Raw genomic sequence first — 288,358 nt, 5'->3', positions numbered from 1 at the left:
CATCTTGCAAGACCTTGAAATCCCACAGGGCAATGTGGTTAGAAATAAAACAGAAGGCTGAGGCTTTTAATGAGTTTCCTATCCACAGATGCCATCAAGCTTTTATACTATTCATTTTATTTCTACAGCTTCAACAAAGGAATCCAAAGTTGTGGGCAATACTCTGACAAGCGCAGTTCACAAACTCGGCAGAAATCTAGACTTTAGACAACAAAAGATCATTGAAAGAAGTAAAAGAAAAAGCAAAATAATTAAAAAAATGAACTTAAATATGGGATACTTTACTCTCAAAAAGTGAACATAGTGCAATTCAGACAAGTTAAACTGCTTGGAGCATAGAATGGCTGCAGGTTTCCATGATGTTTACAGAGGTTATGATGACAAAGAAAAGTATACTGAATAGGGCCAACGAGAGGTCAGTGTACATTTTGGGGATAACCTTAAAGCCACAGTAAATTGACAATTCTCTTCACTTATCATTCATTCAAATCTGAATTTTTTTAAGTCTTCCATACAGTCAGAGAAAATGAAAAATTTTAATGAAGAAGTAGTGTATCTGTTATGAGAAGATGAGGAGAAAAGTGTCTGTACCTACATACAAGAATGTAGAATATGCATATGTGGGTTTGGGGGACATTACATTTTATAATAATTTTTCCTCATTTTACCTGAGAAAATAATAATTTTTAGGCCCTTTGTTACAGGAAGATCATTGCCTGGAACAAATGTGGAATAAAGAAATACAAGGTCTATGGCCTCCAGTCCAAATTGAATAATATCATGCTGATTGCCCTTGATTCATCCCTAATAAAATATGGAAGATTTTCTGACTGTAAGATAAACAAACTCGACAAGTTGGAAAATGTGCCTTTCACTTTAACCTCTCAGCCTCTGTTCAGATACAAATGAAAATTCTTGTTGATAAGCACATAAATATTTTGTTCTCAGTATTTTTTCCCTGCAGTTGTCATGAACAAGTCTGTGTTGAATGCTTTTATGAAGTCCAAACCAGATCAAATGCCACAAAATGCTTTCATTGTAACATGGAAAGGTTTATTGTTCTAAGATTCCCAGCACAATTTTGCAGTCTTTGGAATTTTCACAGAAAGATAGAAATCCACTATAAACCAAACATCCATCAAGAAGAGTTTTTCTTTTTGAGTTGTGCATGTCAATGGTTTTGAGATGATGAAACTATTGATGACATATAAAAAATAGACATTTCTGAAAACAGTAACAGTAGGGACTCCCTATATATGTGCAATGCGCTGTTATCTATATTTCAAGATTTGTCTTTGTTTTAGCTTTCATTGATACAAGAAAACATGTAATAGGTAAAAAATCTCTACGAGTTGTGGAGAGCTATCAGAACAGATTATAAGTATCAGAATCTTTTCCTGTTCAGCACTGAATTCGGAAAATGGTATTTACTTCATATCTAGATTTATATGTCTGTAATTTCAGCTGTGGACTGCAAACATTGACTCAGCCTCAGCCTTTTGACTCATGACCAAGTAGGTTGAAATGAGGAGATGAGCTTGAATGTCTCAAACTTCTGTGTGCGTTCATTCTAAGAATTTTCCAGGGCTCTCAGAAACACTCAGACAATCAGGATTTACAGCTCCACATTTTGGCACTTCTCTTGTCTGAACATCTCTCGTTCTGTCTTCTGTTAGTCTCTTACACTAATTATCTGTAAAATGTTTAAATTTTACTATTTATTATTGAAAAGACACTGTCATTCCATCTTCACGTTCTCTTTGAAATGTCTCTCTTTTTTCTAATATCATGTGTTTAAATTTAAATAAATCATGTGTTATTCATCATGTTGTCATAAAGACAGCAATGGAAGAATTGGCTTTTGAAGAATATTTGTTTTATATATGCTGTATAATCATATATACATGCATAGACATACGTACATATATTATACATTACTATACTATACATCTATTATACTATTACTATTACCAAACCTCATTTGTACAGAGCAAAATAGTGCAGTATTGTAGTGTTTTACCTTTTTCAATAAAAAATTTCCAGCTGTTTACAAATGAAACAGCACCTAACATATAATGCTGCCAGTAATGACTAACCAGATGTCTGCAGATAATTCCCAATATTCATTTAGTATTACAGATTTTAAAATAGATTGAAGTTACTTAAAAATCAATGTGCATATTAAATGTATAACTTTCAGCTACACATTCTTACCACTTTCCATAAATTCTTACTCCCATATTTCTGTTTGCAAAGCTTAATTCAACACTTTTTGAAATCAATTGGCCCTTTCAAATGAAATTTTGGCATTTCTCAAATCTGAACATCTCTCTGTTAATATTTTACTAACAATGAGCAAATCATGCAAATCATTGATTGTAGCCTCTAGTATTTAAAGAAGTATAAAATTAAATTCCAGACCTATAGCTGAATTTACAGCAGCTAAATTGTCTGCTCAGCACTCCAGCTCCTTCAGGTAGGCTCTAGTTTGGTATGGGAACCTTGAGCACAACATTTGGTTTTGACACTGGTGTTTGGCACTCAGACCAATTTTCTAGAAATGTCCATACTGCCTACTATAATTTGATAATATCCTGGAAAAGTTACTTGATATTTAGTAATATGAATGAAGGAAAATTAGTATTAAAGCAATCATGTTTAAAAAATGTTATGATTTAAGCTTATGTGGCTGTTTGTAGTAAAGCCATAAAATTCCTTCTTTGTCTTTCAGTGAACTTCACACTGAAAAAAACCAAAATAAAATATTAAAGAAGGTAGATAACTGGTTTGAGAAAAAAATGTTGCAAATTATGTTTTTTTCTAGTTGAGTACAAGTTTAAGTGCTAACTAGTATTTCAAACACTTACCATGAGATATCAAACAGCATGTGCTTTCTATTTATATTGGTTACCAATCTCAATATTCAGAGGAAGAGTGTATAAAGTTAACAAGCAATTATTTGGCAAATTAGTACTCAACAACCCTGAGTAAATAGGAAGTTTGAAACCTATCTGTTATACAGCTACTTTAATTTGCATAGCACACTGGTGTGTTTGCTTTGCAAATACTTTGCAATGAATCATCATTTGTACTATACAGTCCAAAGAAAAGCAATCAAAATTCACAGCAAGACAATGAAATTAATTATAACTGTTGAATTCTGTGGTGGTAATTCCTCCTCATGCAGGAAGATTAATTGCATTGCACTTTCCTTGCACTCCACTAAATGATCTGATGAATGTATAATCATTTACAGATTTTTCAAATGCTGAAAATTGATTACCTTTGATTAGCTCTGATCTGCACAAAGAGCTCTGACAGAGTATCAGTGAAACATTACAACATTACAGACAAAGTAACAAATGATTTAATTACCAGTGTGCTTATTAATGTTAGATTCCCTGCAGTGATCCTGGCAAATCAGGGACCTGTAATAGACCTGTGGGTTTCGCTGAATTCCATTAGGGTTTAAATAATATTTCTCACTATTTCTCAAATCCTTCTTTTCATGGCTTCTTAATAACTCTAATTAATTCTAATTTGCACAAAAATCCACTGCATCTCCATAAACTTTTAATTAGATGTAAAGTAAAATAAGTCACTGCTTTCAGAGACTGGGGAAAATGCAAACTGTGGCTTTATGTGCTTCCAAATAAGTTTTTCATTAACAAAAGATATTTCTCTGCAAAGCTTTTTATTGAAAGTTCAGAACTAATTTTGAATTAGGCATGTGTTTCAGCTCTACACTTTCAGCAGCAAACATAATAATAGTTGCTTATAGATGAAGCGAGAGGAAAAAACAGGATGGTAAAATGTTTAGCTGACAAAATGGTAAACATAAATTTAATACTTTTTTATGTATTGCCAATATATACATTCACTCATTTTGTTAATTGTGGTAGATAAAACACTCTGATTAAGCAGCTACACTGTACACTGAAAGACTATTTGAAAATTAAATAGCAAAGGAACACTAGCCCAGTTACAGACCACGCTGAATGTTGTTGGCACAAACAAATCAGGCTTTTCTATGCTTATACTAGTGAACACTTAGATCAGTTCAGATTGGCAGCTTCTGTGGTTTTCTCTGGTTTTATGTCATTATATATGACATTAAATTATTATGAAGCAATGACAATGAAAACCCAGATGATCAGAGAAGTCAAACAGAGCTAAAATTAAGCTCTGCGTCTGCAAGTGTTTCTTAGAGAAAAAAAAACAAATGTAGGTAATTAAAAGCTTATTTAGCACTGAAGTATTAATACATAGACAACTTATAATAATATTTTTGTATTTCTGTTTTGTAGGAAAGGAGGGACTGTAATAGTGCAGGTGTTACTTTGTCATTCGTAATGCACAAGATGGAAAACTTAAAAAATAGAAATATTCAGCCCCCAGTGTGGATGATTACATTTATTACATTCACTGCTGTCAGCAGCTGAAAAGCTATCCATCACACTGAAACAGCGACGAGAGTCAGAAGTCTCTTTTTGTGGAGAAATATTGAAGTCAGATTGTTGATGTCAAAAGTCAAACTCTAGTTCAGCTATCTGTTTTATGAATCTGACTGAGACACATTGTGCCTGTGTTCAAACTGATATCTAGCAGAGCTCATTTTAGCAAATGTGTGATATAGAAGTCAGAAAAACATTCATACCAGCAAAATATTAAGAGGAAACTGATAGGGCACTCAACTGCTTTTATATTTAAATATCACATCATTCAGTAATAATGCATTTATTTTTCAGTGGTGGTTATAAAACTTGATGGATATAATACAATGATGTTATTGTACTTTCATACAGTAACTACAAAAATATTTTATGTGCACAAAAGCATTTAAAATGTGACTGGTTTTACCGCACTAGCCTGGTTGACATGGGTATAATTTTTTTCAGTTTATTTTGGATACACATATGCACACATACATACACACATCCATACACGTGTGTGTATATATATGAGGGATGATGCATTCAAGTACTTTCAAAAGGCAAGCAGAACACTTACATGGAGATATACTGACAAAAGGATGAAGCAGTGCACATACAATAGCTGAGTGAGAAAATCCAGTGTGGTCATGATGAGGAAAAAAAAGAATGCATTAAGCCCTTAAAGACTGATTACACGTTCCCCGTTGGAATGATATGTATTTACTGACCGCAGCTACCATTCACTGTACTTTGCTAGAATAAGAGAGATTCTTAGAAAAGCAATTCTGAATAAAAATGTCTAAATGTATTTTCAACTCTCTATTCAGGTCTGACTTCTGGAAAAGTGAATAAATCAACTGCTCTGTTTCATTTCATCAGAATTTTTAAAAAAATATTTTACAAATAATTGGGAGGCAAAGAGGTTCCAGATAATAAATTGTATTCCATTAAAAAACACTAAAAATAAAACAAGAAATGTACTCACAGCTTGGGGAGTACTACTTAATATGAGTATCTTCAGTAGTTTACATTGAATATTTTAAAAGCGTTTCTTAAGGAAGGTGCTTTCTAGCTGAGAGAAAAACGTATGCGCTACACGTTATTGAACTTGCTACCGTCACCGCAGATTTTGTTCTGTTTAACAAAAACAAGCACAGTTTGTGAATTCAAGTCAGGGAGTTCCTTTTATTTTTGCTAATTTCACCATCCTTTCTCTTTTTAAGCACAGCCCTCAGGGTACATGATGTAATGGTCACCATTATAGTACGGAACAGGAAAAAAGGGTATCATGAAATGCAGAATTGAATGGTATTCTTAGAAAAAAAATGTATGCCAGATTTTTTCCAAGGGAGCTCTACTCAAAAACAAACAAATATGCAGATACTGTAGAAAGCTTCTTGAATCATCATTAGTGGTTAGAAAAAAAATTGGCAGAAAGAAAGTGGACGGTTTAAAAAAAAAAAGCAAGCCAAAATGGAAGGACTAATTCAATGATACCAGATGTAACACATGACTGTGGGGATTGAAGGGTCATGAGTTTGAGTCAAAACTCAACTTCGAGTTAATTGGCTGGCAGTGGGGCTGCACAAATTGCAGAGATAGAGTACTTGTTTCCTAGTGCAGGAGGTCAGCCTTCTTATGCATTTGCACTCTTTGCATGGCATCCAAGAACTAACACTTTTATTTGCTAGAAAAGAGTTTGCTTGCTTGTCATCTTTTTAAGGAGAAGAAAAAGAACTGGCTGAGCATAAAACAGAATGACACATTTAAAAAGATTCAAAAGCTGCTCTGTCTTGAACTACATGTATTTCCTTCTTCGTTTTTTTGTCTCTACAAACAATCCAGAAAACAAATGGTACACAATAGTTTCAGGGAATATTTTAACCCAGTGTTATGAATTCATTGATATGAAAACCATACATAAAATATGTAATCTTAACATATTTTCCCTTTGAAAAGACCAATATAGTTTTTTCCACCTTATCCAAGTTGAAATGTTATTATGCTTAAAAGAGAAAAATAATTGCCTCTACCGACTTTGCTGGGGGAAAGAAAATATAATGTTCCTTAAAACATTTAAATGGGCAAGTGGGAAGAATTAAAAAAAAAAAAAAGCTTCTAGCTGTGTGCGTGGAAACTCTGGCTATGTGCCTGAGACATACAGCAAAAAACAACATATGGAACTCACCAGTTCCTAAAATCCCTTTCCACAAAATTCATGCCACTCCTCACCACAATAAAATGACTCACAGAGGGGTGTGTTTTATGCCTCCCAGGCAGAACTCCCTAGTCCACAATTAGTCTATCCATTGAAAGGCCAAAATACCTTATTGTTTTACTTGCTGTATAATTATCTGTTATGATGAACTGTGATTCTAAGGACTATTGTCCCTAGGCTTGGATCTGTGTGTGGAGCAGTTCCCTGGCTGAGACCCAGGAGTGGACCTTCCATTTAGAATCCATGCCTGAGTGATTTCTCCAGCCTCTCCCTGGCTGGCTGAAACAGGGACTGTTTCTGCATGATTTCTTGGGTTGATGAGAAGCAATTATGCCTTAAATGAAGTCATTCATGTCTGCCATTTTGTTTGCATATTTTTCAGCATTCACCTGTTATTAGACCTGTTTTTAAACTGTAAACTAGTTTCAAGTAGACTTTTGTGTCTAATGTGGTTTGGTAATCAGAAAAAATATATATGTAATGTTTTCTTCACAAATCACTCAAGCAGGAAATCTAATAGAGTGATTTAGAAGTAAAATAGCATTTAAGAATGTCCCAGACATTTCATTTCTGAAGTGATAATGTACAAAGATAATAATCTTGAGATATTAAGTAGGATTTTTAATGTGCATTATTTAAATAACCTTATCTGGTAGAGAAGATTGCCAAAACAGCTACTTTACTCCATTTAAATTTGGTAATACTGGTAGTGTAAACAAAATACTACTTTAATATTTAAGAATATATTTATATGTACGACAAGAGGATATTGTGTGCCATTTTTCAGAATTCCTTTAATCTCTTTAAACAGCCAGATTTTCTTTTGCAAAGCATTTACTTCTGAATGCTCCTAAATTATTATAAAAATTCCTTCACTATGTATAGAATCTTCTAAGTAGTTAACAAATAATTTTCTGCTTTCATTCTCAGTGTCTGGTAAAGCTTTTCCACAAAGCAGTTTCCAAGGTGATGTTAGGTACAACGCTGATAAAAGGTAGCCATGCCATGAAAACAAATACTGTAGAAAGAGCTTTGTCAATTTGTATTAAGCTGGATATATTTTATGCTAATTTACCAAATCTTTTGTTGATTTGTCAGGCTTCTGAATGCCTTTTTTTTTTTTTTTAATGAAGATGAGTGAATTTTGATAGATGCAATTTATGTCTGAGTATCTCCTCCCAAGAAACAAATTACTTTGTCACATTTTTCCCCATGGTAAATATAAAAGACAAAAAAATATGTAGTCCTGACAGATCTTTATGTAATTGTAAAGCTTAAAACACAAACCAATTTTCAGATATTTGAATGAATTGTATGTGTAGATCGCTGATTAAAACTGTAAATGTGCTTAGAAAAAATTCTTCTTTTCATATTGAATAATCCCTATAGCAAAATATAATGAAATTAAACTGACAATATAATCTTGGTTTTTTTTAAAGTTTATATAAAACATTGGAAGGAAGTTGTGAGTACTTCTAAGTGCATAATTTATCAGGGTAGAAAAGGGTTTTTTATTGTTGTTGTGGGCTGTTTTTTTAGAAGAGACTTGTACTAAGGTGACCTCTACTGTTTAAAAAAAAGGCTTGCAAAAGCAGCCCTCTCTTAAATCATCCAACAATCCTAAATTGCCAAGACAGACATGGATACTGCCGTGCTTTAAGCTATTTATTTAATTCACTGCCGTTTGGATGACTACAAATGATTTTAAGGTTTCTTTCTCATACACTGGAAAGTTCCCCTGCCATTTACTTCCTAGCCATTTGCGTGCAAATTCTGCCTGTACTGGGATCTCTGCCATTAAATTTTCTTCACACTGAAGGGTTTTCTCTGCTCCTGGTGGGGCGAAGTCATGACCCAGAAAAAAATTGATTCATGAATTCTCAGGGTGCAACTAAAGAAGAGAGGAAATATGCCTTGGCTGAGCTCCTACTAGTGACAATTTAAAACCTGTAATTAGTTTGGATTCAAGCTGCAAAAGGAATCTGAATTTAAAATGCATTAATTCAAACTGATATATTAACTTTAACAAAGTAGATCAATTATTATGTAGAATCATTATTACAGTCTGTTTTGCTAACTGTTGGATTCCAGACTTTATTAACTTAGATTTTATTAGAAAATGCAAGTAATTGCTTGCGAACACTTTATCTATGTGATGGTTTTCTTGGTGAAAAAGAACTTTTTATTGAGGTTAGTTAGCTTTAACACCTCAGTTATGGATTCTATTTTTGTAAATTCCCATCATCCGCCTGCTGCACAATGGTTGAGGCCACTTACCCCCTGCTGGTATCAGGACCCCACATCCCCTTTAGCTAACTCCCTGACATTTCTATGAACTACACAGCTGAAATGTTATACAGTAATTAATGTTGATCCTAGCACACACACAGCCTCCAGTACAAATTAGGATAGAAAAGGTTATCATAATATTTTGCTAGACTGTTTGGTAGACTTGAATTGCTCCCTGTGGGGGACAAACAAGAAAAGGTATTTTTAAGATTTGCATGCTGGAGGAGCATCCAGGTATTTTTATTCAGATAAAGCAGAAACTGTTTTGAACATTTGGTCTGGGAAATGTTAGTCTTCCTATTGGCATGTTTTGATACCTGTGCAGTTGGAGTCCCTTAGGAGCAGTTAGCTTTAGGTATGTGTTTTCAAAGATGAAACAATGTATGGTGACTAAAACTCTTAACCAAAGCTCTGTTATCTTCTGGAGTTCAAATCCAGGTACAACCAGCAGCTGGATCCTCTCGGACTGTCAGTGGTGTCTGAAAAACACTCAGAGACTAAATAATTTAGATTACACCATTCTGACCTGTATAATTGTTTAAATGAGTAATGCAGCCACTAACTGAAAGAGGTCAACCATCTGTAGAGGAAACATAGAATTTGGTTTCATTTCCAAACAAACTTTTGAAGCGCCATACTGTGGGAGGTAGGGAAAAGTCTGCTGACAGATCAATGGCTTATCTGCTACACCAAGGTTAAAACTTCTATCACTTGTAGAAAGCAATGTTAATAGAAAATGCTCCTGAGAGAGTAGGCTTAGCACAAATAAAACTTGATCCACTCAATGTGCCATTAATTGTCTTTTTTTAAATTTTTGTGCTTTACAATGAATGTGCTTTAAACAGTTGTGATTAGTATTGATGGATTCTCATTAATCATTAAGGAAGAACACAACCTTATTTAAATATTTTTGAAAAATTAGATTCAACATGGAATCATGGAATTGCTGGATAGTATATGGCCTGCCAGTTTTCTTTTTCTTAGGAAAGGAAAAACCCTACAAAAATTGCTGTTACATTATGAATTCCAATTTCACATCTCTTCTGAAAATGTGAAGAGAACAGGTTCCTCATCTAGGAGCAGGCTTTTGTGTATTTGTGCCCTGAATCTTTTTATTTAGAACATATAAGTATATATATTTGCCTTTCCACTCATGCCTTGAAATGCCTGTTTTCATGAGTAAAAAAAAAATTTTGCATGTGAAAGGATTTTTTTTTTTTATTTAAACCCCAAAGTACAATTTGCCCTACCAGTTTATGCACAGCAAGCACAAGGTAAAACAATATTCCCAATGACTACTGTCATCTTTGTAATTTCGATAGTGTCTGTAGTGGCATCAAAGATTTTCCCTGTCATTTCCTGTCTTGTTTTATTTGGTTTTATTTTTTTAATTTTTTTTATTAGAGAATATATTTTATATGCAGGCTGAACCTCACTTAACACTGCACAAGATTGCAACTCGACAAACATATATTATTGAATGACGCCATTCATCACATTCAGAAACAGAAGTGAAGGCCAATTTCATTTAACAGACAGTGTGAGGACTGCTGCAGAATGAACAAATGGTACTTTGTAAATGTTGCCCCACTCATTTATTAAAGCTCTCTTAAAAGATAACTGCTCTTTGGAGATACTAGACAGAATATAAGTTTTCATACTGAAATTAAAAGTATATTTTCCCCTGAAAACATGCTCAAAATCGTATAAACTCACAGAAACCAATACAAATTGATGAGCTGGAGAAATCCATTATGATTTCTCACCCAGTGGTGAACTTCATCCTTTTATATGGGGAACAGAGTGAATTTGGAATTATCCCAAAACAATGGTTACAAATCCTCCTGCAAAATTCTTACATACTTGGAGGCTAGAACAAATTGAGAAGAATGTTCTCAAAACACAATACAATAATGATGAAAAAGGACCATGTCTGTGTCTGAAAAAATATTCAACCTTTTCAGGTTAGGACTGAGTTACCCAGACTATTCTACTGGGAAAATATTCATCACAGGTCTGAGATTTAATGTGTCCCTTTGTCTTTATCTCTGAATTCTTTGCAGCTCAGTGCCCAAACCTGAAGCAGTAAGGACTAAATTATGTCCCTCCCAGGACTGCTTTGTTGCCAGATACAGGTTTGAATATAGGAACCCATAACCTATATTCTCTATCTGGCTAAACATATTGGCCATTATAACATAATGTATCAGATATATGTTGGCCTCTAGAGATACAGTGAGACAAAGCAGAAAGGGATGATTTGAGAGTCAGTCAAGGATGAGAGCATGAGCTGTAAATCTCAGTCTTTCGTAGGCACCTGTGTCAAGACTTTAGAGAATCTTGACAGGTGTGCCAAAGGCATTGACTGGGAATAGGTATGCTCCAGAGATGGACATACAATCCTTGTTTTTGTAAAGGAAGGATGTCTTGTTAATCTTGACAATTTAAACTCTGAACCTGAAACGTGTTGAGGGATTTCAGCAATAGCTTCTATAAGGAAACTTCAAATAGATATCTTTTTATTCCCAGATATAGGTCATATTTCTGGAGTTACAAGTTTGAATATAAAAATATAAAATATTGCTTTATTAGCACAATTATGATATTATTTTTGCTGCCATAAATATTCTGTACTACAACACACATTGAAAACTATGTAAATAATCACGTTCTGCTAATTACATTATCTTAAGTTAGAGTCAGTTGAGATAGTTGGATTCTAAATAATGTGACTGAAAAAAATTTCTCTTCTTGAATAGAAAGCTTTTGTAGGTAAGCAGGAATAGTCATCTGTATAAAAGATGAAATAGGGGCTAAGCGTTTCAGGGAATTTGCAAAATTGCTGCCACATACTCTGAGCACTTGACAGCTTGAACCACCCAAGCAAATGAGGTCTAAGGAATGGATATCCAGCAAGTATAAAAAGGCAGCATGATCTTCAAAATGGGCCATGTAAGTGAAGCAAGGAATGACAGATAATGACATTCAAGCAACAGATCTTCACTGCCTGTTCTTCATTCTTTCCTAAATTAACATGTTTCAATAGAGTAGACAGATAGATTCATAGAGGTACAAATTAGGATTGAAATTTACAGTCCTCATAATGACATCTGTGAACATGAAGTTCTTCAAGAGTTCCAAATATGGCATTTAAATATGGTGATCTGGCTTTGCCAAAAGCAGGTAGATAAATGGTAGATTTTATGGTAAAGGGGCTTTTTATGGGGTTTTTCATCTTTTTTTTTTTGGTAATGGTGAACATAAAAATGTTGCTACTATTAATCTGGTAACTAGTAATCACAAATTAAATTCACCAAAATTCACTCTTAGAATACGAATATGCTTTCTGATCTAACTAAGGGGATCTGCTGTAACTTCCAAACAGATAGCAGATTATTTCAAAGAATATATGCATCTTTTAGTTCTAGTAGCAGAAATACATGAGCTGGAAAAAAAGTTTATTCTATTTTGTGGTACGTTAATCTCTGCTAGTTTACACAGTTTCTGCCAGTTCCTGAATATGTGCATTCCTAAACTAAGGTTTATGAACATCATGAGGAACACATGCAGTGCAGCTGATGTTTGTCATTATCTGCTCTATACATCATCAAAATCATGATGTAGGAGTGTCATGTTATGGTACTGTACTGCCACATTTAAAAGATGGGTATTTTAAATGATGGATCTTATAGGATCCTTTAAAATATTTTAATAGACTTCTCATCTGTTAATTGATAAGCCAGTTTTCCACATCCTGTTTAGATGGAAAATTTCAGGATATCGATGTAACACGATACACTCAGTTTCACATCCCACCCAGTACAACTGCTTTTTATTCCTATAAGCTTACCAGTCAGGTCCCATCACACGAGATGCAGATTGATATTTCAGGCTATTCACCAGTGTAGTACCCACTTCATGGTTAGTTAGGGCATTGGCTATCTATTTTGTATTTTGAAAAAGATAACTTTCTTTGAAAATGATGTGCAGAAATGCAAATTAAAATAGACTCACATAGTTGTGATGACACTTTTTCCATTTGTTACAGTCTTCGCAATATTTTGTATTTTTCTTCAAGCATAATTTTGGAGACATTTAAATATAAGAGACACTAAACTGTCATTTAAAAAAAAGTGTTTTGGTGAAGTGCTGGAAGCCCTAAAAGACTCAGTCGAGAGTAGGCAAATGAAAGGAACCAAAACTTTCTAGTTTCACACAAAATATTTTTATATAATTTTAATTTAATGTAATCATAGTACTGGATTATTGACAGTGTGTACTAAGGGTACAAAGTCCTGGAAAATGAAGATTGCACAATCTGCTGCATAGCTCACATTGGTAAGACACCATTTATTTCCACAGTGTCTTATGCTGCAAAGATAAAAATGAGTAATGATCTGGAGATTCTGTAAGATAGAATTTCTTTAAAATCAATACAACATGAAGGACAGAAATAATATTTTATTTCTAATGGGAAGAAATGTTGGTTTATAATTGCAGTATACATTTGTATTTACTGCAGACAACATGCCTTCTCCTTTAAAGTATTTTAAGAACTGTTTAAGCCTCTTTTAAGTTACCAAACCTGGGACCTCTTGTACAAATCTGTGCCATCACATCAGCATGTAAGTGCACTCTGCATAAAAAAGGATGAGGATTGATTTAGGCCGCACTACGGAGCCAACCCCAGGCTGAGAGTAGCTTTATTCTCTGCTTGTTTTCTCAGCTTTTTATTCATTTGCAATGAGGGAGTGTGGTGCTTTTTTGAAAATGACTCTCTTGATGAGGCCTCTGATTGTAAAGTACTTTCAAACTGGGAACTTCACCACCTTTGTTGCTGAGTGGATAACTTTTCCATTAAAAAAATATGAACCTGCTTTCCACCAGTCCCTTTCCTCCTTTTCATTATTGTTCATGTGCATCAGAAGCAACTTTTCATAGCAGACCACTTACAGGAATCTAGCAAAAAAGGATACCCACGTTCCAGTGCAATTGCATGATAGCAACCAATATTTTCATTGCCAGGTGGTACTAATAGCAGTTCTCTAAATGCAACTAGTATTTATCTAATCCACTTTATCTCTGCAGATCTCCTCTAGGCTTCCCATCCCAATTTCATCTCCTTACAGTACCTGCACACCCAGTTGGTAGATACGAAACAATTCAATGAAGTTAAGTTACAAAAGTAACTGATTTAATGACAGAGTTTCAGTGAGAATTTGTCCCTGGAAATGCTATAGTTTCTGCAGACTACTGCTCACTACCCACCCTACTTCCTTCCGCTCCTCGGATGCTTCTGCCTAGACTGAGCCCACATTACCTTACTCCCTTGCTCTCAGAAATCTCTGCTTCCTCATGAAAATTGGATGGGTTTTTTTCTCATCAGTATTTGGAATTTACCTCTTCTATACACTAACTGTTCTTCCTACTATACTATGGCTGTAGCTGTCAGATCTTGAAATCAATGGTAATTTACCAGTGAAAAAAAAGATAGATACTTAACATTTTAGCAAAAGTTTGGGCAATATTTAGCACTTGAGTGTTAAAAGAAGTGAGAATTCAAATTGTCAGCACTTAGCACTTTCATTCATATTCACTAATCTCAGGAAATTATGTCCTGAGAAACCGGCACATACTTAAAATTAAAACAGGCTGTTTAAAAAGGAGTCTGCATGGCATCATATTTGTCAGTATTCAAAGTAGAGACGATTATTTTTCTTTTTCTTATTAGGTTAGTAGCTGCATCTCTTAATAATTTATTGCCTCTTTCTTTGTGGCATCCCAGGACAGAATCTCTCACAACCCGTTATTGGAAGACATTACCAAACTCTGTCAAATTTGGATGTCAGATTATGTTATACATTATAAATTACAGCAGCAGATGTTCTTTTAAAAAGTTGTGGTTTCTTTAAATGATCTAGCTGATGCAACTCTTTGAGTCACTGTGGTGAGAGACAAAATTGATGACAGGCTGATTTAGTGGTGCACTTTTTAACCAACAGTTTGGAGAGATTAGGAGGTTGTCAGAAAGATATCAAGAGAGGTAAAGGGACTAATTTGAAAGGTAGTTTTAAATTAAAAAACAAAGAGTTTCTTGGAAAACTCTTTTAGAGGTGGGAGCACATCATGGAAAATGGGCCATGAAGAAAATGTTTCATTTGGTACTTTTTTTCCTTAGGCAGATGATTTCTAGATGCCCAGTACCTTGCTAATTTTCTTGGAAAAATGTAATGTGAACATTTCTTGGCAAACACATTAATCTGTTAATTTTCTTAAATATTTCTTCATCCCTGGAATGTTTGAGCCTTAACAACAAAAAAAGATATCAATCAAGTCAATAGACAGGAAAGTGTTTGGTTTGACAGTTAAATATTTTAAATAAAAAGTGTAATTGTCATTAAAGTAAAAGAAATGAAGACAGAAAATTACAATTAAAATATTTTTTTTATATCTGTTGCAAAGTAAACTAATGTGCAAGAAATTTTAATTAAAATGTGTTTATAATTTTGAAATAATTTAACAGAAAATGCTGGCATTGAAGATGGGATATAGATAGACTGATAACCTGTAATGCAAGACAGTGAAGTTTCCAATGTTATAAACAAGCCTTAAAAATAATATCTTAAAAATAATATCTGCAGGTCCACTGTTATTTTTTGCAAGGAGAAGGCTACTCAAGAATACAAAGGGACTCTGAGAATTTTACTCCTGGAATTTCCATGTAGTGGTTAAATTGTATGATTCATTGTCCCAGGTACTACTCCCAGAAATAAAGTTGTTCAATTCTTTCCCATTAAAAGAGCTACTTTGCCAAAGTTTAGCAAATTTACCTGAACCCCACCCAGATTTCTACCTGAAATTTGACATTTCAGTATTTTACTTCAAGCTAATTATATTTAATTATTTGTGTGTGCATACATGCACATGTAGATACATTAAAAAACCATAGAGCTGCTGTCTCTAAAAAACCACCACAAGCCAAACACAACCCTAAAGAATTTGTTTCATATTATAAAATTACTGAATCACTGTAGTTCATTTGTTTAGATGCTCCAATACATAGCACCTCATGTACATTTAAGGTACTTACTGAAGTTTGTTTAAAATTCATACTGTTACAAGACCATGAAAAAAATCTGAGTTCACATGTAATCAGCATCATTCTCTCCAGGCAATCCATCTCCAACATCAGAAAAGAAGCTGGCCTTCCAGATATCCACATATCCCTTTTGGCTGGCATGCAATGTGGGCAGAGGGGGGTATGGCCTGACCAAAGTAAACATTTGCTCAAAATATGCAGAAATATGGCCAAAAAACAGGAAGTAGCAGAAGCTTGGGCAACATATTTATGGATGGGAATGGGATCCATATGATGACACCAGATAATTGTAGTGGCAGATCTGAAGGGGGAAATGGATTGGGCATGACCAGGAAAAAGCAAGGACATAGAAAGCAAAGGCAGAGTCAATTGATCATTATGTTCTACAATCAGGGTTAGAAACAGATGTGCAGTGAGATTTGCTTTTCTCCGTTAAAAGTAGTGACGTTAATAATTTCATACATGGACCATACAGGGTTGGTTCACAGAAAAAGTAGCTACTGTGTTAATGTTTGATACCAGAAATTTCAAAGATTCAGAAATCTTTTTTTTTACAAAAAAGTCATTTTTTTGAAGTTAGAAACTCTTCTAGACATGAGATGTTTATTTTCTCAGTTAATGAATCAAAACAACTAAAGTCGGTCTATTTCCTACATGTTGCAATAAATACTTTGGTATAAATGCATGATGATGCAGACATTCACTAGATAATCCTATTCAATTTCTTCCAGAGAAGCCACATCTTTTTCAGTTAAACCAGTAATTGTTTATACCTAGGTTGTCACTTACAGAGCAGGGATAACAACATCATCTATCTTCACAGAACTTTGTGAAGATAAATTAATTAGATTTTTTTTATAGCATTCAGATGCTGCAGTAGGTGTATCAAGATACAGAAGAACAAATCTGTGGTGAATACCAAAAAAAAAAAAACAAAAAGGGAGCTAACACTTTGAATAACTAGTCAAATATTTGAATAACTAATCTTTTATCAAAAGATTCAGAGATTGTACAAAAATATATAGGCTGAAATAAAGAACCATGATAATGATACATGCATAAAGGGGCCAAAACAAAAGTGCTGCAGCTATTAGAGTTTTAGCATTGCAACATTTTGATTTCCTTTTTATAACCTCTTTTTAAAACCTCAAGGCTATTATTCTATATCTCAGTCTCTGTATGAAGAACAAATATGACCCACTGTAGTAGAAGAAATGTTTTGAAATCTTCCTTTTGTATGGATTTACATCACATTCCTATGAGTTCAGAAGGACTGTTTCTTTGATTTTACTTGGTTAAAGTTTCATGTAAATATTCTATAAAGCACAAAAATTAGTATCATCTTCCTTTTCCAGCTTTCATTTAATCCATCACATTACTCATTTTCTCCCTGTTTTAAAGGAGTGAAAACAAATAATCTGTGAAAGAAAACAGAGGGTTGAAGGGCGAAGTATTAATATCAAGCCAGGAACAGTCATTTAGGAATTGTAAAGTATTCCCTGTGCATTACCTAGGAAGTGAGGTAATGCCTTGTGTTCCAGTCCGTGCATGCAGGTAGCACATTTAACAGCAAAGAAAAGGGAGAGGGAGAGGTAGGCTTATTTGCCTATATGCCATCGCCCTATGCTTAAACAAAAAAGATAATAAAGGGCACCATTAAGTATGTTTGAAATGATGCAGCTGTAAGCAGAGCAATGATCTTTCTAATAATATATCTCTATTCTTAAAATTATAATCTTAGCCTACTCCTACTGCCATGCAGCAGCTACAGCAACTCTTTGAAATTTTTGTTAATGCAGGATTTAACAATCTTATTTGCTATAAATTCTACTGCTCTTTATTTTTGCTTGCATAATGCAACCTTTGCATCCTGCCACAATTGCTCACAAAGATAATGTAAATGACTGCAGTGTGAAAACCAATTTATTCTTTTGGTTCACTAATCAATAGATTATTTGAATCTCAACCTTACTTAATCACATTCAGATTACCGCAGAGTGGACTTTCAAATATTTTGGCAGGACACATACTCTCCCATGCATTATACCTCCCAGAGTGCTCCTGTCTGGCTGTCCCGTCTCCTGTGTTGATAACCACACCAAAGCAGAGGTTGTGCTGCCTCCAGGAACGCGCTCAGAACCGTGAGCCAGTCCGGGGCCCCTAAGCCTGTGCTGTGCCATCGCCCCACCGCCACCGCCACTACTATCGCTGCCACTTTCTGTTCTTGATGTTTCCCTGCCACCTGACTTCACACACTGCTCAGTATTTTTTAGCACTCATCACCCAAATGCTGTAAAACCCACCATCCAAGTGCTTCAAAATATACGTGCAATATACATATATATACCCCCACGCTACCCACAGAGGAGTAGCAGAGCTGTAGACAAGCAAAACTGAGACAGCCAAGACAGAGTGACTGAGCGGAAGGCTGGGATGCAGAGTAAGAATCCAGAACATTCTTTTTGAATGCCATAGCCATAGGTAAATCCTTGGCCAGGACAGTCTGTGCTAGGAGCATTCTTTCTCCTGTACTTGCTAGAAATCTGTCCAGTATTGCTGAATAGGGCTGAAACCTTCATTCCATGCCTGGTAATAAGACTTAGAAATCTATCTCCAACTGTTTGGTTAAAGTTTCAAGTACTATAGGTTGTCCTAAATCAACAGGCTTGTTATAAAGTCCAGATATTTGAAATAATATCAGCAGTGACTTGGAAGACTATTTGAGGTATAATTTGGTCAGACTGTTCTGTTGAATATTTTTCATGGAAATTTAATGTATGTGTCCACTACTTGAGGTAGTCTAATCTAAGCTCTAATGGACATACATAAAATATAATGTGATAAATTTGTCCAGAATAGCTGGTATACTGCTAACTTTTGGGGTTAAGAGGCACAAAAGGGTTGAGTGTGTATATTTTTGTAAGACCTAACACTTTGGATCAACCACAAAATCTCAGGACCCACGACTCAAGGAATCTGCATTTAAATTGAAACTGCTTACTAAGGGTTTTGGCTAAAACATCTGTGGCAACTGGCAGTTTCTAGGGATATCACATCACAGTTTCATAGGTGATACAACCTTTATTTCATTAGGAATTTAGCAAAGGTATCCCAGAATAGAAATAAAATACTAATAAAAATATTTGCCTTCTTAAAATTACAGTGCTGCTTAAAGGACAACATAAACTGCTTTTTTTTTTTTTTTTTAATTGGTGTATAACTGGCATCTAGTGCTACTTAAAACTTCCCCCAATTCAGGTATAGGCACCTTTTTCATTCCTTTTTAAATTTAATTGAGGATAGGAGTGTTGGGGGGTTTTAATTTGTTTGTTATATTCAAAATAAGTGCAAGAGAGAAAAAAGAAACTTCTTGTAGAGTTATCTAGTCATGTTCAGTACAAACTTTTTCTTAGAATTTTCAGTACTCTTAGATTAAGTTAAATTCTCATGTAACTAAGAAACATGACATGGTTTAACTCCTGAGAAGTCAGTAAGCATCAGGGGTTAGTTCTGAAATCTTAGTAGCTACCTTTCTATAATTCAAGTGAACCTTGTTGTCCCTGCTACACTTCTCTGCTGGGAATGTTATCCCATAATCAATATGCCAAGCAACAAGAGTAGATGATATTAACTGGGGATCTCCTTCTGGGGTCACAGTCTCACTTGTGGAAAACAGTTGTTGGAAAACAAAGGATACCAAGTACAAGGCGACAAGAAATAAGATTCTGATCAGATTCTGCATCCAAAGCAAGGACTTTGTCTTGACCACCTTTCTAGCCAAGAAATCAGTTTCAGGGGAGTCAGCAACAGCAGTTTTGTAAGTGTACAGTAAAACAGGATGCTACTGCATGTTTTCTGTTCAGAAACAGTAAGTCTGTTTCAATTGGGTTTTAAATGTCTTCCTAGTCCTGACATAATCCTAGCTGCAGGCTTTGTTGAACCAACTGGTGTTTATTTTGAAACTGACATCTTAATTCCCATAATCTGACTGCTCGTTGTAGGTCATTATCTCACCAGCAATGCGCTGACCACCATACAAAAAGGTGGAAAGAGTAAAGAACCTTTAAATGATATGTTAAAAGTCATGCAGTTTTGTTTGAATTACTGTGAAAGTTGTATTCATGTTTCTGTTTTCAGCTCCACTCATCAGTTGTTTGTAACTATGCTAGAAAAGATTCTCTCCTGGCTGGAGCCCAGCAGATTGGTGCTCAGCTTGAGAGGAACAGTATTATTTAACTTTGAAAATATTTATTGATTCATGTTTTAATTAGCAGTAAAAAGCAATTTGTTTATTTTCAGAACACTTTCCCCCTCACATTTAAGGGCAAATTCTACTCGTTTTGTGTTTCACTTGCATAAAGGTGACATTTTCATAGATGCTTGCTTGGCACAAGGCAGAATCATGTACTTGGTATCCTGCCCTTGCTTTTTGAAAGATCCAGAATTGGCAGCTTTGGTTATGCGTAGGGGGTTTTTGCTCTCTCTATAATTTGCTACCCAGATCAAATATGGAAATTTTTAACCCATATTTTGTGGCTTTTTTGCATTTTTGCATTTGTAGGTGTTTTTCCTGTAATATGCTTTGTTCTGACATTTAAACACAGAACAGATATGTTTAAAATGCTTATGCCTAAAATACTATTCATCATGTTTCTAAGTTTGTACAGTGCATTCCAATGAATAGTTAACATTTTGGGTCCCAAAATAATCTCGACAAAGCACCATTTAATGCAGAAGCCAGGAAAAATGGTGGCAAGTAAATCCAGGTTTAAATGATACTGCATTATTATCCAAAATCATGCATTTCATCTATCCCAGCAGCATTCAGATGAGGAACTTTTAACAATGTCACTAATGTTACTGGTACTTGCAATGAATATAAAGTACTGATAGAAAGTATTAATTATTATCATTGCAGGCTTGAAAGTTGAAGCAGTGTTATTTTATATGACAAATGCTTTGAGCATCCAACACTGCTTCTGAAACATTAGAACTGGGCAAAATACTCATGAGAAAGGTATTATTTGTTTTCAACAACAGCAAAAAAAAATCTATTTTCTATTCTGCAGTTGATTCAGAAGGAAATAATGGCATTTTTAAAATTATGGAATTTCATTATTCATTTTTTAATGCTTGAAAAATATGTCCTTTTATACCCATATTAGGACTCATGAGTACTTTAAAATCCTAATGAATTATATGGAGAGTGGGATCTAGCAAGTTTTTTCACATTAGAGTCATTCTTACCGGACAAATATTTTTAACCATTCTTTATGCATTGGAAAGCAGACGCTCAGACAAGTGAAGGCACAGGCTTTGTACAGCATAAGTACAGGTGCTGTGATATTTTGTGTTGTGTTGTTGCAGTCCACAGCTATCTTGCTCCTGCGCTGATTGTTTCCAGTGTGGAAGAGATGGAAGAGAAGCTAATACATATGCCCACTGCCCAAACCACAGGGTGCTGCCCTGGCTCCCTGGTGGCTGGTGAAGTACTTGTGCTGGGATGCAGAGTACAAAGCTCTGTTTCACTGAGCAGCTCCCCTGATGGGGTGGCAATCTCTAGCAGAGAAACACAGCAGCTAGCTGGGGCAATAGGGTCTCTTTCTTTCTCCACTGCTATGAAAGAGAATGCAGACAACAGCACAAGGCTTTCTGGACAGCTGTTTACAGAGCAGATGTTGGGTCAGTTGAATGCCACACTCAGAGTGACTGCAAAGTTCCAGCAACCATGGGAGGGTGAGAAATTGCTGTCCACAAAGGCCATTTTTACAAGGGAGGATCATCTCAACAGCAACAATGTCAGAATGTCTGGTTTTTCTTCTCAAACAACACCGCAAATTCTGCAAAAGAATACAGAACAAAAGCCTCAGTGCTGGATGACAATTTTCAGAGGTCCTGTACTCATAAACAGTGGTCTAACTGTCAATAATTGCTTTTAGATCATGCAATTAGTAACAGGTATTTAGTGCTTTGCTGAAAAAAGTTTGAGCTTGAATTCATTCATGGATATATTGCTCTCATTTTGACTCACTGGATGAGAATCCCTGTGAAACAAATCAGTGCACTCAAAATTCTTTAGATTCAATTTTTATTCACTTTTCATAGACAGGAGGAAAAAAAAAGAAAAAAATACTGTTATTTTCCTTATCTGTAAGGACAATAAGTCCTCCTAAAGCTTTCAATTGCTCATCTCTCCACTTCAACCTCAGATATTTCTAGCATTCTGCTGCTACCTTTGTCTAGCAGAGAGGTTCCAAAGCTGCCATTCAAAGTGTTTCTCTCCCCACAGATGGGAACAGATCTATTATCCATAGCATCATCAGTCTTTGTCAGCCAATCTGTCAGCTATGAAGTCATAAATTACAGCATCCAAAAATTCTTTCTGTTCATGCTTCCTCACTATTATTTAAAAAAATATTTTAAAAATATTTATTTCAATCAATATAAATAAAAATCTGCATTTAGCACTTCTTACAGTAAAATACCTCTTATTCCACCATAAATCTCTAATGGTGGTGATGGAATGCCATAATCATGGGGATTAGAGCATGTCTGACTGGAAACAAATGCCATGGCTTACAGTTTACAGTTTCCTCTAAGTGAAGAGCTTAGATGAGAAAAAGGGTTATTTTGCATCCGAACGCTGTATGTTTTAGCCATGCTGCATAATTCCATGCAGTTGCACATCTAGTAAACACAAAAAGAACAAACAATTTCCTACCTACAGGCCTATACAGGCTCCGTCTCCATTTGTGCCAAAGTTTACATTCAGTTCTGCTGCCATTCCTGGAGAGGAGCTTCAGAATCACTTTGTCCATCACAATGCCACCACACAGACAAGCAATATACACATGCACATTTACCAAGCCCTTAAAGGTGGCTAAGCAGCTTGCCTGCACTGGGTATTCACACATGTTCCTGAACTCTTTGGGACATCTCTCTGCGCTTCATCTACCTATACTAACCAAGGCAATCTCTAGTAATCCCTTCCTGTAAAATCCACCTCAAATCGTTCCAGTAGTTCTCTTCACCAGCTTCAGTATGAGCGTATCTCCAGTGACTATGGATGACCACAGCTATATATACAATAGTAAAATGATCCTACTAGTTTCTTGTGCCTTAGCAGGTACATGGCTTTTCTGGAAATTCTTGATTAATCCAAAGTTGGTAAAGTGGAGGTTCGTCTCTGCTTTTTTATCTATCCCTTGGCAATGAACACAAATCAGTTAAATATAAGAAGGGTTTGTCTTCCTCTGATTTTTCCAGATGATTTATCATATAGGTTTCCTCACATTTCTCTAATTTTACTCCTTAGTATCTTGATGCTGTCCTGTGGAACACTTTGATTATGAATCTCTCTCTCTCGTGTCATTAGAAAATTTCAAAACATTTTTTTTGGTCAGTGTTAATGAAAATGCTAAGTAGCATCAGATCCTGCTCAAATCCCAGGAGAAATGGGTAATCTGTTAGTTTAACAATTTGTTTCCAGTCCAAGTAATTCTTGTCTCTCTTAGTAATCCTACATCACTTTTATTCATTGTCCTCTAATGTCTGTCCAGTTAATGACTAGTTAGGATAGACTAAGATTGTTTATACAATATGCAACATTTCCACATGAAAATGAGTGTGATGATTACTTTGTTGAAATGCAGTGGCTTGAAGAAATTCTGCACCGTCCTTGTGTCTCACTAACCTTGTTTTCTCAGTCCTAGAGGCCATTGATTCTTTGTTTTCTTTCCTCTACATTCTCTTTTTCCACTGTCCTCCATATAATTCTCATTAGGTCTCTCTCATTTTTCTCTCTCATACTCATTTCAGAGTATGAAATTCTGTCTTCTCAATCCCTTCTTTCTGATTGTAGTCACATTTCTTTTTCATGGCAAGCTCCAGACTCTGTCTTTTCTTTCTGAACACAGTAGCCTGGTTAAAAGCTTTTTTATGCCACAGAGAAACAAATTATTTACCAAGTTTCTCCTCTGGCATTGTAGATACCTGAATTTTGTTCATGAAATGAGATACCTGAAGACTGCATGTGTTTAAGGTCCTTTAGGAGTGTGATTAGCTCCTTGTGGCACAAGTATTCTAGGACTATGATAACTTCATATAAATGAAGTCATTTATAAAGAATAATAAATGCTATTAAAATTCTGAAAAAAATATTCTCTCAGCTATTTCTAAAGTCTTGGATATACATAATAAAGAAGGAAAAAATGCAAATTGACCATTGTCAACATATATTTATATAGAGACAATGCTTCCATGCATGGTCATATATATATATATATATATATATATATCTGCACATACATGTACATATGAATATTTATGTAGATAAATCTATAATATTCCTGAACTAGTTACTCCAAAGTAGTTAGCATGTATAATGCAGATTTCCATGCAGTGTCACACTGCTTTCAGAGAACTAGGTAAGAGACCACTATAGAATTCACAGCTCTGAAAGATTATGTAGCCAAAGAAAGAAGACATCAACTTTAACATGCCTTTTTAATTTTAATTTATTAATCTATTGTATATAGTTGCATTATCAAAGACCCAGCCTCTGGGAGGATACTTTTAATAAGAGTAAATTAAATATAGTTCAAATTAAATCTTTACCACTGAAATGCATGGTCAAGAAGACATCTCACAAATCATATCTCTTTTCTGCTGCCAGTAATGTCATTGTAATAATCAGTGAATTGGTCTGTTTTGTGAAATACAGCAGGTATCCTTTTACCACGTAATTCATTATTCCAGCTTAAATGAAGTTCTGTTGATGACCTGGTCTATAGTTAACTTGGAGTTAAACACCAAGGTAGCAACTCACCTCCCTCTAGCTACTGTAAACATAATTGAAACACCTGAACCTTCAGGGTGACATAGAAGAACAAGGCATTGCCAGCAGTAACCCTTTATTTGGAGATATTTCATGCAATGCAGCAACAGGAGGATTCTCCTGAAATTTAAGTCATTAAATGAGTTAACGCAAAACTTCTCTGAGACATACAAATGAAGGTTCCGGCTGCAGCTACAATATTTCAAATATATTATTTGGGTTATTTTGCATTTCTATCACATAGTCAATATATTTATTGTGTTGTTTGTGTTTTGGTTTTTTTTTTTTTTTTTTTTTACTTGGAAATATCTGATTTACACTATTTAAGTTAAAACGTTTAGTCAGGGTAGACCCTTTGGAGGAATATCTGTATTCAGTCTCAGGGGATGAAAAGTGACAGAAAACATGGTGCAATGGGCATGGGCTACTCCAGTGTGATTCTACAATACAAATGGAGAGCATGGAAATGTTTTGAACTTGCTCTGAGTTACATTCTGAAAGCATTGGCTGACAAATACATATGAAAATGCTGCTTGGAAATAAGCAACATATAAACAATGTATAGCCTTTCACAAAGGGAAAAACAGTGTGGAAAAGTAAGAGCATGCAATATACCCACATTACCAAAAAAAGCAGGATTTGTTTGTTACTAAATATATGGCAATTCTCTGCAAAAGGTTTCAGACTCAAATTTATTTTTACCAATGTCTATGATCTCTTTAGAAAAAATGTTGGATGATAAAGCTAGAAAAACAATGTGAAATTTAAAACAGGTGTTTTCTAAAATAATGTTCACTGAATCCTACTAACTTTGAACTCAGGAGAGTACACATATCTACAAAAAAGTGAACATTTTTTTTTTAATTGATCTTTAGGACTTTTCTCTTAATTTTGAAAATATTTTTTCGCCCTGCATTTTCTTTCCATTTCCTTCTCAATTGAAAAATAAGACGTGAGTTTCCACGGTATTTAGTTCCACTATCAAAGCTGAGCTTTACTTTTTATATGGTTTCCTGTCTATGAACATCTCTCAAGGATTTCAGTTCTATTTTATACAGTCCATACTGACAAGACCTCTGTTTTGGGAGAACTGGGACAAAAAGACATTCTTTTTGATATAGAAGGTATTTTAAAGATATTATTTCATCATGAAATGTAGCCATGCACAAAATACAGAGTTTTATATATTCACAGAAGCTGATAGTCAAAATTGGTTAATAATGAATTTATCATTATTTAAGCAAATTTATATTCTGGACCTGCCCCTATATTTTGAATATCACAGATATTTTTAATATTTGATCCCTAACTATTTCCTCAAAGTTGTCATCATTTTATTAGACTATTTATTATTATATTCACTGAAAGGCAGCTATTTTATAATAATTAGCACATCTTCTAACGTAAAAGATGGAACTGTCTCTTAAAAAAACAACAATGTTCTACTTCAATTCCATTGTAGTAGTCTTAAAAAGAACTACCTTCTTCCTCCAACTACATATTTTTAAAATGATGAAAGAAAGAAAACGTTGTTTGCTACCTTTTTGTCCTTTTCCTGTTACATTTTTTTCCCATTGTGGTGTGAATATTCATGCCATCTGGCATCTATAACGCAGTCAAATAATTTTACAGAAGCCAAAAATTATATTGGTCATCTCTCTTTCTTTCCTCTTTGTAATTAAGATCTCATTTTAAATCAAATCTTTCCATTTATAAAAGTAGTGATTTAGTTTTGATAGCAATAAGGTGTCATTCAGAGCACTTCTCAGCATTCCCACAGTGAATGCAGAAATTTATCTTGACTTAGTCCATAAATGCCCTCTGGTGACTATCTCAAAAAATGCAAGCAGTTTTTCCTTTGATATTGCTTTTTCAATCACCTGCAGGGTAGTTCAGCCAACTAATATTGAGATCATAACAGAAAGTAAGGAAACAGAAATTTTACAGATTAAACTTCTGTGTATAGAAGGCTTTCTTCAATTTCTGTTTGGCTTGTTAAGCCTGAGATTTTAAGGGAAGAAATAGCAATACTGACATGATGCAACTCTCATTCCCATGGATTTAAAATGCTGTTCACAAGAAAAGTATGATAGAAAACCTTAACTTATTTAGATAACAATTTGAAAAACAGAGATGCAGCCAACAGATCAAAGAGAAAGCAATGCTGAGAATTTAGAAATCAGAAAAACTGTCCATAAAAAGCCATCAATACATTTTTTTAGCTATAAAAAGATCTATATAAAGATCAGACCAGTAAATTGAACTGAAAGTGCTTTCCTCAAAATTCCAGATAAATTAAAAAATTTAATTTTTTTACACATATTGGAACCTATTAGTTATCACTTTATCTAATAAATCTCCCTATGTATTCTAGATAGCTTTTCTCTAGCTTGTGACAAAATTGCTGAATTTTATACCACTTCATCACCTGTGCATTGAGAGCACTTATCATTTATTCTTACAGAGTGTCCATTTTTCATCTCCTGGATTTTATCAAGGTAACACAAATAAATAAATAAATAAATATTTAAAATTTTCTCTTGTAAAGGTTATAGGAACAGTAGAAAACTGTCCAGCTTATAAATACGCACTGCATGCTATTTAGTTTGCTCACTCAATTGAAAATTTTCCTCAGAAGGGTTCCTCTATTTGACAGCTCATCCAAGCCAGTTCTGGAAATATTTCTAAGAGAAGGTCAAGGTAATCTTTCCCGGTTAGTGTGAAAATGCAGAAGGCAGCATGAAGGCAGTAGCTCAGAACTGTCAAGAGTTAAGAAAACTAAGAATTTTAGACATTGGAAAAGTAAGGAAAATATGCTATTACCCACCTGATGGCCTGGTAAGAAAAAAAATTTCTGTGTCAATTCCCACCACTCCCTTGGACATTCAGTAGAACAGATCAGGTTAATAAATACACAGGTTTTATGCTTGCATTAGAAACATTTTAACCAAACACTGCATGCCCTAATAGAAACTAAGAAAAAAATCAGGTTAGTCTATCTTTGTTTAATATTTTTCCCAATAAGCATTACACATGTAATTTAAAGCAATATAAAATGAGTTGATTTTGCTGATACTAAAACAAGATAGCCTGAGGACATCCAGAAACATTCCAGCAATGAGTTAGTGGAATGCTTTTGCAGTAGTTGGTTTGATCCAAAATATCTGTATTGAAAAATAATTTCAAATTTATGATAGACTTAACCCCATTACAATAATACCTTCTAACATGATAGAACAAATGTATAAACAAAGAAAAAGTCATACCTTGCAATTCAATTCTCTTTGGGGAATCTGGCCAAGAACAAAAAACCCATTGTTATTCCATGAGTTAGCAAAGAAATGCTCTTCATTTACAATGCTCTGATAATATACCTAAAGAATAACAGCACTCAACAGTCACAGTGAGTACAGATTTGATTTGCTACATTATTTCAAATGCATCATTAAACAGTGAAAATCATGTCTTATAAAGATATCTTAGCTGTGTCAACAAGTTAATCTTAAGAAAAAGGTTTGATTTTTCCTGTGTGTGACAATATGCCAAATCATGATGTTTCCTAAAATACAGGATTTACTATACTCAGTGTTCCTAAATCTAAATATGTCCCAAAAACTAGTTTGCTTCACAAGCATAAGCACCCTCAGGAGAGACAAAAAGGAACCCAATACAAAACAAACTCCCACACAAAATAAAAAAAAAGACCCAAATCCCTAAAACTGTGCCTATACTACTGTAAGTACAAGTGGTAACATAGATCGTGCATGTTAATTTTCACTATTTTAGAAGTTAGCTAATGCACCAGAAAGGCTCAGTAAGTCTTAGTATTGACTGAAAAAAAAGAAAAAGGATTGTTTAAGTGCCCCAAGGCTGTTCCTTTCCCTAAGAAATAAAAATAATTTCCTTTAGGACTCTCTGCGTTATTTAGTGTCAGGGCTTGGGACATTGAGATAGGTAGAACTGGATGATCTTTAAGGTCCTTCCAACCCAAACCATTCTAGGATTCTATGATTCAGTGATTGTGCCGGAGAAAGTTGTAATAGGCAGGCAGGCAGGTAGGTAGGTAGATGGGTAGGTAGAGAGCTCTCTAAATTTTTTAACTGCATATAAAAGTAACTCCTTTAGCCATGAATTTTACCACTTTCATCTTCATCTTTCTCTAGTTTCTCATTTTTAGGTAAATTCAAAAGCCATAGGAATTTCTTTATAAGATATTTGCAGGTTCTATTGTCTCTTCCTATGTTTTTGTCACATATTTACCTTAGTGTGATGCTCACAAATAATACTGCTTATTAGATATGACAGGTGGAATAAAAATATTCCATGTAGACTGTACCCCTGGAAATTATCAATAGCTTTATTTTTACATTGCATGTATTTTTGGTGTGTCATTGTTATAGACAAAGGAACCCTGCCCAGTATGAATACCATACTTTTATCAAGATGAATCTGGAATGCTTCCTAGGTTATACATCTGCTTGATCCATCTAATTTACATATCAGAAGATATGCTGACCAGGGGATATGGAGAGTAATTATATGTATTACAAGTTGTTAGGCTACTATTTCTACAACTGGCAAAGACTCATCACCACCACCCCCTAAATCTAAATAAGCTTCTGGTGATCTGGCTGTCAGAAGCAAGTTAGAATGTTTGTGTGCCAGATACAACCAGCTCTAGTGTGCTTACATGCTATCATGGACATATTGCAAGGTTGTCACAAGCTAAACATTTTGCCACTGACTAGAGGACGATAACTTTTAAATATTCTAACATTATATGCTGCACTTAAGATTCTTTATCCTTTCTGACAGCTTCCCATTTCTTTACTAATTGTTTCTCATAAGCTGTGTTTATCTAGTTGATGAGGTCTGGACAAAAGCAGTGGTAGAGCCAGACTGAAAAAAAATGAGTTGCTTCTAAGGAGCAGAGTGTCTTCTTACAGTAGCTGCTATAGCTGGTTGCCCTGTCCCTCCAGCATGCAGGGACAGTGTCAAGACAGCAGAACACCACTGTTTGTTCACAATGTGCTTTATAAGTGAAATGGCCTATTATAGTGAGGCCAACACTGCAGGAAGCCACCTAAGTTTTGCTGCTGTGAATGCTGCTTGAGACATGTCCAACAATTAAGACAGTAATTATTGGGTACTATAATAGCTTGTACCTTAGTTTTAAAGAATTTTAAATAATTTGTTTGAGTTTCAGCTGTCAAATGGTATTTTTCAGTAGTCAGGTCAGTTACTGGAGAAGAACTAGGTTTTGCATGTTTCCCCTGAGAATCCAACACAAAACTTGGCTTTTCTTTGTTTTTCCTGGCTGTTCTTTGTGCCCCATCAGGAATGCTGAAACATTAGCCCAAGTCTTTTATACACACGTAGAGTAAGTGTATAGTGTCATACACAGTGTCAGGTCCAGAATTCTTGAAAAAAGATTAGCAGAGAACATGTAGCCTAAAGTAAGCAGATATATTGGTTAGCAGTGACTGTGTCTAAGGGGCAGACTGTCATTTTGGAGAGAACACCTTAGGGCCACCACCATGAATCTGAATTCGCTCTGCATTCCACAGGTCAAAATTCTGCTTGCTACTGACTAAATGAAAAACATAAAATTAAAATTCTGACCGAGATTTTCAAAAGTACCCAATATTTTGAAATTAATTTAAATGCTGATTTAGCATCAGCAACTCAGCAGAAGGCATTGCTCCGTCTACTTACCCAGCCACATGTTTCCTTCAAAGAAGTAGGACACTGAAATTGTCCTTAACTTGCCTTTGAAGGACTGGTAAGCAATGTGAGATGTCCAGCAGAAATGCAAGAGATCTTTCACATCCATGATTTTGAAATCAGGGCAAAGTTTACCCCAGGTCTGGGTTCAGATAAGAGTCTAATATTCAGTTAAATATAGACACACTTGGATCTCTTTGCTTGTTAAAAGTGCATGCTCAGAAAAGCACATTTCTTGAGAATAGGTTTCCTCAATGATGTGCTAATACACACTTGTGTTCTAAACTTCAGTGGCCACTTTTGAAAAATAGTCTTTATCTTTAGAACCATTTGTATAAATGTTCCAATGTTGGTTGGTTTGGCTCTTTACAAAGAGAATGGCAATAATAACTGTCACAGAAAGTCCTATATGCTTTTTATGAAATAGTAATCAATATTGAAACCTTGCATAAGTGGTGATATGGTGTATCTAGAAAACTTTCAATTTAAGCTTTCATATACATTAACAAAATAACTTCTGCAGAGAAAGCTTATGGTAGTGGTTAAGTGTAATATGTATTTAGTACATATATTTCTAGTAACAGTTAATTATCTTATTTCTCCATAACAGTTTGGAACATGCAAAATCATCTAAAGAGAGAATACACCATTCTGTCTGATAATGAAAAATATCTTCAATACTTAGGTCAAAAGAAAAACACAATAAATTAGGTATATTGAGTTTTCTTTATTACCTTAAATAGACAGAAATCAGTCTGAACTAAAGTATTCCGAAAGTTCAGAGTCCTGAGAACTTTAGAAAGTAATTGATATTTCACTCTACAAGAGGTAAAGGTTTTATTTATTAATTTATTCTGTAAGTCACCACTCTTTATTTCATACTTGCTGTATATACACGAAGAGATTATGGATTTGATTCTCCTGTCATACCAGTGGTGGGATGTCTGATCATGAGGTGAAAGAAAATTTGAGTGCACTACACAGTCTTAGGATCAAATGTGCTGCATAGCTCCCACAAAAGTTCTTCAATCCTCATGCTCACAAGCTTTTCTCCTTTTTTCTCCTTCTTGTTTTCCTTATTAGATATGGTCTTTAGAAATATGAAGTGTTCAGTGTTACCATGTGATCTTATATCAGTACAACATCTAGTTTCCAGCATGGAATTTCATTTTAGAAGCTAAGAAAATGTAACATTTGATTTCCTCAGCCAAGTTAACCACATGCTGGATGTTAGCAGACATCTATAAAAAGCTACCAGTAATGCAGAACTGGGCTTGTAGTATTGCATCTAGCAAGACCTTTTAGCTAATCTATTAGCTCTTCATAATTATAGCTGGTTTATTTGCAATATCTGGAGATTATTAAATATGCTACCTATACTGTTTGAGAACCATCCAATATGAGCAATCATATCCCTTAATCTTTGAATTGCACAATATTAATTGAAAAAATATTAAGATCTTAGACTAGAAATGGAATTTGGTTGTACAGGTGACAAATGTATGTTAATGGCTATAGTACCTTCAATTAAAAGAAGTCTTATTTCAGACTTATAAGATTTCTTTTTATTCTTCAATAAATAAAACAAATTATTAAGTAGCTGCAAAAATTAGATGTAGTATTCAAATGCTGTTTTCTATAATTCTGAGTCTTTCTGTGTTGGTATTCCAGAGGCAAATTGTTGCGCATTATATTGCCATAAGTTTTTCCTTTCAACTTTTCCAAAGTTGTTCAGAAGACTTGACAAGGTTTGAAGGAAATAATTTGCAAGCTACATTACAAAGTTCCATAATTGTGTTTACCTAAATCCTCTTGAAAAACAAAAACAAAATAAAAATCCCCACATCATTACAGAGTTGCTAGGTATGGTCCAAAAGCATTTTAATAATTATTTCTTCTTTATTTTTGAGAAAGTGAATTGCCCCACTGTCTAAACTGTGACAAGAAATTCAATTGTACTGAACCTTTATAGGATATGTGCATTACTCCAAGTAACTAAAGAGCTGTAAACATTGATGACTTATTAACTGCTTCTTTGTGATGTGCCTCTGAGAGAGGTCACATTAGAAAAAGACTTTATTCACAACAGTGGTATCTAAAATATAATGCTGTTTATTTTAGTATAAGTTTCTCAGTGTGCATTCTAGATGTAAGAGGTTTGTTGTTGAAAACATGCATTTACAGATCTACAGTGATCTAAGAACAAGCGGGGCCTGAACATGACCATTCTGAAGGTTCAGACTATAATGAGAGGAGTAACCTTTCCTCCTTCTGCATTTCTTTTCCCTTATCAAATACTTGCAGTCCCTAAATCCACATAAAGTGTCATTTATGTCTGCAGACACACACACATGTATATATATATTCATATATACTTATGTCTTAAATGAATAATATGTAAGATATGATCACTTAAGAGAACAGGATACTTTAATTACAGCATTTCAGCGGTGTTAAAATTCTAAGAAACATCTGGAAGACCAGATAAAAGAGAGAAATGTTTAGCTTTGTTATGAATAACACACTAACATACAATTAGGTTTTAATGGTTGTAACTTAACAGAACTGTTGCATGAAATATTTTGTTTAGCATTCATTAAAAACTGCTAATGTACTTGTGGCTTTTCATGGACTATATTTTTATGCATATTAATAGTGGAATACAAATATGCAAAAAACCAAACAGTTTGGTGCTATAATGTGAAAAGAAATTTACACCAATCTTATTTTTAATTTGTATGGGAACATTTTTACCACAAATTCCATATTTTAATAATACTACCCCAACTCTATTTTTTAAACTCATTTTGTCACTGTTTTGTAACAGAAACACTGTAAATATTATAGATGTGGTAAACTATTATACTTGTTTTCTTATAAATGAAATGATCTGTGCCAACACTGACAAAATGAATTAATGTGTTACTAAGGCAACAGTCACATTATATGCTTTCTCTTTCACAGTATGCGGTAGAGCATATGGTTTACTCTTAATGGAACACTAGCTTCTCATTAACATACCAGTAGCAATGTCAGAACTTACAAACCAGCACAACAGAGAAATGGAAAAACTTATAAATTAGACCCTTTCAGTATTATTGAGTAGAAAATGACTGATGTTCCAAGGTACAATATTTAGCTAATACAGTGCCCTTTTCTGCATCTTTCTTCTCAAAGGAAAAAAAAACCCTCAAAAAAAACAAAGCAAGAAACCCATAACTTTTTCTTGCTACAAATGCAAATATTGGTCCTTTTCTAATTTAAAATGATTGATATTCTCATAATTTTTAAAAACATGTTTCAGTATTTCTCTTTCTCATGCCATGTTTTACATAAGCTTTGTCTTCTCTGGTATGTATTAATATCAGCATCATCATGGGGAAATAGAAGTGCTCACTCCTATAGTGGAGTATCCCTACACTAGATACAGTAAAACAAACAGGAATTGAAAGATGAACAATGACGCTTCTTTGACTATTCAGGGTCATGCAAAAGAAGTGGATACACCAGTTTGTTGGATCATCCTGTATGGAACAAAACAATCCATCCTATTTTCATCAGAGTGGTTGGGTGTTGGCTGCCATATTAAAGCCAGTTTCCCTAACTGAAGAAGTTACTAGTTTATGCCCACTGAAGTATTTTATCTTTTTTGCCTTATGTCTTGGAAGAGTCTATGGCAGGACAGCACTAGGTGGTAAGTGTATGCTGTAAGGAGAGAGAGTCTAAATTTTTCTTATTTTATGCCTTTACAGAGAGATCAAGTGTGAATTCTGAGTGCAACTGCCTATGGCAACAGCAGAATTAAAACTCTTCCATCTGACTAGTATTTCCAGTTTAAAAATTCATAACAACTAATCTTTCCCTCTGAAAGGTTTAAAAATCCTCTAATAATAAATAAAATATATAATTATGCTGCATTTCTTTTGCTTCAGCACTCTTATCTTTACATCTCAATACAGCACTGATACAGATGGACACTGGCCTGGTCATAAGTGGTTGTCTGCTATCTAAGTCACTGCAGGGGTAAGAACTGTCTAAGATTGGGTCAGTTCAGGGTTCCATGAGAACTGAAATCCAAAGCTGAAATTCCAAATATTTGATGCCACAAACTATTGAATCTCTAGTCCCTTGGTAGGCTGTAAAACATACCAAGGAAAAGAAGTTGCCACATCCCACTGGATTCAGCATGAATGCCCTACTTTTACTCACCATGAAATGATTATTTCAGCAGTAGCTGTTCCAGTGGATCAGAGAAATTACATAAAATAACACTAGGAGGATCACCACAACCTTATCCTTTATGTTATATTAGTTTAAAATCCTAGCTATAGGTGGGCGTTAGAAGTTTGTTACACTGTGTTGAGGGCACAAGAAAATCTTGATTAAAAATTTGTCACAAACTATAAATTCATGCAATTTCAGACTTAGACATTTAAAGTAATGAAAGACCAAAAGTTTGCTCATCTTAGTCCACTGAGAATTTTCTTCTTATCATCAGTGAAGTTTTGAATCTCCCTTTCCATTCTTATTCTGTCATTTGCGTATTTCTTTTAACTCTACAGCATGCTCTTTTGTTGTTGGTGATGTTTCTACAAATAATATTTAATGGCTCTAAGCTCCTTAGAGTCAGCAAAAGTAACCATAGGCTGAGGCCAAAGCAAGCAAAGGCTTCACAGTCTGAAAGCAAGAACTGTTTATATCCAGGTGCTTGTGGGGGGTGTGTCTGTGTGTGTGGGTAAATAAACACAGTAAGGCATACTTCATTTGTGGAATCCTAATCTTCCATTGAGAGGAAGTCATCAACAAAAAAAAGTGTAATTATCAGACTAGCCTAGCTTCTCTTTTTTTCAACTGTATTGTGTATCTGCACCTGAGTGAACCCTTATCTCACCTCATCGAGGATACCTAAGCTGAGTATCAGTTTAACTTCAATAACACAAACTGTTACTGCAATTAGTTCTACACTAATTCGGCAGCGATGTCTGTCCTGTATATATTTTTACTGACAGAAGGAGTACATCCATATCATTTGTAGAATAGAAACAGGTTAAGGAGGAGGAAGCTTTGCAAACTACTTTAACTTTACAAAACAAAAAGATAATATCCCTAAGTACAAATTGCTTGTTAACTCTATTCTTTCACAATCAACCTCCACTAAAGAAGCATTCATTTTTAGCATTCAGCTTTGCACTTCAGCATTATAGGATGTATATTACCATTGAACACTATTGATGCTAACTCCTTCCACTTCAATAAAAATAAAGTGCAAAGGGTTGTTTATTATTTCAGTGTATACTCATTACTTGATCTGGTCACTCCCTCACTGGACTATACCACTTCTACAGGGAGAAATCAGTGTTTGTGAAGAGGTTGCACAATTATTTGTAATTGCTTTACAATGCAGTACATGATAATAAATGTCTCTGAATGAAGTTACTGATTCAAAGAGATAATTAAAATGTATGTCTATCTGACTCCAGTTCCTGCCAGCTTTATGTAGCCACTGTGCTGCCAGCATCTTTGTTATGTTTAGACAAAGAAACTCTGTGTGGCATTAACAATGAAACTCTATGTTGTTTTAACAATACTTAAGACAATTGCTGAAATAAACATTTGGTCCAAGCTGGAGAATTACAATACTCTTGTAATTCTGCTGAGGTGCATATGCTCCACAATGGTTTATTTTCCTAGAAAAGCATTATTTCATTGACTTTCAGCTGGTGTTAAGACTTAAAGACTTAGCTTAGGCATCATGCAATGCTAGGTATTCTCTTCAAGAGAGAAAATTAATTAGAGAGCAAAGGAAGCCAGCATGCTTATCATTTGATCAGGTCATTGACATAAGTGCTTCACACTTTTTAAAGCCAAAAGCTGTCTTGTACACCTGCTCAGAGGTCTCATCAATTTTATTTGAGCAAGGCAGTTCTTTTAAGCCTGTCCAAGGAAAAAGGTGGCAATTTTGATGGAGAGGGAAAAAGAGAGAAAGATGTGTTGCAAGCTCTTTATCTTGATCTCATTGTTTGTTTCTCCACTGATGTATGTAATGAAACAAAGAGGATTTAATCATGGCAAACAGAGGACTATTGGCACCCAGAGGGATCTCATTTTCTCTCTTACAAGTCTATTTCGTTTCAGGTTGCAACATCTTCTTTTCAGCCTATCCAGAAGGCCGAGTTTCTTACCTGGGGCTTAAACTTGTGAGGCGTGAAGCTCTTTTGTTTTGACAGGTGCTCTTTGCTACTCCTCAGCCTAGCATTGGTGCTGCTAATACACAGAACAAACTCAGATATGCTAATGAGTGTAGTTATCAAAATTCTGTCTGTAATGAGTTTTATTAATTTACTTCACTTTTAATTCCTGGGGTAAAGTGATAAAAAACAAATTGTGCTGATACAACAGTGAGAGAGATGGTTGTTTGTTATGCATTGCCATTGGATTCTCCATCCTTGGATTTCTCCAGTTTCTATAAAATCTCTGGAGTAATGGAAATATCATGAACTAGTGAGAATAAGACCATAACCTCTGTCACAGAACAGCTGCATACAAAGTGTTTCAAATATGAAGAAAATGTGACGAGGGAAAACTAAAATGGTCCTGTGGGTTCCAAATTCTTCCAGAAAAAAATTCTTTTTCTGCTGACCAGCTGCCCTGAGGTTAAGGTATTATTTGCACATTTTGATCCTTAACTGGTGGGCTAAAAGGTGATAATACAATATTCACATAATATCAATAATAAATAATAATACAACTTTAAGAATAAAAGGTGGGCATTCAGACCTTAAAGTTGTGAATGCATATCCTTGCCTTGCCTTGCCTTTCCATGCCTTCCTCCACTTACCTTACCCCACCTTGCCCTCCTTTCCCAGAACTGTGCATCACTCATATACTCTTACAGATATCTTAGGTACAGTTTGATGATTAAAGTCTGAATATTCATTTTACTGTTCTCCATTAAATTATGTGGAAGTGAGGTATGCATGGCTCCTTTTTGGTTTAGAAGGAGCTTTTAGGCCTCACACTGTGGGATAAAAAGCTGGAGAAGAAAGAAATACTGGGTATGGACAAAACATAGGGAAAAATAAAAGAGAGAGCTCTCTATGTAGAGAATAGAAATTAAATTCAAGGTACAATATAGCAAAATTATTGGTAAACACTGATTCAATTACAATTTGTTTGATTGCTTTAGTGATTTTAGTCCAGTTTTAGAAGAATGATTATCCCAGTGGTTTGGCTTTTCTTTTCTATGCTTTTCTTTGTACTTTGGAAAAAAAAATACAGCTGTGGAACCTTGTAAAAACAAGACTGCGTCACTTCTCTGGAAGTTATTCAGATCTCAGTGTATCTGAACTGTCTATAAGTGCTAAACAATTCTGATAACTTGGATTTGATATTATCAAAGGTTTGTATTTTTCCTACTTCTAATTTTATCTTATTGGTAAACTTTGGGGAAAAAATGACATTTTATTGTACCACTACAACACTGGCTAGAAGGTGTGTCTTGTCATCCCCATTTCAAATAAGTATGAAAGATTATGTCATAGAATCTTTAAGGGTGGAAATGATGTCCAAGATCATCAAGCCCAACCACTGCCGGCTGTACCACAAAACCAAGGCTTTTAGTGACACATCTACATGGTTTTTGGATACTTTCAGGGATAGTAACTCCACCACTTCCCTGGGTAGCCTATTTAGAGCACTAGGCCATGCTTTCAGTGAAGAATTTTTTTCCTAATAATTTATTTGTTTATACTTAAGAAATTTATCAGATATACAATATATGCCTTTCATGATCATGCCCCTTTTGATGAACTGGCTTGCCTACTGTGATTAAAGCAATCAGAGAAAATCTAACTAAACCTATAAGCAGCGTGAAATACTGCTTGTCAAAAACTGTAGGGTTGCAGGCCTCAACTTTTTCTTGGAAAAGAAAACTGATTTTTTTTTTAAATCTGTCTGAAAATGTAAGTTTCTTACATTCTCATAGAGTTCCTGTTTATTTCTTTTGGTGGGTTTTTTGTTTGTGGTTTAGCTATTTTATTTTTTCTGGATGGGTGCTCTTGACACTTGAAAACAAAATTCTGCACAAAAAACTTCGGATGTTGAATATTTGACCACTTTTATTTACAGCTTCAAAGACTACATTCATACAGACTCCTACAAGGGAGAAGGGCCTTTATCAAGAATGTGAAATTTGAAGGGAAATTTTGCTCAGGACCACCAGCAGAGTACCTGGCTATGGCTGACCTGTTAGGAGATATTTTAACTTAGTGCTGGAAGGTGCTCCTCTCTCAAGGTTTCATCCTGAGGCCCCATGTTTACTTCCATTAGGTACTTTGTAAGGATGAAGAGTTGAGTGAACACTCAGATATTTGACCTGTGATTCCAGAGTTCTAGATGTTGGTGATCTGCTTTCCAAAATAGTCATCAGTTTCTCAGTGAACTGGGCAGGAAGGAGAGAGGAAAGTCTCTCAACATTACCCCAGTTCTGTTATTTTTAGGCAACTCTGTTTAAAGTCATAGGGTTTTGTAATTTTGCATGGGCAGATGGACCTAAAGTTTTGCGATCCAGACTAAAATTTGCATAAACACATAAGCAAGGAGCAGCACTAGTAAATGTGCTGCTAAAATTCACTAAAACTAGAGAGAAACTGAGCTTAGTAGGCTTGTTGGTAAATATCTGGAGTACAAGGAAACGTGCCTCAGAGTGTTGCTATGTTAAGCCTGGAACCAAAGTGTGCCTCAAAGGCTTTCAGGTACAACTTGCACTGCTGTTGGTGAGCCTTTCATGACTCTTACATTGGTCTCCAAATCAGGTTTTGGCCAGGACTGCAGAGACTAAGAACTAATTGAAAAATAGTCCACTGTTAACCAATCAATGTTTTGTGTGTTTGCCTGTTGATCATCTGATTTCTTACACTGAAGCTCTTGGATGTAAGTGCTTTCAGCTTGGGGGATGATTGAGGGCATAGCTGATTCTTTGTCAGACCAGAAGATCAGGGTCAGCAGAAGTGCAGTCCTACTCCAGCACGTGGAATATTTATCTTTTTCTTTTTCTCCTCAAATGAACTCTAAAACAGAAACATGAGAAAAGAAAAACAGGCCAGACAAAAGTTAATGCCTGAAGTTTGTGGAAAAGAGTTTTCCATAGGTACTGTACCAAACAACTTCCAGCCTCCCAGTGAGGATGGGGGCTTGAAATTCTTTGCACAATATTCAATCAAAAGGTTTTGCACTTGATAGGGAAGATAACTAGGATGAGATTCTACATCTATCATGTGGAAGAAATTAGAGTGGCTATATGTAACATTTTTTCTTGAGTTAAAAAACCCCAGTCGTCTCTATGAGCATCATCCTTGTTCTTCTGTCCTGTTGTTTTCTGGATTTCTCATTGAGAATCTACTTCCTTGCTTTTGCACACTAATGTCTCTCTGTTTCATCTTAACTCAGGCCAACACAGTGAAGTCTCCTCACAGCAAGGTTGCCCTTGTTGTTTCACAAGCCGTATACCAGCTTTTTTAGTATGCAACACAACATTCAATTTGACTTGTCTAGTTATAATTATTTGCTGCTTTGATGGAGTGTTTTATTAATTCTATATTCTCCTTGGAAAAATGCACATAATGTGTGAATCTATCAATGCATAGTTTCCAGAACGTAAACATAATCACATTAGATTGCAAAATCCACCTTGTTTTCAAGTCTAGGATGTGTTTCCCTATTTTGCTCCTCTACTTTTATTCTAGGGACTGCAGACCTACAGCTATAAGCTGTAGTTGCTCCAGCAGTGAAATCCCTTCTGGATAGCAGTGTGCTTGCAAACTGCAGCAGGTAGAGTGAGAGGCGTGGAGCTGATGGGGAATTCTGCTGAGGGAAGACACAGAGTCTTTCCCCATCTTTCTGAAGACAGATGAATTTCCAAGATTTTCATATATAGGGACAGATAAAAAAAGGCATTACATATAGGATATTTGTTCTTTTTTCCAGAACTTTATAATCTCCTCCATTGTATTAAGTAAAAACCAAACTGATTTTAAAAGAGGACAAAACTTTTGCTCCAGTGGAAATTGATTGCAACACTGATTAGGTGCTTGAAGAGTTAAATTGTAAAGCAGAGAGCTCACTTTTCAGAGCGATTCTAGGACTTTAGGTAACAATGGAGTTTGAGTTTACTGCTGGGATAGGAAGTTGAACAGCAAGGTTCAGCTTTTCTGAGGGAATCTAAGAGTAAGCCAAGAGGCCAGAAGGTTAAAGGGCAGTGCTCAGGCTTCCCATCAGTTCCAGATACTCCAAACATTCAGGCATTCAGTGGCTGGATTCCCTCATGACATTCAGATGAATGGCCAGTAGAAACGAAGAACTAAAGCTGGTCCTGCTTTCAACTCTGTAACTTGTACCCTCCCTTATTCATTTAAATTGATGTAATAATCAAAGAATAATTCCACTAAAAGTAATAGGCAAGGAAAAAACCCCAAACATATTTTCTCAAATGTCTTTGAGTATTATTTCCTATATGTTGAAGTGCAAGCAGAAGTGCAGATAAACCCAGTGCAGGTACAGAGAGCTCTGACTCCATCATCTTCTGCCATGAATGTGTGCTGTAAGGTATATTTTGCACTAAATATGGCTTTTTAGAGGGCATAGCTTCTCAAAACATGTAGTTTAGAGAGTTTGCTGAAGCTCAGAGAACAAGGTTTAATAAGCTACAGCAGTGAGACTATAAGTTAGGAAAGACAAGGGCTGTTGCAGCTCATCATTGTGCAGTAGAAAGACTGATTAATACTATAACTTTTATTAATGACTCCAAGCAGCCAGGGAGCATTCTGTGTGCTGCTTTTGTCTATGACAAAAAATGCATTCTGAATTATGGTTGATTACAAAGACACGCATAATTTTTTACTTCTGTTTTCACTGTAGATAACAAAAAGTTGAGAACATATTTGCTCACATCTCCATTTGCTAATCCAGCTGTTGAATTTTGCCTCCTGGACTCCTGATGACTCTACATTAATTTTCTTTCAGTGCCTAGTGTTTATTTTCAATTACTATGCTCCTTTTATTATACCCTCTGATTGATTTTTTTGTGCTTTGAGCAATGGCTTCTATACTTTCTGATTTTACAGACTCATAGCATGGTTGGGGCTGAAAGGAAGCTCTGGAGGTCATCTAGTCCAATCCTTCTGCTAGAGAAGATTCACACAGAACAGGTTGCACAGGACCATCTCCAGGCAGATTTTGAGTATGTCCAGAGAAGAAGGCTCCACAACACCTCTGGACAACCTGTTCCAGGGCTCTGTCACCCTCAATGTAGAGAAGATTTTCCTCGTGTTCAGACAGAACTTCCCGTGTTTCAGTTTGTGCCTATTGTGCCTTGTTCTGTTGCTGGGCACCACTGAAAAGGCTCTGCTCCCATTCTTTTGCCTTCTGCTCTTGAAATATTCCTATGCATTGATCTTTTCTCAGCATTCTCATCTTCAGGCTGAGCAGGCCCAGCCTCCTCAGCCTTTCTTCATAACAAAGATGCTCTAGTCCCTTAATAGTTGTTTGTAGCCTCTGCTGTACCTTCTGCAGGAACTCCATGTCTTTTTTGATCAGGGTGGCCCAGAACTGGACAAAGTTCTCCAGACATGGCCTCACCAGGGCTGGGGAGAAGGGGAGAATCACCTCCCTTTCTGTTTAAGCAGGGAAGTTTTTTGTACCTAGATTTTACAGGGGCACTTGCATGCTCCAAGGGAATTGTATCTAGTCTTTTCATCACAATTTTTAATGCAGAGAAATTGATTACCCCCACATGTTTTCATGACCTGGCTTCTCTACAGTGAAATGTACACACAGCTCCTAACCCCATTAAAAAGTCAAATTTTGAGCCCTCACTTTCTTTTCTTTATTCAGCCCCCTTAAAGTCCAGCTTACTGGAATGCTTATAAAAATTGATTTTTGATGGCTTCTGGTTGTACTTGCAGAAGACAAAAGATTTATTCATTATCTCATATGGTGTGGCATATGAAAAACACAAGTTTGACAATAGATATTGGTAAAATTTTTTTTTAGTTCATTGTTTTTTTGGCAGAAAGTGATGGGGGACACATGAAGAAAAAAAAAAAAAGGAAAAAAAAAAGTGTAAACACCAGATCTATATAATGAATTTTTTAAACCAAAGTACATGAAATTTAGCTCCCTGGATGCTAAGACTAGTTACTATGATTCACAGAGAGCCATCTTACTGCTTAAGTGCACTTTCAGCTTCAGCAGCTGTTTTGATTCATAATCTGTGCTGTAGCAAGGTTTATTTTAAAATACCAAGCAGGAGACAGGGCATTCAAACATCAATTACTTAACCAAGAGGATTCAAAACCTGAAGTGCTTAAAACTGAAATGAAACACATGGCAAATATTTTGCTTCCTGTCACACTGGGGATTTGATCCTGCAAGCTGTGTGAGTGCAAAGCTCCAGTTTGTCTGCAGTTAACAGGTGAAATTCTGACATTGTTTTTACCAGCCAAAATCTTTCTTTCACCTTTCACAGAGCCAATTCGACCACAAGGATGCTCTCAGAGCAGGGTAGGGCAAGGTCTCAGAGCCTTTAAATTCTTGTCATTTTAAGTTGGATTCCCTGCAGGCTTGCAAATATAAAATCATTTAATCCTATTCTTTAAAGACATTGGAAGGATGACAATGTCATACCTTCAGCCTCTAGCAAAGAGTGTTTAAATATTTGCATGTGGCTCTTGCAGCTGTGATTGGAGCTAGTCCACATCAGCCCTTCTCTGACACTGCATTCGGGTCTTCATGTGAATTAGTGGCCTATGGCTGAATAAAATAAAATTCAAAAATAAATAAATAAATAAATAAACAAATAAACAAAGCCCCCAACCTATTACCTATGGATATATTATACCCCTATATCCCCTCAGTTCTATTTCCAAATCAGTTTATCCTTATCAGAGAGGAAAACATTGCCCAGAATCTCCTAGCTTCTTCCTGTGTGTGCTAAGTCCTGATCTCCCAACAGGAGCAAAAGAGTCACCAGTGATGGCAGGATGCTCTCACCATTCCTGGGACTGCTGGCATGTGAGGATTGCCTGGATGAATGATATGCAGGATCACACTCAGACAACACCTGGAATTGCCAAAGCATTCAGACACAGAGCTGGTCGAGAGGAACTTATATGTGGCATTCAAATTATTTTGTTAATGGTGCCATCTCCTGGTAGCAATTTGCTAAGCTAATCCTTGTCCCCACAAATTTCTTATGCTTTCTATTTTAATGCCATACCCCTGAAGAGAGGTAAACAAAGTAACTTAGATCGCTTTGTCTGGTAATGTCTATTTTCTTGTTTAATAAGGAATATTCAAGTAGGAAACAAGCTTTTATTAAACAACAGTGTGTTTTAGAACTGAACTTTCAGGATATAAATCGAGTGCTTCTGGAAAAGATTCTTTTTCTCTGCTCAAGTTGCTTTAATTTATTTCTTCCATAAGAATCAAACAATATAAAATCAAGTTAGATGATGCTGACAGAGAGCAATGAGTCTGCATACCAATGAAGGCCCTAAGCCCCCACATTTTGGGGAAGCAATAGTGCAATTCAGAGTGGGTTAATTTGACAAATAAAGGAACTGTACACAGGTAGAGACTGATGGCATGCCTAAGTCAATAAGAAATATGTATTCAGATTTCGAGTGGGACTAGTAATATTTGAATGCTGTGTCCAGAGCCTTATAAGGACTCACTTTTCAGATCTAAGAAATAAAGTGTGGTGGAACTCAGAAATACTAAGACATCACAGCAGAATAAGTGAAATATACAAGTAATGTATCTAATTCCATTATACTAACCCGGGGAAAACTGTTTTCCTGTACTTAATCAGTAATTTCTTTCACTGATACAGAAGGATTAGTACAGTTGCATTGTGGCAAAGATACTGTAAATTTGTTTTCTATAGTGCTCTTTCTGTTCTGGCTCTGCCAGACCAGGCTGTTACTGTGAAAAAAGATGCTTAACTGGGATGCATCTCAATGCTTTGAACAAACAGAAAGAATATGTAACAGGAATTATGGCAGTTTGATCTTCACATGACTTCTGTAAAGATCAATGAAATAAAGTTTGCAAAGGGCTTATATACTACTAAGTTCAGAATCACACAGTAGGCAACTTATAATACAGTGTCTGTAAACTGGAAAATTTCTTAGTGAAGGTGAATTTGGCTTTTACTGTCCTTAGATTTCATACACAAATTTCTATAGGATGACATTTTAGCTACCTTTGCAGAAACATAGCCTTCTGAATGTGTGGGTAACCTCCACTTACACGCAGGAATTAATATGCATTCTGTGTAAGGACTTCACTGTTGCAGATTCCATTTTGATACAATATTTGTTTTTCTTCACATTTCTAAGCTCAGAAGCCAGCAGTAAATTTACTCTATCCTGTACTTGAACAGTGTTATCATACTCCACATTTTAATCAGCCAAAACCTCTGTCTTTTTGATTGGAGGAAAGCAGTCTTGAATTTTAACTTGCCACCTATTTTGTCAGGTTTTTTTCCAGGCTTCCATCCCATTGCCTTTGTCTCAATCTTCCCCAAAAAAGAGCAGAAGGAGATTCAAAGGTAATCCAGAACCAAACCACTTCCAGCTTCCCCTGACAAGTGTAAAGACTCTTCAGAAGAAAAGCTTTGCAGGAGGTAGGTCTCATTCAATAAATTCATAAAGGACCCAACCATGGCCAGTTTTGGGAGCACTCCCACGACAATCATGCTGGAAGACATTCCAGAAGAAGAGACTATTTCTACTACCATGTGATGCCTAATGTGCAGACAAGCTGAAATAGTAGTGAAAGAAATAGGGAAAATATTGTCACAAATAGTGTGTGGATTACAACAGAACAATTTGCAAGGGAATGGAGAAGTGAATTGCACATCTACTGGGAAAGGTCAAATTATGTAAGCTGCAGAGTTTTTACTTGGGGAACTCTAATGACAGACAGATGTGAGCTACACATTAAAGTACTTGACACTGTTGGGTATCTAGTTGTGCAAAAAACAGCTGAAGACTTCAGAACATACTTAGGGAGACAATACAATCAGAATGGTAAATAGCAAAGTAAACTGTCACCATTTTCAATATATATTAGATGCCAGATACTGGAGAGTGTGAAGGCAAAAGAGACGCAGGACCAAACAGGAAGAATATCAAGAAGTAAAAAAATAAGCAGGTAAAAGCAATAATCAGCTGCCATCTACTTGTAGGTAGTTGAATATCCTATTTCTTTTTTATATTTCCAAGCGTATCTCATCACAGTTTAGCTGTGATTTTTAACTTGCCTTTCCAAACACACTTCTTTATTTCAAAGGAAAATCACTTTGATCTAGAGATAAAAATATTGTGTTTGCCTTCTCTGGATGGAATTAAACCAGAATAATTTTTACTCATGAATACATTTTTTTTTCTTTGCCCAACTTTTCTAAGGAGATTTCAGGGTCCTATTTATATTCAAATTGTTTAAATATTTTTTCATGCAAGCTAAGCTTTTAACTTCACAGCCACTTTTTGCCCAACATTAATTATCAATTAAACCGCTAATCATTTCAATGAATGTCTCTTACTATTGTCTTATGTATTCATGCTTTTGAACTGAAAGTGGGACATTCAGCAGTCTTCCTATGCAGCATTATTTTATAATTTAGTTGGAAGTGGCTGCCTGCAAGTTGCTTGGCAGCGCTGCTCCGTGACCTCCGCTGACTAGAAGCTGCCAGAAGCACCATATCAATTTCTAGCTGTTGGCGTTCGCTTCTATATTTAAAAAGAACTTACAGCTTTTTTTTTTAATGCAAATGAAAGGCAGGGGGAACCTTATTGTTCTGATACACAGAGTAATTAACAGCAGTGGAGACTCCGAAGCGTTCTGGCATCAGTCAGAAGGAGACTTAGTGCCTATCACTGCGTTTTCACGTTAAAATCCCCCGGCAGGCCGCACTCCGCCATGGACGGGCGGCGCTGGGCGGAGCGGCCGCGGCAGTGCCGGGCCCGGCCAGCAGGGGGCGAGGCGCGCCCGGCGTCGCGGCGGCCGCGGGCTCCGGCCAGACCCCGCGCTGCCCCGTTCTGTGAGCGCGGCTCCGAACCGGGTATTGCAGCTTAGTTAAAGTCTGCAGGGGGGTGGGAATAGGAAGTTGGTAATATGTATCTACTAAAAAACAAACAAACAAACAAAAACCCACAAAAACAAAAACAAACAAACAAACAAAAAACAGAACAAAACAAAAAAAAAAAAAAACACCACAAAAGAAACCACACCTCAAAAACTTCCGAGTACGACAATATATTGGTAATGGAGTAAAATCACGCAGCCTCTTATTTTGCAATTATCATGCAAATCAGACAGCATAAGCTAATAGTTACTGGATGGCTCAGAAAACTGGCAATGCCCTGGCGTTTTTTGTCTTTGATCACTGGTTTGAGCTCAATCTAGAATTGTGGTATTACCCTCGGCTCAAAAGAGATTGCTTTGGTGGTTTCAGGCAAATGCATGGTTGTTTGCATCATAAAATGATGACAGCTACTTGGCAAAGTGATTTGAAAGAGGAGGCTGAGGCTTTGTCTGAACAGTAAAGTTGGACTACTTATGAAAATTTAGTTCAAGTGATAATGTCTGGACCTAGTAATCTATTTTTGTATGAGTAGGGATTTAAGCGCTACAGATATAAGATACTTTTGTGATCATTTAAATATATCTACTTTAGAAGCTGTGCCAATATAATTTTACTGGTAAAAGCCCCAGCTTAGCCAACAAAAGAGTACAAACATTGAGAGAGGATTATTGAGAGTAATGAATTAATTTCATCACCCTTAAGGCTATGAATACATGAATAAGTCTGCTCAAAACCAATTAGACAGGGAACATGTGAATCAAGATTTTAAATGGGTGTGATAGGAGAGTTATTAAGCATGCAGAATATTGCAGCGTTTATAATACTAGTCCTGCATCCTCTGCAGTACCTTGCCTACACACTGTTGTCTCCTCCTCAGAATCATGGAGTTATTATCTTCATATGCTATAAGAGTGGAAGAGCTGGAAGACAGCCTCCTTCCTTTGGTCCAAAAGCTGCCTGAGCCTCCTCACAAGCAAAAGCAGATCTACAGTAAATGGGGAAACAGTGGGTCTGTGAGATGATAAAGGCACAACAAGGGCTTGAGCAAGGGCAAAGCCCTGAGGCCTTTAAAGGAAGGGCAGGGAGTGCCCCCTGCCCCAGGAACTGGAGACCAGTCACAAGATGCTTCCAAGGACAAACAGGATCAGTTCTGACTGCAAGGCTGGGAAACAAGACACAGAAGAAATTCTATTTCTGGTACAGTCACTGTCACCTCCGTCCTCTTGATCAAAAGAGTAAGTTATGTCATGCAAACAGCTTCTTTTCCATGTAGCACTGTGAAGGATTTTACTGCTGTCACCAATCATGGACAGACAAGGCTCTTTGTGTGTGTGTTCTTTACTACCTCAAGCTCCACATTTTGCACAGTGACAGGATACCCACAGGAGAAGTTTAATCTAACATACTATGACACTATATTCTACTTTGTCACGGTACTTTGTTAGCAATGTGCTGAGAGATTTGTGCTGAACAAGGCTGGAATTACATGGATGTGCCATGACTAACAAGTGCCTGTCATTAGGACTGCAAGGGCTGTGCATTGTTCAGCAGCCTACAGACCCTGTGACCTCTGAGGCACCCGTGGCTGTACTTACAGGGAGTCTGTGTATTTACAAGCACTTCAAATGTGTGACAAAGAGATTTTTGTAAATGAAATATAATTCACATTTTATGGACACAGTATACCCCTTTCCTCCCACAGAACATCTCATCTAAGGGTCTTTGCATGCATCTAAGCTAACTGGAAATGTGAGAATATATCACTTAGTGTGCCTGCCTTTTATTGGCTTTGGGTTCAAGGTGACTGCTCTCTCTGCTCAAGTCATTCATTTACTTTTTTTGTCAGTTTGCCATTTACAAATGTAGTTAAATATAGAAACATAATGAGGAGCTGACTGAGAATATTGTACATTCCTGCATATTTTTGAATATTGCATTTTCCAAGTGTCAGTAATCCATAAGAAGACTAAGATATGCCAGGATAATATCTCTGTAGGTACCCTTGTACGGAGGCTTGTACCTTGTACTGATTTTTTATTAGTGTGAGCTTGTTTAGAGCAAGCCAGTTCATGCATGCAAACCTGTGTCACCCCAGCTTTGAAGCTCAGTTGTATTCTTCTTCACAGGCAAGGGGCTAATAGTCATAAATTTTAGAATATGTAGAAAAAAAATATTGTGCATTTCAGTTGTTGCAAAGAGGGGTACAGGTATACTGGATACCTAGCAGTTTTGCTTGAATGTTTGCATTCAGCTTCCTAATCAAAAAACCTTCTCTGAATTTCCTGAAGTGTAGTGATCTTGAAAGCAACAGTGTGTGGAATTTTTCCTTCACGTTTCACTGAGCTCTGGGAACAAGAAGGAATATTTGAGCTTTAAATAAATACTTTCTGATGACTCTGTTTGTTTAGTAAGAACTTTCCTAAATGTAATGTTAGTGTATATGCATATACATACATCTGCATTTTTTAGCCAGGAGAGGTTGTTTTCAGACCACAATGAATATGAAAAGGCCATTATCAGAGTGAAATCGGGTAATCTTGAACTGGCCCATGTTCCAGATGGAACTTTGATGTGCAAAATTTCCCATTAGGATAAAGGTGAAGTCAAGTTCAACCCAGAAACATTAAAAGTGTTCCTTATTTAGATCTCCTTATTTCCCTAAGAAAAACTACAGCCACTATGTTTTACAAGTAGGTCTCATTTGGCATATTAGAGGTTTTCCAGTGTGGATCTGTGAGCCAAATGCCTACTCTACCTTTTCACCTCTTAGTGCCATGCATATTCTTGCATATTCTTGATTGTACTTCCATTTGGCAGATGACAGAGTAATGCCTGTGAACACATACATTTTACACGAGCATGGGCTTTTAAAATCACCTAAGTCATTGTTTTTATTAAGATTCCTATTCATAACACATAGTGGTCATCTGTGGTGAGCATAGAGTGCAATGCCAGGAGCAAAAGTGGCAAGCTTAGAAACCACAACAGTGCCTAATTAGTTTCTGAAGACCTTAAATCCTACTTCAGAAGAAATCAGGAAGCCTGACACACCTAGAAACCCTCAGGGATTCATGCTTGCAAGCATATTTCACTTTTGAGAAATACAGTTAAGCACTCTGACCTGTGACTTCTGGCAAACTCAACTACAGCAGCAGAATGCCCTCACCCTCCTTCCTGCCCCTTTTGCAGATGGCAGAGATGGCAGAATGAAGCATCCCAGCTCTAATTCACAATTGGAAAAATTAACTTAAACATCAAAATAAAAACTGTGCTTAGATTCTTCTGAGTGTCAGCCAGAAGAGTTGAAATATTCTATTTCTGCTCTGTTATAAGGCCAGTAACAAACAGCTGGAGGCTGAGACAGTAACATCTTAAAATGCTGCAGCTGTTTACTTGGTAAATGTGAGCCAGGTCCCTGAAGTCAATTTTTATTGTTTTAAGAATATGTCAGTTAAGTTTCCATGTATTAAATTCAGTGACCTAACTGCTCAAATAACTTATGTTTTTATATGCCTAAGTCAGCAGAGGAACCATAACATCTACTTGCTTTTCACAGGGTAGTTATTAGGACTCTCTGAAAAAACAGTCCCCATTAAAAGTGTCAGAGGTCATTACCAATAAGTCACTATTCATTTTGGAAGTTATACAGAAAACTATTTAAGTTATAGTTGGCAAATGTATAATAAATTTATATTGAAAAATAGTTTGTCTTGATAGAAATACTCAACAGAATCTGCCAATTTTTGTCAAACTTTGGCAGCACACACATGCTTACAGATTTTGGCATTTGCCTTAAAGGCACATTTTCATCATGCCTGTTTTCCTTTAGCTCCCCTGGTTGGCACCCTGCCTGGCAGACTTCTGCAGAGTGAGGCCTCAGGTTCTCCAGACTCACACAAGAGATAGACTCCCTTAGTTTAGGACCTTAGTGCTTGGATGCCCATGCAAAACATTTCATTTCATAGAGCCTTACAAAAGAGCAAGTTTTCAGTCTGAAACTGAAGAAGACTTTTATTAAGTTCTTATTTGTGAACAGGTGATGCTCAAGCTTGTAGATGCGCTTAGTAGGGCAGCAAAATAGTTTACACTTCTTATGTGTGCTCCCTGTTCTTCACTGAAATGATGCATCAAGAAGCACGGACAAATATTAGCTCACTCAGTAGACTCCAGTTTCAACATTGACTCCTTCCAGTTGCTAGAAACAAGGTAAGCAAAAAGCAGAGTGAAATTACATTCCACTTACACATCAAATTTGTCACCACTGGAAAGTGCTTGATCTACCAAGAGAGTTCCTCTGGTTTACATTTGATTTGGTTATTTCCCACCTGGCATATGCATGGAAAACCCCAGTAATATGAGTTTTTAGTTCAGATGCCACAGGAATGGTGAGGCAGAAGATGGCCAGTGCAGCATGTGCCTGACTTCCTTTGCTGAATACATTTTGGTCTATTTTTCTAGGGGGAAAAAAAAACTTACCAGTTTCTCCATCAAAGTGGTAAGTTTAGCTAAGTTTGGGGTGCTAAGCTACTACAGGCACTAGTCTCTGGAGTATCTGCATGAAGTAGAGCTTTTCCAGGATGCCAATATTTTAGTACACCCAGCTGAATAATACTGCACCATAATTCATCATTATCCAACTCCAATCTTTTGCCCAGTCTTACAGACTGAAGAATATATATATTAACCTGCCTAGTGATTAATTCTAAACATTTGCTTAGTAGGTTTCTTTTCCTTTTCCTTTCTCCCTTATTTGAAAGAATGCCAAATATTTGTATCAGCTTAGCATTTTCCCTATCATGTCTCTGACTTCATTGTCCAGGAAAAATTCAGGTGCGCGGAAGAGATGTTGGTTTATCTAATAATGTGAAAAAAATAATCTTTCAAACAAAAAACCCCTGCTGTTTTAAAGACAAAAAATAGCTACTGCCTTGACATGAGAACAGGATTTGCTGTTTATTAACTCCTGGAGAGATGAGACTCTAGGAAGGCTTTTCAGGAGTGAGGTGAAGAAAGGTAAGAGTAGGGAGGGTGAAAAACACAGAAAGTAGAGTATCCAACTGTTTTTGAAGAGATCTTGCTAAGATGAGAATGAGGAGGTCTGATACATATCTGAGACAACGGGAGAGAAAGGCATACTGATGGGAATTCCTTTCCATCCTGTGATGTGAAGATGTGGATGGATGGATGGATGGATGGATGGATGGATGGATGGATGGATGGATGGATGGATGGATGGTGACACTTGGCTGAGCAGCTGCATGACACTTGAGCTGTACAAATTGCACAAGGGCATGCTTTTGCTCCCTTTGTTTTAGTTAAACTGGACAAGACACTGGATAAACTGTTCCCGAATTACCAAAGATTGTAGAAATGGAAGTGGCTTCTCCACATAAATCAGAAATTCTGATTTCCAAGTATCTGTTGGATACTTGTCTGCACTCCACAGCTAAGTTTTGACACAATAAATGTGTCTTCAGATGTATGATTACCTGTACACATGTGCTTGATATGCATAGGATATGGTGTAGCAGAAAAGGAAATACCATCAACAGGTCAACACTTCTATGCAGCATAACCACTGTTGGTCTTGCTTCCATGATGCATGTGCAGGAACTGCTGGCCTAATGGAAAATGGTACAGGCCATGGAAATATTGCCACAGAGTAGCTCACCATTCCTTTTTCCTGAGTAAAAAACAAAAAAACAAAAAAACCCAAAAAACCCAAAAAAAACAAACAAAAAAACCCCAACCAAACAAACAAAAAAACCCAAAAAAAAACCCAACCAAAAAAAATACACAAAGGAAAATTATACAGAACAACACAACCCCAGATTTGCTTCAGTACCCTTTGATGCTGATGTGTCTGTTCCATTTAGGCTACAAGTTAGGAATCAGTGAATTCATCTGTCTGGCTCAAATGCAAAGAACTCAAATTTCACAGTGTAATATTTTTGAACAACAGCAGGGAAAAAATTAATGTATTATATTGGCTAAAGGCAGATTATTTTTGAAAAGCAATGAATATTGCACAAGTTTCTTAAAGTGATGAAGCAAGCTTCAGCACTTAAAAACCTTAACAAAAACAAAATAGGCATGGAGAGGAAAAAAGTGAAATGTGCCCCTAGTAATAAGAGTTTCTTGGAAGCCATGTTTAGTGACTACTCAGAGTTTCTTAGGAAAGAAATTTATTTATACTTTTGTCTCTGCTCCACTGGCAAACAGTTTATTGAAAATGCTCCATGAGACTGAAAAAGTTGATTAACATAGGTCTGTGCTGAGCAAAGTCATGTGCAAGACGACCTTTGTTATGAAAGAAATCAGCAGACACTGGGATTTAGTGGAAGTACTCAATGTTCTTCATTTTTCACTGAAAGTTGCAGTTTTTGTCACCCATCTTGTTAGACATGCTGTTGAAAGTTACAGTGTTTTGCTTTCCCACCTAATTTCTACACTACTATCCATGATTAAGAACAGAGCGCCAGTATGTTATTTCATATTTCTGAGACTATTTTGTTGGAAACCACCTTTGCTCAAGAGTTAGTACATTAATTGTAAATGAAACCAAGTCAACTACTAAAATCCCAATTCATCTAAATTGAGCAATATGAAAGCAGAACTTTAAATCTGTTGCTGGTTAATACCAAGGGAATGACACAAGACAATTAATGCACTTCTGTGATATCCGGGCTCCTTATGAGCAATCATAATAACAGCATCTGAAAAAAGTTTATATGACTCTGGTAATTGTCCTGATTTCCTCTTAGAAAAGTTAGTTTCTTTGTCTTGACCCCTGGAGTACTCATAGAATGGAACAGATATAATCTTCCTACATCCATGAGTCCATCAGTGCACCTGTAAGTGGACTTACTTTTAAATATACTCAAGCACGTGCACTTTTACTAACAGAAAATTTGATACTCAGCCCAACTCTATTTTCATGTTTACTTTACTGTCAATTGACGATTAAGGTTAAGGCTGAAAGAAAAATAAACAATGGCCAACGATTAGCCAATACTTAGCCTTGTAGGAACATCCTGACAGAAAATATAGATATGGAAGAAAAATGCAGCATGGCAGAATAGTCGACACATTTGACCTTGCCCAACAAGAACTTCTTCAGAACATGTCAAAAGGCCATGATTATGAGAGACCTTAAGCAGAAAAGGATTTTGGTTTTTTTGGAAGTGGAAGTAGCAAAAGAAAGTGGGGAGGAAGGAAAATAGATTTATAAATATTTTTTCACAGTACTTTTTAATTTTCTAGAATATATTTTTTTCTGTTTGAATAGAGGTGCCTTTTCTTCATTTTCGCTATGGTACATAATAAACGTCCAGCAGAGGTGTAAAATACAGAGGAAAAATTCTTCTGGTTTTAATGATGTTGTGTATCTGGCAAAAATTTTCTCAGGACAAAGCTCTTCTTCAATGAAAGAATGAATTTATCTAATGAAGAGCTCATGACTCTAACATAAAGCCAATATTTGAGCAGTGGAGCTTTACCATATGTGGCTATTAGCTCTTATCTTTGCGTACTTCCACCTCTAGCCCAACGCATCTTTACATTTTTAACCTCAGTCTTACATTACAACCTATACATTAACTGGTTTTTTTTCCAAGACAGAAAACGGCGTAGAATAAATTTCAGCCTTTTAGTGAATTCCTCTGTCATGTGTTTTTATAGTGCAGCAAGAATATCTCTCACTGTTAAAACTAAATAGCTTAGCATTGGTAGTCTAAGTAATAGTAAGAAATGAAAATTAGCATCTTTAAAGTTTTCAGGGGAAGAAGAGCAAGAAAGATATGCAGTTCAGTGGAACTCAGTGGAAAAGCAGAAGCAGAGCATTTCTCAAAAAACTAAAATTCTTTTAATGCATCAACTTCCCCACTCCCTCAGTGTGTTTCAAAACTGAACAAAATCAGATCCATTAGGTTCTCATAAAATATGTGTGAAAGGAACAGAGGTTGTCCAGCAGCATTTTCCCACCTACCTCCACGCTGTCTTCTTATTGATGAGTTAATTTATTCTATATACTTCTGATGCCACTCCAGGGTTATTTTAAACAAAAAGTTTCATCAATGAACCTATTTTAACAAGACTTTTATTGAAAACATACACAAAGTCAACACGTTATTTAGTTTTTGAATGTACATGTTAGAGAATATTCATAATAGAGAAGAATATTTTAAGAAAAGGGGAAATACAACTGACATGCTGCAGCTTATATTTTACTAAGGCATTTAGGCTTAAGAGCAAGTTATACTGGGTGCATGTGTATCTATATACATGAACATACAAATACACAGGTTATCTGAAACTGTACAATTCTATGCAATTCATTATTTTTTGCCTTTTCTATTTTTAGAACACTAAATAAAGCTTTTATCCAAATGGTAGAAGTTGTTCACAGAACAGCAGTTATAATCTACTCTTCAAGAGTTTGCTTACAATTACAATACTAACGATGCACAAAATACCCCCGAGATCTTCCCGGGAAAGTTCTCTCTTACCAAAATGAGGCTCAAGTAAGAAAACCACTAGTTTGCAAAGGCACCGTGGAGACAGGTTTTAATACATTAAATACAACATGAATCATTCACAATAACAAGTTTAGTGTTTCTGGGAACTTTTGTAAATACAACACAGTTGGTCACACAAAAATGTTTCTGTTGATTTGTCTTGGCAACTCAGATATATCAACAGTGTAACAGCATAACAGCTTTGTTCCCATCTGACAGAAAATAATGGCAGTTCTGCAAGGCAAACGTTAAACCTGACCGTATGTATTTATTAATTCCACAGTGTTTTGACAGATTATAGGGGATGTAACTTAAAGGATGCTGACACGCTCACTGAGGGCTTTCATTTCTGTTTCTTCTAGCTTGGTGTTTTCGTTATGGTTAGCACTTGGACTGATAAGGTGTGCTGGATACTGCAATCCATGTTCTTCTGAATACTGTTCCCACCGGGAGTCATCACTTTCATGGGTGATGTAACGTTCCCCCATTTTACATTCCAGTTCCCTTAAATCTAACCAGGTTTGGTAGTCCTGGAAAAGAATAACAGTATTACTTTTAAATTTCCTGAAATAAAGTATACTCCCTTTGCTATCAATAACACTCAAAGTGCTATTAACTCAGTTATCAAAGGATCATCCCTATTGCTCTACAACGGAAAAAATCTTATATAAATGTGAAATCTGCCTAAAGATATAAATTTCATCTCTAGAGATTTTTTAATAAATTAATTTAATTGAATTGTCACAATTATAGTATTGAGCTTTACAGGTTGTTTTGCAAAATGTACAGATATGTATAGATTGCCATAATATCTAACTGAGGCATGGTGGTAAAGCAATTCCTCCTTCTAGTCACAAGATGAATAAGGAAGAAGAAACATCTTTAAATCATACAAATACATTCTAGTGATCTGTATCAGTCAAGACAGCTAAGTCTGTATCTCAGTATAATAATGCAGAACACAAATTCAGCTTGGGATAGAAAAATCTCCTTTTCTGAACTTGGGCAATTACTGGTTTCCTCAAAGAAATGCATACATCTAAACATTAAGGTAGTTTGGAACTCCATGTTGACAGTCAAATTTAAGGATGGAAGTTAGTTTGAGTCTCATGCTGTTTAGACCATTATGCACTGCAGCCACTCATCTGCCCAAAATATGCAAGTTTAATAATTTCTTTTCTTATTCCCACCCAAAGAACACATGAAGCTGCAGTAATAGAGCCAATCCTAGCCCCATGCAGACTAACCCTCTCCTCATGATCCTGTATCCAGTTTTCTTTTTTCTCCTTCCCCTTGTCTCAGCCTAAGACACAGCCCTAACCACATAGCCAAAGCACCAGAAAGCCTAAACAAAGTAAACGCATAAAGCTTTCATCTGTAGTATCACATATACTTTGGCTTATTTCTTAGAGTCATCCTCTCAGAGAACACCACTAAGTCTCACTGCCCTGTAAGGAAAAATAACCACTCTTATCTTTCCTTAGCCTGCAAGGCAGGACTCTTCTAGACAGAGGACTCATCCCATCCCTGGGGCTAGAGCTGCTGCTGAACTGCCTCATCTTAGTTCACCTCCACTCACTAGTACACAAGCAATAAAAGTGGATCTAGAGGAGAAGGACCCTGTCCTGTCACATGAGACAGCCAGCATCCTTGCTGTAGACCTCAGCCCAGACACTTCTGGTCCCCACAGACTCAAGCAAATGCGTTCTGCGATGGCTGCCAGGCAGAAGAGTGGTCTTGGAGGAAAAGAACTAGTGAGGGACAGGAAATCTAAGGGTAAGAGAGCAAGCTCCAGATAAACATCCCTGAGAAAGGTGGGATGCAGCATGAGCAGTTACAGCCCTTTTCCTCCTATACAAGAAGGTCACCATCTACTTTGAGAGACAGTACCAGCTATAACACACTGAAGTAGGACTCAGTTTTCTGGTTTGATAAAGATTCCTTTGGGATTGGGGATTATGCATCTGGTCTATGCCATGCCTGTGCCATGATTACTTTCCTAGATGTAAACAGAGCTCCTCTGGGAGATGCGACAGGCTGATGCATCTGTCTGGCCTCAGCCTGTCCTCATCTCCAGGGAGGGACGCAGTGCCCTGGCCTGGGCTGCCCCCAGGCCTCCCTGCTCCTCGGCTGGGGATGCTGGAACAGACCCTGGCTCCTCACTGCTTTGTCTTGGGCCTTGAACTTGCAGTGATTTGGCTGCTGCCAGGATAAAAAAAAAGATTACCATATCATATGGTGAGCACAAGACAGAGACTGCTAGCATCTTAAAAATTCCTTATATCTCAGTTTTCACTTGAAGAATTCAGTTGAATGTGGTTAATGTATTTTCTTGGCAAGCACACAATTTCATTAGTTTTTGTGATGACTGTAAAGTGAAAAATCGTTGAATAATTTTAATAAGAAGTGAATCAGAGTAAACCGCAGGCAATGAAATAATGTAAGTCAAATGACTACAAGGAATTTTTTAATATATGTAATTTTCTAAGTAGACAAAAATGATAAAATATTTTTTAATGTATTCTGACAGCATGAGGCTGTTTAGTATTGGAATCTAATATTTCAGAAATTAATGAGAAACCATAGGTAAATTGGTGAACAAGCATGAGCTTCTAAGGACCTAAAATAATATTCAGGTTAGTAGATTTTTTTCGATTCTACTTAAAGATGAAGATTTTTTTTATATGTTTGGAGTCCAAATGCAAAAGTAAAAACATGGAATTTGGAGAAGTACCTGTAACCATGGGTGGCTTAACGTCTTGTCCACACTGTAGCGCTTTCTCATTTTCACTTGCAATAAATTATTTATGAGATCAATAGCTGAAAAGAAATAATATTGGAAAATGTTAGTTCAAATGTATTTGTTTCAGCTAAGACATGCAAACAGAGAGCTACACAGACATGGTGCTTGTAAAAAGAGGGCAGTTATCCCTTCTCACTCCAGCTTTTTACAAATTGCAGTCAATGCTGATGTACCTGCAGGCACCCATGCAACCCTTCCTAATGGCATTAAAACTATTTTACTGAACAGTTGCTTGAAAGTAATTCTCATGCGTATCCTGCTCAAGAGAAAAAAAACCTCATGTGAGGTCTACAGTTGTGTGATTTGACACATGGAAGCAACCAAGGCAACCACCAAGCCACAGGTGAAATGCAAGGAGGAGGTTTATTCCATTGCACAGGCACCGGGACACCAGCTCTGCTCTGCTGGGCTCAGCTCATCCTGGCAGAAGGGGGGCACTGCCAGCCCCGATATATCACAGGGCTGTGGCACCCCCAGTTCCTCTCAAGGCTGTGCTTCTGTGATCTCTCTCCAGCACGAGGCTCAAGCCTGTCTGTGAGAGTCTGCTGTCTCTACAAGTGAATTCTACTTCTCAAAAGAGGCAGAGGATGAGCAACACTCAGCATAATAAATGGAGCTTTCCTACACCAACATTTTTAGCAGCAAGGTGCAAGGTCACTTCAAGTAAAAATACTCCCTCATTGCCAAATCTTCCAGCTTTAACACTTTCCTCCCAAGAACAGCATTCTTCAGGTACCACAGTAAACAATATATATGTATATATTTTTCTGAGACTTTCAATGTCACAACTGACAGCAGCACCTTCCCAGTCCCTGAGTGGAGAAATTAGGTTTTGTAAGTCATCAAGTCTTGCAATACTATTCTTTTGAACTGAGCATTGCTTCTACTTGCTAGTCAACAGTAGGCAGTGTCAGAAAAGTGAGAAGGGCATCTTTAACACTTTCATGACTTCTGTGGTTTTAGAGTCAATGATTCACTGAGGTTCACAGAATCACAGAATAGTTTAGGTTGAAAAGGTCCTTAAAGATCCAACTCTACTACCATGGGTAGGGAGACCTTCTACTAGATTGGATTGCTCAATTGATCTTGAACACTTCCACAGATGGGGCATGCACAACCTCTCTGAGCAACCTGTCCCACTGTATCATCACCGTCAGAGTCAAGAAATTTCTCCTAATAAGCAACCTAAACCTGCCCTCTTTCAGTTAAAAGCAATTACCCCATCACAACATGCTCTTGTAAAAGGTCTCTTGTAGCCTCCTTTAGGTAGTTCAAGGTGCTATATGGACTCCCCTGGAAAATATCTTTTCCAGGCTGAACAAAGCCAACTCTTTCACCCTGTAGGTATGTGGGCTGTGGTGCCTGAAGGGATGAGACCTGAGACCCATGAGCCAATGACCAATGCATGGAACTGCAATGAGTGACCCATTTGGAAAAATCTCTGTAATGAGACTGCTGAGCTTTGAATGCAATTACAGAAAAACATTAAAAAAAAAAAAAAAGAGGCTATAATGAAAGGAGGTTAAATCATATTAGGTGGTGCTAAATGTTCAGCACGAGTTCTGGTGGAAAGTTATTGCTATTCCAGAATAACTGACTAGCCACAAGGAATGATAATATTCCTGCAATTTTTCCATTTCATCACATTATCCCTTGGCTTGTCCAAAGTATGCTGGTTTATATCTTTATTTCTCTGTTTATATCATGGTGACAGGGCAAGTTGGTCTCGAAAGTAACACAGACCCATGGCACCACTGAGGGGCACCGGGTCTGAAACACGTCAGATGAATGTTGTTGCCAGCTGGGTATTAAAGGAGCTGAATAATCATCTTGTCTGTTTTAAGAGTATGAGATGAGACAGAATTCTTTAAACCAATTATCTCTGAGGTTGTATTTTGTACAACAATATGGAAAAGCTTTTCTTTTTTAACAGAGGCTTCCTCTCTGCAGGCTCGATTTGCCATCTAGGGCTTTATGTGTGCTTCTGTCATGGGGCAGAAAACAATGAAAACAATATCCAGGAAAATGGGAATGCACATGGCAGTCTATCTGAATTTATGCAGTTAATTTGATAGACAAACCTATTCTTGGCAATGGGAGACTATCACTAAAGCAGCCCTGACTTCCTGGTGATGAATACTGTCTTGGAAATCAGAGCAATCACGGGAATGACAGAAAATAAATCTCAGGACTTTTGACAAAGAAAGCATTGCCAGAGGCTCTGAGCCATTCTTTTCCTGGAACAGATGGTCCTAATTTTACTTTTCTATTGTAGACAAACAGATTGTTATCTACTGACTCTTTTAGCATCAAGTACAGTTAATGCTAAATTTTCTAACTTGTGTTTATTTTGCTCCCTCTCAAAATGCTGGTGAACTATATGTAGGATAAGAAAGTCAGTGGATATCCAGTAGGACCATTACTGACAGACGGCATCATTCTTAAAACTCATTTCTTTTCCAAAATACTGGGGTAACCCTCTTCCTCTTTATTCATATGAGACATTCTCAGGTTCCAAGCTGTGGGGAAGAGATTGGGAAGTCAGTCATACACAACGGCTTTGATGCCACCTATCAAAAAGTAGTGATAGTTGTTTTTATCTGATGTTTCAAAGAGGAAAACATAGTCCCTTACCCACTGCAGAAGATCTGGGTATCAACAAACATCAGCATCTTCTGCAACAACTGTCCAACTTACTTTAATACTGCTGAATTTAAGGGTAAGACTTCAGTCTGTCTTTTGGTATATAAGCCAGTGCTGAATGTGAATTTAGTAGGGCTACCATTTCTTTATTATTTTCAGTGGTATTTGGGTGTGCATGATCTTCAGAGTTCATTTTTCAATCATTTACTATGAATCTCAGTTTGGAAAACAGGTCAAGAACTTGATGAGAGGTTGATTGTCCTGGTAACTGCTGTGATGTAGGTGCACATATCCCAGCATGTGCCTCGGTAACTGTCAAGCACCCATTGAGGGTTGATAATGTCTCTATTACATTCCTTCTGTGCAACCCACTGGAAGCAGATATGGCTGTGAGCCTCACAAGTGAGGATATCATATTTAGCTATTCAACTTCCCGCAAGTTACAACAGGACAAGGGGCCCCTCTGCCCCTTTTTTCACTTCAGGACAAGGATGTATTAAGTGTAATAACAAATTTCTTTGTATTCTTCGGGGAAATTACAAATGGCTTGTTGAACAGACCAGAAAGGCACTGGTCTAGAAAAAAATCACTAGAGAAGGTGCACAAAAAAAGACAGGGAAGAAAACTATGATGAGGGGGAAAAGGCAGTTTCCCTGGATGGTTACAATTGTCAGCACCAAGCACTTGAAAACAGTTTACACAGACAGGCTGCTTGTTTCACCACTGCAATATTGCTGTCTCTGTGACCAGTTTTGCTGTTTGTTTCGTTTTTTATCTAGAGTTCTTTTTGCCAGGAAAGTTTTGTCTATCCCTTGCCTCTTAAGAAATAAGCACAAATAAATAAATAAGCAGAAATTAAACATGACTACTAGAAGTACACCTGAAGTAGAAACTCAAACTATCTGATACAATTTTATTTGCTTTATTACTCAAAGTTTTCAAACTTAGGTGAAAGAAGAAAATATGAGCTTCAACAGCTAAGAGTCTTTGCCACTTTTTATTAGGAAATCATGCAATTCAAGAAATGCCACTTGTAGAACCTGTAAGAGTTCTGTCTGAGTAACAGTAGCCAAGATGCAAGTGATAGATACAGGCAAGGCAACAAAAGAACAGGGTAAAGCAAAGAAGAATCTAGGAAGTTTAGTAACAATATTGTAAGTGCTGGAATTAAAATGCTTAAAAGATCTGTGAAAAGTTCACTGTTTTTCTCTGTGTTTAAATTCACAAAACTCCCATCCAGTTCTGACAGCATCCTGACAGCCACTATCTTACAAAGTTTAGTCTGGCTTCAATTCATGTAAAATGAACAGTAAGATTCATGTTCACTCAATTTCTGAATTAAAAATAAATAATTGTTTGACAATTAAATTTTGAGTTGTACTGCTTAAAAACACTGAAGATAAAAATTTGGAAGGCATAAAGATTTATTTTAGACATACAACTTCAGGGGGCGAAATTTGGGCATCATCTGTTACAAAATTAAATATTCTGTCTAAGAAGATGAAGCAGTTTTGAGGAGAGGGTAGTAATTAAATAGTATTTTTAAGTATTTTCATGAATTTTCACTGATTTTTTATTTTAAATCAGGTTTCAAAGTAATCCTTACCAGACATTTTAGGAGCTTTATAAAATTTTATAAAATTTTATAGTATTCCTCTGTAAAATCTATAATTAAGTAAATTGAGAGCATTAAGAAAGACCACCTCTGCTCTGCACACAATCTAGGGGAATGCACCAGGTTATCACCAAGAAGGCAACCTGAGTGAAAGTTCTGAGAGGATTATGGAAGTGCTTTTTCTAACACTTTTATGGACTCCTGTTTACCTTTTTATGGGCACCTGGCTTACCTTTCATGATAGTGTAAACAGTCAGTTGAAGACTTATAAAGTTCTAGGAGCTGGAGACTTTGTTAAAGGGAATAAACTAGCCAACTTCTCCAGCAGAATGAGTACTGGCCTTTTAGATAGGGGATCATTCAGCAGAATCCCCGACAGAAAAATTCAAATGCAAACTTCAGAAAGTTCTGTATCCCTTTGATTTTAGCAAAGATAGCTCTTTCAATTCACTGGAAAGAACCTCCACAGTCAGGAGGTTCATGACTCTGTACTGCTTATGCAAGTTTATTAATATGCCAAATAAATAATTGTAGTACGGACAAAGTCACAATTTTCACTCTAAGTATCAAAATAACAGAATAATTGGTTTTCACAGGAATGACTGCTTTAACTCAGCTAGGACGTACCCTGCATATAAATGCAAAAGTTTACAAAATATCTTAAAAACCCTGTTACAAACATATCATTAATTTAGTCATTCCCTACAGATTTAAACTTATGTAAAAAGTTATAAACCAGAAATCACCTGAAGGATATTAAAAAGAAGCAGTCCTAAATTAATGATAAATTTATAATTGATTAAGAATTTTAAAATACACCTAGAATACTACCTACTCTTACTGCCATCATTTGTACAAATTTAAGTTGCTTCAACTAATACAGGATGTCCAGGACTTCCTAGACCCTGGATTTTTCTAAGAATAGGTTAATTGATTAGAGGTCATCATTATTATAATTTTTTCATACACACACACCCCCTTCCTGGTGCTAGTCAATACAGCTTTGTTGACAAATGCTCCAGTGTACATGCAGTTATTTTAGCATAAAATGATCTTCAGTTGGCTGAGATTTTCAGGCACACAGATTCAGCTGTACTCTCAAAAGAAATCCTTATCAATTCTAAGCTGTACCCTACAAGTGAGGTTTCCCAATACTACTTTATCCAAGCAAATGTGTAAGAAGAGCCAAGACCTTCTTTTCAACTAGCTAAACATTTACAGAGGCAGAGAGCATCTTTGAGCTATAACATGCATTGACCTCCTGACACCCAATGCTCATTCATTCATGTGACTTTCTCATTAATGTGTGAAGCACTCAGAGTTTTCTATTCACATTATCTGGAAGAAGTATAAATAAATACTGACTCAAAGGCAGCCATGGCATTTATATATAACTACAAAGCATTGTAACAGGGACACCATGACCAAATTTAAAGCATTATAGGAATGGCATTGTTTCTTCCCAAGTTATTCTAATAATATTAAGTTATGTGAAGCACCTAATTCACAATGTGTGATGTACATCACACAGCCCATCAGGTTGGTAGCAATAGCTGTGTTGGTGGTAGCTGATGAAAAAAGAGTTATGAATGCAATGTTTTATGAAAATAGGACAGTACAATGAAACACACTATGAATAATTCCAATCTTGATAGAGCACATTTTAGGACGATACAGTTCAAAAGAATAGCTACCACAGTGAAGTCATAGTACATAAAATATACTAACAGACAGAGAGAAAAAATCCATAATGGAGTTCTATCTTTATATTTAGCAATATTTATTTCTTGTGTCATGTAGTGAAGTAAAAATAAATCTCTTGAGATGATGCAAGTTTGGTAGACTGGAAGGTTAAAACTGGAAACAAACAGCAAAGCTGTTGAAAACAGGTTCCATGTTTGAGACATGTGAAATTTCAAGTTATAAAATAGACAGGAATTCTGCAAGTAGATTCCTCTACATCAGTATCTAGCAAAATGCCACAATGAGGACTGAATTAAGTTCAAATTGTCATACAGCAATTCAGAATTTGGAAATGCGGCCTGGCTTAACAAACATTGAAGAGAGAGCAGAAATAGACTGGGCAATGAATTGCTGAATGGCTCTAACAAAACCTGGTTTTCTAAAACATACCAAACATCTACCACAAAAACTACCTATCTACAGCAAGGTGTTACAATCTTATTTAGACATCTCAAAACAGAATCAGATCTTGGGATGTGGCCTTTTGAAAGAGTGAAGTTACTGGAAAAATATGGAAAAATGCAGCCACTTAGGTAAAAATCAGAACTCCCTAAGGAGAAACCTACAAAACTGGAAAGTCTTCGTTTTCTTACGTTGGATAAAAGGATATCTTAAATGGATAAATGGAAGGACAAAGCACTACACAGAAAAGCTAAATTTCTCATCAGGAAGAGTTGATGAAATTAATCTAGGGGTTATGACATCGGACACACACATTATGGAAAGAGAGGACTCAGTGAATGACTAGACCATATAAATGACTGGCAGAGAAGACAACTGTGGATGGTGACTTAAAAATATTAAGCATATTTTCTGAATGCTTAATATTTTTAAGTCACCATCACCATCAACTTATCTTCAAATAAGTTCTGTCTTTTTTCTTGGCTTGTGACTGCAGATTTTGAGAATTGCTACAAAATGCTACAGAAAAAGTTACTATCAAGAAAATCAACGCTCACCAGAATATTACCCAATATGGCACACTTTTCCTCCAAAACACAACTTATCTCCATGTGCTTTTCCTCCGAATCCATTAGACATTAAATATATTATTTATATTACCATGCAGTTTAAATTATTATGAGTCATGTGGTTTTTATTAATCTGTCACCTCATCAGTGCAATTTAAAATTTGAAAAGCCAATTTTACTTAAAGACCAGTAATTGACTAAGTAACATATATTGGGAATATTAATGCTACTTTACCATTGCTGTTACTTTTCCAGATACATTGTTTACATATGATCCGTCTCTTTTTTTTGTTCTTTTAAAGTTTCACTACCCTCTGCCTTCCAGCTCACAAACTAATATGCTGCTGTTTAGGAAGTATCAGGAAGAGCATGTGGTGTGCACTAAAGCCAAAGTGGTGCTAAACACAGCATAATTCACTCTAACTGCTGTGCTATCTTTTGAATTCAAAGAAATAAATGTTTTTCCCTCTCTGATTACAATAAAAATAGAAGATGGGAATAACAAAGTTTAGCCATTCTTAAACTTTTTACATGAGCAGTGGTCTGAAGAGAGCACTGGAACAGCTACAGTTGCAAGAGGTTATAGACCTCTCTCTGAGTCACAGTAATAATCATGGACATGACACAAAAGATTCAACTGCTGTTCGCCTTTCCTTAGCACCAATCTCTGCAATAGGCATGCAGAAGTTCCTTCATAAAACCTTTAAAATAATCTGTGTTTGTCCCCTAAATGACACAATCATTTATGGCATTAATTAACATGGCACTGTTCAGAACTGCAATCCGGATCAGACGCATTAGGACACCAGGACAGGTTTGCATTTTAACCATGCTGCCCTGTCAGAGGTAACAGACACTGGATGGAGCCAGCAGGTCCACAGGGGCAGCTCCTGCCCACTCACAATCTGTGCAGGAGAGTGAAGCAGGACTTGAGAAAAACATTCCTTTATTTTCCCTAAGTAATATGGAATCTGAGTTCAAAATTGAGCTCTAAAAATCAGCCTTATCGAGACTTCAACTCCCTCTGTTAGACATAATGGAATCTCTTCAGGCATTTTCCAGGTTTTCATTTAGAGTAAATAGAGTGGTTCATCACTGAGCAATCCAAAATATGTAATAAAATCACAATGTATAAGCAGATTTTAATTTAGTAATTAGTTAGTGTGTTTCCCTCCCTTCTGCATGCTTGCAGCCTGCTATCCATCAACCCTTAATGAAGGCTGTGATTCTACAAATGGAGAGATAACACCCAAGTAGGTGAGTTTTCTGTAGGTGCTCTACTGAATCTTCACCTCTGAGTGCAAAAATTGATCTTCTGTCTACCACAGCAGAAACTTGTGGGAGACAATTTCTTGCAGCTTCCCCTGTGTTGATTGCTGTTTGCTTATCTCTAGCGACAGATAAAGCATTGCTGCCAACAGATTCTGTCAGCTTACATATCAAAGTGTGTGGAGGTTCAGGAGAACTTCAGTGTGTAATTGTGCAGATTTATAGCTTTTTTTTTTTTTCAACAGATTTCAAACTTCATCTGCCACTGAGATAAAATAACAAACAATGCTCTCAGAGCATTTTCAGAAGAGAATCTCACATGGCTGCAATATTTAGTAAGCATTAGGCACACTACTCTAAACTATGCTTAACCAGTATGTTAAACACATCACCTGAAAAGCAGAAAAACGGTACTGTAAATACCAGAAATTATAAAGGCTAGTATTGTAATTCAGTTTAGCACATATTACAGTTCAGAAAAGGATATAAGATCAGGTGCTTATAATGTTTCTTTGCTTTAAGACTTACAATCCTGTAGAACTCTGGACTAAAAAAAAAAAAAAAATCGCAAAGAAAATCAAATTGCCTGAAAATGCTACGTACGTGAAAATGTTAGTGAAACCAGAAGTGCCTGTTTTTTTAAATGGCCTACTTAGTTGTGTTTAGACACGTTTTTAATAGAACTAATTTACCTTCTTTAAAGATGTTCCTAGTGAATTAGTCACATTGTTCTTTCGTTTTTTATCAAAAGTCTTTGATGCCATTGACCAGAACTCGAGTTTCAAAGGTCTCACAGTTATCTCCAAGCCTTTTCCCCCTGCATAAAGTCTCTTGTATGACATTTTCTCACACTGTTCCTGAAATCTCGTCTACAGAATTGTTCACTTTTATCTTCCCCACACAAAGATATCAGAGTACAGCATCCAATTGAAACCAAACTCAATTACTGGAACAAGTAGAACAAGAAACAGACTGCAGATGCAATAGAGCTGAATGATGAGGTACATAAATGAATATACACAAGACCAATTACAGCAGCTTAAGCTCCCCACAGATTCTATAGCAATCTCATCTGTAGGTGGTTATGTGCCTCCTTCAACACCTCCTGGAGCGATCCCATGCTAGGAGATTATGCCATATGCAGTCTACACGTGCTCTGCAGGAAATGCCTATAGCAGTTGATAGCACAAAACAGACACATTACATTACTGGAATTTTTTTTTTTTCTTTTTTAAATTCTATTATGAAAAGGAAAAAATATAAAAGTAAAATACATCTACTCTTTTGAGCACTTAAATAAGAGCAACCACAAACAGGTATTACCTTCAAGAGAAATTTCCTTCCATGGATTAGGTGGATACATGAAAGCAGCATTCTGGATTTGGTCATGTATGTCTTCATCTTCGTTGAATGGAAAGGTACCACTGAGGCTTACATAAATGATGACACCCACTGACCACATATCCAGAGATCTGTTATAGCCTTTGTTTCTCAGAACCTCTGGAGCAAGGTAGGCTGGTGTTCCCACAACTGAACGCCTAAATGATTTCTCTCCAATGATTCGGGCAAAGCCAAAGTCACAAAGTTTTACCTGTTTAATGAAAAATCCTATAGTAAGACATACATTAATTTTATTATCAAATACACAGTTGGGGAATCATCAGTTAGTTGCAAGACACATCTCTACTGCTCCTTCAAGGCTACTTTTTTTTAAACTCCTCTTTGAGAGGAATATTCTTATTCCACTGAAACAGTAGACTGGAATACCACTCCATTGTATCTCTTCTGTTCCTTCATTCCATGAGTAAAACACTGTTGTGGATAGGCTCAACAGCTCAGGTTTGTGATAAAAGTAGTAATAAATAGTAATACTTTTCATTCACAGCATAAGAACACAGCAAACAGAAAAAATGTTTTACCTACGGCTTTCTCTTAAAACAAGCAACAAAAGTTAGTTCTTAAACTTCCACTTTTCTTTTATTATGGATCTAGCTATACTCTAGCTATACAAACTTCCTTGTCTGAGTTCTACAAAGTAACAGATTAAGCAGCTTCAAAATTCTCGCTTAAAACAGCTCAGTACAGATCCTTCCCTTCCAATTACTGATACTGATATTATCTAAAAATTATCAATAGTACTCATTTTGAAAATGGGTGATTGAGGGAAATTATAGATGGATTCTGTAGACTGAAGGTAACAGAAGCTGATAAAAACACCTTTTAATGAGAAATATAACCAGTCAGAATGTGTATTTAAATATCCTGCGATCTACATGGCATTTAAACGTATAGAATTAAAGAAGAAGCTCTTGTTCTTCATGAGCCCTATTCAAATTTTCAGAAAAATAACTTTCTTTCTGGAGCAAATCAACCAGCCAAGTAATTTGTGCTTAATGGTGAGCAAATTAGAAATGATCACACAAGTAGCTATGTCACACTTGAAAATCTAGTTCAATATTTTAATTATATCTAGTTAAACAAATGACAAGAATCAAGGATTTTCAAACATAACTTCTTTATGAAGTAGCTTGAATAAGTGATCAATTTTTCTTACCTAAAAATTCTGTGCAGACAGGTTACATAAATACTTATTAGGTACAACAATTTATCTTAAGAAAGGGTATTTTCTACTTGCCTGTGGGAAAGGATCAGCTGATGCCAATAACACATTTTCTGGTTTGAGGTCACAGTGAACAATATTTTTGAAATGAAGATGTCTTAAAGCAACAAGGATCTGTGAATAAAGAAATCAAATGATGGTTGTTTTATATTGTTTGAACAGTATCAGTGAGCAGAGAAGCAAGGACTGGTGTGAAGAAAAACAATTCAACAAGAAGGTACCTTTTACAAGAATTTCAACAATGAAAAAAAAAAAACCAAAAAACTTAACAAAAACCAAAATGCTGTGCCTCAAGTTTTCTTCATGTTTCACTGCATCAAATATTTTTCCCTCTCCAAGAGTTTACACTATAAACATCTTTTAGAAACTGGGTTCTAAGTATTTGTTTACTTTTTTGTGCATGAAATCTTTAAATGTAGCAACATTTGCAGAATGACCTTTCATATCTAGATTCAACCAAAAACATTTCACAGAAATATTATATGATCCAATTGAAGTGTTTTTGATGGCAGAAAGAATGCAGAGTGTTGTATGTATTTCTGTTCTGTTACAAACACATAAATATAGTGATAGTGTGACATATCCATCCTTTTTGTGTGGCTTTAATTCAACTTCTGTTTGGTCAGGGGGTGACAGAATTTGCAACTGCATTAGAGCAGTGAACAGCGAGGAGGCTGAATGAACCTGTGAACAGAAGAAATCAAATTCTAAAGCTGGTGGCAGCTTTGCCCATTACAGCCTGGAAAGTAGGAAACCTGTTAAGTTCTACAACAAATAAGGAATTTATAATGTTAAACGCTATAGTACATTTGCTCCTGCTACTTTCCTTTTTCCTGACTGCTGAAACATGGGCTTCTCTGACTGTGAGGTGGCTCACTACCAATGTGTGTATCTAAATTTAAACCAGTATTTTGGGCAGCCAAAGAAACAGTATGATAATATTACAGGAATATAATAACAGGAAGCTCAAATAAATCCCATAACAAATTGTTAACAGAAGTAATAATGGAATCCAGACTCAGACACAGGTAGCACTGAGATCCAATCTCAGCACAGAAAATAGGTTTAACAGTGTATAGTATGAACTGCAGTGGTTTGATATCAGGCAGTTCAAGAGGCTCAAATTTCTTTTTGTAGTTTTCAAACGGTTTGCTTTTAGTGCTTTCCTTTCTTGTGCTTAATTCTTCCATCATATGAGAAACTGTAGGTTGATGTCCCCTCCATCCAGCAGCCAACAGCACTATATGTGTCCAGTTTTAAGTCCTCTTAATGGGTTACTATCTATAATGTAGATAGTAACATAGAGTCATGTAAAGAAAGCTGTTTTATCACCCCTGTTTTACTCAGATTTTTATCAACCAGTCAGGTAAATTATGTCAAAAGGAAAACAGAAGAAACATAATGTTGGTAGTGATAATAATTGACCTCAAATGTCCTTCCAGGTCTATAATTAATTTCTTACCTGAGTAATTAAAAACTTAGTTATTCTCTCTGGCAATCTGCCCTTTTCACTTGACAAGATCATCTCCAGCATGTCTCCATGGAGTTTTTCCATAACAACAAAGACTCTCTCTGGTGTCTCAAACATACACTCCAGATTTACCACCCCAGGATGATGAAGATTCTATTAAAGACAAATACAGTTCTGGATTTCTCAATATGATCAGTAGCTTTTATCATTGCATATTCAGACTTCACACTGCCACCTAAACCAGACAATGTTTCAGTATTCAGTAATTTAAACTGTGTGCCTAACCTGTAGGCCACAGGGACAAAATTCCTACAGGAAGTACAGGAGAATATATGAATTTCAAATTAGTTTAACATACATTTTCCTTATTGCATCTGGTGCTTAAAACTGCAGAAATTTTAACTCCTCGTGTGACATTGCTCACCCATTTGGCTTTTTATGGAAAATATACAGCAAAAATACTAATATTTTTACAAAGGTAGTAGTGATTATAAATTAAAATCATTATATTATCATCTGGTATTTACAGAAATAAATAATGGAGCTAATACAGTAAAAAACAACAGAAAAGTACCTGTAAAATGGCAACTTCATTACGAAGTTGACTTTCCTGTTTAGTTGGAAATCTTAGTTTATCAATTATTTTAATGGCAACATCTCTTCCAGTTTTGCGATGCTTTCCTGCATTAATAAAAGAAAAGTCCTCTATCAATTAACATGATTATGAAAAGCGTTTCCTTTTCATGGGTTGTACAAATGGCCATAACCAAGTAATCCTCAGACCTGTTTTGCAGATAAGACACAAAGTTTTCTGTCATTTTTCTTCTTTCTACCCTTTGACAACAGAACTTGCTATCACCTGACAAAGCCATTTAAACATGTAAGAAACAAACATATGAGAAAGTTAGCTCTACATTTCAACAGTATAGATGCAAAGTTAATTTTCTCATATATGTGTAAGCTGCAGCTGCATTCTGTGCAACTGGCTGGTTGTAGGCTTAGTCCTTCACTGGTAGCTCCACACTAGCAAAAAATGAAATATGTGATAGCCTTCAGGCATGTTAGTGCCTGTCCCAGGTTTACCAGAGAGTCAGAGATACCTCAGTGAGAAATTTGTTGTTAGTTCTCACTTCACACTGTCTCAAACAACAGCTGTAACTAAATACATCCCCCAAAAAACTGCAGAAAAAAGGAGACAAGAGAGAGGAAAAATTAATAAGAAAATAAAAAGGTAAACAATTCTAACAAGCTACTGAAGAAACAAAAAAATGCCTCACTGGAATATGTAAAGGAACACAGAGGGAGAGTAATGTTTTTTTTCATGCATTACATTTCTCAAAAAGAACAGCTTTATTAGAACTTACAGAGAATATGAAGCTATTATAGACATTGACCCACCACTGGGCAGAAAACGTCAATCTACAAAATTACTTCATCAACACAAAATATAAACATATAAAATATAAACATGTATGCAATTTCTGCAGTATATCTAAACATATATTTTGTTGAACATATATGTCTTGAATGAAACAACAGACAGCTAATTTCTGCAACAAAAAATTTCAGAGTCCAAATATTTTCCCCGTTCAAGAAAATTTTTATCTTAAGCACAATTGTACAACACACCAAAACCTTACCTCCATAAACAATTCCAAACTGTCCTGATCCCAAAACTTCATCTGGGAAGATCTGGTATACAGTGCTAATATCCTGTTTATACAAACAACAGATATTAAGCCCTAAGAATATGGAAAGAAAATTTGCATTTCATTTGCTTTTTCTAGTGGGAAGTAGCATCCTTTTAGTATAGTACATTTAAAATATATTATCTGCCAAAAATTTCCGGTGTGTTTTCTTACAAGCCACAGTAACTGTAACTGCTGTAAAAGCTGATGAATCTTCAACAGGTTCACTGAGAGGGGTAAAATATTCCATTTGTGCCAGAGAGGCAGTCTCATGTCTCACTATTTCTCAGTGCTGTAACACAGGCTAAAGCACAAGCTGTTAGCAGATTCATTTGGGAGACTCAAACAAACATCAAATCTTGCAGCTCAGCTTTATTTTCCTGATATTTAACCAGCAGCATATACAACAGAGTAAAAGAGGGTCTAGTTCATAATAAAGGCTGTCTTATTTTTTAGGAAACAAATGGACACATCCCTAGCGGGCAATCTTTTTGCAATCTTTTTCTGACAATTACCAGAGCTGTCCCAAAGCTTTAGCTGGCTGCAGGGAGAATCTATTTTTTCCATCTGCCATGAGATAGAAAGCAAGCAGTGTGACTGCTTAACTTGACTACATGACCTATGTCTAACTGTCCTAGAGTAAAAGAAACCCAGAATTCTCTGTGTTTTGATATTTGTATGCAACTCTTCCTTTGCATACATAGAGTTTCATCTTTGTACAACACAGAATATCTGATCTCTCAGTTATGACAGGAAATGGTATATTTATCAAGTTTTGTGGTCAGTTTTACAAAGTTCAGTTGACAAATTCCATGAACCAGTATTTCTACACCTCGCTTTTCCATTTGGTAATTAACATCCTACACAGACCCACAGTTAAAGCCTGTGAAATTACCCACACATAATTCTTGCATCTCGAGAAAAGGTGCTGTGAAGATGGTTTTTGTCAAAAGTTAAAAAAGCTAATTGTTTGTTAATTTCTTCAAAGTAAATGAGAAATGGCTGATGGGAACTCCCCTAACACTCCTCTTGAAAATCAGATCAATGACTTTGCCAGCTTAATAATAGCATGTCTAGCACCAGCATCAAGAGAACACTCACCACGTTTTCTTGGACTTGGCAGTTTGACACAGAAATACTGATGGATATATCCCCTGGGGAAGAAAGCAAAGTATACTTTAGATTGCTGTGCTTTTAGTTCAAACATGTAGTAATAGGAAATGACATTCATATTACATCAGTATCTACTGACAGCTCTAGAAATTGGACCAATTAGGTCAGCTCATTTGTCTACCAGCTAATATAAAATTATACCAGCCCACAAACACATGAATTTAACAACAGCTTTGCAGTGTGGGGAAAAACCAGAATTATACAATCCATTAATAATTTTTTTAGTAGTCCAGTCTTATAATAAACTTCTTACTGCTTTTTCCCATTTTATTTTGAGGCTTTATTTTGAGGCTGCACCCAAGTAACAACTGCAACTAAACTGGTTTCATTTAGTGATTTAATTTAGGCATTTAATAACAGTTTTAATTTATTTAGTCACCTACAACGTATTTGATGATATTCAGATGAAGGCAAATACACATTCAAATTAGCCTGCACACTGTTACAAGTAATACACATTTCAACTGGCTTAACAGACATTATTAAAACTTAAAAATTAAAACAGACATAATGGAAACAAAACCTTGCACCTGCATTGTAATAAAAGAAACACCAGATCCAACTTCTATCAATGTGGAGCTTAGGATGTTATAAGCATGTCATAAGCATTTGAACTGCAAACTTACTGAGGCAAAATTCAGCATATGCCTACTGCTAACTGCATTACACAAAGACAATACTTTGGGAAGGAAAGCATGGTTCTGTGGAGCACGGTCACTTCTGTCTCCTACTTCTGTGTAGAATCCCATTCATGCTGAATTTCCATTTGTTTAAGTAAAAATTTCAAAACAGTGTCCCCTACTATAAGGCCTACACTACACACTGAAGACACTTGCTACTACCCATCAGCACTAATCCTAGTTGCTGTAAGTAACATGAGTAACATGGCTTATTCCCTTTCCTTAAGGAGTGCTTTTGGCATAGAAGGTTTCAGTTATGGAGAGGCTTTTAATCATTGCCAATCTGTCTTCAAATATATGTACTGCTGTGTTTACATGAAAAAAAGCATGGACAAAGACAAGTCTTAGAGTTTGAGCAAAAGAAAGATAGTTGCTATCATTCTCATTGTCCACAAGAAATTGCTCTAAAGGTCTCAAACAACCTTAATTTTTGCACATATAACCCAAGGACAGCTACTAACTTGTAAAGAAATTTTTCAAACTTCCCAAGAGGGAGATAAGACAGCTGTCATGCCCAGTACAGCATTTTTGGTGATTTGTTTAGCTACGGTGGACTCAAACCAGGGGCACTAGGCAACTAGTCTGACAGAAATGACATCCAGAATTTGACACTATTTTATACAAGATCCCATTTCAGAAAGCAAAGGACATTGCTGATCTAATCTGATGTGTGAGCTTTTGTGCCTGGAGAAGCAATGCCACAGCCTGTTGTATTACTTGATTCCTGAAGGGCTTGTGGTCTCATTAGCATTTGTGCTGCATTAACAGCATCCAGATGTCAAGTGCTAAAGTGGGTGCATATTGCAACAAAAGGTCTAATCCAAATTATGTAGACATATCCAAATTCTCTTTACACTCAATAGGCTGAACAGAAATATAGAGCAACCACAGCAGCACATGGCTAGTGGTGAGGAATTGTTTGCTCTGTGCTACTTTATTATCAGTACCCAAGACAGATTTAAACAGGTCTCATATTTGGTTTACATAAACTGTCACCATTGCTAGAGAATTACACAAAGGTATGTAAATTGGAAGCTAAGATTCATTCAGTTCTTTTGGTCCTGGATAACACACATGCCTTGTGCCTAGAATAGCTGTTCTTCGCACTTGAGCTGTTTTCATCTCAGCCTGGGACAATGTTTGAGGCAGCTGTACAGCCAAATATGATGAAAGGGAGCATATAATCTGTGCTGCAGTGACCTAAAGACTGAAGAGCTGCTTCTGCAGACGGCTAGAAACATAAATTACAGTCAGGATGAGAAAAAAATTTATCAGCTCTGAAGTGGAGCTCAGAAAATTTCATCCCTCTGCACAAGGAGGCTATTCCTCACACCAACAACATAAACTTGAATTAGAAGCCTTACTAATTACATAACTATTTGCTTACTAGAATATCTACATCTTGTATATCAATACAGATGTCCTACTGAAAACACATGGATGAGAAACCATGGCGTTTAAAATATGGAAGACAGGTGACAACCCATGACAGAATAGCCTTTACCAGCTGTGCAATGCATCCTTTCAAGGTGTGCAGAGGACTGACCAATGCCATTCAAGAGGTGATTCTCCTTATGAGAAAGGGAGGAAAGGAGCAGACTTACTGTGCAGGCTGGCTCCTGATCCAGAGGACGCCCCTTTGGGGATGACGGGCATCAGGGCGTGCTGTATGGCCATCTCCCACATCCGCGCCACATCGACGCCCACACCGCTGCTGATCACGCTGTTATTCAGCGGAACGCTTGAGAGGTTGTCTACGTTTTCTCCAACGTAATAGACTATATTTGCTGTGCTTATTTCAAAACAATGAGGATTGGCTCCTTGAGGCAGCAAAGTGAAAGTTTTTGCAGGATCCAGAGACAAAATTTCAGACAATGGGATTTCCTAAAATGAAAAAAATATTTTACTTTCTGTGCAAAGATTATCAACATAAAGAACTTCAGCATGAGCTTTATTTGATTAGCTTATGATATCGGTTGTTGCCTTTCACCACATGCTTCTTGTACAAACAAAAAGCCTCTTGTAACCTGAAACTCTGTGACACAGACAACTGTTGATGGTAAAATCCTAAATGTTTCTTTCCAAGACTAAATAGAACTTTAATTATTTAACTGAACTTATCAAAGAGAGTAGAGAGGTACCTTCAGAGAAAAAGCAGGGCCATCCATATATTAAGAAAACTCCTTTAGAAAATAAAACCTTATTGACTTCTCAAACAAAAACTTTTCATTTCCACAACACACATCTTATAGGTCCTTGTGAGCTGATACCTTTCTGATCAGACTTGTTTTGAAAAGCAAAACACACGCACACAGCTTAAATAATAAAAAAAAAAACGCAAAGAACCAAAACCTAGATAGAAGTTACACTATTATTGTACTTTTAGCAAGCATCAATTTAGTAATTTAGTCCTGATATTCTGCTGGTATGAAAAGAGGTGGAAAAGTATTTCTTACTTTGTAATATTTGCTTCCAGTATCATTTTGAAAGAGTGTAATGCATTTGCTGTCCAGCCTCCAGTAGTGTCGCTTTCTCTGCAGTGAAAAACAAGTAAATTAATGAAATGTTCATTTTGCAAAAGCACCGCTGCCAAAATGTTTCCTTAGTTTGAAGAGATGTACTGTGAATGATAAAAGACCCAATTACTATTACAAGATTTTAATGAAAACTTTCTAATTGAATTTAGAATTAATACCTCTTTTTATGCTCTGCTGTTTCAGGAATAGCTGTGTTAAAATTGTACAAGTTTTAAAAATTTAAAATGTCATTCTGTTGTCTGCGTTACATTCAGCACAATTTGCTGATATGCATGATCCTAATGCAATTGAAATTTCTTCTTTTATCCCTTCTAACACCCTAGTTCAATTTTGAAGGTCACATACTGAAGTCTTTATTCATTTTTTAGCAGGTTAGGATGAAAATAGCCTTTTTCTACACTAAACCTACTTTACAAAAGTCTCGATTCAACTGGCAGTAAGGTATCAGAGAAACAGCAGCTGGAAAGTAAAGTTACTTTACAAAACCCCTTAACATTAGGTTTCACTTCCTTAAGAATGATTTTACATTTGGCTGCCTATGATAATGCAACAGATTTATTTAGATGGTTTTTGCATGTTTTAACTGTCTCCTGTTCTTACAAGCAGTGCCAGTCCCAGTTATGGTACGTATTGGGACTTTAGAAAACATAAAAATTGCAAAAACTGCCTTACATGAGTGACTGTAAATTGTCTGAGTATTGTTAGAATTTGATTCCATACTACAACATAACATTTACTGGAAGACAGGTGTTCTGTAACATTTCTTACCAGTGTGTCCTTGCTTGTATAGTGAACCATCCAACCCTCCTTCATTACTGTGCTACTTCTCCTTTTTGTGTGCTTCACAGACTGTACCACTCTCATTAATGGAATATTGTTGCTGGTTGAAGGGCTTAAGAATAAATCATTAAAGGCTTTTAAAAAGAAGATAACTTTGGACAGAAAGAAAAAAAAACCTTTAAAATCAGAATACATGTATACATGTACACACAGAAAATATCCACATTTATTTTTATCATTGTTAGCCAACCTGGCTTGTACACTATTTTGTTTTGTCATTCAAATTATCTTGAGATTATAAAGAAAAAAGGCTGTAATGCTACACCAAGGGAACGTCAGAGACCTTCTGAAGGCTTACATACACTATTCCAAAATATTTCTGAAGATGAGCTAAGAAAATGGGCAAATGACTAAGGGCCTTAGCTAGGCTGCAGGAGCACTGCTCAAGCTTGTGCTATGCATGATTCAGAGCAGTACTTGATCTTGAATCTCTCATAACCTACACAGACACTGTCCGTCATATTACTGTCCTGTGATCTTGCCTGGGCTCAAACACACAATGGAGTGATGCCACCTTACAGAGTAGAAAACATGTCAGCTGCCCAGCTGCACACACCCTGGCCAGGCACAGCACAGAATCTGCTGGAACCTCTCAGAGAAAGAGATTTAAGCTTCTCTACGGTCAAAGACTAAAGGTGAAACCCTACTGCTTGGTAGAGTTTGCACACTGCAACTTTCCACCATTCAGCCAACACACAGCAAGCTGGGAAGCCATGGGAATGTGACAGCAAGCCTGACAGCACCAGCAGATAAAATCTGGTAGCAACCAGAGGCAACCTAGCCCATCATCCTTGCTGTTAGAGTTAGCAACTCCTAAAGCAGATTCTGTGTAATGGAATATGGACTCAATCTGCTCAGTCCTAGACATGAATACTTGGCTGTTTCTGGCAGAAATTTAAACAGTGATGCTGCATGGTGAAAACAGAGCACAGCACTGCTTCTGTATTATGCCCTGCTAGCAAAGCTATTGGTGCAACAACTCCAACAAAAAAGGGTTCATAGTGGTTATGAAAAGAATAATATGTTAAGTTCCCAAAGTTGTTGTGACTGTAGATGTCTGCAGGTGGCCCTGCTTCGCTGTAATGCATCCTGGAAATAAGCTTTATGAATTGGTAGTTTCCCATCAAAATGCAGAAAGCACTGTCTGAAAGTTTAATTAAGTATATAACATATACTTAATATCTCTTTTCTGCCTAAAAATGATTTAACCATCTGCAGTTTCTATTCAGCTATTCTTGTCTGTACTGACAAGAGGTTTATTTTTTATTTGCCTTATATAGATCACTTAAAAAATATCCATGGATACAGAAATTACCCTTAGAAATAAGTGCAGAGAGGTATTGCTGGAAGAATCTCTCTTACATGTACCTTAGTCATAAATGCTTTATTAGCACAATTGGGTATTTTAATTTTGAAAACTTGCAATGCTGTCTGCTTCATAAAACTTGCAAATTTACAATGTTCTGTGACAATGATTTAGTGATCTAAGCACAGGCTCATATTCCAATGCTACAAGGTGTCTATACATCATACATATATCATACCTATCTATGCAGATAAATATGGAAATAGTTTACTGCTGCATGAAGTAAAACTGCATATTGTTGAAATGGATTGCCTTCTATTAGGGCAACAGGTGTATGACAGCAACACAGAAATAAGGGAACATAAATAAGAAATAAGAACATATTACTAAGAGAGACTCCCAACAAGCAAAATAAAAGAGGAAATTGCAAGTCAAACAGACATGTTAAAGAAAAATGTTTTATAAGTTATAGATCCCTTGAATCAAGGAAATTACAGTTGAAATTTCCTTAATTCATTTTAGGTTCACTAAATTTCCTCATTTATGTTCCTCATTTAGGTGCCTCATTAATTATAAGGAATAATCCCTATTTTTTCCATATTATTTGGACAGTTCCAATAAGTCAATGTTTCTTCTTAATTCACTTCTGAGGTACATTGCACAACTCAGTTCCTGTTTTCTTTCCTGAACAGTCATTTCAAAGCACTGATCTATTTTTTAACTTGCTTCAAATTACTACATTAAGTTTGTCAAACTTTCCTTTTTAATAAAGGCATCTAAAAATACAAAAATCTAGATCCAATTATACCATAGCCACTTAATTTAAATGTCAAGGCATTGCACTGTTAAACCAGGGAAAAAATGCCTTGGAAATTAAGTATTCAATAAATAAATATTTTACTAGTAATTATGCACAAATAGTTTCACATCATTTTCATATGTGAACAGACCTGTAAGAACTATTTTTGCATAAGTTTTAAAATGCCACTTCAACTTGACAATAAAGCTTCTCTTAAAATACAAATGCATATAATCAGTGAAGCAGTCTCACTACATTTCACCAGCATTCCCATTCTAAATGAGTGAGAACAGTGACTTTGTACATTCCCCCTTGAGCCCTAGACATGATTTGTACAAATAAATACAAAAGAAGATGGAAGGAACACTCACTGCCCAGCTCACCTGATCATCCTGTTAGATTCATCGTGATCCAGATCAGCATCCTGCATTTCTCCATTGTCACTATGGCATCCTGTCATTGACATCTCTGAATCATGAGCCATAGATTCTTCCATGTCATCTATAAAGCCACTGTTTCTTTCACTGTCATTGTCATCACTCCCTTCTTCCATGACCACATCAGACTCAGCCCCAGGACTAAGAAGGTCTGGAATACCATTTCTCAAGTTATTATCTAAAAGCATGTGATACTCCAACATCCTGGCACATTTTGAGCTTCCAAAAAACTCAAGTTCTCTTTGGAAGTCTATTGCCTGCATCTAGACAATATAGGTAGACAATTAATTATCACGTGAACTGTATATTCCTTTGCACAGGAACAGAGTTTTCTGTGAAGCCTGCACAAAAAGCACAATTATCAATATCACTGAAATGGTGCTCCCTGCCATTAGAAAAGAAATACTAAACAAGCACCAAAACTAAAGTATTAGGGTTTAGCTGATTTGACTATGGCATAGCATTAATAGCACCATCCATCTTACATTTAAATTATATTTAACTTTCCTTTTTCCAAATTAAATATGCCCAAGCAAGATCAGAGTAAGAAACATTTTTTTGTTGCATTGTTGCTTGTGAATGGATTTATTTGGAACATAAAATCATTAGTCCAGTCAGAAGGTAAAGACAGCACTGCTTTCTTTGGGATGTTGCAATGTTTCAGAAATTTGAATTTAGGTTAAAATCACATGGAACACATCAAATAGTTTCTCCTAGCAACTTTTGCCAAATTGTGTGGAGGAAGGTTCTTGACAGCCAGTGTAGGCAATGTAACACAGGAAGAAGCACATTGAATTGTCTGACAGAAAAATGATTGGAATTGATAGCATTTCATTGAAATTAGAAGGGCACATCAGAAAAGTTTGTTTTCATGTGCTAGTATTAAGATATTTGGAAATAAACTACTGATGTGTGATTAAGAGACACACACTTCATCTCTAGCAAAACCAGTCATTCAGTCATAAATGATACTCCACAGTGCAAAGCGCTCTCTCTCTTTGTTATTCCTACAACACTTTTAAAATATCTATTTTTAATAAACCTACAATCAGTTAAAAATAACTCCTTACATTTTGTATATAATGCATTTACTAAAGAGACCACACTTGAAATTTCATTACTCAACTCTTCTTTCACTTACTATTTTAGGGAAGATGCATCACACAGCAGATGGACAAAATGACAGATACTGTATTTTGTTTATTAAGTTTGAAAATAATGTGAACCCAATTACTGAGGAAATACTAATGGGATACAAGATAAAATTGCCTTTGCTAATCACAGGGACCCTCTATCAATCATTCAGGACACACAATTCAGAGTTCTATGAGGATTCTATGTATACCATACTAAGAATATTATTTGGTGTATAAAAGTCAAGTTCTATAAATTTTAAGATTGCAGTCTTCAAGGAATATACTTGGAATAATCCCAGAATATGTGTTCTCACCCCAAGTGACTCTGCACAAGCTGTCCTGAGACAAACTATCACTTCCCATCAGCTCAGCATCAGATTCATGTGTCAGGAGGAAACAAAACAAAAGTAGCGTGCTGCTTGTGAAGCAAAGGTGGGGAGAGGGCAGAGGGGGTGTGTTGTAGGGACGAAATACACCTCTCTCAAATGGAAAGGGGGAATTTGGAGGATTAATTCAGAAACAAATGCAAATTTTGTTCATTTAGTTATATTGTGCAGAAACAAAATTTATGGTCCTTCCTGTCTTTTCACAGCACTTTAGTTTATCATTTATGAGCAGATTTAGTTACTTTCTCTGACTACAAATCTCAGGGCAAACTTCAAACTCCTATCAATGGAATTAACATTTCATAGTGTATATTTTAGTTTTTGAAAACCAAACCACAAATTTCCATTAGCAACATTACTTGCGCTCCTGAACAAATAGTTGTGTTGTGGGATGGTTGATGGTTAAGTGAGGTATAAATGGTGCAAGACTAAAAACAAGAAAAAAAAACAGTGACTCCAGAAATCCAATGAGAGGTGCATCAGAAATGACATTCAACAGGAAGACATCATCTGCTTTCCATAAAATCATGTACTTTGTCACATTTCAAGTGGAATACTTAGTACCTGTAGGAATTTTCCTATTAAACATAAAAACTTCATAGTGATACAGTAACACTACTATGAGAAATACTGTGAAAAATATTAGTTAATGTTCCTAATTTTGGAATTTCTTGATATGTCTTCAATAAAGTAGACCACTGATTTAAAGGAAAAAGAAGGCATCATAAGGTAACAGTTAACCTCAGAAGCAGTTCAGGCTGACATTACAGTAATATACATTAGAAAGTGAGCACTTCACCACACTTCTCATTCCCTCATCACACAGGAAAGTGACATTTTCAAGGCAGTCAAAAACTCATCTACAGCCACTCCTTTTTCTCCAGTACTGTCTGTCAAGCCTACCTATACACCCTTATACATAACTCAAACACCAGCAGCACATGCATGGGAAAATCAGCAGATAGTCAAGACCTGATTTGTGGCAACTGGTATTATTAGTTTTATGCCACCAGTGAATGGTGGATTTTTTTTTCTGAAGGGCATTCCTAGTTCTTCTAGGTATGTTTTTCCTTCTCAGGAAGATCATCCATAACCACTTTTTTCTCCACTCCCAATAAAAGAAAATGTTGTGCTTCTAGCGAACAGATGAGCGCCAACTTTTCACATGCTTGGCTTTCCTCTGGCATTCTGCATTTACCAGGTGTTATCACGGGGCCATTTTGCTGCTGACATCACCTCTGTGGCAGAGCTTAGCCTGTCTGCCAGTGCCACTTATTTGCAAGAAACCCTCCTAAAGGATGGTGTATGAGCTACTCGCAGCATTCCTCCCACACTTCATCTTCGACATACAACAGAAATATTGCAGAGGAAAGGCCACTCCCAAGCAAGGGAAAAATTTGTGTTTGTACACATCACAGTTTTACATTTCTTTTGTTTAACTGATGGTTTAAACAATGACAGGAACAACTGTCAATGCAACTTACCTCCATTAATGGCAACTTCCCCCAGGCAGTTATTTGGCACTTTCGGAGCACAGCGTTTGTGACAGTTGAATCTACAGTCTGATAAGTGAAAAAGGGAAACAGCCAAATTATTTCTTTTTCTGTGACACAATTATATTTCCCCTGCTACCCAGCCTATAGCTATTAGGCCCTATCATTTCACTAATACGAGTCTTATGTTCAGAGAGTGTGCACTAGCCCGGCTCCATGCTATCTGGCAGTGGAAGGGGCAGGATGAAGATGCTAGAAACACATTTCTGAGGGAAAAAAATGTCTTTCCAAGGGTAGCTGGGTGCTGCAGCACTACAGCAGCCAAAGTGGTGCTCAGTTCATCTAGGCAAGTGATGAGGAGACACAAGTGCCTGGCTCCAAAGCCAGAGCTGCCTTTCCAGTGAAAGAAGCAGAGTGGGCTGCAGTGTATCAGCTGCAGTTTAAGGAACTGACTACATAGGAAATACTGATGACTGAAAATTGAAACAGGAGAACCCTAGCCAACAATTTTAAGTGAGAAAATATTTGTTTTTTACATCACAAGGCAGCTTCTGGACACCTTCCAACTATGGGTTCCTTCATTCCCTTCCTTATTTTTCAATATTTTTTTTTTTTTACTTCTTTCATACGTGTAAGTAGCACTTCATTATATGTCATGGGAATTGTTTTCTTTCATCGTATGAACACATTTTACTTAAACTAAGAGCTGTAAGTTACTAACAGGAAAATGAAAGACAGAAAGAAAAAAATATTCTAAGGCTGTCCATACCTTGCAATTATTTAAGATTGATCCAAACACCAACTAGAGGTACAGGAGTGCCAAACTACAGATAAATATTAATTTTTTTTAAATTAGGTTAATATTTGCTTAGATCACCAGGATTCAAAATGAACTGAAATAGGTGATGCTTTGATAGATATTTTATTTTAGTTAAATTGCATCAGAATCACACCTTAAGTTGAATTAATGCAACTTTGAATTTTGCAGGGTTTAAAGAAGTAGCACAAAGTATACTGATTAATTTTATGATAGTTATTATTTATTGTAATAGAAGGAAGGTGATTTTAAGCCTCCATTAGCCACCATTCCGACCCCATAACATGCACAATGCTTTGTATTTACAGGCTAAGGCTGGCCAAGGTGAGCCAGCAATCCAAGGGGCCTGACTCACTTCAGCACCTACTAAGGTATACAATGTCATGACACTTGAGAGCACGTTAGTCACACTGAAAAAATGTGGGTTTAAATTCTCATATAACCCCATCGTATTTTACTTCCATTACAACTTCCCTGAAGCACTGAGCTGCTGAGGCTCAGGCTTATGCTTCTTCAATTTACACACAGGACTTGGTAGATCAACAACAATGAAGATAAGAATATAGTCCATTATGTTAACTATTCTGCTGTAAGCACAGCTTCCCCTATGCCAAATACAAGATCATTTACACCTGAATGAAAAATGTGAGCTACTGCACATACATCAAAGGGTAAGAATGAACAGCCACGCAGCCAGCTCCTACAGAACACCAATTACTGTAATTTTGACTGCAGCTTAATCCAGTGTAATTGTACATGTGCCTACACGCAGACAGTTTAGTGAGGAAATCATGAATAACGCGATATAGTAACCACTCAAACACTAATTCATTAACTTTATTATGCTTAGCTTTTATGTTCCTAAAGGACATTTACTTACCTTTGCACTGCAAACCCTGTCTAAAAAGCCCTTTGAGAAGCTTCTTGCAGTACTGGCAAACTGTTGGACGTGTGTAGGAGTGGATGACAAAAGTATGAGGCACTTTAACTTTAGACAGTAAAATCTTGTCTAGTTGAATAGGCCGTCCAATGTAGGACTGTGAATTCGACCTCTTCTCTCGCCCCATGTATGATTCTGATGGTGTCTTTTGCTGTAAAATACATAAAAAGGAGTTTTGTATTCATTTTGTAAAGAATATCATATTCATATATTCTCTCTCTTCAATAACACTGTCATATGTCATAAAAAGTCATCTAAGTGCCTTTAAACACTAATAAAACATGCATCACGCCTCTCTCAAACTGCTTTTGAAAAATTTGGATGCTATTGAACACCTTTGCCAACACTACTATCATATACTTTGTGTTGTGAGTGAAACAGATTTTTTTAAAAAAAATTAATCAAAATTAAAATGCTCACCAAAATTTCTTAGGAAAGCATTTTACATTGATAAAAAATATTTTAACCTCTTATTTTCTATTTTACATCAAAAGAAACTTTTGAAGGCTGTATTTTTTGTATAAACATTAAAAAATTATTACGTTATTCAGTATGCATGTAGGTTAATGACAGAAAAACTATTTATGATTTTTGCTACTGCTAACCTTACTACATTTAGATTTTGCACAATAGATCACAACAGGTATTTAAAGGCGTGTGTGTGTATATATACACACACACCCTTTTAAATACCTATTATGTATATGTGTATATATATGTGTATCTGTGTGTGTGTGTATATATATATATATATATAATTTGTGAGACACACAGTTTAAGGCATGAAATACAAAGAATTTCTGGAATAAATGAGTTACCATATTTTTCCTATTAAACTTAGATGTACTTATGATAATTAACCCAGAAAACAACTTGCCTAGAAAACTGCTTTCTTCTAATACATGCTGTTGAGAAACAACCAAACTACACCCACAATTAACACTGAAAGGAGAAAAAAAAAAAAGAGAAAATACAGCTTGATTATTTAAAACACCTTCTCATTATCACCCACAAATAATCAGATAACTGAACACCAGAAAAAAAATCACTCAGGGTGAGCCTGCACTGTTCAAATACTGTAGTAGATGAAGCTTCACGTAGACATTAACTTGAAACACTGCTCAGATTCAAACACATAATGCTATAGAAATTCCTCCATCTGATTACTATTTCCCAGTCACGAAAATATAGAGAAATACATTTTTGTATGCTTCTATCTTTTGGAGTAGAGAGGAATTCAGAAGCCATTTTAATGGTAGAACCACATAAGGAGTTAGTTTCCGGCTTTGCCTTCACAGTGTATTTGCCATGGGGAAAAAAAAAATTTCTTCCTTACAAAGTTCATAAAGATTTCTTGCTGCAAAGATGAATTCTTTGATTATACTGTAGAATTAGGTGTCTTTTCCAAGAGGCATAAAGATCCGCTGTACTAACACAGCCCTTTCAAATAAAGGAAAAATATGCAAAATCCATTGTATGAGCCAGGTACATATGGCCACCACAAAGAAACTAGATTGAAAGAAAGCATCTGTCTTTTCTTTATCACAAATAAAATTGGGAAAACTCTGAGTACATACTCTGATATTATGGGTTTATTACTTCCTGAGGTTTAAATCTTCATGCTCTGCAAAGCACTTGTGCATATTTTAAAAATCCAAACGATTAATTAGTCTCAATTTGAGATAAAATTTCTTCCATATTTATTACCTACTAATAAAATTTGCCTAATATTTCTAAGGCAGATTGCACTAAGTTTTATGAAGTCAGCATGGACAGGCTGCAAAATGGAAGGCAGAAGACCATCAGGACAGAAGAAAGAGCCACATATTCTGCACAAACTGCATTGCTCAGCTAGTAGCAGCTGCCTGGAAATTACAGCCCTCAGTGTCTGTGGATGGGGCAAAGCTCACAAGGAGCAGTGAGAAACAGAAATGCAGTTCTCAGAGTTTTACACCTGTGTAGAATAGAAACAATTTTGGTCCAGACTGATGCTACGTCATAGCTCTAGTTCAGTGCCTTACAAGTTACAGCCTCAACCCTACCCTATGACCAGAAAGTTAGCCCTGAGTTTGCTCTTCAGTGTCCACAAGAAGAGTTTTACTTGTGACATACTACAATTTAATGTAGATATTTTCTTTTTGAATAAAAAAATCCTAAAGGGTTCTTACTTCTAATCACTACTTCCAATGGACATTTGGTGGACACGTAGCGATGCTAGTTTCTTAAAATGAAGTTTAATTGAAAAGGAGTGAGACTATGTAAGGAAAAGAGTTCTAATGATTGCTTTCATCATGCCACTGCAACAAACTAATATTTCAGTTTACCATTCTTATGACTAGAGCGGTTTCTTGACAAACTTACCCTTCCCTGCAGTAAAAGTAATCCAAATATCTCCTAATCCTATAATCTCTCTTAGAATCCCGACTAATATAATCTAAATTAAACCTATTTTCTAGGATCACTCTTTGTCTTCATTTTCCAAATTACTGCCTAATTAAAAATTATTTTGGCAATCGAATACTGCAAAGTCCAAATTATTTATACCTAGGTGCCTTCATGTTTAAAGGATTTTAGAAAATTGGTTTGGCTGTTTTCCTCACCAAATGCCTTGCAGATTTTAGAAACTTCAGCAGTGTTGCTGAAATGTACTGAGAATAATCTTGGGCAGTTGTGATTAACAGAGAGAGACAGAGAGAGACGGTCTTCCCTACAGCTTAGGCTCTGACCTAGATGTCTGATCAAATCTCAGGTGTGGTACAGTACAAGTATGGGACAAACTATTTGCTTTTTCTTGCTCAGATTGATGGCAAATTTTTCAGTTTTAATGTGCTAGTATATGTTTCTGAGAAAATATCAGGTTGAACAAAAAGTGAATTCTAGATGCTCTACATTGAGTTGATTGTTTCTGAGATTACTCTGAAACAGTTACTCATCATACCATCAGGCTTGATCAAATAGTTATGATTAATAAAGCTTTTGTTGTGCTGTTTGCTAGGGGTTTTTTTCTCAAAATTTGTATTAGTCAATGCACAGTTATAAATTCTGAAGTAATTACTTCAAGTCTCATTTCACATGGCTGCGAAGTTGTGTTCCTGAACAGACAAATAACTAAGCTTTTGTTAGTAATTCATAAGAGTTCTCTACAGCTCAAGCAGTAATGGATACTAAACAAAACATAAAACTCTGGAAAACCTACTGCTAGATGTCAGTCTTCAAGTCAAATTTATAGAGAAAAGTATTTCAGCTTTCCTTTGCCATTCCACAAGTGCTGGGCTGCTACATGGCAGCACCGTAGCACACCTTGTAAGGCACCAGCAATTCTCAACTTACAGTGACTTAAGGTCAAGAGGTAAAGCCAAGTTTCACCTTCTCCCATGCTAGAAGAGACATCAGAATTCACGGATCTGGTCTCACTCCTGTATGCCCAGTCCTGATATGCCTGACTCCATTCCCTCCCTCTTGCAGCCAGAGGCAATGTGCCCCTGGGTCCCACTCAAAGGTAGCAGGGGAAGGGAAGCTGCTGACAGATAACTCATGGCAGCAGCAGCTGGAGCATCTCCCACACCCTCTGATGACTGATTGATTAGGTGGAGCACCTCCTCTCTCTTGCCAGATAAGCTTCTCCTCCCAACACGGTCTGAAAGTCCTGTCAAGATCTCTCAACTCTAACTTCCAGCACTCCCAGCATCAGATGCCACAATGTTAAGCCCCTGAAAGCATAGGAAACCAGGAAGTATACTATTTTCACTGGAAAAGCAAGAATCTCCTCCACAAAGCACCTCCTTCTTCAGCTGGTGTGCCTGGTTTGTTAGAAAGATAAATGAGTTTTTCCTGGTAGCCAGCCAGACTACTGACTCAGCAAGTCTGGAAACTTCCCAGGAAATGATTGCTTAACCAGATTACACCATGGAAACTAACAGCCTGCACAGTTCCAAATGCTAAATAGTCCTTTAGAACAATCATCCCAGCAAGGTAATCTATACTTTAAGAGCTCAAGAGTATGATTTTTCAAGTGACAACAAACACCAAGAAATGTGTGCATATACTGAATACCGGATTGTCCAACTAACCCAGTGACACTGATCACATCCAGACACTTCAGTAATGTTTTAACTGTGACAATATCTAATAGAATCCAGTTTGCTTACTCTTACTTTGGGGGGAAAAAATAGAAAACGTTTATGTTTTTTTTTGGTTTTTTAATTCCAAGAAGGCAGATGTGCCAATCTTTTCCCCAACATGGGGCATTCTCCATGACTTTTATTTAACTGATGGCTTACTTCTTCATCTTCTTGTTCAATTTCTTTGAATTTTTGGAATATATTGAAACCCCTCATGTGAGTTCTGGTGAGCTTTGTTGAAAGCTACTAGAAGGCACAACAATTTGTCTACATTAGCCAGCCAGAATTTGTCTACATTAGCCAAAATCATTGTACAGTCATTGCAGAAAGAAGACAGTCCCCCAAAGGTAAAAATAGCTCAGCAGATCTTTCCTGTCTTTTCTACCTTGTCCAAATACACTGCAAAATTACACTGCAATTAAGAAACTGAAATAAGTACTGACTTATATATGGATTAAGCTGTTCCTATTACCTGGATGAGTTTGACCATCATGCAGCATTCACATGGATTCCTTCCAGGCACAGAAGAGAAAGAAACTGTAGGGAGATGCTGAAGAGACTAATGGGAAGCAATAAAAGCTGACTGCTTGGACCCAGTGGGCTCTTGGGAACAAAGACAAAGACAACTCTGCAATCCAGCTGCATGGACTAGTCTAAAACGTAAGAGAGACTGCTGTTTGCCTCACCCCTTTTAAAAGGTTTTGACAGTCCCACTAAATACATCCCAGGGATTGTGAAAAGCTTTACCAAAACCTTCATGTTCTGTAAGAGTCAGAAAGCAACTGCTTCCATTTTGGCAATCGTGCTTGTGGAAACATGCTCAAGTCAGTAACCTTCACTCAGAAGAGATCAGGCCACACAACCTATACTCTACTAAATATTTGTTTTTTTAACAAAACTTACACAAAGAAGTGCTAACCTTTTGCAGGCTCAACATCTAAGAGGTGTTGCAACATTATTCCTGTAGTTGACACTGAGATATTCAATCAAAAATAACAAAAGTATTCCTACAATATTGAAATGTTTGCCTCAACAGAAGAATAAATTTTTACAATCTAGGGATTTTTATTTACTTGGACAACAGAGAAAACTGATGTCTATTTAAAAAAAAACAAACAGCAGTAACTGTTTGGATGAAGTTTCATTTTTAGTGTTGAAACAGACTTGTTGAAACATGCATTTCCTTCCCATATTAAAGGCAGAGGATAAAGCCTTAATATGTTCACACACAATTTCCTCACAGGAAGCTACTGTCAAGTGAGATGCTAGATATCTATGTAACCACAGGAACTCTGTTTTTAATGCAATGCAAATGTTGACTTTCTTTTACAAATTAAACTATGTGACTGCAATTAAGTGAATTCAAAGAAACAAATCTTCAGTTAAATATACTGAAATACCACACTTAGACTGCAATCAACTGTGTTGTCTTTCAAGGCTTCTTGCACTCCTCTCCAAGTCAAGTGTATGATTTAATCCCACAAGCACCACAGTTAGATAGCTATGGTCTGAAAAACATTTCACTTTCCCATGTGTAAACACATCAAAGAACTGACTTCAGTACAAGCTGTTTAATATTAAACTATCCACAGATGGCTATTATTATACACACCGTTCTTCTACTCAGACATCAATAGCAGCAGACAGTGGTTTGAATGCTCTCTCTGTAACCTGCCTTATTTTGGAAAGTACCAATAGAAGATTACTGGGTTTCAGGAGGCATTGTAGGACTGTGCTGACTCCTCAGAACCAGGGGGTTCCCAAAATAAAAGCCCTTTCTTTTTGGATTTGCTAGTACCAGCACCCACAGTAAGACTTACATAGCACAAAGCTTTTTGTCCAGCATCTTACAGACACAAGTTCATTAAAAAATATTAGGTTTAGTTTGATCTTGTATCATGTACTTCATAATTTTAAGTATATTAATTAATAAGTTATTTCCATGGAAGTATCATGCAGTATTAGAAGGCCCACATCAGAAGCCAGACCTGGCAGCTTCGTTATGCTTGCTGAACAAAGCTTATAAAAAGGGGAGAAAAAGCACACATGATGACTCAAAGGTATCACAGCCAAATTACAGTTCAATACAAAACCCTTAAGATAGTCTTTGCACTATTCTGATTTATCCTACCATATAAAATCTTTGGGTTTTCCCTCCCCCAACGCCTGTATAAATGTGTCCCATCTGTCACTGTCTACTTACCATCCTTACCAAATCAGGGATAACTGACATAACAACTGTCTTTAGGCTTAACCATAGACACTGGTTTGGAAAGTTTTGGGTCTGGACAAAGGAGATTTAGAAAAACCTACTAGGTGAGGCCTGCAATAGGTTTGGGGGCAATACTATGTCACCAAAACAAAATAACAAGATAATATATTAGAAGGGAGGGCAAGCACCATTGAACACACCTAGACCAGGTAATGGGAGATAAAAGGTTGTGCTGATTCCCATTATTCCTCAAAATGATGTTTTGGGATCTTTTACCAATCCACAATAACCCAAATAATCATGAATGATGTCTCAGAGATACAACAGGGAAGTAGAATGTGTGCTGCAGCATTTGGCAATTTTCAATATTGCTAGTACTTAGAAACTACAAGAACCTAGCTCCTAATTTTCCTTAGATGTACCATTTTGAATATCATCGATATGCACCACTTCAAGAGAATTACATTTGAAATACTTCTTGATTTTGACTTTTAATGTAACTATCTAAAGTTATTGTAAGAAGGCAAGAAAATTTAAAAATACATAAAAGATTGTGGAATCAATCAAAATTCCTATATTCAATTTTCAGTGTCCGATTCACTGAAAGTGTCGAGAGTTCTCGATTCTTAGTTCTGTTTAGTGCATGACCCTGTATTCACCTGATGCATCTGGCAATTATCAGTTTAATTACTCAAAGCCTCTATTTCACCTTCTATTATTTTAAAATAAACTCTAGATTTTGGAGCAAACTCCAGGAGCTCTATCTTTAGGGGGTTTTATTAAACATATGGGCACTATGAAAGCAAATTCCCTTTCAGACAGAGAGGAATGTGCAGTGTGTATCACTGGAGCATGGAAAGATAACTTGAGGGTGACAAGAATAAACATAACAGAACAGTATTAATTCACAGTTAACTCAAGTGCCTTCAAAAGAAAATATTAATTTTGCCTTTGAGGATCTTTGGTCTAATGAACTCTACTTCAGCCATTAGAAAAGGACTTGTAATTAGAAGTGGTTTAAGGCACCGAGATGCCCTCAGCTGCAACATCCCAGCCCTTTCTCATTCCCCCCTCAAGGGCCTTTTTTCCAGTTCAGTGAGCTGGGGAGGGAGTCCCTGCACAAGACTGTAGGGACTGAACTTGGAAAAGGAGATGCATCTTCTGTAGGAGAGTGGAAAACAAAGGCTTGTTAGAGTGGCTATTTCTGAGTCACTGGAAACAAGGACTCCTTATTTCAGTGGGCCAAGACAAAAGGGCATCTCTATTGAGTGTTGGGTGTGAGGGAAGAAAGAGAAAATGGCCACCCACAACTCAAGGCAATTCCCTCCCAGAGCATCTACTGTCCTAGTTCTGCAGAATCACTCTTCTATATATAGCCAAAAAGCCTCAAGCCAGCTCTGCTTATAACAAATCTACAGAGGCAAGCAACACCTGGTGCTTTGTATTCTGTCAGTGATACAAAAGTAGTCTTTTCAACTAAAACTATATACATTTTAAATTTTAAATTATTTAGCAAAAAAGAACTGTAAATCCTGATTCTTCATCAAAAAGCGAAGATAATATGTAACATTCCACTTACCTATGCCCCATGAGGCACATCACTCCTATTTTAAAAACAAAGCTCAGCTAGACTTTTTCTGAAAAATCCCTTCAAGTGTGTTTATAAAATGACCTTACTATATTTGTTACTTCTAGAACACAAAACTTCCCAAAATAATGGAAACATATATTAAAAAAGAGAAATAAAATACTATTGTGTCATATAAATATAGTTTGAAGCAAAACCATAGATAGCTAACATCTTTTCACAAGAAGAATACAATTTTGTTTTTCCTCCAAATACCTTTTTTTTTCACACCTATCTTTAATTACTGCTACTTTAGGGTAAACCACCATCATCCAGATTGGTGGACTCATCATTTATCAGACTGCATTTAGAACACAATTATCTTAGATGTTACAAAAACTGGTTTATATATACATGCTTGTATTGCTTTATGGATATTCTGTGGAGCTGGAATTCTGGGCCACACAGTAAGAACGTATGTGTTTTAGGAAGAAATATAAACCTCATCCCTGCAAGTGTTCAGTGGGACTTTGAACAACTGCTCTAGTGGAAGATGATCCTAACCATTGTAGAGAGTTAGAAACAGGATCTGTAAAGTCCCTTCCAACCTAAGCCATCCTATGATTACAGGAAATAAAGCTATTTATTTCAAAGAAATAGTTGTTTGGCCATGGAAATCTTCATTTTAGCACAACAAAATATTCCTCAGACTAACTATGTTGTATTTCTAAAATGTAGTATTTTTAACATGTGTATCCCAAATACATGCTGCAAGGGAAAGATGCCAACACTTCTTAGTTTCAAAAGCTTTTGAAACTTTAAACAAACCAAACTTCTTTAAAAAATCCAAACTGAAAGTCAAAGAGAGCAACCTTTGAAATAAATCACCCACTTAAATTTGTTTTTTTTTAATTTAGACGTGATACTCTTTTTTATATAGAGCTGTAACTTATTTGTACAATGTTCATCGCTATTTCCACAGAAATATAGAATCCTGCACTATTCGGGTTTTTTTTTTAATAAAAAAAAATTTAATTCCACCACAGTCTGAAAGAAAGAGCTGGCCCAGTGGTAGTATGGTGTATGCTGGTGAGCATTTGAATGTGAGGTTTGTTTCAGCTTAAAAATAAAATGTTTATTTTCTACTCCAGCAAATTACCAAGTCCTGAAAGTGAAGGCAATTTTTTTCCCCATGTGTTACTACAATATAAAATAAGGCTTCAGTCTAACCAATGACCTCTTTGATGCCAACCAAATGCAAAAGTCACTTTTGTATTGAAATATTTTAATGTTTACTAATTTTACTGTTTAGCATAAGAATTACGATCTTCACTTTGGAATCAGGACTTAAGAAATCTGATTTAATTCCTGCATGCCTTCAAATTTATACTGATAATCATAAAAGAGGATGCTGCTAATAGCATGGTAGGGAGTAAATTCAGTACATACCTCATAGCCAGGGCTGACAGGAGACTGACAGGTAGTTGGAAAGAAGAAAAAAAACAGAACAAAGAAATAAGTGGGAGAAAAAGACAGAAAATATTGTTATTTTAGAAGCAAGCATGAATGTGGGAACATATTATACTCTCATTCTTTTTTATAGAATAAATGCTTAAAACGGCATTTGAGCTGAGGCATAAAAATCTGGGTTGCATTGTATCCTCCTAGTTCTACTTTGTTTTTAGTATTTCTGTTGATGAGTTTTACACTACTAAGTTAAGAATCAAAAGAAGATTTTATTCTTTGGAGGTAGATTTTTAAAGCTGTACTCAAATACAGTCCCCATTCAATTTTCAGCTCAAATGAAACAATTTTTGGCTAATGAAAAAATTTATACCCAAACTTAAACTGTTTCTGTGGTTCCCTATGGAAGTATAGGTACATTTTGCATTATTCCACACTACCCTGCCTCAAAGATTTTTAGATTAGAAAATTTCAAAAGACAGGACATATCTTATTCACTTTATACATGCTATTTTTCCAGAAGGCAGGTTTACATGCTGTGTCTCCTATAAGGTGCACACAGCACGAACAAAAAAATAAGAAACAATTCAGTTTGATAATTATATCTTTATCAAAGATCTCCAGAAATTATTCTTTCTCAACTGCTCTGACTCTACGTGGTAATTAAGGGTAAAAATACATTTTAGTCCTATCTGAAGAACTGACAGCTATAACAGAGATTATATTTTGTTAGCAGTGATTCAAGTAACACATCAATATTATTAATGAATGGTACACTTTTATGAACAAAGTTGATATTTTTCAGTATATTCACACAGACTGCAGAAAAATGAAAGACATTCCAAAGTGCATGGTTTGTTTGGCATCACCATATGAACTGCCATAAAACTTATCTCATAAGCACTGGAGAAGAAATGAGTCCAAAGGACAGACCTGGTACATGAGAACTGACAAAGCTTATGCCAATTAAAAAAAGCAGGGTGGGAGGACGGGAATGGAAATACATTTAAAGGAAAAAAAAAACTAAACAGAAAAGAAGAAGCCATGGGTTAGAGCATTTCCAAAAACCTGGTAAATGATACCAGGATTTCATGAAATAAAAGTGAGATAAGAAAACTACTTGATTTCTCCAGGCCCATCCCTTTACCTACTGCAAATATATTTCCTTTGGGCATGCACGTGTGTGAGCACGTGTGATGTTCTGAATCATCAACACAGGGACTCCAACGTTTACAAGGTTTCAGAGAAGTATAGCCTGCAGTATGGACAATACTTACTGCATCTCTTCACTGGCAATTTTAATGCTGTCAAACATTTTGAAATATACAGCTTTGCAAAACAGGTGTTTTGTATAAGAATGGGTCAGCAAACAAAACAGTCATACAATTTAAAATGTTTTCAAATTGAAAAATTTCTGCTACATTTTAACTGTACAGTGAAGTGAATATTTATAGACGGTATACCAGGATGCTCACTCATACAATATTGCTAAGAATTTTTTTTTAAAGATGAGATCAGAATTAGGGCCAGTCTTCCTCAAAATTTTCTGTCTTGACCTAAGTAATTTCTGACACAACCTGCTGAGAATTATGATTAATCTGTAAACATTTGTTGCTGTAGTTTGCAGAACTTAAGCACCTTACTCATTTATGCAGCTTTTCAATTAAAAATAAAGATTCATAATGTTAACCTTAATTTCCAAGTAGCTTTAGACTAATGATAATCAGTAGCATAAGTACATAATTATGGTTCATAGATGGTACTGCATCTAACACCATGTCTACATAATTTGCAATAGTGTCCTTTTAGTATGTCAAGTTTAATAAGTTTAATATTCTAATTGAGAGGAAAACATGATAATTGTTGTGTGTACTTATAAATTCTTTCCTCTCTTTTAAACCTTAAGGTTTTCAAAACCTTCACTTAGCAGTGGATTCATTTATACATTGTATAAAATCTTAACTATTCAAGTGTATTATGACCATGAGTGCTAAAAAGAACAAACATGCTAAAAATAAAAATAGGTTATTTACTCCAATCGACATTTTGCTTTCCTTTCAGAAAACTAATACATAAATGAATATACAAGTACACCATATATTTATGTGCTTTTGTGTATACTGCATACCTATATATACCTCTACACATCTAAATACGGACATATAAATACATTCACCACAAAGAGCCATTTAATGGAGATTTCTGCCACTTTCTTCTGAACAGCCAGAAATATGCGAAATACACAGGCTCCAACTAATTAATGACAGACCTGACTGTGACAGACACCCAGTTTAGTGCTGTGGTGTCTGGGTCACAGTGCTCTAATGAGGCAAACCTTTCCTATTCAATAAGCCAAGGGAAATAATGGCCCGAAACAGAAGAAATTCAACATCTAGTTCCAGAAGAGATTCTTCAAGATCCAGCTACTTATTTAGCACATGTGGCAGCTTTAGGCCTTTAAAAATAACCTAATTCTTGACAAGTGAGGAGTCTCCTGGGAGTATCAGAAGTGACACATACCTTAAACCCACATACCTTAAGCTGGTGACCTCCCTTTTACGTCAAGATGCCTTCCCTTAATTTATAATTTACATACCACCCTCCTCTGTAGCCTGTAACAGGCAAAACCAGATTCTACAGCACCAAATATCATTGTTTCTCAGCTCCTCCCATGGCCTTTACAGCTAGGGAATGCCATACCAGAAGGGCTTCATCTGAGGCGCTGAGTGAGGGCTCTGCAGACACTGTCCGAATGGTGCTGGCTCCTGTCAGGGATACATTCGACAGGCGTCTTTTCCGTACACCACTGCAGTTGTTGGGGATTTTAAATGCACATCTCTTATGGTAGTTCAGACCACATCCTGAAAAGAGAAATTTAAAATCATCCCATTATGGTTTACTAGTCAAAAAAGCAAGTAATTTTTGATTTTTCAAAAACAACACAAATTCAAAACCATTAGCCTCAAATTTGATGAAACTTTTCCCTCTACCCTGCTCTTTTATTCTAGCAAATTTTTTGAGTGACAATGTTATCAGCTCCAAATAAATAGATACATCTACAACCAGTGGTTTTTCTCTGATTTTTCAAAATTTATGGTCTCAAAGTGCAGGAAATTTCCATGACCAGCACTTGGAAGGTAAGGAAGTCTCACTGCAAATGGTATATTCTATTGGATTTAGTCTACCAGAAGTCAAACAGGTGTGGCAAAGTGAGAAAACTTAGCTATTACAACTTCATATGGATTGACAGTAATTTCAGTTAAATAATCTGAATTACTGCGAGACACAGGCTCATTAAAAATTGTAAGGAAAGAGTAAGACATGCAGCCTTTTCTTAAAACTACATATCAAGCAAAGTTTTTTACACTGAAGGTTACAAAGCCATATCTGAGATGCCTCAGAGCAGTCAAAAAGATAAGTTCTTTAATCAGTTAAGTCCTTTGACAGGTCTTACTGTCTCCAACTAATTTAAAAGCAGCATTAGACACAACACACAGAAGTAGAATGGAAAAGTCTCTTCTTTAGACTGAAAAATTACATCTCACTGCAGCTTACCTTCACATTTGAGTCCCTGACGCACCAGCCCCCAGAGCATCTCTCCACAATGGTCACAGAAGGCTGGAGCCCGGTAGGAATGAACAAACAGAGCATGGGGCCGGATTTGGAAGTCTTCAAATGTAGCAGAAGCTAAAGCAGTAAGATCATACACAAAATTAACATAAATAAAAGGTAACATAACTACTCTTCTTCACTTATTAGGTACTTCACCACAGAACAATGCAAAACTCCTTTTGGCCACTATGATGCTGAACCTTGGATTTGGAATTGCTCACTGCATAATATTTTGAAGACAAAAAGAGTGATGATATGCCTTCATACTACAATGACCACTGGAAAAAGCTTAAAGCTGCATTTACAAACCTGCAGCAATGACATCTCTGACAACATTTTTCCAATCAAACACAGGAGTATAACAGCATATCAACATTTACCAAAATTGTCACAGTTCAATCAAACGTCAGAAATTTTTCAAAATACTCTTTTACAGGCTTTACTCACTACACTTTCAAGGTGCATGTACATAAAATATACTGAACACATCCAATAAAGAAATACTGCAAAAAATAGGTTTTTTTGACAAATGGAAGTGCATCTAAAATAGCCTGTTTCTGCTGATCACTTGGTATAATTAATTCAGCAGCCTATGTTGGTATCAGTGAATTGATCACACAAGTTAAAAACATACATTAGAGCTTAAGAACAAAACATGTAATGATATACCCAAATTTCAATAGAGAAAAAAACCTTGCAGGGCAACCTGGAAGATGGTTGTGCCTTTCTTACAAAGTGACATGAGCCTGCAGCTGGTGTAACAGCTGCAAAAGTTAGAGGGGCTAGTTAAAGGCACTAGCGCAAACTTTAAAAATAACTAACTAAAATGTTTTTTAAACTATCTATAACACAGAGACAGTACCACAACACTTTTAAAAACAGATTTAAATGAAATATTTTCCTTTTCTTATTGTCGTAAACATATGTTAGTCTAAAGAAATATCTGTCAAATGTTGTAAATACTACTCACATATGCAAACATTTGATCTCATTTAGATTGCCATTTAAACAAGTTATTTGTGTGCTTACTCTTCACTGATATCAGAGAGAATGCAATAGGCATGTAGGCATTTAACAGAAATACTTACTCTTTCAACAGAAATATATTCCTGATTTGCAATTGACAGAAAGAAAGAGAGAAAAAACCCCAACCAAACTAACAAAAAACAACAACAAAAAAAACTCCACCCAAAAACCAAAACAACCCATCCCCCATGCAGCCCTGGTTTTTAATGGTTCAATTAAGAGGAATTCCTAAAAGATCCAAATACCCTGGCTTCCTACTTTATCAACTAATGAAAAGAGAACCAAAAATCTGCATACTGATCAAGAAAACATTTTTAATTAACAAGAGGGTATCAATAAAGACTTATGTCCTGGTCTCAGTTGCTTCTCTGCAAAAACCTGCAACTCTTTTCCAAAAGTGTCCACAGAAAAATAAGTTTCTAGTCACAACCAGTCTTGAGATCTATTAATAAAAGTACTTAGAATACCACCCCAAACTAGGATCCAATCATTCTAATAATATCAAATTTCACTTTTCCAAAATGTTTTTACTAGAACAATGCAAATCATTTAACAGTTTGTTTATTTCAGGATCTCCCTTTCTTCTCTCAGCGTTATATCATAAAAAGCTATATTACAAAATTTTACCTAATTCATAACACCAGGACCTCATAAAATAGTCCAACATATTTAAAATATCCTGAAACTAAATTAAATAGTTTTGTATTTATCTAAAAATGTTAGGTAAGGCATATTTTCCACTCAAGGGCTTTCAAACATTTGTTCAAATATATTATTTTTCCTTTTTTTTTCCCATATACTAGAAAACACAGCTCATCACAGAATGGGTTGGGTCTGGAATACACCACAGTGGGTATTCTGGTCCAACTTCCCTGCTCAAGCAGGGTCATCCTAGAGCACATGGCACAGGATTGCTCCAGATGGTTCTTGAACATCTCTGGGGTGGGAGACTCCTCAGTCTCTCTGGGCAATCTGTTCCAGTGTTCAGTCACCTGCACAGTAAAGAAATTCCTCCTTATATTCAAGTGGAACTTCCCATGCATTGGTTTTTGTGCATCACCTCTTGTCCTAATGCTTGGCACCACCAAAAAGAGCCTGGCTCCAGCTTCTTGACACCCTCCCTTCAGAACACATTTTAGATGTTGAACAGATTTCTTGTGATTTGACTTTGGGACTTAGAGTGAATCATCTTTTTGTGGACACTGACAGATGTTTTTCTGCACTTCCAACCAAATCAAAGAATATGTTGGAAGGGTCAAGCACTCAAAGCTTCAAAATATATTTTGATGTTATTAAAATACAAATATACATTTGTATATTTCACTTGTACAAAGAAAACAAAATACAGGCATATTAACTTCCTTCTTTAATTTCATATTGAAGATAGGAATTCAGACAACACCTTCCCAGTAGATCACTGATCTGTGAAGTTCAACAAGGATTTTTTTTTCGGGCCTCTATTATCACCAGCATGCAGCCACAGGAGGAAAAGTTGTCCCAGTCAGGCAGCGGACACCTCTCTGGTCCTACCACATGTGGGTACCAACTGAGCTGTGATAGGTCAGCACGTGGGTAAGATCAAATTATAGATGCAAATCATACTGACCCTTGATAATTCACTTCCTCTTCTCTAGTCTGGTCTATGAAATCATGATATATATGAGATGATAACATGGTCTTCAACATTTTGGAAACTCCTGTCACACAACACACTACAACATGCTACGACATCTGCTCAGGAACTCAACTATAAATATACCACTAAGCCTTCCCATCTCTCCACTTATCTCCTTCGGACTTTCCATCTGGAGTTTCGAGCCTCATCTCTTCTGTTCCAGGCTTTTGTTCACGGATTTTGCATAGCGTATTTACCTACAGCTTTATCAAGAATATTGTGATTTACATCTCTGATTCTTTGCAAATGAAATGATCATGGAAAAGATATGTATACATGTATGTAGGAGCCCTTTCAAGGATACAGACCAAAACTGGAACACAATGCACTACCACCTTCCAACAGAACTGCAATGCACCCTTCTTTGCTACTGTGTCTCTACCTTAAATTTACATGTGGAAATATAAATTCAAGAAGCTGATGGAAACAAGATACTCAGTGAGTATGCACTGCTCTCCTAGGAGAAGACAAAGAAGACTCTACTATTAACACTCTCAAGACATGATAGCCATGAATTTTGATAACATTTATGTGCATTTTAGAGATGTGAACTTTTTGCTTATAAAAATAGATTTTCCTGAGGTTGTTTCTATAAACATACAAGTAACAACCAAACCACCCTTAAAACAAGGGATATGTACAATGAAAATAGTCCACGTTTCAATCTAGCACAGGATTTATGTATCTAAGTTCATGACAATTGCATTGAATAACCTAACATTATGCCTGTATTCAAGTTCTATTTTGAATCAACAGTGCTTACTAAATTGGAAGACTGGAGAGGAATTGTACATTGATTTACTGGGTAGTTTTACAAATAGTATGAATAGTGCACCAAAACCACAAAAAGCCTGATAAAAATCAGTAACTCAAGTTAACTTCAATTAGTTTAATAATTTAGATAATGGATTAAAAAACTGGGGATTGTGAGGAGTATATATTCTTTCCCCTGTAGAAGCAAACCTGAAATCAAAATCTCCCATGAGTAGTTTTGCCCTAGGAAGTGATTTATAAATTAGGTCCTCCTTTCAAACTTCTTCCTATCATCTAGTCAGTCAACTTTTTTTAAATTACGTATCTAGGAAACCTTTCATATAGCCATTAATGTTCAAAGCTTTAAACTTCAGAATATTCCTGTTATTCACTGAAAAAAACCTTAAAACAAAAGCCGTGCTGATGAAGAGAAAGATATGGGGGTTTTTTTGCAAATTAAATTGAGGCTTTTATTGGTAAAAACCTTCTGTAATCAGGCTACCCTTTTGCTTTGACAGTGTATAGATGGGGTGAAGACAATATTGTGGCTGTATGTAAAATTGTGCTGTAAAAAATGGGAGGCCTCCAAATATGGCTATAAGCACATCCTAAAAAACTTAATTACTCTGCAGAAAAGTTTGCAATTCTATGTCCTTAATATGACACTGTTGCACTGTTAACTCTCAGATTACCTTATCATCATCGATTTAAGCTTTCCTAGTATCACCAAAACACAGGCATTGAAACTGCAGCAGTTCTGACAAGACTATTTCATCAGGTCTATTAATGACTTGGCTGTTAATGGCTAGTACTCCTTGTTCTGGGCTCAGTAGCAGACCCATCATTCAGCACAGCTGGAAAGTAAAACATTGCAAGTCAGAGAGGCAAGGCCTTGCATTCAGAAAGAGGCAAATTATTTACTTCGCCATTCTGTGCTCCAAGTCCAAAAGCACTCTGAACTATAAGCAGAGGTGAGATCCTGCTATTATCAGTAACAGAGCGTCACATAATGGCCACTGTCATCTTGCATCCCTGCCTCTCATGGCAGAAGAAACCATCAATCACAGGACTACCAATATCTTGCAGCTAGAAAAAGCAGGCATTCTCCTGCTACCTTCTCCCATTTGGAATGCATTTAAGAGTAATGTATTCTGTTGAGTTCCTGCAGGCATTTGTAACTTGAGTCCTTACTTACAAGAAGTGCTGGCATCCATCACTTAAAAAATTAATATAACTCACAACTATACACTACTAAACTTCAGGCACTGGTTAAACAATAACAAGTAATGACTGAGTATACAGCTCAGCTGGACTAAGAGAAAGGAAGCCATTTATTTTTTTCAATGTTCCAATCCTGGCAATCAAATACAGTTTGAGTTTCCAGCACCTCATTTAAGTTAGCAGAGTTCTGGCAGTTCATACAGACCAAAGACTCCATATCTGATCTCCATCCTAAAATGTGAATTAAAAACTAAACTAACTACTTCCTAAATTATATACATGTGTACATTTATAATCATTCTGTTTCTTCATTTGCTCTGCTTTGAAGTAGGGTAACTTTAATATGGAAAATTTGAATCCTTTCTGGATACAAATGTGAGGTTTTTACCACTCTAGATTTTACATACAGGGAAAATCCTTCTAATTCAATAAATTTCATTTTGTTTTCTTTATCTATTATTGCTTTATCCCAATGCTTTAGGTAAAAACAGTTCTAATTAGGAATGGTAAATTGAGATTCAGGTAGGAAGTGGGGACAGAGAGAGGTACATTTTCAGAACTGAACTCTTGAGCAGAAGCCTGCTACTTTCTACATGCAACTGGTACAGGCTACCTGCAATTTTTTTATAATACCCAGACTAACAAAAATCTGCATGTCCTCAATCCTCCAGTGAAGAGATAGAAGAAACAGAATCACCTGCTACAAGGCTGACAACATGCTGTGCTGCTGCACCTGGACCATTTAAGTTGGAAACATGAGCCTGGGTGTCCAGAAAGCCACGGAAAAGAAAGGACCCAAAAAGAAACAGTAATGACAGAAAGAAGGGAAAGATGCTGGAAATAGGGGAAGATCCCAGAGATCAGAGAGAGATGGAAGCCAGAGAACCTCCACAACAGTTCTGATCAATGATGCCCAAGGTTGGTAGCTGCAAGTGGTGGCTCAGCACGAACAATCAGGACTTTGTGCCCAGCCTTCCCTGGCCAGCAGCTACCTCCTTACTGAGGGGCAGTGGGAAGCTGGCAAATATAGGGCTGAGAAGGGAGCAAATGAGCCAGCATAGGAGGCATCCAAGTAAGGCTCTCATCTCCTTCCTTCTTAAGTCCCAGTATCCAGATTCACTATGGGCTGTTGTTTACACTGTCTCATCAGTAACGTGAGATTTAACCAATAAACTGAAGGGAACAATAAACAATTGTCGGATCTCAGGATCTCAGTCCTGAGGTGCTGAGCCACCGAGACCACCTTGGGGGGCTCGGGAGTCCTGGAATGTTGCCAGAAGTGTCTGGTGGCTGGACTTTGGTCCTACACAGGAGACGACAAGGATGAGGGCTTCACCGGGGTGAATGGTGAAGGGATTAGTTAATTAGAGGGTGAGACACAGGGTTTAGGATTTATGTACAGGGGGGTTTAGAGAAGTAAGATGGAGGAATTGGGGCGTGTCCTGTCCTCCTTCTGTTCTTCTTCTCTCTCCATCTTCTTTGGTGATGGTGGCATTTTTGGATTGGTTATTACTGAGAGTGCACCGAGTAATAAGAATAAATGGTATTGGGGAAAAATGATAAATATTGTACACGTAACAATGGGTATAAAGATACGTGGCTGCCCCGGAGGGCAGACAGTGTGCTCATGGCTGACTGCTGAGCAGATCTCTGTTCGGCTGAAAGAACATCTTTTAGATAAACAATTAATAAACATAAAAACCGAAAGAAGAACTGAAGCCTCTTCTCGTCCTTCGATACGCGGGCTGCCCCAAGGCCACCTCGGGCCTTTCCAGGCCCCTCAAACAGCCGAGATAACCGGACAAACAATTTGCAAGCATTGGTCCAGTGCTAGCTCAGAATTTAAAGGAATGATAATAAAAGATTAACATTTATGAGTCAATGTGATTCATCTGTACACTCTGAATTTTTAAAGTTCAATTTTTATGTACTTCTATTTGTTTGTGAATGATTTCACAGTTTCAAATCTACAAACTATATAGCTCACTAGGTTTAAGTTCATTTGAAATCTCATCACACAATTCTTTCATTATGGATTTACCCATTTCTCACCCAAGTGGAAAAAACAGCAATACCTTACTTCACAGCTTCAGGCCCTGTTAATCACAAAACACTGCAAAGGTATCAATTTAGCACAGGAAACAAAATTAAATACTCTGCAGGTTTACTGGAGCTATTGATGCAGTGTTAAAAATTGATTCTGACTACTGGCATTAAGGAGCAACCCCAAATGAAAAAAAAAAAAAAAAAGCCTCTTGCTCCTTTTCCATGCTCTGACTAATCTATTATCTTAAAGTAAATGCTGTGAGTCTCTAACATTTTTATTTCCTCTGACTTTTTTTTAATGATCTTCACAGTTATTTTCCAAGGATTCTGAAAAAAAAGCTCAAAAAGAAGAGGTGCTCAAAAAGAATTAATAGCACTTGTAAAACATATTTAATTCCCACAAGTTTCTTTCATAAAAGGTTACGATTTTTTTTTTTTTGTTGTTATATGGTGAATAAATGCTTCTGGCTAAAAGTATAATGGAATTTAAAGTACAATCTTGTGTTGAATTCAGTAAGGAATGAAAGAACCACCTCTGCATACATTAAATTATTTTCAACTATACTGTTACCTATCTGCAAATGTTTAGATATCTTTTAGAATTACCCCAACATTTTCTAAACATATACCATTACAGAACAAATACAAGTGGGTTGTTTTGGGTTGGTTTTTTTTTTTTGCATAGTTCTATTGGATGTCCTGATGGGATGCACCCAGCAGTACTGAGGGAACTGGCTGATGTCCTTGTGAGGCCAATCTCAACAACCTTTGAATGATCATGGAGATTGGGAGAAATGCCCGAATCCTGGAGGAAAACAAATGTCATTTCCACCTTCAAGAAGGGTGAGAAAGAAGACCCAAGGGAACTAAATACCAGACAGCCTCACCTGAAGCCTCTGAAAGGTGATGAAACAACAAATCCTAGTATGACCACTTCTGGAATATGCTTTAGTGTCTGTCTGATTAATAATGCTTTCTCAAGGTCTCAGATCTTTGATGAGACCATGAGAGATATGGAACAGAAGCATGACTGTATATAACCATCCAGTTTTCTCAGCCCCACTTGAATTTTTCTAGGATAACACTAGAAAAGGAAAAAGGGAAATTAAAAATTATAAAGAAATGCATAAGACAACATAACCTGGAAGAAATAAATTAATTATTGTTCTGAATTGTAGTTGATTTTTTAAAATTGTTTACAAAACTTCAATAATGAGTCATCCTAGAAACACCTCCAGTGTCTAGTCAGGTAGATCACAAGGTCAAAATTACATAAGTAAAACGTTTAGTTCCTCACTAAAGACAACAGAAGTGTTCTACTCACAACATGTTTACCCAATATTTCACCCATGCACATAAATAACTAGAAATTAACACTAGGAAATGGTGATACTAATATTCCCCATATGACATTCTGTGTTCAGTTGCTTTAAACAGCTGTGACAGATGAGGAAAACCTCTAGAGGCATGGAAGAGACTTACACATAAAGGGAGATTAAAAGACTGGAAGACTGGAATTGTTTTGTTTGGAGAGGAAATGAGTAAGAGTTTACTGGACTAAAGAAGCAGAGGAAGCAAAAAAAAAAAAAACAAAACCCAAAAAAACCCTCTAAACGAAAAACCCCAAAACAAAACAAATAACAACAAGCCAGGAAACAAACATAACTGCTGCAGAATAACCTTCTGCACTACCAAACTACAGTGAGAGGAGTCTTCGTGTCCTAAGAAGCAGGAAAGACTTCCAATATTCTTTTTGGCAACAAGTCACATCTTAGCTATGTTAACCGAAACATTCTTGGGGCCTCTTTAAAAGTCAGAGCGAGCCAGATTTCAGCTGGAATGACAATATCTCCAGGCTTGAGTCACAGCTACCATCGAGATATAAAAACCAGAAGACTGCAATCTGTGGCAGTTCCTGAGTTCCCACTCCTTGGTTGCCATTTCAAATTGTTCTATTCCCCAAGGGAAGGAGGATTGGTCGTTTGTACTCAGGCCACTTTTAGCTACAAACCTCAAGCACTTCCTAGAAGATGTGTATCTTAGCACAAAGTGCTGCAAACACAATTTTTTGGAAACTACTATGAGACTGTATATTTCTATTTTCTCTTTCAAAATCAAAGCCAGCAGTCAGCCAAAGGAAATAAATTCAATGAGTTTAATAGTGATATTGAAAGATATACTTTTTACATAAGCCATATTTGATTTGAAGCCTAGTGAAGTACTGAGTTAGTGAGACAACAACTTCATAAAAACTAAAAAAAGCAGAGAGATCCTCCAAACACTAGATATTTTTCCTGACGTACATCTGAGCAGTGTAGAATATACTGTTGACCATGTATATAAGTTGTCTGATGCTATTCCAAGAGGGCAAGTTATTCCAAGTGGGTTACCCATTATTTTTCAATATGCTGAATCATTTATAGCTACTTTCTCTTCAGGACCACTGCTGTCATTTAACAAACACACTGATACAAATGTTTCACCAAGCACATCCTGGTCAAACAAACTATTGAACAAATCAATCTAACAAAGCCCTTTATGATAAATCAAAGAGTTTTCTGCTTAGCTGAGGCAAAGCTTGCTCCCCATTAAATTAGTAGCTAGCAAGAATTACCTACTGGGGAGATAATTATTTGATGAAAGGGGATGGCGGCTGGTGAGGAAAAGAGAATTCGTAGAATAGTGGCAGTTTTATAATTAAAATCTGTGTAAGTAGCAAAAACAACTGGCAGAATATGAAAAACTGTGAAAAGGAGAAAAAAAAAAACTAATTGAAGGTTTCTTACCCACATAGTTAAAAAAATTTCAAAAAGAGATTAATTTTTTTTTCCTTATATAAAACTTCAACTGAACATATAGCAGTGGTCTCCAAAGCAAGGGACACACACCTCTGGGTGTGCAAAAGACAACCCATTAGGGTACAGAAAGAAAATCTTATAACTTCAGCTACATATATAAACTTTAAATAAATAAACACATACATATTGAAGGTATATGCTTGAAGATTTTTAGTGATGACGTGCACAAAAAGAAATTTGGACTTTGCCACTGTATCTTTAAGAAAAGTTCAAATGTTATTAAAGACATATCCAGCAAAATAATTTATAGCTATCGGCAAGTTTCACATACCATAGATGTGACAAAAGACTAAATAGTAAATAAATTTATAAAACAATAAACAGAAAATATGAAAATATGGTTTTTATTATCATGCACTTTTTTCCACAATGCCTTTTTAATTATAAGCCTTCCATTTGATTCCAAATGCTAATCAGATTATAGGATTGCATTGTAAATCTAAATGAGCACACAAATATCCATTAAAACACTGGACAACTTTTGCAGAGTCCAGGTTTCATTCATCACCTCAAGTCTTTTGAGAAAGGATCAGCTGACATGGGGGCTGCTGAAGTATTAATCATGAATAACATATTGAGCTACTGTTACTAAGTGGATTGTGCTAAACTCAGTCAAAATTATAGTATCTAAAATCTTTTTTAAAAGGGTAAATGTGATATATATCATATTAAGAAAACTGAGAAAAAATTAATAATAAAGGTAAAAAAATTGCCTCACTGAACTAAGAATACTTTAAGGAGAATAAAGGGGTTTTTAAACTCCAGAGGCTTTGAAATAAAGATAATATAAAAATAAAATCAAGATTTAATTTGGTCCACTTTGGAAGTTGACAGGCATTTTTTAAGACATTAAGTGCAATTAATGTAGCTGATCAGCTTCAATTCCTCCTTTTTTGAAAAGCCAGCTGTACAACTTATTGAGGTGAGGCCTGTTAAAGTGGGGTGACATGAATTATGTCTCTTTTCAGTGAAATCACATGCTAGGAATACAAAAGGATAAGAATTACTGGATCAGAAAAAAATCCAGTAGGCCTGGAATCCTGTTTTGAAAGGGGAGTTCTCAAAGCAACATCAGCATTCTCTGAAGCAGAGAAGGTGACAAAGGTAGATGACACAAGGGCAGTGACATTACAAGCCATTTTCTGTTCCATTGCTACACCTGACACTTTACTAGTAATGCTTTCCAGATCATTCATTAATGTATTTAACAGCACAGACTTAAGTGCCTTGCTGGTAACCTACTTCCACTGTGAAAACAGCATGCACTTCTACCCTTTGCTTCCTAAGTCATAAACAGTTATTTATCCATTTGAGCATTCACCCTGTTCTCTCATGAAAACATCATTTCTTTATGAGCATTTGGACTGAAAGTGTTTGCATTAAATCTGGAAAACCAAGTGAAATATCTCAAATGAACTGACAATTTCATTAAAGACCACGCAAACCAAAAATGTATTCTCTCAAAAGACCAGACAATTAGAGATGTATGAGGTTGGATGTTTGATCTATTAGGTAGCAGTGGAACAGTGACCTCTCATTGTCCAGAAACTAACAATTAACACAGTTATATATGGAAAAAAAGACAATGACACCAACATAAACAAAAAAAGGAAAGAATCTTTCAGTTCTGACAACTTCAAACAGTCATCTATCAGAAATTCATGACCCAAGAACAGTATTAGACTAACGAACAGTGAGGGATGCAAAATCAATCAACTTTAACCTAATCACAAATGAGCCTTACCTCTACAAAAATAAGAAAAATTACATATAGAGAAAATTGAAAGGACACAAAGGCAGAATAATTGCTAAAGATTTCATCTCAGACAGAATAAAGATATTTGTATTTCTCAAGACACAAAAAACTGCATGCTAAGATAGCCATGAAGGCACCAAGAGAAGGATGCTCTTCAATCACAACAAAGCAAAATCACAAACTGTGACCAGCTATATAAGTACTATAACATTATGTTCAGAGATACAATATCACAGTGTTTCATCTCAAGTTGAACTAACACTACTATCAACACCATGTGTTGATAAATGGCATTTACTGTAATTCTACAGCTATCCACAGCTTTTATTCAGCCCAGTATATTTTATCGTAGACAGTATATCCTGTACTGAATCAAAATAAAAGGTCCACATCTAACAACCAGGTGATCTATCATCTGTGTGGTATTAAAATAGAAACAGCTTCTTAACAAAAGCACTGGATCAATTCCTGCCCTCATCAGCTCAGCAAGGGAACGTAAAATAGCTGCTATTTGACTTTCTTGCTTCAGGAATCCTGCCAAGTTGAGCACAACTGGTCACAGCAAGCAGATGAAGTACATTCCACTAATTCACACAAGATGCTAACGTTTCCCTGTCTGCTTCCCAGCAGCAGACAAAAGCCTCTTACATCTCAATGGAACTTGGCGCAGTAAAAACAAGATAGAATCTTTATAAACAAACCCATATTAAAACTGTAAATATACAATTTTTCCCTCTATATCATGAATACACTTGGCAAATTTACACAGCAGTTTTTAATAAACTTCATGAACAAGGTACAGAAGAGGACAAAGTATGCTGATAAAAACAAGTCTAAAGACATCTAAAGTAATTGTGTCCTTGAAGCCCTCAAAATCAGAACTCAAAAAGAGAATACAGATGTACAGAAGCACAGCAAATCTCATCTGTCAGCTTCTACAGAGTCTGTGCCTCCATTTAAAAAAACAACAAATACAGTTATTCTGAAAAAAGTCACAGATACACAGATGGAGGGTGGCAATTGCATCTACAAGCAGCTTTAAATAATATCTTCAACACATCATTCATTTAAGAAAGGGGCTAACTGATCTACTTTCCAGATCTCATGTAACGAATTGAAAACTTGTTAACTATTTACCTTCTCTGCAAATAAAGGGTACACAGGGCAGCACCTATCATTAATATCAATTCATTGGCATCAACAAATTGCAGTTGAAATAAGTCATTTTTATAAGCTAGTCAAAACAACACTGAAGATCTCCAAAAACCTAGGAGTTAACTTAAAGAAGTGAGTTTATCACAGCAAAAATAATGTTCTGTTCAAATTTATTGTGAATTTTACATTATGCTATTTTGGTAATTAATGTTTGCATCCTTTATTTCATGAGTGGAACATGAAAGTTAACCTCTCAGAGGTCCAGCTGAAGATTTCAGCCAATACTACTTGATCACATCAAGACTGAAGGACATTTTTCAGCTTCAATTCACTTCACATAAATATGTTTTCTTCTCTTGAGCAAACAGGAAAACTACATTTGAGAGAGAGATCTAAAAAGATGTAACTTCTGGTTTCTATTCCTTTAAGTGTTTTTGAATGACTGACAACTCATTTCCAGCCATCTTTTGACTCTAACTTAAACTGCCACTTCTGTACCTTGCTTCCTGATTCTGGGCTGCCTACTAATTTTTGATGGTATTCTAATAAAAGGAACCCTTCCTACAAATACACCTGGATAAAATCCTTTCTCCAAAGATTCAGACCCTTTTCAGTCTGAAATGCGGAGAACTAAGTATATATTGGATTCAATGAAGCGGAGATTTCCACAGAAGTAGTAAAGAATTTTCTGCCTTTGGGCATTCTGAAGACAAGATGAATGTTCCAATATTTTGAAGAAAAAATAATACAGAAAACACACAGCTAAGAAAACAGAAACATGGTGAGTTATATGTTACAGCCAGAAGGGTATTAGTGACACTGTTCAATGAATGCCCAGGAGTGCAGCCTAATAAACCAAATATATTCAACATTTCTGGTTCTAATACATTTCTGAAGTGTTCCCATAGTCCTATACAAACTATCAGAATCCCATAATAAAGTGTTCAAACAGATATTTTTAAAAATACATAAAATTAAATGAAAAAATAAGAGAAGTAAAACTATTTATTTATTAAGGTTACTACATTCATAATAAAATTTCCATTTTCCTCTTTTAGTGTGCAGCTAACCAAATCTCATACACTCAACATACACGTTTTGCTTCACCCTTATAATAACGTTTGACCTTTCAGTTCCAAAATGCCAGAATCTATATTGGCACTGAACCACAATTCATCTGGCTGACTGCAACAGCCTGTGCTTATCTCCTCTGGAGGAGTCAGCAGACAGACACACAACATTTGTTCAGCACATTACATGATTCCTGCAGTCCATTAAAATACTACATTGTATGGCACCAATGCAAAATGCAAATAATAATTTTCATTAAGAATAAAAAAGCACAGCAGGTGCTGCAATATGAGCTGAGTAAATTTCTTGTGTTTCACCAGAAATTTTTTGCTCTAACACAAAATTTTTCAGTTACAATGCATGACATCTACAGGTACAATTTCCTAAACTAAAACAGACTAAGGTGCTTCAGCTACAGTGAGCAACACCTCTAAGTTTCTATAGATAAATTTCAGCTTTTACAAGAACTTGTAATATAAGCTCTAAACCAGCAAACAATCATGCTTACTAATCCTTAAACTGCCAAGAACATATGCAGTAGGAAAAAAGTCATGGGTGGTCCAGCTTTATTAATACAGTTTTAAGTAAACTACAATGAAAAAAAGAAAATGCATACTAATGAATGTATAATCCTGAATACAAGGACTGACAGTTCAGCTTTCTGTACTCTGAACAGTATTGACCTGAGCAATAAAAAATGAATGCAGTGGATCAGCACAGCTTTTGACATCAGATACCAGTGCCCCAGGGGATGCTGACCCAAAGCACAAGGAGTTTTAAGCAGCAAAGCCATAGCAGCAACCATGTGTACTACTGCCTCTTTTGGACATGACACTCAAAAACAATTACCATACTATACCTTGAATTGACAGAACTTTAGAACGTATATTCTGTTTAGTTCTCTATAATGAAGGCTAGAAATAAAACACTTCGATCAGTTCAGCATATGCATCTGTACACATATTGTATTTCATTTGTCCTTCCATCACACAAGCACTCAATATCAAACACTGCAGTGCTGAAGGCCAATCTCTTCTGTTTCCAGAAGGTTTTTTTAATCCCTTCAAAATACATTTTCAGTGCATATTATTAAGCATCCTGAAAAAGACGTCTTATTGCCCTGTATTTAGATAGACTTTGTCATTTAATTAAAAAGGAGATAAACCATCTACAGCTACTTTGATATGCACTATTGTCAAAATCCACAATAATTTTAAACTATTTTAACTGAGTATTTTTTAATAAAAAAGTGTCTGCATTAGTTTGAATAATTCCTTAAACATTATAGATTGTTTGTACATTTCTTTCTCATTTTCAGTGTTGCAGAACTGGGAATACTTCGTCCAGTTTACATGACACAGGAATTGTCTGCAAAAATGAATTGCTGCATTTAGTTTAAGCTCATTCGAGGGAAGACACTAATGCTTTCAAGTGTTTATTGAGGAAATGTGTTTAATTTGAGACATCTAACTGACGGTTTTAATTTGTAATAGTGCCATCAGTCAGGTCATGACATATTAGAAGTTTAATTTGCTCTCCTTTGCTCCTAAAGATTTAAACACTTACTTGCTTGATTTTGGCAGACTAGAAGGTGTGTGATCTACACTTCATATAAACAATATATCAAATAAAGCACTAAAGCCCTTGTTAACTTTTTTCACTGCATCACAATTACTGATGTGGAGTGGTTATGTTCTGTGGAAAATACTAAGTTCAAATTACTGGTATCTTTTTGAAAGTGAAAAGCTTATTTCCTGATATGGAAAAGGTAAATGATGACTTACAGGAATGACATGCATTATTCCTTATTTCACTCTTTCCTATTCTAAACAAAGAATGTGGAATAGGGTCCTACACAAGAAATCTATGTTTAAAAGCTCAGTTGGCTTAGATTATATGACCTAACTTCCACTCTTTTGAGTATCCATTAGGACTTGGCCTTTCTCTTCACTATCCTACACCCTTCTACAGTTGCAATTTTTACTTTTATATGGCATACATGTCTCTGTACTTAAGCATCTTGCCAGATGCTCTAACTGCATGTTCCAACTGCAAAAATTCAGCCCTTAAACCATCTTCCAAGTTTTACTTGCCAAATAGCAGCTTTACATCTTTAAGGTTCCAGCATTCACTCTACTGCACACCCATGCAAACTCTGCACCATTCCAAGTCACAAAGCTCATATCTTGCATCTAAGCTTTCGACAAGTCCTATTGACACCTAATGACATCCTCAGACTTCTTCTGTATTTGAGTCACATTATTGTACTCTCCCCTTCCTCTCATAATTCCAAAAAATAGATCATGTAAAGAGTCAGAGCAGTCTTGGCAAGCAAAACTATGCAGGGCTTTGAAAAAGCAATTACTCTATTTCCAGTGGACAATTTCATAGCACTCTAGCAAAAAGCTTATTAATGTTAATATTAACTAGTTTACTAGCTTATTAACACTATTAACTAGTTAACCCGTTGCTTAACTAGTAATAAGGATGAAAGGAGTCGTTACAAAATACACAGGGCAACAGAAAAAAAAGTAAAAGGCATAATATGTCTAATATACATCTGAGAAAGGAATCAAGAAAAAGGAAATTTTGGTTGTATGGACTCTCACCCATGCTGGGTTAAAATCCAATTGGGAGAAAACTACTCTGGATATTTTCATTTGCAAAAGAATGACAGTAATTTTCATTGTTTTTTAGTTACCTGATAAGACAACTTCAACTAGGTCTCCTTCTTGGATATCTGCAGCTGATTTCACCAACTGGAGAATGTTTTCAGAGGTAGGGTCATGGCGGAAGAGCAAGATTTTGTCGTACATTCCATAAAAACCACATTCGGGAAACTGCAAACACAAACCCATGAGAATTCACTATGCTGTAAAACACATAACTGTAAAATACAAAACTGCAAAACACAATGAATGTATAATGAAATTTTGAGGGCAGACCGGATCACTTCTCAGACTAGTATCAAATAGGATATTTATTTTTTCATCTATGAAAATATTTATCATTATATTCTGAAATGTTTTTACCACCAAGCAAGTAAGCTCATTTGCCTTTTTCTTCCTGTGAACAATGCAGTATCCACTAGGAAATGAGAGAGAAGTGACTGTATCTTGCAGCCACTACTGGTAACTTTTTCCTCACTCGAGTTCCTGAGTAAGATGATTTAATTAGACCTGGAGCAGCTGTTTGGACTAGACGTTCTTTGGAGTGCCCTATATTATATTATTCCATGATTCTATGATCTCTCCCCAGATGTCTGCCCAAAAGATGCCTTGAAGCCAAAATAAATATATTTTAGCTCTGCTTAAGATGCAATGCTTAAACAACAACTCAATATGAAATATCTGGTTTTTGAGACTGAAGTTACCAGGCACATAAAACAATGTTTCAAAACAATATTTCAAAATGTAATCATAATCTTTTGTTTCGATGCAGAGAAACTGGAGCTTCACAATCGTATTAAATCCTATTTAAACTAAAAAAGGTTTTTTTAAAACTTCTGAGATTATACACTGGAGATTATCATCTAGGTAACTGTTTTCCTTTTCTTTTTTTGTTTTCTGAAGCAAAAAAAAATATGCTTTTTTCATACTCCCAGCCTAAAGAACTAAGACTTTGTTCTGAAAACACAACCAAGAGACCCTTTCTATGTTACAAGAGAATCCACTCAATTTTACATCAATGCACTACTCCATGTTTTGGCAACATGCAATGAAAAAAACACAATGACAAGTACAGCCAGAGAAATAAACTGGTATGTTTTGAGGTTACACACAAACACAGTGTGTTCCTAAGAAGTTTCCTAAGAATTTTCTTTATAGAGGCAGTGAAATATTATTCTTCAAAATGGGAACTGCTGATCCTTTTCAAAAAAATATTTGCAATATTACACATTCTACGTATGTATGTAGAAATATGTGTATCATGAGGTACAAGTTATTATATTCTGTATAAAAAAGTAAATTCAACCACAGCATTTTTTGATAAATTACATGCAAGAAATCTTCTGTTTGAATTAGTTTTCCCCAGACACACTAATCTCACGTCAAAACAGTCATTTCGATGGTGTGATTCTCAAGCACTGTAAAAGGACCAACTGTTGCAACAGTGACAAGAATTCCTTCAGCTAAACTTATTCTTGCCAACAATAATGCTGATATGCACAGACCAAAGTAAACACAAAGAAGCCACGATGCTTGGTATTACACCACCACAAACAGCACTCAGTTCTGCTAAACAGGAGACGAGGCAGGGAATTTATGGTATTGGAGCTAAACTCCCCAGTACCAAGAGAAGGCCTTCTTTCAGTGTAACAGCTGCTTAAAGCAGAATTACCAGAGTTAAATAGTCATTATAATGGCCATAGTGAGGAAATACAGTACATGTATAAGAATCAGAAGTGGAAGACTTGCTTACAGGTTCAGAAACAGGATGTATTTCTGGCTGCTTAACAAGTCATCAGTAGCAATTAAGACATCAAAGCTGTCCATAAACGCCTTGTTTGCCTACTCCAAGTGAGAAGCAAAATGAATCACTTTAATGGCCTTTCAGTGTGCTTCAGTTTACAAGTGGAACTGGGGAAATGACCTTTACAGCATAATAACTTGCTTAACTGCCACAGTTTAGCTGTGTATTTCAAACATCTCCTGCCTCCCCCTTTTTAGAAACAGAAATATTAGATTTTTAACGTGATCACTTACCAGAAATTCTAGATTCCAGATTTAAAATTTAGCAAAATTTCTAAGTCAACTCAAGTCTATCCACAGTGTTATTTATTAGATACCCTCCTGTCTTGGTTTGAGAAAATGTGAAGGGAAACACTCTAAAATGAGTTCTCCCCCCTTGCTTTAACCAATCCCTTTCCACCAATAAGCAGAAACAAAATATGAACAGATACAAGTGAAAAAATAAATTTACTAACAAGTAAAACTACAACAGGCAAATAACAGACTTCTATTCCAACCATTGAGCATTAAAATGAATGCTGTCTAAACACCTGCATAGAACATATCTTACATGATATTGTAGTAGCTGTTATGGTAAAAAGAGGAAGTGCTACTATCATTTGAAGTCACCTGTATGTAGTAAGCACACAAACTGTGTGCTTCTTCCATTTTCTAAAAATATTACATCACTATTATCTACCCATAAGACTTTAAAAGAAATACAAAATAAAATTATGTTTTTCAGATGAAAAAGACTACTGATCAGGATCTCAAGTTACTATAAGTCAATTTTTTATTGCCCAGATTGTGGGCACTCTGGCAGCAGATCATCCATAAAACAGGGTAAAAGGAGCCTCAGCACTAATCCTTCCTCAGCAGATACAAGCAATGAATCAAGTAATGAAGTGTTTTTACCCTTAGCAACTGTAAATCTCGAGAAAATCCACCAAAATATTTTACCAATAACCAAGTAGAAGACAAGTGATTATGTAAATTCTGGATTTTCAATTAAAAACCTTCAAGTGTTACAACAAAAAAACAAAAAGTACACTCAAATTTCAATAACTAGAATATCTAATTTTAAAGATTCAATAATTCATTTAATCCACTATCTATCACATCAGTCAGTAATTTCAATGGCATTGGTCCCTCCACATGCAAATATGAGCTGAATTATGTACAGGCATAACTGTGCTGTTATTAACAGTTTTCCTCAAAATAAGGATCAAAGAGGGGCTGACAGAAGAAAATGCTAGTTATATTTAAAATTCTATTTATTGTGACAATCAAATGGTTTTATTATTAGAGACAGAAACTTTACAAGACCTGATATATGTAAATGCTAACATATTTCCAAATTGAACTGTGAAGCTTTCAAAAATTATTAATAATAACCAATCATATACACGGTTATCTGAATGGAAACCTACTCTGCCTCCTTTTCTGGTAAACCACAATTTAGAATGGAAATTAACTTCAGAGAAAGATAAGACTCTCTAAGGTGAGACAACACTTCACCAGTTTGGTTTAATAAATATGTATTAGAAAGATCAGCATAGTAGCTATGTCAAATGAAAACCACATGAAAAATAAATTTCTTGCACTGAAGAACTTAACCTAGAAGAACTGGAAAACATATACTCTAAACAATGATGATGCTTCATTTCAATTAATAATGTGGTCCAATAGTCAAAAAAGTCTGTTGCTGTGATAATTTTGCAAAAATACTTCTTTTGACATAATAAAATTGAAACATACAGGCAGACAGATTCTCACTGCTAAGAGTGAAAAAAAGTCATCTTCCTGTTTTTGTCTTTTTATATGTTACTACAATTTTACACATCTTCTGTGAGGGTTAGTTTCTGTTGCTTTATTCTAGGAAGTCGTGACAGTTGTTTATTTACTATTTCCAGTCACCACTGAACTTTTCCTTAAAATTAAATTTAACTGTCTCTTTTAGTGATGACTGTTTTTTTTCTTCTAGATTAGTTAGATTTTTAGAAGCCCTTAGTGATTTTCATATCAGCACCTGCAACAAAAACTTTGATAAAACCTGGAAGACTTTTACAGCACCAAGATATTGATCCAGCACACATAAGGGCTGTGGGCTGAACAATGTCTTCACAGCATGTGGAGAAGCTGAGTCACACTGAATGTTTGTTAACTTAACTGGCTAAAACACAAGTAACCTTGATCTAACTTGAGCAAGAGTGTTGATCTGACCCTAACATACATAAATAAATAAGTAAATAAATAGTCTTACATCAACATTCCTGTTTTAGTATAAAGATACACACATACAAAACTTCAACAATCATATCAACCAAACTGAAACATTTTTCTTTTATATTCTTAAAATAAGAGTGCATTTGATTTTTAGAAGTCAGAATTTCCTTTCTATACAGAGGTCAGAACATAGCAAAATCATGACACTGAAAAGCCAATGTTTCATTAAGAGGACTGCCTAAATTTTCACTTGGTTGTGGCAGTCATCATTAACTCTCTAGCAAAACTCAAGAGATTTTTAAAAGGCTCTATTTACCAATGCTATCATGAAAATATTAGTCTTATGCATAAAGAAATACCACAAGACTTTATGGTTTTGTTGCAAGAAACATCAGTTAGTGTTCAAAGAGTTTACACCACTACAGTTGCTACAAAGGAACACAAACTCTGGAGTCTATACAGAAGTTTACAGGACGTTATACAGAATATATGTAGCAACATCTGAGTACAAACAGGAGGTGGAGCTTGTTCCAGCAGCAGTGGCATCTCCACCTCAATCCAGGATGTCACATTCCATGCTTAAGACATCTCAGAAATGGTGACTCACCCTAGACCTTTCCAGTAACTTCATTCGCACTTGCCAGGCAGACAAACAGCAAGGACAGGCAACAAACTATTTCCTTATATTTTTTTCCTTCTTTTTTTATTTTTCCCAGGCAATCAGTCTTCAGTTATATAGGGAGGAAAAGGAAAATATAAAGAGTAGTACCAATCAACTTGATGCTGCCTATGTTGCAGTATTACCCAAGACAGGTTCAGGTCAAACCCATTTGTCACAGGTTCAGAAAGACAAATGATACATCTACCCCTATGCCTTTCCAAATCAAGAACAAGTATCTTGATTTGGAAAGGCAAAGGGGCAACTGAAGAAATCTGGAAAGGTGAGGAAGAGATGACCAGAGCAAAGAAAATACACTTAGAAGAGAGAAACAGGAAAGACCTTGATTGTCTCATGGCCCTTGAGGATTGCCAAGATTCTCCAGGGTTAAAGTGGTAAATGGGAACAGCAATATAGGTCTTTGATACCTTTTTGCCTTTGCATTTCTAAAAATGCATTAGCAATTTCCTTCCAATCTAACTGCTAAGTGAAACAGACGAGTTACTAAGAATATACCGACTATACCAGCCAGGAACCATTCTCCAGATGCACAGCTAAGTGGCATGGAAGTGGCTCACTGCCACACAGATGACCTCTTTCCCCAGAAGCGGGGAGATGACAATGCCACTCCCTATTTTCAACAGTCTCTTACACATGCTAGGACCCAAACTGTCTGAGCATCATCTGAAGGAATGCGATTTGGCACAGATCAAACCGTATCAGGAAGCATGCAATTAAACAACTGAAAAGTTTACGTGATTTTGGGCCAATGCTTGAGCCTGCATCCTCATTTCAGTTTATTTATAAATATATTTTTAGATATAACCTCAGAGAGCTATCACCATGTGGTACATTCCAAACATTAGTTAAGCTTCCTAATGCTTTACTGTGGGCAGCATCATTCCTTACTTACAGTATTCATTATTCCTTTCATATTTTTACTACAATGATTGATGTACAAACATGTTTTATAAAGGACTTATCACCTGCAGAACACCAGTTAGTAAGCAGCTTCCAAATGGGCCATCTGAAAACACCAAACTTCTTATTGACTACTTTATAGTGTAAACAGTATTTTAGATAATAAATACATACATACAACCATTTTTCTATCTCTGCAGCAGTGATCTGCTGCAGAAATCAGATTCTTTCATCTCTCTTACAGCAGGAACAGAGTATCTTGCCCACACACACTGACTGGGACTGGTGGTGGAACAATGAAGATCCACAGAGTTAAAACACAGCTGAGCTCCTTCACAGAACTACTCACGAAAAAGAAAAATATGGCCACGGTGAAACATAAAAATATGGCTTTTCTGGAGAGAGCCTGAACTCTGAACAATCTATTCGTCAGCCTTTTTTAGTACAGGTTGTTTCCTACCCTGCCCATTCAGGGTAGGAGTTGTTCCCTTTGCTTTTCTTCAAACAAACAGGTTCTCTTGCTACCTATGCTTCCTGTCACTGTATGTCAGTTTGCCTTCTGCCATGCAAATTGCTCACTGCCAAAATTACAGAGTATACACCACATTACTCATGCTACTTCCGTGCAGATTTAAGAACTACCAGTTCAGGGCAACCAGACCTGAGTCTCTTCTCACTGCTCCTGAACTGTGTCTGGCAAGTGGCTGCTGGCTGGGGTCAATCCACCATGGCAACTGAGCATGAAAAATCTAAAATAATAACACTTGTCCCTCAAACAGAGAACTTTAGCATAATTAGTGTTACTCTATTTGTTCTATCACAAAATACAAATACATCTCTATTTCCATTGAAAATACTGGATACATTTTTCGCTCTAACTTCTATGGAAGTACTTTATTCTGAATTACCACATGCAGTAGATTACCAAAAATATGTTGATTATTGTCAGAAGTTGATTTTCATTGATAGCATACAAAGGCTACCTTAATTTAAAATAGCCTTTGTCTCTCAGATACAATGTGTCTTCTCTAAGACTAATCTTTTTTACTGTTATTTCCTCAGCATTTTGTGAATATTCTATTAAAACTTGCAATGCAATGGAGACAATGCAGAGTCAAGAAGCTGTAAAGAAAGAATAAGTTCAATAACTCAGAAATTGAGAAAACACTCAATTTTGTCACATAAAAATCCTGTAAGTCAATGAGCCCTGCAAATCAAAACACACTTGCATAGCTGACTGCTCTGTCATGTAGATTAAGAAGGTAATTCAATAGAAATATTTAGTGAAATAATAGTAACTAAATCACAAAGAGACTCAGAATATAAACTGGTCTTTGCATCCTGTTGGTGGCAAAAATATTATCACATCTACCACACCTGCATATACAGCATTATTGAATTGAAAAATTTCATGGGCAGAAGCACTGAGGGAGACCACTTTGAGTTTCTGTCTTCTCAGTTGTTTCGTGCTGAGAGTTTGAGATCTACGCTGATCCATTAATCCACGTTTCTCTAAGACAACAGGGGGACCTCAGCAGAAAGGCTCCCACAGCTCCTGTACACATTCTCTGTGCAGCTCAACACTGTCCACCCCAGTGTAGAATCATGGAGCTTCCTGTGAAATGTTTAGGAGAAGAACGTGACAACAAGTGCCAGATTGTTGACAGGCATCCATTTATGTAGACACTTCACGAACAGATTGCATTTCTCACCAAGGAGGTTGAGAAATGGAGCAGAAACTTTCATGCCCTTCAGCAAACAGGCAGAAAAAGGATGATGAATCACTAAAAAAATCAAGTGTTTTTTTTTCTAGTTCCATTAACATGAAAACATCTAAAGAGCCCCTTGCTCACAAGTAGTGACTGCTTCTGAACCTGTAGTCTTACTAGTTCTATGCTGCCATACACTACATCTGGGATTCGTAATTTAAGAAAGATTAAGAAAACAATTCAAGAGCCAATTCCATACACTATTAATAAAATAACCAAAACAAAACAAAACAAACCCCAAACCCCCCATTTCTGTGAGAGTCTACCACCAGATGTGTTCCAGCATCATTGACGCATTACATCAATTCAGGAGACTCGGACACCAGTCACGTACCACACTCAACAGACTACACAGATGCAGAACAAGTGTCTTTGATCTTTCTACAGACTGCACAACACAAACTGCTTACATGCAGTCAAAGCTTCTGTTCCTGAGGTAAGAGATCTCAAAAGATCTAATGAAGGTAAGAGACCTTTCACTTCCTTATACCTCTGCTGTACTTTCAAAATCAACTGCATTTCCTTCCAGATAGATGCCAGTCTACATAACTGCTTAAAAATAATTTTTTGTTTTGCACAGTAACAGAAAATAAAATATCTCTGATCAAGAGTACTATTTAAAATAAAGTATTCCCAAGTATGTGGTTTACCCCTGAAAAAGCAGAATTCCCACACACTTTAAGTAAAATATTGAGAGAATCTGAAAATTAGTTACTCTTTCATCCACTCCCAATATTAATTCTATATTTCAGGGAATACACTAAGAGTCATTTGAAAAATACTTGTAAAGGGTACTCTCATACTGAATGTGACAGAAACATGAATGTTTAATGATCATATTGGTTCAGTTTTTAATACTAATAATTTGTTTGCTCCTTAGTTGTCAGTTTGGCTTCCATTTATTACTAATAATTAGGATCCTTATTAATAAAGGACAAAACTTCCATTTATCAGTAACTGGTATCCTTTTTAATAAAGCATAAAGTGACATCACCAAGTAACAGGATTACTGGGCTCCCTAATTCTGTAAGGACTATAGTCAGGAGGGAATTGTAGCAGAAAAAATGGCTGAGGGCACTCATGTTGGACACCAGTTTAAGCATGAGCACACACACCTAGAACCAGGTCTGTATTGGTCATCACATGACTAACTTAGAAAAAACAACTCCTAATGCCAGGTTATACACACTGATTCCCCATTCCAAAACATTACAAGGAAGCTGTCCATAAGAGCTAGTAAAAAACATTAGGACAAAAGGGCCTGTAAATTATTGTTTTATGCAGATTTAGCATTGCTTTGCAGCTCTGAGTAAGCCATGTCATAGGAAGTTTGAGTTTCATTGTCTCCAACACCCAAAAGGATCTCCCTTGCCAAACACCTGTTCAGAGATAGGAAAACAACATGAAGTTTTTTTCTTTTTTTAACATGACAAGAAATGGCAGCTTTTATATAGTAATACAAAATCTATATAAAGGCTTCTAGAGAGTGAATCACTTGGGAAGAGAACATTTGGGTTCCACACCTTCCTACCTTAACGTTTCAAAGGTGGAGTGTAAAACTTTTTGAATGGACTCCTAATCACGATACTAGGACACTGTCAGTAAAGAAATGGAAATCACTGAAAGGAGAATGGATCACAAGCAGATCACAATGAAGTTTCTGTCTCTGTAATGGGACCATTCACACCCAGTGCTTCCTTTAGTTGTATGTATTCATTGCAGGAACACACAGCACAAAGAGGCATAAAGATTCAACAGCTTTCTCTTAATCTAGAAACACACAAAAGTATATGAATAAACCTTAAGGATAATTTTCCCTTTTTTTTTTATTGCTTTCAAAAAAATAACTGTGCATTAAACACAGAAACTGCCAGGTCACAAAAAGGAGCTTTTAAGGTATGTCCTCCATATATCTATATACATATATAGAACTATAATGTTCAAAACAGAAACTTGATAGCAACAGATATAGATAGAAAATGTTAAGAGTTGTAGAAAACCAAGGAAGAGGCCCAAAGTAATGTGGAAATATCACTGTCAGCACACTTAAAGCACACTAAAAATTTTGCTAATACTTTAGGAACAAAAAAACTTTTAACAATTCTACCACCCACATAGATTTATCAATCACTTTCCCATTTGGGGAAAAGATATTACTGAATATTAATGATTAAACACTTTGTACCCTAACATCAGTTGATATGGATGCTGAAGAGGACTCACAAAAGCTGCACACATATTTTCAAGTCCAAAAAGGCAAAACTGAAATAGCTGAAAGCTCAGTGATTGGGTTCTAGAGTAATCAAGATGAAGAAAACTTATTTGCTCCTCTTCATAAAGGGGCACAGAGCTGTAGGCTCCTCAAAATAATAGACCAAATGAAAACGTGACAAACTATTTACTATTTAACTACCTTTGCTTTTGCAGAACTAGATAACTTGGTTATGTAATGAGGAAAATGCAAGCACAGCTTTACACTGACACAGATTCAGTCTTCACAAAATATTATTTCAGACACATGGAAACATGGAATATAAACTGCTTTGATGTGAAAAGGAATCTATTCTAAAACGCAACAATGAAATTTAGTCAGTGTAATAGATCATTAGGTGAACATGCACTTGAACACACGTAGTGAACATAGTTTTTGCCATAAATTGGGGAATATCAAAAGTATATGGATTTACTAACTCTGTTTTGGCAGTGATATAAATGCAATCAGAAATCTTCTCACACCTAGCATTTAAAATTTAAAAAACCAGGCCATTGGCAAAAGGATTCAGGAAGGATTAATAGAATAATTAAGGAACTGAAAGACATGCTCTCCTGTCCATGGCAGTAGGGAAGCTGTTTAATTTCTAAAGGCAGGTCAGGATTTGATCATATTTGATAAGCATCAGTCCTAGAAAGTGAAATCTGATTTTCTATTGATTCATCTGCCTAGCAGATAAAGAAACTGCAAGTTCCAATTTCTAGCAGCTGAGGCTATGTAGAATTACATTACACAACAATTATTTTGCTGGTCCAACTTCTTTTCTTGCTTAATTTAAGTATCTAAAACAAATGCTCACTGAAAACAAATATGGCTGTGCTATTTCCACATTATAGGATTATTGTTTCTAATAGAGACATTCTATTTAAAATGGAGTTAATTTAGATAACTCCTATGGCTTTGTTATACAAAAAGGTATTGGAACAAATTACTATAATGTCATATTCTGCAACAACACTCAGTGTAAGGCTAAATTGGAGAGATTGGCTAACAGATTTCTTGGGACTCTTCTCAGAACATCCTTTGCTTTCAGTCTCGGGGCATAAAAAGAGGTATTTAATACCACAGGTACCTGAAATTATCCTGACACTCATTTTGGTATTGATGACACCTCAAATGTTATCAGTCTAGTTCTGTGTGTCCAAAGACAGTCCAAGGATCAGCAGAAAAAAAATTTGCAGAATGTGCTACAAAAGGCAAGATGTAAAGATGAGGTGAAAGAAGACAGAAGGAAACTTTGACAGTCCTTACTTCTGCCTCTAGATAGGCAGTAATACAGGCACATAAAGTGAATTAAAGTTCAATATTAAGAGAAAAGGATAGTTTAAACACCAGCAATATCTTTTGGAGGGTGCATGTGATATTTCCATCATTGGATGTTCCCAGAACAGGTTAGACAAAGACAGGTGCAGACAGAGCTCATTCTGACTTGAAATAGGAAGAAATCCTTCTGGGTCTTGGAAAGTCTATATCTCTCCTGTAAGACATAAAAAAACTCCCAACTTTCAGTGCAAAGTAAGGAAACAATGTAATATACATTCCTACGGTTTAATGTTCCTTTCTGCAAATCACATTCCTGTGACTTTCCTTTCTGATTATCTAAAATTCCCATTGTAAGTTCAACTGGATAAATACTTCCCCATGTTTTACTCTGAACGGTTGTGCAGAGCTCCTAAATAGCTGCCACATTTCACGGGAAGTATTTGCATCTCAGCGTGGGTGAATACATGTCCACCCCCATCCACTAGTACTGACAGATTATTTGACAGTTTAGTTTCAGTCAGACCTATCTGCCTCAAGAATATTTTTAAACATCAAGACAAAAGTTGTCTTGGAGTTTAATGTGTCTGGGATGTGCATCTTTGAAAACATGTATCTAACACATGAAATGAGCACACTGTCAACCCTAAACTCCTGCATGGGTTTGGTTGCTCAAATATCCACTTCCATATTGCCCTACTTAAGTACTTAATTTTTCCAGTACAGAATTTCACAGTGATTAAATTTCACTTCTTTTGCTACCATAAAGAAGATACTTGACACTATTGTTCGCAGGCACAACAGGGGACTGGAACTTCTCTCGTGGCTCTTTCCCTCTAATTTTAGACTTTAGGGAGCTTCCTCCCTATTGTTTCTGAAGAGATGGAAGTTCTTCTGCTGCTAAAAAAATTATAAATGCCTTTGTGAAAAGACATTGACTTAATCATGTCTCTGAATATTTAACTTCAACTGTTGGCTCCTCCCTTCCTGAAAACTCTATTTTAAAAAAAGTCTTTTTTAATGCACTATCCATTCATTGAGCAGTGTTACAGTTTTCAGTTGTGGAACTGCTCCACAACTGATGCTAGAACTTTTTAAGAAGGCTTCTTTTTTCTTCTTTTAGAGTCATCTTCCTAACAATTTTTTAAACAAGGCCATGCAATAAATTTTTTTTTTCTTACTTAAAATCAGAACAGCTAACTTAAAAATTATGCAGAGAAGAAATTTACATTGAGAACAAAAAGGTGAATCAGCTCCCTGAAGCATCTTGTTCACAGGGTATTTTTATACATTAAAAATATATCACTTAGAGAAAGGAAACTATGGCTTCCTTCCTTTCATAGAGAAATTGAAGTCTTTGGCATTAACCACAATATTTGAAGAGCACTACAAGCAAAGTCAAAATTCTATTCCTGCCAGGGAAAAAGCAGCTGTCACAAAATAAGAAAACTTTTTAGACCTTCATTTAACATATAAAGAAACCCTTCTAAGTTCTAAAAACAAATGAGTCATTGTAAAATAATCTTATTTGCTTGAAGTCCCGGCCATTTGGCACCCAGCCAGCCAGGGTGAAAAGACAGACACTTAATATACAAAGATCCTAGCAACTAGCAGTCTGCAGGGAGCAGGGGATTGTATTGCCAGCAGCTGAGTGATCAAGATCTCATACACTTAGAGGGAATAGACAAAATTATGTGTTCATGGGCCAACTTGTCTTTTGGAATAGATCAGAGGCAGGAGGATGGGCAGTAAAGTTCATAGTCAAAGGGGGCAGACACCCGTATGTCCCATAAGCTGTGTGACCCTAGAAATGTGAGTAAAAACATTAGGAGTTTAACTTCTGATGAAAGGAAAACAGAGGGACCAACACAGCTAGCCTCCTTCACCACCATTTTAAAATCTAGTAACTCAGTTAAGCTGCTAGAATTTTCCTCTCATAGCTGAGACACACATCTTTCCTGGCAAGACAAAAAAAAAACATTGAGAAGGGGCAACAAGTAAAGTGACAAGTTAAAAAAAAAGTAATGCCATTTTTTAATTCAAAAACAGTGGTGGTTAATCCATTTAGTACTGACCACATGCATTTAACTTGAGTGGCAGCAAGCCACAAATTCTCAGTGCCCCTCACAAGGAGACTCCTGGCCCACAGATTCTGACAATATGCCAGAGTCCAAACCAAGCCAGCCTGGCTGCAGCTGGGTGCTTCTGCTCTACACTCTGTCTGTGTGAAACCCAGCAGTGTTTCCCAAAACTGAATCCAAGGTGCTCCATACAAAAACGCCTACTGCCACATGCTACCTAGCACCCTCCATGCCAACCAGCTCCAACACTTTACTCTCTCCACAAGCACTGAAAAGGTCACTATTATCATAAAAACATTTTAATAATCATTTGGAACTATAAAGCTACGTAGTTTCCCATTGCTTGTTCAACAGTTCTGATTCTCTGTAAGTGGCAGTAATCTTACTATGCACAATCAAAGCATGAAATAATGGATGGATGTGTTATTATAACAAACAGATGTGTTTAACTGCATCAGATCCTCTGTACCTGAATAAACAAAATTTGGGGGGTGTGGGGGGCTTTGTCCTTGCAATGTTTACCAAAGTACTGTAGAGTTAATATTTGTGCTTCGTGAATGGCTTCTCTTTTTTTCCCCTCACACCAACAAGTACTTTTACTCAACTAATAACATATTATCAGCAGGCAATTTTGCCTCAATTATTTTTTGCCTTTAAACCCAGCAAGTGCACAACTGTGTGAGAACAAAGCTATAAACATTTCAAATAAGCACTGATCTGACTGCAGTGATCCAGCACGCTGAGCTGAACTGCCAACATGTATAGCTGCAGCAACAACAAATGACATTTCAAAACCCCAAAGCAGTCACTGAAGAATGCTTCATGGGCTATGTCACCTTTGATTCACTTTATGCAGTGTACCATTAGAAACATACAGTGGTCATTAATTACTATGCTCCAATAAGGTAAACGAGCAGTTGAAACTGGATACAATGCACTGACATACCAATTTGAATTTCTGGATTTTTCGGTAAGGTAAAATAACAGCTGAGGCCATGATTTTTTAAAGCATCTGGTCATTGCTCCTATGTATGTAAGTGAAAATTGACCTTTAGGAACTAGATTAATTTGGTTTACATTTATTTCTTATTGCTGTGCTGAGCATTTGTAACCTGTACCACACTAAAACTTAAAATGTATAAGAAAGCTAAAAAAAGTCAAACCTGTCCATTAAATGGATGCATATAAGCAAAGGTTCTATGTATATTGCATCACATTTTCCACACCAAAAGATTCACCAGCATCCTCATTTCTACCATTGATAATTATGCATGGAAGGAGAAAGGGATTTTAATTATTCACATTCAAAACCCAGTAAAAAATGAACAAAAATTAACAAGTAGCAAAAATAAGTCACGTAAAGTCAAAGCTGAATATACACCAATTTCTAGGGCCAGGAACAATTTTGCATGCACAGACGTGGCACCATGGGCAGGTGCATATTTAAATTACAGGCACATGAACATTGTGCTTCTTGTTTTCTGACCACTCCCTCCCTTCCTGCCCACTGCTCCCTCTTTGGACTGATCTGATTAGAGACTGAAGATCATCTCAGCCCACAGCCACAAACCTGGCTGCAGCAAAAAGTTCTGTTTACAGCCTACGAAAGTCTGTGCAGATAATCTCCCTCAACATGCAGAAAATACACCACAGAAAAAGGAAAATTACAGAGAAAACTGTAATAACTGGATGCTTACAATGATACAGCTGAAAATATAGATATAAAAAGGTTTGAGTAGTCTAGAAATAATCTAGAAATATTCTTTGCAACTGTGTATTTTTATTTACTTTTAAAAGGAAGAAGATAAAATGTTCTTTAGTGTTATAATACATCTGGTCATACCTCACCACCACTCAGAATGTTTCCAATTTGCAAACTTACCTATATTTTGCTAAATCCTACCTGAAATACAGTCTCCAATTTCTTTTTTGTTCTAAAGCTTTTATAACCATGTAAGCGGAGGAAAGTGACCACTTTGCAGTGGTTGTCTCATGAAAAAAAAAAAGCTGGCCAAATCACTCATAGCTACTCTGCCCACTCAGTATAACAACCAAAGAGTCCATGCCAACTTCCCCACATCACATCAGCCTCCTCCTCCCTTCCCCTGAACTACAGCTGGATCCAAGAGAAAAGCATTTAATTTCACCCAAAAGCCCACACAACCAAAACAATGGAATCATCCAATCCTGAATGGAACTGGTTGTGTTTATGAAAAAGCAGAAGTTAAAAAAAAATAAAAAATCTCTATGCTGTTAAGATTAATTATGAAACAGAAAGAGAAGTCTTCACACGGGTATATGAAAAAGTAAAAAAAAATAAAATAAAATTTGCCAATGATTACTTCTGCCAAGCTAGAAAAAAAATCCTTTTTGTTTAAAATGAAATATGCATAAATATACAGGAGTGACAAAAGACTATTTTTTTTGCTTTCAGAGCACTATAATTTTACTTAAATGGTAGGTGTTCTTTCAAAACAGAATGGCATTTCAAAGAGACACCCAATCCTGCATTTTAAATGCAGCAGTCATCTCTGAAACAGGTTCTTGAAGAAAATTTCAAAATAGCAAGAAGCAAATTAGTAAAAAAACAAAACTTATCGACTCTTTTTGAATAAAAACATAATCATAAGGAAACAAATGAACCTTTCCCTTCCCCCCTTCTCCTTCCTCCAAAGTCTGTGCCTGCACAAAGATATAAGAAGCCACTAAACCACAGGGTGCCATGCCTGCCAACCACAATGGCTGAATAGCTTGCCATGTATCAGCAGCATTTTACACAAATGTATTCCCCTGAGATTTTGAAATAAAAAAAAATGCACACAGCAAAATGATCACTGAAATTATATGAGAAAATTTTAAATTCTTTTAACAATGAATTGTTCCTTACTAAAAAAGGTGAGTTGGTGTCGTCATACAAGCATACAATGCATCTCTTTACAGTGGCTTGAGTAGGTAATCAGCTCAAAAAGCTTCTTCCCTAATAAAAAAAGCAAAATTGCTATAGATTAATTTCACTAATTGATTCTGACGTCTTACCTCTACAACTATGATTAGAGGAAGAAGAAAAACAAAGGAATATTGAAGATTCATTTAAACAACAAGCACATTAGGTTTGGTCAATGCCAGTGAATGAGTGTGATATAAGGAGAACAGGGCACAAAATTCCTTGACCACAGATTTCAGAATTACAATGAAGAAAGATCTTAAGCTCATATTCTACAACTATCCCTCTCCTACCCCTAAAGAAAAGTAGAAAGAAACATTTCATATGACTGGGGTTCTTTGCAGGGCCTGACAATGTAAAACAGCATGTATTTCACATTTCTATCCACAATTATATTCTATCAAAGGCCACTGATAGTTCAAATTCAAAAACTTCTAAGGTTGATACTTTTGTTTAGCTGTTCCATTTATGCCATGCTTACTCTTTTTAATATATTAGTGATACCCTTTACACTTCGCTACCTACTATATGAGCCAGTCTATCCTTTTCAGCAATAAGACACAAAAATGTTCTTTGACTGTTTGTTAATAAGACTGATAAAATCCCAGCGCACCAGACCTGACGAGGCAGTGGCATCTTTTGTATGGCTACTAGCAGCTACAAGGCATAGCAAATAATCTAGGAATGAAGAAGACACAAAAAGTACATAAAATGAGACATAAAAGTACAAAACAATCTAGTGCTGTTATAGACTGCTCAAAAGGAAGTAAAATGCTAGGCTAGAAACTAGGACAGACATACATATGGACTATGTAAATCCAAAGACTTCCAGCACTCGTACCCTGACTTCTGACACATGCCATATATAATTTTTATTTCTACCATTAGGGTTTTGTAAGTTTCATAATTTGTATAATTTGTGAAATGCATTGGAAAGCTCTGCTTCACCATATTCTTGTTGTCATCTCATTTATTCCACATGGTACCAGTATATTGCAGAGACACTGTTGCCTCCACTATCAGGAAAAACAGAAGTGATAAAATTCTGATTTAGACTGGCAAATCAAAAAAGAGTCAGGTCATGTCAAGTAACCGCTTTAACTCCCTTTTGAACACATCATAAACTCCTTCAGAAACAACTTCTGTGTTCACAATCTCTTACTAAATTAGACATCATCATTCGGCCTAGTATCCAGCAGAAATTTATTGTAAAACAATGGCCAGCTGACCTCTCCTTCAACAGAAGCTAACTATGAGAATGGAGAAGTGCCTCTAGACATGAAAATCTGCACCTTTGACTATAAGTATATTCAGGAGAAGTCTGTTCATGCTTTAGTAAAAAGCACTGGTAGAATTCAATGTAGGTATGATGCATCATCCCTAAACTCCTCTGCCAATAAATAAATAAATAAAAATCCAATAGATTATTTGGAAATAAGGTAAAATTAACAGAATTAACGAAATACTAATGTATCTTATGGGGTGAGAAAAAGTTTTGCTTGGTTAATCTGTCTGAATGAACTTGAAAAGAAAGTCAGACAAGCTTCCAGAGGTAGCGATCTAGAATAGAAGAAAAATAACAACAAAACCCAAGATACAGCCAACAAAAGTGACTATCAGGTGACCAGGAAGAGAATCATGCTGCACATTTAAAAATAATTGCATAGCTCCAAAGAAATTTATCTTTCGGACAATTTTTCCAAGTAAAGCCCCAGGATAGAAATCCAAATCTTCTTAAAAGTCAAGTTTGACAATTTTATGACAAAGTTAAATGCTACAACTGTCTGCAATGGCAGACACTAACACAGGAGATCCTTGCCAGTTCTAGAATCCTATTTAGAGTTTAAGAAGGAGAAAAACCCAAAAAACTTCCAAGACATCCACGTTGCCATTAATCTTACCAAAATACTAAATTATTACTAATCTGTTAATCAGTTTTATCCTCTTAGAAGTAGGCATAAAGAATAAGCTGCTGAAGCAAGGTAAAATCTTTTGAACCATGCCAATACTAAAGCTGAAATCTCCCAGAGCTAAATTTTCACGTTTTATACTGGCTTATGACAAAGAAATAATATAGAAACCATTAACTTTTGCTAAGTTTTAATATGTATGATAATAAATCAAATAATGCAGCTTTCATCCAGAAAGTTCTTGAAGATTAACAGAAATATAAAACCAAACTCACTAATTCTACTTTCATCAGTCCAGAGACTCTTTCCTACTGACCTGAGAACTTTTGTAACCTTTTTCTATATACCTAGCTGCATTACATCATAGTAATATATAATATATATAAAATATGTCTATTATATTCTCTCTGTTGTTTCACTGCCTAGATACTAAATAAAAAATCTGCTTAGGTATTTTTACAGCAAGCTACTTCTTTTAATAGTAATGCTCAAGTGAGTTTTTTGTACACAAATAATTTATTTCTGAGGCGCCATCTCACCAGATAAACTGGAATCCCAAACTGGACTGACTTATCAGTCAGCTGGCAAATGAGCTACCGACAGAAAGAAGTGAAGAAACATAAATTAGTGCTGCAGTTGTGATGATGTAGAACTTCAAACAGTTCTTAGTGTTGTACAAGCAATAATTACTTGTCTTGCTCCCTTTTTTTACACGGGCTGACAAACTTACTGCCACTCCCTTTGCTAATATTTCTCTCCGTCCACAGGTTCCAAGCTTCTTTTCACTTAAAACTGGATTAACATAACTAACAAAAGTTCAGAGCAGATGTTGTCAGTTCTACTTAGCTGTACAGCCACTCAGACATAACATCATGCCACCCCTAATGAAGTTACCAAATATATCAATTAATGCACGCAAAAAAATGTTACCACTTCCTACCACAGAAGTCAAAGATCATAGTTTTCTGTCCTTTTCTTAATTTCATAATGAAACAACATAAATCTTCTCTGGTTTACAACAGAGGTGCTATCTTCACCAGGCTTAAGTACTTACTTTCAATAAAGCTCCATTGCTACCACTGACATCCATTCCTTCTGTGGTATTTCAAGTATCATTCAAATTGTCATTACTTCCTGCTTTAAGTTTTATTCTCTTCTGGTGTGATAGTATGGCATTTTCAATGGGCTGGATATTGCAATTTCCCATACCAATGGGCAACTGTTACAAAATTCTGATTAATGTTTTCTGCATTCTTCATATGAGAATTATTAAATCTGCTGATACAATTTTCATGGTTTTATAGTTTCTTTTGATTTTATTATAATTGTAGTAATTTTAAATTCTATAGCATGCATTTATTTAGTATTTTAAAATAATTCATTCCTATCTAATTTTTCATAACCTCATATCTTTCATCTCCATCAAGTCTACTGACAACTCCCCCCGCATGCTTATCAATTTTAATCTAAAGAGACTCAAAGTAAATACGAAGCAAATTAATTGGGACTGAGAGTTGACAGAGCTGCATCATTGCATTTAATTTCATGTATCTGGTCTTAACTTTTTTCAAGTATAAAGTATACAGTGCTAAAGAATGATCTACTGTTTACTTTTTTAAAGGCAGTTTTCTGCATTAACGCCATCTTAGTCATACCTCTGAAAACAGTCAAATCAAACTTAAAGAAAGAAGCTACAGTAGCACAACCACATCCTGTATTTATACCATAACGAATGCAGACATGCTTAGCAATACCACAGCACAGAAACAACAAGCAGCATTTTGTCACAGCTTGAGAAACAATAAGGGGTTTCAATCAATCTTTGAGGGGTTTACACTTCTCTATAGGAATTCAGTTAATACTTCTGCGTTTTAAGCACCTCAAGCTAAAGAGGCTACAGTAACATCACACAACTTTTGATTGCCCTCTGAATAAACAGTGTATTCCTTTGCCTTCTAAAGCTACCTGACACAATACCTAATCACTTACTGCCAGAAATTCCTCCCTGTGGGAACTTCAGCCTGGATGCAAACAAAAGGCAAAGCAATGTTGCATTTCAGTCTAAGAGACTAAAACCAAAATCGAGTTTGAATTTCTATAAAGTCAAATTCCCATTTCTCTTTTAAATGAATATGATCCCTAAAACATCCATGGTAGTTCAAGGAATATTCATTTTGCTCTGGCATTTGTACATAGTCAGCATCACAAGGAAACCATGGTTATACAAAGTTCTCCCTGTTCATTCTCCTGCTCCTCAGAACAGCAACAAGTGAACATCTGTCCAGCAGCTAACACCATCAGTGGATGTGCACCATTGCAGAGCAGAGTTCGCTGACACTACATCAAATACTTTAAGTACCATCAGACACCAAGAGTTACAGGAAAAGTAAAAATAATTTAGTAAGAACTTTACCTGATTGACTACATGATTTTACCCAAGAGACTTTCCAACAGCAATCATTCCCAGCGGCATATATGTGACCAGTTTTACCATCATTCTCCCCAGCCCTCTCTAGGGGATGACAAAAGTTTAAACATTGTTATATGCACATACAGACACATATGTATGTATGCATGTTCGTATACACAAAATAAATTATGTTTAGGCTTAGTACTTGTAAGCATGAAGAGAGGGATGAAAGAGATACCATTAGCAGAGGACTAGAATTTTCCTTTGGCAAACCACTACAAACCAGAACACAATGCACAGTCCAACCTCCCCAAGACACTGACGTCTTTCTGGTATGCCAACACTTAGGTTTTACTTCACACACCAACATAAAAATTTACAGTGAATAGAAATATAAATGCCAAGAAGTCCAATCCAGAAAGCTCAAACAAGTTTCCTTAAGAGCAGAAGGATGGAGCAGTAGCAGAGTCCTGTCTAGGAGACGGGCTGCAGCCTGCAGCTGAAGCTTGAGAAAAAGGAAATGTAAAGCTTCTTTAGCCACAGAATACTGCAGGAAAGTACCAACTCTGGTCATTCTGTCTCTGCTGTATAAAAACACCACAATGAAGGCACTTTCTGATGTCTCTTGCTTGACACATCTTAGTAACGAAAATGGACAAGCACTCGCACACCTCATCAAAGACTGGAGGAAGGAGAAGGGTGAAGTTCATGGGAAAGCACTTGTGTTACCTGGGCAGAATATTTTGCTGATGACCAGTCTACCAGCTTCGGAGAGACCACAGCACTAGTCAGTATGCATCTTGGTAGTCCAGTCCTTTCTCTCCCGTCCCACCCACGCAGTGCACACCACAAAGACCCACTGAAGTTATGCTTTACGCACAATGATAAATACTTGGACAGTCAGATCACCTGTTTTGCAAGTTATTACATGAAAATAGATTGTCCTTCCAATCTATTACATGAAAATACAGAGTCTTTCAAATCTAAAGCCATACAAGAGCTCATGATCCCAGCTTATAATGCCCACAACCTCACATCATAACCTTCTGTAATATATCTAAGTCTCCACGGAGGATTATCAGACACTTATCCACAGGCACTTTTCAGAGGCATCTTTTAACGGCATGACTGAGATACAAAAAGAGAACACTAAGCATGATGGAATGGACAAACAAATTTAATTACCCATTGGACCACCTGGTCCAAAACCAGTGCAGCACAATTTTCAAGTAAAAATCTATCACTATCACCTTTTTAAGATTCATTCTCCTAAGACAAGAAAAAGACATTTTTGCACAATACTAGATTTCACTGTAAGTCATCATTGCACTATAACATTTCTGTTTGTATTGGTAGCTGGGGAAAGCAATAATCTCGCATTTTTTGTGTCAAAGACACAAGTTACACACCTCACCTGTAAAACAGATTTTGAGTCTACAACAGTATGAAATAGCTTGGAAGAATAAAGTCAGTTCTACTAGACAAGAGCAGAAAACAGACTGTCAAAGCACAACATTTTAAAGCTGAATACATAGACAACACAATGTAATTACTCTGGAGGAGGAAAAGAAAAATTCTTATTTCCTTTACTTACCAAAGTTCCCTCTCAATGGTCTGACAAACACTAAAGTATTATCTTTTTGTTTCCAAAAACACAGTCCAAGATAAATTATGCATTATATTGACTACTTCTCCTGTAAGCTCTTCCTCTGTATTCCTTGCTTACAAGTTTTAACCTAGTATTCTTGCAAAATCAAGTGCCTAAAGGTATCAGAAAGATGTTTACTCCAAAGTAATGGACAGAAATCAAAACATATATTTTCTCTGTAGAAGTCTTGGAAAAAATTATAGTATATTAGTGATTACATTACATTACCAAATCTAGAACTTACCTAAATTTTCAGGTTTATTAAATTTAAGGGGGCCATTAAACAGGAACGTTTTATGATCAATCATCCCCCTTATTAGATATCTCTTATTGAAAAATTAGAAGCAATTTTTGAGTACTTTTATGCAAAGACAGGATACACCTGAAGAACATACAATCAAAATCCCCATGAGTATATGCCATTAAATGTCTCTTGTAATGAAAAGTACTGGAAATTGAAAGGTTAAATACTACTAACTTGAAGGTGTGAACACATGATGTGTTATCCAGCTATATAACAGAAAAACCCAGATGCTTTCAAGGCACGTGATCTGACATCTACTAAAAAAACTATGCATGTAATCTATAAACATTAAAATAAATCAAAGCAAACAAAAAACTCAAGTGCATAACTTCACTTTGTTTTCTCAAGGTGGACAAGGAATAAACTTTTTGCTCAATTTCAGTATCTCAACAAAAATCTCTTCTTGCATTCCTGCTTTAAAACTGATATGGGAAAAACAAACGGCTAAAAGAAGCCCTAATAAAGAAGCACTGTGTAAAATGTTAAAAAAAAATTGAAAAGTTATGATAAATATTCATGTTGGACTATCCCTTGCCACAACAAAAAGAAAAAATATAAATATGCTTTCAGCATAAAACAATCATTAATTTCAAGTGGTACTTAATTAGTGAGTCTGGAACAAATCTACATGAATTCTCATTACAATATAAAGCACATGTATTTCCACCTTCTAAGTAAAGCTAACTGTGAGTAAATTAAGGGTTTGACCTTCCTATGTCAGCATGGTGGTTAATGCTTCATCTCCTGTTTTCCAAAGTTTCAGTTTCCTGACACTCCACTTTCTGCAACAACTCACAATTTTATCTAGCAAAACCAGCTACATTTTGACAAAAAAAAGTGTCACTGAATTCCATATCTTTTAATAGAAACAGTAATTTTAGAAACTAATGATGATTCTATTAGTTACAATTTTCACAAGTTTGCATTTAAAAAGCTACGTGATGCTATGCAATTCCATGTTACTCCTCCATCCAGGATAATTTAACACAATAGATGTGTATTTATAGTCCCACCATGCAACATTCATTTTTCACTTGCTAATGTTACCAGACAGAGGATTCACAGACATGCCTTGTATTTTAATATCTGAAGCATTTTATTGCACAATTTTAACAATTTTACATCTTTGATAGGCAACTTGTGCCTCGCCTTGCATTGTCCAAACTGCAGCTTCAGGATACTACTTTATTCCCCAACATTTTCATTCTTATTACTCCATTACCAATTCATTAGCAATTAGAGCTGCTCCTTCCGAGTGTAATGACAGAGTTTACCAGAACAGCATTCCTCTACACAGCTTCCATCACATGTTCAGCATTGGCTGCATCTGTCTCCCCACTGGGATGGGCCAGGACTGTGCTGCCATGTGCCCTGACCCACCAGCTGCTCTGTCAAAGCTCCTACCACACTATATTCCAGTAACAGCATAGACCCTGTATATACACATAAAATAATGTTTCATTTCTTGGTTTCCTGAGGTTTAAATTTCAGTTATCTCCATGGCATCAACCCATATTGTGAGTATCACTGGGATATTTCAGGATATAAACTAATATTAAAGGGTAGCATCTTCCCAAATGCAAGAGGAGAAGGAGCACTAAAATCCAGAGCGTGGCTCTTCCATCTTTGCTGATCCTCGTGGGGCAAATTACAGCTGGAAAGGGAACACACTGCCTGTGATTTGGCATATCATGGAAGTTGCCCTTTAACTCCTCTACTGCAAAGAGGGATGCAACATTTCAGATGTCCTCAACTTTTTTGTCCTGATGTATTATTTTACAAAAGAAACTTATATACAAGTAAGCACAAAGATATCATAGCACTAAACTTTATTTTGAGGTACATGTGTTGCTAATAGACTCATTTATCTGTGCATGTGACAGAAATCCAAATTTCATCTTTAGAGAAAGTATCTCAAAACAGAAAAAAAAATCCACCAAAAAACTCACAAAACTAAAAACCAAACATCAAAACAAAAATCAACGCCATTAGTCTGATCCTCATGTTACATAGAATTGTTCGGGATTTCTCACTTGCTTTATTTTTATCTTCTTTGAGCATTTCAACAACTATATCAAGATATCAAACCCTAAAATAAAGTCAAAGCTTTGAAGGAAAGCATGGTCACCTTGAAAAATAGCTGGCCTCTGAAAGAGAATTATAAATAAGCAACACGTTCTAGGCAGTGATTAATATCTGTGTACTGTGTGCTTTCAATACTTGAGTGGCTAGTTTACTGTTTGTACTTTGGCCTATAATAAACCAATACAAAATTTTGTCATTTGTTTCCTCATAAAATTTTCCATTTCTCATCCGGCACCAAGGACAGCTCAAAATTTGATAAACTGTTTTGCCAGATTTTGTACACAAAATCCCATCCTCACTGACACAGGTTTATATCGACTGATTTTCACCTCCTGTACAGCTATGCAGATTCTGCTATATATGTAAATGCATCTTGTGACAGTTTTACACTTTGGCAGATTGCAAATGCTGTCAGATTAGAGTTGGTGTCTTTGATAAAGTAAATAAGTTACAGGGAATTACTACAGCAAGGGGCAGTGGGAATGAATACCCACATTAGTACCTAGTGCTGAAGCTCTCAGCAGCTGAACATTCATGCCTAAAGGCTAGGTGTTGCTGTTCATCATACTAAAACTCTGGTTTACATAAAGCACCAACATATTTGACACTTGCTTTTATCACTTTTTTAATCCCTGTACAAAGGTTCCAGTAGTCCCCCAGAAGGTATATAAAACAGAGAAGAAAAAAAAAAAACAACCCACAGTATAAAAAAAACCCATGCATGCATGCAAGGGTAGGAAGTGATACTAGATCACAAACAAGCTATTTCTGGAGCTCATTCTTTATTCTTTTAATACCAAACTCATTGTTAGCCCATAAATGTAGCTCTGAGAATACTTTTGCAAACTGGCAAATTTTGTATCATTACAGATTGTTGTTAAGATTATGACAGAAATATTTATAGCAACAGACAGGAGACAAAGCAAGCTCCTGTGACAGCTCTAAGCATTAGATCTTCAATGGGTTAAAGGCAATAAAAACACAAAGAGAAAAACTATATATATATGTATATTTATGCACGTGTGTATGAAACTAAACATATTAGGTGACAGTTTTCTCCTAAAATTTCAGGAAATGCATCTAGCAATTTCAAATACTGCTTAAAGGTGGCTGCTATGAACACATTCCATGCAGCTGTCACTGACACACACTAACATTTACCTTCAGCAAATGCTGAGGAAAACCCCTAAAACCCACTGGGAGTAAGCAAAGCTGCAGACTTAGAATATGGACAGATGGATTGGTGTAGAAAGAAATTAGTTTTCTGGACTTTTGAATACCAGAAATGGTTCTACTAACACACAGAAGGGCCTGAGGAGAGATCTGCATATAAACAACTTTGGACTAGCAATTATACAAGAAGGCCACGTTGGGGAAGAAGAGTTGTGAGCATGTGCAGTATGAAGTAATGGTGACAACTCAGTATTCTCAAATGGTCTGTCTTCATGCCTCTTATCTCCCTCTACTTCTGGGGTTCCTTTGTGGGCTTTGTCTCTTCTTCTCCACAATACCTAATATGGCTTGTTTCATAGACAAAAATAAAACATTTCAGAGCTCAGTTTTTGTACTTCCTGTAGCTGTACACCAGCTTAACATTCCTTACCATCTTATTCTCATCTTACATGACTCTTCCTTTCTGCTTCTACTTCTCCTCTCAGATTTCTTTCAAACAGTTGGCTCCCTGACCTGGACCCTATCATTTTACCTCACTTAAATGTCTCTTAAGATCAACTTTCTTCTATTCTCCACAAAAAAACCCATTTCAGGTAGAAACACCAAGCTCCAGATTTAGGTAGACCCTCAGGTTATCAGTAGGTTCTTTAATTCCACCATCATTTCACCCAAGAGCCACAGCAACACCACAGCTTCCACAGCTTCCTGTATTTCTACTTTGCAGAAGTAACATTTACAAGAAAACCTTGCTGACAGCGAGGTTGAAGATGTTTCAAACCAGTCACTAAAGTTCTTCTCATAGGAGAATTCTGCTGTAATTAACACCAGTAAAGGATCTATGGAAATTTTATAGTGTTGCAGAAATACAGTTCTACTGCTCACATTGTCTTCTTATCCATCAACAGTTAGGATATGAGCCAAAAACATCATCAGATTAATCTGTCCAAGAAGCACAATGGAAGTTACAAAACTCTCTGTAATAGAACATAATTGCAAACCATGGGGTTTTTATAGAGCTCCCCAAAAAGCAACACCCTCCACTGAAACACAGCAATATTCATAAAAGGCCAGCAAACCCTAACCTGCAAATACACCTCCCTAATAACTGCAACGCTTTTCTATATTACAAACACCTGGTTACTAATGTTCTTAAGCAATGAACTGTAAACTGTTGATTTTCAACCAAGAAAATTTAAATTTAGTTTTAAAATATACAATTTAATGTTCTGAGAAAATTCAAGTGGAAATTACACCAAATTGGAGAAATCTATTTTTGGTCCTGACACTAGTTTTGAAATGGAACACCTAAGGAAAACAAGATGTGCCCTGTATGAAAATAAGAACTTTCTAAGAATACATTAATTTTAATGCCAGTGTTCAAGCAGAGCTACAATTACCATTTTCTCACTCCAAGTAAATAACTGGACAGGAGGGAAGAACTGGGTGAAGTCACTTTAACAGTCGACTTTGTCACTACTTTAGCAAAATGAGCCTGCCAAGGAACTAGAAACAAATCAGTTTTCATTTTATCCAGCTTTATAAATTCTCAAGTAGTTTTTCTTCTCTGCAGGAAAATAAATTTCAGATGTTGGAGAGTTTTACAGAAAGAAAAAAAATATATTTCAAACTAGAACACCAGGCTATTCACCAGAACTTTTAGGAAGGTTCAGAGTGCATTTCAGCCTTTGTGCTCCCCAGCTCAAATAACAAATTCCAATTTGTTACTATATGCCCCCAATTTTTTTACAGTGCAATTCCTTCTTGCTGAGTACCATTAATTCGGGGGGTTCGAGTCTGCTGCATTAGGGGGAAAAAGAACAAAACAAAAAAAAATATACCCTCCCACAACAAAAACAAAACAAAACCAACAAAAACCAACACACAAAAACACACAAAACCCCCACAACCAGCAACACAACTCTGCCTAAATCAGTGTAAAAATATCCTTAAAAACAGATATTAGAGTGCAAAACCATCTGTCAATTATGGCAAAATAACAGTTTGTATTGATAACTGCAAATAACAGCTCTGCATTTGGGTCACTTCTCACACATTTTGATGCCTTCTATCACACACACTGGCAGGCTCGAAAGTTGAAAGGTACGACAGCAAAGCTTCAGTGAAATAAGAGCCATCTTTCATTCTGCAGTTTCAGGCCTACTGGAGACAGTACTAAATGGTGATCTCCAAAAAGTTCATCTACCAATAAGGAAACTGCAAGCAATTTTTTGAACTGCTGCTAGTCTCAAACCCATTTTTAAGTATGTGAATTTTAAGTCCTATATGATCATTACAGGAGAAATCTGGGGCTTCAATTTCATTACTAACTTTACTTGAAATCTAATTTCCTTAAGAACTAATAAAGAAAGTGGAACTATTACTGCCAGCCATTTGCTAGCAAGAGGGTTGGCTAAACAGTTCTTGAATATAACATTAATTTTAACTACTTTAACTTCAATGTTACATTCACATAGAAGTAAAAATAAAGTCATGGAACAGTTATCAGATTTTAGATTGTAAGTTTACTATTCATTCAGCATTAACACTGAGAAGCTTATTTAAGTGAAAAATCCAACCCAGTGTTGGTGAGAAATCGTTCACATTTCAAAACCATGACTCTAGCCAATAGCTAGATTTTCTAAAAGAAAAAAGCCTATTTAGTTTGCATAAAATTTCTTTCTTTATGGGGCAATATCTGAAATATGTCTATACTATAAAAAATAAGCCAGAAAATTCTTAGCTGGAACCAAACCACATGTACAAACAAAAAAAAACTATACCATAAAATAAAGGACTAGCCTTAGCTTTCTTCACTCACATCTCACACCAATTTATTGTCAGAATCAGTACTTACACAAGTACATACTTGTAATCAATTACTGTGAACTAGTGCTGAGAACTCAGTGAACCCAATTCTCTGTATATTTAAGGATATTTATTCCTTGCCTCTGCTTCTAATATCTAGCTCATGGATTACACTCACAGTCACTCTTCTCCCATCAGCCCAGAAAATGATCCAGTTTTCTGGATGAAAGATTTGAATAAATAATACATAGTTGTTTCATGCTAAGCATTCATTACGTTCAAGATGAAGAGCTCAATCGCCAACAGATCAAATTTAGAAACTCCAACAATTACCACAATGGCTTCACTACAGTCTTTTTGATCTCCTAAGTCTCACAATGGGATGATCTGGTATCACTGGCAGTCACCTGCCCATCTTAAATACCAGCAACATAGTTTGCACCTTAATAATAAAATATGATAATCTATAACAGGATTCCTTCTGTAATTTCCAATTTCATAGTAATGATTAATACTAAAAAATAACTAATATTCCTCCTTCAGAAACTGCTGTCATGTTGCCTTCAGTATTTATCAGTAAACAAGAACGCAAATAAGATCAGTCCAGTAAAAATAAAAAAAAAAATCTCACAAGATCTTACAAAAAATTAGCCTTGATAGGCAAATTAAGGAAAAATTCCACTATGACAACAGGATTCAGTAAACCATCTAGTCTGTGCTCTAAGTTATACAGCTAGCATTTATATATAGAAAGTACATGAAAATTCAACATCTCCACACTGATTTATGTGGTAATGTCAGGTTTTTCCTTTTCTTTCAGAAGGCCCTTCACACCTGAGGACATGAAGCCCATTTTTCCCCATTCCCAGTTTTATTACACAGTGAGTATTGAGCAGGGTTATGCCAAATGCCTGCCAGCTCTCCATGAGCAGGGCTCCCAGCACACACCGTGAGCAGCAATCAGAACGAGCACAGCTGGGAGTCGGCGCTCAGGGCACTTCAGCATTTTAATCAATCCACGCGCATTTCAAGTGAGTTATCTGCAGCAAGAGCAGTCCTATAGTCCCAGCAGTACTTGCAGTGATATTCTGAGCAAACAACAGAGAGCAAAAAATGTTTTCATATTAGAGAATGGCAGGTATGGAAAAAATTACACAATCCTTTTTTTTAAAATACTCTTCAGATGGTTATCAGTACTCCACTGATAGCTGACACTTCGATGCCTCCAACTCCTCTGTGCATTTAACCCATGGTCAGTACCGGATGTGAGATACAGCTGGTAATAAGACCAGCTTACAGGTTCACAACTATTTGAACTATTGTTTTCAGCAACTGCAGCTGGACTGCTCAACAAACACCGAAGCTTAGCTTTCAGCATGCTGATATTACATAATCTTAAATTCAGAACTGCAAAAAATGTCTTAATTATCATCCTCTTTTTTGCTTGGAGACACATTTTTTAATTTCTATTTTGCAGTGTCCCTACTTGGGCTTGGGAATGCAGTTTTCTACTTAGGCGAAAATTCCCCAATAGAGGCAAAAAACATCAACAGTACTAACCCACTCATACCCATACTTGAGTACTTAAAGGGTGGGTACAATGAGGATACAAACTCCCGTCTTCACAAGGAGCCATGCAGAAAAATATGGGCAACAGGCAGCAGCTGCATGAGGAAACGTTCTGCCTCAATCTAAGTGTTCTCATGGTCTGCTTTTTGGAGCTGGGGGGCTACAGTGGTGGCGTCTGTGAGAAGCTGCCAGAAGCTCCCTTTGTGTCTGGCAGAGCCAATCCCCGAGGGCTCCGAAGATGGACACGCCGCTGGCCAAGGCTGGCCAGCCAGAGATGGTGGTGACGCCTCTGTGATAACACACTTAGGAAGAAATCATAACAAATGTTGCACCGTTTTAATTCCAGTCAGAGAAAAGTAGAGTGAGAGAGAATATGTGAGCAGAACAACATGCAGACACCCAGATCAGTGGAGGAGGAGCAGAGATTCATTCCTCTGCAGCCTGTAGTGCAGACCACAGTGAAGCTGGCTGTTCCCACAGAGGTCCACACTGATGCAGGGATCAGCCTGCAGCCTGTGGAGGAGAAGCCCATGCTGGAGTGAGTGGATGCTTGGGAGGAAGCTGTCACCCCATGAGATTTTTTCAATCTAAATATTTTAAGAAGAAGAGCTTCAAACTTGATTTGCCTTAAGTTGACTAAATCAGGTAGCCCAGCAAGACACAGATCCAGCAAGTATGGTTTGTTAGTAAGAAAAACATTTAAAGCAAATTATCTTAAATTAAACATATGTTATCATTAATTTTAAGGATTAAAAATTACACGCTACAAACTATTCAATGAAAAGATATTTTTGCAAGAGTTACAATTACTAAATTAATGCAAATTAAAAGTACTGTATTTCACTGTTCAGTAAAATAACCTATCTGCCAAAACTGTAAAATTCTGAGCATCTAAACAAACAGAAAGAAGCTCTACTTAAAATTTAACTATGTTCATTATTGTCCAAAATTTGCTAATCAGTCCTTGCTGATCACAACTTGTACTGCCCTCCCAGTGAAATAAACAAACAAAACCGGCCTCTCATTTGGATACTCTTTGTTGTTGACAGAATACACATAAAGGTTTTATTTATAGATACACACATATGTATGTAAAATATTAATGAAGTACCAGTGTTACATGCAGACACAGCCTACTTTGTCTCTTTCCCTGATAAATACATTTTAAATGAGCTAATGGAGACAACACATTTGCAACTGCAACTGCTGTTGCTTTTTCTCAGCTTTTAGTCACAATTCAAATCTTAAAATAGCTAATCTACAGCATTCTGGGGATAATCTATGGATACTGTACTTAAGAGTGCATTGTTTGAGCATCTGGAAAGCTAAAAATCTGCTAAATAGCCAACCCCCTAAACATATGATTAGAGAATAAAAATCTGTCTTAGTCTGTTCATAGAAATTGTTTGAAACAGTATTTTTGTTGCAAACTGCACTTATTTCTGCTGAACACATTTTTTTTAAAGTATTGATTTTACTTAGTCTTATTTGAAATGTGGTCTGGAAAAGGCATTCACCTCATCAAATCTACTTATTAAAGGTTACCAAATTATTCCTGTTAAGAAACTATTTAAAGTACGTGATTTTTAAATATTAACTTAGCTCCAAGAGATTGTATGGTATCAGTCTGCCTTTGTAATCTTTTTGCAACAAGGGGCACCAATTATTAATTTAAGGGGCACCAAAATATCCATTTCCAGACATCAGCCTATAGTCAAGGTTCAACTAGTTATTACTAAAATACTAACAGTGCTTAATACATATTATAGATAGATTGTTTAAAGGCTGGAGTACATTTTAAAGAAAAAGCATATAATTAATGTTTTATTCCTTTGAAACAACAATGTTACTGGAATTGCTATGGTGAATTGGGTTAACACTGAAACACAGCTGAAGAGAAAAACCTCTTCATAGAGATCATAATGACAAGACAACATACATTTTATTTAAATTTTTCTTATTGGGATAGCCTCATGAGATGCATATCTCATTTAAATGAGGACATTTGAATGACGATTGTAAAATTTGACTACGAAATGCAATGAATAAGCTCTAAACTGCATGAATTTACAGACATAATTATTCAGCATTTACCATACAGTATAAGAATATTAAGTCGGGAGACATATTAATCAAGTTTAAATACAATGATAATGTGGCACAAATGATATCCAGCAAGTTAGTAATAATATTCTGCAAGCAGTTCAAATTAAACTGTTCTGTGATCTAATATTATTGAAAAAATTCTCAATATACTTAAAAGAGCTCCCAGTCATTTGATAGGACTCGGTCCCACCACTGCCAGCTGCCCAGAAGGGTGACTCTGCTAGAGGTGATGCAGGACATCAGTGCAAATCCTAACAGAGGTACTCTAAACAGTTTTCTGAAACTTACTTCCCCCCATCACTAGGCAGAAGAGCCCAATGTATTTTAGGTATATCTCAAATATCCTCCCAACCCTACAGCGGCCCTGCTTACAGGCCTTTGCTACCAGGACAGCAAACCTGTTAATTGTACCACTATTTTAATGTATTTTACCTTATTGCACCTTAACATTACAGTCTTATCTCTGCCAACATGGAAGGGATTAACTTCATGCTAAGCAAAAAATTCAGTTAGCCTCATAAGAGAAGCTTTGAAAGTCTTACCAAAACCTTTTTAGTTTTCCCAATGTATATTAATTCTAAAACATTGCTTCTTGGCTTTCATCGTGCTAACTCCATTTTACAACAGACAAAAGCACTGAAGTCCTTATCCATCTAATCACAACTGAATGTAAAGAAGCTACCTATATTTACTATGTGTACAAACATATTTTTGAAGAACACACACAAAAAAGACTGGAAGACTTGTTGACTGACTTGCTGACTGAACATTTACTTAACTGTTTACATAAACCATAGCTACAAGACAGAGGAATCAGCCCAAACCTTACAGTTAACTTCAGCTTCAGTGATAGCTGGTTCTAGTCCCTATGGAGACAAGGTCCCTGCAGCAGTCACAATATTCAGATTGACCTGCAGCATAATTTTATGAAGCAATGTTGGCAGTTTACCTCATTTCTTTTTAGACATACAAATAAATATCTTCATGATTAAGGAATCTGCTAAGAAGCTGTGAAATTAGCATATTTAGTCTCCACTGAAAACATTAACATGCAAATTGATGAATACCAAATGAGAAGAATAATGGAGTTCACCTTTGTATAATCAAACATTCTGGGAAAGACATTCCTTTTCTCCTCAAAAATTGGAAAAATAAAAGGAAAGGCAAATAGGAACAAGGCTACCAGTCTTCCAATAAAAGTAGAAACTGTAAATCAAATAAGTATACTAGTGATCACCTTCAGCTATATGTTACATGCAAATGATAGTATCAAATATGTGCAAGATTTCAGTTCTGGAAGATAATTTTAATGGCAAAATCTGCGAAAGCAGTTCAGATTTTGAATACCAGATTTGAAATCCAGTACAGTTACAAAGCAAGCCATCAGTAAACAACATACTCAACTGTTCCTAGTCCAAGCAGGACAAGAAATGACAGCTCATATTCAGAAATTCTGAAACTGTTCCCTCTAGAAAACCAGGAAAAACAAGACAAGGTAGTCAGAACACACCACCACATAAAAACCTAGCAATACATAAGCAGAGAAGTCCATACAGTGGGGGGAAATCTCAGACATTCTTTTCACTATGCAAGTAAAATTAATACTGAAAAATAAAGTTATTGCTCAGAAAATAAAAATGAAATTCATCAAACATCTTTGAATATATCCCCTTCCTGAGTTTTGCCTTTAGTGATAGCTCAGGCAAGAAAACACGCCCTTTACTTCCAATTTTTCTCAGCTCTGTTGACTATGAGTTGTTTTTCAATTCAGTTGACTATTGAGGTTTCCCTCCTCAATTCTCTCACCAGAATCTAATTTGCTATATATGAATGTAAAATGTCATACACCATAAGCTCTAGTTATAGGAAATCCTGTCTCTCTCTTTACACACACACACACACACACACATTTGTATCATGTTCTACCGTTTACACTTCAGGAATCTAGAAAAGCACAATAAAATGTCTTCAGCAATATCAAAAATAAACACATCTATAATTTACCCATACCTTGTACAGGTACAATATAACAGGTGTGTACATGAGAACAACAGTATTCCAAAACTATTTTCCCCAGTGAACATGGCTGAGAATGTGTAAAAATATCCTAATGAGTCATTGATTCCAGAAGAAAAAAAGAAAAAAGGTGATTGCAAGGAAAATAAAGTAATTGCTGGGAATGTGATCAATATTTAAGTAGTGAAACTGAAGAGCATCCAACATCCAAAATCCTCACTACCTACTGCATCTTTCATTTCTCACAGACTACAAACTAAAACTACTGTTTTGCCTGACAAGGTAATACATACCTTTCAAACTTGTATCAGTATTTAGTGAAGTGGGGGGCAGAAGGGGGACAGTGAAAAGATAAACTGAAAGCAAAGACTGTTGTTTGTACACATGTTGCTTAGCAATACACCATGGGAAACAAGCAAAAACTGTGACATTGGCCCCCATATTTTTACATAAATGCTCAATTGTGCGTCACTGAAAGAGGTGTGAATACAAGGAGCCACGTACATGACCTAGGACAAAAAGAGACACCATAGCACAAAGACACATGTTAGCATTCCAAAATCCTAACAGAAATGTCACTTCTTTATAGTAAAGCCTAAAGCATCAGTCTTTATCTTTTATGATTTCAGAACCGATATGACTAAAATTCAAAGCTTTTTTCTTGATATGCACTATAACAAATTAATTGTATTCCTATAAGAATGATTAAACATACACCTTTAAAACACTCATATTCCACATACAAACTTTGTCTTCATAGCACTAGTTGTTTCTATACCCTTTATTAATCACCCATTCTTATTCTGAATATAAATAATTTTTAAAACTAATTACTAGTACTATTACCAGTAATGCTCCAGAGTAAGCTTTGCTCATTGATCTCAAAATGCACAACTGAAAAAAGACAGAAATATAATTGTCCTTTCCCAACAAGGCACAGAGTAATGTAATGACTCTGTCACTTACATGAAAGCATCAAAGAGTAAAATTTTCACAACAGAGACAAAATATTGAAAGTAATAGTAAGTTAATGTCAGCACTTTCATGCCACATTTGACATCACAGTCCATATGCAAGGCCAGTTCTATCTACAGCAGTATGTCAAAACAGAGAGATCAAAGACTTAGGGAAGAAAGGCTTATGTTTTAAAATTTTTACAGTTTTTAGACACACTTTGAAACACATTAGCCAGATACATGTAAAACAAGTGTATGTACATTCTCTTGTTTGTTTAAGTGCAATCTTTACAAGACAGTTAAGGATATTTCCTAAGGAGTGTTGTAAAACACAGTATATGAAATAAATCTTTTTTACCAAAAGAGAGAAGACATAAAGAATCAGAAACCAAAACATTTTTAAGAGATTTGACATAAAATAGTAACTGTTTTGACCTCATTTAGGTGCAACAGCCAAAAAAACCCACAAAAAAACAACCAAAAAATACAGTCATTTTATATTGAAATGCCTTGTTGCTACATAGCCAAACTTCTTAGGAATAATTATTTTTCAAGCAAGTAATGATGACCTTTCCATTTTTGAATCACGTGCCAATAATTCCACTTTAAATATACAAAGAAAGAATGTAATCTACACCATGAAAAAAAATACTACTCTATCAGTAGGTAAAATCTTTTTTGTTGTTGTTGTTTTTTCTAAAAAACAATGTTTGATTAGGGGCTTTCATTTCAGGATAATGAAAACTCATATGTTGTACTTCTATTTCCACTTACTGTTTTTTTACATACATAGCAATTAGTCAAACAGCTGAAAACCAAAAAACCTGCCAGATTGTCTTTTTCAGCTGTGGAACCATATCTGTACAGCACATGCCACAAAGTATTCAGTCTGATGAGACAGATGTCAAAATTCATTGGTGGCCTTTTTTGAGAGATGAGGGGAAAGAAAAATGCATAAAAATCTTGATAGCCTGTCCATTGACACTTAGAGTGTACAGTCATCCTACCACCTTGTGAGCACCATATATCCTCCCTGGGCTTCAGAAGGCAAATCTCTGCATGACTGCAGTGCAGACATTCCCTCTATGTCCTCATCTGGAAAAGCTGTAATTGTCCAATTGTCCACTGGTCTTTTAACAGCAGATCATCTGAGTTGCAAAACTAATGCAAACCTCAAATACATCAGGACACAAAAAATGCTGCAGATCATTGCTTCATCCAGAAACTTTTCTATCTGAACTATTCAGTCTCCATTCTTTACCTACATTAATAACTATAATTTTAAAGCAAGCATGTTTGCTAGTGTATACATTCAGTTATATCTCTTTCTACATCTTTTTCTGAATTAGAATGCCTTAGATATGCATAAGCAAGCTCCAAAATTTAAAGAAACATTTAATATACATGCCAGGAGAAATGCAAATTAAAAGGAAGAACAAACCTTAGAAAAAAAGGCATGACAAATTTCAAATTGGAAACTGTTGTTTTCCTGTATGATACCCTCACCTAGCCAAAAACCTAAGGTGACTTGTCATAATTTGTTCAGAAGCAACAATTATGGTAAATATACAGGAGGCTTCTATATACATTATCACAGTGAGGCATTACATGTATTGAGTTTTTCATGCTTCCTGGGATAGAAAAAAAACCAAAGCACTTAAAAATCTATTATTTTTGCAATATTCAATTCAGGACCAAAGAACTCAAATCATGATGAATTTTGATTGATGGACAAAGAAATGATTGATGTTTACATTATGGCTAAAACATGTTTTACTTTGAAACTGAAATGAGCCAAAAAGAAACAGTTACAGCAACAAATGTGGCTGTAAGATAATTTAGCCATGCTTCATTAACTCTCCAGTCAGCTCATACCAAATGAACCTAAACAGATTACCCATCACAAGGCAGAGGATGACTGCTCTTTTCCCACGTTAAAATGGTACACACAACTCTTGAATACCTGCAAGGAACTCATGAAACAGGGTGCAAGGCACACTTGTGACACAATAGACCAACTGATTTGGCTGCATCGATCATTCACTTTATTCGGGCCCATAGCTCCAAAGCCTTCTACTGTATTCCCAGAGTACAGTGCAAAATACTTAAGAGGAATATGAGATATGAGAAAATGAGAGGAAAAGGTTTACACACACTGCTCTCAGAACGTTCCATCTAACAAGTATGGACATCTCTTTCCCTCCAACTGGAAATACCCCTCTAGCAAGAAAGGTTCAGTTCCTCACACAGAGAGCACACAAGACTTAGAGAAAATTTCTAAGCTCTTTTTTTACAGATCATATAGGGATCTTCTGGAAATTATATGAAAAAAGTGTGGAAGCAGAAGTATCAACAGAATCAAGAACACATTACACAAATAAATGGACCACAGGTCCAAAGCTGAAATAAACATGCATATGCTCCTTAAAATCCTTAATAAATGACAGGAACCTTGGGGGCAGCATGAGAAATAACCTTATAAGACGGGGCCAGGCATGAGACACCTCTTTAACAACCTAACTATTACTGCTGGGAACCAATGTACTGGGGTAGACAAACAGCCAGACTGACTCCTGAGATCTTTGATGTACTGAAAAACTTAGATCCAAGAGGCAAATTGGTGCAGCATGGAGACCAGAAGGAAAACAAAGTATCATTTAATAAAATTTAAAAACCCACAAGAAACATTTTAACTGTTCACCACAAGAGCTACATATGCAATGGTCACTTCAATCCATTTCCTGTGCTCCTCCCTTGAGCAAAAATAAACTGAGGAGAAAGGAAGCAGAATTCCTGCTGCAGATGTTCTAAGTAGAAGAATGTCAGAAATAGCATCCACACTTAACGTCCTTCACAAGGCAGGCAATTCTTTAAACCTTATTCCTAGTACAGAAAGTAGTTGCCTCAGGGTATCCATTCTGAAGGACCCTTGAAGGCCTGCACAGATTTGCAGAAGGGACAGCAGACACATCTAATCTCCTAGAAGAAGCAAAGTTAACTGCACCATGTAGTTCCAAGTCATTGGAATGAGTGATGGGTGGACTTGACCCAAGATGATGAGACTGGATTCATTTACTATGCCACTCATCAGCACTGGATACCATATACAGGGAGAAAATTCTATATAAAATACATTCATTTAAGATACTAGTGCTCTTAAACCAAATGCATACAATATACTTTTTTATTAGAGAACCTAAGTACAAATTAGAATTGTTTCCGAGTATGAATCTGACTAATGTACAAATAGTGCAATTCATAAGAACCACGTGACTTGATCAAAGAGTCTTTTTTCTAGCACTGATTTTCTTCTGCTATACTGTTCAACAAGTGACACAGTAAAAGAGAAACAAAGTTTGACCACCTGAACTACTTACCCAAAACCAATTTGGCAAGTGTTTAACTACAACACTATCTCAGAATTTCTCTAAATGTGAAGCATTTACAGATATTTTCTAAACATAGAATATTTCATCACTGAATGTGATGATATGACCAGCTGCAGGATGAAAACAAAAACATTACGCATATTTCTCTGGATTATTAGGTCAATTGGCAAACTGTAAGAAGCATTTCAGTTTTTCAAACCCAGTGATAAAGCACATGAACATTGGTACAAATAAATTCCATTCTCTTTGTATGTTTCTGAATCAGTATAACAGTATATGTATCTGAATTTACACAAAAAGATGTTTAAGTTTGCAAAGCCAGACATTTAAAAACTCAAAGTGCCAAAATTAAGGCTGTCTATGAAAACTCCATCTGCTCTGCAGGACCATACTACTGAGTCACTACACTTATAATTATACTACTTGTGATGCCTCCATCAATCCATGCCTGGAATTAATTGGTTTGTTTTCCCTTTACTGTTTGGATACAGTATGGAGCAACTTATTTGAAGATGCTGATCATTTTTGTAAATAACAATTGAGAAAAATTTTCTTAATTGCTTTTGTGTGATACTGTTTGCTAGAGTATATCAATATTTTTTTAAAATATTGTTGTGTTAACAGGCACATGAAATGAGAAATATGATTATTGTGAATTGTCAGGAACTTAGCCCAAGGAAGAGTAAGCCAAAAGTAGCTGCCTGTGCCCAGTTTGATCTTGCATGTTTTGTCTGCCTTCCAAAGTACTTCCCATTATACGCAGCAAATGCAAACCAAGAAATGAAGGTGGCACACCCTCTGTGTCACAAAATATAAGGAAGGGATGTGGTTAAAGCCACAGCACGAACACTAAGGGAAAACACTTTTTTATACATATATATATAAATGTACACAGTTATATATACAGTTATAAAAATATGTACAGTTATAAAAATACATACAGTTATATAAATATATATGGCTATAGACATGAAGGGTGATGGAAGGAAATTGAGAAGATAAAGCCCCAATACCTTCTTCCCTTTTGCTCCTTCTCTACAACCAAAATCAGTCTGTATTTGTTACATCATGTTTAATTCATTCAAAATCAAGCACTTCTTGAAGTAGCAGTTGCAGGCTCTGATGCTGCAGCAAGTCAGGTCTTATGGACTGAGCAGACAGAAAGCAACAGAGCAGTGTTAGTTACTTGACTTGCTCCACAAAGCAATTTGGCAGCAGGTATGGGAAGAAATACAAACACAAAAAATGGCACTGAACTTTTATAAACTATGCCATTATCTGTTCTCTTTTACCAGTCTTCCCCCTGCCTTATTCACCAGATACACTTCAAATTCTGCAACAAATCAGACTGGAAAAGAGAAGGTTGCACAGAGAGCTCACAGCAACCTTTCAGTATCTCAGTGGGACCTACAGGAAAGCTGGAGAGGGACTCTTCATCAGGAACTCTACTGACAGGAGAAGGAGCAATGGGCACACATTGAAAGAGGGGAAACCTGAGTGTGATATTAGAAAGACTTTTTTCACTGTGAGGGTGGTTAGACAACCCACAGCAGTGTTACACAACCCTGGCAGTGTTCAAGGCCAGAGTGGACAAGGATCTAGTGATCTTGCTGTCCCTGCCCATGGCAGCAGAGTGGGACTAGATGATGATGATGATCTTTAAGTTCTCTTCTAACCCCTTAACATTCTATGATTCTATACTTTCATGTTGGCCTTCTCTAGCATGGACCTATCACTTTAAATCTACTAGATATTCTCTACTTCAATGTATTTGTGCAGTGAGCTGTACAAACATGATTTCCTGCTCTACTATTGCAAATAACTTAGAACATAGCATGTAAGTGGTTCCAGATACAGATGTTGCATAAAGAACCAGATGTCAACAGTTTTACAGCTCTGCCCTAATTGTCTTCTACTTTTTCAAAGGTCAACCTCAGTTTGCACATTTTATAGAGCATCTTATTCTCAGGTTTAAAAAAAATTAATAGATATTATTAATTTTTTTAAATGGGTACACTTCTTCCATTATTTCAGTCAGTAAATTCCACTATGTCTTTGTTCCCTAGTTTTCATTCCAAAAATCCTGTTCACTCATGTAATGCTGGGGAGAGGCTCTGAAAATTTGTTTCTTCCAAGGGCTGTTTTTTGCAGCTACAGTAGCACATGCATTGACTAGTAAGAACTCACATATCACTTGTGTCTCCTAAAACTGGTATCTAAGTACTTCTACAGCTCTGAAAGAATTGTTGGGCTTGCACAAAAAGAATTCAAAACCTAAAAGAAGAAAAACCTTCAGGTTCCCCAGGAAACAGATTCCTTTTGTAGATACACAATCTCAAGTGCCCTCAAGTGCTGGCTGACATTCAGGGAGCTATGCAAGAAGCATGCATGTGCAAACAGTTGATGGAAAAACAAACACAAAACAACCTAACACTGGAAGTGTATGGCAAATTAAAAAGTCCACACCCAACTGTTTCTCAAGGCTTTTAGATCAGATCTAAATGACCACTTCCATCCAGGCTCAAGTATTTATTTTACTGTTGCTTAATTTACTTGAAGGAATGCAGGTGACTATCCTCATCTTGACAGAAAGAGAAGAGCATTAAGGACTACCTTAACACTACCTTAATATTCAGTAAAAGCCTTGCTTTAAATATAATTATATTCTTAAGATGTAAAGTCAAATCACATTAAAGTTTTACAGCTTCAAACTCTAACCAAAGTAAAAGTGCAGTGTTTTTCCAAGTCAGTTTAAATCAAATTTGTTCTCCTTGGAAGAACACAGTCGAGATTAAAACACAACATTCATCCTGGACTAAAACAGTGCACAGCATTTCCTTGTATGTTTTTTAGCGTACTATTCCTGAGTTTAATTATACATTGTCCATTGCATAAAATGTAATATTTATGCTTGTCTGTGGGAATAAATTACATTCTCTTAACAAAAAGCTGGAAATAAAAATGTAACTGATACTCGTCACTTATGCTCGTCAGATTAAGTTGTAAAGGCTTTTTGAACTAAATTGATTTGGCAAGCCAAATCTTTTATTTTGTTAAAGAATTCTTCCTCTACAATCCGCTCTCCATAAAGACAAACCAAAATGTTCCAAAACGCTACATATCTAACCTAGACCTGTATTTTTGTAGTTTTTCTGTAGTTCAAAAAAAATTGCCCTTGCTCTCAGTCAAATATTCCCAAAACAAACACATTTCCAGCTATTTTTTCTCACCTTGCCCCCTACTTTTCAAATTGAGTTACCTATTCTAATTGCATTGGTCATTGCTTACTCAACTGATTTCTTATGTCATGACAACACAGCAGATTAAATTGTGAATCTGCTTCACAATTATCCCAAGCAGGTCACACAAAATGTAATTCCATTTTTAATTGGAGAGAGAGGAAAAAAATTGATGCAATCAACAATTATTAGAACTCCAGTTCGGATTTCCTCCACATTTCATGAGACAAAGACCAAACAAATTAGGTTCAGTGTATGATGAGCAAGAGCACACCCATTCAGCTGCACACCCTTTTTCATAAGCATTCATGCATACTAATATCATAACAACAAAATGCTCAAATTGAAGACAACTTCAGAGGATCTAGTTTTTGCTCAGATTTATGGCTATAAGCAGAAATAATATTACCAAAGGTTTTAAATGTACATTTTACTGCTATATCATAAAGTTCCCAATATATGTGAAGTATGAACCAATTTATCCTATTAAAGCATCACAATTTTCTGCAAGTTTTTAGATATGCTGGTCAGTTTAGACCAGAAGATTCTGGAAAATTACTCCATCTTGCTGCTTTCAACCAGAAGGATTTTCCAACCTTTTCAGAAGCAACCTCACAAATACCAAAAACTTAAATCAGTTTACAACTGAAATACAATATGCCTTTCAATATGCAACATATCTACACCTGCTACCGTATTGCAAAGTCTAATTGATCTTGGAGACATCCTAAACATTTTAGCAAAAGTCAAGGCTGCACTTTTCTGAATCTCGTCCAATATGAAAAAGGAGACCACTTAGGATACCGAGAGACAGATTTGATAGTTTTAGGCTGTAGATGTTAAGCTGATTGAATAGGCATTGTTCAACAACCATCCCATTTACTTAACTCCTACAGAGAATATTAGTGATGGATAAGAAGTCACTGAAATGTCTTCATGTAGCCATCAGGTTCATTAAACTGATTTTCACTGTCTTGATTTTGGGGAGGAGAGTTCACATTATAATTTTTGTATGTATGGCTGGATTTTTGTTGATAAATCCTAATTATACTACATCTATTTTTAAAAGGCCTCTAGAGAGACTACACATAATATCATTGAGAAAGCCTGCAAAATTAGCACATTTTCAAATTTCATCAGTACGCAAAATGTTCGGCTGGATTTTACAAAAAAACCTGTAAGGTAGAGGCATTCTTCAGGGAAAATACAACTGATTTCCACATAACCCGGACAAGATAAACTACTGTCTCAGATGATCCATAACTTCACTCAAATCCATATATAAAACCAAGTAGTGGAAACACATAAAGAAAAATACAGAATTCATCATCTTTTCTTAACTCTCTCAGGCTCTTTTCTTGGTCAGTTACAGTGAAATTGAGACTTTCTTGATTATTTTTTATCAAGAAAAGGGGTCAGCATAGCCATAATGACACTTGAAAAAAATAGCAACATATATTCAGTCGGAAAAATAACACAAGATAAACTAGTCATTTATTTCCTACCTGCAGCAAGCTGGTACTTGCTGGTAAGAGATAAAAAATACATGATTAATTTAAAAATCTTTAAGTAGGACAAAAAAATGTGGAAAATTAGAACATTTTGCTTTGAAAACCATGATGCTACACAGCTTTATAAACACTTCAAAATTCAAAATTTGAATTTCAAAAAGTTTTGAATACTCTAACACAACTACATCCAACATGCCTTCAGATTTATGAGTCACATTTGATTCACTTGTAGTAATACATTTTAAAAATGGGTTGAAAAATAAAATTGAGGAGCTGTAAGAACTTTTAACTAAATACAGCAGTGTACACACTTCTAAGTCTTAAGCTTTTTTATGTACTATTAATTTATGTGTTTGACTATTTTTCTTCTCTTTGGATAAATTCATTGCATGCAGATCACTCTTTCATTCCCCCAGAAACGGTCTGATTAATTTTTAAAGCACCATTTTGTCATTAGTTAGGGATTTGGCAGAAGAAAAGACAGCTGAGACACATCAATGCAGTTTCAGAAAGCAGAGGGTAGAAGATAAACAGTGTTTGAAACTGTGTGACATAAGCAAGTCTCTGCACACAAGGAAATAGAAATGTGAAAATAAATACAGGTAAAGTGGTGGAAAGATCTTTTCCTCCCCCCCGTCAGAAGAAAACAAATACCTACTAAGACAAACAACCACTTTCAAATCATGCCTCTGTTTCTAGAGCTGCTAGCTGAAATGTTCTTTGTAGCAACAGCAGCTGGCTTACCTGGCTGTAGCACAACCTGGCACACGACTGAAGACACTGAGCAGATATACACACATTACACAAAGAACAAGTGTGCTTCACTTTTTTTCCTGAATAAAAATTCAACCAAAAAAATTTAAAAACTTCCTCCCCTCACAACAATTTACTTGAACGTATGTATTTAAAGGCTTTTTGGTTTCTATGTTGTAATTAACAAACATTATAAGTTGATCATTACCTAAAATCAGGAAGAATTGCTAATACACTGTTCACTGACAGTGTAACACCTAACCAGGGAAATCTCCAATGGCCATATCTACCTTTCTGCACACAATTGCTGCCCAGAGCTTTCTTGGGCTGAGTGCACCAGACCTCATTTGCACCTGGCAGCCCTGTAAATGACTTCAACACTACTCAGAAATCCTTGACATTGTACATAAACCCAAGTAATAAAAACGGAAAACATAAGAATGCAGGTACCAAATACACCAGGGACCAGATGGGGAAAGGGGGAAGTCTAAAAGTAAGACAGTAAAAACTCAGAATATTGCCTACAACAGATCACTAACTTAGATCTTTATTAGAACTTTTAGATTGAAAAACTACTCTAATTGATCCAAATTGATTTCAGAATTAAACTCTTGAACACTGCAGGTACCACAGGAAAGCTCAAATGCCATCAAAACCTGCAAAAAGTTAAATTTCATCTCCACATCAGTGTGCTCTCCATGGAGCCAGTCCTGTAAGCTGAGTAAACATGCAGTGTTGGCTACAACAGCAGCACAGCCCCTCTGCAGTGCAGGGATGAAAATCCTTTATAACAAACAACAAATTTAGGAAAGCATATTAATATTCTACCAATATTTAAGAAATTACACATAACTAGAGAGCCCAGTAACAATCTTCCTGAGTGTTATCTGCTGAGGCAAACTAGAAGGCAAAACTAAATCCAAGGATGCCCAATGATTTGCATCCATTTAATCTGGTAATAATAAAGCTTGATTTCCAAAGTCTTTGTCTCACAACAGTTTGTGAATTCTGACACACCTTTTTTCTATGCTTAAGCCTATTGAAATGTTTGAATCCCATATGAATTCTCTCCTAACTAAAAACCTGAAGTCCAAGGCAGCCTCCCTTCAGTAACATCACTTGGCCCCTTGTTCCACCCAAATGTCAGCCTCTTTGAAAAAAACAGAACTAAGTTTTCTTTGCTATTACTAGTTTTTCATCAAATGTAACTAAATTTGATAAATATGAAACAAAAAAACAAAAAAAAAACCTGGGCATGAGAGGGCAGGGATGAAAGAGTAAAAAGCAACTTAATTCTCAGAAAAAAACCAAGATTTAGTTCTTTCGATTGTAACCACTCAATTCACCTGTTATTTGTTCCCATTCCCCTACTGATGTCCAGAGAAAGAACAAAAATACAGATTATTCTAATTGAAAGCTTCATGCATTTTCATGCATATATTGTCACAGAGCTGGTTGATTATCATTTTATAAGAATCTAAATGCAAACTCTGGAATCAAAAACAGCATCATGCTTGGATTAAAAGAAAATAATTATAAATGTAGTTATCATAAGGTGCAGATTCAAATTTTTTTAAAACTTTTATCCTATAGTTTATCCGTACTCATTTAAGCATGTTCTCAACAGGGCAAGTGACATTCAACATTTTTTTGTTTGAAACACATAAGGAAAAGAAGAGGATAACAATCAAGCCACACTAGTGAAAGATTATTATGCATTCCTATTCAAAAGATGGAAGTTAAGCTTTGACTTGCTCTTTGAAAAACCCCTCTTGTTATGCAACGATCTTTTGGTGTTTTCAGAAACTCTTGTACTGCTAAATAGAGGGGGGAAACAGTGACATCATTACTCAAAAATTCAGTTAACAGAATAAAAATATGCTTTCTAAATTAAGCAGTGTAGCTTCACTCACCAGCAATTGATGGAGACATACTCTGTATCAGTTGATGGAGATACACTCTGTACATCACTCAGACTAACAAACAAGTTATTTTTCCCTTCAGATCTTTACCTGAGGCAAGTTTTTACATAGGGATTATTTACCTCTCAAACAAGGAAGCAGATATTTGCTGACATTTTAAATTGATGTGATGAAGTTTTTTTGTTCTTAGGCCACCTTTGAATAAACACGTGTGATATTCAGTAGCTTTTTAAAAAGTTCAGAAATTCTTGTTTCACATATCAGTCTTCACAAGGACAATACTCTCCTCACTATATTATAACCAAGAAAATGAGACTTGTTCAACTGTTAGTAAAACTGACACAAATTTATTTTTCCCTTTTTAAACAACATGAATTATTTACTTCTGGGTAGACTAAGGTATTTAACAAAATTATGTGACTGCAGTATGAAACAGTGCTCTGAATGTTACCAAGTGCTGTTAACATTCTTCACTTTAAACAAACAATTGCACATATGTGCTAACTGGGAATGCACAGCACATAAAAATATGTTGAAAAATCAGCAGCCAAGGTTTAGGTTGAGCTGCATGCCCTTAGTTTACTCAACTGTCTACCAGTCCAGGACATTAATTTTAGATGCCTAGATTACATAATGCCACCAGTCAATAAGAGCCTGTTAAGAAGCACAGGAAAAATAAGCACAGGTGAAAGAGGAGTTAAAACAAGAAGCAATACAACAAACACCAATTTTAGCTGGGCTGTTACCTTGGTCTTCCCACCAAGCCCTAAATAACCTGCCCTGCAAAACACTTCTAACACGCACATGTCCTCTCTGCAAAGACAGATAAATCAAACATGTGCTCTTCAGCTCATTTCTAAAGCACTGTATCATCTTCCTTCCTTGAGAAGTTGCACATTGTTCCATTTGAAACAAATTTGCAACAGATGGGTGTGTTACTTCATTGTATCACTCCTTCCTTTCATCTCTGCACAGACCAACCCATCACCATTCCATAACAATAGATAACTCAGCAGACCATTCCTCTAACTATTCTCTATGTCTAATCTGTAAAATTTGAGGTCTTTATTTCATATGGAAAGAATTGGTGTCGTTTTAATTAATAATTTTCCTTAAGGAATTACTGTGCTTTTGCCCACCACCTAAGATGGATTTCTCATAGGAGTTTTTTTTTCAAAGATATTGCCAATAAACTGCTGGCTTTATATGCTGAGATATCCTTCAATGCATTTTAAGATGTGGTGTAATCACCATCTGTCCACTACACCTTGACTGCAAAGTACTGAAAGGAGGGACTTGTTCCCTGTACACAAAATATAGCAATATATAATAAGGTTCCATTATATTACAGGCCGCTTAATATCTATTAGGCATTAATGTAACAAATAGACAAATATAAACAAAGATTCACTGCATGCTCTGAGAATCACAGAAACATCAGAACCTCTGAAAGTTATCTAGTCTGACTTCTCTCTTATTGCTGAACTATCATCGACACAGTTTTGTTCACCCAAGTGCAAAAATGAAGGATGGAATCTCCACGATCTCTCTGGGTACCTGTTGCAATATTGCACTGCTCTCCTATCAAAGAAATTTTAACCTAATGTCCAATCTGAACCTCTTTCAAACCATAACTCTCAGTTCTTGGTTTCAGCCTCTGTCACCAGCTGGAAGAGCTTAGCTGTATCAGCTTTGTAAACTCCTCTTCAGGGGTCACATCAAGAACCAATTCAGAACCAAAATACAGCTCAGAGCCTCCCCAGTTTTGTGGGAGCTGCTAAATAAAAGTAATCAAATGAAAGAAAGAAAGAGGTTTACATTGGATGTTCATTTATACTAGTTTAAGAACTGAAAGTCAGGACACTGGCATTTCTTTGTAAGGTTTGAAAAACATGTCAATCCCTCGGTCAAGTCCACATGGCATGATCCATGAGCAGAAACATAGATTAAAGATATACCAGAGAGACATTTCTAGATGTAGAGGACAAGAATTTTTATTTTCTGAATTATTTGATTTGACTATATTTTCTGCCTGACAATCTGTTACAGTTACCTGAACTCTTGATGCTATGACAATTTGCCTTGTGACAAAATGGCCTGTAGGTATATTGTTACATGAGAAGAATAACATACAGACAGCAATGTTTAATTTTCCTCCAGAAATCAGGAAATCACATAGTCTAAAATCAAGAGATCTTTTTCCCTAACTTAATTCCCTCCATCCATATAAGTGCACACAGACTTTGACCAGATTGTTTCAATTTTCACTCAACTTTTTTTTCACATGTAGGACAGCCAACTCTTTAGGAAAAAAATGCAGTGAAAACCATGTGGGTTTGGAATTGAACAGACTCCTACTCATATTCTACATATTTTGCTGCATTCCTTCTATTTAGAGGTAAGTATAATAAATATAACAGAACAAAGTATAATAAATAGAACAAAGGCATGAGTTCAACCTTTCAGCTATCTACAGGATGTGTGTTTTTATTATTCTGGTATTTTCACATTTTCCTAGATGTACTTGATTTTGGGTGGCAACACAATCCTCAGAGAGATAAGAACAGCACTTACAGTATTAGACAGCATGATCAGCACACCTGGAGTCCTGTCACATAGGCAGCAAACCTGTAATCCAGCCCTTAAAAGCTGATCCAAAAGGGGGCTGAACCTCAGAGCAAAATGGGAAAATTATTACAGCTTAACAGAAAGCATCAGCTCATACTGTCATCTCCTTATCACTGAGGTTTCCTTCATGGCACAGACCCTCACTCCATGGATTAATAACACAATTTAAGAAGTTTAACTCTTTGTGGCCCAAGGTTCTAAGGGGCTTTAAGAAATGTTTCAGCCTGAATCAGACCCTAGGCTAGGAGCCATAAATTACAAAAGGACATACAGCACTGCTGACAGGGACAGCAGGGTATGCTTGACCACTATGGCCCACGTACATTTGTATTTCTATTGTTATGTAAAGGGAGCTCTCAGAGGGACAGATCAGACAATAGGTAATTTGATGTTTTTAAGAACAAGCATCTTTCAGGCAAATGGCCTCACAGCCAGAATGTTTCTCCCAGACCCAGCTGTGTCTCATCTGTGCTTTTGCATCCGACAAGCTGTTGACAAAAACTCCTTCTAACACTTGGGAAAAATTATTTCTCAAGGTTGACTTTTTAAAAATAATTTGAAGAAAGAAGAAATAGAATGTTCTTTCAGACTACCCAGGACATGTTCAGATTCAGCTCTTTTAAAACGTGCAAGGTAGAGGCTTAGAGCTGGCAACCATGGTCATGGTTTGCAGCTTCCCTTAGTGGATCTTCAGTATAGATCTTTATTTAGATCTTAGTATACACCTTGGGCCTAAAGTCACATTGGGAAGACCTTTTTATGCCAACCAGTAATCACAGTCTTTAAATGCCTATTTTCCTCTCTTAGAAAACAGCCAAGAACCAGATGTACATTCATGCTTCTTAATTTAAAAAAAAACTGATAATTTTTTATCAAAATAATTACCTATGCTTTATCTTGAATGTCATAATACTGTTTCTGGTGTGGTTCTGACTCCAGAAGAGGCATACACAACAGGTTACATAAGAGATACAATCACTACATGAACACAAACATCGTATAGTTGGAGAAGTGAAAGCTTACCTCCTGACAAAATTTTCCTCAGCTGAAGAAGAAAACACATACAAGGAACAAGAAAAAGGAAGCCACAAATAGGTGGAGGAAGAGAAAGCAGACGACAGAGATACACTCTTTAATTTTGCCTAATTTTATGTCTATGCACAAATCACTGCAATACATCCACAGTACTATCTCAATATAGTGGGATGCCAACCTGCCAACCTTACATGCTGTTTCAGCAGATAAAATAGAAGAGCATTTAGAAAGCAAAAATCTGCTTCATGAAGAAGCTTACTTTCATGAAGTGCATATATCAATATTCTATACTTTCAATGATCAAAAGCTGATATTCACAATTTATTTTAATCATAAACATAGTTTTTGAGTGACAACAAGTCTGCCATCATTTTAGACCATTTCCTGGATAGAAACATTTAAAAAGAAAAAAAAGTCTCAAAAAGCAAGAACTCATTTAGCAGTACTAAAAGTGCATGAAGAAGGAAAAAGTTGAAAGCCTGTGAAAGAAATCTGTTTTGGTCTGCAAAATCCTGGATGTTCATGCCAAAACCACAAGCAAGGAAAATGTAAACAAAAGGGATGCCAGAGCAGAGCAGGTTATTTTGTAGCAAGTGAGACAGGATTACAAAATTGAGGCAGCCTTTCTAGCAGAATCTCTACCATCAACCCTGAGAAAGTGACACTCAAGTCCGATATGGAAAAATGAAACAACTATTTTCTCACCTTGGTGCCCAGCAAAATCATGGAGCAGCTCCTCTTGGACAGCTCCTTATGGAAAATAACAAGGAGATTGATGACAGCTGTCATGGCTTCAGTAAAGGCAAATCACACATGAGAAATTTGGTGGCCTTCTACAATGGGGTTACAGCAGCAGTAGATGAGGGAAGAGCACAGGACATTAAATATGTGGACTTGTGCAAAGGAGTTGACACTGTCCTGCAGGCCATCCTCTTCTGTAAGGTGAAGAGATGTGGATTTAATGGATGGACCCTTCAGTAGATAAAATTTGGCTCTATGGTAGGACTCAAGAGTTGTGGTGACCAGCTCAATATCCAACAGAAAGCAGTGAGGAGTGGATTCTCCTCAGGCGGTGGTACTGAAATGGAAATTTTTAACATCTTTACTGATGTTAGGACTGAGAGCACCCTAGCAAGCTTGCTGCTGACACGGAGCTGTGTGGTGCAATTGATGAGCTGGGGGGAAGGGAAGCCATCCAGAGGGTCCCTGACAGGCTTTAAATGGGGGCTTGTTGCAAACCTCAGGAAGTTCAAAGAGGCCAAGGGCAAGGTCCTGCGCCTGGATCGAGGCAATCCCTGCATAAATAGAGCCTGGGTGGAGAAGGGATCAAGACTAGCCCTGGGGACAGACTTCAGGATGTTTGTGGACCAAAAAGCTCAACATGAGCTGTCAATGTACACTTGCAGACCAGAGGCCAACTCTGAGCAACCTTACCCATTGTGTGATTCTGTGATCATTAAGGTGTCTTCCAACCACTAATCCTTCCATGATTTTAGCAGAACACACCAAAGGAAGGGTTTACAAATAACAATTTGACAACATGCAAAAGGCATGTAATAGCTCCAGAACAAAGGGAAGTCTTCTTCCAAGCACCAAGAAACATAGACAAGTCAACTGCTAGCACTGACTAAAGATATACAAAAAGATACACCACAGATACAGGATGTATCTACAGGGAAGTTCTACCGAGAAGATTAATCAACTATTTTAGAGGACAGTTCACCTGCACTTCAGATAAACACTTGAAATAGACATTTTAATTATATACTTGATTGCAACTATGTAACCATCACCAGATTACATAACGTCAATATAAACATGTCTGATGTCAACCAGTCAAGAAGCCAGAGATGACCTACACAACTGCAATTACAAACAATGCAAGTGCTTATCACAGGTAGCTTGAGATATACACTGAGTACATTGAGACTGAGAATTGTCTCTACTCTAATTTTTAATTTTACATTTTTGTATCTTAAAAATAATTGCTAGCATAATCACTAAAAAAAAAGCAAACACATATTTGGCAGAAGTTTTTAACTGAAATAGTTTCATATACTAAAATACAGTAAAATTAAGACTCCAAAAGTAACAATATGCAGATTTCACTAAGCGTGTTTGTTTCCTTGCAAGTAAATACAGTATGAACATATGGTAACCATACAGGCAGATTTCTCCAAACACAGAGGAGGGAAAAGAAAATCTAGATAGAAGAACAAGTTAATTTCAGATGTCTGTGAAAGATTTCCAGAAATGACAGGAAAACACCTATAGTCAAAGTCCAAGCTAATCCTTACAGGGATTTGACACATGCCAGGGTGTCTCCCACGAGCCACAGCAGAGATCTCATAAGCCCACCACACTTTCAGGACACACTGGGCTTTCTGTGCATTCTCAGGTCATCATGTGGTTTCCACTCAGTAAGTCTTCTATGGAACAGTCAGACCTTGGGTATTTCAAATTCATTAAGCACATGCCATACTATTTCCACATGGCACCTCTGTCTGGAAAATGTTGCAACTTCATTCAATAAATTCCATCCTTTCTCCAGCAACAGAGCTGAATCTCATCAGCAGTGAGAGAAGTATCTCAAATGCCTATTCATCTTCTACTTCCTTTAAATCATTATGGAAATTATGTATTTCTTGGGGAAAGCATGAGTGCTTTCCCCAGCAGCATCAGTAACCCAAGATCAACACATTCCTTCTGTAATTCCTTTAAAAATTAAGATGTGAAGTGCTTTGGTTACAAGGCTGTCCACTATCCAAAGCTACATCTTATTTTTTATCCTATGACAATGCATTCAATAGTCTTTAATCATTAGCTAGGAAGTTCTCAAATGCTCTACACAGTTTGTGGTATTAAACCCATTTTCCTTATCTGGATGCATGATGGATTACATAACAGAGTTAACATTTCTTAAAAACTCCAGTTCCTTTAAAGTAATTCAGACTGACTTCCTTTCACTGAAGTTATATTTTACTAGCATCTTCTCAGATATGGTTCAAAAGTAACTATAACTAAGCTACAAACTGATGTTATATACAGCGACTTACAGTTTTCAGGGTGGAGAAAAATAAATGTAAAGTCAATAAAGGATTAAACTCTAAACATCAAAAGTCTCCCTTGAGTTTGGAAGATGTTTATGTGCACAGTAACAAGGCACCTTGCATTTTTAAATTCAGTTTAACAACTTGATACTTCCACAACACAGGCAGAGGAAAACACTGGGTGCTGAGAAAAACTCACTTCATGGGAAAAAAAAATTAACACTTTGTTACCAGTGTACACCAGTAAAGACACCATGAGAATTTAACTACCACAAATAAACACCACACCTGGAATAACTTTTCTAGAACACAGACAACATTGTTGTGAATACATGAAATGTTTATATTAGTATGTTTGGATGAAGATATATGACTCTTGGTCAGCATGGCAAAAACCTGTCAGTTTCTCTGTTTATCCTGAAGGAAAGATCTCCGTAGCACCTCATGTACACTGAGTCCCCATCGACTCTAAGGGAATTGATCTCATTACCACCCGGCTTATGTTTATTTTAGGAGAATGTGTAGGTTTGGGGGAAAACAAACAAAAAAGCCCACCCAAACAAAAACACCCACAAACAAACAAATCCCCCATCATTCATACAAACAAACCTCCCAAGTTTTCCACGACTGCTTAAAAACATTGCAGAAAAAGATAAATATATTTTCACATCAACCTTTGGAAGAGGTTTTATTCTTTTTCTGCTCAGGCCACAAGAGATTCCAGCCTGAGAAAACAAAACTGAGTTAATTTTTGTTTTCCTTTTTTATTTATTTATAAATAAGTTAGATTTTCCTTATAATGACAACTAGAAGCAAAAGTGAATGCATACCTGCTCCTGAATGTGTTTGGTTCAATTCTCAGGAATCCTCTTAAAATGGTTTTTGATTAGATTTGTAGCAATTCTAATTTAACACTAGATAACCTTACATAAAGATGAATCTGGGCACAGTATTCCAATTGCAGTATGCTCCTTGAACCAACTACTTTTCTTTTTGTCCTTTCCCTTTCCCAAAATAGCCTCTCTGCTTATTACTTCTTTTTTCCCACTGTAAAATTGCAGAATTATTCAAACCACTGAAAACCATCCACAACACCACTTTAATAAATCAGTCTGAACTATACAGCCTATGCAGCTCAAATTTTATTTCCTCTGTTTCTGATCACATTTTTTTTCTTGTATTTATGATTTTTGCATTGCTGATAACTTCTAAGTCTTCAAGCACTGAAGGCCTAAGCCAACATATGATCTTATTCACTATTTATGGTCATATTTACTTGAGAAGTCAAAGTTTCCAAAACTTGGCAATGCCACTACAGTACCCCAATTCATTATATGTGAGCTATAACAATGACAAAGAAATTCAAGAAACACAAAACACAAATAATATCTCCTTCAAATTAAACTTGCATGAATTTGTATTAAAAAGTTGCATAAAGATTACTTTCTTTGTCTTTTTAGAATCAAAAGTCTCTGGTAACATCGTAATTCCATACAGTTAAAGTGCACTTTGCATTACACTTTTGTCCTGGAGAAGTGGTTTTACTGTGGGCAGCTAACACAAAAAGGGCAATAATTCACACTAATTGTCTTCAGAAAACAAAGATTGTATTTTACAATATCCTCCCACTGTTCTTGTGGGATGCCAGCCTACAAGTCAAACACTGGCATATATTTTAAAGTTGATCCTCATTTCTTGTCAACTACATCATCATTTAAATGCTAAAGATCCATTTTAACTGAAGAAAAAATAATCCCACATTGACAAGCCTCAAAGTTTTTATGTCACCGGTTCTAAGCAAGACAAGCAAAACACACAAACCCAAAGGAATCAAATTTTGTTGTCTTCAGAGCACTTCTTAACAGATTGAAATGTGTTTGAATTTATGCCAGAAACCAGTATGTACCATTTCATCTTCGGATTTGTAGAGGAAGTTTCTTTACAGTTATGTCAGGATAAAACTTCTGAAGGAATGTCTCTCATGGAAAAGAGAGGAAAAGCCATACTTCGCTCATTCCGTTTTACACGTCATGTACATTACATCATCAATACAATTATACTCTCTTCCAAAATTAAAAACAAGAGAGCATTTATGCATGTGAACTCACATGTATATTATTTATATACAAAAACACTGTATAAAGATACAGGAATAGAGTGTCTATTTGTATATACACCCATAAATGTATCTATACACACACACAGTATTAACATCCTACTCAGGCCTACATATGCTCCATTCTGCACACTTTGAGAGGTTTATTTCAATTTAACAAAAATTTTGAACTGGAGTAAATTAAATGGGTGCATAAACCTAAGCAGAGTAAGGGTCATAATCACCTGAAATCAGGTATGCCCACATCACCATGGAAGAGGCTCCCTATAAGCAGATCATCTGACCCCGATACTGAAGAAAAGTCAGCACAATCCTAAAATAAAACTGTGTGCAAGAGGACTGCTTAAATATTTAACAGCACACTACAGACACAGTGTTGATTTTAGCAGTCTAAGATGACAACCATCGAGAAAAACAAAACCCCAATTTCTCATCCTTATATATTGTTTCAACTGTCCAGACCAAATAGGAAGTTTCGAAGGAAATTGTTGCCTAGTTGAGCACTACTCTACAGACCCAGAAAAACTTCCAAAATAACATGAGATTTCAATATAAAATTCTTCACAGTATAGTCTCCTGCCTGACTGTGACAGGCAAGTACATCTTTGTTATAAAATCAAGAGTAGACACCATTTCAAATCATTTCAGAAAAAGATAAAATCATGAACCTACAACACACAAATAGTTATCTCATAACAGTTTTAGATATCACATAACATTTTTAAAGTCTCTGCCAGTATGCCAAGTAACTTTGAATATGCAAACAATCCCATCAGGATTAGTGAAACAATAAAATCATGTATATTGTGTATACACACTTGCAGTCTTAAATTGAAATGGAGGCTCTAAGGACTAAATAACATATGAATTGCTCTGCAGGGTGGAGGAGGTAGAGGCCACAATTTAACAAGAAAAGAAAATAAAAACAAACAAACCAAAGCCTTTCTTCCAGTTTTCCCTTTCTTTGAGCCACTTCCCTCTCGACAGCCTTGGGAAAGCAGATATTTCAGCTATGAGAAACTGACTAGAAGAAAGTTCCTCATTCAAATGTGCCCTGGAGAGAAGCAGCTACATGATGCTGTCTTTTATACAATTATGAAACTGCAACAAACTAGTGTTCAAAATTTTTATGTCAGTACTCACTCAAGTAAGTTTGACTGTTTGAGCACAGGCCAGCACATTTAATTTTCTTTACACAATGGCATATTGTTAGGAAATGAGGCTTTAGAATCAAGCTTACAGTAAGCCCATTAATTAATTAACTATTCAAGAACAGTAAATAGAAACAATGAAACAACAATCTTAGCTTTTCCACTATTGCTAGCACAATAACTTCTGAATGGTGAAACATGGAATACATTTAAGCTACTTTAGATGTATATGTAACCAAGCGGCAAGGGTTGGTCCAGCTTTAAAAACAAATACAGTAACGTGAAAAGGTACACCTTTCTCCAAAATTTAATTTTAAAAAGCAGGTCGCCATTTCTTAAACTACAAAGAATGCAGAATTTAGAAAATGGATGCATATTTTATACTTTTTTGAAAACGCTTCGTTAGTTGCTCTTCAACAAAAAAGGAGTTCCACTATTCAGTGAAGTTCAGGTTGACGATCTACAGAGAGATGTAAGGCAAAGCTATCAACTTAAAGAATAACAAAAAAGTCAATCCCCGTCTGAAATTTTTTTACCTCGGTAAAAACAAAGAGAGAAGAGGAAGAATTTCTTTCCATTTTAATAATTCTGAATATTTAGGCTGGCTTTTTTACCCTTTGCAATCACTATGATACTTTTATCTATGGGCCTTTCACACAACAAACACGTATAAAGTAAAACTTCATTACACAACAGGATCGTTAAAACAGAGGAATCAGAGAAGACAAAGGCAGCGGCGGCTCGGGCAGAAGCCGGGCGGATTTCAGCGCACAGCGCGGGTTTCCCGGAGCGCAGGTGAACGCGCCTGACGGCGGTGCCGCTCCGGAGGGCTGCGGGGAGCGCTCCCCGCGGGCAGCGGGGCTCCCCCCGCCGGCCCGGTCACCCAGAGCCGCCCGCCGGGGCCGACTCGGCGCCCCCCGCGCCAAGGCCACCTGCCAGCTGCGGGGCTGCCCCGGCGCCGCCCGCACCGCGCAGCGCCCGCCCCAGCCGGGCAGCACCGCGGGGCCCCCGGCACAAGGAAAGGCTGCGCGCCGCTTTGAATCCTGGGCTCTCGGGGTTGGCTTTTCCTTGTTACTGTTTGCCTTTTTTTTTTTTTTTTTTTTTTTTAAGTGGAAACTTTCCCAGGAGAGGCCGGGACGGCGTGAACTGCCCCGGGGCACCGGGCTGCCATCACAGCTGACAGTTTTCTGCCCCCCGCGCCCCCCCTTCCGCAGCATTAAAAAGCAGCGGATAGATCCGGCCGGAGTTTGTTTTTAATAACGGCTTCTAGTTCGCACAGGCACCTCCATCCCCTGGCAGCACAATAAAAGTCAAGCTCGCATGTGAGCATCCCGCACAGCACCTCCTCCGCACCGGGGTGGCGGGGGGCACGGCAGAGACAAGTGGGGCGCCGGGGGCAAGGAAGTGGGGCCGGCGGCGGGGAGCTTGGGATGGGTTTCGTTTATCCCCGGAGCAGAGCCGCCGGGAAAGGAAAGTTCACAGCCAACAACAGCGCCCGCGGGCAGCGGGTCCGGGCTGGCGGGGAGGGGACTCGCTTTGGGGCCTTCTTCTTACCTTCTGGTCCACGATGGAGCAAGCCATTTCCCGGACGTGGGCGAGGCTGAAGTCCCCCGAGGAGTCCTGCAGCAGCAGCACGGGCTCCCGGCTCAGCCCGATCTGGAGGTGGAAGGCGACGCCGCCGCCGGCAGCAGCGCCCGGCGGCGGCAGCGGGCTGGGCGGCCGGATCAGCGGAGGGGCACTCATCGGAAACTTCCCGCCGGAGCCGCCGCCGGAGCCGAGGAGTCACGGACGGAGGGACGGAGTCGGGCACCGCCGCGAAAAGTTTGCGGCCGCCCCGGAGGCGCCGGGCGAGTTTCCCCGCGAAGTTTCAGGAAAGTCCCGCCGAGCTCCTCCCGGGTGAAAATGGCGGGGGGGGAGGGGGGGAGGACCGAGGAGGATGCAGACAGGAAAAGGCGGCGAGAAAGACGCGCGGGGGGAGCCCAGCCCAGCGCCGCCGAGGTGGTGCCGCCGCTCGGGCCGCTGGCGCCGTGCGCGGCGCGGGGGCGGGACGGGCCGCGCCCTCCGCCGGGACGGGCCCGCGCCCCGCTGGGCCGTGCCGGGCCGGGCCGGGCCGCGCCGCTCCGCCGCCAAACGGCGGCCGTGCACTGCCGGGCGGCCGGGCAGCAGCGAGCGCGGCGGTGTCGGCTGGTTCCCCGTACCGGAGCTCGGCTGAGCCGGCGCTGTGTCCCCACCTGGCCAGGCTGCGGTGCGGGCGGGGCTGAGAGCCTGCTCCTGCCCCGCGATCCCCGTGGGCAGTACCTCAAGGGGCAGGTAGAGGCACAGCCCGGGGAGAGCCGGAGATTCCCTCGCTGGCAGGCAGCACGGTGCCCTTTCCCGGGCAGGGCAGGGCGGCAGCTGCCCCCGCGGACGGAAAGCAGTGCCAGGGAAGCGGGAGCTCCCGTCTGAGTCTGGCTCTCCTGCCCGGCCTCGGCCAGCGCCTCCGGTCAGCATCGCGCCGCCGCTTCCAGCAGTCCCCGCGCCTTTTGGGAAGAAGCAAGGGACAGGTTGCACCCATCCCTTTTCTAAACCAGCCTCCAGTTTCAAATACAGTGTGTGTTAAGGAGTGTTACCGCCCAAAACCGGGATGAGTTACTCTTCCCAGCTTTTGGGATCGATGCAAGCCCCACCCGTTTGCACTAGCAGCATTCATAGCAGGGCAATATTTAGTCCTAAAAACCTCCTCTTGAAGATGTGCAAAGGCAGTGGAAATGTGAGCTGTAAATGTTTGAAACACCAACGGAAAGACTCTTAATCTAGGTATATGTGGTACCTGTAGGTTTGTTTGAACTACTAACAGGTAGTGTGAAAATAATACATGTATATTTGAAAATTCAGCAGTTGATCTGATTTACAACTTGTTTCATTGCAAAATGCTTTTTTTTGGCCAAAATTTACATCTGCAGCGTTGTTTTATTTTGATCCTGTTAGTAGGACCCATTTTACTGTTGTCAGCTTATTTCCAGCCTGGGAAGTACTGCAAACTTCCCATGACCTCATGGCCTAGCCAGCTTTGCTATACAGGAGTCAAGGTGGGAGAAACAGACTAGGAGATCCTGCAGCCCTGCTTCATCGGTGAATCTGAGATTCAGAGTGGACCCCCTTACTTCCTGAACTCCCAGTGACAGCTTAGAGGTGGCTAGTTCAAATCTTTGACTCAGACATAGTCAACAACTCATATCTTAAAGGATATCAAAACAATACCTAAAGCACTCAGTGGGAGGGTCTCCCTTTCCCTTATGTGTCTTCTAGGCAGGCTTAATTAGAAATAGACTTTCTTTTGTGTATTTCGTCCATATTGTAAGTAATATAGTGAATCTTGCTATCAGACTTAAAGTTGTGCTTTTACAAATTCATATCAAACCTACTTTCGCTGATGTGTTTGATGGCAATCCTTTGAGCAACCTAAACCACTCATTCACGGCACAGCTCTTTTGCAATTCCTCAGATAACCAGAGCAGAGGTAGCAGTATCAATATTGAGAATTACATGTCCTTGGTTTTCTCATGTATGTGAAATCAAGTGATAGAGCTTGCATGTCATGACTTACCTGCAGCTCCACATAGTCTGTATAAATACAACTTTTTTTTCATAAAGAAAGGTTACAGTATTTTTGTAAAGCTGTAGGTTGCTGAGTTGTTTGTTTAGTGGGTCAGCTGTGTTGAATACACCTTTGTAATGAGAATAGATGAGGGCAGGATTTCTCCAGCGCTGTGTCAGCCAGTCATATACAAATGCCATTTATAAAAGGATTCAGTGGAATCGCATGATGTGGTCCTGAGTACAACCTGGCCTGTTGTACTTACTGAAATGTCATCTATTTCATGATCCTTCCAGATTGGGGAATTGTGCTGATGCCAGGGAGGGGAAAAAGCATTCACAGCAGTATCTGACCTCATAGAGAGTGCATGCCTGGTTGCTAATCTGTACATGCACAGGTGAAAAAACATTGGAAGCTTAGGTTTTACTGCACCTGTACAAATCAGTTCAGCAGTACGTGAACCGCTGAAGCTTGCAGGGGAAAAATGAATTTGCCAGACACAGCTACACAGTTCATGCAACTGGCTATGTAAAGGAGCAGGGCAGTCAGCAGAGGATGTCACTGTAACATCACGTTATGAAAGCATCTCCAAGCTGCCCTCAAGGTACAGTGGCTGTAATATTACTTCTAATTGCTCTACCTTGCCAGACTATGATGGGTGAATAGTGGTCCCTGTATGTTTTCATGCACTGTATAGTTGACCCTCCACTTTGATGTGTTTCTGAACCTGTGATCTTCTCTTCTTTCAGCTTTCTGCATTGCATTGATGATATGCTGTTCTATTCATCAGGAGTGAGTAACATCCCCTTCATTAAAGTTTTTATTTCTTTCTACTTTTCTCTGTCTGTGATGTAACTGGTCATTTTTTGAACAGTCCATTTATCTTCCATCTTTTCAACAGAAGCAATTTTATGGCACATATGTTTTAATTTCTAAAAAATACCAAATAGCCCACAAAGATAAATGCAAAATACGCGTAAACAATGGAGAATATTCTGTAAGTCTGTTTGACTTAGATAGTGGTAGTTTCTAGTTTAAAGTTGTTGACCTAAAATTTAGTTCCTGTATGTTTACAAAGAGAGTTGAACACAGGTGATTACAATGAGATGTTTACTGCTGGTTTTGTGAGGCAGGTAGTGGAATATCGTATCTCATTTTGTGATCAGTATTTTGAAAAATAGATTGCTTGGCAACATGCTCAATAGTATAGTGTATCTTGGCAAGGAGAAAAGAATAGAAAAAAGAAAAAAAAGAATAAAAATAAGCAGTCACTGGATAGCGCTGCTGAAAATAAAGTTCAAATTTTCACTGTGAAACCAAGTAGTCATTAGAATTAATAGACCATGGAAGTGACAGGTAACCCTTAATGATGTTTGCAAGTTTTGATGGAATGTTTACTCACAAGCTAACTTCTTTGGTTTCCCAAGGTCAGGAAGATATTTGCCTTTAGCTGCTTGTTATGTTCCTAACGGGACGCAGAAAAGACAGACAACATGAATTCAAGGATGTAAAGTTAGTAATTTTTCTTTCTCCGTTGTAAGAAATGTATCTTTTCTCAGAAGGAAATCATCACCTGTCTAGGAAGAAAGTGATTTGGCATAAATCCTTTGTGCCTCAGGTCACTTTCACTTGTGCACTTCTGCAGGACTCCATATGCAGTTCAATGCAGAACAGGAGCCTGTGGAAAAGTTTACTTTCCAAGCCGCTACTGAAGATGACCATTTTTCATCCTTGAAAATTTATCTCTTCAGCATTAAACAAGAGACGTGGGCAAAGACGCTTCATTGCTGAATCAGGCAAATGCCCATTTTTGCATTCTGCCCCTAAATTTTTTCACTTCATTCATTTTAATTATTCCCAATCTACTCAAACACCTCTATGCTAGAGCAGAAACCTCAAATTTAATGAGGAGTAGCTCTCATGTCTAGAAGTGGGTTACATGTTCTTTATATAGACTAAGATTTTAACATCGAATATGCAGCCAAATCTGTTTACATTAAGTGAACATATCCTGTTTCTACAGTTGAATACAGACTGTGTTATTTGCATTCTTACTGAGCAGCAAAATGTGCTTTATTAAAGACAGGTCTACAAAAGTGAAAACATTTTTTCCTTTTTGCTGTTTTGAGATGCTGAAATGATGTTTAAAGTGAACTGCATGCTCCTATAATTTCTCTCCTGAAACAAAAGCAAAGCATTGAAAACTAATTAACCAAGGAAAAAAGAGAAAAACTGACTGATAAATACAATGGAATGAAATTTGGGAAACTGTGTAGACTGTGATGGAAAGTAAAAGGATTCTGGGGTTACAAATGCAAATGTCACCGAATCTGGGATTGGTATTGTGTTAGGGCTGAACTGGTAAGTAAAATGGAGCTGATATCTGAAATAGTGACAGCATAATTTCACAGATAAGCTCCTGGGTATTTATTTGGAGAGAAGCAGATGTTAGCTGTACAACTGGTTAGGGATTTTCCGATAAGCTACTTATGTCCATGAGAAAATGATAACATTTCAGGATCTAAGTGGTTGTTGTGAATACAGTAAATCTTCCAAATTTTTTGTTCGTTGTTTTGGTTCTGTTGTTTTTTTTAAAAAAGAATATTTCCAATTTTTGAAAATGCTTCATCGTTTCTAAAAGCTTTCTAGTAAATGTTGTAAATAATTGGTACAAAACATTTAAAAACAGTAAGCCTAATAATTTAGAATTCAAGCTCAATAATCTGATACAACTCGAAGTAGTTTTTTTTACAAATGGATGACAAAACATTCTGATTTTTTTCTCTTTTTATATCTTGGGATTGGAAGTTAAACTCTGCCCCGGTGATAGGCTTCCATAGTCAGCAAACAGTTTTGCCAGTCTGAACCAAACTGATCATGGACATAAAAGGTAGATAAAATGAATATAGAATCTGAAATATTGCAGGATAAAGCATTTTTATGTCAAATATCTGCATACTCTGGGGTTTTTTTTGAGCAAAAAGTGTGCTGCTTTGAGATGGAAAAGGTTTCTTTGGTTTTATTTACTCTCTGTGTACCAAACTGATCTCACAATACTTGAAAAATTTTGACATATGGCAGGCTCTGTTTATCCCAAAGTATGAACTGAGAATGCTTGTTATGGCTTGATGATAGAATAACTGATGCATTCAGATAAAAATGAGTATCTTGGCATTGTTTGTGCATATTTGTACAAATTGTGCTCACTGGCTCTCTGGTTCTGAGGAGCGCAGTATGGCTGGAACAAGATGGTCACTGCTGCTGGAAACTGCTGAGGCCCTTTTCCCACTCTGGGGGTACTGAAGTGAGGTAGTCGTCGTGCCTAAAGGAAGACAAAGCACAGGTTTAATTCAGTAATTTCTTAATGCTACCTCTTAGGTGATTTCTGAACAGAGTATCCTGTGTGAAGGACACTGTCACTTGCATACTGCCATTTCACTAAACAGTCCTGAATAGTGCCATCTTACAATTCTACAGTGACTTGAAATCCCTGGGTCCAAGAGCTATATACTTTCTAATAACACATAATATGTATTCCCTCTTCAGAAATCATTGCATGATTTTCACTTTATAGCTGTGCATAATTTTCAATAAGCAGCTAGTGTGTTTGCTGCATTTTGGTAATTTTCTTGAAACTAGATTGATAACCCCATTAGTAAAAGATGTATGCAATTGAAAATCAATTATACAGAATTTTAGTTATTTTAAAATTATAATAGCAGATTTTTTGAAGCACTATTCTCTAATTAGTACATATGAACATAACAAATTTACAAACTTCGTTCTTTTATACATCAAGTTGTACTGTTACTCAACACTAATATTTTTGTGACTACTGTCCAGATCTTCTCATTATCTTTGAAGTTCTTCATCAGTTCAAAAGGGACCTTCATCAGGTCCTGGGAATGAAAATACTGCCACTCCAGAATCAGATATGTGTACTGTAATTGATCCATGATTTTGACCTGAAGGAATAAGTGTCATTGTCCTAGTATTTCTGTGACTGGATACAGTCTGAAAAAAGAGTCTGTTAACTGTCCATCAACAGCTGTGTCCAAAGCTTATGGAGACAAAGTAGAGAACAAGCAGGGTGGCCAAAAGAAAGTAAGGATTACAGAGTTATTTGTGAGCTGAGCAATGTCTGATAGTACAGAAAGGACATAGGTTCACAAGCCGTTTTAAAACTGAGATAGAAATTTATCTAACTGCTAGATATGCTTGAAGTTTTTACTGAATTTCTGCTCTGATATTAAAAAATATGCCAACTGATCTTGCTAGGTTGATTAGTCTCTCTGTGACCAGTTTTGACATACTTTTATGTGGTTTGATATTTTTATTTTATATTTATATATTTTTAACAACAACGTTGTCGTCCAATATAATTTGAATAAATAAAACTGTGGTTACCCTAAATTATATAATGATTATTGCATGGATAATAAGACCACACACAGATCCAGGTAAAACAGGTGGGATTGTTGAGACAATGATACAATACAGTCGATAAACTCTGCTCCTGTGTTCTTAAGTGCAAGTTTCCTCACCTATGATGATTTAATGACTTAAGGGAGACTGTGTATAGGAACAGAGAATCAATAGCTGTCTTACCTAAATTATCATTGATCTTTTAATATTTATTGATGTTGGTTACTGCTGCTACTTTGGTTTCACTGCATGACACTGAAAAGCCAGAGCTAAGAACAACATTATGGGGAAACCTGGTATTTTACACAGGAGGAGCGAGGATGAAGGAATGGAATGATGCAGGGGATCACAAGGAAATTGCAGAAGAGGGGAAGGTAAAAATGGAAAAATGGAAAGAGAGAGAATTCACAGAAAAGTAAAGTTCATTGCAAGGAGTACTACAGTCATACATCATAGTTTCTTACTTGAAAATATTCCGATTTTAAAATTTGACCCTAACACTTGAGCAGACTCTGTTTTATGATAACTAAAACAATAGTTTCCCTTCATTTACAGTCACTGCCTTGCAGTATTAACTTTACCTTATTGTAGCTTTTCAATTTGGGGTTCAAATTAAGAAACATTTAATTTCATTTTCAACTAATAAAAGACTGATAAACACACTACGTACTGTATGAACACTAAAAGTTGTTCCATATAAGTCTTGTAAATAATAAAAGTTCACTCTTACACCAATTGCATCACATGTTTATTTAGGATAACCGCATAGAACTAAATACACTCAGAAAAAAAACCTCTTGTGTCTAACTCCAACATAAAAACCATCAAATTAATCTAAAAAAGCCTTAGTTGGTGAACTTCTTCAAGTAATAAAGGTCCCTTTCATTTAAACCATAATTTAGGCTTAATCACAGGGAGAAAAACGTGTATCTTTTCCCTGTCATAATAGACAAACATCTCAACATGAAGCTCTAAACAATGCTGCAGCATTGTCACCAAGGGTTAACTAAACAAGGAAATCATAAGATACAGTAGAAAGACATTTCAAATAGATTTCTAACTGTGTTTGATTATGCTTAAATGTAATGGATCTTGACACGAGGAAGCAGGTGAAGACAGTCTTAAAAGTAACTTGATTAGAATAATGGTTTTTGAGGATACGAAAAATGTAGCAGTGTGAAATTAGAAGAAAAGACAGACAAACAGAAGAATATTTAAAAAATTACATAATTAATCTGATCTTGATCATGGTTTATATTATACAGAATAAAGGATTTTTAGGAAAAAAAATTCAAAAATTGCACATGGAAATCAAACATAGAAATAAGTCACATTTTTTTGGGTTTTCCCTTTGAATTTCACAAAGTGGACAAATATGTATGTGAATGTCTTCCAGACATGAGTTCTATATGTTCATCCTATGCCATGTCAATATACCACTTTTTCTGAAGTATATTTTTACAGCAGCTTTGCAAAGCAGAGCAAGGCTATTATTTCCATATTGAGTGCCGTGGAATGGAGCATATTTTTAATTCATGATACTTTGTGAAAACAAAGGTATGCAGTCTTGATTAAAGCATCGTATACAAGTAGGAGTTATACTTTTGCAGTTAGCCCGCTGCAGAGATGCAAATTAATTAATCTACTACCAATGGTCTGTGCTTTACAGCTGAGAAAATTTCTCCTAAATTATGGACCCCATTATTCTGTAATAGGGCAGGCAATTGAATTTAGGTATGACCAGTATCAAATTAACTCAATAACCACTTGCCCCCCACCTGCCTCCTACCTAGAAAGAAAGAAAATGCTCTCCTCTGAGGAGGAGGAATGTGTGTGTGTTGGGGCAACACTTTAGCTGCTGCTTTCCATTCAGGCTTGAGCACACAGCACTGCAGAGAGCTCTTTACTAATGTCTGAATGCATTATGTGTTACAAGTTGGCATTTTATTATAAACCTGATTAAAGAAATGTGGTGAAATAATAGTTGTAGATAATATGTATCTTCCTTCTTTAAGACACTGAGATGGGAAAGTCCTCACAGACCTAGAAAAGAACAGGCATTTGTCTAAGGCTTGGTTCATTAGGGTTCTTGGTGGTCCTGTCTGGCTGGTCCATATTAATTGCAGCAATGATGTTTGGGGTCAGGGGATCATGAAACAGCCGGTCAGTATTTATGTGACCTAATCTCAGGTGATGTGGTGTAGTAAATAGTTAATTATATTTTTTTAGTGACTCACATCTTTAATATTAGGATAGTTCATCTTTGTGCACTATAGACACTTGCAGCTGTTTGCCATCATAGGGTTCCTTGTCTGTATTCACCACAACACCTAAATACATTCAGTTACATTTCATAAATTACGTGAATCCTCAACCAGCAACATGGTATCTCAAAGTAAGCAAATACAAAGCATACAGATACGAAGCTCTGCTGGAAACTGTAGGGACCTTGAAGGAAAAAGAGAGAAGCAAATTATCAGAATTTTTTTTTTTTCTCATTTCCATCAACCCAAATCCCCTTACCTCATGGGTTTCAATAAAATTTTAGAATACACTACCTTTTAAGGCATTTTGCAATAGACAACCCATACAAACCAGGAACCGAAAATATCAGCTATTAACGTAAAGATTTGAAGTACATTTAGTATATAGCACCTCATTAAATTTAGTCAGTAGTTGGTAGATTACAGAGGTACTTTCCAATGAAAAATTATCTTTTTTCCAAAAGCCAAAATAATTCAGTGTGGAATGCCATATATTATATTCATTACAAATATTTATGTTAATTCAAGAGGATATGGAAAGTGTGGGGAAGCTGGGAACTTGAATGTTATGTTTTTCACAGCACCTGTCACTTAACTTCATTGAAGCCAGCAGCATATCCTCATAACATTGATCTAATAAAGTTCAATGCCTCTGCAAAGGGGCTCAATGCCAATGGCTGTGAGAACCTCAATTTTATATTTCCTGAGTCTGGCATATTTAAATTTTCATCTATAACACTAGATTAAATTAAATCTTTATGTTGAATATATGGTAATAAACTGGATTAAGCTCTGAATTCTCTAGTTAACACTCACAAAGTGCTTCTTGTAATAATATCACTTGGATTATTTATCCTGTATGCTGTTCATGAAGATAGATGTTCAACATTTCTGCCAGAGCTCTTTGTCAAAAATTTATTCTGCCTGGGATAAAGTTCAGCTGTTGTCACAGAAGTGTTTCATTGCAAAAGTCTGAGACCACTTCCCTTATTCCCTTCATGAGTACAATAACAAATGTTTGGAGGGATAGGAATCACATGATGTTCAGGAACATTATCCAACAGATTGTTATTTGCAGAAGAGATACGGGATTTTCTTACCATGTTGAAAATGTAATTTCAAAGTTTTAGCTGGGTCTATAGAACTATATTTTATTTTGAAGTCCCACTACCTTGAAAGCTTTACATAAATTTTAAACAGGGATTTCAAAAATATTTCTTAAATTTGTTTTAAACTTTAGATCAATTTTCAGTGATATGCATACCCATTCTGTTCTTTTTCCACAGTGCTATGTATTTTAATGACAAAAATATTTGCAAACAGTCAATAATCTTCAACAACTACAGTCATATGTGCTTGTAATAAAGCCTACAATAAATTCATCCAGGTAGAATTTATTTTAGGTATCAATCTTAAGGAAGAAGTATGGATAGCAAATTTTAATGTCTGTTCATGATAAACAGATGTTTAAAAAGTAATTTGAAAAGAACCATTAGATGATCTTGGCTAAAGAATAGATTGGACTTAACTGTTGGTCTGCTTAAAGATATTTCTACAGATAAAAATCTTTCTGCAAAGGAAAAAAATTAATTTCATACTTCTTTGACATCCTGTAAATATTCTAAACTTGAAAACTGTAGCTTTTATACCAATATGACTCTTCTTGTATGAAATTCTGGTGTTTATGTACATTGTACACTTTTGATACTAAAGATTTCAAAAGTTCTAAGCATTCTTTCTGGATGCAGTTGACCTTTCTAATTCAAATATACATATTGCAAAGAGCAGCCTACTCCGGGTAGCATTTGTCTGGCAGTTTGTTCTATAAATTCACCACTTCACTTGCAGTGAATGAAACTGTAGAGATACAGAATAAGATTAAGAACCACCATATTTCATGATCAAAGGTTAGTACATGGGTTGCTTTGCATGAAAAACCTCCATAATACTGGTATTGTTCTGCCTTGGGGGAAATGGTGGTTAGAAATAAGAATAAATTATAATGGAGGCATGTCAATTATCTGTTTTGCAACACTCACTCATATCATTTTAACATGCAGTTCTTAACTAAATGAGCAGAGATATATTTAATTCTTTTTTACTACACCCTGAACAAAACAGACAATTGTGATCTGGCCCAGTTCTGAAGCATAATTAAAAAACCAGCATTGAAACTTGTGGACTGAAAAATCATTGTAGTAGAAATATTCAACTATGTCACATTCCAGCCTGTGACACTTGAGACTCTATAATAGACACAGGAAAAATTGTTAGCATGGCTTACAGAGAGAATTGCCTTAATGTAATGGGAGCTGGATATAGTTATCCTGGAAAATTTGAAAATTTAATTAGTTTCAGTGAGGTGAAGACAAAATTAATAGGTTAGTTTATGTGCAAAACCTGCAGATTCCAGGTTTATGCAAGAGTACTATGACCTACAGACAATTAACTACACTTTAATGTAAGAAGAGATACAGTTTCATTGACTATAGTTTTCAAGCAATTAATTCAAAATTAAGACTATTATTTTCTCTTTCATTTGCTCCAAGCCATTTTAATACAATCACTTCCCTAAGTTAGAGGAGTGTTACTCAGTCCTGGAGAGACAGTTAAACCAATGTGTGTTTCACAGCAAAATCCATGGTGATGTGACGATTAAGGGAAATCATCAGGTTTTATAATCTCAAAGAATAAATGCATGGCCAGGATCATCTGTGGTTACTGTGACAGCGGTCACAAGGGTTTCAGGATGAAGAGACAGACGAGAATGTTGACCTCACGTTCAGAAGGCTTGATTTATTTTATGATATATATACTACATTATAGCTATACTAAAGGGAATAGAAGGAAAAGTTCTCAGAAGGCTAGCTGAGCTAAGAATACAAAAGGAATTAATAACAAAGGTCTGTGTCCAGGCAGAAAGCGAGAGCAGCTCTGCCGTGAGTGGTCAGTAAATCCATTCACCCGAGACCAATCACGGATCCACCTGTTGCATTCCACAGCAGCAGATAACCATTGTTTACATTTTGTTGCTGAGGCCACAGCTTCTCAGAAGGGAGAAAAATCCTAAAGAAAGGATTTTTATGAAAAGATGTCTGTGACAGGTAACCTCATGCCTACATGTTGGGTTTGTGTGGCAAGGTTCTGGTAGTGAGGGGTCTGCAGGGGTCTGCAGGCTCTGCTCCTTTGGGAAGCTCCTGGAGGAAGGGACGCCAGGTGGCTCCAGGCCAGAGCCACAGCTGGCCAAGGCCGAGCCCTGCAGCGATGGTGGAAACACCTCTCTGAAAACATAATTAAGAAGGGAGGGCAAAACATGCACAGACCAACAGAAGTCAGAAGAGAGGATTGAGAATATTTGAGAGGAACAGCTCTGCAGCACCCAGATGAGTGAAGGAGAGGAGAAGGCGCCCCAAGTGCCGAAGCAGTGACTCCCCTGCAGCCCATGGTGAGAGCTGTGGTCAGTCAGGCAGTGCCTCTGCAGCCTGTGGGGGCCACATGGAGTAGAAATCCACCTGTTGGTCATGGAGGACCCCACTCTGAAACAGGGGGATGTGGCCAAAGTAGGCACTAATTTCCCCAAGTCAAGCCTGTTTTGCCTGTGATAGTAGCTGTCTCTCACTGTCCTTATCATGACACACAAGCCTTCCTTTATATTCTCTCTTCTCAGCTGAGGAGGGAAGTGACAGAGAAGCTTTGGTGGGCATCTGGTGTCTAGCTAGAGTCAGTTCACCACACCCTTCAAATGCCTCTTTTCTTCGTTCAGCTATCTTTTTTTCACATCAAAAAAAAACCATTGAAACCTTTCAGGACTGAAAATATTGTCCTCATTTGTTGTTCATATATAAAATTTCCATCTTTGTAATATCAAGAAAATTATTATTTCTCTTTACTCCCGCTTAATAGCATCTTTGTTCTGGAAAAGTTTGACAGTGACTTCAGAAACAATTGAATTAATAAGACCCCAGATATCTAAGACCATGCACATTAAGTTAGTTTATATCTGATTTCTTGCTTCAGTGCTCCTTCCCTGTTTCAGTGCTATTGAAAAGTTATCCAAAATCCTGTATCTGGCCCACACTACTACTGAACAACTTTACATCCTTCCCCTTTAATTTTTTGAACTCATCAAATTAGAGATTCATTTGTCCATTAGTTCAGATGAATACCATGTTTTTCAATGCACTTAGCAAAGGCTCCTGTAAGTGAATTATTTTAGGTGTCTTATATAGTCAGTGGTGAGAGGGGCACTCTCTGTTTTATGAACTAACTCAGCCTCTGGGGCTTCTTGTCTTTCTTCATTGTCTATAAAGGCACTTTGAATAAACATGTTCTCCAGTCCTGTATTCTACTATTACTGTTTGGGGAAATTCTGCCAGCATTCATTCATGATTTTTTAAAAGAATTTTAGTGTTTTCAAAATGTCCTTGTTAGTCTGGTCACACTCTAGTTTCAGAGAGAGCTAGCTTCTATTTTTTAAATAATGATTTTGAAAATCCCCGTAAGTGTCTACTTCAGAACCTTTTTCCTTTATAATTCAATGACCTAATTTCCTAAGACTGATGGCTACCACTTCCATGCATGTGTTTGTGATTAGATTTTTGGCCTAAACCTCTAGAGAACAGGAAACTTGGTTTTGACATCTACATGTAAACAAGAAGCCCTGGGCTGCCTGACAGCTCTGTCTGGGCAGAGCTTCTAGAGGTAGTGATACTCTCTGCTGCATTTGTCACAGGGCAGGGAGGAAAAATGATTAGGCCAGGCCCATTTCCACCACACGTGTGTAGCAGCCTGGAACATTTCAGTTAAAGACCTTTATTTGGAGGGGAAAAAATATCTTTATTATGCCCTGCTGACAGAACAGGTGACAAAAGAATGAGCTTAATATTTCAGGAGAAAGAAGGTAGTAAAACTGTTGGTGTGGTTTTCCAGTGAAAGGACTCAAAGTCCTGACCACCAGGATTTGTGGGTTACTTAGGGTTTGGGTTTCACATCTGTTTTTGTGGGGGTCGTGGTTGTTTGGGGTTTTTTTATCCTTATATTGCTAGTAACACTGAACAGTATCCCATTGCAGTTTATTGAAACGACACAAACAAGATAATTTCTGGGTTTTTTCATTGTTGGGTGGAGGTTGTTTTTTTTTAATTTTTAGGACTTTTAAAATCTCATAATATTTACTGAAAATTTACATGGCAGTATATTCACATTGAAGTACACAGGATATTACATAAATTAATTTGGCTTCAGATATTGTTCTCTTTTGCATTAGTCTTTGTCATGTGTTACTGTGCATCTTCTGTGGGGCTTACTGCTTTATATGCTTGTGACATGTTGAAGATTTGCATTACAGGAGAATTTTGTAATTTTCTGTGGTTTTGTGCTGCTGTATGGTAATACGAAAAAGAAGGAAAATGTGATGGAAATTAATTCTTGGAAATATTTTGCAGTTGATAATCAAACAAAGGCAAAGCATTCAGGATACATTCACTGCTACCATGCTGCAAGAGCAGTGTAAAAAAAAAGTTATTGTTGTATGGTGCTATCCCTAAATACGCATTCAAAGCTTTAGTTCTAGATCTGTTTGACATATTTAGAGCATGTGACAAGATCTTCAAAAATTTTCCACTTTCTCAACTAGCCTTCAACACTTGTGAAATAAACTGACTACAGAGTGCCATGTTAAAGCTCCATTCTCTCTTTTTTTAACAGTAATATGTTCACAGGGAATAGATTCAAGGCTCTGGACTGAATCAGGCTGACAAAGTCTTGCAGTATTATTAGGTAGTGAACATTGTTTGTTTTGGCCTACTTCCTGAAGTCTTTTGTTCTTTTATTTCTCACCTTTTCTTTCTATATTTTCAGGGACAGATTATTTTTCCCAAGTGAAGTCAAGTGACCAAAAAACCTGGATGATGGCTGAGGTTAATACTGCTACTTAGTTCTAATGAAAAATCCTGTCCTTTCATCATCATTGGGCAACTTTATTATCTAAAAAGAAAGTTGTCGTTTTCACATTTGAACAGTGTCCTTTTGTTATTTTGCATAGCCTGTATGTAACATATATATGCTGTAACCCATTTAAATAAAAACTGATTAGCTAGAATTTTTTTATGATATGTGCAAACTCACAATTTTTTATTTAAAGAAGTTCCACTTTCAAAAGGCTACTATTGGTTTCACATTCTTGTAGAAGTGGCTACTGTCTGAGGACTTAAGCAGTTGCAGTGGATGTATAATTGGTACCTATATTTTTATGGTATTTATAATTAGAGGAAACCTCTCGGTGCTTTTTAAAAATTGTATCTGAATGTGGATTAATTAAGTGATTATATTGCATGTTATATCTATGTGCGGGAGAGGACAGCAAAATATCTGTCAAAAAATGAATGAAATGCTGCAGGATTTCAAGCTTGGAAGAATCTTTTTGTTCTGATTGTTAACTGGGGCATGGCAGCCCAGACAAACATTGTAACTCCTTACTACAAAGGAGAAAATTTTTGTACTCTTGATAAATAAATAAGATTGCAATAAAGTCATAATTGTCTTCACTAGAAATCACTCTCCTACTCAAACCAAAGCAACTCTTGTGATCCAAATTATGACCTCAGTGCAATGGCCAAGGCAGGAAGCAGGCAGAGCGCAGATGGAACACTGGGAAGGGTGTGAGCACTGGGGGTTTTTGCAAGCCGTGGCTACCTTGTGCTTTCTGTGAACACATATTAAATGCAGACCTGGTTATCATCAAGGTTTTCTACTTTTTACTGAGGTTACTTCTCTGTTATTTGTGTCATACAACTTTATTTAATTTATTTGTTTCACTGAAGTCTTTCATGTTTGGCTCCTGCATGAGAATTTATTTTGTAATTTAACCAAAACTAATTGCATGGTTTCCAAGAATGAAGCCAAGGAAAAAAACTTTCCTGATCTTTTCCTTGAAAAACTTTGCAACTCACATATTTATAAACAGAAGAGGAGATTTTATTACTAAAAAAATTCTCCCCATTTCTTTTAAATAGGAAAATTGTTAAAGTAACAGGATTTTAGGGAATGTCACTTTTTGCATGCTCACTAGATGCTTCATAATTGTTGATGCCATCATTGCTTATGTCTCTCACACCTCTTATTACTGACAAGATGGGGCTTTTGCCATCTTCACCCTGGAACTGAGCAGGCAAACTTTAGAGTACACGACAAAAGCCAGGTTTCCTTGCATGAGCTTCTTCATTTAGAAAGTCAATATTAGGCTCTGGGCTGAAGAGTATTACAAGTGTTGATGTGTTCATGATCATCTGTTACTGGTTTATTTCATTTTACGGTGCCTGCCATGTTTTGTGGTTTTCAACAAAAGTAAGGAAGGCATCTCATGCAAGTCTGGCAACTTAAAACTGAAGTGAAGGGACTCAGAGCTCCTGAATCCAGAAGAAACAGTATAGGCAGGAGAAAGGACACAGGTGTCCAAACTGTGGAACATTAAAGATGGGCATTGAATTGCTGAAACAAAATGAAAGTCAAAATCAAAGTCAAAATTGATTACATAGGAATATTGAAACAAGATAGCAGTACATTGTTTTCAGGGAAGGTAGGAGGAGGGATAAGAACTACAGAAGATGATTTGGCCTGGCACAGAATGTGGGGGAAGAAGTGAAATAGCCTAGCAGATAGCTGGGCATAAGAAGCCAGGGAGAAGGTTGGATTGAAAGAAAATGAAGAGGGTAAACAATGAATGCCAATATTGGTTAGAGAACAGAAGAGTTTACCAAGTACAAAGATAAACTGTCTGAAATTTCAGGAGAGGTGGCTGGAGGACAGGAGGTCCAAAACAGGAAATAGCATAATTAATATTCACATGGTGAGTCTGAGATGAGAAACCAAGAGCACTAAACATGCTGCTGTTATTACTCTGCTCCTTCTTTCAGTGCTGTGTGACCAAAGAGTGGACAACTACAGAAAATTACTAAAAAGTAGGTGCTGTTCTCTTTTGTGCAGAAGGTAGAATGAGGCATGGAATAGAAAGAACACAAGATATGGTTTCATTATGATAATGGGGAGATCTGCCTGAAAATTTCTGTTTAGGTGATTTTTATGGCAGTTTGTGTGTTATATTAGTCTTTTCCTTTACACCATTCATCTCATAAATTCTCACTAGGTGTACAATTATCTTGGCTTGCATTCAAGTTGCAAGCATGACTGAAAAAAGTTAATAAAATATCTTTTTGACATATTTGTGCTATTATAATGTGTAACATGTACCACCACTACCAAAAACCATCAGACAATCCAAGGAAGATTTCCAAATACTTTTGACCTTAATTTCAAAGTATGTCTGTTTCCCCCTTTCTAAAACAGAGATGATATCAGAAAGCCAACCAACGAAAACTTAGTCAAGAAAAAGTGGCATTGAGGACATTCTTAAGATGAATAGCACACAGAAAAGCACTTGCAGGATAGACTTCAGAGTAGTTTGAAGTTGTAGCAATGTGCAATGAACAAGGCATGGAGTCATATACAGAACGATGGAAAGAAAATTAAAGGTTTTGTCCTTAATCGGTAACTTAATATTAGCTGTTCTCTGTTCTGAGAGAGGAGGAACTCCTCTGCTTCAAGCACAGTTTTATAACTCGATCTTGCAGTAAAAAAGAGTCATCATTTTTTGTCTATGTTTATCTTGGTTTAACCAACAACCTTACTGCTTGAATCTCTGAATTTATAAATGCTTGACTGTCATAACATGGTTCTTAGTTTTGCAGTGACACATAACAGAAAATTGAAAGTTCTGTTATGGAAAAAGATACAACCATTGCTTTAGAAAGGGGCAAATTTATGAAAAATAAAAATAAAAACAAAGGCTTTGAAGTTCCTGTTTAAGATTGCCATTTGTGGCTTTTATTGTATTGTGAATATTATTCTGAACATTCCAGTTCTCTATGCATGTTGTCCAGTGCATTCTTTCTATTTTGTATTAATTTATAATTTGTTTTCAGTACTTAATGTGTTTGTATTAAACATTTATTTTCATCTTGGCGTATCTTTCATAATGATATTAAATGTAAAAATACATGCATATGGAAAGGGTTGTATTATAAGTAAAATTTCCCAGATAATAGTATATTATTGTTTTAAAAAGTTTGAGTTTTATGACTTTTAAAAAGTTTGAAGTACTATACCTGCCATCTACTGGAAGTACAAGGACAATGCATTTAAGTTTTATCATGCTAACTGTTCAGCCAATACATGTGCCATTCTACCACTCTCTTACTTGACTTTTTCAGTAAAAAAAAATTGTAACTTCAACATGCATTATTTAACTTATTGTTTTATTTAGAAATAGAAGTCTTCAAATTTAACTTGGATTTTCAAGTCCTAAAATTTCAGATTTTTAATTAATTAATTTTAAATTAATCTAAGCCAGTATTAACAATTAAGTGTAAGAAAAACCTTTGCCAGCTTTCCTGACCCATTCCACATAAACATCCATTTCACAATATGTACAATGTGTACCACTGAAGGCAGAAAAATAATTTTCAGGTCTTTATTTTTATACTTTAAAAAAGAATAGTTACAGTATTTTAAAATTACACTTACATAAACTAGTAGTCTTGTTGTTATTAAAGTTATTTTATTCTGATGGAAGTCTCATCTTTAGGACACTGGTAAATTACATTAGGTCCATTTTCATCTCTTCCATTTTGATATGAGAAGCAGTACTTTGCCTGCATATTAACAAGAAAGTCTAATATCAATTGCTTCGTAAGCTGAGTTTCCATCAGATCAAACTGCAAAAGGAAGAGAAATAATTAATTGTCTATTTACCTTTTTTAAATCTATAGTTAACAAACTGTGACAGGCCTGAAAGGGAAACAAAGGTCACCAGTTGTCATTGAGGAAGTTTTGGTGAATTCCTAAAAGATTATTATGGAATATAATTTTCAGCCCTGGGAAGGATATTTTATATGACTATAATACTGAATACCATTTAATTTGGGGTAATAATACTCACTTTTATTGCCCATTATTAAGGTACTCTGAGAGTACTACATTCTGAATAATTTATGGCTAAAATTGTAATGCTTTTCTAGGCTCTGTTGCTCAGGTAGAAATTATATATGTTTATTCTTTTATGTTTTCTTTCTTTTAGTGTAATTATTTATAACAGTGTAATTTATTACTTTACCAGAGAAACTATGACTAAGCAGTAAAATTATTTTGTCTCTTGAAAATTAAATTTCTTCTTTCTCACACTGGGATAGGAAATATTTGAAATTTCTATGCCACTAACAGACAGAATTGGACAATAGTTAATCTCACTGGAAAATATAAATGCTTTAGGCAAAGAAGATCTTGAACTTTTGCCTTCTGTTTGAACTGTATATATGCTAGTTTAATTTTGGAAGCATACACAGGGCATGGATTCTATATTAGTTATTTTCTTATTGAAGTAATATTTATTGGTTTATTAAAATAAACTCATCTATTGTGAATCATAAATGCACTTTAATAATGTCATTTATTGATAAAATATGCAAACCCCCTTTTGAATAGTGGCAATCTCCCTCGATCTGAGAGATGCAGTTGGGCCCCATGCTGAGGCTGGGATTGCTCTGTGCAAAGCTAACCACATGCACCTGAACATCTGCAAACCACAGACATCCAAGGTACCTTTTGCATGAATGCTTTGTGTGTGCTCCCCTGATAACCTCTGACTCCAGGCTCCTTTGGAAGGTGTTCCTTACAATTTTAGTACAGGTAACCCTAAGGCTGCTAAGCTTCTCTGTATGAGCAATCCACTTTTTAACTTTTTTCTCTGCACAATCAGGGAGAAACATAAGCAATCTTCATATTTTCCAGAAATCTTTCAATGTTTCTCTCTCTCTCTCTCTCTCTCTCTCTCTCTCTCTTTGACTTTGGAGAAGTAAAAACTGAAGGGTGGTAGAAGAGATTTTGTTTATGGATGTTTCCCCCAGTTCTCCATAGCTCCAGGCCAGACCTGGTTAACCATTACCCGTTTAAATTAAACACTTCACATGCATAATGAAAAACAGGTCTCTTGTGTTGCTGCTGAAACAGAATGGTTCTTTCATTCTTTATGTGCTTTGATAGCATTCCAAATTCATCTTTCTGCATTTAGATAGGTTAAATGCTGCCTGAAGGATGTTCTGCACATTATTCCAAGCAGTGATGCGGGTAGTCCACAGCAAAAGAGGAAATATTAAAATGTTTTCTTTTTTAAGGCAAATATCATCCCAAGTTTAATATCAATGTGGAGCAGACATTTGCTTGTTCTAGACTTCCCAATCAGAACTGCTCTTTTACTTTATTCAGGCAGATTTCTGTGCTATTGGCTTCCCCACAGATGTGCATCTTCTGCTAGAAAAAGGGATCACCATGATCTGTTCAAGTGATTCCTCTCAAATACTGTGTAAAGGTTCTGTAATCACTTTGCTCTATAAATGTCAGAAGTTACTTTTTCGTCATGGAGATCTACTGTGTGAGATGTTTCCAAGCATGCAAGGAAGCATGCAAGCATGTGGTTAGATTTATTGAAATCAGAGGAAAACCAAAATAAAATGCTTCCATTACCTTCATGCATGCAAATGGTTATTTCTTCTGAACTAAAATAAACTGAACTAAGTTAAGCTGTGTGTCTTTTCATGGAGTGAATAGTTTTTTTCCCTTTCCTTTCAATATTCTAGGTTGTCCTTTGGGGTTGGATTCCAGGAAAAAAAATCAGTAGAAAAAATGCACAATTTTCGTTTTATGCTGTCTACCTATAACACTGTAATTCTCAATGTGTTTTGATAAGTTATTTAGCCTATTAATTAAAAAGAAAAAAAAAATTGATTTCTTGAGGTTCCTATAGATGAACTCTTTTTAAAAATTTCTTTTTGTTTCAAGGAGTTGTCTAATAAGATTTCCTAAATAAATATTTTTATTACTTAATGTACTATCAAAACAGTATGAAGATATTCAATGTTTATCTTGTTTTCTTGAGAAATAATTTGGGTCAGTGTGACAGTTTCCTACAACCATGTCAGTTGGTGATAATCTACCTCTTTTTTTTTTCTTTTTGCAGAGATTTTCTGTGATACACCTTCCCAGGATAGAAATAAGAGATTATTATTATCTTTTTTAACAGAGGAAGTTTAAATTTTAAAATTGATTTATTCATCAAGGTGTTCTACTGGAATGAACTCTGTATTTGCTGGGATGTATGATGACACTATTTTATAAATTGAAATGCCTGGAGTAGCCTTAAGCACACAGCTGAGAAATCTGCTACCTGCACTGCATGACTTCCTCCCTCACCCTTGGCTGAAGATCTGAAAACTCCTCTAAAAGTTAAGAAAATACAAAAAGCTACTTAAAACAGAGACTGGTCAAGTTAAAAAGAAAAAGAAAACACAATCCAACAACACTCCAAAAAAGAAATGCTACATCTAAAATATTGCCTAAACAATTTGGTAAGCATTCCAAAGTCATAAATTGGTGAGAAATTTGTATTTTACAGATGTGATAAAGAGATTAAAGGATACTGTTGTAGACTAAGTCAGATTTTAGCCTCACAATCATGCCTGTAGAATAAGCATTCTGGAGTGGCTCTACAGAAAAGATCTTTCTTGAGGTACCCAGCAGAATGTAATCAGCCTTGTCTTTGATTTCCTGCAGTTGAGGCCATTCAGAACCAGATGCGCTTCTGTCTGATATGTGCTATCAGTAAGGTGATAAAAGGGTAAAATCATAATGACTACGTGCACACATTTCACCAACTGGAGTAGTTGATAAAGGATCTAAGAAAATTAATGATTGCTATAAAATTTTTGGAATTAGCAATGTCATCCTGGAACAGTTGCATTTACCTGGTTAATAAAAGGGCACAGGAAGAGAAGTGAGAAGAAGTCAGGTGGTTATGGTTGATCACAGCATGAAGCCTGCATGCCCCAACTTTGGGCACACCCAGATCTTTTGTAAGCTCCAGCTTTGTACTATCAGTGATGATGGTATTTTTTCCTATCTCTCTGGAGTTCCTGGGTGAAGTTTGCGGTAAAAAGTTCTATATTGAAATCACCAAAAAAAAAAAATTATCTTTAGCCAAATAATAAGTAGTGATCTTTTATCTTATACATTTCATTTCTGTCTAAAGTTTTGGGTTTTTTTTAATTAAGAATAAAAATATTAACTGGACAATAATGTTTTGAGTAAATAATTTGCCCATCTATACTCTTATTAATCACCACCTTAATTGCTAGCTAAAATTTCTGTTGCAACTGAGTTGATAATTCATTTGAGGTATTTAGTAATAAGTAGTAGTAATACGTGTGTCACTTACTACCAAAAAATAAAGAGGAACCTAATGCTTTTCTGCAAGTTGTATCTGGGATCCTAGAAAACAAACTCCTTCTTCAAAAAAAATTTTCATACAGAAATAAGATTTCTTTCAGCAGTACTGTATCTGAAATGAAGGACACTTTCCATCTCTGTATTTTGTTGGGTACCTGGGAATAATACAGACACCCAGCATCTGAGCTACATGTGAGCTTTTTACAGAGAAACGCCTTAAGAGAGTGAAAAGATCATTAACAGCCCAGACTCAATCTTCTTTATGCAGCTCAGGTATCACATGAGTAATTTGCTGTCCATAGCTTTGAGAAGCACAAATATAAAAGCTACAAGAGACAGGATAATGGTATCTTGGTGATTACACTGTTTTTCTAACTACTTCCAAGGCTTTTGCTTTCACTTCTCCCTTAACAAAAAGATGAGCCTGAAAACAAGCCAGGTCCTTATTAAAAGCATAACATTTCCTAGCATGTCTAGCAAAAAAAAAAAAAAAAAGGTTTTGCTGTTCAGATGCATGCCTTCTGGCAGCTTTACAAGGTTTTTATGTACAGTAGATTTGATCCCATGGACAAATGCTGAATTCTTTGCTTAATTCCCCAAGTGCTAAGAAATTATGACTAAAAGAAGTTCTTGGTAATAATAAAATTGAATTTTCAGTAACAATGCTTTTCAGGATCAAAAAAGGTGGAGCTTTTACCTTGAAACAGTAAGCATGTTTCACCACCACAGCTGGAAGGCCCAGCCAGTGAGGAAAAGAAATGTCATGTGCCACATCACTCCAAACTTTGACACACTATTGCTCTAGTGAACATATAATTCATCACTATTTTTTATTCTGACATGTGCTCGGTAGGCAATGAGATCAGTTCATGAAGTCCAGACAAGTAGCTGCTATAACTAGCTTTGTTATATGCAGGGATTTATTATAAGTGTCTGTTGAAATTATTTTAGATCATGGTAATTAAACCAGGATCATCTCTAAATGTTTCATCCAGATCCTTTTAGCTGAGAAGAACAATACTTCAGGGAATTACATCCTAAGCAATCTGGATTTCAGTGAGTATATGTGTGTTCAAGTGAAATGATTCAGAAGGGAAGGACATGTGAAATGTATTAACCCTGGAATGTACTGCATTTGCTCATTTGCCATAGGGGAACTGTTTCAGAAGTATCTTTGGTAAAGGCTGCAGAAACCTTGGCCTAATCACATGGTTAAATAGGTTCTTGGCACAAGAGATGCTCAGAATGACATAATGGAGAGGTTATAACGTAACTTGCACTAAAGATTTGCTTCAGTTCTAAATTGCAGGGTTAATAGTTTCCATGTTTTAATGTTTATTATTCTGTAAAGACCAAAAAAATGCTTTTAAATATTACTGTTCTCATATAGTGACCCAAGTCACTGCTTTTCATCTGTTTGGTAAGCTTGAAGTTCTAGTGCAGTATTGCAAATAATGAAATGGAGAATCCTCTCTGGAATACCCATTTTTTTTTTAAAAACACATACATGAATCTGAATTTTCAGATTCAGATGTCTTTTTTACAGCATTTCTTTCTTTTTATTGTTGTCTATATGTCTAAAAATAAGGATGTAAGCCAATAACAACTTCTATATGCAACTTTTAAATCTTAATAGTTCTAGCACCACTTAGAAAAAGATGTGGGGAAAAAACATTCAAATGCCTTCATTGTAAGACAGTTTCAGTATTTCAAATAAATTTCACAGAGAAATGCACAATAGAGATGTCCACTAAGGCAACATGATTTTGCCACAGTTTTATTCCATTATATTTCTGTCAAAAACTAGAGTCATTTATCATGAAAACAAATCAACACCCTCTTCCTGTATATAATTAAATGTTTTAGAGACATTTATTTTTTCTGTTTACTTCTATTGACAAAAAACAAAAGGCTGCAAAAGGAATGGAAGACAGAAGGAGTTCTGGCTAACAAGCATATGTAAGACTCAAACAATAGTAGCTTCATAAATCTTCCCTTTACAGTTTTTACTGAAAAAAAGCATATCAGTAAATTATATCTAAAATATTGTAAACTATTCTGCACTTCCCTTCCTCTGGTGACCCTAAACTTCTCTAGATTCAGTCCTTGTGGTTGATAGAAAACATTCCTACTCCTCCCTCCTCTAACACCATTCCTTGACATCCATCATATATCGATGTAAATAGACACACAGTAATGGTTTCAGCTTACTATTCTGTGCTCTGCCATGATAAGAATCCACAGAAAGCCCAAAGCCTTCCAAAAAAAAAAAAAAAAAAAAAAAAAAAAAAAAAAGTGCAATATCTCAGCTTAATCTAGTCCTCCATGTGTGATTTCCCTGGTGTGATGCTGTGGATGGCTATACCATTGTCTCAGTAAAGCCAGTTGATGGCTTAGAAGCAGCTGAAAATGTGCTCTGTTGAGAGAAGATAAGTGGATAATATCTTACACAGGTCTTTCTGTTATTCCCTGTGAAATTATTATTATTACCATTACTATTATTATTGTTGTTGTTTTGTCTGTTTATGGTTCTCTAAATGTCTCTACAGTGTTAGTGCAATTGTCTTGAGAAGCAGGAAGAAAATACCGACTGATCTCAGTGAATTAAATTGGAGTTTGGAGCTTTTGTGAAAATGCAGATCATGTTTCTCTTAAAAGGTACTTATATGGCAAGAAGAGCATTGATAGTTGCTCGGTGACAAGCTGTTGGCCTGAGAAGGCAAAGGTACAGTCAAGACAAATAAAGATGTGCAGTTAATTAAAAGTATACCCAATGATCATAACTCACAGGTGCTACTATTAAAATTATAGGGTCTTCTGAAGTATTTTAAATTTTTTGAAAAGCTGATGTTTTAGATGACTGTTACAATCATTTTGATCCTTTCTAGATTGATATAATTTTAAACAGAGATATTTATATTTGCGAGTTACAGTTATTGAGCATTAGAAATGATGAGGCTCATAATAAACCCAGACTTCAAAACTAGGATTATTGATCTAGAGACATTCACCATAAACTCAGTCTCTTGGGAATTTTTCTTCTGTCCAAGAACTGAATACTCTTCAACAGCGTTCTTATAAACTATACTAAGTAACAGAGGATCAAAAGTTCAGGGACTAAACTGAGTTAACTTCCATTATGCTGTTGATGGTACCGCTAGCAGCACTTATTAATACCAATGTTGATTAGTTATAAAAATACTCCAAAAAATCCACCAGGCTTATATGTCACCAGTGTCTAATATTATAAAACTTACTTAATTGTACAGTCACACTGAAATGCAATCTTAGTTTTTAAATATCTGTAAATATTTTGTCATAAACACTTTATATTTCAGCAAAAGCAATGTGCTATTTCTTTTCTTAAGCCATGCAAGTCACAAAATTTACTGTGCATGTTCACTGTGAGTGGAAACAATTGGATTTACAAAGAGAAATACATGCTGGAGTTAGCAAGTGAATTCCCTGAAATGTAAACTCTTTTATATATGGTAAACTAGGTCCCAACCTCTGTGTCAAATGTCGCTGTGAATTATAATAATTGCAATGTATGGTAAAGACTAGAGTAAGGTTTGAAACGTGTCAGCGCATATCATGAAGTAGAAATAAATTACAGCTTGTCAAAATTGACAGATTTCTGTTAGGTGCTTTCTTTCACTTTGACTGCATCAGACCTTTATACACCCAGCAATTAACTTTATTCCCATTAATATTCAGCAGTGTTGACAAGACTGACACAGTAAGACTCAGTTTGTATAAAAGTAAAGACAGTTTGATGTAGATTTATTATATTGTCTCATAATTCACTGTTGAGAGGTAGATCTCTATAAATGAAGAACAAAGCTATTGACTCTGGTGTTGACTTACTGTGCCAAAAAGGATTCTGATTTTCTGTTTCTCAAGGTACACAGATTTTTGTTTGGAAATAAACAGTAATTTTATCTAAAGCCTTAGTAAAAATAATATTAATAAACTGGTATCATCCTGTTTATCATTTCCATATATTCCCTAGTTCCCTAGGCCTTTTTTTGGAACATTTAGAACAATTGTGATTATTTATAAATAAGGCAAAGCATATATTAGAAGCATGGTTTTAACTTCTCTCAGAAAATCAAATGTGTACACTACTTCTAATCCTCCTAGGTTACTGCCTCGCAAAAGGAAAAAACAAGTTTCCAACTAAAGTGGGAAAATAACTCCTGAAATCAAAAAAGCCCCACCAGTTGGTGTATCCATGCTACATTACATTACCCAACAAGGAGTTAATCATGAGAGAGAGCAGGTTTCCCAGTGTTTGAAAGAAGCTTTACAGATGTTAAGAGATTTAACAGCTGCTGTGTTTAGGTTTATAACATTTACTCAAACTGCATTTGCAGATTTGTTGGTGCACTGTTGGAGCAATTACACAGACACAAACTTTAAATTAAAGTACATATACAGGCTTTCATTTATGGTACATTACTTTCATAATATCTTTTATGGAAGAATCAGGAAGCCCTAAATTAACCCTTACCTCAGGCATTTCAGCTGGATAAATTAGATATTACATTACAGTAGTTAAAAAGTGACTGCTGTAGATGTTCTTGCTGAATGTGGCAGCCTTTCTTAACAGGGTCTCTGAATGGGATTAAAACAATAAGAAATCATACCAGCATTGCCTGTAAGTTTTTTCTTCCCTGTACTTTCACATTGAATCTGGAGACTTGGAGGAAATTTACTTAAAAGCAAGGTGGGTCACTGCTGTGCCATAACCCTTCTACAGCTACTTCAATATAATGAGATTGCAGCACAGGTAAAACAATGACAGTTTGACCCAAAAATATCTCAGTCAATATTCTGTATGTGCACAGAATAACAGAAGTGAAAGTGAGCTGCTTAGATGCAAATTCTGATCTCACAGGTCTCTGTGATAAATGAAAGCCCTGACCATCCACTAAGTAAATCAGGACAACCTTATTGCTGTCACAAATCTTGTCTTTGGGCTTTAAGGTCTCATTCTGTGTCTGCATTTTGAAAATGTCCCTAAATGTAACTTTAAGTGTTGAGTTCCTCTTTGGGTCCAACCTCTCTGTATCTTTTGGAGATTACCAGGAACAGAAAGACAGAAATATTAAGCGCTGGGCAAACCACAGAATCAGAATGGGTCCACTCCTACTCCTGTGGGTCCACAAGCAAGGTCGTCCTAGAGCACACGACACAGGATTGCCTCCAGGCAGTTCTGGAATAATTCCTGTGAGGGAGACTCCGCAATTTCTCTGGAAAATCTGTTCCAAATGGACAGGTAGGAAAAAATAAGGAAAGATGGGTTGACTGGACTAAACCACTCTCAAACTCTCCATATTGTACTGGTTGTTAGAGCAGTCCTTCTAAACTTTGCACAGCATATTGAGTGCACCTTTATATAATTGTCAGAATAGTGCTGCCAAAAAAAAAGCTATAAAGAAAGAGGACTCTCATTTGGATTTTTCTCTATTAGCAATATTATAGTGATGAATTTTGCATGAGAATAAACCCCACACTTTTTAATTGTCATCCAGCTGTTATGCCAACAGCATTGCCCATATTACAATCCAAAAACATTGTTGGTACTCTGTAATGGAGTAAACATTAGCATATACAGTGTGAGTCTTCAAGAGTATCATCAGGAGTTATTCAGTCTTTCCTAACTTCATTAACATTAAACCTTCATTTACATGTTTGTATGTTGATTCTAAAACACTTAGAATATTATATTTTTTTCTCAGAGTTTCCAGATCTCATTCTTTCTTTCAGGATTTGAATTATCGGCATAGCTTTCTAAATGTATTCATTCCCTTAACTACAGCAGCAGCCTTGGGGCATATTTTTGTGAGAATTGTCTACCTGGCTGCTTTCTTTTCCACATTGAGGTAACTGCAAAGTAACAGCAAGACAGAATTCTTTGTAAGTTTGTTCCTGCTGCTTGCTGTTATGCAACTTGGTTCACCTGTGTAATGGTAAAGTTGTTATTTTTGCAATTCCCTACTGTCAGTGGCTGGGGATGGCTGTTGTAAAAAATCGAAAAATCATCACCAAGATCTTTTTATCCATTCCTCATTGACGCTCCAATATCCAAGGATATTGTGGGCTATTTTTTTTTTAGTAGCAAACTGATTAAGCTTTAACTTAGTTAAATTTCATAAACCACAAACTGGCTGTAAGCCTGGAAACACTGAAACTTTTGCCTAATTGGAATCAACTGCTTCTCTGTTTATACTGGATTATAATGTTATTGGCTCAATTTAGTTTGTGGGAAATAAATTGTTGATGGTTTGGCTGAGCAGCTGTAACAATGAAAAAATGCAAAAAGAAAAAAAAAGATGTGAAGATAACAGGCACAGCCTGTTCAGCATTGCTAAAGCCATTGACATTATCATGGAGAAATGGCCTAAAGCCAAAAGAAGCTCCTTTGGACAAGATGGAAGAGAAGAACTGTGGACTGCTACTGAACATTGCAGACTCAAAAGATATGTTTACACTGTTGCATTGGCCCACTCCCTGTTATTGCCAGGGTCCTAATCTACTATTGTTCATGCTGCAGAGATGTTAATGTGCATGCAACTCCCTCCCAGGATGAACGAAATATTTCTCTTGAGGGGAAATCCTACCCATGTGATCCCTGTGGCCATGGAGTATGCTGATTTCTTAACCTCTCTATGTGCACCAAGAATGTCAGACATGCTAGCTACCCTTAAAGGACCTCTTTGTATGGGTTTGGAGAGATCTTATTTCTAAGAGTATTAAACCCATATGCCCATTCCCTGTGTAATGTTGTAAGAACAAATCTCCATCAGCCCCAGCAAGGAAGAACTTTTAACAGCTTATTAAAGGGGGCAGGTTGGCTTCTTCTTTTCCTCTTCATCTCACCAGTACTCACTAGAACTCTATTTTCCTACAGTCCATTAGAGTTCTACGGGAATAGGAGCACTAATCTCAAGGCTCTGCCTTCTGACTTAAGCCCTCATATACTTGCCAGTAGCTGCTATCATCTTGGACCTCTTTTGCTAATTCATCTCTAGGGCTGCAAAGCAATAGATATAACTGGGCTTAGGCAGTCACTCAGCCATTTGCAAAGTTTACTCAGGGTTGGCTATGGGGCATCTGTTGTGTGTCACACACATCGCTTTCTGAACAGCAGTGCAGTACATCATGTGTTAACAGGCATATCATGCCATCAAACACTTCCAAGAATTGGTGTACTAGTTTGGGTTTTTTTAACTCCACTTTTTAACTTTTTTTAACTCCACTCCACTGAGAGTGGAAATGCTTGAGGTCTGAATGTTTTAAGACTAGCTATTATGGTAAAATGAGGATTTGGCTTTAGTAGGCTGCCTACAATAAAACCAGTTGACAGAACCAGGAAAGTGCAAGAGAAATCTTTCTCACCCAGGCTAGGAAGGTCTGGGACAATAGAGACAGAGTTGGAGAGATATCTGCAGAGAGCAGAAAGAAATTATTACCTGTGTGGAGGTGGCCTGGAAGGCAGCGTGATCATTCTTCTGCATGGCATAAAATCTTCATTAAGTCTGAATGTTTTAAGACTAGCTATTATGGTAAAATGAGGATTTGGCTTTAGTAGGCTGCCTACAATAAAACCAGTTGACAGAACCAGGAAAGTGCAAGAGAAATCTTTCTCACCCAGGCTAGGAAGGTCTGGGACAATAGAGACAGAGTTGGAGAGATATCTGCAGAGAGCAGAAAGAAATTATTACCTGTGTGGAGGTGGCCTGGAAGGCAGCGTGATCATTCTTCTGCATGGCATAAAATCTTCATTAAGGCAAGCTGGGCTAAATTATATGGATGGCTTTGAATGCAAGAGTGCCAAAGCCATCCCTGAGGTCCTGCCCTCCTGCTTCCAGACAGGACACCTGACATCTCCCCCTAGACACTGTAGATTAAGTATTTTAATGGAGTGCAGGTGTCCCTCTGATGGAAAATCTGAGAGTATTTTTCTGACAGTTTTTCAGAAAAATAGGAGGGTTATATATCTGACAAGAATGTGGTAAACCAAGAATTTTGGACTATTACTGACTGTGAAAAAAAAAAACCTCAGAAATCAATAACAAAACCAAAGAACAATCTACATCTCTTCTTTTGGCTTGAGCTTTCAGCTGAGGAAAATCAGACACCCATACAACAGGACATACGTGCTTTGCTTTGCTTCAGTACTGATGCAATGGTATATTCAGATTTCAAAGGTTTTAACCTTAACCTTAAAAAGAAACCCAAGCTGTTGAGGTTCTTTCAAAGCAAAACATAAAGTAATGCAAACTGTGTTTGCAGACAGACTGAAACCATGACTGCAATGTATGAGCATTTCCCATCTGTCATTAACCTCATTGTGATATTTAGCTCTAAAGCCCGATGATGTTCTGTTAGCAACCATATTCACTGTCTTAGGAGTGATTATTTTAGTGTACATACCACAGAAGGAAATGAGGCAAAACTGTTGGGAGATATGAAGATTTTTTCATTGAATAAAATACAGAGGGAAGGAATGAATTAGGAAAGAAACAAACATTAATTAATTGAGAAAATATAATAGCGGGAAAAGAAAAAATAAATAAAACTGTAACTTTTAAAATCACCCTTTTCTCACAGGGATCTTGCATGTCACATAAAGGCACTGCACAAAGGTAACAATAAAAAAATTAGTCTGATATTTTCCTTAATCACTAGGCTTGTTGCTGATATAATGAATTGTTTCACTAGGAACTGAGAACAAACCTGAATTCATCTGTAGTTCACAGGAAACTCAACTATGCCCTTAGAGAACAGTTAACATGCTTGTCCTAGTCTGCCTGCTCAATAACACTGCAAGTCCCAGGCTTCCCCCATATAAACTAATGTGGTCTTCTGTGAACTCTGATTTTGATTAGTCAGATGCTAACACTATTAATTGCTCATGTGGTGGAAGACACAGAAGATACATTTATCAGATATTTTTATCCATGTAGGACAGACTAGCCATTCAATCTTGGAATTCCACCCACCTGAGCAAAAGTATTAGAGAAAAGGCACTGGAGAAAGCTCAGGAAGTGAGGGGAAAGTGCCTCCTTTTAGGTCTCTTCAACTTCCTCAGGAGGGGAAGTGGAGAGGGAGGCACTGATCTCTTCTGCCTAGGATCCAGTGACAAGAAATGTGAAAATGATTCAAAGCTGAGCCAAGGGAGGTCTGAATAATAGAAACCATTACTTTATTGAAAGGGTGCTCAGGCACTGAAAGAGGTTTCCAAGACAGGTGGTTGATGCCCCAAGTCTGTCAGTGTTTAAGAGACATCCAGGCCTTTAATGATGTGCTTTAACTGTTGGTGAGTTCTGATCTGGTCAGGCACGTGGGCTAGATGATGCTGTACAGCCCTTCCAACTGAAGTAGTCTATTCCATCCTATTTTGTGGAGTTCTGTGATTTTCCTTTTTTTTATGAGACATTTTCTGGGTTTTTTTGTAATGACTCCTAGACACCCATTTACCCAGATGAGACCACAAATAATGGATATCCATCCATTTTCAGGTGTATCAGCTGCAAGTATGACTAAGAATACACAGTGCTTTGATAACACAGTGATAAAGTTTGATTCCAAATTCTAGTGGATAACTTGCCAACAAAGATTTCTGCTTTCAAAGTACTGTAGGAACAAGGGTGCACAATCAGAAAAATTACATGCATTTTTCTAACACCTTCTCACTAAACTGATTTAATTGACTATAATTGAAAGCCTCTGTTCTTTTAATAACTTGTATTGAGATGTACTTTATGTGTTGGTTCCCGTGCCTGTGCATTTCAGCAGCTAAGTGATAAGTCTCTAACATGACGCTGTCACACTAACTATTATTGGAAAAAAGAAAAAAATCAAATCAGACATCCTGAAACCCTTCCTCACTTATCTCTCCTTCTTCCTTCCTTCCTCTTCAGCCAATTAAGATGCCCTTGAACTTACTAAATAAATATAATTATATAAATATCTATATCTAAAGTGACTGCTTGAAAAAGACATTCAAGTCAGGAAACTGCAGATATATGCTTAACATTCTGTGAAGATTTACTTAGTGTCTATTTAAGGAATTGTTACTTGGGACAAAAGTGACAACCTTGCGTGCTCATTGTTTACTTTTGCAGCTTCAACTACGCAACTTTTGACAGGACCCCAAACAGACTCTGGTCTGGATATTCTGTCACACATTTATTTACTTTAAACTCTTCAGCCCTCTGGGATGCTCAGCTTTGTAAAACTATGTTTTACTGATTGTTAGATCTAGTTTTGACACAGAGAGGACTCGTACTTGCTAGGTGGGACCTGTAAGAAATTCAAAACCGAAACACAGCGTGACACAAATCCTCCCCTGTGTGGCTGGCTTACCTTCCTTGTGTCCATGCTGCCCCAGCTGGCTGCACAAACTCTGTTGCTGTTGCAGAATGAGGGCAGTGCTGACAATGAGGAACAGGTACCAGTCCAGCCAATAAATCATTCTTGCTCTGCAAGGTTTAGTGAGATATTCACAGCTGGAATGAGCCAGTCAGCACATGCACTGTCCTTCAGGAAAAGATATTATTCTTTTCCTTGTGATTTATCTTGTGGCTCTATGTTCTCTTTGTAGTTTTAATTTCTTGGTTTGGAATCAGGAAATGTAGGCACACAGTTTGTGGTAATTGAGGCCGAGCCTCATCCCCAATGGGCCCAGCTGTGAGCAGCAGGTGAGCAGCACTGACAGCAGTGAGACCTGGAGTGCCCAGGGCACTGACCAACCACCAAAGGGAACAGAGGCACACAGTGCAATGCATCAGCATCAGGGGTATAAAGGCTGGGCTGAAGAACAAGAAGGGCAGATGCTTGCAGCCTTCTGAAGTGAGATGATGTTACTCTGTATGGGCAGGTGCCTGAAGCCTTCTGATGAGGTGTGGTGTTACCCTCTATGCATGAAAGCCTAAAGCTTTCTCAAATTGTGTGGTGGTACTCTGTACATCATGGCCATCATGACTGTGACATATGCTGTGACAAGGAAACTGCTGTCAAATAGGTGAGATTATCTCTTACCACTAAATCAGTCTGAAATGTAAAAATTAAAGGTACCCCCTTATTTATAATTGCTAACCACCCCAGTGGGTCTGCTGGAAGACATGGGGCTGTCTTTCATAAAAAAGTGAGGAATATAAATAATAATGTTCATTTCCATTCAGCACTCAACCGCTCTTACATGTCCATACATTTACTAATTCAGAACACATTAAAACCAGGGATTTCCTTGGGCTTGTCAAGTTTTGGATTACATAGTTCAAGAACTGGATTTTATCACCAGAAGAGATTTTTAAATAAAGATAATTGATACTTTTTCCCAGTTATCATTAATTAGCAATAGTAAATGAAAAAGCATATTTCTTCCCCTAAAAACACAACTGCCTTTTGTTTTCTCAGAACTTATTCTAATTAAAAACTCCACAATGTTTTAGAGTACTTCTTTATAGACTTATATTACAGCCCTGTTAGATTTGGATGTGTGTAGCAGCTGAGTCTCACAGTTTATCAGATAGGAAGGACCATGAGTTTTTTCCAGCTAAAGACTAGATCTGTGTGGTTCAGTGATTCTTGTCTTCAGGAAAGAGCCTGTCCTGGAGACCACAGAAATTGCAAGATTGGCAAATAACTTACAGGACAAACCTTAATTGTAACTGAAGCAAAAAGCAGTCTGGCATTTGTAGGGACACCTGTTAGTTTGTAGGATAAGAATTGCAATTAAGGTTATCACTAATAACTTTTTTCCCTGACAGATAAAAGCTAATGAAGTTACTTTGTTTCTATCTGGTTTAACTCCTTTCTTTATTCTAGTTTCCACTTACTGTCCTTTTACTTTATTTGTGGTAATTCTACAAAAGTTTAATCTGCTGGGTGAGCCAAGAGCTAGAATTTTTTGGGGTTTTCTGAGGCATTTCTTTCCAGGCAAGGCATGAAACTCCCTTAGGTCAGTGCCATTAAAACAGCCCCAGTTTTTAGGATCACAGAATCACATAATAATTTAGGTTGAAAGGAACCCCTAAAGATCATCTAGTCCTACTCACCTGTAATGGACAGGGACACATTACCTTAGATCAGGTTGCTCAGAGCCTTGTCAAACCTCACCTTGGGTTCTCCCTGGGATGGGGCATCTACCACATCTCTGGGCAACTTGTGCCATTGCTTCAACACCCTCATAGTAAAAATAATATCTTCCAAATCTATAATCTTCTAATTTTAGAAGCATTACCCATTGCCCTGTCACTACAGGCCCTGCTAAAAGGACTGCCCACATCTTTCTTGGAAGCCCAATTTAAACATTGAAAGTCTGCTATAAGGTGTGCCCAGACCCCTCTCTTCTCCAGGTTGTACAACCCCAGCTGTCTGAGCCTTTCCACACAGCAGAAGTGCTCCAGCCCTCTGATCAGTTTTGTGGCCCTCTCTGGACCCACTGCTGTGGGTCCACAGTCTTGTGGAGGGGGAAAATCCCATCCCTCACCCTGCTGGCCACACTGCTTTGGATGCAGTGCAGGGTAAAATTTAATGGAAACACTAAATACTATGTGCTGGCTTGCTCAGGAAGTCATTTAAGGGTGTGCAAGCAGGCAGTGTCATAGAGAGGCCTTTAATTTTGACCACTAGGCAAAAGGTGAAAACTCATCACCTGCCTCTTATACTGTCTTTAAGTGTTCTATATGCATTACAAAAAAGTAATTACAGTAGGTTTTCAGAAAAAAGTGCAGCAGTACAAAAAAATCTTGCCATGTAATTTGAATGTTCTGATTGAAGTTAAATACGATATGTCTGTGAATAAGAATAACAAGCTAGTAAATTATGTCAACTCTGCAACCAATCTCTACAAGTTTTGTTTTATGCCTGCTTTGTCTAAAAGATTTTTTTAAGTAAACTTCACCACAAAAGAGTAAAAAACATAATTTGGATACATTGCATTCTTAGATATAAGAAAAATTAGAATCTTAGGACATTTAATTTTTGTAGCACAAATTTTGATGATACAGTTAGAGTTTGCTGATGGGATTTTTTTCTGACTGCTCTTCTGTAGCCATGCATCAAGCACGATAAAATTACTCCTACTCTACTGAATATTCACTTTTGTCAAATGCTAATAGAGAGGTTCAAATTCAATTAATGTAAGAAGCTTTAGATCCAATGGATTTCAAGGGTACTTTCAGTTTGTTAGCAGAAAGATATGTCTCACCTTGGCCTTGAAAGAACATTGTTTTTGTTCAAAACTTTGTGTTTAAAAAAGGTCTCTGAATTCAAAGTGGCACATCCTGAGATCTGTTCAGTTTTCCTCTTTTTTTTCGCCTACTTTTTCTCCTCTTCCAGTCATACACAATGGGAACAATAGCTGGAACATGAGAAAATTTGAGCTAAGATTTCAAAATGATGAGACCAAAGTGAATCCATCAAAACAAAGGATTTGAGACCAAACAAAACACATTGCAAGCTTGATAATGAGTATATGTTGTTATGAATAATCACTGAGAATTCTCTGAAACTGTATAGACTGTTTCATGTTTGCTTTTGTGAGTCATGGAAAACAACAGGACCTCTGACATTGCATTAAGCTGACACATTTGTTAAGCTATTGTTTACCAACTATCCTTCCTATCACAGCCAATATGAACCCAGTATTGTCATACATAATTATGTGTAGTAATATGCTGGATATTTGCCTTTGAATACTGCATAGATTTTTAAAGAGTTTTTATAAACTAAATGTTCTTTTTCTTTGAGTATGAGAATTATCTGACTGACCATCTATGGCCAAACATATGATTTTTTGACCAGACTCAATCTGTTGAAACTTAATTTGATGTTCTGGATCACAAAGACTTCTGTTTAATAGGGATGTAAATCAGATAAAAAATGAGACCAACTGGAGTTGAAATGAAAATGCATCAGAGCTTAAATTATCTGCTTTTCTGGTTAAACTGAACAATGAGAATTTTTCTACATCAATTTATATAGAAAAATATTTAGCTATGTGAAAAAAAGACACAAAATATTCTGAATAGATAAATTCACTACAAACAACATTGAAAAGAATAAAAGCAATAGAGGCTCATGGATTTAACTGAGCTCTGACACAGCTGTAAATACTCAGCAAGGTCTTGGGTATCATGACAGACATTGCTGTGTAAACCTTATCTCAAATAATGTTCTTGTTTCACATATAAATGCTCAAAAATTCTAATAACATTTGAAAGATAAGTTCAGGTTTAGTTCAGACATCTAGTTTTCTGTTTCCTAAATTTCCCTTCAGCTTTTCCCTTTAATTTAATATGATGTTGTATAAGATTTTACTTACCAATGGAAAGACCATCAAAATGTTGTAAGTAACATTTTTATGCTGTATTTTCCACTCAAGACACACCTATGTTTCTGTGGGTGGTTTTCTTGTCAGAGTTGGCCTTAATGTGGCTATACATTTTATCTCAGATTAGCTGTCATTTCATGAATCAGTAATCTGATGATTTTAAGAAGATTTTAGCATCTCTGCATACATAGCAGCGTATCTTTAGAGCAGTCTTTCAAGCGATGATGAACAGAGACAACAAATGTGTTAAGAATTGGAATTTATGGTGTGCAAGTAGATAAAGGATGATGAAGTTCTGAATGGTAGATGACAGAGGGAAGACAATTAACCTCCAGTAAGGATCCCTTGATATCCAAAAGTCACAGATCTGAAGTCACTGTTCCTACAGTGGATAACTGCACTTAGTGTTGTCTACCCAGGAACTGCAGAGTGCTTTGTTAACACTGTGTGTTGTGTTTTGACACAAGTGTTGAGAGCTCTAAATATATGAATTGCCTGTGTTAGCACCATTAACATAGAATATTCAAATCTGTGACACTTTGTATAAGAATGAAATCTTGCAGAATCGAAAATGGGATACTACAGAATCTCAGTTGTTGATCCTTTAAACTTCTTGGGTCTTTCTACATGTATAAGTATGAAAAAAAAATAGATATCTGAAAAGAAATCAATCAATAATTTTTTAAGGATTTCCTTCAGTGGGGGGATTCCCCCATTATCGCAAAATGACAGTGATTTTTGTTGGTTTTTTTTTCTTTTAGATTAATCATACAGAAAAAGATCAAAGCTGATCCATGTGAAACAGGTTCCTGTAAGTATCTTTATTTCATTTTATAGATTCCAGAATATTTTAATAAAAGATTCTTAGGGAAGTTCTATTTCCTTATTTGACAATGTGGACTAAAATTAAGGTTTATTTTACCTATTAGAGAAGACAGGAAAGCAAGTTAGTATAGAAGTATTGACAAGCAGCCTTAGAGAAATGTGTCTGTGCTAGAGAGGCTTAAAATCAATGATGAATGTGCACACCATTCATTACATTTCTATTTATTGTGGAATGGTTTCAGACCATGATAAAACTTTTTCCAGACTTATTCCTATCTGATCCTAACCTCTAAATCAAGGAATTGAATATAGTATGAAAGATGGCATGCTATTTATCAGTTTAATTAGTCTTCTTTCATACAATTTCATTTTATCCTAACCTAGAACTTAATGATGAAGGATATGATTACAGGTGTTTGATTTTTGCTGGCTTTTAAAGAACCTAGGATTTTTTTTAATAACAAATGAAAGTTTACTTGACTTCTGTAGATAAAATCTGACTCAAAAAAAATCAATATTTGAATAACTCCAGGAGAGCAAAACCAGATATACAAACTTTGATGGTTTTTTTTTAATACTTGCAGCATTATTTTACAACATATCAAGTAAAACTCAGCCCAATTAGAAGGCAAGGTAAGGTTCTAGAACATGAACTTCATATGTAATGATGTCACCAATTGCAGATGTAAGTGTTATTGAAGTTTAAAAACAGAAATAAAATATCATTTATTCACTGACCACAAAGTGCAGATAAAAATCTTTTGTCTGATACCGGTGTACCTCCCAAGCACTGTCATTGAACAAAGGCAGCATGCTAATCACAAGAGCTGTTTGCATTAGTAGACTTATAAAACATGAGCATGGCCTCCACAAGCTTTGAAGGCACAGATCGTCAATTATTGCACTAATTGTTTGTTCTGCTTGTGTCTCAGGCTAAAAGAAAAGAGTCACTGAAGCAAAAGTGAGACACAGAGAATTACAAGCTCAGTGACAGTTGAGTTTCACCATCTCATTATTCATTACTTGTTTTGCTGTGCGTGTGTGACTTGGAGTTGGGTGGACTCATGTATTCTCAAAGATGCACACTGTGCAACACTGGAGAAATCATTATGTACATTATTCTGCAACTCCAGGCATGAAAGCTTTTTCTTAAAGTTCTGCCAGCTTCTTTCTTCGCTTTTGTTTCCAACTCAAATAGGAAATACCAAAGGTACCAATTTTAGGGTTTGGGTATCTCTATTTAGATTTGAAATCCAGGTGTTAGAGAGCACATTTCTAGGAGGAAAATACTTCCATTTGAACAAGTGCATCTTGTCACACAACTTAGAAAAATGGGTTTTTTTCAAGCCATTACTCATTCATCTCTCTGAAAATGACCCAATTGCAACATCCTAAGAGTGATATTGTCCAAATAAAATAGTGATCTAAGAAAGTCCAAAAAGGACATAACATTGATAGTACAAACTTCCTTGATCATGACCAAGAAGAATAGTATGCAGACATGAAATTTAACATTCATATAATATATTTAAGCCTTTTTTCCAATGTTATAAAAATAATTTTCCCACTGATGCATTATAAACATTATAATATATACTAAGTATTGAGAAAGCAGTTACAGTGCTCTAGTGGCAGACTTGTCTGAATTTCTATCTCAAAAGTAGAGAACTATGATTCTTCACTAGCATCATGTTGATGCCTAACTCCCTTTATTTTTTGTTTTAAATTATACTTTGAATTCTACAGATTTCTTTAATTCCCAAAAAATGGGTAAAATTAAGTCTTTAAGTATACATATTTATCTCTACAGTATCTATTTCAATGATTATGGTAGAAAGACCAAAGAGTTCATGGAAACTCCTCTGTGAGAGACTCTTGCCCTCCTAAAAAGAACATTTTGTAAGAAGCAACTGTTCTTCTTGCCTACTTTTATTAGATGAATGAAAGTCTTAAAATTAAGTCATTAGTGATACTTCTGTATGTTGAATCTTTTTAATTGTCCCTTCCCAGCACTATAAAAATCATTACTTAAATAACATCTGAAAAACATGTTCATAAGTTCAGTCATATTCAAATGGTATTCAGGTTCCCAAGTGTGAAGAAAATATTTTCTTGCCTCTAAGGTCCTGTTTCTTTGCAGAAATTTCTTTTAAATGAATCCTTAATTTAAAGAAAACATATAGTATTGGAACTATATGCAAAAAGGGTATGGTTTTCGTATTCAGCAATTATATCAAGATTTTTTCAAAGTGTAATTGTACAGCTCTAATTAGGGATTACATAAGCCTTTAATATATAATTTAGTTTAAAATAATCTAAATAACAGACATACTGGTGACCTATGTATTTAAAGAGATACAAGAATTGCACTCAGTAATATCCTTACATTTTATCATATAAAACCATTTGACAATATGAGTGGTGCTACACATCACTTAATGTTCAGAAAAAATAATAATTTGACTATATATTAATTTTTATTTTTATGAGAGTAAGTTTTTGACAATGTAATTACATTTCAGTGGTGAATTGGAAAACAATCCTACAATTATTTGAAAGACTATTATTCTTCAATATTACACATTTCAAAATTATGTCCTAGTATGAAAGAAAACGCCATGTAAAATCTCATTTGTGATACACATCCTGATATATTAGACAATTATTTTTTCTCTCTCGTGTACTTTTTGGAGCAAAAGGGGCTTGTTTTTAAATGCAGATAACTAAATGACAGGGATTAAAATGTTGACAGACCAGTCATACTACCCAGACCAAAGTTTCTAGTTTTCTTTACCTGCTTTTTCCTGGATCTCCACAGCAGCTGGGGCTCCAGCAGAGCCTGCTGCTGAGTCCAGGCCAGTCTGAGCTCTCTCCATCACTCACCAAAAGTCAATATCAACAACAGCAAGAGTCTGAGCTGGCTGGCTGCTCCTCCAGGAGCAGGTTTGGAGTCTTCAGACCAAAGGTCCCCGTTGTGTGCTGCTATCAGTTCACTCATCTGAATGGGAAGAGAGGACTGGCTAAAGGGGTGTTTATGGAAAAACAACAGGCTGCATCCTCAAAACTCTCTTCTTACTGTGTCCTAGGGAATTTCCTGAGCATGATGCCACTGTGGTGTGGTTTGTCATTTACAGAACATACTGATAGTAGAAAGTTTGTGGAGGGGTCTGTGACAGTGTTGCTGGAACAAAGAACTTTCAATTTACACAAATTGGTGCAAAACCAATACATATAGAGAAAAATAAAGAGACAAATGCAAAAAGAGAAAGCTTATTTTTGTGTTTACAAATTTGAAAGTTCCAAGGGAAAACACTTCATTTTTAATGAATTGCACTATATTTTGCATCCTACTCCTGTAGGTTAGTACTAACTCATAGTTTAAATAGTCCCTCAGTATGACATTATACAATGTAATTTAAATTTTCCTCCGGGTAAACTAAATGTAACATTCTCCTATGTACATCAGAGTTGAAGTAATTCAAGGCATAGTTTATCAGCATCAACTTAAAGACTTTTACCTGTTCATAATTATATATTGGAAGGAAAAACCATACAATACTATAGTATGTGCATATGATAGTGTTTACTTCTCCAATAAATGTCAGACTAACTTTTTTCTGAATTTCCTGAACAGTAACCCTGCATAAGGTTTAGGGGAAAAAAAAACAGATAAAGTAATTTTGTTGATCTTTTGAACGTAATTTTCTGAGAAAATCTAGATCTTCACAGTTTTGCTATATTAACATGTAGTTTTGTGGTGAAGGTCAGAGTGACAAAAGCCAAGTGACTTGCACCATGCACATATAAATCCACTTGAATCCAGGCAGTGGCTATATCTGTAAAAAACCTCTGTTCGTACAAACCCACAGAGAAAAGTCCTTAAAGTTTGTATATGCAAGGAAAACATTTTATTCACTTTCTTGTGGACCATTTTATGACTCTCCTGAAGAAAAGTTTAAAGATGTGACAGAAAAAGAAAAGCTGACAAAACAAACCCAGAGAAGATCTAGGAGGTTTGCTGGTAAACAGGAAGCTGCCTTTATGCAGATTTCCTGCAAAATTACTGTTCTCCCTTGTTTGCCTTTAAGCACATAATCAATGCTTCTGGGTGCACTAAGTCAAACATGACAGACTAGTCACACTCTGTAGCTAAAATTTGCAGTGGTGTTTGGGACTGAGAGGGTTGTTTGCAGCAGCTAAAAGGAAGACTTCTGCATTTTGACCATAACAGCTTTTTTTCTTTATAGAGTTGCAAAGCAACCCAAGATTCCAAATAGGAATGGGAAATAATTGTGCAAAGGAAGGCAAATATTCTGTTCCTCTTCTTAAATGACACAGAAGTAAGAAAGAAGCCATGGTGATTAGGGGATAAAAGAAAGAAAATGAAACCAGTCAAACAGTATTTAAAAGCAGAATGAATCTCTGGGATTCTATGGCGGTTTCAATGGCCAAAGTATTCAACATCCCTGCATCAAATATTGCTAAATTTGCTGAAAACTCTTTCCAGAAATGGGCAGGTGCCATATTACATAAAGCAGATTTGTATGAGCATACAAATGGGGACTGATAATGCCTCTCTACAATATGTGAACCTTGCAGATATTATTACTTTGTACTTGCTGTTTTTCTGAAGGGTTGCCGTTAAACATTTTAAGGACTTTTTATCATGTTTCAGAATTCCCATCTAGCATGCAATACAATGAAAACATTAAAGAAATAGTAAAAAAGAGTGAGTAGGAAGTGTAAAGAGAACATGAAAATACACACTACTTAATTTTATTTAGTTTCTTTTGTGTATTTTCTTACATAGTTGACTTCAAATTGTCCAGCTAGCAAGTGGACAATTTATACATTGTGTGTCAGAGTTCTGCAAGTAAATACTTTTTCTCATTTTGCAACACGCTAAAAAATTTTAAAAAATAATAATAAACCCCAACAATATATAAGCTGAGAATCACAGAATGGTTGAGGTTGAAAGAGATCCTCTTGCCTGACCTCCCCATTTTCCCCATTCAGGCAGAAGTCTGGAAGAACACATTCTGCTCCCCCTTCATAAAGGTGTTCAAACCCATTTCACTGACTTACAAGGGCAGTACTGTTGGCAGCTGGATTAACTTAGGGGTATTACCAGTGTCATATGGACTGAGTGATCTTTTGGCCACTGCTAAGATTTTGTTGAGGTATTAAGTATAAATGATTAAGGTAGTGAACCAAGTATGCTGCTAGTATGCTAAATGTCTCCATTTGAATTCTTTTACTCTAAATCATTAAATAATGAAGTAGTGCCTGCAAGATAAAGCATGAGAAATGTGATAAACTGTCCTTACAGTGCAATATAGTAGACAGGACACATTCACAAAGACTTGGAAACCCTCAGGAAGGACCTGAGGTTTTCATGTTGCATATAAGATATAATAATTGAACACTTAAATGAATGACAAACTATCATCAGTAAAACAATCATGAAATGCTTATGACACTGAATATGAGATGTTTAAAAAGATCATTTGCTTGTGTTTAATTTAAAACATGGTTACTTCTGTTTCCTTTTTGAATTGAATTTTCTGAATAATGTCATTTCCTTGATTGTGTTTTGAAACAGAAGTACATTTTACTTAGAAGTCATGTCATTCTTTAATGAGGTAAAGGAAAGCCTCTGCTTTGCTGTTTTACTAGGCCTTAGTCATTTCAAAGTTTCAGTTGCTATCCTTCAAGAACAAAAGTAGCACTCAAGCACTCACAGTGTAAAAAATAATAATGAAGACAAAACTCTAGAAACCCAAGTTTGGGCTTGGTTCTGGTTGAGTTCTGTGAACCTGAAGCACTGAACTGGACATTTCATAAGAATATTTAATATTTCTGCAAAGATTTACTACATATCATTTGGGTGTAGTTGTCTGACATTTCTAATTTCATTCTTGTCTATAAGCAGTCCATTCAATGGTCAAGTAAAGGAAGAGAACCTATCCTTTCTTAAAATTATCTATTTTTTAATTTGGGGTCCATAAATAACAGTACTGATCTTTTGCAAACATTTTCCTCCCATATTTTATTGTCCCTTCTTTAACCTATTTGTATTCTAGCTTTGCACAGCACATATGTCAGTGGTTTACCACAACATAAAATGGTCTTTAATCTGCCAGTAGGGCAAGAATTATGCAGTTTTTTAAAAATTTATTTCTACAACAAGAGAAAGGAAAGAAAATACATCAACTGGCTAAATAATTTCTGATAGACTCAACTGCAGACTAAGAAACAGCACACAGAAATCTTCGGTGTTGTACTTCTGTTAGATTGACATGAATTCTGAGGTTATTATAAACCAAATCTTAAGGCTTATTAGAAAGTAAAACATGGCATCCTCAGTTCCTCATATGGCACAGCTTCACAGAGAACACAAGCTTTTCAGTAAATACACTGACTTTTGCAAACTGTAAATCATCTGCGAGCCACTACTGTTCTACTAATTACAGCAAGAAGCTGTGCTCATTAGCTGTTCTCATCTGGTTCACTGCACGAGCTAAATAGGCCGTAAATGAGCTAGCAATTATTGCTGTATTACTGCTACCAGCTCTGTTCATATCAAAATATCTTCACCAAATGTTGTGCTTCTTGGTATTATCACGTTAAGAATTTCACAATTTCATGTTGAAGCAGTTAATTGGGAGGTTGTTCTTGGAAGATGGAGGAGCTTCTATAACTTCCTTGAATGACTGCCTCTCATAAGTATCTTCAGCCCATTTATGACAGCCTCTTAAACCAGGCAACTACATGAATGTATAAATATTGTACTTGATGCACTAAGAAAGGAAATGCACACCTTGCTAGTCATCCTCAGTTTTTTTCTAACAGTGAACCTTATTTATATAGATTGAAAATATTTAATTATGAAGGAGAAGGGTTACTGTCTTGGTAGCAGAGTGATAAATTAGTCATATGAGAGTTTTTAGAGGTGTATATAGTGTATCAGGTAAAAGAGAAAATAAGAACTTCTTGCTCACGTAGATTTTTAACAAAACAACCTAAATGCCAAACATAGCCTGTATGTCCCATTCAAGTGGCCTGCAGATGAGTTTTCAGATGGGAAGGTGTGCTTTAGACTCAGCGGGATAAGTAGGGGGTTTGAGCTTCCCTTTTCTTACCTCTGATCTTACATATACAGTAAGCTGTAAACATTTGTCCCCTGTTGTTCTGAGTACATCTTCCTCTGTTTTCTGACTTGCTTTAGAATTTATACTGAGTCTGTTCATGTTGGTCAAAAGGCCACGCATTTTCTCTCCCCATTTTTACCAATGAAGTTCAGACTTTCTTCCTTTTACTGCCTGTCTGGCTCAGGAAAGTTTTGCCACAACACGTAATTAGAACCGTTTTTCACATGGGACAATTTTTGATGTTGCTGAGAGAGAAAGCATTCAAAGGGGAAACAAATATTGATCTGAAAGATCCGACTTGGCTCTCAGCTAAAAAAGCAAGCACTAGATCAGCAGCTCCTAAACTACAGTGTATTTCATGGACCGTGCAAAATTGATTTAAATAATGTGGTAATATTAGAATAAAAAATAGCAACTGCAGTTTCCAAGCTGTTTCTGTAAGAATATATGAAGCTGTGAAAGTATCTGTTCTTTAATATGTGAGAACTCCTCTGTACAATTTCAAACAATACAAGCATTTATTCAACTAAACTGGCATACACAAATGTCTCTTTCTTCTTAGTTCTGGGCTTAATCCTGCCGATCCAAGGCTTAGGAAGCCAGGAGAATTACCACATTAAAGTGGAGACTACCATGAGTACTCACTGGATAATTACATTTACACATTTTCAAAACTAGCTCCAGGATAGTGGTGAGGTGCCTTTGTAGTAACACAATGAGTGACACTTTTCCCTTTCTGGAAAGTAGGATCTGCCTAGCAGTGGCTGCTTATCAGTCAGGGATGTTAGGCAACAGGAATACTTCAGGTGCAGCCTGAAGTATTTGCATTTCAAAAAAAGAAGGAGCAAGAAGGTATTTTGAAATATAGTGGTGGAAATAGCTGGCAGACTACTGAGGTTCCCAGAATTCAGAATATTTTGCAGAATATTTATCTTCTATAAGTTTTGTCAGTCAAGTAAATCAAAGAAAGATCACTTAATTATCATTGTGGTAACTGCACTACTCTGAAGCACCATTTTAAATGAGGATTAACAAGGTGAAAAAAAAAACCCAGCATCCTACAAAATTTGCATTTTCCTAATTTAATTACCCTGCACTTGCAATAGAATTGTATGCTATACATACTCTGAAGCCATCAAGTCCCATTACAAATAAGAGAATAGGTGGGAACCATTCTCTTGGATAGCATTCGATTGTATCCTAATCCAACATTGGTTATATTATCCTGATCCCCAAACTCTTTGCCCTTATTTTCATTGAAATAAAATTAGACTGGGGATGAATAATTGTCATCACTTCTTTTTCTGGTCATCACAAGGGATTTTCTTGGCAGTTTCTGTAATATTAAGTGAGGACCTGACAGAAAATCAGTATCTTTCAGATGCTTGTAAAAATATATCATCCTGCATTAGAGAGAAAAAAAACCCTTTCAGAAACAGTATGAAAAATGTGGTCTGAGCAGAAAAGATATAACGCAAAGAAATGAGAAGACTAGAATTTAGGGCATCTATCAGGATATGGGAATCCTTATTGAAAATCTCATACTTAATTCTCCTGTAGAAATCATATATATATATATATATATATACATATACATATATATATATATGTAATTTTAATATTGCATATTATCTATTTGTGCATATTAAAATTATCTTTTTTAATTTGAAGCTTTTTTCACTGACACACTTTTCTCTGATGATAAACATGGTTTTGAATTATTCCAGTGCACCCCTGGTTAGGACTTCTTTGTATCAAGTGATTGTCCTGAACTTGTTAGACATTATTATACCTAACATGGTGAGCTGACCCTGGCTGGCTGCCTGGTGCCCACTAAACCCACTCTGTCACTCTGTTCCTCATTGAAATTTACCATTCTCAGATGAAAAAAGCCGGATACAATGCAATACTAACACTGACGTATTTTTAAAAATTTGATCAGAAAATCATCTGGTGAGTGTGTTGTGTAAATGCTGTTCTTTGAGAGCTTAAAATCCACATTTTATACAATAAGTTATCATTCCCTGTTTAAAAGTTACACTTTTAACTAAGTGGCTGTTCAGCAGAAGAACTAAAGCATAATTGGTGCAACTCAATGTAAAAGGTATTTTCAGCCAATAAGTAGTCATTTATTTCGATAAAACCTTTTTGGATTTGGAGGCATTTTCTCTCATTCTTCATTTTAATGAACATAGTTCCTTTTCAGGAAAAATAATCATGTTTGGATAGGTCTTTCTTTTGTTGTCATTGTTACAAGCATCAACAAACAAATCAAGTAAGAAGGATACAAAATCAGGGTTGCAGAGAAGCAAAAGGTCATGTGCTGATGTTTCATGTTGATTCTGGAGAATTAGTAGCTGAACAGTGACTGGCACACTTAACAGTGCCTTCATGACTCATTTGCCAGTCACTCTGCAATTATTCCAGGTGCTGCTGGGGAAATGACTCTCAAGTTTTAAAGAAGTAATCAGCATATAAATGTTGGCAGGATAAAACCTCCAACACTGGCTTCAGGTGCAGCTCTCAATGCAGATGGAACCACTTCAGCCAGTTCTTGAAAGCAGTGGTTCTATCTGGCTGGAAAAAACTTGTTGTGGTGGAACTTTGGTTTTTATCCTAGTCATCTGAAAAATGGAACAGAATGTATGTCTTAAGAAACTTTTTCTATTTGAAAATAACAAACTGATATTTTCTAAACTAAGTCCTTTCTGTAAACAAACAACAAATCTGAACAGAGGATGTTGGAATTCAAGGGGATAGGCTGTGTTAATTTGGTTCAGAGGACTGCCTTGCCTCATCTTTCTAGTCTCTTCTCTTCAGTAAAATAATCAGTGATGCTAATGTGATTCAGGTCAAGGGAATACAGGCAGCACTTTGTTGTTTGTCTTGGCATTTCTGAAAGACCTAAAACCCATGGGTTTGAACCCATTTTAAAGATAACATCATAAATACGATACAGTCAGCCAGCCTAATAAATGTCATTTACATAAAAATATAGTAGAACAATAAATTTTCTGGGACTTCATGATTGAAAAGCAGGATAAGGACTTAATTAGTAAAGGTGTCAGGAATGATTGATTGAACTGTTTTTTTAGAAACAGTAATATTGCCCCACTGCTGTTAGAAACCACAAGGCTTGCTCTGTTAACAGAAAGTACCAGAAGAAAAACTTTACAGAGGAAAGCATTTACTGACAAATGAAAAATTTAACTAGACAGAATAGGAAGAATAAAAGAGCAGAGTTTTAGAATCTCTATGTGGCTTGGGTGACCTGGTCTACTGGGCTTGAGGTCTACTCTTCTCTACTTGCACAACAACTAAAATATTTTTTTGCCTGTCTTTCTAAAGCTTTGTATTATGGATTTTTTTTTCTCTTTGTGATGCTAGTTTCTTCATCAACCATAAAATAGTATCATCTGCAGTCCTGGCATGCACATTAAGCTTCTGGACAGTTTAGAGTTTTCAGCGGCCTGAATGAAACATGGTTTTACAACTATGGCCATACCTGATGGGACAGCTACAAATTCAAGATCTTGAGCTTTGCTGAGGTTCACTCATTTTAGGACAAGGATCAACAACTCGGTGACTGTCCATGCAATGGCATTCAGGAGGATTGTAGCGACTAATGTTTTTCAGACACAGAAAAGTGATGTCAGAGGAATAACTTTTTACATTTGGCTTAAATACTTTGAGGAGATGGATATTCCAAACCATTTTTTAGAAATATTCTGAGTTCCAGATCTACTACCAAAACCTTGTCACTGTCAAGGCACAAATGAAAACACTGAATGGCTCTTGTATGGAGTGCAGCTGTCATAAGATTGAACACCGTAAAAGAGATTTATTTGCCATTACCTGGACAAACCTTGCTTCAATAGACCTTCATTTCCTATGCTGCTCTGAATTCTCTATCAGACACTAAAGAAAAACCTTCATTTTTCTATTAAAAAAGGATGTTTTTACATTTTCAGTTCTGAAGATGAACTCTCTGAAGTTCTTCATGTTTCTGCTTACACAACAGTTATGAAAGGATAGACTGTCCACACAGATGCAATCATCTAAACACATCAATATGTTACAGCAATAACAACCCTGTTAGAAGGCAATTACATTCTCACTGTTTTAATCTGTGCAGAGTTAAAGGACAGGTAGGGATTTTGCAGTTAAGATGCAATATGTAAATGGGAAAAAATGTGAACCACAATGTAGGCTCATTATAAACTTAATACAAGAGGATTTTGAGGCAATTAATTTTGTGTGATTTTTCATTTCCTTTGAATGGTACTGATTTTGAAAATTAATAAATTTATCCTACTGCTAGAAGCCTCTATATTTTTAAGCATTACAAATTTGTCAACAATGACAAAAACTCCTAATTATTCTTTTTTTTCATTTGTTGCAAGTTCTAGTGGGACAAAAACATTCATTTGGAGAAAGATTGAGAACCTAGGGTGTCATTTTAAAATACTTGGAAAAGTTGTGGAAGCAAAATATGGAACTAGTATTGACAAGGAGACATTATGAGATTGCTTACTAGCATATGATGAAAACTGCCTTATATGTCCAAAGTTCACATCATTAATTAATAAACAGTCTAAGTGCCAAAACAGATAAAGCCAAGTCAGCTTCAGATTTTCTACACTCTGAAGGCTGATCAGATTACTGTAGGTTGAATTAAACCTGTCAAAACAATGACCTTTCTTAATGAATTGACAGTACCTTGTCATCTTGATTTGCTCACAATGATGCTAAATTCAGTAATTTGGATCAAATTTATGTGGTCTTTTTTTCCCCTCTACTGCATTTCAGGTATGCAATACTACTGATGTCTTTGAATCCACTAGTTATTTCAGAGATCTTCAGGGACACTAAAGGTATGGAGTGAATACATTATTTAAAGTTTTCTGAAGAACTTATCTAATATGAAACCTAATATGGGATAAGTGTTTTACAAAAAAACAGCCCATTGTTCCTTCTCTCCGTGTACATCATTCAGTGGCATTCTCTCTTCTAGTTTTAGCACCTAAATTGCGAGTTTCTTCCATGACCTCCCCAAGGGTAAAAGGAAAATATTTTAGAAAAATGGTTAGGATGGTCTTGTACAAAATCTCCTTAGAAAACTTTGGAAAATTTCCTTTGCATTTAGCGGATTTGTAAAGAAACCACTGAAGTGTACTAGATTGCCAGATAGCTTTCCAATTAATATAACAATCTACTATGAATATGGCATTTTACATGCATATGTAAATGATTTTGTTAAAGTGTAAATTTTCTATTTATGTAGTAATAAATCTCTCAGATTACTAAATGAAAGTTGCACCAGGTATAAGTTATTTTCAAATAATTTATTTGAAGAAACCTGTGATAATTCTAAACATTTTGTAATAAAGAAATAGTCTCTAGAATTCTATAACTAAAAATATTTCCTTCATGCTAAGGAGAGATTTTAGAGAAGAACTCTGGAACTCCTTTGTGTACAGCAGCCACCATTAGTAATTGCAGTTACTAATGACCATGACTATGAACAGCTTTTACTTTGTATTCAGAAATATGGCTTGTGTGTTCTGTACCTACTTTGGGAGCTGAGATTTTACAGGGGTGTAATAGTCACTACTGATATTTTACTTCTGTCTAAATACTCTAGGTAGGACTAATTAATTTTTCATCTTGGTAGGATATTTGTACTTGAAAAAACTAATGGGATAAAGAATGACAAAAATTGGGACTACCTTCCACATCAAAACTCTACCTATCATTTCATTTTGAAATTGATGGGAAAAAAGCTAGAAAGGGAGGCACTTAGTTTAATATGGTATACAGCATAGCCTTTTGATGACATTCATCTGTGAAACAATTCTTCTAGGAGAGAATAGGACTATAAGTCATTTTGAGAGTAACAGGAAGTGCTGCACAGACATTTTAATTTTTAAAAGTTTAATCATCATCTTTAAAATCTAGACTTCCAATACAATTTTTATTTTTCATGCGGAATCAATGTGTCGTTAGTACAAAAGGCAATCTTCTCCTTAACTTAATGTTCTGAGGCATTGTGAGGTCTGAGAGGGTTAAGAAATGGCACTTGCACCTACATTGCACTCCCACAGAAAATTTGTGCACTGTGTGGATAGCACACCAGAACATATTTAATATACCAGCATATACACAAAATATCTATTCTTGATCTTCTAAAAAATAAAAAAAGAAACTTTGTAGAATAACAAAGCCACTTCCTAGTGGTAGCAGTATGGCTGGGGAATTGGGAAAATATTGGTTAATTGAGAAGATCAGGTATTTATTTCTGTTCACATGAAATACAGGTAGGTCAGTTTAGAAATATGAGAGTATGAGAGCTAGCTCAAAACTACTTCTGTGGCACAAAACCAGCATCTCAAAGTATAGCAGGCAAAAAACTTTTGCTTTTTTCAGAGATCTTACACACTAGCATCTAATTTTGAAATATAATTAAAGTTGAAGAGCTGCTTTTTTATAAATACTTGACATTTACTAGTGTACAGCTTCTCTCATCAGGACTGCTTTCCTCAAAATGTTTGCAAGCTGAACAGGAGCAGAAACATTAAAATGCACCAACATCTAAATGGTAGGAGCCAAATAACTTAGGCAGAACAACATGAATATTAAAAAACTTTAGGACATTCATACAAAGTACAAACAACTTTTTAAATATCCATAAAAAAAATATAGATATTGCGCGCAGAGTAATGTATAAGATACGTAAGCAAGAACAATTTCATTCCATTAAAATTTTTTTTTAAGAATATATTGCCTCTGCAAAAATCATAACTTGTCCCTGTCAGGACTCTCAGCAGGGGAACAGGACAGCTGAGTCCTTACCAAGAAGACAAATCTTCTATTCAATCTCATGAATGTGCTTCCCTTCCCTTTCCTTCCCTTTCCTTCCTGTCCCATCCCTTCTTGTACTTAAACATTTTCCTTTGACGAGTAAATGGAAGAATAAAAAAAATTGAGAATGTATCTAGACAAGAAATGTGTAGCATTTTCCAAGCAGAACTCCAGGTTGGGTCCCACCATAATGTAAACTTTATCATTTTTTTGAAATACTGCATCAAATGGTTTGATTTCTTCAACTAGACAAATCTATTCTCTCACAGCACTTCTCAAGCATTATTGCAGGCAAAAAATTACAAAGGAACTTTTTGTTTGAGGAAATGTCTTTTTTTCTATTGTCTTCTTGTCCTTCAAGTGCTCAGAGAGTTTTGTACACTTTTTAAAAAGTCAACTATGATGCTGGAAGTACCTAGTGAACCTAGTGAGTACCCACTGAACTGAACTGTCCCATCATCTCTCTGGCTGGAGCAGGGATACTTTGGATGCTCCAGCTGCTCTTGTGAAAGATTGCACCAATTTACACAGCAACTACACTACATTACCACCACTTCTCATATGTTAGTTTAAGCCTTATATGGACAAGGATATATCACTCACATGATACCAAACCCATTCAGTTTGTTCAGAGAAAGATTGCATTGCATAGACTGTGAGAAAATTTCAGTAAACTTTCTATTTAGTTACCTGCTAAGACCAGAGTCCATGTGAAATATTCTGATATGCTCAAGAAAATTTGTGTCACCAAGTAAGGAATAAATAGGCCACCTAGAGAAGGCTGACTTGGAAACTGATTACACTGAATCTCTTCAGAAGTTAAGAGCAGTTTATCTGCAACTGGCTGTAAGTCTAACTGGTAATGGACCATCCATTAGCAGTATAAGTAAAGCCCTTCAGTTGCTCAACATGCACTTCCAAGGTCTGGAATAGCTCTGATTCAAGTGCCTCTTGTACCTCTGCCTCTGGCCTCCCATCGTCTCATCCTCAGTGCCCACTTACCTTCTGAAAAAAGTCCTCTTGCCAGGTAGATTCTTGATTTATTCCTTCCTTTTTCATAGGTTGATTTGAATTGCCACCTTTACTTCCTTTTTTAGTCTTTTCTGGAAGTCTGATTCCATGTCACTACCATATACAGTTCATGAAATTATGCTTCATTATATTGTGCATATTTGGAGAGAGAGAACATCAATGCCTCTGTTTTTAAGACTTATTTCTGACGTCATGTTTTGAACTACTTCATGTCTTTCATTTAAATGACAGAAGCCCATTCAGGAGAGAGCATAGACTGTGTTATTTAAGCATTATATGAGTATTATGTGAGCATAAAGTTGGTTTGCCAAGGAAGGAAAAGTATCAGAATATGATAGGCATTCATTATCTGCTGACTGCCAATGCTTGACATAGATATTTTCTGATCTCTCTAAAAGTTATCAAAAGGTAACTGGTATTAGACAGGAAGCAATCACTACTCCCCCAGTACATGTCCTGGCATTTTAATGAAGTTTCTCTAAACATTCTTACACTAACCAAGGAATTATGTTGCACACATTTCTTCATAGAAATCCTTTCTTTGGGATTTGTCCATTTTCTGGGAAGCAGAGCCCCAGAAAAAGAATGTAAAGAAATTGTTATCGGCTGTTGTGAAATGTGGCAGGTGATCCTCTGATTGGCTCATGTTTCCAACTAAGGGCCAATCACAGGAGCAGCTCAGGGGAGATTCCCTGAACACAGAACTTTGTTATTCATTCCTTCTATTCTATTCTCAGCTTAGCAGTCTCTGCAAGGTCTCTCTTTATTCTTTTTAATATAGTTATAATGTATCATATATTATATATCAATAAATCAAGCCTTCTGATCAAGAAACAAGATTCTCGTCCTTCTCTCACATCAGCGACCGCCTCAGGTCGCTGTAATAGATTTATAAGAAAATGGATTCAGAATAACTTAAATAATTACATGGTAAAACAAATAGAGCAATAAAAGTTTTTAATTACAGAATCACTGAATATGCTGAGTTGAAAGGGACCCACAAGGATCATCAAGGCCAACTCCCAGCCTAAGAGACTCACCATGTGCTTGAGAGTATTGTCCAAATGCTTCTTGAACTCTCCCAGCTGGTGCTGTGACCACTTCCTTGGGGATCCTGTTTCAGTGCCCAAATACCTGGGTGAAGGACCTTTCCTAATATCCAACCTAAACCTCCCCTGACACAACTTGAGACCATTCCCTCAGGTCCTGTCACTGCTCACCACACAGGGTTCAGCATCTGTCCCTCCTCTTCCCCTCATGAGGAAGTTTAAGACCACAGTGAGGTCTCCCTTCAGTGTCCTCTTCTTCAGGCTGAACAGACCAAGTGACCTCAGCTACTCCTCATACAGCTTCCCCTCAAGGCCCTTCACAATCTTTGTTGCCCTCCTTTGGACACTCTCCAATATCTTTATATCTTTCTTGTATTGCAGCACCCAAAACTGCCCCAAGCACTCGAGATGAGGCCGCTGCAGAGCAGAGCAGAGCAGAGCAGGACAATCCCCTCCCTTGCCTGGCTGGTGATGCTGTGCCTGATGCACCCAGGACAGGGCTGGCCCTCCTGGCTGCCAGGGCTCTGCTGGCTCAGATTCAGCTTTCTGTCAACCAGGAGGACCCCCTGGTCCCTTTCCATGGCACTGCTCTCCAGCATCTCTTTCCTCATTCTGTTCATACATCCAGGATTACCCTGTCCCAGGTGCAGAATCCAGCACTTTCCCTTGCTGAACTTGCACTTTCCCTTGCTGAGGCTGGTGATTGCCCAGCTCTCTTGCCCTTGTCAGGTTCTCTCTGCAGGGCCTTCCTGCCTCCCAGGGAGCCAACAGCTCCTCTCAGTTTTGTATTAGTGGCAGACTTGCTCACTTATCCTGTCCAGTCCTGTGTCCAAGTCACTTATGAGAATGTTGAAGAGCGCAGGGCTGAGGACAGAGCCCTGCAGAACCTCTTTAGTGATAGGTCCCCAGTCTGATGCCGCCCCATTCACTGTAACCTTTTGTGCCTCTGTGATCCAGCTGGTCACACATTTCAGTTGAATGCTGGACATTTTCTTCAGAAGGACACTATAATTATTTTAAATGTAGGCTATATTAAGCTACAATAAAAAATATCCTTTCACATTTTAAAACACATCTCTCCTGGATGACACCACAACTCAGGTCATCAAAACTTGATAAAAGGTGGATATTACTGTAGCATGAACTCATTGTCCTGTCACTGAGGAAAGAAACTTATTTTGAGCTTATGCTGCTTCCAGAGAAAATAAGAATTAAAGCAGATTTTTATATAACATTGTGTAATTTCATGCATAACGATTTTTTAAGTTCACTTGAAACTTGGCATTGCATACGTCAAACAAACTATGGAAGAAATGATGGTGGAGAAAATCAGTAAAATGTCTTACTAGATGAAATTCAGGAAAAACAAATCTACTTCATTTACTTATTGATAAATTTGATTATGTTTTTCTTGGAAGTTGCTTTCTTAGAAGATCTTTTAGTTAGAGGGTTTTCTGGAATGGCAACCCCAATGCAAACAACATCTTGCTATAGTAAAGCCAGGAGAACAGATGATGTGTTACCGCTTATACCAATAAAGCATGTATAAGTTCTATTTTTCAAGAACTTTACTGTTCATACCTATTGACACAAACTCAAAAAATTTAACAGATTCCCACCTCCCCCTTTTTCTCAGGCAGACAGAAGACAAAGCAAAACAGTAAAGGAGGCAGCCTATGTCCTTTGCAAAAATGTCTTTTTCACTTTCGGGTATTTCTCCTCTCTACTCAGAAGTTTTGGACTTCCCATGTTTAGTCTCTTGTTAGACAAAGTTGCTGTACTTGCATGGCAAAAAGTAAAGCACACAGCCATTGTGTAGTCATTTCCACAAATAATATCACCTGTCAAGTCTCTGAAATGAGTGGTTGCTTGAGGGAATCTCTCAGAGAGTATATGAAATACTACAGAAAGCTGCTCTTCTCTTTGACTAAATGCTTTTTCCCTAGGTGAGCTCTGTAGCATTTTGCCCATTTTTAAAGATGACTTCCATCCTTTCTACTAAGAAGGCATAAATATGCTCCTAAAATCTTGAATTACATTTAAAATTCTCCCTTGTTATTAGGTTGTTTTGATATCTGAGGGAAGAAATACAATTTAACCCACAGGAGTTAGTATTACTTACAAATTCTAACATTGTTAATTAGAACCTGCCTAAAGTAGGGAAAAAATTCTGGCATACCCATACAGAATAGTAATGTAGTCACTTTCTCTTGATTTAAGCCCTCAGTTATGGTAATTACATATTGGACAAGTCTCCCAGGGAACATGGCTCACACTTTTTTTAACCGGACATAACCTTGGAAACGCTCTCCTTGTCAAGCTGGGTGTAATTCAATAGACTCCAGAGCTATCTCTAATTCTAGCTTCTCTAACAATGCTAGAAAGCAGACATTGTATTAAATATTACTTCTTCTAATATTGCAAGGTGTAATTTTAAAGTGAAATGACACATAAACTGAGAAAAAAGCAAGCCTATCTTCTCAGCTGTTAGGAAGTATGAAATAACTAGGGATTTAAGCAAAACACCACCTCAGTACAAATTCTCTGTTCAGCCTCCTAAAGTTCTCCATGAGAATCTATGCACCTATCAAGACCTCTCAACTCTGACTCTGCTGATCCACTTCAACTTTTGCTTTCTGCTTCTGCAATGAAATAATGCAAAGCAACTCAGGATATTGAATCCTGCTACTGACAAGTGTAAAACCCAGAGAACAAGCAAAGCATTCTTCACATGTTCTGGTACATATTTCTTGTGGTTTTATTGGGAATGTCAGCATTCCAACAATGCTGTTTAAAAAGAGCAATCTCTTCAGCAGTTTGAAGCAAACATATTATTCCAGTAGCCTTCTGCAACCATAGATTCAAGAAGACTCTGCTTCCGTCTGCAGCATGCAAATTTTCATTAACCTGGAATTTTTAATTAATAAAGTAATAGTAATAGTAATAGAAATAGTAATAGTAATAGTAGTAGTAGTAGTAATAGTAATAGTAACAGTAATAAAAAGGAAAGGAGTTACATGAATTGCCATAAGTACACTCTGGTTATATCTGATTGTGGAGTTCGTTCTCCTTCTTGTAACAGGGGAGGGGAACAGTTCACTGCATGTAGCCCAGAGGTTGACTCAATTTGTCTATACCTTTGACTCTGAGGTATAGAGGAACAGCTTAAAATAGCAAATTAATCCTAATAGCCAAATACCTCTCACATTAGCCATGTATGGCCAAGCATTTAGAGGCAGAACTGGTTATCCTTAGTCTATGGGAGAATGCCATAACTGAACTCAGTCCTCTTTGCAGGAAAGATAGATTGCCTTGTTTTGTGATCTGAAGTGAATTTCCTTCTGTGTTTTATTTATGATAGGGTTTTAAAATTTATTTCTGTTTCCTTTACTTTCTTTTCATGTTATATTGAAAGTTAGGGATTTCAGTTTACTTTGGCCTATGTTTTGATTATGAGTAATTTCATTCTAATTGGAAACTGTTAGCTGGAACAGCTGCAGGATTCTGAACAATAACAGCTCATCTCTGAGAGTCAGTGTCATTTACCATAATTCCAGGGCTTGTTTTCTTTACTAAATAAATATGGGCTCTTCACATATCAGAGCTATTGCTTCACCTCTGTGCTAACTCAGAAAGGCATTGTTCTGTGATTTGTACTGAGGCACGCTTTCTCAGTTTCCTTCACAACTGTTTTTTCAAAAGACTTGTTAAAAATGAAAGCTTGGATGCCAAGTAGCAGTTTGGCTTGTCCCTATACCCACAGTGTCATCTTGCCTTTCGGATGGCTGTTAGCAATCCTGAGGCTGGAGAACAGCTCCCATTGTGGGAGGTCCCATGCCACTGAAATCTTTGCGTCTTGTAGTGTATTTTGCTGCTGCTAAATGTAAACAACATGCATGTTTTAGAGGTACTGGAAACATTTTCATGTCTCCTCCAGGGCTCACTTTGCAAATGTTTTTCAACACATTAACTTTAGCATAGCTGCACATTTATCCAAGATGCACTGTCCCAACTGCTGGAAAACCTTAGTAAAACCAACTGAAATTACAAGGCAACAAGACTCATGAAGTGACTAGAGATTATGTCTTATGAGTAATGGCTTTTTTAGTCTTGAGGAGGCTCAGGGGGAACCTCATCACTTTTTACAACAGAAAGGAGGCTGTAGTGACGTGGAGCTGGTCTCTCCTGACATGCCTGTAGTGAGAAGACCAGAGGAAATAACCTTAAGAGGACAGAGAAGATTCAGATTACATATTGAAAAAAATTTTTGTTAGGGTGATCCCATATGGAATAGGTTGCCTAGGGAGGTAGGAAGTCACCACTTATAGAGGTATTTAGGAGAAATCTGGATCTGGTGCTGGGTGATGATTTCATGGTTTAAGGCTTACAGTGGTAGTGCTAGGTCAAATTTTGGACTTGATTATCTTAAAAGTCTCTTCCAAAGTTGAAGATTCTATGATTCTGTGTTCTCCCTGTTTAATATTCTTCTCCACACTTAGAGGATTCCTGTAAGGAGCCAAGTTAAATTATTTAAATACTTGTTATTTTATTTCTCTTCAGTATGCATGTGCAGTGCCTATTAATTGTAATGGGTATCATGTACAGTTGTTATGGGTAGAATATTTGGTAATTAATATTTCTTAGCAACACCCCAATTAACATTTCCTTAGATTTACAGAGGACACATAGTTAGATTTACAGAGGACGCATAGTCCTGGATTCTTATAGATGATCACTTTAATTCAGGCTAACATTGTCTCTAAACAGACTTTAGTAAAAAATTATATAATGGATGAGGAGACACAGTGATGGCAATTACCATTGAATGACATACGGTATGGCATATCACCAAATACCTGCTACTTGTCTCCAAAACAAGCCCAACTTGATAATATTTAAATTTGATTATACCTTTTGCATTTCCATTAAAATAAATACCTAGAAAAAGTCAGATTAAAGAATTGCAGACTTCATATTACTAAGATGTAACCCCAAACACATGACCATGCTGACACAGTAATAATTTAAACCTTTTTTTTTTGTATTATTTTGCATGGCAAACCATTTGCTACAATTTCTGCAAAGTTCTGACACAGAAATCTGTCCACTGTACTAGATCTTAAGTACTGCTTTTATTCAAAGAACTCAAACCATACATGATATTCCAGCTATGAAAAGGTGAGGGACACAGACTTATGAGGAGCACTTGAAGAAATTGGGGTTGTCTAGCCTAGAGAAAAGAAGGCTCAGGGGGACCTTACTGTTCTCTACAGCTGCCTGAAAGGAGGAGGTAGTGGAGTGAGTCTTGGTTTCCCAACTAACAAGCCATAGGACAAGAGGAAATGGTCTAAAGTTGCACCAGAGGAACTTTTAATTGTCTATCAGGAAGTATATCTTCACCTAAAGGGTTGTGAAGCATTGGAATACGCTGTCCAAGGAAAGGGTGGAGTCACTATATGTGGAAGTATTTAAAAGATGTGTAGATGTGGTGCTCAGGGGCATGGCTTAGTGTACCTTAGTACACTGTAATGGTTAGGACACATTAATGGTTGGACTCAATCACCTTAAGGGTCTTTCCAAACCTAAATGCTTCTGGGATTCTATTAATCTTCCAAGATAACACTTGTCTGAGTTACTTTTTTCAGTATCCCTATAATCCCTGCAATTGTAACCAGCTTTGTCTTTCCCTTACTCCAGTGTATCCTTCCTTTATGTACACACACTTTGCTGTCATGCTGCTGGTACATCTTCATACCCTGCTCTGCCCTCATGGGTACACATGTCCCTTACAGTTACTGGTTACACATGCTGCTTACACTTAGTCCAGACACGCTTTAGCACAGATGAATGCGTAAGTTTAAGTGTTCCCAATGTGTTCAGAAAGAAAAAAAAAAAAATCTTCTACTTTTCTCTCTATGCCACGAATCATTGCTAAGACAGCAATGATTAGTTCCTCTATGTACACATATGGAGTGTTGTGTTTGCTTACCCCTAGTGCAGCCTTTTGCTGCACATAGATACATTCCACAAATGTACCATAGCTTGGTGAAAGAATAAAACAGAAATAACTCTCAACACAAAAAGTTCTAAATTTGATTGCTTTTATGAAAACACCATCCAATAAATGTCGTATTTGTAATAAAAGTACAAAAGGCTACTCAAATAATAATTTAAATAACTTTTGAGACAACATCAGAGAAGGTTAAATAATCAATGTATATATTCGTGAACAACATGCCCACAAAACTATTTTGATTATATTTGCAGACCACTGAGATAAAACTGTGCCATCTAATTGTCCAGTTTGGAAGCATTTACACCAAAATAATTATTTTTCAATATATATCGTCCTCCATTTATTCAGTTGTTTATTAACTTGTAAAGTAATCCTAAAAAATGAGATTTTTTTTCATAGAGAAAAAAACTCATATGTCTGCTACCACTGGTTACCCACACACCTCCCAATATCCCAGATAAAAAGTGGTGCAAACTTTCCTACTGCTTAGCATTTGCAAACAATTATTTCCTGAATAAAAGGTATCTAGTTGCCTGTACTATAGTGGATATGATTGTGCTTGGCCTGGTGCTCTGAGCCAGGACCAGCGGCAGGCGGTGCGGTCGGTGCGAGCGCAGGGCGGGGATGCGGAGTGGGGATGTGGGGCGGGGATGCGGGGATGCGGGGATGTGGGGCGGGGATGCGGGGATGCGGAGAGAGGATGCAGGGATGCGGGGCGGGGATGCGGGGATGCAGGGATGCGGGGATGCGGGGATGCCGAGCGGGGATGCGGGGCAGAGATGCGGGGCAGGGTTGCAGAGCGGGGATGCGGGGATGGGGAGATGCGGGGCGGGGATGCTGTGCTGGCTCAGTTCGCTGTTTCCCCGCCGTCCCCATCTCGCAGCGGCTCCAGCCCGGGGCCGCTCTGTCACCGCGGCCTGCAGTGACATCTAGTGGGGCTGCGCCTCCCGCGCTGCCGCTCATCGATAAATAGCTGGTTTTAAAAGTTATTTCCATACGTCGCTTTTACTTTACATGAGCAATGTTCAGGTCTAACTCTAACAACAACAACAACAAAATTGCAATCTACATCAATGCAAGTTTAAGTAATTTTTTTATATTTAACCAGCAGCCCAAATTAGGTTACTTGCCTTTGATGCTTTGTTCATAAAGCATGATTCTGGATTTGGGTCTCACACATTGCTACCTCCCAGAAGAAGATATAAAATCTATAGCTTCTAAAACTCACAGGTTTAACACAATTCTGCCTCACACTAAGCAGATTATTCATGCGAGGAAGAGCCTTTATTTGGCATCATTTTCCTTCCATCCTCTTTCCACTCTTTACAGAGTAAGGCGATTCCCTGGAGAAAATCTCCTTAAAACACACAAACTACTGTAATGCAGAACAGGCTGATAGGAACGTGAACAAATAAGCCTTTCCTTTGCTTAACAAAATTAAGCCTGTTAGTGTCAGGCATCATCCTGTCTGTAAAAACTATTGTAGCTGGTTACCTACATTGCAATTTTCTAAAAATATGTATCTTGGCCTCTTCCCATATGTATTCCTGAATGCTGTACTGGGCTCTCTGGAGATTTGTTTGTTATTCAGCATCCTTGTAAAACAGTGTCTGTTAAATATAAAGAAATTGCCATTTTGTTTCTGTAATATTGCATTGCAAAATGAAAAGGTTTTCATTTTTATGAACTGCTCTGCCTCAGATATTTTTCTGTGACAGACATTCTCCCCACACTGCAGTAGAACTGATTGAGCAGAGATTTATAACATACCTGAAAAATACTGTAGGGTCACATTTATCTTTTCAGTGTCTACCATGGGAAACCATGGGAATTTTCTTCAAACTCAAATTGGCTTCACCGCCAAAGATCTTGAAGTGTTGTTCCACTTCACAGAATAGCAACGAACTGAGGAGAATTAAGCAGAGTCTCAGAAATCTCCCATGAAGTTGACAATATAATGACATTGAGATTTTATTTCCATTAGAGCACAGATGATTTTTAAATAACAAATGAAAAAGAAAATATATGGAAAACATCAACAACATGGAGAGAAGCAATATAATTGCTCCTGAATAGTTTTGGTTCAGCTTTTTTTGTGGTGAGGTCTTTGAACACAGTCTGAGGCAGAAAATTCACCCTTGTGCTGGGACATATGCTGTGGTATCTTTGATCTGACTTTTATTTGGCTCTGAATTTGTCTGAGAAAGGGAACTTCTCGTCACATTATTGATTTTAATAGCTTTCATAGTATGGGAATCATGTTATACCGTATCTTGTGGAATTAAAGGGTTTTTTGAGATTTAGAAAAAGTAAGTTAAAGTAAGAAAGTCAGGACTCTTATCTGGAAAAGAATAGAAAACCAAATTAATTTAAGAGTCGGCATGTATATTAAATCTATGTTAAGACAAAAACCACTAGAAAATGCCCGCCACTATCTTGAAGAGATTCCCTGCTTCTTTCTTGCTATTAGGGATGATTCAGAAAGATTATCTAAGAATAATGAAAATAATTTTGTTTGGGTTTGCATAGTCAGCTTATATCTTTAAAGCAGTGGTTTTGTCTATTACATGGCATAAACTTCTGTGGAATCTGAGAAATCTAAGAAATAGAAATATACTCAGCACATTTCTTTGGCAGAGGATATATACAGGATTTCTCCTGAAGCACATTTTTTTGTCAACTTCAGTTTAAAAATTCTCTTTTGATGGCATTTCCATCATTTCCCTCAGGAAAGCACTCCACTGAAGAGCATATCATTTTGACAGGGAACTCTTCTCATTAGTAACCTACATTTTTTTATTTTTCATTTGGCTGATTAGCCTTAGCCACCTTTCCATGGATTTTGTCACTCAGCTAGCAGCATTGTGGCCTTGTGCATTCAGGCTGTTTTAATTAATATATTTCTCTAGACTAAATACCACAAAAGTGTCAGCTCATGAGAAAGATTAGCCAAGAAAATAATTTTTATCTTCATTTTCCAGAAGTTACAACTTTTGAGAGGCATAAATTTCTTAATTTTCCTGTTTCCCACTAGTAAGGTGCCATACACCGTATTTGGAGAAAGAGCACCTGACCCACCTCCTTAGCAGAAACTGTCTGAGCATTCTAGGATGAAACTGGAGGGAATGCTGAATGCCACATATTCAGTTTTCCTGCTGTATGGTGCCACAACATCTCTCCAGGTTTTCCTACTCTGAATTTAATTCTTGGCAGGCGCTGCATCAGGGCATATAGGACCTCAAATTAAAATGAATTTGTGGTGCTGCTTCTGTTTGTGTTGTGGCATCTCTCATGGAGGCTTAAAACCTAAGGCAGGATTCTTGATGTGCCAAGTATTAAAGTTGTCAGATTGAAGTGAGGAAAGGCCAGAGGGAAAATCCATTGTCCTGTGCAGGAATTCCCTGGTGCCCCAGTGTGACGGTGGTCACAAGGGTTGCAGATGAGGAGAGAGGCGAGAATGTTCACCTCATGTTCAGAAGGCTTGATTTATTATTTTATGATATATATACTACATTATAACTATACTACAAAGAAATAGAAGGAAAAGTTCTCAAAAGGCTAGCTAAGCTAAGAATATAGAAAAGAATGAATAAACAAAGGTCTGTGTCTCAGCAGAGAGAGAGACCCAGCTCTGCCATGAGTGGTCAGTAAATCCAAACATCCACAGGAGACCAATCATGGATCCACCTGTTTCATTCCACAGCAGCAGATAACCATTGTTTACATTTTGTTGCTGAAACTTCTCGGCTTCAGCAGGAAAAAATCCTAAGAAAAGATTTTAATGAAAAGATGTGTGTGACACCCCAGAGAATACTCTGAGGAGACAGGGCATACCTGTGCTGCCACTGGCTGGTAATGCCGTGCTCATACTCAGGGCTCTGGGACCACGCTGCCCAGCTGTAAGTCTGTCCTCCAAACTCTAACTCTGGAGATATAGGGATGCACATGTGTGAACTTGCTGTGTAAATGCACTGTGTATTTGAGCATCCTGGGAAAAATTCAGCCCAGCATAGGGGAACTTACTGAGCACGTGGTGTAGATTTGATCTATTAATGATATATTTGACTCACTGTGGAAGTAGTAAGTCCTTTATGCATATATGTACAAGCTCTTCATTATAGACCTGGAAATAGAGCAGATCTTCATCTAAATGGGAACAATGCAAGGCTAAAAGGAGAAGTCTGTTGTGAAAGCAGTATGACTGGCAGATTTTTTCTCTTTTTTTATTTGCCCTTCATGGACCTGATTGGTTTTGTGTGCTTCTTCTCTTGTCAAAGATTTGTATGTGCACATTTGTTCCATGAAGTGACTTAATATGAGCTATCTCACCTGGATGGACAATTGCATCTCCAGTTTTAAACCATATCTTACTGAATCGTGAACCATAATTTTACTAGTACCTATTTATCTTACTATGACTCCCTTAGTGAATTTTTGCCTCCCATATTTAAAAGTGGTACAATTGACCCAAATGTTTTAAATATATTTTAGATAAAATTTATTGGCTTTAGTGCTTTGCATACCACATTTTTATAACATTTTTGAAAGATGTAATGGAATATTTGAAGCAAGATTTATCTAAAGAACACATTTTTTACTAGCAGGGCTAAAGATTGGATATATGAATTGATGATTAGCGTTTATGACTTCTACAGATTAAATAAAAATATAAATGTCTTTTAAGATCTAAGCAATCATCTAGAAGTCTTAATAAAATGTGTCATCAGGCTCAAATTAGATTACATGTAATGGGAAGCTACAGTTATGATATTTTCCTTATACATTCAAAGAAGACACGAACAGAAGTGAAACAGCTGGAGAGGAAAATGAAATGTGTATTTTCTCTCAAGTGAAGGAATATATAAGTGAAAGAAGATGGCAATACTAGTGCCTTCAGAGATAAAGATGATGCTTATTTCCTGGGAGAACAGAATATATTTTCAACCTCATAGAAAGAATTTCCTTCAGAGGAAAAATTCATATTATTAGATTTTTTTTAAAAAATAAAGAACTTGGAATATAATATCTCATTTTCAGCAGACTTTAGAACCTTAAGAAACCTTGAACAATATTTTGATTTTGAACACCTTGAGACTAGAGGTATAGTTAAAATAGAAAAAGAAAAAATTGTTACAGGTGTTTTTATCTCATATATATAGTTAAATTTATTAATTTTGCCATTTCAGCAAAATAATTTTAATAAATATTTGATCTCTCCCATTACAATGAGTGAAATTATCCACGTGCTTAAAATTAAGCATATACCAATAAGATGTGGTTCTCAACCTGTAATCAAATGTATCCCAATATTTTAAAAATGCATCAGCCAAAGAAGGGCATCCATTCTGAAGCTTTTCCAGTTCATTTTCAACCGCATCAGTGGCCACATGAAATTCAATATTCTTTTTGTTTAGGAGACAGAAAAATTCACCAATACTATATTGAGAGACAGTATTGTTGATCTTAATGTGCACTTTGGAACAGAGCTGAATTTGTAGCAATAACAATTTCATTAATTACAAGAGTAATTTCATGTGTATAAGTGTGTGTGTGTGTGTGTGTGTGTGTGTGTGTGTGTGTGTGTGTGTGTTTGTCCGCTCTCATTTTTACTAGTGTTTTGCTATGGTATTCCAACTCTTTGGCTTTTCTGTGAAATTGAAAGGAGACAACATTTCTTCTCGGAACCTAAGGAAAGAGAAATGGCATCCACAGATTTCACAAGTGCTACATTATGTCCTTTATTAAACTATCTCATATTTTTCCTTTGAAAATAATAAGACAGGAACATCCTGCTTAACTGAATTTATTTTCAAAATAAAGCAAACAAAAAAAAATACTTAAAATACATAAAATAAGTCAATCACAAAGCAGCACACAGTTAACAAATAGATGATGACTATACAGATAAATGTTACCAGACAGGTGCAGAAGATTATCTTGTCCATTTTAGATGTTGCACATAAGGATTGAGGGAACACATAACAATTTTTCATTAAACATATTAGGGTGTCCTACTCCCTAAGAAATCAACCACAAATACGATTAAAATGTGGTGCTACATTGCCTTCACCATCTTTTAAATGAGGACAAACACCATGGAATGTCTTCAAAATACAATTGCACAACACCATGTCTACTACCCTTGTATTGAAGAGGAATATGCCAAAAAATGAAAAGCAAAGAATTTAGGGCCTAAAAATTTGTTTGCATTAAGAATGCCTGAAATTTTTAGCATGCATATTTTGTTTTTTAAATTAATCCTGGGGGGAAATGAGGAGCATGGAGGGGGAGGCCGAGTGAGAGAAGAGGGACCAGGTGATGAATATAATATCAGTTGGATTTTTTAATATACTGTATTACTTGTAGAATCACGAGGTTTACAAAGCTGTATTTTAAAGACCAACTCTTTGTGTTGCAAACTGTAACCCAAACTGCCTTTATACCTGCGTGGAATTGAGCTTGTGAATACTTAAATTGATATCAGCATGGCTACTTTTTGTTTTAAATATGTTATTGTACTGACAAAGAAAAGACTATAACATGGTCTCAATAGGACCAAAGTATAAACCCTTCTTTCAGCATCAGAGAATGTGAAGAATTCAACAAAAATATTTTTCTTTCAACTCTTTTTTAGACATTTATAATAAATGCCAGCAGAGTTGAATTAAATAACAAGGGTCTTTAAATATACTGGTCTATCAGTATATTTCCACCCTCAGTTTGACAGTTTCAACTAAATTTTTTTTCCTTTATTGTCCTGGTACATATCCAAAATCCCTGTTCAACCTAACCAAAGCTTAGATTAATTAGTCTGCTCAACAAGATGAATGCAGCCATCCCCTAGAAGTGTGTAACATGGCCATGTGTAACATGCCATCCCAAAGAGTGGAGACATCTACCTGAAAACAGTCTGGAGCACCTAAAGATCAGACTCATAGAGGGTCAACATCTTTGACAAAAATGCTGATTCTCCTTCATTAGCTCTCACCTCCCCAAGCGCTTCTCCACAGCCTGTGTGAGAATTTACTGAATCCGCCGTCCTCTAAGTGGGACAGAGTCCCTGCTGTGCTGTCATGCCATACAAGAAAAGAATGTGCAAGGTGAGAATCACAAAAGTTCTAGCTGACTGAAGGACCAACAAGGTTCTCTAGTTGTTGTCACATAGAAAATTGAATCTGGCTTTTGGTAAACCTTCCTTCTCAGCAATGTCCATGCTTGCTATTGCCTTGGGAACCTCTGGGCACACTGCTATGCTTGGAAATGCTTATAGAAATGAAAAATGCCCTTTCTGGTGTATCTGAGAGCACTTTCTGTTTTTTCTGCTTGCTTAAACCTAAATGCCAAAATAAAAACCCTTTAAATTAATACAGGAAGTAATACTATTTTTTAGACTCATCCTCATCACCTTCATCATTATGATATAGTAAAGATGCCAAAACCATATGTTACAAAATGCCCTAGAAGGTACCTTTGCCAGGTACAAGGTTACAGAAGAACATTTAAAATCCCAATTAATATTTTTCTATCTAATTCTGCTTCCAAGGTCATGGCTCTAAGATTACAGCTTATTCTACCAAAGATAGGATTCACCCAAGCTAGTCTCTGATTTTACTTTTTTCCTTATTCTGGAAGAAGGTTAAAAATCCTCCCTTTCCTGATATACCTCTGATAGCCAGAAATACAGCTGAAAAATATCATCCTTGCTAGTCTCAGGCTTGCCTACAAACAGGAGTCTGTCAGGCCATGAATTACCTGTGACTATCAGCTTGCCAGAATCAGCCTCTTCCAGCACTGTGCTATGCCATTGAAATATTGAAATAAAAATGGAAAACTTGATCAGAAAAGCATTGACCCATAAGCCTGTAACTTTACACATTGAAACTGGAGAGAGGACTAAATATGACACCTCATAAGACACACCAGACCAGACTTTGTTCGTGACCAAATAGAATTAATAACATAGCACTGGTGTGCAACACTTGCTACATTTACCAAATAGTAAATTACTAGGGACACAAAAATCAGCCTATATTTTTCTGGCTATTTTTAACCATCAAACCAATGGAGAAGACTCATGCATCTTGTGTTGGTCACTTCTGAACACAGCAAGAACCTTCCTGTGGTCCTAAACTTCTATAACAGGAAGAGTGTGTTAGGGGCTCCTAACACCTTATGGCTTTGTAATGAAATGAACCCACCAGGCACACAGCCAGCCACCTATTAGCAAGTCTGCAGCACACCATGATGAGGTTAACCACAGGTTCATACATTTCATTTGCATTATGGCTCTGAATTCCATGTTCAGATCTAGAGTTTTCTCTTCATATACCTTGGTAACAATTACATATTTTTGTCTGTCTTCTAGTTATATACACCATATGAATTTTTTTTAAAAGCTTAATAACCACTAAGCAACAGGAAGACTGATAACCATTTGCAGGAGGGCAGCTGACCCCTGCATGCCCTGGGTTCTTACTTCTTTCTTTTCTCGCACAATTGAAGCATTCCTTTTAACAATATGCTGGAAATGCCAAACCAGAGATAGGTTTGGGTATTTCAGATATTCCTAGGACTCCACATTCTGGTTCACATTTGCCAAAAGTACCAAACCAGCCTATTGATCTCTGCCTGTACACTCAGATGATGTCAATATGGCTGTTCATTAGCCCCTGAATATGAAGTAATCATCAAAACTAAACATCTCTTTTACTCTTTAATAGTGGAAAGACAAATTACAACTCTCTATGCCTCTTATCCTATATTATAGCCTCAGAGTTAGTTTTATCTTTAGCATTAGGGAACTAAAATCACTTGAGCTGTCTCTGAGTCACTTCTGCCAGCCTCTGAATTCTGTTCAGCAGTTCCTCACTGAAAGTAAGCCTATTTTTTTAGAAGCATTGCAGACCCCAGAGTAGGCAGATGAAACTGCAATGATGATGTGATGTATTTAAAATAAATTTCCTTTGCTCCTCCGGTCTTTTTGCTTTTTTCCTAACTTGGTTTCGAAATGTTTCTTCCTAAATTTTCCTCTGATCTGAAAGGCAAGAGGAAATTTCTGGAACTTTGAATTGCTCATCAACTTTGCCTCCTGTACCTGGGCTTCAGAGCTTGTTGTTGGATTAGAGCAGCTCCTACCCCCAGTAAGCAAACCAGGGAATATAAAGAACTCAGTCCTAGTCTCAAGAGGCTCATGCAAAACTCTACTCACATCCTGGATTGATGCCACTTCATGAAATGCTAGATGACTGGCAAATTAATTCTGCATTCAGAGAAAGGCACATGCCACCCTACAGTTTCTGTAAGGAGTTAACAATGTCCTTCTTGTTGACATGATCAATCCTACCAAAAATGTGAATTGAATTCTGGCTCATGGATTTTACTGTTGACATATCTGAGACAAAAAAATAGGCACTCAAAAGTTCTTTGACAATGTAGAGGCAAGGTAATATATGTAGGACATTTTGGCCCTTATGTCCTTGCCTGGGTTCAGCCAAATCCTGTATTACAAAGGGATGTGAGAATTACCCACCGGTCATAAATCTTTCAGGAAAATGAGAAGAGCCAATTATATGGTATTTCCATTAAATCCTGCACATAAAAAACAGCCAAGAGAACTAAAAAAAATAATCTACAGGTTTTCTTTATACCATATACAGGAAAGTCAAAACAAATAGAAGTGCACAAATTTTTTTTTTTTTTGCTTAAACCAGTCACCTATAAACTACAATTTTATTTTTAATCCTCTTCTGTTTAAACAGCAGACCTATTTTTGTGTAGAACTTCTGTTGGCAATTTTCCTCCAAGTGCTTTGAATGTGTTCATAATAAGACCGTTAGTTTAGTGATTGCTGCACTAATGTGATGTAAGGAATGAAAAGAATGATTCATTTCTTATTCTAAAGCTTTAAATACAAATTAACACAAAGAAAAAAACCCCACTAATCTTCTTTGGGGGAGATTTAAATGTTACAGTATTACACAGTCTACTTTACAGCAATAAAAGAAATAACCTTAGAAAATTAAGCAAAATGAATTTTCAATTAATTCCAGAAACCTCGACAAATGCATTTTGAAAGAGTAAAATGCAACTTTGTTCAGTATAAATTGAAATTGCCTTTTGTGCTTAATATAGTTCACTTATAATTAGCTGAAGATTTTGTTCTGGTTTGAAACAAAGTTCCATCTTGAGATTACTGTGCACTGTGTACACAGAACTTTTATCAAGAAAGGCTGGTGCTGCAGGGTTTGCTTTGACAGCCTTTATCATAGCTTTATAGGAATGAAAAGTGAAAGAACACAGCTGGTTTTAACAATGGAGCATGTTCAACATTAGACCAAAACACATTAGATATTGCAAAAATATTGCACATTATATTTATAGCTCCATGCAAGTTTTTGAAATTCATGCTGATGCTGCTCTAATCCAGCTTGTTAGAACAATCTGTCCCCTAATGATGGAATTCGATTTCACTTTGAGAAACTGCTTTTTAAACTGGTAGCAGGAGGGCTGGATCCAGAGCACTTATAAAAAAATAATGAATTCAAGTATACTTGTGGTGTAATTTGAAGGTCTCTATCAGATGCTGAAGCTACATTTGCAGTGGTCTATTTGTCATTATGCCTCACTGTTTCTGAAAATACCATTCCAAGAATTTCCTGGCATTCAGCCATGGGGTCCTTCAGATTATGCTTATAGTAAAAACATTTAGGATGAGATTCCCCAAATATACTTAAACAGCAGCTCCAACATTTAAGAACATTGCTTCATCTCCCACTCATTTCTTCATCTCCACTCGTTATTTCATCAGATTTAAATAATCTAAATTCCAAATATTCTGCTGAACACCCAGAAACACAAAAGATCGCTCACATCTTGAGGTCCCCAATCACTGTAACACTTGAACCTTTGCAAATAGATTAACCCACCAGATTGGTTTGGTTTAGTTTGGCTTGGTTTGTTTTCATGTCATTTCATTTGTGACACAGGGCCTTTTTTACCTACCCAGAACGTGCCACATCAAGGACAGCAGTTTTCTGTCTAGGCCACTGGCTAAAATCTTCACCAAATGTTCCCTGCCCAGATCGCACACCATGCTTGCTCCTGGCAAACAGAATGGCAGCTGCTCCAAACAAAAACCACAACAAACAGCTAAACAATGTGGATGATCACAGGAGAGTGCCAGACTCAAGTCCTGAACTGGGGGTTTAACTCCAGCCAGGAACCAAGCCCTCGGCAGCTGCTTGCTTGCTTCCTCACCAAGTGGAATTGGGGAGAAGATCAGAAGGGTTAAACATAGAAAACTCATGGGCTGATATAAATACAGTTTAAGAGGGGCAGAAAAGCTGCAAACACAAGCAAAGCAAAACAAAGACAATTCAGTGCTGCCCATGGGCAGGCAGGTGTTCAGCCATCTCTGGGACTGCTGGGCCCCATCACATGCAACAGTGACAGGGAAGACAAACACCATCTCTCAAAACATCCCCCCTTTCCTCCTTCAGCCCCTCACCTCGTACACTGAGTGTGATGCCACATGGTCTGAAATATCCCTTTGCTCAGCTGGGGTCACCTGTCCTGGCTGTGTCCCCTCCCAGCCTCCCGCGTCCCCCCAGGTTCCCCCTCCAGTGTGGTTGTACAGAGAAGGAAAGGCCTGGACTCTGTAAATTCAATAATAATAAAAGCATCTCTATATTATCAACACAAATCCAAAACCTTGCCCCACACTAGGCACTGTGAAGAAAATTAACTCTTCTCTAGCTGAAACCAACACTCTTACATCAGAGATTACACACAGGCCTGCTCTTGATTTACTACAGAAGTGAAAGCATATTAATATCTAACATGGAACAGGTTGTTCTTTATGATGTTTGCAAGAGATTGCAATCTGCCACTGAAACATCAAATTCCTTTGAGATCAAATTTGTTTAGCTCATTTTATGTAATCAAAAACTTCAGTGAAAATACCTTTCAGTGAAAATCTCAGCTAATTACTCTTGTGTTTCAGTATTTTTCCTTATATTTGTAGTCAAGCTTTGAATCCATTATTGTGAGCTTGACAATAAACAAGTTTCTGCTGAAACTGAAACAAGATTATTATTTATAAATTCTATGAAATATTTTTGTCTATCCAGTGGGGTACTGAATGTAATATCTATGTCAGAATGCAATCTTATGTCATTAACAATGAAATTATGAACATTTTCTATATGTAAGGAATAGGTTATATTGCTGAGCCCTGGAATCCCATTTCAATATTTTCTAGTTAGCCACCAAGATAACCTGGGAGGCTGTCTGGTGAACCACTGTCAAAGTTCAGTCTCCATACAAGCATGAGTAACAAAATTTGCTGATGTAATTGTCTTGAAAAAAGACTGCTAATAATGGAGTATTATATAAATATTTTAACCTATTTAGCATTAGCACCAGTACATGTAGTCAAGGAGCACAAATGCTGGGTGTAAACTTACTTGATAGACTGTGAAGGTATAAATAATGGATATTTACATCCACTTTGGGTTTCAAATCAGAAATTGCCACTATTACAATAGCCAGGGTATGCCTGTGGTTATATGAAGTAATTAGGCAGAGAATTTTTTTTTAATTGTGACTGAAGACAGTGCACTAATGGTGACATATCAAAACTTGACAAAAATGTCAATCTTATCTTTTCCTTCACCCTAAAAACTAGATTGATTTTGTAAAAAAAGGATAAGAGTATGATTTTGGTATTTCCTTAACTGTTGGGTATCAACAATAAAAATATTAAATATGAGTAGGCTTGAAAGGTGGATATGCAATATAGCCAAGCTCCCTCCTTCATCACCTACTACAATCAGTCACCTTTCTGCAACTTGTAGATGTGAATGTTTCAAGAACTGCTTAGTAAAAATGGGAAACAGCTTCTTTCATGAACTGTGTGGAGCCTTTTTACTTGCAATATAAGTTATTTCTACACAGACTAATGTCTGTCTATGTGCATGATTTGATATGTATCTTTAGCTGCATTCCTTCATCATGTGTTATTAAAGCTCAGGTTTGGGTTTCATTTTCTAAAGACCAGATCTGTCTTGGCAGAGACATTGTTGTTACATCCTCTAACAATTTTTTTTGGCGTAAGCATTTATGAAACCAAAGTATGAAGTGGAAATACAGTTAATGACTCTAATACCAAAATTCTGTTTAACAGATTCAAGAAATACAGATTCAACTGATTGATACTAATAAATATGTCTAATAAAGGAAAGTGGGGCACTTTTATACTAATCTTGATTGGATTGAGATTTTACCTAAAATCTTCTCTCCTTACTTTGGGAATAACAGTACATGTCTGGAATGTTTGGTGTCTGGATAATGACATTTTATCCTAGTGAAACAAAAAAAAAAATGAAGTGTGAGTGTGGTAGAATAGAGCAGAAGAGTAACAGCAATTAAAAAGATTGACTGCAGAGAAATTGCAACAACCTTTATTGTACATCAGACAGCATTCCTATAAATTTCCTACTACAGAAAATGAGGGATAGATGTGTTCTTCCAGTTTACTAACAAGTATGTCTACAAATGTGGCTCATGATTGTGAATGTCAAGACACAATCAAACAAAGGCTGGAAAACTCGGTTTCAGGTCAGTGTAGTTGTCAGGTATATGAAAAAGTTGTAATTTAATTATACAAGAGCATATAAAGTTTTAAGTCCAAAACATCAAACAATTATGATTATGCACAGATATGAACTGTTAGTTATACATAATCGATCAAGATAGCATTAATCTTTATGTAAAGTGTTTAATTTCATCTTAAAACAGAAATATGTAAAATACCTATTTATTGCACATATAAACATAAAGGCATTAAGATAGTATGAATTTATGATCTAATTTATCTTTTCAAATCAAAGCTATGAATAAAGAAATAAAATTAAGTAACTGTCACGATCTGCCCTTACAAACGAGTGTCATGATGGTTTGTAGGGGTCATCTCAGGGTGCAAAAAACCGACACTGCCCAGGGGATTTGCAGTAACAATCAACAAGTGCAATTTTATAGAAATAACCACAGCAGAAATGCGTTGGGGAGGGAACCAGGGAAAAAAGGAGAAAATAAGGGAGAAAAGGGAGGAAGAAGAGGAGTGGGTTACAGCTACCAAATGTGGTGCTGCGTTATCCTTCAGGGTCCAGCCAATGGAGTCCACCAGATCATGTCCAGGGAGATCTTGAAGGCACAGTTCATCTGGACCCCAGTTATGCTCTTTTTCACTGGGGGAAGGGGAATAAATTTTGCAACTGAAACAAAGGTCTTCAGGGGAGAAGAATGGTGTTTGATTAGGGGTACACAAAGTTTGGGCCAGGCAACAAGTGAGAGCCACTGTTTTTGTGGCCTACTGCCTGCACCTGCGCTTGCTTTGGGCAGCTTTCCTTCCCCCTCACTGCGCACCTCCCCTGTGTTGGGGGTATCAGTCCCAGTCTCTGGAAGAAGGTGAGAGGGGGCCTTCTCACACAGGGATTTCATGTCTCGGTCCCTTGGTGAGGCTTCTTACATCTCTACTTGTCTGTCACAATGGTTAAGGATGGGCGAGAGGGGACTTCTCTTGGAGGAGGGACCACCCCAAAGCTCAAACCAGCCAGGCCGGGAGGTGAGGAATATTTCAGAGCTACTGTGCAAAAAGGGCAGGGTGCCCCTTTGAGCTCAGTGTGGCGTATAGCAAACAACACCTGTGGAAACAGTGAGCTAGCAATCAGGCACATGATTTTCCCCCCCCACTGGTTCAGCAAACAGGAGTTTTTAATTTATTGGTGGTCTCTCTCCATGACAATCCTGAAGCAAATGAAGGATATTTTGGACAGACTCTCACACCAACCTATGAATGATACCTCTTTAGTTTAAAATATTAGATATGCTAGAATCAATTTTATTGAAAAAAAATTGTTACTGAAGATTTTGCTGAAGAATCTTGAAATATGAAATATTTATAGAATAGAAATCCACATATTATTTCTCAGTTGTGAATATACAGAATTTACTGTATGAGACAATGTCATTGATCAGTTGCTGAAAGAACTGAATTATCATTTAGATTACTGAATATTCAAGTGTATAAATGAAGTAAATAATGCATTGCAAATGTATAACTGAATCCAATAAGCCCATGATATTCTTCCTAATGTTCAATCTGTTTTAGCCAAACTTTAGTGAATGAGTGAATAAATAAATAAATAAATAAATAGACTTTGAAATTAGCTTTATGAGTCAAGACAGGAGGCCTCCAATTCATCAAGACCTAACCAAGCCATGCCCTGCTGGGGCTGGACTAATAAGTTTGGCCATCTGGAACAGTTCTGTCTGACAACAGCAGTAAGAGATGATTTTTTCTGAAAGTAAGTGAGCATGGACACGCCCTAGAGTCCAGTTCATTTTCCCTACAACAGCCCCTTACAGTGCTGTATTTGCATGGGTAGCAAGAAAGGCGTTGATAATAAAACAGTGCTTTAGCTCCTGGTGAGGATCCCTGGCACAGCATCAATGCTGCCTCTCTAAAGTTCTGCCCCTTGCCAGTAGGCTGGGGATGGGCAACATCCTTGGAGAGGACAAAGCCAGGCAAGCTGACCAAGTTAACCAAAGGAATATTCCAAACCACATGACACCAGCTCAGCTATAATTGGTAAGAAAAGGAGGAAGCGAGGTGTATTTGTTATTTGCAATTTTAATATTCCAGAGCAACCGCTACACAGCCTGAAGTCCTGTTTCCTGGAAGTGGCCAAACAGCACTTGTCAGTGGAAAGCAGAGAATTTTATTTTTCCTCGTTGTTTGTGAAAATGCAGCCTTTAGCTTTTGCTTGAGTAAACTGCTTATCTCAGCCTATGAGTTGTCTTCCACCGTTATTCCACCTGTCCTGCTGAGAAAGTGAATGGCAGAGAGGCTTGGTGAGCCATCTGGCATACAGCCAAGGTCAACCCACAACATCAAGCCACTTCACATTAACTCAGCAGATTTCCATTTCTGCAAGAGGAAAGAAAAAAGTCATCTAACCAAAGTCAAACATTGAGTACCTTATTACTGAGTAATAATTATTGAGTAACTTAGAAAATAAATTATTAAATTGTACCTAAAAACAAATAGGAAACCACTGCATTTATTTCATCAGCAAAGGTGTATCTACCGCATTGCTAGAACAAGAACCTTTAATAATCCAGAACCATGAGAGGATGGTATACTGTTGCACTTTGCAGTTGAAAAAGGGATTTGTAGGGTCCTAGCAACACTGAAGATTATTTACAACCTTATACTAAATACCCATGGAAAAATACTGGAGCACTGATACACAGTTATTTAAGAAAAAAAGCCCGCAACTAATATCTCCTTCCTGGGTGATTGGCTGACTATGGAATTCAGTTTGATGAAAAATATTAGTATAGGTGGCAAAGTATGACTCGAGGTAGGTCAAAAAAGCAAGAAGCACAATTTATTTATTTTACCCCTCACAGCTCCAGTTTTTAAAATTGTTCTCCTTGGTAAAACAAATCAGTATAATCAATAAATACCTTTCAGTTAGCTGCAGGAAGATTCTGATAAATTTAGAGATTGTTTAAATATCATTTTATTTTTTGATTCCTATTGGATATGACTGTAAGTAACAGCATATGTCTGTGAATCAGACAAATACTCTCTTGTGCCATTGGAACAGAGCTTCTTTTCCATAATTTTGTGTCAAATATTTTCAGGACAGAAAAACTTTTGAGATAGTTAAAAACAGAAGAATTAATACAGGTGTCACAAGCACTGGATGTAGAACAACCTAACTTCCAGTTTTGGATGTGTTAAGAGTTTTGAAGGTGGTAAGTTATCAATTTTTTTGTCCGCATTGCAGAAGTTGATGGCTTTGTTAATAATATATATTTATATTGTGTCTGTATTTATAGAGTGATAGATGTTATTTTCTTATGGTGTGTGCTTTATCCTTATATATTGATAAAACTAAACCAACACTTACTAGTGAGGATAAGTCAAATGGTTCCTATTTATATAATCTTTCCATAAAACATGAAGTAGAGAAACATGACAAATGAATCAGGCATTCAAAGAAGCAGTTTTGAATCTGATTTGGTAAAATCAAGATACTTGCTATTTCACCACCAGAATAACAGAACCAGTAAACACTACTAGAACTATAAGAACAGTTGTGATACTTGTTCATAATTTTTCCTCTTTTTTGTCTTCTGCAAGGCGTTATCTTAGAAAATCTTTGAGTGATAAGAAGACAATGAACTACAAGAAACAGAGTAGTATTAACATAGACCTTAAATATACATGTGGATATGATGTAGGACAAGTTTGGGTTCAGAAATTAAAACTCATTATAACTTTAGATGAAATTGATTGGGTAGTTACATACAGCAGTTCATCCCAAAAGGATTACTTCATCCTCATTAGAGTACCATGAGCTATTCTTTTTCAGAAAACCTATGAAGAATTTTTTTTACTTTTGTGCTTATTTATATGATATTCCCTCTAGAAAATATCATCTTGCATTTTCTATTACTGTTTTTTCTTTTAAGTTCTGTAACATAATATCTATATATACACAACCTCCTGAAGTATATGTTAAGTCAATCACAAATTACAGAACGAGTTAGATTACATTTAAGATATATCAGTTCTTGTCTGTTTAATTCTGTGAAGCTTATTGGTAAAACACACATAATAAAACACTGTAAAGAATTGTATAAATTTATTTCTTCATTTCTACCTCTTTTACCTTTTTTAATTTGCAATCTAGTTTGCTGATAAAAATAGTAGATTCCTAGTTTGTAAATTGTACCACCTTTGTTTGCCAACCAGGAGAAAAACGTTCTTGCCAATTCTAATGTGTCTTGCAGTACTTTCAAAAGCATGAGATTGATGACCTTGAAATCCGACCTTTTCTGCCACCAGAGGGTGGGGGTGGTGAGAAGAGGCGGAATTTGAAATTCTCCACATTCCTTTACGAGAGTTAAATCACAATACATTGGCAAACAGTGCTTTAAAGGACCAGCTCAAAGCTTTTTAATAAGGTCACTGAACTGTGCTTAAAGCCACAAAAACCAGAAATTGAGCAACATGTTACATAACGGAGACTTGGTTAAGTAGCGCTGCCATACACACCTGGGACCTATTGAAAGTTAAGGACCTATTGAAAACATAATGGAAGGAAACTGTAAAAGTTATTTCAGTCCTTTGATATTCCATTAAATATTTTCACTCTGTAATCTCCAAAATGTCATAGTTCATAAATGGTAAATTAATGAACACACACACAATTGGATTTTTTTCTCTTCAATATCTGCAATACTTCTTTGCAAACAATAGCATGTCCATTATTAGCAGTCCTTTGTATCACTGAAATTTGTTGTATTAAAGGGCTAATCACCATTTATGCTCCTGTTTTGTTTCTTCACAGTGGATTTTCAGACTATAACAGATTTACTGCAACACTGATTTTGACTGCAAAATGAACTAAGGCTGCCTTCCTGTATCTCCCCCAGCCCAACATAACAGGATCAGTCACTGTACAAAAAGGCTGGGCTGTACTATTGTTCTATAGGCCAGAAGTACGGGCCATTTTTTTTTTTAGTTAATAATAAGCCATTAGCCTAATGGAGAGAGACTTAATCCTCAAAAGTTCTCAAACTTTTGAAAGTCAGATAAAAAAATTTCTCATCCAAATATTTTGTTGACTGTAGAATATTTTGTGCATAATGTCATGAAGGTTATACAATATCTCTAATCCTGTTAGTAGGGGGGGTGGTGTCTATGAAGATATTTTAAAAAATATCAAAGCACTAGGCAGAGATGATGAATGCCATGCCTATGAATATTTTGATTAAAGAGAGCTGAGTAAATTGTCCTTACTTCTCATCTCAGTTTTTCATGGTGGGTTGTTTTGGGGTTTCTTAAAAGCCTAGGTTGTCTTCTTCTATGGTATATGCAGTTACAATATGGTCTGGTGGGGGGGACTTTGGGGGAGGGAGTAATTTTCTCTATAATCCTTGTTATTATATCAAAAGTGATAGTTGAGGAGTAAGAGCTGAAACAATATTTTATGAAAGTATCATGTTGAAGTTTTTGCAGGTTTCAAAATATTTAAATATGTAAATTTCAATGAAGAGACTTCAGATTTTTTGATAGCCTAATGATTTTAAGCATCTCATTTCTAGTCAAACACTGACAAAAGATGTTCAGATTGCAGTGTGAGATGGTTTCTATGGTTACAGTTGTTTCCTAGCATTTTAGTGACATCTTTTGTGAGCATTGGCTGCTTCACTTATTTGTCACTAATGTATGTGTAGAACTATAGTTAATAGCCTTGGGCGGACAATTTTTTTTTCTCTGAATGGTGGTATTGTTTTTTAGCAGCATTTTTCAATAAGGTGACAATGCACTAGAATACTAATGGTATGTATGGTATTTTAAGATGTCAAGTTTTCAATAAAATGGTAATGAAAATTTTGCATTTCATTTAATAGCTAAATATTCATGAATTTTTCACAGCATGATCAAGTGAGCAAAAAATAAAGGAACTGTATAATGTGTAATACTAAACATCATAAATTTAACTTCTTTTTATAGAATTGACTCAAGACTTTTTAATAGGTAGCTCTTTATAGACTTAAACCAACTGTAATAAAAGTATATGAATCTGGAATTTTAAATTAATTTAATTCTTTTATATATATCTTGTTTATGTTGTAATATGAATGAAACATGCATTATTAATAATATTATACATATGCAGAAAAACTGTTATGAGTAAAGACTGAGCATTTATGTGTAATAAATGAGGGTACACAAATATATATTCAGATGAAAAGACCACTAAGTTTGTGACTGTATTGTTGAAATATTTTTATTTATTTCAATTTATTTAATCACAGTGTTAAAGTGTGTTCAGCTAAGAAGAAAGGGGATGCAGCATTATAATTTGTAGAGCATAGAGCTATCAATTCCTGAGCATATTACAAGTTCAGTTTTGTTTCTATGTTAGACAGAAGGAGTTTACTGTTGTCTTTAACAGAAGCACAATTAGGCTATCAGGTGAGTTAATTCCTATAAATTGTTGCTGCCAGTAACCATATGTATAGTGATTTATGACATGATCCCCCTTATTTAGTCTTTACTCACAGAGCTCTTTTTTGCTGAAATGGAGTCACTCTATGCCGGGCATTTTTTGTCAGCCAAGTCAGTATTTTAAATGTACGTTTTTAAAATGCAAGCATGAAATGCATTATTCAGCAGCAACACTGGGCTAAGTGTTGTTTCTTCTCTGCATATGAGGGAGCTTCATATGGATTCAATTCCAAATCATGAGAACCTGTACCAAACAGTATCATCAATTCTACCACTTTCACAATTCCAAGGCATATTTTTCCTCATCTCTATTTTTTTTTTTTTTACAGGCTGGTATGTTATTTCAAGTTATTCTTCAAATTATTCTATACATTTTGCCTTAAAAAATAGCATAAGAATATTTATATGCAGCATCATATCTCCCAAAAGACTTGCTTAGAATCATGCTTAGATGTGAATCTTGCTTAGAAATGCTCTAGAGCAACTGAATATATAGTTAGTTTTCTCCATTAACAACCTTTTGGCTGGCCTGACTTCAAGACCTACAGAAAATTACATGATGCAAATTGCTGGGACAATACAGGCAAAATCAAGGCAAGGGACAGAGAGATCTACTATATATGCATGGATGTGAAAATGTGTGTTCTCTGCATAGAGAAGCACAAATGCTGTGGAGAAGGAAACTGTTCCTGTTTAGAGCACCAAATCTCATTTCATGACAGTCAAGACAGCTAAAGGGCCACAAAAAGCCAAAAGCCTCCAGTTAACTGGTGATTACTTTTGACTAAACTGTTTGCTCTGAGCTACCCTCCTGGCTCTCGTACATGCAGCAGAACTGAATTCTTTGCAAAGGTATGGCCTGTGATCACAATGAAAAGAATTTTATTTTGGTTTTAATATGCCTGAATAAAGACAAGAGTAGAAAAATCAAACCTTTAATCTAATTTAGATCCTGGTTTCCTTCCTGACCTTTGGAAAATTGTTAAATTTTTCACCTTATAGGGTTTCTGCATATTTATTTAGTCTCTTTTTCCGGTCTCATTTTAGGGAACTGTTATTTATTAAGATGGCTAATTGACTGAGGCTTTGATTTGAGTGGTAGAATTATCCAAAGGTCTCTTGCTAATTTGCTTCTAATAGCAACTGTTTGAGGTTTAGCAGTAACACAATTAGATCACATGCCCATCAAATACATCTACTTGAGTGACTCAGATATTCTTAACAGAGGAATCAAATTCAGTACTTACAGACAGGATTGGCTATATATAATTCTTCTTCCTTATAATTTATGCATCAGTATGCCAGCTTAGCCCAGAGCAATGGCTTATGCCAATTTAAAAGGAGGACTTAGGAGTTTTTAATGTAATCACCATCAGATAACTACACCCTCTAATTTTTAACAAAAACGGAGTAAGAAAGGTTCTCAATTGTGATACCTGCAGGAGAAAAAGCTCACTTCCTATATGCTGTAAAAAGGCACATCTTCATGATTTGCCCTATGATATGCTATGGAGACATGTAATTTCAATTTCCTGCTTTGCATGCCAAAGGCATTGACTAAACAATAGAATAAATACCCAAAGCAATGTCACAGAATTATTGGCTGAGTGATTTTGGATTTGACATATGTTCCTCGTTAACCCCTACATTTAAAGATCATCTTGTTCACAAGTTTTATCTCAGACTAGAAGTAAAATGCACCATTATTGCTGGAACAGCTCAGTTCACTGTTAACTACTCAATAATTTGGGTAATCAGAGGGCAACATGGGAAGAAACTTAAAATCTAGAAGGAAAATCAGCATTACTGGGACACAAGTGCATGGTACTTGTATATAAGATATGACACCTTCATTGGTAGAAGCTTAAGTATAATCTGTCAACCATGTCAGTAGATCTCCTTTAAACAAAAAAAAAAAGGTTTGCTTTTAGTAGTGCTTTACAAAGTATAAAAACCTAAAATGAAAAATCCACCTTCCAGCAGAGGCAGCACTGTTTGGGATTTTTACATTAACATAGCAAAGGCTCTAATGAGATGTAAGTTTCTATCTGCAGTTCAAGGCATCTTTTAGAAAACAAGAGATAATGGCCCATTATTGCATTGAGCATACTGCACTGTATCACTGAGCAGAAAAGTAATATCAGGTTTTTGACAGAGTAAGATACATACAGTCAAAAGTCCAAGCAAGATACATATTGTTAAAAGTCCCTGGAAAGATTTCTTCTGTAGAAGGATATGCATATTGATGAAGTGTATGCTGACAATATATTATTTGTGGATCTGAGAATAAATTTAAACAAATGTATAACCTTTTCTTTTCTACAGTGTTGAAAGCTATCTCAGTCCTTTGTATCCAGATTGTACTGAGAGTGCAGTACTTAGGACATCTGTTGCTGTAGTAGCTCATAGGATAGGATAGGCTATTATCATAGGATATTGTGGTTGTCCTCTCAATTTACCAAATGTTGAGTACAAGCAAAGGTGCAATGATCAGTCTTGAAGTGATTTTCTTTTTTGTTGCCTCAATGCACAGCCTGCCCCTAATCTGACACACATCATACATTCTGGAGACAGAGCCTAACACACTAAGCTTTGTGAGTACAGACTAAACAAGGGGGATCGTGTGTTTTCACTTCAGGTGGTTTTCTTCTGTGTGTTCTCCCCAGGAATACAGTGAAATACATGTAATAAAGATGAAGACAAGCTTCAGTTAAAGTTGAGAAACATTGCCCCCTCCATGCAGTTTTTTGGAGAGAGAGAAATCTTTCTTCAGTATTTGTGTTAATCTTCATATCAGACAAAGGAATATTTTGTCTCTGGGAAGTACAACCTGCTGCTCCAGTTCATTATACTTATTAGAAGGAACAGGTGTTATATGGTGATTCTTAAAAATCAAAGAATCCCCAAACTGCTGAAACTGCACTTTTTAAAGAGTTTGTTGTTTGTTTTCTATGGTTTCAGAGGCATATTGGAGGTCCCACCACACCACCTGTGTGACACGTGGCCACACACAGTCACAGGTGGCAGGACCCAGACCAGCGGTAGACTTTTTTTTAGACATTTTTAAAATCTGTATTTCTTTATGCAGACACAGTTGGTTTTTTTAAGAAGAGAAGCTGGGTTTATCCAGTGTAACCTTCCTATTCAGAAATACTGTCTTGTGGTTTATAAATGTTTATGATGGTAACAATTGTACCACCAAAGCTGCTGGTAGAAAGTCTATGAAATTTTGTAAGAAATGAAATTCTTACAAAATTTCTTAGAAATTTTGTAAGATGTAAGTGAGCATACCAAAAATGATTGGAGATTAGTGAAAAAATCTCAGAATAATCTCTGGAAAACCTTGAAGTCTTTCTAGAAAATTTCCTTCCTTGAACCTGCTCCAAGTCCTGTTTCTGCCAAGGATTTTTTTTACAAGACAGTTATCTACTAATGGAGAGGCCCTCCATGATGCTATGCCTGCTACTGACAGCTAAGGGTTTGTTTTTTCCTATTCACTATTCATAGTACATTTCGAATTGTTTTTGTGCCCATGAAACTGAAGACTAACAGTCTCTGGAGCCAAGCACAGTCTCTTTGTTGGGTAGAAATAACGCCTACAGGAGAGGATGGATGTGCTCAGCGTCCCAGCAAGGGGCTTGAGATGAAATGATATTGGCAGGATTCAAACTGAAATTATTACAGAACATGAATGCCACATGTGCAACTGCTGCCTGGCTGTTTCTGTGCTTCTATCCTTTTGTTAAAAAATGTTATCTTAAAAAAATACTATTGACCTTGTTCTTGTGCCATTGCTGTCTGAAAATTGCAGGGTCTTACAGATCCCAGGATCAAAGGGGAGTATGATTGTTCTGCCAAATATGAAGCTTTTGTAATGAGAGTGTTGTGTATTGCTTCTACAGAACAAGCCTTCTGTTTAGCTTGTCTTGTAAGCTACCCTTACCTAGAAGCTTGGTGACATGCTGTCTTCTTCCCAAAACAATCTGAGAAACTATTAACAGCAGTTACTATCCAAGTCTGTCAGTTATTAATAGTTGGCAAGTTGGCATATTTTCAGTTTTACTCATTTGGGTTGTGCTACTACAAAGTTGTATGGGTTTTTCTTTAGGTTATATAAGCATGCTAGATATTGTGATATTAAAATGAAGAGAAGTACTGTCTCGAGACAATTGCAGGCAGACTTCATCAATTCTGCCAGTACTTCTCAATACCAGTTCTGCAAGGACAGTGGTGTTATCCCTTTAAGTCAATTCCAGGTTTGTCAACAAGGACACATGCCAGCTGAGTAGGCGGTTTGTGATAAGAACTTTTGGAAATTAGTGTAAGTTTCACCTTGGAAATCATTTGAATCTAGTTCCAAAGTATGATGTTGGTACTTACATCATCTCTTCTACCATGACCTTCATTCTTCCCAGTATTATGTGCTACTCTACTTTTATTTGCACAAGAATAAGATCATTACAAGCATGTTAATTATGGAGTCATGAAAGTTAAAATTAAAGGCTTGACTTCATCGGAATTTTTTTAGTAGAAGTATAGATGAGTGACAATGAAAATATCTCAGAATTTATACTACGGTCTGAAATTAAAAGCAAGGACATTTCTGAAGCCCCAGTTGCATTCCTTGATCTAATGCAGTGGATTCACTCCTGAACTGACACCATTATTGAGACCCAATTGCATTTTTTAATCCCAATACTCTTTAGGAGGATGAACAGATACATTACCATTTCTTTGGTAATCTTACCCATTTTGGAATTACTGCCTATGCATCCTTTTAAAATCTCAGTTATGACAATATACTTGAGCCTTTAATAAATTCACTGTACTAGGACAAGCCTGGTAATTCTTCTAAGAAAAGCATTTTCTTGGCAGTTATCAGAAAGCCAAGCATTTGGTACTTGCCCTCTCACAGCCCAAACCATTTAACATCCTACTCCTTTTAACGTAGCAATACCTTTCCTCAGATATTTGAGCACTAAAATTCTGTTCTTGAATTGGATTTCACTTTAAGTTCCTCCACTACTTTTGCTCCTCATATTACTTAGCCTTTTCTCTCTGAAGATGACTTCTCTCCTAGTACACCCTTTTTTCAGTTGTGCCTTTCTCAAAGGTAATAGATGGAATCATTTTGGTAGCCAGATTACCTTTAATACTTTCTTTCCATTTCTTGTCTTAGGTAAAATATAGCCAGCCTCAGTCTTTAATACAGTGCCACACAGGCACTGTACCCAGCGACTGTCTAACAATGGCTCATAGAATCTGAAGAATTTCTAAGATTCTATCCCTTCTTATATCAGCTTAGCCAAAACAACAGTGTGTTGCCTGATTCACAATCACAAAAATTCAAGGTGAGTTGCAGTCTGTCAATTTTCAAATGCTACAGAATGTTTATATTAATGCAAAAAAGTTTGGGCTTTTAGCCTGCCATTTGCAGGGGAAAATATAGACAGGATTACTGATATCACAGACAAAAAATCTGGGGTAGCATTTTTTAAGCTTATTGGGTAGCATGTGAATATATTTATTTTTAAATGCTGTTCTTGAAGCAATGAATTTTTATTAAACCAAATTAGCTTTTATACAGGATAAAGACCTAAGTATCATGGTTTGTCTTTTCCTCTAATATTTACTGGCACTTCACAAGCATATGTTGAAAATAAAAGTTAGAACACTGTTGGATTTCCAGCTGGTGTTTCATGATTATCCTAATTTTTCTTCATATGTAGAGACTGTGATCAATCTAGAGCAAATCTACACATATATGTTGGAGGTTTATTATTTTCTTCATGTGTCAAACCTGCTTTGGACTAATTTTGTTTGCATATTTCTGAAAGCTATGTATAGAGGGAAATTTTGCTCAAGCTTTCTGTTGGAAATTTTTGTTAGTAACAACCTTTGTTTTCCTTCTTTTCCTCTAATAGATTAGTTTGGAATTGCTTTTCTGCAATTTTTCATTTTAAAAATTATTATCAGAAATATAATGGAGTCTCTTACTCCTTTGGACTTTCTTAGTAACCATACATTCAGTCTTTAGTATATATCCACATGATTCTAAGTTTCAACTATAGTTATAAGCTTACAGTTTTGTGTGACTCATTTACCTGTGTTACAATAAGATATTTTGCATTTTAATATTGCAGTATATCTAAGGGTAGGTCCTATTTCTTTATAGCTCTTGCTAAATTTTGTTCATGATTCTGCTTCATTCCCTTTAATTTTATCTCTACTGATGATACAGAAAATGACTCAGAGTCCAGCACCAACATTTTTCAAATTGAAACTAAAGATAATTTACATGATTGACAGAACTAGTACAATGTGATTTTGAATGTTTTCTGTAAAGTGCTTGTAAAGAGATGCAGTAGAACAGCGCAAGCAAAGTGCAAAGGCAGATGTTTAAATGTATTTTATTACAGATCCCATTTTGAATTATGTATACAATGTATATCATTACTGCAACACAGGTGTGCTCTAAAAAGAGCAGTTTGGGACAGTCATATGAGGCCAAAGACGAAAATCACGGCATCTATTTTGGCATGAATTCACAGTTAATTTTCAGTAAGAAGCTGAGGAGTTTTCCACAGTTACATTTGCATCAAATTTGAAGAAAACAAGAAATAATAACTTTTTCATTTCTGTGGACTTTTTCAAAGTGTTTTTATTGAATAATTTTCAATTTTTTAACAAGTGATGAGAAGAAGTGCTTGTTATGGTAGCACATATGCTAAATCAGTTTTGCCCAGGGGGATAAGCTCCTATAGTTCATTTTACAGTGGGAACAGTGAAGGGATAAAGGGCCTATTTGATGTTGACATTATTTTCATAAAGGAAGGCATCTGCAGCCTAGAGAATATAGAATTAAAAAAAAAGAAAAGCATAATTTGGACTGTTAAATTCTGTGCATCTCAAAGATTCTATAATCTAATTGCCAACTCCCCTTACAGAAGTTTACCAAAAGACAGCTATTTCTGATATAACGCAGCTTAAAATCAGCAGCAGCTATAGCCCATTTTTAATCATCATTTCTGTTTTGAATTTTCGGTAACTGTTAAAGGTATATTTCCTGGATCAGGGGGGATTCCAAAAGAGTAACTTATAAAAAAAATAATTTTATGTCCACAGAGAGCTCTCCATTGTCAGAACAGTGTTTCCTTTTTCTTTCTACTCACTGAGCTGAGGAGGTGAACATTTATAAGATCACTCAATGCTACTTTTCATGCAAATGGCTGATAGCTGCCACATCAGAATTATGGGATGCAAAGTTGGCAGAGAAGTTGTGACATGTCCATGCTTGCATATATTTTAAAATTCAACTGGAAATTTACTTTAGAATTTATCTCTGACTTCAAAGTTGACCCTGTTTTGCATAGAAGACTGGAATACAAGACCTCCAGAGATACCTCCCAGCCTGGGTTATTCTAAGATTCCGAGTCTGCATGATTTCTATGGAATGAAACATCTGACAAATTAATCTCAAAATATCTTCAAATTTCTCATTCAAATTTTCTAACTCTAGTTCTGTGAACAAATTTTAGGTGACATTACCTGTAAAATGCATAATACTCAGTAATAAATTAATCTTCTTGATTTGTGATTAATATGTCATGTCAGCATTACAGTGCACTTAATTTTGAGAAACATTTTTTCCTACCTTATGACCAAGTTTAAGATTTCATAATCTTGTAGACAAATAAGGGGAAGATAAAAGTTCTTGCTGATTTCTAAATCCCGTTTAGTTGGTTGTAAAGTGGCTTTATGATGAGGTTCCTTTCAGATATAACCTGTGCCAAGAAAGGTTTTACACAGTGTATCTAGAATACCTACATATTCACAGAAAATACGCCCAATAGGAAATCAAATAGAGATAAGCCAAATTCATGTTTGAGTGTGGATAAATATTATCCAGTATGTATGATCTGCTTACCTTTGTGTCAGTGAAGACTTGCCTTGATATTCCCAGCAAGATGTTAATTCTAGCTCTTGATAGCAGATGTAATAGAGATGACTGGCTATCAGAAAGATGGCATTTTATCGTACGAACATGAGTTAGAAATAGCTCTATTACACTGGAACATTGATTTCTTTTTAGCTGGAACTTCCCTATAAGACACTTATATTGCTAAATTCAAGATCAGGGTCACTGAGTGACAGCTTGATTTTTAAAGAAAATTTTATAAATTGAAACAAAAATTTTTTGTGCTTTCTTCAGAAAAGTGCTCAACGCTTTGTCCAAACAGCATTGAAATTCAAGACAAGCTGTTACTGACATCCTCTCAAACTGTGAGCATGGATTCTATTTTTCTTGAGCAATATGACTAATTTTTCAATAGCTCAGATTACAGAGCCAGAAACTGGAGTCTATTTGCATACAGTACACAGTGGTCATATATTGTTCTTCAAAACAGTTAGAAATCTATGGATTGCTCCATGGTGGATTTCAGTACAGCTCCCTCAAAATTCAGGTCAGAGTTTGAACTGGTGTCTGCAGAACTTTTCTTATGGAGATGGAAGGTCTGTGAAAGCTGATGCATAGACTACTGCACATTTTTCTTGGCAGAGAAAGATCTGTCTCCTTTGACTCCAGAACAGCCGCTTTGAAATTTACCATATTTTGATTTTAACCTGCTTCTCTATCTGCATAGTAAGAATTTTTTTCAACAAAAATGCATGCTTTGAAAATACACTCAAAAATAAGCTCACTTATTTCAGCAATCTTCAGTTTTTATTGTTGAAAGAATTTCTCAACTTAGTGTGTCAGTGTTTTCTACTAATCAGTTTTCAGAAAGGACTTTTTTTTTTTTTTCATTTTAAATTGAGGTGCCATATTACAAAACACAACAGGTCTCAGAACCTGAAATTCTCAGGAATGGGAACTGTGACAAGGACTCTTCTAAATGTATTTTAGTAAATCATCTGATTCAATTTATTTTTGCCTGTGTGTTTCAGTGCAGTGTCTTTCATAGAATCACTGAATCATAAAATATTCTGAGTTGGAAGGCACCCAAAAGTATCATCGAGTCCAACTCCTGGCCCTGCACAGGACACCCCAAGAGTCACACCCTGAGCCTGAGAGCACTGTTCAAACACTTCTTGAGCTCTCACAGGCTGGTGCTGTGACCCTTCCCTGGGGACCCTGTTCCAGTGCCCGGCCACCCTCTGGGGAAGCATCTTATGCTGGTATCCAACCTAAACCGCCTCTGAAACGGCTTCATGCCATTCACTTGGGCCATCATAGTCTCCAAAAAGAAGAGATCTGTGCCTTTCTGGTGGACTTGCAGTAGGAACGACTTTAGGAAGCAACTAGACTCTATTTTTTAATCTTATTTGCTGAAATAGCCAAGTTTATGAAAGCCACTGTAATTGCAATGTTTTTGTCCACTTAGTGGAAGTCTGTAAAAAGTCTGACATTTCCTGTAGTACGTTATTACTATTCATCATGCAGATCCAGTAAATTTTTTGTTACAGGATTGTTCCAGAATTCATTGATAATGCTCGTAAAAGATCAGAAAAGATGACTTAATCATGTATTTAAAGAAAACCCTCAACAAGTAATTTCATGGTCTGTAAAAGCAGCAGAAAAGAAAAAAGAAATAAATATCAACTAATTTGAAAGTTTTTCCATGAAATTGGCATCAAGTTTTGGGAGAGTCCAGTAATTCTGCTTAATACTGTGGAGAATTGAGCTTGGAAAATCTGTATGATTTATCATTCTTAATGTTATAAAATAGTGTTTTATCACATGCATAAATCCCACATGCCAATTTATTCTTGCAGTTTTGAGTAACCTCCACAATCAGAAGGTGAAAATGTTTTTGTCAAATGGTGGGCTGCTTACTTCATGGAATTTTTTCTTCAGTCATTTCCAGATAACACACAGAATAATATGCTATTAAAGTATGATGGTTGATGGTTGATTGAAGTATTTTTACATATGCCTTTTTTTTATGACTCATCCACGTGATTTTTTTTCTATTCTCCTCAGTGATGGCACACAATCAATGATGGGATTTTTAAGCAGTGTCATTTGATCAGTAAAAGATGGGTTAATGTCACCCATTCTAGGCCAATCAGAAAGGAGAAACAAGGTAAATTCTATTACCTCAAAGTGATTCAAATAAAAATATTTCATAATACATACATCTAGAAATAGAATAGTTATCAGAATGTAACCCTAATTTTGCTCTGAATCCCTTATGATTCTTCACTCACTTCTGCTTTCACTATTATTAGCTAATTTTCTGTTAATTCCCTAAGCACTAAGTACTTCACAGAAGACTTTACTGATGTTATTTCACCTATGTTTACACAGTGTTGTCCTCAGAGAAATGAAAATTACATAAGGATCTAAGACTTACAGTAGATTAGACAGTTGTGTTCCTGTTTCCTAAACTGAACTGCAGTAACCACTGAAGATTCAGTGATAATATTTCATCACACAACATGATAGTAACACTGTAAGAGCAAGCATCTAACATAATCGTTCCTGTTCAAGATCTATGCTTTTTCTTTTTTCATCAAGTTAAAAAATCTTCATGATAAAACTGTATATTTTATCTTATACTTTCATTTTTTCCACCCGGCAATTTGCTTAAAAGCCTATGTAATATCTCTTAAAAGTAAACATAGATTGTAGCCCTCAATGTACAGTTTGGCAAAGTCTGATTTAGATTGTAGAAGGCACTTGACTGATTCAAAGAAAAATTAGGTTCAGGAAATAACATGGAAGTCAGAAATTAGATTGACTATAAAAAACTCTTTGGAAGTAAAGATATTAAGATGAAGGTGATTATGTATGTAAGACTGCACTGGTGACTAGACCCAGTAAGAAAGCACATTTTCTGTCCTACAACTCAGCCCTGCAAGCTTTCTAGAGAGTGATACTGCTATTGTAGACTGGCAGAAATGCATTAAATACTTTTCTCCAAGTTCAGGTAGTGTGGGTATTGCACTTTTGAGTCTGTTTTCCCAGGGGAAGCTCTCCAGAAGAAAGAATAGGTTTTCACAGTGCACTTTGTGTTGCACTGTGAAAATAACAATAGAATTCCCTTATTATGTCACTATAACAGATAACTGATGATCCTCATTGAAGACTCACATGTTCACATAAAAATATTCTTGGTATTTTTATTTAAGAAACTTGTTCCATATTTGTATACTGACAGTCATAAACAGTATATTTATATATAATTATATATATATATATATGTAATATTTTTATAAATTAGGACATAATATTGGATTTTGCGGGTTTTTAATTTTGAAGCCTTATTTAACTGACAATGTAAAAATTGAAAGATGGTACCTGCTACTTAATTTTTATTTTAGAAAAATTTTGAAATGCCACTATGATTCATTGTAGGAAATGCATAGAAATGCAGGAAGCAGTACAATAGATATTGGTAGAAGCAACAGGACAACAGACACAAGTTCCCAGTAAGGGAAAAAGCAATCCTAACATGAAGCGGAAAAGGGAGAGACAAAAAGCTCATGGCTCAAATGGCTCATTTGCCATTAAATCAGGACCCAATGAAGGTGCATTACAACACGGAAATCTGATTTTCAGACGAAATCAAACTTTTATGAAAATTTGGCTGTTTATGTCAAGTATTGACTTCCACTTGCAGAAAGACAGTAAACATTTTGATCTTGACTTTTTTGAACCTAAAAATAAAGTTAAGCCAAAATACTAATTAATTTTAAGAGGATATTACTTGCAATCTCTGCAGTTAATCTCCATTCTTTCTTGGCTGCTAATTTGCATGTCTCAAGTCATAATAGCTGTGTAAATTAGTGGTATGAGGAAGACTAAACTGGTATCTCAAGAGGTGCAATTGACAAATGTGTCATTCTAGGGTTCATTTGGAAGTTACTCGGCCATATACTGGTTTTGATGTAAGTTGTTGAAAAGGGCTTGTGTCCTTTTTCAAATGTCTGTGAATGCAATGCATTCAAATGAGAAGGTACAAAAAAATTACTACTTTGAAAATTCTAATTTAAAGTCTAGAAGTAGATAAAAAGACACTAAAACCACAAGTCTTTGAGATTAATAATACTAATACTAATACATGCTAAGAAACATGAGAAACTGTGTGCCTTGATGCAGTTTGGAATGGCAATGCTGTAATGCCATAATATTTATTTGGATCATTGTGTTTGCCATCAGGGTCCCTAAGTGGTATTTGGAAGTACATCTTTGAAATAATTTTACATGTCAATGAGATTTTTAAAGTCCTAAACTTAATTTAATTTGACAATAAAGACACTGTGTATAAAAGGACTGGCCAACATAAAATAAAAGAAGCACTATTTGAGGCAAACAGAGTAAGAAATTAATGAGAAACTGAAATCAGTGGCTTTGTGGATTTCTTAATCACCAATATGGACATATTTCCTATTCCTTGTGAATTTTCTGAATTCTTTTTCTTCTAATGCCCACTTAAGTAATAATTGTCAATATAACAGCACATTAAAATTATAGAAGTATTTTAATACCCTGATTTATACTGACACTTAAGAACAGACTATCCAGTATAATTACAAAAATTTGATGTTTCTCTTTTTTATATAAAGTTTTGCCTGATTAAATGACAAATTTTCTTAGTCATCACACAGTCATGTTCCCCTTTGTACTCTGAAATACCAGAAATCCACAAGTTTCAGTTCCAGTTATCACAAATGCTAGAACAGAAAAAATGTGAAGGACATAACATTTGAAAAAATATTTAATTGTTTTGGCTGCCTCTTGATTAAACTTGGAAAGGTTTTAGCCTTGCATTAGCAAAATGGACTACTAAAATTGCTTGATTTTTTGTAAGACTTTATGTATTTGACATTGATAATATGTGCATCACATCTACATTAGATTCATTAGTCTACTAATTATATTATCTTATTTTATCTAAACTATAAACATCTCTCAATCCCCTCTCTAATGAACATAACAGCATTTGGAATTCTCAGTGCTCTTATTACAGCAGTTTCAAGTCCTGGACTAAGGTTCTTCTATTTTTCTCTGAGTCTTAAGACTCCTCATTTGAAGAATTTTCAGTATTCAAAAGCAAGTTAATTCATACACACGTAATAATGTTTAATAAAAAGCCTGGATTTTGCAAAATGTTGAAGATAATTTTCTTTCTTCAACAGTCAGCATAGAGAATGGGATGAGAAGTTGGTCGACCGGATTCTGTTAGAAACATACGACTCAACTTTGCTATTTCATAAATTCCATGTACTATATTACTCACTAACCACATCTGAGAACCTAAAATACTCTATCCATAAGACATTATATAATGGTCTATGTTCCATATTTAATAGCACAGTAAATCTAATTATTTTTAATAAAATAGCATCATTTTTTAAAATAAATATGAAAATATGTCACCTCAATAAATCTCAGTATTGTTGTAGAATAATAAGATACATATCTGTATATAGCATGATGGCTGTCTGGGGATTCCATTCCCATATAAATCAAAATATTGCTGTGACTGAGGTTTTTTTAATTTGTTTTCTACAAATCAATTTATTTTTTACTCTTGTCTGGAGAAGTGATAAAAGTTAGCGGAAATACTAAGGCAACTTAAACCTCTTAAAAATGCATAATCAGAGGGCATTTTCCTAAAAATGAATCATAAATTATAGGAAATAATATAATTTTCTAACATTTTTCTTTGTGTCATATGAATTATTGTCACAATGGCTCCTCAATCCACAACTATTTGAGGGTCTGGCCTGTAAATTTACACACCCTTTATTAAATCTTCATGCACAAATATAATTCTGTGAACATTGAAATGTTCAGAGTCTTATCATGTAAATTCCTTTGTAAATATCTGTATAAGTGGGAGTAGCTGAGGCTGTACCCTCAAGCTGTTTTCACAAAACAGTTTTTCATGTGTAGCTTATCTGGAAGAGCAGTACAGAATCGAATAGCAATTGCATCCCTTTGATATTAACACATAAGCAGTGAAATGCTTTGAACTATTTCCATTAGAGGAGAGAGAAATTATTTGATAGACCATGGTCATTTACAAAGAATTCACAAAACCTTCTTTCTAAGAACACAGCATGAATCAAATAGCTGGAGACAATTTGTCTTCTCACACTTCTCAGCACTTTCCCAGGATTCCTCCCTCAGAGGCATTTTCAGTCGTTCCTCAGGGTCATTTTACCTTTTTGTCTCTATGGCATTTTGACTGTTTCTCTGACTTTGTTTGTCTTTTCCCAGGTGATTTTCACACAGATTTGTTCACATTCACTTCTTAGCACCTTAGACACTCCTTACTCTTCAATGTCTACCTTGTAACTTTGTATTTCGGTGAAATAACAATTTTTTAATGCTTCTTGTTCAAAACAGAAGTAGTAACAGCTTGCTGAATCTCTCCTGAATAAAGAGTGACTGTCAGCTTTATCGTACTAATTCTCTTTCCCAAATAAAGCCTTATGTGTTGTCTGAGGGCGAACTGTTTTTATAGTTATTTTAAAAACTGTTGAGATGATAAAATACTTTTCACATAGAATTCCTAGCCAAAATGAAAAATGTACCCAAAGGTCGAAAGAAGTGCAATGCTTACGTCATTTTCTTCCCCAGTGATGAGCTGTGTGAAGAACTTTAACCCACAGTCAATGCCTATGTCAGCTTTTGAAGGAGTTTTTAGTTTTATTCATGTTCCTCATAATCTTTTTTTTTTTGTTCCCTGGGCTGACAGGAAGTGTCTACCAGAAAGAGATCACCAATAATGCACTGAATTTGCCAAGAGATCCCAGAATTCTGTTTAGAATGTCACAGTAAGAAAAAAAATGGGGGGGAACATGACAAAGTGCCTTCTGTTTACAGGGATCATAACTTGTAATATACAGGTTCTACACTGAGATAGACCATGGTAAACCTCAAGGATTTCTGCTGCTGTAACTTTGAATGATCCAAGGGCTTGAGACTAACAAGAAGTTATTCTTTTACTCTGAAATATTCATACAAATTGCTACTTGTTCTCTTAGCAAGTCTTGCCTTTGCAACAGAAGCAAAGTTCAAAAAAGTCAAGATCCTTTCAGTGAGTAGATAAAAAAGGGCAGAATCTTTTTTTTTTGCCCATTTTTTTGTGTCCTGCCTAAATTTTAGACATAATACAATAAACGCCAGCGATTCACAAGATGTTTTCTTCCTGAGAATATGAGTCAAAGAGAAAGAAAACAAAGTCAATTAGCAGGTAAAAAAAATGAAGGAAAATATTTGGATAATTTGTGAGTCACTGCTGTACCAGCCATTGTGAAAACTCTATCATATACCATACAATTAACAATATTCTCTGTCTAGCCATCAGCAGATGTAACAGGCTTTCTCTGTCTAGCCATCAAGATAAACAGATGTAACAGGCTGACCACTTTATTATAACAGGTCTCTTTAGACTAGACTGATTGCAGAAAAAATTTGGAGAATGTTGAAGATGACATTAAAATATAGATGCTACATATGCTAGCATTTTTCCAAGACTTATTCAGACTGAATATCACATATCTTGTAGTAGAGGGGACCCCACAGGCAGCCATAGAAGAGGATTAAGCAGGCTGTCAGAATTTTTCAGATAACACACAGATAGATCATGGCAGTTAATTTTGCCTTATTTTCAGATCATTTGCGTAATTTTCAGTCTGCCAAAAGTATGCATAAACTGGCTTTCAGAGCCATTATTCACACCCTTGCTGATCAAGAAAGGAGCCACATTTTATTATTACACCATGTACAGACTCACTCCTTAATAGACCTAGTTTTGGTGCGTACACAGCAGACCATCGCTGCTTGCTCCCTGAAGTGGTTCCAGCTCTTCCTGATTCTTCATACAATATCTGAGAGTATTACACTCATGGACTGAACATCACTTCGGGTGCTGAGAAATAAGCGAGCAGAACAACTGCTGGAGCAGGACACCGACTTACTGAGTCATAATCCAGAACAGTACCTTCCTTCTGTACACATTGAAAACTTTCTTCCTCAGTTTGTGATCTGCAAAATCTGCAAAAACAGGAATTTGGAGGTTACATATCCCCAAAGGAAATTGTAAGCCTTGAAGATATTTTGCTGATTATACAATATATAATGCTATTTCCTTCAGTTCCTTATAGGTGTAACTTCTTGCCTTGCTATCTTACTCTCAGTTACTGAAATACCAGATATGCCAATTTGTGAATGATATTTAAAAAACTCTTGCAGTCATTTTGTCCCACAATTTTTTCACAAGAGTATCAATTTTGGATGAAGGTCTGACAGAATTCTGCATGCCTCACACCTCTTTTGTTGTTTAAATTATTCTTCATAATGCTCAGTCTTAAATTGTAATGTAGTTTACTCAGCACTTCTTGAAACTGCTACATTTCACACTAGTATCTGTACATAGTAGGTGAACTGATTCCTGCTAGGTTTTTTTAATGAGTACTACCTTTCCCAGTTTTGCAAAATTATAAATTCCTTAGATGTTAAAATAATAGCTATAGGGTTCAGCTGCTAAAATATTTTTGTTTTAAAATCTATATTGAATATTATGCTCGAGATAAATTAATCTGCATTCTGATCTTGTTTATATGAGTTCATATGCTCATGCCCTTTAGAAAGAGGACATTGTGCACACTTTCAAATGTGTGACGTGTGTGAGAAGGCACAGAAGCCAAGCAACAATGAGGTAAAATGAAGAGAATAGACTTCTTAGCATTGCAAGTACCATCTGTTCTGTAGAAACGCATCCTCTGTGTTGGCATTGCCACAGTGGTATGACATGTGTTATTACTTTTAATCATACTTTGTGCTGAAGAAAAGTCTGGTTACATGACAGATTCAGAGGTTGCAGACTCCCTCAGAGCTAGTGCCTGGAAATCCAAGACTACTTAGAGTGTTCAATATTTTTGTTTCTGAAATATAATGACCTATGTAAAATTATGCAACTGGGGACCAAGACACCAGGACAAGTATTAATATAAGACGAAGAAAGAAGACAGCATTTACATGAAAAAGATGACATTTTCTTCAAATTCTGGAAAACTGTATGCTGAGGAATTTGTCATAATTTTCCTAGGGTAACATTATGGACTATTACAGGATAATACTAGACACAAAAATGATGGAAAGATTTCTGTCCTGACTCAGACTTTTTTGCCCAATTTACTAATTACAACAATGCTTTGTTTATCAAAACAAGGAAACAGTTCAAAGCCACTATGTAAACCAGTCCTTATTGAGACATCTGTTGTGAGGTCGTCGCATATGTAAGGAGGAAAAACTTACAGACCTAAACAATGGGTTTTTATGCATCATAATAAATTTGTTTATATAATTCACAAAAACACACATCTAATTCTTGTCTATTCTTAGCCACTGTCAGCTAATGTAGATGCAAGATGTTGTACTTATGCATTAAATAGAGACACAATACTAATATGGACTGTCTTTTTTCAGTTGCTGAAGTATTAATAACCACTAGTCCTGGAATCACACATCCTAGTTCTGTTTGCACTGACAACCAAATGATGTCATATTTCTCTCTTGATTAGACCTCATTTTTATGTCATCAGTGACAATGACCTTTCAAGCACAGACATGCGGAGATATCTAACTTGAGCCTATGTGTTGTCAGGAGACTGTTACTAATATCTGGATCCCAGGATTTTCTGAAATGAGAAACAGCCTTTTGGTCTTGTGTTATATTCAAACAGCATGGCATCCAACTCATGTTATACAGTTATGATGCCCAAAACTACAGAAGCTTGGCAATTCACTTAGGAGCTCAAGTACTTTTTGAATGAAAATTAAACACCAGAGAACTGTTTCATTAGATAAAATATTTCAATCAGTGCTGTTTTGAATATATTCCCAAAATATCTTTTCCATTACTAATTTTCCACATAATATTTGTTTGGTAAAATATTTCAATTTAAATGTTTATTTTTTAACATTCTAATTTGACTTGTCAAATTCTTCTCAGTAGATGCCCAAGCTGTAATTTTTTTGATTCTTCAGTACCCATTAGTATTCTATACCATGTAGAATTAATCATAACATACAATGTTATTTTTATAATATTGATTGAATGTGATTAATTAAAGAAAATTAGATTTTGTAAGTCTTTGTAATCATTTTTACTTGTTACTAGAATAAGCTAATAAAACTCAGATTATATGGCTTCAGAGACTTCATGAATCACCTGTGAAAGGACATTGCTGATTAGCATTTGCATTTAGGATCTTGTCTTGCACATTATTAAATTTGAAAAAAATGGTTTTGTAATATATTCATGTGTCTTCTAGCTGAGCCTTCAAAGCAGTGGCTATGTTGTAGTTTGCATATTAGCACAGATGTAAATGAGCTCCTACCACTAAAAAAGCGACATAAAATGTGCAAATCAAAACATGTTCATCACAATTGCTTAATATAACTGCAGATAAAACATTAAACACACATTTCTTTGGGAAAAAACAGCACCTTGCATTCTTTTAATCCTGTGGTTTTAATTCCCTTTGAAATCCCTGGAATTTCTACACTGAAGAAAAAAAGAAGTGATAATACACTATTATCTATATGATTAGTCACATCATTCTAGTCTTTGGGAGATATAAGAGGGAAGAACTAAAATGTCCTGATTGCTAAACTCCAAATACACTGATTTCTTTCACTTAGCTTTCTCCAGAACTAACAACTAATATAGCAATTTACATATCTATTAATATGTTATGCAGGATGCTATGTGACAGTTTTGAGAAAAAACATGGGCCATATCCTCCACTTCAATACTATCTTTAAATCCAAAGTGAACAGAAAATGTGAAGTTCAACTTATGATAAGCCTTTCTAAACACAGAGATATTCAACAGATTCAGGATCCCTCCCATTTTGTTGTCTGGTTTTCAATTAAGTTCTTATGAGGCTTAGTCGCTGCAGCTGAAATTTTCTGGAAAATATGTTCAATTTTTCTACAGACATAGTGAACATTTCTGAACATTTTTGATGGTGGTTAAATCACTGAACTTCAATCAGTGACATATTTTGTGTTTGAGTAAGTTGCCTTTTGACTAGTTGTAGAAATCTATGCTTTTGGAGGTTACAGAACCAGGTTCTAGAATTTTGTCTTCCTCGGGTATGATTTATGTATTGCCTAACTCCAAAGTGTGACTCCAATTTGTTCTTTGGGTGGCAGAAAAATAATCTCTCTTAAAACTAACAGGCTTCACAGTTTATGCCTCCATAATCTACTGATTAAGACACAAAGCCCAGGAAATAAGAAATTCTGATGGATAATTACTGAAAAAAGATTCCCAGGCTTTGAATCTTACTCGAAATAAATGGCTGCTGATGGTGGTATTAGAATCTGCAGATACTGGCATGGGAAATAGGACCTCTCATTCCTCACGGTGGCTTAATATTTTGTCAGAAAGCACTTAGTTAAACAATCCATACCTCTACATTTTCGCTTGCTCCTTTAGCTGAACAGTTTGCACTGAGTGCAATATCAGGTGCCCAGCTTGACCTGCAACCTTCTCTGAAATCAGGCCACCCCATTATGGCCAGAGCTTTGATGCAATCCTCACAGGCTTTCCCAAAATGCATGGATTACAATTATTCACTCCAGAGGCTGCACATATCCCTGTGCTGTGTTTCCTCCAGCAGTGCTTGAAAATGTGCTATTATTGAAAGAGTTAAAAAAAATCCCCTTGGAAAAGCTAATTATTGCATGCAGATACTTCTTTGTGTGATCAAGGAGGGGACAATTTAATAGGCTCTGTAATACAACCAAGAACAAAATTGCTTTAAAGGAAGTCTCTTGTTGAGTGACAACTCTGTTGCCTGAGCCAATTAGGTCCCAATAAAGAGTGTTGAATTGGCTCCTGCTTTCTCATTAATTATGTTCTGTCACAGACATGGGGCTTGATTTAGCAATTTTGTATTACATTAAGATACTGAAAGGAATGGAACAAATGGCTCACTCTGATAATAGGCATTCTATACACGGTGTGACATTTACTATCCAGCTGTCCATAAGGCAGCCTAGCACTTCAGTTCAGGGGTTTATTTGTCATTGCTTCAAAGGGACACTCAGCTTTTCACAAAAAAGAAACAGAGAGGCTAATAGATAGGACAAAATGTACTGCTGATATGCTTTATTAGAGATAGGATGCTAGGGTTTTGCTAACAAGCTCATCCGTTGGGACTAAGCCGAGTTTGCTGTCAATCATCCTACACACAAAAGCACACTAGTTAACAAGGAGAAATGAATTACAGACACTTATTCCTGCCTGTGGGATCACAAATACACCAATCTGTGAAAGAGGCACAAACTCAGAAGACAAACTACATATTTGTCAATAACCTCCTAGAAAGAACCCTAGTAATTCTTTGAAGACCTTTGATTTAGCTTCCCTCTAAAATACATGTATAGGAAATGTTTTAGTTACCATGACATTTTCCTTTGTTACTTGTACAATTTTTCATCACATTAAAAACAGAAAACTGAGGAGGTCTGCAAATGTTGTGCTAGGTGTATACACTGCTTTTTATACCAAGCCACAGGGGGCAGCTACTGTTGTAATATTCATTAATAGCAACAGAAAATTAAATCTCAAAAACTTTAGTTTCAGGCTATCTTGAATCAATGTGTAGAGCATAATCTAAATCCCAATTTATGTCTTATATAATAATTAAAGTAGCAGGATTTTTTTTTAGGCTCGGCCTATTTTTTCACTCTCCATTATGTATTTTCAAGCAGAGTTTTGATCCATTGTTTGCATTACACTTGCAAGTTCAGATTCAATGTGCAATTCAATAAGCACACTGCTTTAAAAAAGCTTTGTTTATGTATGCAAGTAAATATTATTAATGCATATATTTATGTGCATTTATGAACTTAGACATGACTGTTTGACCCTGATTACATCTTCTTGTCACAGCATTGCCATTTATTATGTAACATATCCCGTATGACTGATTTCAACAAGAAATGAGAATCCGTAGGAAACGGAATTTCTTTTGCAAAATGTTAGTTTCATTTCAAAAAATATCCAGGAAAAACAGCCTCTAGATGTGAAAGTGCAAAGAGGAAAATAAACAAATGTGTGTTGTTGAGAAAAGCAAAACATGGTTTATTTTCCAGACAGACATGTGTAGTCAAAAACTTCACTGAAGTTTGCCTAATCCTTTTCCTCCAAGTCGTATCTAAAATTAGGTAATTATTTCCTCAATTTTCCATGTCTAGACGTTTTTCTGCAATAATAGTTCTTGTTTCAGGAGTATGGAATAATGTCTAAGATTTTACTACGAGACAAGGTAGTATCTATTTGAAGATATCTTATCTAGTAGAGAATATCTTGTTTTACTCTATTATGAGATAGAAATCCTGCAGCTAAGTCCTTCATTGCCTCTTCCATCAGGGTCTAGTGTTCTTTCACCAAGATTAAAAAATGTTCCTTTAAGCTTCCTTCTTCTCTTGTACTTGCTAGTGCTGCAGGCCAGCAGTATGAAGGGGTCACCCTCTAAGCAGCTGCCAGAAACAGAAGTAAGATGTTCTTGAATAATTTAGGAAAGAGTAGACAGACTTCTCCCAGTAACACACTCAGGCCTGAGTCTGTGTGTGCGAGCAGGTTTGTTGGCAACGTTGACAGAGGAACATAGCTTTTCCACCTGAAAAACCTGGATAACAGATTTGGGGCCCCTCATGCAGTTAATTTAAAAAGCCCAGTCCCAATCCTTAACAGAAATTGATGGAGTGGGTACAGGAAAGAAGTTTTGTAGATTGTAGGCAAGGCAATACGTATTTAGTGAGTTAGACAGAATTATCTCAGGTGAGTTATAGAAAAAGCTAATTAACACTTCTTCCAAAGTGTAACTTTCTTCCTGAATGGCACAGTATCCCCCCAACAAATAGCTTCCAAAAAACTCCCAATTTATATTTTTATTGTTTGCTTCTTTACAGCCCTTCAACATAATCAGAGAAGTCAATATATATGCAATGAATAAATACAGTCTAAAGAAAAAAACTTCTAATCAAATTGCCTATTTCTGATCCATAAAGGGCAGTCTGAACTTAATTATATTTTCTCATCATTGTTATACTTCTGTCCTGCTTACCTATCTGCTATAAGTATTCTATTTTTGTGATGATTTTACTAACTTAGAAGGAAAGCAAACATGCTACAAAATATATTTCAGTATTTCTGCTATCAGCCACTCCATCCTCATCTCCTGTTGTGTAGGTGGTGAGAATATCTATCCCCATTATCTTGTCAGGTCTCATACTTCCCTAATTTCAAAATGGCTTCATTTTTTTCTAGGTTATAGATATTTGAAATTTTCCACTAATTATTTTTATTGCTGTAACTCTTTTTTATTTCCTTCTCTAAGCAAAAATGAAGCATTAAAATTTTTTAACTTGGATAAGGAACATATCCAGTCATAATCAATTCAGATTCAAAAGCAGCTGTATTTGAAAAGCATTGGCCATACGGAGCTGGAGAGCTCCTGTGCAAAATAACTTGACCCAGACTGTAATTTAGGTCTGAATTACTTTTAAACATTTTCAAAGAGTGAAGAGCTGTTAGTTTGGTTTCCTAGATTGTGAGAAAGTATTTCCTCTTGTCTTGGTTTGAAAGACAGATGTCTGCTAAGGAAAGCAGGAGCCTCCCTTGGGATGGAAAATATAACCCCTTTCCCTCAAAGTTACTATAACTTCGAAATTGAGGGGCTCTCAGGCAAAGATATAAAAATAGGATTAACAGTTCTTTATTAGTATGTGTGATAAAACAAACAAACAACAGCAGCTCTGGCATTGACACCCAACAGAACCCAAACCCAGTCCCGGCCGCAGGCGCTTTCCCCATTGGTGCAGTTCCGGGTATGGCCAGCAGGGGCGCCGCTGGCTCCCGGTGGGCGGGGCATTGCGGTGATTCCCCCGCTCCTGCAGAGGGCGCTGCTGGCTCCCGGTGGGCGGGGCATTGCGGTGATTCCCCCGCCCTCTCAGTGAAATATAATTGTGCAACATGGTTGCTGATAAAAGTGAAATAAGACAATAATTAAAAATCATCACTGCCAGTGATTTCTCCATAACATACTGCTGAGGGATTTACTTATCTGGAAACAGGCAAGTAGGCTATTCCATCTGATGACAAAATTACTGCTTTTAGTTCCTGCTTTAGTAGGGCAGTTTCCATATGTTCTGTGCAACTGCAAATGTAGGAGAGATTCTTTCAGAGTATATCTCAGAGAACTGTTACGAATTCTCACAGGGGACAAGCTCTCTCCATTGCCTATACAAGGAAATGGATGGAGACTGGCTTCCTAATTTTGATGATTTGAGGTGCAAAGTATGACCTTCTGTTCATCTTTCAGAATATAATTAATAATTTTATTGATTTTTTAGGATATAAGCAAGAGTTTCTAGACACCAAGCAGAGGGGTTTTTTTATTTCATATACATTTTTACATAGTATTCAGTTGGTATTTTAAAAAGTGATATCTTCCTCTCTTGGAAAATAAATTTTTATGGTATCATGAGAATTTTCAAAACACAGTATTACCTGGAAACTAGCTTGTCTGGTATGTTTCATTTGAACTGTTGATAATTTTATAGGGTTAGGTGCATGGATTTGTGGTCTTCATACAAACTCCATTATTTTAATAACTGTGATAATTATTAAAATGATGCCAAATGAATTGGTAATTACACAGGAACTGGGTGAGAAAGCAGTGATTTTTTGCATTTTGATGGAAATTGCTGAAGGAATCTATGTTTCCAGTCATGTGCACAACATAGGCTTACTCATGAAATCATTTAAAATCTGTTCCTCACAAAGAGACTATGAAAAAAATGCATTGTGTGGCTAGGTTGGCAGACTAAACCTAGAAGGTGGTTCCTGTTGGAGATAAAGTTTCTGTGCTATGAAATATGTAAAACTGATGGTATGTCCAAGTTGAAACTCTGAATATCCCAGAAAAACTATAGTAACATTTTTATTAACTTTTGGGGACATGTTCACTAGTTATAGTGAACATTTGGGGATGTTCACTATAACTAGTATGTTACTAATAAAGTGATTTACATATTTCTCTCCTCACCTTATTCCTCACCTTATTTTTGTCTCAGAGGAAGATGGCCTTTTGGATAACAGTAAGTTTGATTTTGACAGTACTAGTGCTTTACCAGTGAAAGTTCTGTAGCACCCCTTGAGGGAATACTGTTTGGAGCAACATAAGAATGTCCATAATTTTGCCAAGGGTTTGTCCAATTGAGCTTTCATACCAGCAAACCAAAATCCTGTGCAGCTCTCGGAACTAGTGCATGACCATGCAGACCAAATCTCTGACAAGAGCAGAATATCCACTGACTAATGAGATCTTCCTTCTTCACAATGTTTATTTCAACATTGCGATGAAGATGATGATGATGATGAGCATTAAACTCTAGTCTTGGAGTTTAACCTAATATTCCTTCAATCCTTCCCTCTCAGTTCAGTTTACAATTATGAGTCCTCCTCCACAGCTGTTGGTATTTTTCTTTGCCTATATGCCTTTTTGGGCTTTTTGGTTTTTTTAATTAAATACATTTGTTTATTTTAATTGGATGTACATTCAGCATTTTTCTTCTTGTTTATAATGTCCATTACTACTAATGTCTAAGGTTTCATCATTTCATCTTAAAACTTAACCTAAAAAACAAGGAAAATGAATCTTCAGTTTCATTTTTAATGCAATCAGCTTAATGCAGGACGTTGTCTGTCTACTAGAAAATATTGAAAGGCAGTCATAAAAAACAATTAGCATGTGCCTTGGGAAGAAATCTGAAGAATCAGGATAAGATCTCAGTTAGAAGATTGTCTGTGAGGTTACCCAGACCATCTGTAGCACTGTCACTGAACACAAGGCACAAGACCAGGAAATCTAGATATTTGCAAGATGAAATACTTGGGAACTCTGATAAAAAAAACCCTAATTATTTTCTGTCTTCATAAGCCAGAGTTGCAAAAGATGACATGTTGGGAACAGTTTAATAACCACAGATGCCCAGTGACAGGTAGTATTCTCCTCTAAAATAGCTTTACAATTATACTTCATTTTTTGAAAAATACTGCTTTTTGCTTTACAAAGCTTCAGACAAATGTTGTTTGATGTTCCTGATGCTTCTGTAGTCTAAAATCAGTTAAAATGTGTCCTCAGTAGTAGCATATTAAGTATTACTAACACATCAGTCAGTGTGGCCTCGAGATTTTTTAAAATATAAATTTGTCCTTTTTCTTGGAAATAAATATGATATTCACTCTGAACACAGATGGCATCACTTTTTTACACTGTTATAAAATTTCTTTTCAAAATCCGAAATAATTTTACATTTATAATATAACTATCTTTTCTTTCATTTTCCTCCCCTATCCTGGTTTCTGTGCTGGTTTTTATGTGACTATATCAGAAGTCTGCGTAGATCAGGGAAATTTTAGATGGTGGCTAAAAGCCTTTCATTCTTTTTCTCTAGAGGCCCAGGAAACATGGTGTAACTAGGATGTAGAGATAGTCTATGAATGTCAAGAAATGATCCCTGAAATCTCTCAGGCCTGCCTGTTTTATGGGTGAGCTTAGGGATCCTAGAAGGTGAATACCTTGCAATCTCTGCTGGCTTCGAGGAGAATGTGGCCCAGCTTTGTAAGACATGCTAAAGTTCACAGATGAATGAAAATTTCAGAGACCAGTCAGGCCTGAGTTATGGACTGTTATCTGTTATTACTTCACATGGAATCCATAAGATGATCAAATGGTTACGACTATTCAGTTTAGAAGCAAAATTCTAACAACTAATTAAAATAGCCATAAAAAGTTGGTTAATTTTCCTGTTTCAGTGTGTTTTTAATTCAACAGAAATTCAACTCAACACTGAGTCTAGAAAAAACAAATTGTTCTTTCTTGCTCAGTTTTACTGTTTCAGATTTTTAACCTAGGCAATTTAAATGGAAATAGTAAGCTAGAAGAAGAGATCTTTTCTTATGCATATAAGTAATTATAAAGTTATTAAGACACGAAGCATAAATTTGGTGCAAACGTTTCAGTAGAAAGTGTTGGAATGTAATACATGAAAAATGAAAGGTGTGCTCTAGCTGCAGCATGGCATTTCAGATTTGAAATCTGTTTGACAACACTGTTAGGTTCGCTTGGCCATATGATAGGATCTCAAGGAAAATAATAATGCAAAGGAAATGGTAGCTAATTGCAGTTTTTGTTTATGAACTGATTCAGTGAAACATGTTAGATTGTATATCTTCTCTATAACTACATTATGCTAATTAACTAATAACACATTTTCCAAATGATTTTTAAATAGCTCTGTTTAGATTCTGACTCATACAAGTAGCAAGCTGTTACTTTTTTTGCAAGAGCTACAGTTAGTGATTAAAAATTATGTGCGTGACTCAAAAAGAAAAGTTCAAGTTTTAAATAATCATAAAAAATGCTTAGGCAGTCCAGTTGAGCCAGAAAATATGAAAGCGTTGTCATAATTAAAGGACTGAACAAAATTAGATTTATATTCTCTCTTGTTAAGTATATGGAAACAGGTCCTGTGGGCTTGACATATAAACAATAAAGATTAATAAAAAATATAAAATACATTTTATAGTTATATATAACCATATATAATATATTTTATAATATATGAAAGGACAAAAAGTATAGATATATTTTTGTAACTGTTTTAAACCAGAATTATGACTTGGAATTTTCTAGTTTATTCCCTGTCCATGAATCAGACACAAGTTACCCAACAGTGTGAGTGTGTTCAGATCACCAGTATAAACTGAAAAAAAAAAAAAAAAACCTCACGAAATAGAGATGAGAAGAAACATCTTGGGGAAAAAATGTATTACATGTATTACATGAGCTTTAGCCACTTCAAACATTTGTTTGAAAATATCCCAATTGTTTAAAGCACTTAATGAGATATCAAAATTAAAGCAATTATGTTTTTCTAAGCACTATTCAAGTATATAGGACAGTAGGATTAGTGATCTAGAAGAACTCAAAATACTATTTCAACAACTAGAAATTATGCCCATATCTTATGGATTATAATCATTTCAAAAAATCAATATTGAATTTAAATCATTAAAATTGTTTTTCCTTTTTGTGTGACAGTGGGCTTATAAAATGTGGGTCTCAAAATCAGCCTACATAGAAATAATAGTCTAACCTGTAATGAACATCACTTTGTGTCCTCATTTTGCAAATTTGTTGCTGAAGGATAAATAAAGGGATCAAAAGTGTGCACAGTTAACAAGAAGGTTCACTTTCATTTTCTTCAGTCATTTGGGAATGTTTTCATTGGTACTTTTTTGGTACTTCTTCTGAGATCATAGTTTTCATGTTTTACATCATTTCAATTCCAAATTAACACCCACATCAAAAAAAGAATCAACATACCTTCTTCTAATAAAACACTACATTTACAGATATTGCTGTGAGAAATTTATGATTAGGAATTCTAATTCATAAAACCTAAGAATTAAATTATTTTATAGGTGCATATGCAGCATGCTAATTATGCTACTCTTGTCTGCACAGAATTTTCATTTAGAACAGACTTGCCTGAGGAACTCTTTCTGAATCTCATATGGCTGGGTTAAGCTTAGAAATTCTATTGATCACTGCTTTACTTTTACTGTCTGTATTGAGCAAATACAGGCAATAAAGACTTTTCATGCAATACGGTATTATTACTTAGTAGAATGATCTCCTCTCCATTCTGCGTTATCTTCCTGTCTGCATGGAAAGTGCTAGACAGAAAAGGGTAATGATAAATGAAGCCTTCTATGAAGTGTCCTTCTAAGCCCCATGAAAGTGCTTTTTTGCTTTTTTTTTTTTTTTGAGAACTATTAAAATTATGCTGAAAACCCAAGCAGAAGTTCCATCAAAGAACTGACCATTTTGTGGCCTTATACTTCTGTAGTCTACATCAAATTTCAAATTCCAAGACAGTAGAACATGTCTGGAGATACAAAAGTTAAAATACATATAATTTTTAAACTCTGTTATTGATTTGCTATTAAGTATCAAAATACTATTTTCATGATGAGCACACTAATGTGGAAACTTCAATTCACATTTAATAATTAATTTAAATAGTCTGCTACCTCCCCTTTCCTCCGTACATTTTAATTAATGACAAGTCCATAGAAAATACAAGAGCCTAACTAGAGATGTCAGAATCCTAAAGTCCTTCTTCCCACACAAGAAAACTCCTGTGGCAAAGAACACAATTTCCATTTTTGTGTTCTTCTAGATACATTTAATTTTGTATTCTTTCCTGTATGGCAGCCTGGCTTTAGGAAAAGTTGGGAAATATTCCCTGAAAGATATGATCAAAAGCTAGGCTGTCATGGACATGTATTGCAAAGCCTTTAGCATTGGTGTGCTTTCATATTTAGGAGCCAGTGGTACACTGTTTCCACATTAGCTGTACAGCTTCAGCTCATCTTCTGATATTCTGCTCTAGGTAGGCAAATCTGCTCTGAGAATCTTAGCAGAACTTGTGGAAGCATATTTCTGGGGGAGTGCCAAAAACTTTCTGGCAGCTCAAGGAAATTATGGATAGATAGAGGAACTTAACCATAATTCTTTGGAAAACCTCTAAGAAATGAACAGATACTGACAACACATGCTAGACCTTTTCTCAAGAAGAGAACCAGATAAGTGCTCCGATGTGAGCTCTTGCTCCAAACTCAGAGTCTGAGAAGCAGCAGTAGCAACACAACTGTGGTGTGTCAGCAGAGGCAGCCCTGGCAATGAGGATGGGGAAGCAGCGCCGAAGGCTGCAGCTGACGGGAGCCGTGGCCATACCAGCTCCCCATCTGCGGTAGGCGCTGTCAGTACTCGACAATTATGGCACCTAAATGGAACATCTTTTTTAGACCTAAACATTGCTCACAGGCTGGTGCATCAGAGTTAGATTTTAATTCCAGCATGTGTCTCTCCTAGATATATACAATCAAACTGAAGGGAAAAAAGCTTGAATACCTAATGGCTTAGTGACCTGTAACACTGCAGTGTATTGTAATCACAGCAGTAATACTGTTGCCTGCAAGTGTGATTGCCTAGCTGTAAAACACAGGCGTTTCTCAAAATGTGAGAGCTCTGGTTGGTAATTCTGACACGCTTTACCTTCAGTAAGCCTAAGGGAGCTTCTGCAGTCCTGAACGTGTAATAGAAGGAAAGAGTAGTGGTTTGTATTGACTTCTAAGTCTGGCAAACTTCTAGTCTGCATTTATTTTCTTTCCAGACATAGGGTGTAATGTCAGAACTTTAAAAGCCACACACAATGGAAATTATTGTCTCAATTTACTAATGTTTAGTTTCCCAAGGGATACCTGCTGACATTTCTCTACTAAGTCTCTCAGTTAGGCACTTTGGCCAGGTTCCTGTCCCTATGGTTTGTGTAACGGTGGTCTGTGGTAAATTAGGCACACAGCTGCAGCATTTTGTGATCATCTAAGGGAAAAATCATAGTCAGGATCTAAGTAAAATTGTTTGTGTCCTGATAATTCTTGTTGTTCAAAGGCTTCATTAGCTCCTTTCTGGCAGTGAATGTAAACTTCATTATTATGATCTGAAGTTTGAATCAATTTCTTTTTTATTTGTGAATTTGTTTTTGCATATTTCCCCAGTAACCATACTCAAGTAAGTTATTCCACTGCAATGAAAACTTTTGTAGACTTCCATATCACTGATTGCAATTGCAAAATAGGAAAAAAACCCAAACAGATGCTTGTTCACTGAGGGTGGTACATGCCTCATCCCCAGGGACACCAAGGATGCAATAAAATTGCAGTAGTGATTCTTGGGTATTTTTCTAGCTTCTTTGTCTCTACCATTTGGTAGCAAAAAAGTTTACAGAATACAAAAGTTTTGGTAGTTTCAAGTGAGTTTACTATTAAATAAAATTTAAAAATCAGGAAAGAAAGAATATTCTTTTTAGGATTTTGAAAATCAGAAATCCTTGACATTCCTACTATTTTCTATTTATAACGAACTTTGCTAAACACCTGAGAGGTTGAAAACTTGATCTTGAAACAATCAGAGGAGAACTAGATCTACTCACATTTTAAGACCTGTTTGCTTCTTACAATCTACTAAGTACCCTGTAGTGAAAATCACAGTTTATTTTGTTAGAATATCAAGTACTTAAGAATGAAAAAAAAATTGTAGAGCAAGCTTGGGATAGACAGTGTTTACATATATTTCTGTATCATTAACTAGATGACTGAAAATATTTCCAACCATTTTGAGGGAACTACTTAGACCTCTGTTTTAATAACAAAGTCTTTGTTTTACACTTTCAATGTCATAAAAGAAATTGGCTCACTAAAACAAGGACACTGTGATCCAGAAAAGGTTTCATTCAGAGCACTAACAAACTCCCTTCTTTATTTCAACTGCAGCTTCATACTATGGCATATCAGCAGTAATATTGTTGTTTACTATGTAACCTATATTTCATACACTTTTATGCTACAAAAATAAGAAATACTAATTTTAAACCAATATTTTGAAACTTTTTAAAATAAAAATTTCTATGGTGAGACTTAGCTTCTTCTTTCCTATAAGTTTGTTGATTCTTCCCAGGTCTTTTTTCCCTTTCTGCCTCCCAGATTTAATAGTTTTGTCTTCTCAGTTCCAGTCTAAATTAAAATTTTCAATTTTCAATCTCTGCACTGATGAATTTGAAATTATTTTTAATTTTTCTTTACCTGGAAATTTGCCAAGCAGATGATAGCTGATATCACTAGGAAATCATATGCCGTTACAAGCTACTGTGAAATGAGCAGTGACATTATTCTTCTAAGCAGTTTTCCTTATCAATAATATAAATTACAATTATTGGTTAAACAAGTTTGTCCCATTTCAGCTGATTACAGTAAACACCTTTGTTTTTAGCTCCCAATGATGGTTAATTTTCTTGGGTTTATCAGTGTTAATTGAGCCAAAAATCCATCTTTCAACTGCATATCAAAATATAATCACCATTGGGGTGTCTGAAAACATGAATCATTGAAAACTAAGTAATTCTGTTTGTCAGGAGCTGTGATTATTTTATGAGAACCATACTGTTAGGTGTCCTTTTTAAAAAACATGACATACCAAATTGCTGAAAACTGGTGTTTACCACTGTAGCATTTCATTCTTACTTGTCATGTTAAATCTTGTCACTTTTTGTTATGTTGTTTCTCATCATATCGCAGTTGGATGTGACACATTCAGTTACATGACATGACTCATTGCAACCCGAGAAATCATAGATTTGTTGGGAAAAAAGAAATGTTACTATAGAGGATGAAGCTTTTCAAGAGCCTTTTTGATAGAATATGTTACTGACATTGCTTTTTTTCTCTTATAAATGAGTACTCTTTTACATATCTTACACTTCCTTCTGATCTCCTACTCTTGCCTTTTTATTACCAAAGTTATTTGTAGTTTGTAGCTTTAAAAAAATCTACACAGAGATCAGACTTAGTTATACTTTACATAAGTAAAATACATATAAAATTAGCATCTTCTCTTGACTACATGTTCACGTATCGTGTCATACCAGTAACTTTCTATCATGTATCCAGGTTGACCTATTTTGCAGAATGTGATCTTAGAAGCAAAAGTTAGGTAGTGTTGAATTCTTAATAGAAAGTTTTTGTTAAAGCTATTTCTGGACCAAGTTGTATGTACACTCACAAAAGCCAAAAGGCAGGTTTTAGTAATTAAGTTGACAGGTCACATTTATGGAATCAGAGGACAATTGATTTTGGAAGGGATCTCTAGAGGTCATCTGGTCGAACTGCTCTGCTTGAGAAGGGCCAACAAGAGCAGCATGCCCAGGACCATGCCCAAATTTTTTTTTTGTTTTGTTTTGTTTTGTTTTATTTTGTTTTGATTTGATTTTTGACCACATTCAGGAATGGTGATTCCACAATGTCCATGGGAAACCTGTCCCATTGTTCAGTCACCCCCACAGTAACAAAAATAAAACAAACAAACAAACGTGTACTGTTGTACTCATATGGAACATCCCGTGTTTCAGTTTGTGCCCACTTTCCTATCACCAGGCACTACTGAATAGAGCCTGGATCTGTTGTCTTTGAACCCTCCTTCAGGTATTTAAATACATTGATAAGATCCCCCCAAGCCATCTCTTCTCCAGGCTAAAGAGTCTCATCTTGCTCAGCCTCTTGTCTTAGTAGCTATGCTCCAGTGCCTTAGCCATCTTCGTGGCCCTGCACTGATTCTCTGTAGTAGCTCCAGGTCTCTGTTGTACTGAGGGGCCTAGAAATGGATACAATACTTCAGAGAAGGCCTCAACAGTGTTGAATTAAGGGGAAAGATTACCTGCCTCAGCGTGGTAATGACAGTTGCCCTCATGCAGTCCACAATACCATTAATCATGATGCCGTCTTTGCCTCAAGGGTGCATTGCTGCCTCACAATTCAGTGTTGTATTCACTGGCTCCTGGATGTCGTTTTCCACAAAGCTGCTTTTCAGTTACTTGGTCCCCAGCATAATACTGGTGCATAGGGTTGCTCCTACAGCATTTCCCTTTGTTGAGCTGCACAAGGCCAGTGACTTCCTGTCAGCCCATTTCTCCAGCCTGTGAAGATCCCTTTGAACAGCAGCACAGCTCTGGTGTATTAGCCGTTCTTCCCAATTCTGTATCATCAGCACACTTTCTGAGGAGAGACTCTACCCCATCATCCAGCTTATTGGCAAAGACACTAAAAAGAATCAGGCCTAGTGTAGATCCATGGGGTACACCTCTAGATACTGGCCTCACACAAGATGTTGTGTCTCTGAACTCGTTCAGTCAGTTTTTAATCCACTTCACTGTCTGCTTATCCAGCCTATACTTCACCAGTGTCTCAAGGAGAATCCTGTGGGAGATGGTGCCAAAAGTATTACTGAAGTCTATGTAAAACCTTATTGCTCTCACCCCACCTACCACACTAGTCATATTAACTTCTTGAGTCCATGAAACTTGAAAGTTGAAAAAATCAAAAGTGATAGGATGCCGCTTCTTTCTCATCATAAGGGCCTACATGATGTCACTAGAGTTTCTCCTGTAAAGCAAACTGTATGAATTTTCCTCTGATCCAAGCTAGCAATGTAGAAGGCAACTCTTGTTTCCAAAACATAAGGTTGATGGTCTAAACCAGAACTTCTGAAGTTTTATTGTCACCACCATACCACTGGCAGAAAAGTCAAGGCGAGCTGGTGTTGAGCCTGCAGAAGTATGCTAGCTTCTGAATCTTTTCATGGACCTTGAAAGAGCTCCCTACACCGCACTCAAATCCCTCCACACCACACTCAAAATATATTCTCAAAAATCTGAGCTAGAACTGAAACACTGAAAGTTTTCACTAAAATTATTAAATACATTTTTACATGCATTTCATCCATCAAGAATATTGTAGAGAAAATTTCCTTCTGGTTTCCATGGGAACAATTTTGTAAATGTATAGGGATTCAAAATGTAAAGTGGTTGGTGAAAAACTTGTGAAAATAAAGTGCGTTTGCAGTTTTTCTTCCATGATAAATGTATGGAGAATTAAAACCTTTGACAAGAAAGGAGTGATAGCATATGATTTTCTAGACATATGGGAAACGTGTGCAAACTCAAGAGGCATGAATTATTCCTCTTGAACAAAAAAAAGCTTAGCAGATGTTAGTGTGCAAGGACCGTGTAAACATTCTGGGGGCTTTAAGAAGGGTAATTTTAAAAATTCATCAATAGGAATAAAGACACATGAAATTGCAAACCAAATATTTTTATAAAATTCACAGGAAATAAGTAATTCATTAGTTACTTCTCTCTGTTTTGTCAGAGCATAAGCCAGTAATTTCCCATGAAAAGCATTGGTCAGTAGGAATATGGGATATACTCTAAAAAGTGTTGTCATTCTTGATCATTACAACTTACTGAGATTTTACGGCTTTAAATACGTTAATCTGAGGATCAGACCCAGCTGTTCAGGGGACAGGACAGCCTGTCAGCTGTAATTGCATCACATGACCAGCAGCACATATGCCCCATTGAGCATTGTTGGTGGGGAAATGGAAAATTAACCCTTCCAGCACAACCCTACATGCCGTCCATGAAACTTGACTACAATTTGCCTAAGTAGTGAAGTAACTAGGAGGAATTTTGCTCAAAGGGAGTTATATATACATGACAGTTTAGACAATACAAGAGGAAGTAAAGATGTTGTCAATCTAAATTGAGATAAAACCCAAATATTGTTTGTGAAATTTACATTTTCAGCTATATTTAAATGTTTCAGCTCCTGTTTTTAGCTGCAATTTCTAAGGAAATATTCTGTGGAATAGAATATTTTCCAGAACTTTTTAGTTTGTCGAATTATCTTTCTGATCTACTAACTGCTCTTTCAATCATTCAATTTACAGGCTTCATCTGAGGTTGGAAACTGGTAGAGGATGCAGGTTTTGTAGTATCATTATGGCCATTTCACTGGGGCACATTCTTCACCTGTTAAACGCTTAAGTGGTTTAGTGCTTTCTCTGGATATGTTATCTATTGAAAAAAACTTGCCTCTGAAATAATGACAATACTGTATAATACCTCAAAAATATGAGATCTTTGTCAATTCAAGTGATAATGGAACTAAACACATGCATTCATAATAATGTAAGAATGAGCAAAAAGCAATTAACCATCAGTTTAGAGGTTTTCAATAAAAACCTACTCACAAGCAGACATTATAGACAGCCATTATAATGCCCCTAAAATTGAAATATATTATGTGTATAAATAGCAGCATCCTTCGAAATGTATTATGAAAATTCAAGCTGGTATATCAATATTAGATTGAGTGACGTGCATCACTATAAGGCTCCCTAAGGGTAAATTGGGCTCCTGCACTGAAATTCTAATTAGAAATATGAGTGCTCCAACTCTGTATAAGTGCATCTCTGTTTAATTATTTTTGCTTTTTCCTTGCATCTTTCATTATTCCATAGTCCTTTTCTTTCTCCTTTCTTGCTGTTTTCAAGCAAGCCAATCTCCTCACTTAATCTAAGTGTAGGACCTTCCTATAAGTTGGCATTAATTGATAAGCAGTGTTTAATTATTATTTTTCATCTCTGAAGAGACCTGATATTAGCTCCCTGAGGGCCCTAGACAGCATTTCAGCCCTTTGACTCATGTGGCACAGCTCTGCCATCTTCTGACATATCTTTCTCTTGTCAGGAATACAGTCATTTTCTTTCTGTAATACCAATAATATTTTGTCTATATTTTGTCTTTAGGAATTTCTTACCTATTTAATAGTACACAAAACATTTTTAATGGAGAATAGATACAGTTAGTCTCTACATAAGAGATGAGTTTTAAATGAGTACAACAGTTGGTTTCTCTATCACACTAAATGACTCATATGAAACCTTTCACAAATATTAGTACAATAGCTGAATTGCCACAAGAGTATTATGTTATTTCCTACTACCCCATCTCACTCTTAAGAGAGTGCATAAAATTCTTAAATTATTTATGTTTGGCATTAATTTGTTTAATCATATTAAAGAAATGTAATGAAATAAATCCAATATTGTGTAAATTAATTTCAGTGTAAATCTAATGCCCATAGAAAAGTATTTTTCATTCTACATTGTGTGAATCTTGGTGGTGAGGATGTAGGGTATAAACTTTATTTTGATAAATTAAAATTCTCTTTAAGAAGTGCTTAAAATTTAACATTTTCCTCTAATACAATAAATCTGATTAATTTTAAATCAATGTAATTATCCTAATATTCTTAATGAAATTCCAGCATACACAGAATTTTTCAAATACCTCTCAGCAGATATAGTTTTATTAATGAAAATTAAATTATCATCAGGAGACATTTGGCCTTAGAATGAAATATTAAAAATTGGATTAGTCTTTGGATTAGTATAGGGATTCACATCAATGTGCACTGAAAATATATTGAAGTGCAAATATGTTGAAGTGGAATTTATAGAAATTTTAACATGAGTTCTGGAGTAACTAATTTTCTTTCCCAGGCAAAGCTAAATTCTAGAATCTGAAATCTCCTTTTAATTGCTGAATTGTACTTTTTCAAATCTTTGTTTTCTTCAGCACTAACCTGAAGACCCTAAGCTCATTCAAAATTTTTCTCTCCCTATAGGCTATTTTTTAGAGCTACCATTTCTTAGGACAGACCTCCAAATGGAACAAATGCACAGCCTTTCTCTGTTGCTCTGTTTCTTGTCATTCCCAATAAAAGAAGAAAGACAAGACAGCTTCTCCAGCCGCAGGAAAGTCATAACCCCAGTTATCCTTTGGTAAAAGGTCCCTCACAGCTTGTTTTTTAACCTATTCCTGGTCTATTCCATAACAGAAACCATTACATGGTTAAATAAGAACCTGAAAATATTCTTCAAACCTATTTAAAATATATAAACACTAGAAAATACCATAATCAATACATACTCTATATTTAAACATTACAAGAATGTTACATTAAGTTCCCTAAAACCACACTTAATCCCCATAAAATATTTAGCTTGTGTAGCCTAATTAATACAGCACGAACAAAAATACATAAAATAAATAAATATATAAAATACAACAAAACACTTCGCTGAAGAAGTCACCAGGTATTTAAACTCCAAAATTGTAGATGGAATACCAGACAAAACCAGGATTTTCCTTAGACCTAGACATGTGTAAGTTGGGTAGGCCATAATGCTTGGAAGTACATCCAGATGTGTCCTTCACAAATATCACATCTGAATAAAAAGCTGTGTTGTATCCATTTGATTTATACCAGTTTGTCTGAACAGATGCAGCAGACGTATTTTATTTTCTGTGTATGGACATGAACTCCATATCCAGTGATTTTACATGCAACTTTATTTCTGAAATCAAGAATATGCTTAGGTTTGGCTAATGTGCACACAAGTTCTCTGTGATACATGTGTTTATTTTTTAAATATATAGATCAAACTGGTGCTTGAAAATAATTCTTGGAACTTGACCCTGGTTACATTACCATTTATTTTTAGATTCTGTGACCTTTTGGAATAATATTTTTATAAGTGCAGTAAGATCTTCTAGTGTGCGAATTAATGTTGTACTGATGGAATGGAGTTGATTGCACTCAGCCTTTAGCTTCATTCGCAGCAACACATTAGTTGTGAATTAGTGTGCAATAATTCATGCCCTGTTCTTCTTAGGTCTAAATATAACATTTGCTCAGCTTTAGAAATACAACATAAAGGCACTAATATTTTCAAATAAGGAGCCTGCCCCCCCTTTATTATTTTCATTTCAAATATGTTGTTCTAGCTGCCATATGCTACAATAATAACAGTCTATTAAATAGTGACATAGACTTCAGCCTAGCTTTCATAGACATTCATTCTGTACGGATACTTTCTATGCTCAAGGTGTTGGGATCCAGTGACATGAAAGGGGATCTAAGAGTCTCTGTATTGAAACAATCATATGTATGATTACTCTACCTTTTCTTTTTGTTTTAATTATAATTCACAGAACACTTATTAAAAATAAAATTATTTTGAAATCTGTTATTTTTCAGACAAGGTAAATGATAGGCAGGTAAAGATTAGTTACAAGGAGTCTTTAGGCAACTAAACTTGACATTTAGGTTCCTAGAATTCTCATATGATACTCAAAGTCTCCATCATTAAAGTCCCATAGAAAAAACAAGCAAGAAGATACTCAGAAAGAATTTTCTTACAAGTCTGTCTAAAATTGAGGAGAAAGCTGAAGTTTCTCACATAATTTCCAAACTAGCTTCTCTCCTAATGAAGATTTCATCACCC

General features: G+C 36.3%; 1 protein-coding gene across 2 annotated transcripts; it reads right to left on the bottom strand.

The window, feature by feature from the left end:
- Positions 1 to 54,857: 54,857 nt before the first annotated feature.
- On the bottom strand, positions 54,858 to 171,497 carry PRKD1 (protein kinase D1). Of its 2 annotated transcripts, XM_064715052.1 has the most exons (19): positions 171,079 to 171,497; positions 113,868 to 114,006; positions 97,549 to 97,680; positions 96,694 to 96,854; positions 93,979 to 94,002; positions 84,570 to 84,780; positions 82,864 to 82,941; positions 79,804 to 80,008; positions 77,244 to 77,367; positions 76,395 to 76,472; positions 75,543 to 75,822; positions 73,187 to 73,239; positions 72,038 to 72,110; positions 70,972 to 71,078; positions 70,389 to 70,550; positions 68,942 to 69,040; positions 67,630 to 67,897; positions 57,997 to 58,082; positions 54,858 to 55,792 (listed from the first exon to the last, which is right to left on the bottom strand). In XM_064715052.1, exons 1-19 carry the CDS (start codon positions 171,265 to 171,267, stop codon positions 55,574 to 55,576), a joined length of 2,688 nt encoding a protein of 895 aa, XP_064571122.1. In that variant the 5' UTR covers positions 171,268 to 171,497; the 3' UTR covers positions 54,858 to 55,573. The 2 variants fall into 2 exon arrangements, with proteins under 2 accessions (XP_064571122.1, XP_064571123.1); XM_064715053.1 differs by lacking the exon at positions 93,979 to 94,002 and having other exon boundaries at positions 54,859 to 55,792; positions 171,079 to 171,496.
- Positions 171,498 to 288,358: the final 116,861 nt, after the last annotated feature.

Source organism: Zonotrichia leucophrys, chromosome 5 (assembly GCF_028769735.1).
Source record: "Zonotrichia leucophrys gambelii isolate GWCS_2022_RI chromosome 5, RI_Zleu_2.0, whole genome shotgun sequence".
Taxonomy (NCBI): Eukaryota; Metazoa; Chordata; class Aves; order Passeriformes; family Passerellidae; genus Zonotrichia; species Zonotrichia leucophrys.
The sequence above is the reverse complement of the archived record's forward strand: the minus strand, read 5'-3'. Positions and strand labels throughout refer to the sequence as shown.

Bases quoted from the DNA above. Each gene is read 5' to 3' on its own strand.
- PRKD1 (XM_064715052.1), bottom strand. From the start codon at position 171,267: ATGAGTGCCCCTCCGCTGATCCGGCCGCCCAGCCCGCTGCCGCCGCCG. The intron at 84,781-93,978 runs GTATGTACTGAA...TGTATTTTACAG, and splicing joins CTGTCAGCCCTGGCTATGAG to CAAAAGACACCATCAGAATC. The intron at 76,473-77,243 runs GTAAGAAATGTT...TTTTCACTGCAG, and splicing joins ATACAAGCAAGGACACACTG to AGAAAGCGACACTACTGGAG.